Raw genomic sequence first — 250,998 nt, 5'->3', positions numbered from 1 at the left:
AAAAGAATAGAGCCATGGGAAGCACACAGGGAGTCTGGATCCTGTATAGTATTGTGCTAATTTTGAATTTTTTGATTGCTGAAAAGCAAAGGACAGCTGCTAAGAGACCTGGAATTGAAAGAGGAACTGTGGAAATAAACCAGCCTAGATATTTTAAGAATGCTTTAACTTTAAAAAAGTGAAAAAAAATGTATCTGGCAAATGGAAATCAAAAATACTTTGGAGAAGAAGTTTTGCTTTTGTTTCCACAGGAGACAAGAAGCTGTGGATTCGTTCCAGGTTGATTTGGATCTGGTTTGATGAGGGAAGACCTCCTAAAACTTGACAGGTGATATCTATCAACAAAGGTTATAACTGGTCTTCCCAGGGCTTGGCTGTTATCTTGACCTTAAAAATACTTCTCCCACATTCAGCAGGAAGCAGTCTAGAGAACACTGCGCCTACATTCCCAAGAGAAAAGGGAGTGTGGGTGGTTTTTTATTGGTTATTTTGTGGGTCATGGAAGTTTGTTATATTTAGGGGAATATAGGATAAAAAGGCAACTAATAACCTCAGATATTTTACATTGGCATGGATTTTGTTATATGGGTACAAATTCAAAGTCAATTTTGTTATACTGTATATATGTTTTTGCTCTTGATGAAAGGACATTTGTATATTGATACAAATTTAAGGTAATTTTGTTACAGCACACAGTATATATGTTTATACTCTTGTTGAAAGGACATTTGTATATTGATACCAATTTAAGGTTATTTTTGTTACAACATATTACATATAAGTTTTTGCTCTTGTTTAAGATATTGTACCTATGCAGTTAATTGTAAAATTCTAGTTTTTGGAAACTATTATGGACTATTTAGAATAATCAAGAAAAATAATCAAGTCAGTAGTTATTCATCTATAACAATCAAATTTGTAGCTATACTAGGATCATATAGAGATATATTTTTAGATAGATGGGATTCAAATACTTCAAAGACTCATAGAATATGGCATTCTTCTTCTTTCTTTTTTCTGAGGCAGGGATTCTCTGTAGCTTTGGAGCCTATCCTGGAACTGGCTCTTATAGACCAGGCTGACCTCAAACTCACAGAGCTCCACCTGCCTCTCCCTACCAAGTGCTAGAATTAAAGGCGTGTGCCATCACTGCCCAGCTAAAATTTTTCATGACAATGAGATGCATATTCTACTGGAAGCACCAATTTACTTCAGAGAAGATAAGGGCATTGAAGAAACTTCTTATGGAGTTTGCTTTCATTGTGGCAAAGTTAGCCACTGAGCAAAGAAACTGCCCTTGCCTTTGGCTACTGACTATATGCTGTACAGACTGGACATGCAGGACCCACAGGAAAGTGACTGCTGAAAACTTTACCAAAACAAGGCAGGATGGTCCTTCAGGGTTCATGATTCACAGAAGAAACTGCCAGACATTCTACAGGACACAGAGGAAAGTGACTGACAAACTGTCAATATAGGTGGAACAGTCTTTCAAATTTCCTGCTTCATGGAAAAGTCTACTAGATATAAAGGCTGAAGATGGATGCCCCAACATTGCAAAGGAACTTGGAGTGATTATCCAGGCAATCAAATGTCTCTGTCATTTCTAGAGTTTTTGGAAGTCATTTCCATTGTACTTTTTGTTTATTTAAATAATATTATATCTTTCTGGTGCCTTTGATGGAGTTGAAGACTAGATAGTTATAATTGCAGTTTTTCTTAGGTATGACAGAAAATAAGTTAAGTACAAAATTTTAGATTTACTAAGATGAGATAGATTATAGAATATTTAAATTTACCAGACACAAATGAATTGGATTCAGTACATTGTGAGTGTAATCTTTATTTGATAATTGTTCTTATTTTTTTAGATGTATTTATTTATTACGTGTACAGTATTCTGCCTGCATATATTCCTGCAGGCCAGAAGAGGGCACCAGATTTCATTACAGATGGTCGTGAGCCACCATGTGGTTGCTGGGAATTGAACTCAGAATCTCTGGAAGAGCAGTCAGTGCTCTTAACCTCTGAGCCATCTCTCCAGCCCCGATAATTGTTCTTATTGTATACAGCCTTACTATGTTAAAATTTTCATTTTTGTTTAGAAAAAAAGGGGGAAATGTTGTAGAATATTATCTTAAGGTGTGTTGCTTTTGTTTAAGCAATATTTGTTTAACTCTATGAAGTTGTGATTCTTTGCCTGTCTTAAACACCTGATGGTTTAATAAAGAGCTAAACAGCCAATAGCAAGGCAGGAGCATAGGCAGGGCTGGCAGACAGAGAGTATAAATAGGACAAGTAATGAGGAAGAAGAGGAGCAATGTGAGAACCAGGGGAGGAGGACATCAGGGACCAGCCACCCAGCCAGCCATGGAGTAAGCGTAAAAGTAGGATATATAGAAGTAAGAAAAGGAAAAGGTCCAGAGGCAAAAGGCAGATGGAATAATGTAATTTAAGAAAAGCTGGTTAGGCCGGGCGATGGTGGCGCACGCCTTTAATCCCAGCACTCAGGAGGCAGAGGCAGGCGGATCTCTGTGAGTTTGAGACCAGCCTGGTCTACAGAGCTAGTTCCAGGACAGGCTCCAAAGCCACAGAGAAACCCTGTCTCGAAAAACCAAAAAAAAAAAAAAAAAAAAAAAAAAAACTGGTTAGAAATAAACCAAGCCAATGCTGGGCATTTATAAGAAAGAGTAAAACTCTGTGTGTTCTTATTTGGGAGCTGGGTGGTGGCCCCCAAAGAACAAAAAGACAAAAGAGTAAAACATTGCACTGTAGGTGACTATCCAGACAGATGTTTCTGTCATTTCTAGAATTTTGGAAGTTGCTTACAATGTACTTCCTGTTTGCTTAGATAGATAATATATCCTTCTGGGGTCTTTGATGGAGTTGAAGACTAGATAGTTAAAATTAAGTTTTCCTTAGTTATGATAAAAAATAAATTAGATATGAAATTTTAGACTCACAAAGATATGATAGATGATAGGAAATTTTCTTTAATTTTTCAAAATACAAAGAGACTAAATATTGTAGCTGTAATTCTTTTTTATTACAAAGCTATTTTATTAAGGAATGTATTATCCCAAGGTTCTTGTTTTTAGTGTGTTAATACATTTTCTTCCCACTCCCCTTCCTTCCCCCCTTTCCCTTCCACTCATAACTGTAATTCTTACTTCATAACTGTTTTGTTATAGGTAATTTTACAATGTTAAAGTTAAAACCTTCCTTTTTAATTAGACAGAAAAGGGGAGATGATGTGGGATGCTCATCTGTATGTTGTGAATATGTTTTATTACCATTGTTTAATAAAGAAGTTGTTTTGGCTTATGATGGGGCAGAACATAGCTAGGCAGAAAATTCAAACAGAGATACAGAAGAAAAAGTAATCCAGAGACAGAGAGGCACCAGCAGCTGCCAGAGAAGGAAGATATAAGGTAACAAGCCACGAGACTCTTGGTAAAATATAGAGTAATAGAAATGGGTTAATTTAAGTTGTAAGAGCTAGTTAATAGTTTATTAATTAGCTTATTAGTTAACAGGCTTATTTCTAATAAGCCTGAGATAATAGGCCAAACAGTTTGTAATTGTTATTAAGTCTCAGGATGGTTATTCGGGAATTGGCGGGCAGGAGCTAAAACCTCCAGTTACCTCAGCTTAGGCGATGTGAGACATTGTCTCAAAATTAAAACTAGAAACCTCTTCCCAGAGGAGCAGCAAAATAAGATATACTATATTAGAAGAGGTGAGGGGTGCAGTCACTGCTATAGTAAAGGAGGTTTGGGGTTCAGTGTGCCCTTTATCAGTACAGTCTTCACCTCCCTGCTTTTGTCTCTGATGGGTTATCTGCTGAGGGAAAGGCATTGGGGGAGGGGATCCCAGATAAGACCCTGGGTCATTTTCTTTCTGGGACCCCTTTTTGAGGAGGCCAGTGAAGTGGGTGTGCTGAGCAGATATGCCCCTCCTTCCTGAAGTGACGGCAGGGTGCAGAGAAGTTTCTTTTTTCCTTCCTTCTTTTCTTCCCATTTTTCTTTCTCTTTTTTTATCTTGTGTGGTTTTGGAAACTGTATACAATTTAGAGGGACCCAGTACACATCCCAAGACAATTCCAGAAAATAAGTTTTAAAGATGATTGACAAAACAGGAGTCCATTAGACATGGTCCCCGGGGGCCCTGTTTGGGCAGGAAAGATAATTAAGCCTCTGTTGTAAAAGGTCACTTTTAGCAGGGCGTGGTGGCACACGCCTTTGGTCCCAGCACTCAACAGGCAGACAGGCAGATCCCTGAGGTTAAGGCTAGTCTGGTCAGCAGAATGAGTTCTGGGACAGCCGGGGCTGGTACAAGGAGAAACCCTGTCTCGGAAAAAACATAAACAACTAAAGGTCACTTTTAACCAGTCCATGAAGCAAATGGCTGCAGTCCCATCAGCTTCATCCTGTGTCTATGGCAACAGACATCAGAGCTGTGATTAAACATGAATCAGGGACCACTACACTAGTCCCAGCAGCAGCTACAAGTGTTTATGAGAACCAAGTAGCAAACCACATGTCCTTTCAGGACCCCTGACCCTTTAAAGGGAACACAACGCTGTCAAAGTTCTTGCCCAACCTGTCTGCTTAAGAACACCGTCCCCATCTGCTCTGGGGACTTTGTCACAGGAGGACGGCTCTCCACCTGGACCACTTTCCATCCGTGGGCTGTTTGTAAATCACAGCAAGACCTAAAAGGAAAGGATGGAATTGGCTCTGGGATGCTATTTTTAATGTATTACTTTACTTTTGTGCGTGTGTGTGTGTGTGTGTGTGTGTGTGTACACACGTGTGTGGCCATGCGTGTTGCATGCATGAGGAAGTCAGAGGACACCCTGCAGTTCTCCCCGACCATGTGGGTCCCAGGGATGGAATCCAGGGTCTCATGTTTGGCGGCAGGTGCCTTTACCAGCTAATCCTCTCTCAAGTTCCACATTTGCCACTTTACTTGGGCTCTGGGGACCAAACTAAGGTCATCAGGCGCTTGCAGCACTTTTATCCACTGAACCATCTTCCCAACCCATAATTATATAGTTTTAAAAACAATATTCATTTTTTTTCAGTTTTCTAAAATTCAGGGCAAGGAGAGAAATGGTTCAGCTGGAGTAAAGTACTTGCTTTACAAGATGAGGGTTTTTAGCTGCACCTTCATAGCCCAAATGAAAACGCTGGGCATGGTGCCATGGGCTTGTGGTCCTGACTGGGGAGATGGAGACACAAGGATCCCCGAGGCTCGCTGGCCTTTCCGCCTAGCCTTATTAGAGAGCTCCAGCCCTATCCTGAGAAACCCTGTCTCAGGAAGTGAACTGGGTTTCAGAGGATGAGACCTGAGGCTGTTCTCTGGCCTCCATGTGCGCACACACGCCTGCATACATGCTCAAATACAGGCATGCAACTACATACATGAAAACACATATGCAAAAAAAAAATTTCTGAAATTCAAATATCAAGGAGTACCTGAAATTTTGACTGGGTTCTTTGCTGTTCATATATTCATATCATATATATTTTATAACATTCAATTTAAGCACATATGTTGTAGAATATTATTTTAAAGTATGATTTTTGTTTATGCTGTCTTTACTCAACCCTATGAAGCTGTAATTCCTTGCCTGTCTAAAACACCTGAGAGTATTAAACGGCCAGTAATGAGGCAGGAGCAAGGATAGGTGGGCCAGCAGGCAGAGGGTATAAATAGGAGAAAACGAGGGGAAGGAGGAGCAAGGGAACAAGGAGAGGAGGACATCAGGGTTCAGCCACCCAGCTACACTGCCAGCCACGGAGAAAGAAGTAAAGAAGGGTATACTGAAAAAGATAAAAGCCCAGAGGCAAAAGGTATTTGGGATAATTTAAGAAAAACTGACAAGAAACAAGCCAAGCTAAGGCCCGGCATTCATAACTAAGAATAAGCCCCTGTGTGTGATTTACTTGGGTGATAGACCTCTCAAAAAGCCAAAAGAGTAAAACATCACACAACACATATAGTTTTATATTTTTCTGAATCATCTGCTCTGAACTTTATTCTGTCATTATTCTTCAATGAGAATCCACTGTGTTCTTTTTACCCTTTAATGCATGGAATGCCAGCCCAGGGTTTTGGGCCTGCTAAGCACACGCTCAACTTCTGAGCTACATCTCGGTTCCCACATCAGTCACCGTTTGTTTTCTCTGCTGCGTGGCTTCTCCTGAAGACAGGTGAACAAATGTCTCTTCACCCCAGATAAGGCCAAAGACATTGTCACAGGAGTTTAGCTTGATGAGCCAAGAAGTTTAGTGAGCCTGCTTCCATCTCCACAGGTGCTGGTTACTTACAGGAGCGTGACTTACCCACAGGAAACCAGACGGTCTCCCCTCCCCCGTCTGTGTAACTACTCCCTCCCAAACCACATGACAGCTGAGACAGAATTACAGACAGTTAGGGAACAGGAATAGAGTGTGGGGGAGAGGAACAGGGGAGTGGCTGGAATCTCAAAAGTCTAATGACCCTTTCCACCACTTCCTATGAGGGTGTGCTGACAGGCCCTATCTTGTGAGGGTCACGGGAGGGTCACAGCCACTCTGAGATGGTAACAGTTGAACTACGCTTGGAAAGCATTTCATGACAGCCGCTTATCATGCCTCACACAGAGGTCATTTATTTTTAGCCCCCGACTTTAGGAGGCGGGGCTCTTGGCATCTGCAGCATCAGTTGGACGCATTTAGAGATTCAGCTGAAGCAGAAAAGTCAGCCTTATCTGACTGCGTGTGTGTGAAGATTAACACACTGCAGGGAGTAACCAAGAGAGGGCCATGGTGATGTAGCAGCAGCGGGCGGCTTTCAGCCACTGATTTCAGTCTTTGGACCAGGTAGAGAAAAGGAATAAGGCCATTAAATTAGAACAGGCCAAGGGGGGTGTGGTGGCAGGTGGCTTTCTGAGAGTTTGAGACCAGGCTGGTCTGCATATCCAGTCCCAGGACAGTCATAGCTACATAGTGAGTCAACCTTATTTCAAAAACAAATAGAATGAGGAAAGAAAAAAAAAAGAAATAAGAAAGAGCGAGAAAGGAGAAAGACAGAGAGAGAGAGAGAGAGAGAGAGAGAGAGAGAATAAGGAGATTATAATGATGGCATAGTCTATCTATGTCCTTAACTGTCTCCTGGGAAGGATGAACTTATTTTCAAGTTTGAACGGAAAAAGTTCTAAGCGTCCATCGGTGGACAATAGGAATGCCCACAATGGGCCATCATTCATTTTTTTTTAAAAAAAGAAAGAAATCTGACCATATACGACAACATGGATGGATCTGGAAGTCACTCTATAAAGGAAGACAGTCCTAGCTGGGTGTGGTTGTGCAGTAAGCACTCAGGAAGCAGAGGCAGGATGAATGAAGTTCAAGGCCAGCCTGAACTGAAGAATGAGATTTTGTCTCAGAAAACAACACTGGGGGGGGGGGGGGGGGGGGTGGGGAAGAATAAGCCAAACAAATCATTTAAAATCAGGCAAAAAGGGAAGCTAGAGAGATGCCCCAGATTTCCAACATCCATGTGGCAGCTCACATACTTCTGTAATTCCAGTTCCAAGGAATCTATCTTCCTCTTCTGCTCTCCAAGGGCACCAGGCATTGTACACGTGCATAGTCATACACACTGGTGTAACGATCTGTCCTGTCCCTTTAAGAGACAAGATCCGCCCACTCCCTCCCCTGTCTGCTGAGGCAGGGAGATCTTCCTTCCTGCTTGCAGCCAAATCTCTTCATTTTCCGACTCTCCCCCTGAGATGCAGCTTCTGCCTCTCTCCATTCTGCATGGCATGCTATCCGTCTCTGTCTCTCGCCTGCCTTGTGGCTCCCTGCCTAGCACCAGCCATCTTTAGAGACCTGCGCTGTGGTCTCATAGTGTGCCCATATGTCTGTTACTCCTCGTGGCCTGCTGCAGTCACTCGGGGAACTGCGCGATTCCTGCCTAGGACTGACTGCTCTCGTGACCGCTGTTCGCTGCCTGCCGTCACCTGGGGACCTGCAGTGTTTCTGCCACTGCAGCCACCAGGGATCCGCAGCATTTTACTTTGACCATTACAACTGGTAAAACACTCATACACACAAAATAATCTAAATAAAACACTCAGACACACAAAATAATCTAAATAAAACACTCATACACACAAAATAATCTAAACAAAATAAGGCAATTCTTGGAGGACAAATCCTGCATGCTTCCACTAACATGAGGTGTCTAAAATAGACTCCTAGAAACAGAACAATGATTTCAAGAGGCTAGATGGAGGAGGAAATGGGAATTGACGGCCAATAGGCAGACAAGAGATTCAAATTCATTGCCAGCCAGTCCAGCCAAATCAATGAGTTTCAGGCTCAGTGAGAGACCCTATCTCAAAAACCAAGTCAGAGGGAAACTGAGGAAGACATTAGATGTCAGGCTCCAGCCTCCACATACATGTGTGCAAATGTGCACTCAACACCCCACACATGCGCATAACCATGTGGCATGGTTCTTATACATACAACACACGTGGGGTGTGGGGGGAGGAGAGAGAGAGAATGTTTGTCAGTTAGTAGTTACTTCCCAAGTTTTCCCCGATCCCATGACGTCTGGAAACACTCCTGTTAGCACCTTCCACCCCACTCTGGACTTGGCTATTCTAGAGACTCCCCGTTCGTGGACAGCAGCATGAAGATGGAGGATGACTTTGCAATGGGCACACGATGATGGAAATTTTCTATAGCTGTCTTAGGTAGGTTTTATATTGCTGTAAATAGACAGCACGACCCTGGGAAATCTTACAAAGGAAAACGTTTAATTTTAAACGTTTAAAAGTGCAGGTTTAGTTCATTATTGTTAAGTTGGGAGCGTAGACCCCAGCCCCTCGCATCCATCCCAGCCCCCCCAGGCCTGAGAGTTGTATTGGTCTGGACTCCAAATCCTAGCATGCCAGGTCCTGACCGCCCCCCCTTCCCAGGACCACTCCCACAGGGTATTAAGTGAGCTCCCCAAAAGAGGAACACGTGATCTCTTTCGTCTACTCCCCGTGGTTGCACACAGCCTCCCACTTCCCCCTCGGGGTCACCCGAGAGCTCAGGAATCCCATTAAACCTGAACATTTCTTAATTTGGCTTGTTGTGATTTGGCTTGATTGGGATTTTTGCGTCGGCTAGGAAAAATTCCTAACAATTATCAGTATGGTGGGAAGCATGGTAGGAGCGTGGAGGCACGCAGGCAGACACGGTGCTGGAGAGTAGCTGAGAGTTCTACCTCTGGATCCTCAGGCAGCAAGGAAAGAGACACTTGGCTTGACTTGAGCTTTTGAAACCTTGAAGCCCTCCCCTGGTGACACACTTCTTCCAGTAAGGCCACACCTACTCCAACAAGGTCATACCTCCTAATCCTTTCAAATAAGGCTACTCCCTGAGGGGGGGGGGGGGCATTTTCATTCAAACTACCGTAGTGCTGATGGTTATTACACAACAGCATGAACACATTTAACACAACTGAATTGTACACTTTAAAGTAGCTGAGATAGTCAATTTTATGTTGTAGGTATTTTACCATAATAAAATTGAACACCCAGATCTGGTGCTGGAGAGAAAGAGCTAAGTCATCAAAAGCAATGGCTGCTCTTCCAGGACACCCAGGTTCAGTCCCCAGCACCCACAGGGTGGCTCACAGCAAATCATAACTCCAGTTCTAGGTAAACTAATTTTACTAAAATGATATTGGGCATTTTTTTTTCAAAACCAAGATGCAATTTAACAAAACCTACGGAGTAACAAACTATTTGGCTATAACTATGAATGTGTGTTAGGTTTTAACATGTACCTGAGCGTCTTGGTGAGGCGTGAGAAGTTAAGTCATGAGGCTAGCCCATCTCCCTCTTTTTACAAACTAGGAAAGAGGAAGAATACCTAGCTTTTCCAAGTCCCTAAAATGTTTCATTTCCAGGGCACTAGGTTACACAGCCTAGCGAAAAAGGAATTGCTTCTGGGGCAGCTGAACCTCTCCTCCAATCTTCTTCTGATGAGCAGGTTAGAGCACTATATATCTTCCAGGGCCTGGAAGAAGCTGTGGGCGGTGGCACCCAGGAAATACCAGCAGATCCTAGAGTCAGTCGGCTGTGTGTGTTGTATTTGTTCTAAACATCAAGGCATTCCCAGGTGAGCGAGCATAGGAAATCAAAGATCCAAGAATATAGCACCCACTTAAGCACGGTAGCGCAGGCCTTTAATCCCAGCACTGGGGAGGCAGAGGCAGGTGCATTTCCGTGAGTTTGAGACTAGCCTCGTCTGTCTAGACTGTTCCAGGACAGCCAGAGCTACATAGTGAAACTCTGTCTCAAAACAACAAAATAGTAACAACAAACCCGAGATGGAGCCCCAAGTTTAATGGCCGTACTTTGTGATATGCGCATTACAGTCATCAGGGGAGTCAAATGCTGGGTGTGAGGCTGGGCATCTGGCTTCCATGTTCTGCAGGTGTCTCCAGAGTTCCCAGTACCTCTTAGGCTGGAAACATTGCCCATCTGCACCAGCAGAGCAGGAAAGATACCGCAAGCGAAGAGTCCTGCTCACCCCAAATCCTACTCAAGTCGTTAAGAAAGAGCTGGGCAAGCAAGACGGAAGAAACACTGTTAGGGACAGAGGAACTTCTTCCTGCCCCGCTCAGTCATTCGCGGGTCTCGGCATCCGAGACCGGGCTGGAGCTTGCTGCAATGATCATTTTGGACGGTAGGAGGCAATGTTGCCCACAGCATTCCACACTCATGCTTTCTCCAAGGGGCAGCCAGGCTTCTATCTTGACAATTCATGGCGGAGAAGTGGCTATTTGCAGCTAGAGAGAGAGAGAGAGAGAACGTGCTCAGAAACAAACTAGCTCCTGGTCCCTGATTTTCAGAGGAACCATGGAAAAGATACGGGAGGGGAGCTTTTGTTCACTGGCTAACGCCAGTTTTGGATTTTTTTGTTTTGTTTTGTCCTGGTGTCGAGTGGTTTTTCCATTTGTCTCCTCTCCACTAAGGCTGTGTGCAGAAATGAACTCTCAAAGCTGTGGAAATGAACTCTCAATGCTGACTGACTTAGGGAGAAAGGGTCAGCTGTGCCTGTGACCATCCCTGGATGGCAGAGCCAAGAAAGTGATTTAGCCAGGGTGGCGGCGGCACTTGCAGCTGCACATGGCTTCCCTTGTCGGCTCCTGTAGCCCCTGCGTATTGAGTAGACCCCTTTCCAGTCCCGGAGTCGGCTTTTGAATTGGGTTAAAGGTAAGAAAGAGTTCACTTAGTGGGGATTCTCTGTTGGCATATAAACAAACCCTCTACAAATTAGACAGCCCGGTGGCACAGAAAGGCAGCCAAAGATTATGCCAAGTCTCTAGAGAAATAAATCAAGCTAGCAAAGAGAAAACCCATGGCAGACATGACATTCCAGCCTCGTTCTGGTTAATTTGGTTCTCCGAATTTAATGTTTGTAAGCGAGTATTCTCAATGAAGTTCCAGCACTTTCCAGTTCCAGAGTTGAAAACCGTAAGGCTTTTGGAAAGACGACTGACACACAACCCTTTCCAACAGGTGAGAGCTTATTGCTAGCTTTTTCCTTCCAGAAAGTGAAAATACGTTGACATCACTCATGCTGGCAAGCCAGGACATGTGGAGCAGGAGGAAACCAGAGGAGATATCAGGACGGGGTGAGGCAGTCACGTGGGCACAGTGAACACTTGTCTACTTAATTTTTCCCCCCGTGGAGACTTTAACCTCCATCTGACTGGCAAGGGGACACAAGCAGACAGCCCTGTGGCTGCTCGGAGGTGCTTTGTCGGGTTTCCTTACCTTCTCAAAATGACTCCATTCTAGGAGCATTTGGGAGTTGGAAGGGACAGAGCTCAGATGGGCTATATCTCATCTTCTAGATCAGCTGGAGCCAAAGATCTGGGTTTTAAGTAGGAGTTTTGGCCACTGCATGCCACGAGACATCTACAGACATGCTGTGGCACTTGTAAGCCTGCATTCACACACACACACACACACACACACACACACACATGCTCGCGCACACACACACAAACACACAATTGTTTTGAAAGCTGAACCACAAGCTGATGTGATGTACAAAGACATCTAGCCCAGCTACTCCAGAGGCTGAGATGGGAGGGTTCTGAGTGCAGTGATGATGTCAGACACACAGTTCTTACTGCCTGACGACGTGAGAAACACCGTTAGTTCTTCTTTTTAAAAAGAAAGATCATGCAGTTTTGTCCTAATTTGTGATTTATTAAAATACTGTTTTGATTTTAGTTTTCCTGTGCAATGTATTTTAATCATTATATAGAAATATTTATCTAACTTTTATCTTTAAAGTTTTTTACTTTCCTTGTATAGCTCAGAAAAAAAAAATCTGCTCTTCAAGATTTAAAAAGCACCTTTTAAATGGCTGCGGGTGTAGCCTATGGAGAAAGTGAAGCAGTTGGAGGTATAAGGCTCTGAGTTCAATCCCCACCAAAACAAAACAATAACAAGCATCTTTCTACTACATTTTTCAAATGCTTCAAAGGTTTCATTATAGTTATGCTGGCAAACTGTTTCACGTAAGATGATCAAAGAAAGACACTGCAGGAAGGAATGGGCCCGGAGGACCAAACCTAGAACAGCCCTGCAACACATATTTATTGATTGTTACACGAAGGTTATTTTTAGGGTAAAGTAAATTCCTCATACCAAAACCCATATCCCATCTTCGTGTTTCTTGAAAGGAACACCTCACCCTTGCAATTGCGGTCCTTATCGTGCAGTTTGCAGTACGCAATAGGATAAGAGATTCCTGGTTTGCCAGGAGCGTCTTGTGACTAAAGCCCCTCAAAGGCTGAACAGCGTCTTCAGAAAAACAGATCTGCAAATCACAGAGAACAATCACTGTCTTCCACAATGATTGTTTTCAAGGTCTAAGTACTTCTAAAAAAGCGACTACTTCATTCTGATGTTTATGTCAGATTCAGCGCTTTGCTGGTTTCCCCACTGTGTATTTAAACATTTGGGATCTAAAAGTAAATCAAGATTATTCCTCCTTTAGGGACCCTCCCACCCTCTGGAGTTCTTAATGTTCTATATATGTTTACTTTTGGGGGGGGGAATTAAAAGTCAGGTGTGGTGGCATTTCACAGAAGCCCTGGCACACAGCGACCAGGCAGGAAGATTCTTAACTTCAAGGCCATCTTAAGATGACAGACTGAGTCTCTATCTAAAGAATAAAATAAATAAATAAAATTGCAATTTGACTTAATAATTTCCCCATATTTATTAAAATTAGGGGCTAGAGAGATGTCTCAGTGGTTAAGAGTGCTTTCTGATCTTGCAGAGGATCCAAGTTAGACTCCCAGCACCCACTTCTGATGGTACACAGCCCCATGTAACTACAGTTTCAGGGAGTTCTGATGACTTAGGCTTCTGTGGGCCCCTGTACTCATGTGTGTGTGTGCACACACGTGTGCACACATACACACACACACACACACACACATGCTCATACATGCACATATCCCCCATACACATGCACATAATTAAAAATAAAATTGTTTTAAATCTACCTTTTAAAATAAAATATTTCATTTTTTATTAACTATTTCCCAGGCATAGTGGTACACACTTTTAATCCCAGCACTTGGGAGACAGAGGCAGGGAGATTTTTGTGAGTTCCAGGCTAGCCAGGGCTACAAAGTGAGAACCCATCTCAAACAAAACAAAACAAAAAGCTACCTTTCTTTTCTCCACTGATCTGAAATGCCCATTTTAATCTAAAAACCAATTCTTGTGTGTATTTGGGAAAAAGAAAAATCACCCCCAGGGTTCTCTGTATTCCATACCCAAGATTCACATGTTCAACCAAGGGCCAGGGTTTGTCTGTTTGGATTCTTTCCAGCTTATTCTTAGTGTGCCTCACACTCCTTGTGTGCCCACACTGGTGTCTTTATAAAATTAGAAGCTCTCTGAGGGAGGGGAATGCTTTCTTATTAACTTTTAGATCTGAGAGATTTTCCTTATTGGGGGTTGGCATTTAGTCAGTATTGGTTACTTGATTAAACTTAGAATTGAAGGCTTGGTTGGTAGAGTCACAGCAGAGCTAAGCCCCTCCTTTACAGCCCCCTGCCCCAGCCAACTTGAAACTCCCCTTTTAGGGTTCTCCTTATGGGTCTCTTTGAAGTCCAGGCTCCAGTAGTTGTTCCCATTGCTTACTGGTTTTGCTCCTGTCCAACCTTCCAAGCATGGATGTCTGTTTCTCTAGGTCAGATTTATCTGCCATGTCCGCACAATGCCCGTGGCCATCTCTCAGATGGTGACACACGGGGGACGTTCCACGCACTGCTGGGGAGAACAGCCTGAGGTGTGGGAGGAATTCACACAATGCTTTTGAATTTTTAAAGCTGTGTTAAAACTCAACCTGTTTGGCCATCTGAGCTTTTTTTTTTTAATTTGTATATTTTATTGAAATTTATGCTTAATTGTAATAAACATGTGTGTCTGGTGGTGATGGGTGCACAGCACGTGTGGTTTCATTATATTTACAATCTGCAGCGTCCACAGGTCCTTATATAGCATGAAATTATCATCTGGATCATTTTATGTGCTTGATTCATTGTCATTAAGAATGTCTCAGTACCAGGGGCTGGAGAGATGGCTCAGCGGTTAAGAGCACTGACTGTTCTTCTAGAGGACCTGAGTTCACTTCCCAGCAACAACATAGTGGCTCACAACTATCTATCATGGGATCTGATGCCCTCTTCTGGCATAAAGGTAGAAATGCATTTAGAGCACTCATACATAAAATAAATAAATAAATCTTTTTTAAAGGGCTGGAGAGATGGCTCAGTGGTTAAGAGCACTAGCTGCTCTTCCAGAGGACCCAAGTTCAATTCCCAGCACCCACATGACAGCTAACAACTGTCTATAACTCCAGTTCTAGGGGATCTGACACCTTCACACCAATGCACATAAAATAAAGTTAAATAAATTATTTTTAAAAATGCATCATTACCTTTTAGCTGTGACCAAACTATTTAACAGGAACACCTTAAGGGAGTAAGGCTCATTTTGGCTCACGGCTTCAGGTGTGTTTCCACTTACGGAGGAACAACCATGGAGGCCAGAGCTGGAGGTGGAAGGGAGCCTGGAAGCAAAGAATGGCTAGAAAGAGAGGCAGGACTATTGATTTTCAAAGGCCTGCTCTTCGTGACCTATTTCCTAGGTTAGGTTCCGCCCCCTAGAGGTTCCACAACTTTCAAAATAGTCTCAAGACTGAGGACCAAGCCCCCCGAAAACACAGGTCTGAGGGAGCATTCCAGACTCAAACCAAGATAATGAGCGCTCACAAGCTCACAGGCTGTGTGACGGTTCACACCCTTCACCATCAGAACCCTTTGCTTCTTACAAAACTAAAGGCACCTGGGCACAGTGTCTCACACCTATCTATAGCTATTTGGAGGTGGAACAGGAAGATTAGGAGTTCGAAATGATTTAATTAGCTCAAAATGATTTAATTGAGGCCATTCTGGGCTATATGAGCCCACACCACAAAGAAAACCCTAAAGGCATATCCATAAAAACAAAATAAAACGCTCCCTATTCTTGATTTCCCCTAATCCCTGAGCCTCTTTCTAATCTCCTCATCAGTCCACAGGGGTTCAATTTCTCCTGTCTTTTATGTTACAGTTTATCAAGTGTAATAAATTTTCTACCTGTAGGGGGTAGTATTATAACAAATCTGCATCACCATTAAAAGATTTTTTTAGAAGTCATCTTGCAAAACTGTAAAACGTTTTGTTATTTAAAAATGTAGAGTACACACAAGGGTAGGGGGTGTCGTAAGAGACCCCACTGTCCCTAGTGGCCACGTCAACCTTTGCTACCCCAAGCAGGGTTTTTCATTAGCTTGCTTCCCCTTCCACTTATTTAGGTTATTTTGAAGCAAATCTCAAGCTACTACGCGCCCCAAAAAATTCCAGTGGCATCCATGGGACTCAGAAAAATAAAAGGACAGATAGGAAACAAACAGAAAGCAATTGCCCTGCTCCAAAAATGAAAAGCCCCGAACTCTATCTCTGTCTTTGATAACACTCCACCATCTCTCACGCAAGTTAGAGGTTATATAGGCAGAGTGAATGCAGATAACAGAAAGTGTGCTACTTTAATTGCTTTAAGTGATTCCTAAGTTAGAGAAGTGGCAGAATAAAAAATGACCGTAGCGAGGACACATTGGGGGTTAAAAGAGTAACAGCAAGTCAGAAGTTTCTGCAGAGCGAGCGTCCGGATATAGAAAGAGAAAAGGAACAAGCCAGGGGAATGGAAAATTACTTACTTGTTAGAACAAAGCCGTGACAGCTGCTGACTCTAAAATTAGGAACAGAGGCGAATTTTCAGAGCACCCCCCAATAACTCACAAAGGTTTAATTCACCCAGCACCTTCCCGAGCGATGCTAACTCTCAAAAAGTGTGCACTGAACTTCCAATGGGTCTGCCATTCTGCAATACCTCACTGGCCCGATGCTCATGGCCTGCTGCCTGCAGGACTCTACCTCTCTAAAGGGGCTGCCCTTGAGTGACAGATCACGGAAAGTCCAGAGCAAGACGACCTCATCTCTAAAGATGTCTGCAGTCTCTGTGCTTTCCCGAGGCTTTTGTTTTTCACAGACAATCCGAAAAAGCCATAGGTATTACCTGTCGCTATCCCAAAGTGAGGAGTTGCTATGACGACCTCAGCACCCTACCTGCACCATGAGGACCGTGAACTTTCAAACTGGGAAATAATATTTTTTTAACTGTCTGATGCAGAAATTTAGCCAGATAAAGGAAGAAAGAGAGCAGACAAGAGAAAACAAGAGAGAAAAATGTAAAAGGAACCCTATGCAACGTTCTGTGCCCAGGGCACATTTGCCTTTGGGACGACTGGACAGTAACTGGAGGAGCCCACCGGTATCTGAGTACACAACACCCTGAAGTACCTAACTCAAACTCAGGGATTCATTTTGTCACTGACTAGCTCATAGGTTTGAGAGTTGTTCTTGATTCCTTCAAAGTTAGAGATTTTAAATAGTGTCTAAAAGTGCTGCTTTACCCCCCTCATCCAGAAAGCCAGAGTGATGCCATTGTAGATGCCCCGACCTTATAACGGGATTGTGTCCTGGAAACCTAGCATGAATTGAAGATGTCTCCCCTACTGGACACCACATCTTAGTAGTGTGTGACAGCATGTCGGTCGACTGGGGTCTGTCATTCACTGTCAACCTTAGCATTGCAAGAGAATACCGCTGGTTCTGGAAAATCCCCAAGTTCAAAATACAGTTTCCACTAAATGTATAATACTCATAATTGTAAAGTCAAAAACTGGTAAGTCGTCTGCGGGTGGTCACTATAAATACTTAGAAAACGGAAGCAGGAAGCCGGGCGATGGTGGTGCACGCCTTTAATCCCAGCACTCGGGAGGCAGAGGCAGGCGGATCTCTGAGTTCGAGGCCAGCCTGGTCTACAGAGCTAGTTCCAGGACAGGCTCCAAAGCCACAGAGAAACCCTGTCTTGATCGAAAACAAAAAACAAAAAACAAAAAAAAAAAAGAAAAGAAAAGAAAAAGAAAACGGAAGCAGGAAAGACACGGACTCAAATTCAGACCCATGCAAGCTCAGGGCCAGCCTGAGGTTCAGAGTGAGACCCTGTTTCAGAAGTCCCCCAACCCCTCAAAACCAGTAGTTGGGAACCAGGGATTTTGAGTGTTTGTAGAATATTAGCTTTCTGGCTGGAGAGCTGGCTCAGCAGTTAAGAGCATTGCCTGCTCTTCGAAAGGTTCTGAGTTCAATTCCCAGCAACCACATGGTGGCTCACAACCATCTGTAATGAGGTCTGGTGCCCTCTTCTGGCCTTCAGGGATACACACAGACAGAATATTGCATACTAAATAAATAAATATTTTTTTTAAAAAAGAATATTAGCTTTCAAGTGGACAGAATTATCCTGCGTTCTCAGTAACTACTACATGGTAGCCTTGATATGGAGATAGTTGCAGCAAGAAAAATAGATATATTTTTGGACTTCATCCACTTTCCAGACTCACAGAAGCCAGGAAGCTGAAGGTACTCTCTTCTAACCAAGAGGAGCCATCATTGGAAGCTAGAAGATTTTGTGATCTGTGCTTTAGCCTGTAAAATGACAAAGAGGAAAAAGGCTCTAGAAGCACCCTGGAAGGTCAGGTTTGGGACTCACCAAGCAGGAAGGGATGGTTCGGAAATGACTTTGGTGGTGGTGAATGAAGGCGGTTAGAACCCTCAATCTCTCTTCAAGGGGACAAGATGCTTCTCAGTTCCAACGTATTCCTAAGGCTCATTCCTCGATTGGAAAATCGTGGTTAGTTAAGACCAGGGAAAGGCTACGCGCATGCAAGTGAGGACTTTCTTTCCAGATCTGATGCTGTGGACACCTGGGTCCAAGTAATTCTTCATTGTGTTCTTCCTAGTGGGAAGTTTCAAAGCACCCCTGCCCTGTGGCTTCTAGAGGCCAAAGGCAACAACTTCCTAGATGTGACAGCCAGAAATGTCTCTACCTATTTACGCAAGACTCCTGTTGGGGCCCCTTCACTTGGTGGGGAAACGGTGTGCGTGTTCAGCCACTGGAGCAGGGCTGATCCCATGCACAACCGCTGGTTACACGAAGCAGAACCTGGGGCACCATCTGAGACAGATGTTGCAAAAAATCAACGACTAGGCATCCACCATGGTTCATTTGGGGAATTCCTAATCATTCTTCAGAGGCCTAAAGAACGCGACGGCAACAGAGCCAGGCTTTGTAGACTGTAAGCAATGCCGATGGAGTAAAGGCTTTCCTGAAGCCATATGGCGGTATAAATGACAGCTGTCAAATAACATCTCACAGGAATCCACTTCAAAAGTCAAATTACCATAGACAGAAAGCGCGATCGGGGTGCCAGGAATCCAAGACAGAAAACAAAGTTGTTATTTAGCGTAGGGATGCTGCTGTGTAATGTGGGGAGGGTGTGGTGGTTGTCACACAACACTATAATGGGCTGAACACTACTGAACTGTACAATTAAGATGACTAAGATGCCAGGTTTCATGGTACATGTATTTTATCACATTTTCTAAAAACAGCACGCTGAGTTCATCCTATTGGTAGTGGGAGGAGTGAACAGTCTCCAGACATTTAAGGGCTCTGATTGGCCTGGCTTTGATCCATCTGTACCTGGAGTAGGCAGAGGTGAACAGGATAGAGGGACCATGGTTTTCAGAGGTCGCAGGAGAGCGGGAAAGGGCAGATTCACACATCTGACTCTCGCCCGGAGTAAGGAGCCTGCGATGGCAGCTTCCGCTCAAATACATGGCAGGTGTGGTGTGGACAGAGAAGCACGATACAGAAAAATGGAGGAGAGAGACAGGTACAGGAGTCAGGCAAACAAAACAGTGGTAGCAGCCTAACAATGTATCGCCATCAGTATGATGCGGCTTTCTGTCTTCATTGTCCCCTGTTATCACTGTCACCAAGTTGGAAGGGAATTGGCTGAGCAAGCCTCATGACAGCCATCATGAAGTTTGCTGACCAGCTCAGGCTTCTGCCGAGGCAAGCCTGTGGTTTAGAAAAGCAAACCCTATTCTGAGTAAGTCTGCACTTCATGAGCGGGGAAAGGGCTGGGCTGGCACAATCGTCTTTGGACACCTTTTGACACCCTTTTGACAGTGGCATTAGACACTAGAATGCCATGGGCAGAATCACAACTAATGAACCAGACAGTTCACAGCACAGCTCTGCCATTTTGCAGGGTCGTCCCACCTCTGGGTGCCCCCAACGCCTTGTGAAAATGAACATAGGTGGCAAGATCAGACTCTCTGTGTCTGACCAAGGAACAAAGACGCGGGCAACTTATCTCTCTCTCCCCACCATCCCTCTCTCCTTTCCCTCGCTCACTTTTTGAGACAGAGTCTCACTATGTAGTCTACGCTGGCCTCAAATTCATGATTCTCCTGCCTCAGCCTCCTCAATATTGGGTTTTTAGGAGTGCATGTGCGCTTGTGTTCATGTTCGTGTGTGTGTGCGTGCACGCATCTGCTCATATGGCAGTCATGGGTCACCTCTAAGTATTATTCTTCAGTAGCCATCCTCCTGGGGTTTTTTTTTTTTTTTTTTTTTTTAACACTTGGTCTCTCTCTTGGCCTGGAACTTGCCAATTCAGCTGCCTGACTGGCCAGGGCGGGAGAGGGGCAGGGAATCCGTGTGTCTCCATCTCCCTGGCACTGGAATTCCAAGCACTACACTTGGCTTTTTACATGAATGGAAGAGATGCCCCTGCCAATGGGGTTGCTCATGAGGAAAACGGGGAGCGAGAGGTTGAGGTGAGACAGGTGAGGAGGGGCTGGAGAGGAGGCTGAGATTGAGGCAGCCAGAGGCCAGCAGGCAGCTGAAGATGAGGAAGAGGATGAAGCACGAAGCTGGAGAATATGAGGATGGCTGGGCAGCAAAGGAGAGGTTAAACCTAAAAGGTCACTATGGCCTCATCACCCTCCACTTTCCTACTCAGCATCTAAATGCTTTCACGTGGGTAGAGCAGTCGCCTATAGTGGGCAGTCCCACGGGAAGATGAGACACATGCTCTTCCACCGCACCAAAACCACAACGTCAATTTGTAACAGGGAGGGGAGAGAAAGCCCCCCAACCTCAAAAGTCCTGTGTTTCTGCTCGAAAGCTCTGCACATGGGAAACCGTGTCTTTTATTTCCATTTTCTGTTTTTAAAATATTGCTAGAATTTGGCTATTATTTCTGGTGACAGTGACCTAGCTAGCCCTCAAGCACTCGCTGTCCTAATTCTGACTTTACTTGTCATGTGACCTTGTTCATTATAATTTCAAAGGACAGAAAAGGTTTTTTAAAAAAATAAATAAAATTGACAACAAACCAGTAAACATTTAAATACCTGTTTAATAAAAGATCTTAAAAACTGTTTGAGTGTGTGTGTGTGTGTGTGTGTGTGTGTGCACATGTATATAGGTATGTGTACGTGTGTGCAGGTGCCTGCTGGGGCCAAAGGTGTTAGATTCTCTGTGAACCTCCTGATGTGGGTGCCAGGAATTGAACTCAGGTCCTCTGTAAGAGCAGTAACACAAGCTCTTAACCACTGAGCCATCTCTCCAGCTCCATGTGTATGTGTGTGTGCATGTGTGTATGTACGCATATGCGTGTTTACTTTACTATAAGTAGTTGGTTTGTATGAGATGGTTTAAAAAGCTAAAGACGAAAGATTCTGTTCCTTCCTTCTTTTCTTTGTTTATGAAGTTGCTATTTACTTATTTATTATTTGTTTGGCCTGCTTGCTATATGCATGAAGCAATGTCCAACAACAAACCATAATTTTATTTTGCTGACTTGTTCTAACAAAAAACTTTTTTTTAAAAAAATCTTATTATAACAGTTTTTTCTTCATTCAGACAAAACTGAATGAAAGTACAGCTCTTTCTCTCATACTCCCACCATCTCCTGCAAACAGCAAATACTGCAATCTCTCAGCAGAGTGACCTGTTTCTTCCAGGTGACCATCCTACAGAGCAGGGCTTCATCTCCTAAAGTCCATTGCTGTCAATAGGATCAACCTGGCTTCTGTGCAATCTGTGGGTATAACCCTCGTCACTCTCGATGGAAAGACTATTTCGTCTTTCCATACTGAAGGGTGACACCCACCAAACAGCAACGCTCCCTCCCTTCTCGCCCCAACCACCAAACCACCTTTCTCTTTTCTGTCTCCATGAACCAGATTGCTTTGAATACCTCAAGTAAGTGGGGATCTTAAGCTATTTTGACTTGTTTGTTTGAAATGTGGTCTCATTCTGTCCTTGAGCTCTCTAGGTAGCCCAAGTTGGCCTCAAATGATATGGGATTTGCCTCTGTATGCTGTGAATATCATTGGTTAATAAAGAAGCTGTTTAGAGTCTGTGATAGGGTAGAAAAGAAGTAGGTGGGGAAAATTAAACTGGGAGAAAGAAGGCAGAGTCAGGGAGAAGCCATGTAGCCCCACCAGAGGCAGATGCTAGAACTTTATCTGGCAAGTCACTGCCTTGTGGCGGTACACAGATTAATAGAGACTGGTTAAATTAAGATGTAAGAGTTAGCCAATGAGAAGCTTAAGCTATTGGTAAACAGTATTGCAAACAATATGGTTTCTTTGTGCTTATTATGGGACCAGGCAGGACAGAAACCTCATACAACACTCAAACATGAGCACATTCTCCTGCCTCGACCTCCCTAGTGCTCCCTGCAGGTCTCTGTTTGTTTCAATGGCATTATTTCACCCAGTAGAGGGTCCTCAAGCTCAGCCATGTAGCATGTGCCAGAATGTTCTTCTGGAAAGTGCAGGAACATTCTATATTTTGTTTATTCATTTGTTTGTCTGTGAAAACTTGGGTGATTTCTACATTTTGCTATTATGGATGGAACTGGGTCATATTTTAAACACTAAAATTCTGTGCTGCAAGAAACTCCTAAGTCTTGGGCAAACTGGGACAGTTGGCTGCCCTAGCATGAATCCAGCTATCAGACCAGAAAGAAGCTAGGCCACCAGTGCAACAGGGCAAAGATGCCCAGCAGGCAAAGCCCCCTACCTGCACAGAACATGATTGTGTTGTTCCAGGAAAGGTGGCTCTTTCTGAAGAACCCCTGGGGACAGAGCAGGTTGAGGAGAGGTGGCTGTCAGAGGTCCCCAGTGGACCATCCAACTCCCAGTGACAGAAAGATAGCATCAATTGTCCAAATGGGGTACCAAAGAGAAGCCTGCTCGGCACCTCAACACACACAAGGCGGGGAGGAGAGGAGAGGAGAGAGAAACTCCCCCATATTAATTTTGCTCAAAACCTAGCCTTACTCTTAAATACCACGGTATGTCAGAGATCAAACCTCTATAAAACAGAAGGGTTTTCTAGCCACAGGCAACTTTATTAAAAAGCCCTGCATGTTTTCCTCCATGTTCAGTCAATACAAGAACTGTTTCTTCCCCCATGCTTTGCGCATTGTTCTGACCACACTTGCTGCTGACCAAGGGTCTGCATTTTTAATGCAGTTTGTGTTGTTTTGTTTTTGTCTTTTGTTGTTTACACTGGATCATTTGGGAGTGAACAGAGATCTCAGATTCTGGCCTTCAGTGCGAGATTTTGGTATCACTGGAGTCTGCCAGGCCAGGCTCTGTTTTCCAGTCTGTTGTTGTGTGGCAAGATCGGGGCCAATAGGTTTTAGGGAGGTGTAATGTTCTATTTGCATCGGTTTCCCAACTGTTAGTGCTGACAGATTGGAACATTTTTCAGACTGCTGGTGGCCTCAGGAACGGGTGGAGGAAAGGAAAATATTTTTTTTAAGCACTTAATATGTTTATTAGGGGATTATACCACTTTTTTAAACCTCAGATTTGAAAATTCTTCTACAAATTTTGTCATTAGATTTGTTTGTATTATTTTGTGTGTGAGTGTTTTGCCTATGTGTATGTGTGCCTCGTGGGTGCTCGGTGACCACAAAGGTCAGAAGAGGGCGTCAGATCCCACAGAACCAGACTGCAGTTGGTGGTGAACCACCTTGTGGGCGCTGGGAATTGAACCTGGGTCCTCCGAACGCACCTCCGAACAAACAAGTGCCCCTAATCACTGAGACACGTCTCCAGTCCCACATTTTAAATACCAACTTTGACACAATGTCTTTGGTTTGCTAACAGTGTAGTTTTCAAGTATTATTTTTTTTTTTTAAAAAAAAGGGGCCTTTCAGTCATTTTTTTAGTTAATTAGTTTGTTTCTTTTAGAGAAAATAAACCTTTCATCTTCTACAGAGGTTTCACCAAGAACTATCAGCTGCGGGGGTGGGGGTGGCATAGAAAGCCAGAACATGGCGATGATGACTCAGGACTGACTGCTGTAAACACCAGTGAGGTCCACTTTTCCAAAGACCCAGCAGCTCTGGTAGTTCTGCTTTAAGGCTTGGGTGAGGTGAGCAGCTGTTCCTGGGGTCCTTCCGGAAGCGCGGGGCTGCTTTCCCTCCAGGACACCATCCAGCTCGGTGAGTTAATACCCAGGAACACCGATGCAGATATGGCTGAGGAGCGACTTAAAGGCACAAGCTATACGTGACGACATTTTAGAAGGTAAAGGCTCCCATGGGCTGGCACCACTGAGTAGCGTGAAGTGGAGTCACGGGGCTATTTATCAGCGGCTGAAGGTGGGCAGAACGCCCCCTGAGTTCATAGAGTCTGGTGAGGCCAAGATACACAGGGAATTTATCAATCAAGAGACTCAGGTAGCCCCGTTTTTCTTCTTCTGAGGGGGTCTTGCTGTGTAGCTCAGGCTGTCCTTTAATTCATGATCCCCCCTGCCTGGGTCTAGGGTTACAGAAGCACACCACCATGCCCAGTACTCAGGTGACCATTTGAAGTAATGCACAAGGCTGGCACCTGCCCAGGATCCTTTCCCTTCCTCGCAGATTTCTCTGAATGGAAAGAACATGCTCCTTTTGGTACATGAATAAACTGGTGGTTTGCGTGTTCCCGTTTTAGCTGTTACAGCCCCCGCCCCCCGAAACACCCCTGTGAATTTCATGTTTCCTTTATTTTTACATTTCTCGGGGTTTTAAATGTCTAAGAAAAAAGTGGAGGCACAAATTAAAAATTCAAACCTCGCAAAAATGTACATGGTTATAATTAAGTCCTCTTCCCCTGCCCCCTTGCCCATTCTCTGAAGAAGAAACTGTGGCTTCCATTTTTGCTGATATCTTTCCAGAAGTATAATGTGCAAATACAGGCATATTTATAGATAGACAATTGCTATTTTTCTTTATTTTGTACCTTTATTTTTGTTTGTTTTTTGGGTTTTTTTGTTTGTTTGTTTTTTTCGAGACAGGGTTTTTCTGTGGCTTTGGAGCCTGTCCTGGAACTAGCTCTTGTAGACCAGGCTGGCCTCGAACTCACAGAGATCCACCTGCCTCTGCCTTCTGAGTGCTGGGATTAAAGGCATGCACCACCACCGCCCGGCCGTACCTTTACTTTTTAATAATATTTTTTAAAAAACATTTTCTTTACATATAATTACAAGAAACAACACAGATTCAGATTCTATTCCACTCCTGAAACATATCCCTTTTTAATTTTATTTTGAGATAGGTCTTACTAAGTTACTCAGACAGACTTTAAGCTTGCAAACTCCCTGCCTCAGCCTCCTAAATTGTTAGGATTACAGGCCTGCATCACCAAGCATGTTGTAAGTGCTTATAGAGCTTTATACAACATCACAAGCAAAATGTCAACACTGATACAATTCATCCATCTTGTGAGAAATGGTCACTTATTGTCCTGTTCATGGATACCTAGGTAAGTGTCTATTTGAAGCCATTTCAACAGTGTTTACAGATACCTTTGTCTGAGGATGTAGATGAAGTACTTTGGGAAAGTGAACTGCTGGGTCCTGGGGTGGGTGTGGTGGCTTTGGGAGACACCGCCGACAGTTTTCCATGTCGGTTGACCACCCCCTGCCCTCATCAGTCCTTTGGAGGAGTTTTGCTTGCTTCCTAACAGTGCCAGCTTTTCTGGCCTCCCCACCTTAATCCTTCAACTATCCTACTGGTGGAACTGCCCCCCTTTCCTCTTTTCCAGTGTGTGGTACTCAAACCCAGTCCCCACACAGACAAGGCAAGTGCCGTATCCCTGATGATGTCCCTGGCCTAGAACTCTGACTTCTATTGCATGTCCTTGGCGACTAATGATGTTGAAGACGTTTTTATAAGTTTATTTTCCCATTTTCCCTGATTTTTTTTATCCTACGCTTTTTACTGTGAACAGTTTCACACACCAAATGTTGAAAGGATTATACAATTATACAGTGAGCCTCCATCTGCCCAGAACTGGATTCCAATAGCTGACATTCTTCTTTTGCAGGGTTCCCTCCTCTCTTCCCTCTCCCTCGCTCTTGATCGTGCTGTTGGCCACTGGTAAGTAAGTTTCAGTCATGATGACACTTGCCTCATAATTACCCAGGGAAGTCCTCCTGAAGGGAGGCTCTAGGAAGAGGAGCTATTCTCCATAACTACAAAATCATGAGTGCATCTAGCACAATTAACAATAAACTCCTTAAAATGTTGATAGTCTATGTTCGATTCTCCCAAAGTCTGAAAACCATTGGTAATCATTTTTTATTGAAGCAAAGAGGGCTGGTTCGTTGTATTTGTATATATGTATGTATATGTATGTATATGTATATATATATATATATATATATATATATATATAATCAGACACTACCACCACTCATAACATTGACTTTCTGAAGGGCCAAACTACCCCAGTTGTCTACTGAAAGATCTTTATTTTGAGATAATTTCTTATGCTATAGTTCAGACTACCCTCAAACTCAACCTGGCAATCCACTTACATGCCTTAAGTCTCTCTCTCTCTCTCTCTTTTTTTTTTTGGTTTTTTTTTTTTTTTTTTTTTTTTGGTTTTTCGAGACAGGGTTTCTCTGTGGTTTTGGAGCCTGTCCTGGAACTAGCTCTTGTAGACCAGGCTGGTCTCGAACTCACAGAGATCCGCCTGCCTCTGCCTCCCGAGTGCTGGGATTAAAGGCGTGTGCCACCACTGCCTGGCTCCTGCCTTAAGTCTCAAATGCTGCACCACTAAGGCTGGTTTAGGAATTTTAAAAGCATATATGTTCTAGAATTTTTGGTGGTTTAAAATGGTGATATTTTCTCTCATATGTCGTGGATCACAAATTCTGGCAGGGTCCAGGCAAGCCATTCTTCTTTTCCCACGACACTGGTGAGAATTGGTTGTCAGAAGGACAGGTATGGAGGGTGCAAAATAGCTTTACTTGTGTCTGACACATGACACCTGTGACGGCAAGGAGCGTGGGATCAGCTGAATCTGCTCAATGGGATATGTCTCTGTGGCTTCTCTAGCATGTAGCCTCTTAGATCATATCTCACGGCTGTTGGGGAGACCCTGTCGGGGACATGACAGGAGACACATTAGCTCTTTTAATAACCTCGGCCTCAGAATCCACATCACCCCCATCGGGCTCCATGTTCAAAGGTGGCACAAAGCTCGCCCCAGTGCAAATGAGGGGCAGCTCTGTTAAACTTCCACATGACCACAAATGATCTGTCCTTCACTCATGTGCAAAATTCACATCCTCTTGTTTGGAGCGCTGGCTCAGCAGTTAAGAGCATTTGATGCCCTTATAAAGCACCCAGATTTTGTCTCCAGCACCCATATGTGACTCTAGTTCCATGGAGTCTGACACCTTCTTCTGACCTCAGGTCCAGGCATACATGTGGCGCACATTACAAAACAGGCAAGCAAAACGTTCATACACATAAAACATAAATAAATCTTTTAAAAATCGACAGTTTCTTTCATGACTCCTTGCTATAGTTTAGATAAATGACCTGAAAAATCCATGTGCTGAACGCTGGGTCTCTGCCTGTGGCACTTGTGAGGGTTGCTGCAGCCTGTGAGAGGCAGGGCCCACCTGACATCCCTGAGGCTTCTGAGAGTAGTGGGATATATTCAGCAAAGATAATAATTTTTTAATGATGTCTTAAAGAGCTAGTGAGACCCCAGCCCCTCTCCCCCCTCCTGTCCATGTCCTGACCACAAAGTCAGCAGCTTCTTTCATGTCAGCTGCTGTCATGAACAAGGAACAAGGCTAACCTGCCATGGACTGAAATCTCTAAACTGTAGACCAAAATAATCTCTGGAAGTTGATTGTCTCTGACATTTAAAACTGGTAATAGCAAACTGACTTGTTCACCTGTCCTTTAAAATCTCATTCCTTGGTAACATCAAGCTCGGGTCTGGGGACAGTCCTTTCTTCACAGAGTCCCCTGTGAAGCTTCTGTGTGAGCACAACCTTAGGAGTCTCAGGAGCACTGCAGTTGAGCTGAAAGAGCTATCAGATAAACCCTTAGTGCTCTCCCTCACCATCACTCCCACATCCTGGGGCTGGAACCTATGGCTTGTGTGTGTGCTAGATGTAACTCTATCCCTGATGATGGAGGAAGGTCATTGGCTAATAAAGGCACTGCCCTGGCCCATTTTATTGGTTAGAGGATAGGTGGGAGGAGTAAACAGAACAAAATGCTGGGAGGAACAGGAAGTGAGCTCAGAGACTCCACAGCTCTCTCGGGAGCAGACGCCTCAGAGAGAGACGCCATGCCCTGCTCCCGGGATGAAGCTCCGACCCACGATGGACTAGGCTAGAATCTTCCCGGTAAGACCGGTTCTCACAGATTATTAGAGATGGGTTGATCGGGATGTGAGAATTAGCCTGTAAGTGCTAGAGCTAAAGGGCCAAGCAGTGCTTAAAAGAATACAGTGTCTATGTAATTATTTTGGGGCATAAGCTAGCCATGTGGGCGGCCGGGTGTGGGGGACGCAGCCCTGCCGCCCCATATTACTACTTATGGCGCCCACGTGGACAACTGCTTCCACATTAAGCCTGAGACAGCTTGGGAAGTAATTCTAGAACAAAATGAAAGCATTGTGCCTGGTTTCTTGGTAGCAGCAATTTCTCGGTTCTACTCTGCTTGCTAGAGGCAAGCAAGCGCCTCATCTAAGAGAGGCTTCCTGACTCAGCTTTAGCTGCAAAGCCTGCAGCTCATTAAGAGGTCCTGCCACGAAACACTTAAACGGTGTTGACGAAAAGCTGAACACATGCTTTTCGGTTTTCAGCAGCAGCAGGAAAAAAGCTGCGCCGTTTAAAAATGCCAGCTTTCTGGGCTGTCCTGCCAGGACAAACTCTGACTCTTTTACACAGGCGGTTTGTGCGGTTTGCAAGCAAAGGCTGCTGAAGCTCGCTTGCTGGCTACAGCCAGTACCTCAGCCATGAGGCTGGAAAGCTAAGGAATGGGCTGGATCCAGACGGCAAAGCCACGCCTTTAATCCTACTGATATTGCTTGGTAAATGAAAGACTCTTGTGGTCAGAAAAAGAGAGAGATACAGTAAAGAGAGATTCAAAGACAAAGAAAATTTCTAAATGGTTTTAAATGTGTTAAAAATATATGCAGACTAAAAGTTGAAGTTCTTAAAGTAAAAAAAAAAAAGGAAGAGAGTTGTTGTGTGTGGTAGCACACGCCTTTAATCCCAGTGCCTAGAAGGCAGAGGCAGGCAGATCTCTGTGAGTTCAAGGTGTAGTAGTGTACACCATTAATCCCGAATGCCTGGGAGGCAGAGACAGGCGGATCTCTGAGAGTTCAAAGACAGCCTGGTCTACAGAGTTACTTCAGGTCAAAGACACAGAGAACCTGTCTCAAAAAGCAAAGAGTTAAAAGTAAAAATAAACAAAATAGAGGTTAAAACAAAGCTGTACAAAGATGGAAAATAGACAGAGAATTTTGACACTGTATGCTATTATGCTCTCTTTGAATTATTTGAATGCTGAGGAAGGAGCAACAGCTGCTAAAAGATATTTGTTTATAAATGCTGAACTAATCCAACATAGATATTTTGAATTTGTATCTAAGGATATGATACTTTGGAAAGGAGTTTCTTATTTTGTTTTCACAGAGGATGAAATGCTGTTCATTTCTTCTATTCTGATTTGGTATGATCGACCACGCCCTCCTGAAGGGTTGCAGTGAACATCTTCAGAAAATTGCTTCGCTCAACTGCCAACTGAGATGAAACTAGCACACAGGTTATACCATGAAAGACCTAATTAACGACGCCCCCATTCAGCAGGAAGCAGTTTGGAGAGAAAAAACTGCGTCCATGTTCCCAAATATGGTTTATAAACGTCCTTTTACATTTAAAGGGGGATATGATATAGATATGAATAATTTACATTAGTATAGATTTTGCTTTATTGATAGAAATTTAAGGTCAATTTTGTTATATGTATAAGTGTTTCTGATTTTGATTAAGGTATTGTGATTGTGTAGTTCATTAAAATATGTACTGTATAATTGAGAAATATAGGTTGTTAATGGATAATCATCAATAATAGTAAAGCTTGTAGTCATGTTAGTTAGATTTTCTAGATATATAGAGATATATTTTAGATAGACATTCTTCGTGTCTTTCAAAGATTACAGAATAGGACATTTAATGTTTTAATAACTGAGGACTTTTCATGACAATGAGACACTCTGCTCCTGGCAGCACCAATCTACTTCAAGAGGAAGATGGGCATCGAAGAGGCACCTTATGGGGTTTGATAGCCATTTGGGCAAGAAACTGCTCTTGCCTGGACTATTGCATAAACTGGACACAGAGAACCCACAGAGAGAGGACTACTGAACTTGCCTAAGGTGAGATGATCTTTTGGGGTTCCTGATTCATGAAAGAGTCTGCGAGACATTCTGCAGGACACAACAGATAGTGACTGAACTGACTTTGAATTTTCCTGCTTTATGGAAATGTCTGCTGGATACCATGGGCCTGAAGGCTGAAGATGGATGCCCCAACGGTACAAAAGAACTTTGGGTGACTGTCCAGGCAGCGAGATGTCTTTGTCATTTCTAGAGTTTGAAGTTTCTTAGTTCTTGTTTACTTAGGTAATATATCTTTCTGGAGTCTTTGATGGAGTTAAGAATAGTTAGTTATAGTTATAGTTTTCCTTAGTTATGATAAAGATTATTGTAACTTTTACTTGATAACTGTTTTGTTATATGTAATTTTGCTATGTTAAAGCCTTTTTTTTTGTTTAAACCGAAAAAGGGGAAATGATGGAGGAAGGTCATTGGCTAATAAAGGCACTGCCCTGGCCCATTTTATTGGTTAGAGGATAGGTGGGAGGAGTAAACAGAACAAAATGCTGGGAGGAACAGGAAGTGAGCTCAGAGACTCCACAGCTCTCTCGGGAGCAGACGCCTCAGAGAGAGACGCCATGCCCTGCTCCCGGGATGAAGCTCCGACCCACGATGGACTAGGCTAGAATCTTCCCGGTAAGACCGGTTCTCACAGATTATTAGAGATGGGTTGATCGGGATGTGAGAATTAGCCTGTAAGTGCTAGAGCTAAAGGGCCAAGCAGTGCTTAAAAGAATACAGTGTCTATGTAATTATTTTGGGGCATAAGCTAGCCATGTGGGCGGCCGGGTGTGGGGGACGCAGCCCTGCCGCCCCATATTACTACTCCCTGAGTTACATCCTTCACCCTTGACATGAGGAAGGATCCTACTGTGTAGCCCAAGCTGGCCTTGAACTTGTCATCTGCCTGCCTCTACTTCCAAGTGTTGGAATTACAGACAGGCACTACCATACCCTGGTCCTCCAAGGTCTTGGAGAAGATTTTGTAAACCTGACCCAGCTATATAGGTAGGTACTGACCGACTTCAGAAGTCTTGATTGGCATATTGGGATGGGAGTGCTGGAAGCACATAGAACTGACTCAATTGGCAGCTAACCTGTGCCCTTAGGGGAATGAGTCAAAGATGGGAAGGGACCATGTATAGACCAAAGCAGAGACAGATCCTCAGCAACATCTTTGTGGTTCAGCCAACCACAGTGTCCTCAGCTCAACTTGAATGCAGCTTGGAAGTCCTCAAGTTGTCTAAGCAAGTTTGAATTGGATTTTCCTGTTATTTAAGGACATAGAGGAGCTAAAGAAACAGCTCAGTCAGTATAGTGCTCTCTAAGTCAGCATGACCAGGGCCTTGTAAAAAGGTGCAGGCTTATATATCAGCCCCGAGGGTGGGAAGATGGAGACAGGAGGCTTCTGGGAGCTTCTGGGTCAGCCTAGATGAACCAATGAGAGATTTGGTCCCAAAACATAAGCACGAGGGCATCTAAGGGCAAGACCCACCATTCCCCTTTGACCTCTATATACACATGTACCTGCACACACCTGAAGTACACATACACACCTAAAATGCCTTGATAATCATGAGCATGATGGTGCTATTGGTCAGGATAAGGCAAAGCGGTGGGAACAGGTGGCCTGGGATGAGGTGTGCTTTCTCCTGAACCTTCCCAACCCCGGTCTTTCCTCTAGCTTCATCCTTGGCTCCAGAATGACCTTTCCTTATATTTGTGGGCCTGCTGCAAAAATCCTACTTTTACTATAAAGCCATCTTCTAGTGATCTTTCTCCAAAACATTTTAGACATTGTTCATTTATTTCGTGTGTGTGTGTATGTGTTGTGGAATATTTGCACACTGTGTGAAGATTGCTGTAATAAAATGTTGAAAGGTCAATTGCTAGGTAGGTGTGATTTCTGGGGAGAGAAAGAAGAAGAGGAGGAATCTAGACACAAAGGGAAAAGCCTGGAGACATGGAGAGGAAACAGGAGGTACAAGATGGAAGAGAGGTAACACCATGTGATAGAATGTAGATTAATATAAATGGGTTAATTTAAGTTATAAGAGCTAGCTAGGAACAAGCCTATTAGAAGTCTTCATGATTAATAAAAAAGTCTTGGTGCCATTATTTGAGAGTTGGATAGTGGGACAGAAAAAGAGTCATTCCATGTGTGCATGGACACACACACACACACACACACACACACACCACAGCGCACATATGCAGAGGAGAACTTGCGAGAGTTTGTTCTCTCCTTCTGCTAAGTCATGAGCTATGGTAACAAGTGTCTTTACCTACTGAGCCATCCCGCCCATGCTGGCAGTTCTTCCCTACAGCCTTTATAAACACTTTCCCATCTAGGTTATAATCCACGTTGCCTTCCGAGCCTCCACATCATTTTGGACAAGACTCTCATTGCCCTGCCCCCCTTGTGTACTGACAGAGTCCTTACCAGCTCAGGACTGTCAAACCCATCCTGTGCCCACGTTCGCAGCCTCAGGACATGTAACAAGCAACTGAACATCTTGATGAGCAAAGGCAGTCTCCCCCATTTTTTCTCAAATAAATCTGTTTACCACCCCTTCCCCTTTAAAAAAAAATAGTCTGACTATCCCAGAGCTTAAACTATAAAACAGATTATTGCAATAAGATGGAGCTACAGGAATGGTAAGAAAGGTATTTTTTGTGAAACTGCAAACACAGAGAAAAGGAAAGTCGGACTAACAAGTGCCTTTGTTATAGTGATGGCAATAGCGGCCTCTTTGCCAAGCGAAGCAGATGACACACAAGATCTCTCTGAATAAATAAGATGGGTTTACAATTTCATTAGTACTGCTGAAGACTGTGGGAAGAATCTAAAATCAGCGCTACCCACATGGAAGGTCGAATCATGCCCATCAATTTATTTTGATCTTGTGGAAGGCGTTTTGGAGCAGGGCTTAAGAAATAGCTCAACCAAAAGAACAGTCACATTATGTAAAAATGAGCCCCACTGATTTCCATCCATTAACCTTACATAATAAGATTTTAAACATAGCACTGTAATTTCATGATACAAAAGAAAATACCTTAATACAGCAATTTGTTCTAAGAGGTGGTAAACTCTACCGGATAATTTGCCAGAGGGTGGGGAGAGTTGAACAGCAACTTCTCACCTTTAAATACATTGAGAAACTTGAGTTGGAGAGGAAAGAAGAGTGGCCAAGTCTAGAGTAATGGCGGTCACGAATGATGGTGGCTATTTAACAAGCGTTCCATGAGCGCTTCCTCTTGTGCCAGATGTCGTTCGTGGCGCTGCGGATGCAGGAGTGAATGGACGCGGTTAACGATCAGTTTTTGAGCACTCTCTGTGGGTCCGCGAGCAGAGATCTGTGCAAACTGGCTCATTTGCTCTGTCCTCACCCCAGTTCTCTGAGCGTCTTAATTAACCCTTCTTACCAGCAGGAACACTCCAACGAAGCGGTTTCCTGGCAATCACAAAGGTGTCTCAAGGGGTGGCCGTTAGCTACTAGTTGGCACTGATGAGTTCCGAAGCCGCACAGCAATTCAGTGGCAGCAGAATGTCTCGCCAGAGAGAAAAAGCCACTTTCACATGTATTCACTGTCGGCTGAAGCACTCCGGTCTCACAGTTACTGTAAAGCCAACATTCAGGATGGCTTTATCTAAGCTTCAACTATATAGAAATCATCGGAGCTCAGTCAGGAGCTCCATGGCTTCAGCTGTGGGTCTAGAGGAACTCGGGACTTAGACTGTACCTTAGAAAAATATTTTTTTAACCCCTGATTTCAGCATTTTCAGGTAAGAGCCACTAATATTAAATTTCTAAAATACATTTGGCAGTAGGGTTACAGGGATGGAGAGAGACTAAAAGTCTTCCCGCCCCACCCCTACAGAGCTAACGCTCTGAGAAGGGTAACCATGCTATGGAAATGCAAGAGAAAAGTAATCTGGACAGTGAAACAGACAATTGCAAAGCCCCGTGGTGTGAGTGTGTTCTTTGGTCCCCAAAGAACGCAGTGAGGTTATGGACAAAAACAAGGCGAGGCAGACGGCTAACTACCGGTGGCTTGGACTAGGCTTGCAAGTATATTCAACCTGCAGCCTGAAACCCACGTACAACCACGATGACAGCTACAAATGTGGCCCAATGCAGCATCATCAGCTTACTTAAAACTTTATGAAGTTTTTGCCCCTTTTTCTGTGACTCAGACTGTAAGGTTCTTGGGTGTAAATGTTGTAGCTAATAATAGCTTTTTGCAGTGTCAAAGGCTGGACGCCCCTGCCGGAGCAATGAGAAATGATCACCTACTAGAGCTTCTGTGAAGGCAAAGGCAACGGCAACATTTTGTTGATAAGCTAATGACTGGGAATAAGATCTAGGGAGGGATCCAGGAAACCCTGCCAAACGCTAAGGACGGAGCCCAGTGCATCTCTCTTTCCTTCCTGCCCCACAGATCTTCCATATCCCTGGCGTTTGGAGTTCTGTCATCGGTAATACAACTTCTCTACTCAGTGAGAGAAATTTAGAGAGCTCTGTGAGCACAAGGACCTCTGTGCTCCCAACACCATGCTGAGGCGTGTGTGCAGGAAATATCGGCTTTGTGTGTATGTTAGATAAACTGGTTTGGGACACAGACTTGGAATGGCTGATTTATTAACTAAAGGCATGTTCACAGGTAACTTCTTTGTTATCTCTAGGAAGCAGCCAGCTCTGGAGGGGCAATTCGTCCCCATGTCCCCAAGGACCAAGATATCAAAGCATCATTAAATACTGACAAGATGATAGCAGCAGAGTCGGCAACGGTTGGACTGTGTGACTGCTAATGCAGGAAACAGATGGATTTTGTTGTATAAGAGAAGCATGGAGGGAAGTTAAGGATGACAACCCCATTCATGCAACGTTTATAGAGACCAGCACAGAAAAAGAGGGGAGGTGAGTGTAAATCTACCTGGTTTCTTATTGTTAGGAATATTTCTTAAGACGAGCCTCTCTGCCGATGCAAATAATTCCAATCAGACCAAATTAGACCAAATTAAAGATGCCCACACTTAATGCAGCGCTCCGGGTGGCCGGGAGAGCATGGCGAGGGGGGGAGGGGAGAGAAAGAGAGGAGGAGGAGGAGGAGGAGGAGGAGGAGGGAGGGAGACAGACCACGTGTTCATTCTCTGGGGGACAGCCTAAGTAGCCTGTGGGAGTGGCTCTGACCCTCCCTGGGGTGGGGTCACCGCTTGGCAGGCTTTCCAGGAGGTGGAGTCCGGACCAAGGCAACTCCCAGGGGAGGAGGCTTGAACCGGATGCCAGGGGCTGGAGTGATGCTTCCAACCAAACATCCCAGACTCCTTGGATATAGGGGTGTCAGGGAGCTGGGGTCGCACTTCCAATCAAACACTTATCAGCACTGCTAGTGAAAAGGCACTATTTTATATGGTAGGCACAACGATGCACACCTGTAACCCTAGTGCTTGGAAGCCTGAGGCAGGACACTCCTGAGTTTAGTGCCAGCCTAGGCGGCATAACAAGATGTTGTTTCAAAAACGTGGTAGGATATTACAAGTGAAGGGGAGGCAAGTAGTATCTGAAGTTAAAAGGGTTCATTTGTAGGAACTGATGAAAACAATTTTATCCCTGCCATCTCTAATACACTTTTCATTAAATATTCCGTAATCTATAGCAGGGAGATTTCTCAATGAACCCATCATCAATTGAAAACATTCGGTGAAAATACATTTGATTCCTTACCCTACAAGATATCCCAGCTTAATTCAGTCTGCCTCAAATGTCCTCAGAACACACTAACCTATGGTAGGCAAAATCATCTATTTTATAACAAGACATTGACTAGCTCATGTTATTTATCGAATGCTGCATTGGAAACAAAAGCAGAGTGGGTGCATGAATAAGCTTTTGCGCCACTGTGAAGTGACAGGCTGGGAGTGGGGCGCTGGGAACTGGGAAGCAGCTGTCTGTAAGACGCGGATACACTCAGGAAGTTGACAACAGTGGCTGCACTGTGCCTAGCTCACCCTGAGTTTGCCTCTGATCCTGCCATGTCGACAGGAACGCTATTCATAATTGTTTTGAAAGATATGATCTCGCCATGGAACTCCGTCTGGCCTCAAACCTGAGATCCTCTTGCCTCAGCTCTGCCCTTGCTGGGATTCTGGGCATGGACCACCATGCTTGACATTACTGGGACCTTTTAAAGTAGCTGCCTAGAATAAATTGTTTTATAGTGACTAGTGATGGCGTTAAAAGAAGAGGGGAAAAAAGTAAAGAAAGCGATGTAAATACTTCATTCATTTAACGCAAGTATTTTGTCAAGAAAAAAAAAGTGACTGTTGCTTAGCATATGTAAATCTAGTCCGTATTTAGAAGGCTATTGCTGAATGTAGTGAATTATGTGAATACATTAACAAATTTTTTTCACTCAAAACCAAAAAAGAGTGGAGATGAAAGTCATGCACACCTCCGTTCCTGTGCGCACACCGCTCCCAAACTCCAGCACCCCCAGGGATGCCCTTCTACAGTAGGGAAGTTCTGCATCACGCCTCGCAACAATCCCCCTCCACCTGTATCCATGTGTGAGCAGTGCCACCCATCCGAGCGTCCAGCAACCATGCGCGACCTTTCCTTTGCTCTCTTCAGGTACGGGACCTGTGATAACGCTTGGTACTGAACTCCCGTGTATAGGGTGGCTGTCAAAAGACCAACTGGACTAGGATTTCCTAGTCTAACTTCCTCTCTTGGGAACCTAAACTAAGAGCCACAAGAGGAATTTGTCAGTTGGCAGAAGAGCAAGCCTTCTTCCTGAAAAAGACTTTGCCACCCAACCTGGCTCCGTGCCCCATCAAAATACCACAAATAGTTCGTAACTCAGCACACAATTAGTTTCTTCTGTTGTTTTCGAAAACAAAAATTAACCTATCCGTGAAAGGACTGTAATGAAAGCGGATTTAATGAGGAGTGAAGCAGATAGTATATAACGGTTTTATTTGAAGTCCCCAAAGATGTTTTTAAATTTCATACATTTATCTCAAGGGCTGCATGAATACAGTCCAGTTAGTACAAACGCTGACGGTCCCTTCAGGTCATCAAGCTTCTAAGTACTTTTCCCAGCCCAGACTACCCGTGGCGAGAGAACTTCCGGCCCACTCAGCCAGGGCTTCCGAGCAGGGCGGTGGCTCTGGTCCCAATCAGTGGCTTCATCGATTGCTTCTGCCTGAGCAGCCGCAGGCCCGCAGGGATCGACTGCTCGGGTCTGGCGAGTCAGGCGCGGGAAAGCGAGTTTGAAGCAGGGCGCGGTTCGCGGGGCGGCTCGGTCCTCTCGTCTCCCGACGCTGCCGCCAGCAACCATGTCGGAGGCTTATTTCCCGGTGGAGTCGGGCGCGCTGGGACCTGAGGAGAACTTTCTGTCCTTGGACGACATCCTCATGTCCCAGGAGAAGCTGCCGGTGCGTGTGGAGAAGCCCATGCCGCGTCTGGGCGCCTTCTTCCTGGAGCGGGGCGCGGGCGCCGACTCGGACCAGGCGCTCCCGCAGGTGAGGCTAGCCGGGGAGGCCGCGGGGACCCGGGGGAGCTGCCCAGCGCTCGGACTGATTTCCTGCCATCACCGACTTCATTTCTAAAACTCTTCAAAGTTATTGGCTTTCCGAACGCTGAAGGATTGGCTGCAGCCGAGTGCCTCAGGGTCTTGGTCCCGCTCGTGTTTTCCCTAAAACTTTTTTTGAGGCGTGTGAGTCTGGGGGCTGCAGATCGCCTTGTGCGTTCTGCACTGATGACAGCGTCAGCAGCCTGTTCCCAAGGGCCGGTGATCCCCCCGAAGGGCCGGGGGATGGTGGGGTAGAGGTGGGTGTGACTCAACAGAGGTCGAGTCGCTCAGCCAGGGTCCCACAGAAGCCCATGGTGGCTTAACCAAGTCAGTCCTCGGTAAAAAGTTGCTCATACACTTTTCATTGTTCAGAGTGAATGTGGCAGCTCCGTGTATTAGCCCCTTTGCCCACCTAGAAACCTGACAAAAGCTGGGTAACAAGGTCAGGGGCCTCTAGGAAGTGATAAACTGGGATTCGAACCTAGCGCCTTATGGCTTCAAATAGACTTAATTTCTGGCTCGTCATCACATCTCATCTTGTCATATTGTTTTCCAATTCTTTTAAGACTTTGAAAAACGTAGACATTGACCCTTTCACCGGCACTGAAGCCATGATGTGGGTTGGGAAGGGACTGCCACCTGACTTCAGATTGATTCCATTTTGTTCTCTTCTACCAGCGTCCAGATTGGTGCATATATACCAAAGAATATTTTTAAATTATTTTAAAATATTAAGTTTTATATTTGTATAAAATATTAAATATTTTATATATTTTAGTATTTTATATATTAAATTTTATATATTTATATATATTTTATAATTTAAATATTCATTTACTTTGGAAAACTTCCACTTCTGTCCTGTTGTTGTTCTTTGTCATGTTTTCGTTGCTGTTGTTATAACCTGTTTTCTGTCTTCGCTGCATCTAACATGAAACCTCAGCCTAAGCTGACCTCGTAGAACTTGAAAGTAGCGCAGTGATGCCAGAGGCTGGGGTAGGGGGTGACGACTAGATTAGCGGGCATTGCTCTAATGTGAGCATTAAGGAGTCCTGTGCGCTGCTGAGTAGCGAGTGACTGTAGAGTATAGTGAGGTGCTTGCTGTTTTGAAGGGCTGGGGAAAGGATTTTTAATGTTTTCACTTCACTACGAAGAAATGTTTGAGGTGGGCACTTAACTTGATGTAAACGTTATACATTGTGGAACTGTACTGCATCAGCATCTAGACCCCCATAAACGTTCCATTTTAACTTACCCAGTTAAGAAAATAAATAAGGGCTGGAGGAGTGACTGCTTGCGTACAGTTCTTGATGCATTAGTATGAGGACCTGAATCTCCATCCTCAGCACCCACATCAAGAGCCAGGCATGACTGTGTCTCTAACTCTGGCAGTGGTGGGGTAGGGACTGGGGTTAACTGGCCAGCTAGTTTAACTGAACTAGGTAGTGCCAGGTCAGCAAGAGAGCTATCTCAAAATTAAGATGGAGAAGGCATTGTGACAGCAGCCTCTGGCTTCCACACATACCATGGGTAGCAGGTAGGCAGTGTGGGTCCCTGCCCTACCCTGACACACACACACACACACACACACACACACACGCGCGCGCACGCGCGCGCGCTGAAAAGGTAAATACAATTTTTAAGTCTATGGTTCATTTCTTCAGATCACGTCATAGTGACTTCCTCAGTAGAAGAGGCAGTATTTCCCAGAAAATATGAATTTCCTTTTTTTTTTTTTTTGTCTCCACATACACTGACTGTGCCTTTGTTTTTGAATTCTGCGCTCTTGTCTGATGCAGGGCACGAAGCTGGAGTTTCCCTTGTGGCTGGCTAAAGGCCTCTTTGACAACAAGTGGCGCATCCTGTCCGTGGAACTTCCCAAGATGTACCAAGAGGGATGGAGGACTGTGTTCAGTGCAGATGCTAACGTCGTGGACCTCCACAAAATGGGGCCCCACTTCTATGGGTTTGGCTCCCAGCTTCTGCACTTTAACCATCCAGAGAATACATCTATCTCCCAGTCTCTGCTGCAGGTAAGCGGTGTGAAGTATTAGGATGTGCCTATGTTAGCAGCCAGTGATGGCAGTTACCAGACGTCATTTTCACCCTATGCGTTAGTCAGAGTTCTCTAAAGGAGAAAGAGACAGAGAGAGAATGAGAATGTGTGTCTGTGCGTAGGGTCTTAGAGCTAGAGAGCTGGCCCAGTGATTACATACTGCTCTTTCAAAGGACCCAAGTTTGTGCCTAGTACCCATGTCAGACAACTCATAACCACCTGTATCTCCAGTTCCAAGGTCTCTGACACCTTTTTCTGGTGTCCATAGCCACCGTGTACACAGACATTGATATACATACATAAAAATAAATCTTAAAATTTTAAGCCATTAAAAAAATTTAAGATTATAATCTAGTTACAGCATTTCTCCCTTCCCTTTCCTCCCTCCACTCCTTCCCCGTGTGTCCCTCCCCATTCTCCATCAGATTCAGTCTTTTTTCCACCGATTGTTATTGCACGCATATATATATATATATATATATATATATATATATATATATATTTGCGTATACATATGTATTCCTATATATGACCTGCTCAGTCTATATACTGTTTCTTGGATATATGTTTTAAGGACTGATCATTTCAAAAAAAATAATAAGTTGAAAGAGTAACCGTAGGCTCTCAGATCTATAAAAAGCTTCTAATTGGAGAAGAAAACTATTAAGGGGATTTATTAGATTGGCTCACATGATATGGTCTCAGTGGTCCAGCAATGGCTGTGTCGCACAGAACAGACTAAGAATCGGTAGTTGCGCAATCCCAGTCTGGTGCTAGAAGCTGGAGGATTCTTGGAGAACTGCTGGTTCTAGTATCAGCTAAGAAATGCCACCCCAACAGGATAGGGGAACGTGCAAGAGTGAGGGCAAGCAGACGAAAAGCAGTTTCCTTCTTCATGTCATTTGATCTGAGCTGCCATCAGAAGGTGCTGCCTAGGTTTAGGGTGGGTCTTCCCATTTCAAGTAAAGAAAATCCCTTCTAGAGCTTGCAATTCAGTTGACTTTTTTTTTAAATATTTATTTATTATGTATACAATATTCTGTCTGTGTGTATGCCTGCAGGCCAGAAGAGGGTACCAGACCCCCTTACAGATGGTTGTGAGCCACCATGTGGTTGCTGGGAATTGAACTCAGGACCTTTGGAAGAGCAGGCAATGCTCTTAACCTCTGAGCCATCTCTCCAGCCCTTCAGTTGACTCTTGATCCACCAAGTTGACAACTAGGATTAGCCACTGCACTTAGGGAAACTTAGGGAACGTATGGTCCATAAATTTGGTTTGTGCTATTCTTGGGTGACCTACACTTACACTGTGTCTGCCAGGTTTTGTTTTTTTTTTAATTGATCCAGGAATGTAGATCAGTGATCTAGTGCCTGCCTATTATATGTGAAGCCATGAGTTCAAGCTCTAGTACCACTAAATATAACCTATAAAGGTTTTACACGATATATCCTGGAGGAGTGAGAAGGGGACTGAATGATGGATAAGATCAAGATTTGTGTATGAAATTATCAAAGAATAAATAAAAGATACTGTATTTTAAAGGGGAAAACCAGTTAATCCAACTGCTGTCAGTCACCTGACCAGGTGGAAAGCTTGTTCACCTGAAGACATGCAAAGGAGGAGGGAGGAATAATTGCTCCTTATAAGTTAATGTACATCTTTCCCAGATGATGTTCCATCTTAGATCGTTTTAGGATACTGGCCAAAAAGCCTAAACATGTTTTCTTTAGCCCCCTGGGGCCTCTCACTCATGTGAAGTCCTCTCTACTTTCTGCCATACAGCAGCTCACTAACTTCCATTGCAAAACGTGTGGCTTTCTCTCATCCTCTCCCCTGTCTTGCTTCCTTAGGCAAGGATCTATAGCTTGCCCTGCCTGTTGGTTTTCTCAGACTTTAATAAAATTCTCCTCTGGCTTCAAAACAAAAAAAAATTTACACAACTATAGGGTCCTATGTAATGTTTTAATATGTGATGCTTATGTCAGGTTAAACATATCTATCTTTTCAGTATTAATCTTTTGTGTGTGTATGGTATGTTTATGTGTTAAGTGAGTGCTGGTGCATTCTTGCCCATGGCACACATGGAGTGGTCAGAAGACCACTTTGGGTGTCAATCCTCACCTTCCATGGTCTCTGTTTTGCTCTTGACTACAGTTAAACTAGTCAGTGAGCGTCCCAGGAGTCTCTTGTCTCCACTTCCCATCTCACCACTGAAGCAGTGAAAGTACAGCTGTCCAGTGCTGTGCTCAGCTTTTCCATGGGTTCTGGGAATTCAGACTTAGGTCCTCATGTTTGCTTGGCAAGTGCTTTACCCACTGACCCACCTCCCCAACCCCTTAATCAATGCTTTTTTAGCGTTTGGAAATGTGCAGTTCGTTATAACCCTCCATAGCCACTTTATTGTGTGGTAGCACTCCAGAACTTCTTGTTCTTATCCGATACATTTAAAAAAATATGGCCTGCCTATTCCTTTTTGTATTTACTTCCTAAAAATTGGAACCATCAGGAAATTGAAGAAAAGAGACAAAGGTGATGGTAGATGATAGGTGGTAGGCGCATTGTTAAACTGTTATGGCCCAGTTGAAGGTCTGGACTGGAGCACCTTTTGGAAGTACTCGAGTTTCTTGTTTATCTGTTAGGTTCCCTTCTTCTGGAATTAAAGCGTGGCTCTCATTAATCTGATCTGTGATTTATTGAAGCTGCGTGGCCTGTCTTAGCATCAGTTTTTCACCTGTACGACAGACGTAACAGTAACATCAAAATCACAGAATTAATAAACAATGCAGTAGTCACGTTTCTGCTGTGATAAAACACCATGGCAAGGCAGCTCACAGAAGAGTTTGTTGTGGGCTTACTGCTCCAGAGGGGTAACAGTCTGCCATAGCAGTAAGCAGCCAGCATGGTGACTGCAGCAGGAAACTGAAAACTCACTTCCCTTACAGTAAGCACAAAGCAGAGCGAGTACATTAGCCCGTAGGAAACATTCCCATTCAGACCACTGCAAACTGTAGCTAAAACAGTAATATATATATTACTATCCTTTGTGGTATATCCTATATTAACTCTTCTTAATTATTCTTTTAATGTCAAAAAAAAGGGATCCTTTGTGTCTCCTGAGCAATAAACAGTCAAAAGACTTTAATGCCTCCTTTTTAGTTTTATACAAACTGTTGGCTCTTATAAAACTGGAGAGATTGCTTATAGGTTAAGAGAGCCTGCTCTTGCAGAGGACTTGAGTTAGCTTCCTAGCAACCATGTTGAGTGAGTCTCAGTGGTCTAGAGCTCCAACTCCAGGGGACCCAGTTCCTTCGTGGCACCTTGGTAGTCACTTCAGCAGCACAGTAAGAACCTGTCTCAAAAAAGAAAAGAAAAGAAACAAAAACAAAAAAACTTGGGGCTGGTGGTCTGTGATGGTACACACCTTAACCCCAACAGTCAAGAGGCAGAGGCAGGTGGATTTCTCTATTTGTTCAAGGCCAGCATGGTCCACATAATGAGATCCTGTCTCAAAAACAATAACAAAAGTTTGGGTTTGGAGGGATGGCTTAGCAGTTAAGAGCACTGACTGGTCTTTCAGAGGACCTAGGTTTGATTCTCAACACGATATGGTGGTTCACAGCCTTCTGTAATTCCAGTTCCAAGGGTATCCAACACTTTTTTGTGGTCCCCCAGGTCCTGCGCATATGTGGTACAAGACATATATGCAGGCAATATACTCATACATATAAATATAAAGAGAAAAAACATTAAATCTTATTTTGTGACTGCCTGATACCACAAAATTAAGGAAAGAAAGAAAGAAAGAAACATTGCTATTCATTCAGTAAAAGAAGTCCATACATAGACTACAGACCAGAAGGTTGATGCAAGTTCACGAAAATGCAGAATGCAAAGCATGTTTGTTTAAAAATATTTGGCCTTTGGGGTATCTCGTTAAGTTACTTGGTAGACCTCTAACTTGTTCAGTGTTCTAGGCTGGCCCGAATTTAGGATCCTCAGCCTCCTAATATCTTGGATTACATTCTGTGCCAATAGGCCCAACTCCCAGCACTTGTTCTTGAATTAAAGTTTTCTTTTTAAAAATAAGTTGTGTGTTTTCTTTTCTCATATCTGCTTTCAAGTGTTTCAGAGTTGCTTCTAGACTAAATGATTGTCCTGTGAGACAGATGTGAAAGCTGAATTGGGGCTCGTGGTTTTTGCTCAGCACAGTGGTGAAATGATGCCTCTTGATCTTATGCACCCCCATCCTGCTCTTAGACTGAGAAAAATAGAAACCGAATCAGTTCATCCCAGATCCCATCTGGTTGAAAGCTGTTGGTTACAATTCCTGTAGTCATTGTTACCAGTAACAACACACAGTGCTTTTCCAGGGGCTTACTATGCGCCAGCCTCTTGCTATCTGCCCTACATACATTGCTTCACTAGTTTTAGTGACAATCCATTGGATTTCCATAACAACCTATTTTATTGTAAAAGAAACAAAGGCTTTCTTTAGTAGTAGAGGGCATGCAAGCCTCCTGGGTGAGTCCTGAGACCAAATTCTTTGAAACCATCTAAATGTTCCAGTATGGGAGCTGGATAGAAGGCTCAGTGGTAAGAGTACACGTTGCTCTTGAAGAGGACCGAGTTCAATTCCCAGCACCCGCTTTAGGTGGCTCACAGCTGCATGTAACTCCAGCAAGAGGAGGGCAGGTACATTTATATCCGTATACACATAGCCACATAATTTTTTAAAAAAAATAACAATAATGTCAGATATGGTGGTGAACACTTTTAATTCTAGCACTTGGGAGGCAGAAACAGGTAGTTCTCTGAATTCCAAACCAGCCAAGGCTACATAGTGATACCCTGCCTGATAAATAAATAAATGAATTAACGAATAAATACATAATGATACCCTGCCTAATAAGTAAATAAATAATGCTCCAGTTTAAAAAAACAAAACAAAAAACATCTGAGGACCAGCAAGATGGCTTATCATGATGAAGCCACTTGCATCTGAACATGATGACTGTGTTAGGTTGGAGGAAGGAGTGTCTCCCACAAGTTGTCCCCCTAACCTCTACACACATACATGGTATCACATGTGCCCTCTGTCTCCCCTCAAAAATAAATTAACAGGTCTTCGATCTGTCTGGCTTTATGAGATGTGATATTGGCCCTGATTCTCTTACTCTTCTTCAGACTTTTATTGGCCGGTTCCGCCGCATCATGGACTCCTCCCAGAATTCTTACAATGAAGACACATCTGCACTGGTAGCCAGGCTAGACGAGACAGAGAGGGGCTTATTTCAAATAGGGCAGAAAGGACTGAATGACTTCCAGAGCTGGGAGAAGGGTCAGGCTTCTCAGATCACAGCATCCAGCCTCGTTCAGAATTACAAGAAGAGAAAATTCACTAATATGGAAGACTGAAAGCGGAACAGAACTGCAGCTTGTGGATCTCTGTGTCCCTCAGAAGACCACTTAGCTTTATGAGTGACCCAACTACTGCCTTGGGACTTTTAACCTTCAGCAGTCTCCAAGCTTGGAACTTTCTGGTTGGTGGCAGATGTGGATGCTTTTGATCCTATTGGTCTTCCTGGACTTGAGTTACCTGCTGTTCCACAGCGTGGGCCTTTTGACCCCCAAGACTGCAGCTGAGATTGAGCTGGTCTTAAATAAGGGTCATGGACAAATGCAAAGTCAAGGTGGAACTAGGATTCCTCGAGTGTCTGGTCTCCTTGGCTGCAAAGGACGAGCACAAAGTGGGCCATCTCTGCCTGTTCACAAATTTCTCTTAAGCTGATTTGCCTTACTTTCCTCATGGCTGGACAAAGAACGGCACCCCCACCATGCTGCCCGCCTGCTGGGACTTACCCCAGTTCCCAAAACAGGAAACTGGGAGGAAAGGGGAAAGTCAGGTGGATGGCATAGCCGAAAGGAGGAGACATTGAGCTTCTGTGCCCTGTAATGAGGGCTTTTGAGCTAGAACCACATCCCTTCAGTCCACGTTCCTGTGTTTGTCAGTGATCTCTGGAGCACTGGCACATGTCTTCCGTTCCCTGTCTAGAAGAGCTGTCAGGGAGGTGCTAGGAGTTGAAAAGTGGTTATTAACTGGGTGTTTACCAGTAATGTTTGTACCAGGGGCTTACACTGAAAAACAGCCTGCAAGTGTTAGTAGGGAAGACGCCTTTACATCTTTTTCTCCAGGAAATATTACAACATTAATGCAAAGAGGACCCCTGACCACTTACTGGAAATCTGTTTAAAACTGCACCAAACGGAAGAATGAGTTCTCCAGATCCTAGGCTGTCACTGTCAAAAACCTCATTTCCTAAGGCCATTTGGACTGTCTGATGGGCAGCTTTTTCACACCACCGGCCACCCCTGGCATCCTATAGCTACTGGAAAATATCTTCATTGTAATTTGGAGAGATTTGGGTGTCCAGATCCCACAGATATTTTAATGGATACTTAAAATGACAGAGATGCTTTTAAATACCTGTCTTATCATGAAATTGCTTTTATCATTTGACTTCATTCTAAATAAATGATGGACTTTACATTTTGTACATGTGTTGTCTAACTGCAAGGCTGCCAGGATTCAGCAGACCATCTAAGGACATGTTCTTTGATCGTATTTGACTGTAATGCTCAAATCTGTATTTTAACAAGTGCACTTGTATTTGTACAGTATGCAGGAATACCAGGAGCATTCTCTGGGAGTGTGCTAGGCCCTAGAAAAATGACACATCATTCCTACCACAGCTTTTGTGCATCCTCAGGGCCCAAAAACCAGGGTGCAAAGATTATATTAGCTTAGCTTTTGGCAGCTCTGCTTTCACAGGTAGCTTTGTCTTTAAAGATAATACTGAGACTGCTAATATATTTCTCTTTTTAAAAAGCATAAAACTAATTTTCTCAGAGGCCACGTATTTAGAACTTGTTTTAATTTTTTAAACATTATATTATAGTTTTTAAACTGATTTTCAGTTACATAATGTCCTTCAAATCTGTCGGACTTTTCCTCTTCCTAGAAACCACCCACCCCTCTTAAGTTCAGGTTTCTAGGTAACTGTTTAGTTCATTCGAAGAACTGATTTTTTTTTCCCTCAAAAAGAATGAATTGTCTCAAATATTAAAGTGTTTCTAAAATTGAGAGAGTGAATGTGCTTTTTTTCCCTTAAGGGCCCTCTTTAGGTAACTGACCACAGTACAGACAGAAGACTTCATTCACTCTGCAGGTTTCCCCAGGGACACACTGGGCCAAGTGCTCTCTTAGTTCTTTCTGCTGTCCCTGACCTCTAATGTCTGGACAACTCCAAGCTTAGGCTATGGATCTTGGTGTATGCTGATGACTCCCAAGTTCAGAGCTCCAGCCCGGCTCTCGCCCTCCAATCTGAGACCTGTACCCAGCCATCTGCATGATGTCTCCACTGGAGCATCTGACAGATCGCATCGGGATCAAGACTGAGTTTCCAGTCGTAGTCCCAGTCCACTCTTGTGACCTTTGTCTTCTCTCCTTGTTGCTCTGAACAGAAGAATGTGAGTGCTAGTCTGGCTTTTCCTTCTCCATCTCTTGTAGGCTCACCTTTAAGCAACTGACCACCTCTCCTACCTCCAGTGCTATCACCTAACTGCTCTCTGCATTCACCTTCCTCCTTCAGACTGTTCTCAGCATCTCCCCGATGCTTTGGTCCAAACATCAGATCCAGCCAGCGTCTTCCCATCTGAGTGGAAATGGCCACCCCATCCATCATCCTCGCACTATCTGTTAAAAACTCTGCCTTTGGTCCACTGACCAGTAGTCAGTCACCTTTCTTACTGCTTCTGTAGCAGGAATAATCTGTTTCTTATTTTATATAGAGAATTTCTCCCTAAGAGTTCTGAGCCTCTTGCAGAGCTACTCATTTCATCCTCAGTACCATTGAACCAGCAGACTGCCGTGTCTGAAGTAGTCACACAGGAATGTGAAATATTAAGCATCTCCAAAAGCTCATTTAAGAGTTGGTTTCGGAGCTGCAGAAATGTGGCTCATGCCTGGCAGTCAGGAGGCCTGGGCTCAGTCCTCAGCACTATTAAAGAAAATTCTGCATGGAATTCTTGTTCTGTCACCAATCTTCAAGAACCTCCAGAGAACTTTTTATCTGTATTGAAACAATGGTGTGCGATACCAAGATTAACCTTTGCAAAGAGAACCGTGGAAACCTCTTCCGTGTTTCTAGAAGTGTTTTTGTGTTGATGAGGAAAATATGTACTTCGAGGATCTTATAGAGCAAAATATAGACTGTGATTATAAAATGGCTAAAAGTGCTTGCTGCCCAGTCTGACCACTTGAGTCCAGTCCCCAGGATCCACGTAGTTGAAGGAGAGAATTCATTCTCTTAGGCTGTCCTCTGACCTTCATGTGTGCACCAGAGCCCGTGTGTGTGCACGCACACAAAATACATTTTAAAAAATTTAATGTAATAAGAAATTACTCTCTGCACCATGGCTTCAACATTTGTTCTCTAGGAAAGGTGAGCATGGGCCGCACGAACAGTTTGGTGGGACTGCGGAGATGGCTCAGCCGGCAAAATGCTTACCTTGCAAACACGATCTGAGTTTGATCCCCAGAAGCCATGGCCAAATACCAGGCATAGTGACTGCACAATTGTAATCTTGGCCTTGGGGAGGCAAAGATAGGCAGATCCTTGGGGCTCACCCACCAAGCACCAGGCAGCCTCGCCTACCTAGCAAGCTATAGGCCAGTGAGAGACAGTCTCAGATAAATAGACGTACAGTACCTGAGGGATGACACCAGAAGTTATCTTCATGTTTTCATTCTTATGTACACATGTGCACATGTACCCAAATACACAAACACACAAAGAAAAATAATGAAATTCTCTAGACCTACGGAAAGGTCTCGGAAAGTTGGTATTGCTATCTCCTGATATTGCCCTCGTGAGTGATCTCCCTTTATTAGTAGTGGATAAACGGTACAGTGGAGCGAGGACCAGTCAGCAGGGTCACTGTACTGGCTACTCTTCTTGTCACTGTGAAAGGTTTATTAGTAGTGGATAAACGGTACAGTGGAGCGAGGGCCAATCAGCAGGGTCACTGTACTGGCTACTCTTGTCACTGTGAAAGGTTTATTTTGACTCAGTTGAAGGGGCTCGGGTGCAGACATGTCTCTGGCCACGGGGACATGCAGATGTTACCTCTTCATAACAAAGTCGAGACAGCAAGTGGAGCCTGGCATTAAAGTGGAGCTCAAGGCCAGTCCTCAGTGACCTGCTTCCTCCAGTGAGTCCCCACCTTCTGAAGATTCCATTATGTCCCCAAACAGCACCACCAAATGGGGACCAAGAGTCCAAAGGCACGGGGCAGGTCACACTGAAGCAACTCCATCTTACTGAAAGCAAATGACGAAAGCCTGGGTGGGCTGGGCCTGCTTTGGTTTGAGCATATGGATTTTTCCGCCTTCTGCTTGTCTGCCTAGTTATTCAAGCAGACTGTGTAGACCAAATGGTTTGCTTGGCAAGTAGCAGCATCCTTCTTCCAGCCCCAAAGACAGGCTAAGAAGACAAGGAAACTTAAAGGGATGCAAGAAGAGAAAGGAGTCCCTGATCTTGGAGTTTGGTTGAAGTTCTTCATCCACTGAGTCAAGAACTAAGGTACAACCAACAGATTTGCTTTGAAGTTTGCCTGCAGGGATAAAACTCCTTTTTCTAAGATAGAACCCCAGACAAGGATGTTAAAAACAGAAAATAAAAAAAGGTTTCTTGAGGTAAGAGTAATTGTGGCCTTTTAATTTTTTTAAACCTTAGCAACACACCTCAAAACTATCTTACAATTTATTTTACAAGAAGGAAATACTTGAAGAAAAATAAACCAGCTTGTATTTTTGTACTTGTTTTTAGAGCATCACTTAATCTTCAAATTTTATTTAAATTCTGTGCCCTTTGAGCAATGTAACTTCAAAAGCCACAGAATTATAGACACCCAAATGTGACTTTCTTATGAGTTTTCCCACATTGGGTGTGTACTGCCCTTCCCTGTCTTCAGGAGTCTGTCTGCTCTGTATCTAGGATATAATAACGTCATTTTCTTAGGTATCACTCTCTAAAATGTCCTTATGTTTAAGCATGTATGTTGTTCCTTATCGCTACTTAATAAGCTCACTGGCTTTACCTCACTGTGACTCATTGTGAAGTTCTGTCCTGTGCAAGGATCGAGCATCATTGCATCATTTGTGTGGTGGTCACTTAGGGGAAACTCCAGAGTCTGGCAGCAGTGCTGGGCTGTGTCTCCCTGCTGCTGTTGATAGTCCTATTATCCTCTTGTTTCCCTTCTTGTTCAGGTAAAGGTTCGTGGTCCTTACTGTCCCTGGAAGGTCTCATCCTGCCTGCTTTTCCAAGATCCACATCAGAACTAAAGGTCATTATTTCATTCAACTATTTGGAAATAATTTTGGATTCATAGAATAAATGTAAACACAGGACAAAGAGTCTTTCTGTATTCTTTCTCTAATAACTTGAATCATACATTTTCAAACAAAATGTTAACACAGGTCAACGTGTTAATCCCCAGACTTAATGTAGACTTCACCAACTATTCTATTGATGTCCTTTCCTATTTCAGAATCTGATTCAAAATCCTGTGTTACACTTAGGGATCTATTGCTCTGACAGGTAAAATAGCATCAGCATTGCATCTGAATTTTGGAAGTTCATCTTACCAGAGTAGTTTCGTTGCATAAGGAAGAGAAGGCAGGGTTTCTAGGCCAGCTAGCCCCATTCGCTTATGGGACACATAGCTAGTGAACTCACCGTGAGGGCAGAACTACTCACTGGAGCCCCTAGTGCATACATCCGACAGAAAAGGATGTCTTGGATTCTACTTAAAATTTCTTAGCATTCTGTCTCCGACAATCAGTAACTTAATTGTCTCTCCCTTTCCCTTCTGGCTCCTTCTTGGTAATTTTCTTTGTGTCTAAATGAGTTTAGGATGAGCACGATTTTATATACCAGCATTATTAACAAGTGCCGGCACAGCTCTGAAAATAGTGCCTGGGAGTCACTTGTTTCGGAACTCAGAGAGCCGGCTCCTGCTAACTCCCACCCGTGGCTAATTACAAAAAAGTACCAAGCCCACAAGACAATTTCAGCCCCAGTTTCATCCCTGAGGGAGGAAAAATCTGTCTGCCACATGATTTGCATGCAGAACTAAAGCTTGCCTGGGGACGTTTTCTTTGGACACAAGGAGTAAGTGAGTAGCTAAGAACAGAGCTCCACGTTCACCAGAGGTGGACTAAAGGGAAGGGGGTTTGTTTTGAAGCCGGGAGACTCATCTGTCTCTTCAAGAGCAGAGCAGTGTTTAAACTTCCAAAGAACAGTCATCTTCACGTTCGCTCTTGCTGAGGAGATAGCCCCAGATCCTCCTTTCACATTTTCCATTCAAGATACCATGTTTAAGTAATATGTTTCTTTTCAAGTAATGAATCAGTCCAGGAAACACTAGCTGAAGCTAGCTCAGGCTTTGATTGATTTTTCAGAGGGTCTTACCAGCTGAATTTCTCAAATCATTCCAAATATTTTTAGTGGGGAAAAGAGCCATATGCCAATGATAAATTATGCTGCTGTGTGACCAGGCATGGCAGTCAAGTGCTCTGATTTTTTAAGGCCTTTTTAAAAAGTCAATAAAAATTAAAAACCTTATTTCATTGAGATGTTGTTATTTCCTTTTAAAAGGCTTTTCTGCCAATTGCAAATAAACCATATAAAAAAACCATTTGCCTTGGGTTATTGTATGTGTGTCTGTAGAGAGAGCAGAGTGTTCCACTGAGCTAAATGGGGAAGAATGTATCACTGTGGAATTATAGCTCGCACATACCCACCTCCTCCCTGTCATCCAAGTGGTATGGTAAGGTCTCGCGTGGTCCCACACTGCCATGCCAGTCTCCTGGGGGAGATGTTCTCTGTTCGGGGCATCAAGGAAAAGAACTAATGCACGGAGGACAAGCTGATGGAGGCTGTCGAGGGTTTGATCCTTCCCAAAGTGAGAGCAGAAGGACCACTGGGAGGAACTAGTCAGACTGCTGAGAATCCCTGGTGTTAGCTAGGTGGGGTGATATGTGTCTGTAATCCCTGCTTTCAGAAAGCTGGGGCTGGAGATTTGTAACTTCAAGGCCAGTTTGGGCCACCCTGTCTCAAAGAAGAAAATGGTTTTTGTTTGTGTCCGATGCATGCAAAAAAAATGTGTAATTTATTTGTATGTTATGACATGTTATATAATACAGTGGATGTCCAGAAGTTTCCATTCAGTTCTAATGCAATCATGTTCCTCCTGCAATTTCCCCTTACCTACCACCTCCAGAGGTACTATCCTTCTTGATTTTATGTTTCTCATAAAATTATCCTTCTTGATTTTGTGTTATATAAGATTTTTAGATCTGATGAATATATTGTTTTGGTTTGTTTTTAAAGTCTATGAAGATAATATACTCCCAGATGTGTTGCAGCCGGTGGGCTGGGGACTCTTTTGCTCTATCTAGATGGGAATGAAAGCTACATAAGGGGCAGCTCTCTCTCCTTTATTAGCCAAGTTCCAGAGGCTCAGGCCTGGGTCTTCACAGCCATAACCTTATGGCTTATATCATCAGGTTTTGAAAGCTGGAATACTTGCTCTAGGAGTTCAAGGCAAAGGCTTATTGCTTTGCACTTGGAGTATCAACGTCCTGAGGCTGGAGTTCCAGCTCACACGCTTTTGTGTGTTGGGAAGCATGGCTCTTTGGACCTTGACAGCTCTCTCAATTCAGCACAGGACCTGCTGTCCTCCTGTCTCTGCCTCACCTTTGGCTCTTTCCAGCCTCTTTCCCACAGTCTCAGCTTCTATAGACTCACCCTTGTTCACACTCTAGAACTCTTGAGCTGCCTCCCTAGTGCTACAGTACAGTTCAGGCTAGTCCAGTATCAGGTCTTCTGCAAGGGCAACAAGTACTTTGAACAGTGAAGCCATCTCTCCAGCCCCAATGGAAGCAAGTTACAGGAAGTACTTGCTTGGGCTTTAAGTTTCATTATGGTAAAGAGGGCGTGGTGGAATTCTTGGCAGGGGGAGTGAACAAACAGAGGCTTCTTGCGTCTTGGTAGATCAAGAAGCAGAGAGGAGGGCCCACACCTGGGTACTTGTGTATCAAAGTACCAAGGGCCATGTCTGGATCCATGGCTCTGCTGCAGCTGCAATCTCTGTTGATGTGCATGGTTCCTGTTACCACTGCACACAATGAGGATAGGGTTACACAGACTTGGTCCTGCCCCTCACCAACTGCACCGCTCTGGAGAGTGGGCCCTCCACCTCTCCAGGGCAGCACAGTAGAGCTGTCCTTGTTGGTATGGGTGCAAGTGAGCTAGCCTTGAATATGTGAGAGTGGACAAGCTACCTGGCTTGCGGTGGCATGGGCAAGAGAGAGATAGCCCCTTTGCTCCTCCCTCTTGTCACCTACTGCAGGCCAGAAAAGCTGCTCCCATGGTCATGAGAGTGAGAGAACCTCCCCTCTCCAGCTGCAGCACCCCAGATAGTGGGCCCTGCACCTAGCCTGGGACGTATACTAGAGAGGGTCCCATTAATGGGGGTGCATGCAGGTGATTCAGCACCATGACTGCGTGTGGGAGATCTGGCCCCACCCTTCACCCGTCACATGGTGTGGGGGGAGATGAACTCCCTCCCATTCCTCACTGCCTATGGCCAGTGGGAGTACTGGCCCTGAGGTCCTGAGAGTGGGAAGATTGACACTGCGCCCCTACTTTGTGGAATGTTATTTTAAGATGTGTTACATTTGTTTATGCTGTGTAACATTTGTTTAATGATGCAAAGATGTGTTGCATTCTCTTGGGTTACATTGTTTAACTCTGTGAAGCTGTGTTACTTTGCCTGTCTAAAACACCTGATTGGTCTAATAAAGATCTGAACAGCCACATCGAAAGGCAGGAGAAGCTTGGTGTTGGTAGCACACACCTTTAATCCCAGCACTTGGGAGGCACAGGCAGGCGGATCTCCGTGAGTTTGAGGCTAGTCTGATCTACAAGAGCTATTTCCAGGAAAGGCTCTAAAACTACACAGAGAGAAACCCTGTCTCGAAAAACCAAAAGAGGAAGGGAGGGAGGGAGGGAGGGAGGGAGGGAGGGAGGGGAGGGGAGGGGAAGGGAAGGGAAGGGAAGGGAAAGGAAAGGAAAGGAAGGAAGGGAAAGAGAAGAAAAGAAAAAGAAAGAAAGAAAGAAAGAAAGAAAGAAAGGTAGGAGAAAGGATAGCCAGGGCTGGCAGGCAGGAAGAAAATCTGAGAGGAAAGATCGGGGAGCAAGAGGAGAGAAAAGACTCCAGAGGCCAGCTACACAGCAAGCCACGGAGTAAGAAGTAAAGAAAGGTATATAGAATAGAGAAAGATAAAGGCCCAGAGGCAAAAGATAGATAGGATAATTTAAGAAAAACTGGCTAGAAATAAGCCAAGCTAAGGCCAGACATTCATAAGAAAGAATAAGTGATTATTTGGGAGCTGGGTCAGGTTAGCCCCCAACGAGCTTGCAAGTAAAGAGTTAAATAAATCAACCCATTACACCCACTGGCAGCAGCACTAGGGAGAGCAGGCTCTGCATCTTGCCTGGGCAGACCAATAGAGCTGACTGTGTTGGCGGTGTGTGTGTGTGTGTGTGTGTGTGTGTGCGCGTGCGTGTGCAGGTGAACAGGCCCAGGGGGCATGAGAGCAGAGAACTGGTCCTGCACTCCCCCCCCCAATGTCTGCCATGTGATGGCAGGGGTGAGGAAGAAAATACCTCTCTCCCTCACCACCTGCCACCTGCAGCAGGTGAGAGCGCTGGCCCCGAGGCCATCAGAGAGGGAGAACTGGCTCTGCCTCTCACCAGTTGCAGCACACAAGAGAGAGGGCATGGCTGACCCTGATGGTGGGGACTCAGGTGAGTCGGGTCTGTAGGAATGAGAGCAGGAGAGCTATCCCCACCCCCTCCCTGGTATGGCACAGAATGGTAGGGGTAGGGGAGCTAGGCCCTCACCCCACTCCTTGCCCCCTCCAATAGAGGCAGGAGAGCCTGAGAATGAGAAGAGCTGGCCCTGCCCCTCACTGAGGGCAGCAATCCAGAGAGCTGGCCCTGGGGGTGCGAGTGCCTGTGAGCTGGACCTGACATGTGAGAGCAGGAGAACTGGCCCCACTCCTTGCTGTCACATGGGGTGAGCCAGCCAGGGCAGATGCTGGAGGGCTCATCTGGGTGGTGACAATGAAAGAGAGCTGGCAGGCTGACCAACTCAGCTACCCACCCAGGCCCAGAACCAGGACTACAAGGTAGCCCACCCCAACACCTTTGTGAACTGCTAGAGCATGTGAAGGGGCCGAACAAGCAGATCCAAAGCTACAGGATCTCCAGGATACAAGGCAACAACAGGATATCCAAGAGGAGTCCCAATGAGGGCTCAGTATTGATATCGTAGCAGAAGCCAGAGGCACTGAACCAGACTCATTGCTATGAGCACTTACAAGTAAAGATGTATAGACTAAAGGGTACACTGTGTGACGCCCTGGGCCACACTACAGCTTCCTGCCCAGATTTGTTCTATTATTTGTTTGTTGTTATTATGGTTTTTTTTGTTTTGTTTTGGGTTTTATTTTTAAACTTTTTTTGGGGGGTGGAGTTGTAAGGGCAGAGGACAGAAGCAAGGGGACAGGGAGATGAGTGGGATTCATGGACGCATGGAGAGAAATCCATGAAGAATTAATAAAAAGTTGAAGAAAAAGAAGAGAGGAAGACTACAAGTAGAGCAGGGCTTGGCCACCGCTAGTCCCTACATTCCAAGGGTCCCACAACCCCCCAGAGCAGCCCCACCAACTGGGGACCTAGTCTTCAAATGCAGGAGCATGTGCAGTGCATTTCAAGTCTAACCCGTAACAAGCAGCAGATCCTGCGTGTGCAATCAGAAGAGCCTGTGCCGCACTAGTGCTCAGATTGGAATTCCGCCTGTCACGCTTTGCTCACCTATGTTCTTCAGCTCACACGTGGACCAACCACAGAGCTTGCATTCACCAAAGGCTTAAGTCACTGGGGAGGTGTTTCCCTTCTTGTCCGCACAGCAGGGAGCAGGGCCATCTGGAGCCATCAAGGCTTAGTCTACCTGGAGTAGAGCCTTCCAAAGCCGGTGCGTGTGACCAGGCCAGGGCGGCCCTTTCTCATGACACCACCAAACATCTTCTGTCCTTCCAGCACAGCGTCTACAGGGAACACCGCACTCGTAATGGAAATCTTGCTGGGCGATGGTAGCGCGCCCTTTAATCCAAGCACTCAGGAGGCAGAGGCAGATGGATCTCTATGAGTTTGAGCCTAGCCTGAGCTACAGAGTGAATTCCAGGACAGCCAAGGCTACACAGAGAAATTCCATCTCAAAAAGCAAAAAACAAAACAAAATAGAAACGGAAATCCTGGCCCAAGGTACACCCATCAAATAACCATTACCTGCAGTATAAATAGGATTCCACTTTCTGTTTCAAAACAGGGCTCATGCTATTGACAATTCAGGCTCATTCCTGAGATTGCACATTGCTATTTTTGAAATGTTGCTCTGCGTAGCATTCTGCCTCTGGGGTCTCTGGCCTATTTAATCTGATATCTCAATTGGCAGAACACTGAGGAGCCTCTGAATTTGATTGCATATGTCTAATCTACAGACCTGGCTGTTGTAGAACTCCCCAGCCTGCCTCTGCCTCCATGCTCTCTCTCTAGTCCCAGCACAATGATGGAGGGCTTGCTGTGATGAGGACCATAGTGCAAAGGAAGCAGGGCCCAGAGGAAGCTAGCTCACTTCAGACAGACGGGGCCCAGGCTCAGCGAGCTCCCTTCAGACAGACGGGGCCCAGGCTCAGCGAGCTCCCTTCAGACAGACGGGGCCCAGGCTCAGCGAGCTCCCTTCAGACAGACGGGGCTGACTGATTTCTGTCATTTTGTATGGCTTCTACTGGGAACAGAAGCTTGTCCTATTCAGTCACTCATTCATCTGTCCATCCCCCCAGGAAGGGCCTTCTCTGCCCTTGTGCCAGTGGTAGGCATGGGGTCCACAGCTGGGGGGTGAGGTGGGGAATAGGTGGCTGGCTGGCCATCCTTCCTGCCTTTGTGCAGTTTACATTCTGTGAGGTGAGAAAGATGATAAGCCGGACTGGAGTAAAATATGTGAGGTGAATTAAGTATGAGTGAGGGCGAACAGCTGGGAACACTCTTTACATGATGAACTTAAGAAAGCCAAGGACAGGCGCAGAGCTGGCTAAGTGCAAAGGCCGGTGTAAGATATTCGAAGCAGAAGATCTTCTTTTTTTTTTTATAATTTATTTATTTATTATGTATACAGCATTCCTTCCATGTATGCCTGCAGGCCAGAAGAGGGCACCAGACCCCATTACAGATGGTTGTAAGCCATCATATGGTTGCTGGGAATTGAACTCAGGACCTTTGGAAGAGCAGGCAATGCTCTTAACCTCTGAGCCATCTCTCCAACCCCGCAGAAGATCTTCCAACCAGTGTCTGGTTCTGGAAGAAGAAAATAAAATCTGTGGTACGGCATGCTTTAGAGAAGAAGGCAGGCCCGAGCGGCACGGGTGTGGATGGCAGTGACAGGTGAGGTGGTGGAAAGGAACAGAGTTAGATCCCTGGGGGTAAGCAGAAAGGACAGCCCGGGCATAATTAGCTGTTATTTGGGAAGATGGGGGTGTTCCCTTATCAAACGTATAAGCCCAGCAGGAGCCACATCATTGGCCTTGAGAACCTAGGCTATGGCACCCTTCCAAACCAGAGCTAGGACATGGGGTTATAACAGTTAAGCAAATGCCACAGCCACAGTTCTCAGTGTCCCCAGGCCAGTGCTACCTGTGAATGCATTGGAACTACAAATCCCAGTGCTTTGACCTGGACCTTCCGGCTGCACAGGACACACAGCCTCTTACCGGAGAGATGCTCCATGAAATCAGAATTGCAAGACGCATCCTCCAGTGTGCCCTGCAGTCAAGATGGAGATTCACCTGGAATCACCACACAATGAGGACCGGACTAGCTCACACGGGGTGAGCTCATCTCAAGGTGTAAGAAGAGAGACAGGTCTGTGTCTCCACAGTGCTGGCAAAACTTCCTAGTTGGCTTCTGTGAGCCTGGCAAGGTGTGAGAGAAATTCCCTGAAGCAAGTTGAAGCCTTCCAACCAATTTTGAGCAAATCAGGCAAAAAAAAAAAAAAAAAGAAGAGAAAAGAGGTTATTTTCAACCACGGACCAGCTGCAGAGGGTGTTACCAAATTATCTGCTAAGAAAGCCTACCTTTGGGCTAAGACTACCCCCACCCTGAGTGTGTGCGGGGTTGAAAAACAGTTCTGTGCCTTCAGTAGCTCACAATGCAGCCCTCCTTCACAGCCAGCAGAACAACAGGCTTTGACACTTTAATTATTCCAATAGAAACCCGTTAATGGGGTTTTAGTGAAAATAGAATTCAAATAGACTTCAAGTCCCCTGTTTTTTGCAGCCAGAGGCACTGGCTAGAGATTCATTTCCACTGTGCCATAGTTGAGAGTTATGGATGTTCAAGAGTGTCAACAACACAGGGGAAGGTGACTGGCTGCAGCAAGGTCTGTCACAGACCCACAGGAAGCGCTGCCAGCTGGGTGCCCCAGGTCGCTGCAGGGAGGGACAGCAGGAACGCTCCTGGGTTGTGCTCCTCTGCCCTGCATGGCATGGGCTCCGCCAGCTTGAATCTTCACAAGATGACCAGAGTGTCCATTTCCATCTCCTTCATAGCTTAGATGGATCATTTCTCCAGTAGGGTCCAGTGTCTCATCTGAGAGCACCCAGGTTCAAATCCCAGATTGCCATTTAAGAAGTGCATGATTGGGGGTGAGCCACTGCTCCTCATTTTCCACACCTGTAAAATGGGAACATAGCTGTGCTTTTTATTTTTTTTATTTATTTTATTTTTTATTTATGTATTTATTTTTTTTATGCTCTGAGGAGTCCTGTAACTTCAGAAAGAATAATAAAGCCCCAGGGTGAAACTGGTAGGGGCCAGGGTCAGACATCCACTTAGCTGGCAAAGTACTCCCAGCCCCACCCATCTACCTCCTTCATCCTAGGCATATTCCTGTCTGGCAGGAAACCTAGAAGTAATTGGTTCCTCTTACCCCACCTCGACTTTTTTTTTTCTCCTATTGATTGATTGACTGAGATAGGGTCTTAGTCTATGGTCCAGACAGACCTGGAACTCAGGGTTGTGTCTCAGCTCCCAAGTGCTAGGATTGACGGCATATCTAACCATGCCCAGCCTCTCCTGATTTTATCACTTCCCGTCCTTGCTGTTCCAAGCTGCTCACAGCGACTGTTGTTTGGGACACATTAATGCAGTGTGTCATGAGGTTACACCAGTGTTTACATACCACATGTCCTCTCACGAGGGACTGAGCCCATGTCTAACTCTGACAGTGACCCAGATAAATAGCGCCCGTTTGCGAAATGAGGGGATATTTTGGAGTTTGGGGGCTGGTTTTGGAATGCCGGGAATCATCTTACACATGCTAAGCAAGAGCTCTCTTCCTGAGCAGCACCCTAGCCTAGCTGCACCCCAGCCCCGGGATAGCTTTCTTATTTTAAAACTCTACCATACTTGTGCAGCATGCTTTAAATTTGTTATATAAATAGCATTTGTTTCTTCATATACAGCTTTATAAACATCTTGTAAGTCTATAGTGAAAGAGAGGCCCCTTTTGCTACCACCTCCGACACCCCACACCCTGCTCTGAGTGCCTTCCTGGGGATGATTGCCACTTCCTTCCAAGGCCTTTGCATGTGCACACACAAGCCTGTTGTCTGTGTAGGCATTGTTCTGTAACCTGGATAGGATACTCAGAGATCCCACTACCTTGCTTGGGTTTGGTTAAAACAGCTTCAGGGTTTGTCGTGGTAAGGTCACCCTCCTGTACCCTCTCCTTCTCTGAAGGGTTTGCACTCTGTATAGAATTTCACAATGCTGCGGTAACTGTTGCTAGACCTACAGTAGATCCGCATGCAAGGCTGCGTGTGTGCGGGGCACACTTTTGGAAACAGAACTGATAGATGCCCAAGGGACTTGTGCGTAACGTTAGGGTGGCCACTACCAAATGATCTTCTCAAAAGCTGCTACGTCTTCTATTAAAACAAGTTCCTTTAAATTCAAAAGTAGCTCATCTTCTTAAAAATATGTAAGGACACAAAGACCAGCAGTTTTAAAACATCTATAATTGCAAGTCAGATATGGTGGGACACGCCTGTAATGTCAACAGGTAGAGGCAGGAGGATCGGGAGTTCACAAGGTCATCCTTGACTATAAGGTCAGTTTGAGGCCAGCAACCATGCGTGACTTCATCACCCAGAAATGATAACTGCTAGCACATAGGCTACTGAGCCTTTAAATGCAGCCTTAATGTAATGCAGTTCTCTTTAGTAACTGATCTTTTACCATTAATATATATCCCAAGATTTCCCAAGTTATTAGCAACTCTTCCATCTTAATGATCTCAGCTCCCAACATAGTTTGAGACAAAAAGAGGAAGCTTATGTGGAAAGAAGGAAGCTTTGGAAATTATTTTAAAAGGCACTAGAAAGATGGCTCCGAGGTTCAGAACACTGGCTGCTTTTCTAGAGGATCCAGGCTCTATTCCCAGCATCCACACGGAGGCTCAGTTGTTGGGGATCTGATGACTTCTGGCTTATGAGAGCCCCAGGCACACCACACCCAGGGTGCCTAGACATACAAGCCGGTAAAGCACACATTAAGAATAGAAAGTGCTTAAAGACAGCTTTTAAATAATTTTGAAAGACTGCAGAAGGCAACACTAATCCTGTCTTGGTTTATCAAAGCCCACAGAACACAGCCCTGGAAATCCAAAAGTTGTCTGTGGAATATTCTGCAATCTTGGTCCCTGGCGTCTTTGGAGGTTGATAATTCTGATGTCTTCCCAGCAATACCTATCAACATAATAAATGTAACTAACTTAAGGGGGTGTGATTTCAGAACACACACAAGATGTCTAGAGACATAGTCCCTTGTCTATTGCCATCACTTCAGACAGTTGTGCTGAAGGCCTCCACTGGGATGACCCACAGCATGAATGACCCATAGAACTTTTGACCTTGTATGGGGTCAGGGGTTTTGACTTTTGTTTTTCTTAGGACAGAGCCTTTCCATGCAGTCCATGCTGACCTCAGACTCACAGCAATCCACCAGTGCTGGGATTACAGGTGTGAGCCGCCATGAGAGCCGCCGTGTGAGCCGCCATGCCGGGCAAGCCTGGACTCTTGACTCTGACCCAGGACTTCAGTCCTGGCCCCGCTTCTGGCTCCAGTCCCTCTGCCTGTTTCTGCCTTTGGAAAACACAGGCGTTAATAAGAGGTTTCAGGGTTGTTGTGAAGTTAAATGTGTTCATATGCATACAATGTTTGGAAGGGAGGCTGGCACAGGGTAAGCGGTAATTACTTGTCAGCTCTTGTTATTTCCAGCGTTTTGCCTTTGTAACGTTTCTAACACGCATCGGATTACTTCTGAGGGATAAATTCCTAGAGGTGGGAATAGCAAGGTTAAACTGTTAGTATACTATAAGATTTAACAGATATTATAAAATTTCTCCCTGAAGATTCAGATGCAGTAACATCCCAGGTCTGGGTAGTGGGTAAAGCTCATCCTGTGGAGCCCCAGCCATACTTTATTTGCCCAGCGCTAAGGCTGGAAGCCAGCCTAGCCTGTAGCACTAGGCAAGTGCTTCATGAAGCCCCAGCCTCAGTCCCTTCCGAACTTTCACTGGAAAGAGACAGTAAGCAGAATAAATAAGTGAGGAATAAATAAGTGAGCCGTGAGGTGGCCAGCGCTGGACGGAGAACTCAAGCAGGGTCAGATCAGGTGGGGTGGCTGGGAGAGGGTCTGGGGCCATGCTGGCCTGTAGGGGTGGGGAGTGAGAGCACAGGAAGGCAGAGCGGTGCTGGGGTGAGGTAGGCCGAGGGGAGCCTGGATGACCAGATCAAACTGCTATGGGAGCTGTTTGGAGCTTGCTAACCAGCTCTAGGAAAGGCGGAGTGGGCACTCAAGGACACGGGACAACCTGAATTTGTGTCTTCCGTGTTTAATCTGTTTAAGAACCGGAAGAGGAAGGGGCAACTGCCATTCTCCTCCAGGAAAATCTGACATCCCCTGTTTTCTCAGTGAATTGAAACTATTCAGATCCCCACACCCCTTCTTTTCTCCGTAGGACAGTAGAAGGGTATAATGAGGGGCTGCAGCTCGTTTGTCAGTTCCCGGGCTGTGTTCCCAGGCAGCATTGAGGCAGCAGCTCCAAGCATTTAGGTCTGAGGTGACAGCGTCCAGATGAGGAAGAGTCCCTGAACTGCCTCTTCTCCTGTGCCTTCTGACCCCAGAGGGGTGTGAGTCGGAGAGGCAGCTCAGAGGCTGTAGTGTAGCGTGGGCCGACAGGAGCAGCAAGCCAGTGCACTTGAGCGCCATCAGGGCCCCTGTAAGTAGCCTGGAATCTCCACTGATGGCTCCAGACATAGAGCCTGTGCCTTGAATAAGCTAGGATGTGCCAGGGGCCTGTGAATGATGAGACAGAGAGTTGAAATGGTTAAAGTGAGGGAAGGTGATGTGGGTGAAGAGTTAAGGCAGGGGCATGTACCTGTTGATACGGGAGTCAAAGCCGAGCCATCGCAGGACGAAGTTTATCTACATCTTGCCCAGTGCTCCCATCTGTGGCTTCCCTTGGTGATGTGTAGTGGATGCCCATTGTGTGTGGGTGTGGGTGCCCAAACGGAGGATATACAGAAACTGCCAAGAGGGGCTGCCAGTTCCTGTGGAGAAGGAGGAACATTCTGCATCCCAGGAGCCTGGCTAAGCACCCACAACCTCCAGTTCCTTCACTATTTGGACTTCTAACCCCCAGTGCTGTACACTGTGGTTTAACCTGTGGTCACTAGTTACAGCCCCCACAAGAAATGAACACAGAAAATGGGAGGGGTGTGAAATTGGAGATTTTCTTAGTTCATTCAGGCTGCAATAGCAAATCTTACAGACTGGTAGCTTATAAACCCAGTTTGGCCAGCAAGATGGTTAGGTGGGTCAAAGTGCTTGTTGCCAAATCCAACAACTTCGGCTCAATCCCCAGGCCCCACAGAGTGGGAAAGGAGAACCGACTCCCACAAGTTGTCCTCCACACATGTGTGTGGCATATCTAACCACAAAAATGAGTAAGTAAAATGCAGTTTAAAAACTATAAACTGCTGGGCATGGTGGCGCACACCTTCAATCCCAACACGCAGGAGGCAGAGGCAGACGGATCTCAGAGTTCGAGGCCAGCCTCTTCTATAGAGTGAGTTCCCGGACAGCCAGGGTTATAAAGTGAGACTCTGTCTCAAACAAACAAACTAACTAACTAACTAACTAACTAAAAGTTATAAACCCCAGAAATGTACCTGTCTCGTTCTGAAGCCTGAGAAGTCCGAGGCTGGTGTGTGGTGAGGGTGTTTCCCCTTTCACTCCTCTCCACACAGTGGAAGGGCTTAACAGTATGCCCGGAAATGTACCCATAGGCTCGGGTGTTTCAAAGCTAGGTTCCTAGCTAGAAGTGCTGTTTTGAAATATTCTGGAACTTTTAGGAGGTGGAGTCTCACTAGGGAAGTAAGTCGCTGGGGGCGGGTCTTGAGGTCGGATAGCCCTGCCCCACTTCCTGTCTACTGCTTCCTGATGCTCTGTGACATTCTCCTGTTGCCTGCTGCTATGCCCTTCCCACCATGCTGAGATGGTGTCCTTAGAACTGTAAGCCCAAATAAGCCCTGGCTCTGAAGTAATGTCTTCTCAGGTGTTTGGTCACAGCAGACATGAAAGTAACAAATAAATAAATCTCTTTTATGGGGTGTCAATTCCGATCATGCGGCTAGTAGGTTTTGGCATGAACGGGGTAGGGCACAGGCTACAGCCCCTGCCTCCTGGGAGACTTGTTTCTCAACGGCTGTCTCCTATCTGCAGTATCCATTCTGGCTACTTCCCTCCAGATATTTTCTAAGGGCCCATGACTGTCTCAAATGTCAATCCCACCCTGCCTTGCCCCACCAGCCCTTAGTGGTCCAGGCAGAGGAAGCATTTGGTTGAGTCTGGGACCTCAGAGTAACCCGAGCTTACTCGGGCAGAAACAAACAGAACACCTACACCTTCAGTCTGCCCTCATGCCGTTGGCACATTTGCTATTGTGGCTGGGCGTGACTTCTGTCCTTCCTGCCTCTCACGTGTGTGCGTGTGAGAGGCTGGGATATCCACGAGCCCCAGCCGGATTCTGTCACTGGTTCACTCTGCCCTCTTGAAGACGGACAAAGAGGGCCGTTTTGAGCTCTTACATCTGTCAAGAACGAGACTGATAGAGACAGTGTCATAAATAATGCAGAGAGTGAAAGCCTCGGGTCAGAAATGGCTTGACATCATGGCCATAATGCCTGACTAGGCACTTTTAGTGACCTATACACAGGAGAGCTGGCTCAGCGCAAGGACTGGATTTAGGATGGGATTTTCCTTTGCCGTTGGTGCTGGGATGATCACACCACTGAAGGGTCAATTTGGGATGAAAGAGGGGGTGTCCTATGAGCCCACAGGCTGCACAGCCTTTGCAATGATGCCTCTGCCAGTGTCCTTGGACTCTGCCCAGCACACTGAGAACAAGCTTCCCAGGGTCAATGATTCCTCAGCACCCCAAAAAGAATAAGGTTGAGAATATAAGACAGCAGGGACTGGTCACATCTGCCTCAGAGCTTTCAGCCCCTTACAGGTCTGCAGTGCTCTCCCAGCACGTTCTGAAGCCTCACCGAGCCCTGAACTTGCCACATCACAGAGTTGACATGGTGGGATCTGCGTCTGTTTGCGAGGACCATTGTCATCTTACAGAGCACCATCTCACTGAGCCCCAAACTCACCACATCACAGAGTTGACATAGTGGGATCTGTGTCTGTTAGCAAGGACCACTGTCATCTTACAGAGCACCATCTGTGGCTTGTGTAACTCTGCACAACTTACCCCACTGGACTAAGTGCTGCTCAGGCCCGAGGCTCCATCTGCCTTCCTTCCTGAATCCCAAGAGCTTAGAGCACAGCTCAGCAGTCCCAGAATTGGTCCACATCTGCTGCATGGAAAACATAAAAAACACTCTCTGCCCTGCAGTCCGCCTGGAAAATATCAGCAGTCCACAAAGTCAACGGTTTTCAAAACTCTCTCTCTCTCTCTCTCTCTCTCTCTCTCTCTCTCTCTCTCTGTGTGTGTGTGTGTGTGTGTGTGTGTGTCTGTCTGTCTCTTTCTCCCTCTCTCCACATATATAAGTGGTTTGAATAGGAGGTATGGCCCCTATAGATTCAACGCACGTTTGAATGCTTGCCCTATAGGAAGGGGCACTATTATGAAGTGTGACCTTGTTAGAGTGGGTGTGGCCTTGTTGGAGGAAATGTGTCCCTGTGGGGGGGACAGGCTTTGAGGTCTCATATGCTCAAGCTATGTCCAGTATGGTACAGTCTGCTGCTCCCTGTGGATCATGACACAGGTAGGAGTCTGGCCCCTTCTCCAGCACCATGTCTGCCTGCACACTGCCACGCTATATATCATATGGATATACGATATATATCATAATATATATATATATATACTTTATTACAGTTGTTAACCCAGATTTTGTTCTCTCTTCCCATTGAGTTCTATTTTATTTTCAGGGGAGCCTTTTGGGCATGGTGTTAAATTTATAAACATTCATTCACCAGGTTCATAAAACAAGGCTTGCCTGAGGCTTTGCCTAAAGGACTAGATTTTCTTTATGCATTATCATTTTTAATTACACATTACAGCCGGGCGGTGGTGGCACACGCCTTTAATCCCAGCACTCGGGAGGCAGAGGCAGGCGGATCTCTGTGAGTTCAAGACCAGCCTGGTCTACAGAGCTAGTTCCAGGACAGGCTCCAAAGCCACAGAGAAACCCTGTCTCGAAAAACCAAATAATAATAATAATAATAATAATAATTCTAGTCTTACTATTAAAATTATGAACCCCCTCCCCATGTTGGGGATTAGAGCCAGGGCCTTGTTTATGCTGGACCAGTGACGCCCCTCTGAGCTACATCCTCAGCCCTCTATACATTGTTACAAAGTTAAAACACTAGAAAATACAACAGAAAGAGAAGTACAAGCAAGAAACAGAATATCTTGTAAGTCCAGCACCTGGGTAGAACCTCTGCATCTGGGCACACATTGCCCCAGCTGAAGCAACCTGCCTCTTCAATATTTTTCTCTTTCTTTCTATTTGTTCTTTTTCATGCAACACATCCTGACCACAGCCTCTCCTCCTTCCAATCCTCCCAGTCACCAATCTCCACCTCTCCTCTCCCCCAGATCCACTACTCCAGTTTCCCTTCAGAAAAGAGCAGGCCTCCCAGGGATAACACGATGCAGTGACTTTGCATGAACCGGGCATTGGTGGCACACGCCTTTAATCCCAGCACTCAGGAGGCGGAGGCAGGCAGATCTCTGTGAGTTTGAGACCAGCCTGGTCTACAGAGTGAGTTCCAGGATTGGTTCCATAGCTGAGAAACCCTGTCTCTAAATAAAGGAATAAATAAAAAGACTTTCCGTAAGCCCTTATATCAAGACTGGATGAGGTGACCCAGTAGGAGGAAAAGGGTTCTGAGAGCAGGTAAAAGAGTCAGGGCTGCCCCCACTCCCACTGTTAGTCCCATAAAACCCCCAAGCTAAACAACCACACCATGTATGCAGAGGACCTAGCACAGAACCATGCAGGCTCCGTGATGCTGCTTCAGTCCCTGTGAGCCCCTGTGAGCCCTGCTCAGTTGATCCTGTGGGCCATGGTCTATGTCTTTTCATTTTTTAGAATTTATTTGTGTGTGTGTGCATGCACGCGAGTGTACATATACCGTGCGTAGTAATGAAATGTGTATGAGTGCAGAGGCCAGAAGAGGGCGCCAGATCCCCTAGAACTGGAGTTACAGTCGTCTATTGCCTGCCGTGTTGCTGGGAACTGAACTTGAGTCCTCTGAAACAGCAGTACATGCTGTTAGCCACTGAGCCATCTCTCCAGCTGCCCAAACTGCCTCTTCTTACAAGGATCTAGTATAGTTTCCCAGGATTCTGCTGAGCCCAGGCACACTGTCAGCCAAGGCATGAGCTCTGCTGAGCTGGTGCATTCCCTGACCCCACCACTCAAGCTCTGAAATCCGCAGGCTTGTATGAGCCTGGGTTCAAAGAAGAAAACAAAGATGGAAAACTCTATACAGCAATCAGCCCAGCAAGCAAATTTTCAAGGCACACCTATTTTTAAAAGCAGAGCTATTAAATTAGCCAAAAGGAACACACCAGACCCAGCAGAGTGAGTTCCAAATGGCTTTTTGAAATAATTAACTCAGACAGCGGAGATAAGTACACTCACTATCAGCAGGAAGTGGTACAGGGCTGCAAACTGGAGGTGGCCCTAGGGTGTGCAGAAAAGGGGCTGGGAAGCCAGACGTGGTGGCGCATGCCTGAAATCCCAGCATATAGAAGGCAGAGGCAGAATCGTGAATCCAAAGCCAACCTGGATTACACAGCAAGGTCCTCATATCTTTCGCTCCCCCCCCCCCAAAAAAAAAGCTGGGGGAGTAGCTTGGTGGCAGAATGCTTGCCCAGCATATACAAGGTCCTAAGATTGATTTCCAATACAAAAAAAAAAAAAAAAAAAGAGGAGGAGGAAGACGCATTGGCGGAAGATGAGGAAGGCTGACCCATGAAGTTGGGCATCTCTCCAGGGGCTTTTCAGTTGTGGATTTAGGCATCTAGCCTGTGTCTGCTCCATCACAGACCTCTCCAAACTTTCTTAGCTCCTCTATGCTTGGGTTTCTCATCTATAGAATGGGGATAGCAGCTTTGCAGAGGGGCACTAACAGTACCATAGCCAATGGTTTATCTGAGGCACAATTACAGTGATTAAAATGGGGCCAAGCTAAATAACCGCTTCATAGGATTGTGGCAACAGACATATAAAATATTTCAGCTGATTATTGCCCAAGTGAGCTTGTGATTGTTGGTGCTCCTATGAAGAGTGGTGTGGAAGAGGTTGACAAGATGGTTCAGCCAGGAAATGGTGCCTGAGTTTGACTCACAGGACCACACGGTGGAAGGAGAGAACTAATTCCTGCAAGCAGTCCTCCAACCATACACAGACCATGGGGCACATTCGTCTACACATACACTAAATAAATTAATTAAGTGTAATAAAGATACTAAAGAATGGGGTGGAAGGTGAGTGGGTGTGTGTTTGTGGTTGCACAGCTTGCTTTTAGCACTGCCAAAAATCACTGAAATGATTGGGACCTCAAAACAAGACTGAGCCAAAGAGACAAAGCAAACAAAGCAAGCCTCAAGTACCTCACAGACACAGCCCCTGCAGGAGCTAGAGCTGAGTGGCCCTTCTCACCTGGGAGGAGAAAACAATCCTGACTACAATCTCAGCCTCAAGACCAGAAGAGGCAACACATTCAGTCATGAATGTTCCAACTCATCTCCACACATACAGCATGCACACTCCTTCCTAACACACACACACACACACACACACACACACACATTTGTATACACCCGACCCTCCACACAGTAGGAGGAGTTGACTTCTTATGGCCATGACTTTGAAGAGAAATGGGAGCTTGCCCCTTGTGCCAGCTGGCTTGGCAAAGAAGGAACTGCTTACAATATGTATCTTGTATATAGGAAGAGGGGCAGTTTGTACCATACACCAGGAGAGGAGGGGGCATGGAGGGAAAGGGAGGCTGGCAGGTAGGAGCTGCCCCTGATCCTGCCCAGAGGACTCAGAGAGGTCACAGCTTGGCAGACAGCATCTGGTCCCAGCAGGAGGCGAATAATTGGCTATAAATAATGTATGGGGTGAGCAGGGATGGAGTGGAGGAAGCTTAGGCTTAGATGCAGGAGAGCCCTGAAGGAATTCCCACTTTTGCCTTGGGTGGGTAGTGCGTCCTCTCACAACCAGGCTATTCATCCTAGCGACCAGTCACTGTGAGGATGACCAGACACACAGAAAGGCCTAGACCAAAGGTATTGTAGAGGAGAAAGAAAATTACTTTTCCTCTGCCCCTCGTCCCGAGTTCCCTGGCTGTATAGATTATATTTACCAAGGACAGAAGCCAGACTAGAGAGGGCCATGGAAGGACTTGCAGATTCAGGGGGGTAGACTCGGGCTCAAGAGCATCTGACGTGTTGTTGGGGGAGTGACAGGACAAAGGGACAGGATCCTGGGAGACACGGTGGGAAGGCACCAAGGGAAGATGGGACCACTTAGATTCACCATGATGCCCCACTGTACCCCAACTGTCTCCCTGGTAAGAAGCTAGGAATCTGGACAAACCACGTCCTTACTGGGTGTGGTGCTATATGTCTCTGATCTTCAGACAAAAGATCTCAAGTTCCAGGCCAGTCTGCCTCTACGTACCCAGACCCTGAAAGAACAGAGACAGACAGAGCCCACAAATGTATGTCCTGTGTTAGGCAAATAGGAGGAGCCAGAAAGCTTTCTATGTATTTGGCTCTTCTCAACCGTCAGCTCAAGCTAATGGATATGATAAGGCCTATGTGTGGGGGTGGCATATTTTGCCATTACTGTGGTATCACTAGCAGATGGACACAGTCATGACTCCTGCATGATGGGCCTGATGGGGAGAAGTGCAGACTCAGTGCACGCTGACTCTGTGAAGGCAGCAGGTGGGACATCCAGAGATGGCGTACAGACCGGAGCCCAGGCAGCGACAACATGCTAGGACCCGCCTGCTGGACCTTACTTCTCACTTCCCAGCTTGCAATCCCTTCACTTGAAAGTTTCTGACCCCGTGTCCTTCTTCGCGATACACATGACCCAACCCAACCCTCTAAGTCGATGGGTTTGTGTCAAGACAAATCTATGAACCTCCTGGAGACCTCTCAATAGGCCCTTCATATAAAAATGGGGGGGAGTGATCACTTTTTCTTATGTGGGTTTCCTGCCAGCAGTAGCCACTTCAAGTCAACCATTATTTAATAAGTGGCCATTAAGTGATGAGAATTATGGTCCTTGGCATAAGAGATGGGACACTATCTTAATTGTTTTTTACCGTGGTTATAAAAGAAATTATCACTTAAGAAGCTTAAAACAGCACACATTAAAAATTTTTATGTGGGGCTGGAGAGATGGTTCAGAAGTTAAGAGCACTGGCTGCCCTTCCAAAGGACCCACATGGACACTCACAACTTTCTATAACTCCTGTTCCAGAGGATCTGACACCCTCACACAGACAAACATGCAGGCAAAACACCAGTGTACATAAAATACAAATAAATTACTTAAAAATTGTCCATGTATCAGTATTTTGTCTGCATATCTGTCTGCGTACCATTAGCACACGGTGCTGGCAAAGTCCAGAAAGGACACCTAGTCCCCTGGGACTGGAGTTACAGACAACTATGAGCTGCCATGTGGGTGCTGGGAATTGAACATGGACCCCCTGTAAAAGTTCTTTTAACTGCTGGGCCATCTGTCCAGCCCCCACAGCCACACTTAAATCCTAGCTTTGGGGGACTTATGTCTGAAACGTGTTTCTTCAGGTTAAAAGCACAATAGCCCCTTCACTACTCCCCTTCTGGAACTCCAGGAAATGAACCACACGTCAACCCTTCTCAGCTTCCGGTCTGCCCACCCATTTGGGTTCACGGCTGCAGGGGAATATCATTTTAAGCTGTGTTACTTCTGTTTATGCTCTGGAACATTTGTTTAATGATGTAAAGGTGTGTTGCTTTTGTTTATGCTGCATTTGTTTAACCCTGTGAAGCTGTGATTCTTTGCCTGTCTAAAACACCTGATGGTCTAATAAAGAGCTGAACAGCCAACAGCAAGGCAGGAGCAGGGATAGGCTGGGCTGGCAGTCAGAGAGAATAAATAAGAGGAGAAACCTGGGAGATAGGAGCAAGAGAACAAGGAGAGGAGACATGGGGGCAGGGTTAGCCACCACAGCCAGCACAGAGTGAGAAGAAAAGGTGTACAGAAATAAGAAAAGGCAAAAGATAGTCAGGAGAGTTTAAGAAAAGCTGGCAAGAAACAAGCGAACCTAAGGCCAGGCTTTTGTAATTAAAAATAAGCCTCCGTGTGGGATTTATCTGGGAGCTGGGTGGTGAGCCCTCAGAAAGCAAAAAGAGTAAAACAGCCGACAACACATGGCCCTATCCTCAACTTCCAATGCTACCTGCTTGGGCTCATGGCCCTGTCTTCAACCTCCAAAGCCGCCAACGACTTCATCAAACCAAAGCCTCCTCACACTTCCCTCCTCTCCCACTATTGCCTCTCCCTTCTGCTTTCAAGGACCCCTCTGACGACATGGGTCAGAGAACCGGGGATGATCTCCTCTTACAGCTTTGTTCATTTCCTTGAAGGAGGCATGTGCCACCGTGCTCATGAGGTCAGAGGGCAGCTTGTTGGAGCACGTTTTTCTCTTCCACCCCGTGTATCCTGGGGACTGGACTAAGGGTGTCAGACCTAGTGACAGGTGCATACCTGCTGAGTTACCCCTCCCGCTGCCAGGCTCTGGTCTAAGCACGCTAAGCTGGGGTATAGCACAGTTGGTAGAATGCATGAACGAAATCCAGAGCCGACTTCCCAGCCCCATATGAACCAGATGTGTAGGTACACTCCTGTAACCCCGGCACTTGGGAGGAGGCAGAGGCAGAAGGGTCAGAAATTTGAAGTCATCCTCAGTTACACGGCAAGTTCAAGGCCAGCCTAGAATACAAGAGATCCTGTCTCAAAAATAAATAAGCCAGTTCCTTATAGAACCTTCATTCCCTGGTGCCAATTAACACGCTCACAATCCCAGGGTCAGGGCATAGGGTTTTGAGAGTGGCACCCAACACTGGCATTTTGTTTACTGCCATGGTACATGGTTCAGTAATTCATTTTTACTTGGTAATTCATTCGTCGACTTATTCAACAATTATTGACAGAAGTCTCCCTGGGGGCAGGACTGCCCTTTGCTTACTGTAAAGTCCCAGGCCATGAAACCTAAACTGGCTATTGATGGCTTGGCCCCTTGGATATAGGCTGTGCAATGAGGAAAACTGAATGAGATGGGACCTTAAAAGAAAAGGGTTTATGCAGGAGCCAGGGCACCGGTTAAACAGGCTGCAGCAATGGCAAGGCCCAAGAAAGAAAGGACACTGGTTTAGAAGAGGCTTCTTGACCTTACAGCAGGGCTCTGTTCCCAGAGACTGGAGAGCTGAAAATCATAGACTCCGCCGAACCCTCTGAAAGCAACAATGCTGCCCACAGCAGTGCAGCCTTGCTGCCCGTGAAATCGCAAGTCTGACTTGGAGCTGCTCAAGAGAGCCTTGAACTGCCTACAACCTGCCTAGGAAACCACGAACTCCAAAGCATAGTGTCTACTGAACACACACTCTCAATACTCAGAAAATAATTTCCGCTGGGCGGTGGTGGTGGCGCACTCCTTTAATCTCAGTACTTGGGAGGCAGAGGCAGGCAGATCTCTGTGAGTTCGAGTCCAGCCTGGTCTACAAGAGCTAGTTCCACGACAAGCTCCAAAGCTACTGAAACCCTGTCTTGAAAAAATAAAATAATAATAATTCCCATCACACCCTACTGAGTAGAGGACCCGATAGAGATCTCTGACTCCGCCCACATCTGCAGTCACAGCAGCCTTGAGAGAAGGTGTCCTTGGCTGGTCCAGCCACAGGATTGAATGGATCCCAAGTCAGAGAAGTGGACTTGGGTCAAGTTCAGAGCAGGGTGGGGCTGTGACAATGACAATCCTAGAAGCCTGAGCTCACAGGAAGCGGTTCCAGCTCCCAGAGCCTCAAGACAGATTCTGCTGGACGTGTGTTTTCTCCTCGAGAAGGGGAATGGCTTTGCTCCTCCTCTCCATGGCCCACACCTCATCTTTCTGCCAGGTTCTCGTCTGCTGGGCATGGTGTCTTCCTAGACTCACAGGGAGACGATGGAGGCGTGTGTCTGGTCAGTCCTGCAAGCTTATGCTGCAGCCAGTGGGCACGAAGGTACAGGGAAGCCACCAGCCATGAGGGGCGCCTTTCTCTGACCCTGCCCTGCCCTGCCAAGGACACTAAAAGGGCCCCTCTGCTCTGCTCCCCGTCACAAAGTACAGGCTCAAAAGAATAGCTCGCCCACAGGTCTGTACCAGTTTTGTTTACAATATTTATCTGAAGTGAGTAACAGGAGGTTGCAATAACTGAAAAGAAGCTGGTGGGCTTACTCCTCATTCCGTTCCTCCCACTGTAATACTTTACATAACTATAAAACACGATCAAAGCCCTGGGCTTTTACACCAGGTTCTTTTCCTTGGATTCGCCCCAGAACCCGCACAGGTGTGGGGACAGTCATGCTTTGAGCACACGCTGGCCTCCAGATGGGGATGAGCCAGCCCTGACAGGTGGTCAGAGAACACGTAACCAGACAACGGAGGCTGCCGAGTGGCTCGCCAGACGCGTGTGCAAAGGCTTGGGTGGTGGGAGCTACTTGCGATATTGCTTGCAGTTATGAAAAATGAATGCAAAATCCTAAATGTTCAAGTATTAAGGGGTTGGCTAAGAAAGTCACGTCCAAAGAAAGAAGGTCAGTACCAGCTGTTATTAATTAGAGTAGAATTTTTGTTATTGAGATAGACTCTCACTTGATAGTCCAGGTTGGCCTGGAAACTACTATATAGTCCAGGCTGGCCTTGAACTTCTTTCTCGGTTTCCTTAAAGAATCATTTTTATCAAGATAAACATAAAATGGTAATGGTTCTGTCCTAAAATGTAAATATTGGCTAATAAAAATTTTCTTGCTATCTCTGTGTGTGCGTGTATAGGTTGACAGATGGATGCATGGACAGAGCTCTTCTTTTTTTAAAAAATATTTATTTATTTATTTTTATTTATTTATTATGTATACAATATTCTGTCTGTGTGTATGCCTGATGGCCAGAAGAGGGCACCAGACCCCATTACAGATGGTTGTGAGCCACCATGTGGTTGCTGGGAATTGAACTCAGGACCTTTGGAAGAGCAGGCAATGCTCTTAACCACTGAGCCATCTCTCCACCCCCGACAGAGCTCTTCTTGATCACCCCATCTGCTGACCTTCCATTTATCTGCAGGCTCAGTTGTCTCCTCCAGGTAGACCTTCCTGAGTGCCAGCGCCCCTCAATGCCTCCACAGTAACCTCAGTTATACAGCCTGACCGTGCCTTCCTGGTCCCTAGACTGTGGGGTGACTGCTGGTTTCTTCCATCAGTTCATGGAATTTCAAGAAAAGCTCAATGTTGGGTCAACTCTTGTTTCCAGTGGACTCTGGAGCACGGGGCTTGACACCGGGGGATAAGAAACCGATGTCTCTGAAGGTGAGACGGGCTCCCTTCAGCGAGCTGTCTGGCACCTGGCCACTGAATAGGGATGGGATGGGAGTCCCTGCTGCCTCCCTCCCTGCTAAAAAAATGAAGTTTCTTTGGCCCCAGGCTCATCTGTGCCCCTGCCTAACCCCATCATTTAAGTTCTTCTACTTGCTCCCAGTCATGGTCACAAGGGGACCAGAGAGGGATGGTGACTCAGCCCAATTTATCACCACAATGGAAAAACCCAGTCACCTGTCCTCCTGGCAGCAGGCAGCGCTGTTTCTGCATCTGGAAGGGCAGCAAGACACACCGCTTTGAAGGTCCTTTTGTCTTTCACCTGCTGGAAAAAAAAAAGAATCAAGATGAGAAAACAGAAGGGAAGACCACTGGTTGACAATGGGGGCTCACAGTACAGTGCAAGTCTCGGGGACCAGGGACAACATGCTTCTCAGCACCAGGCTCCAAGCTAAGTGTCTATATATGTCATCTCTTAACAGTGCTGCAAGCCCACTGTTGCCTGGAATTGCTTCTGGGCACTTATTTGGCTACCAGCATCCAAGGTGATCCTATGAGGCAGAACCCACTTCCCTCTTCCTGGCTTCCCTTGCAGCTTTATCAGAGGGCCTGATCTGGACTCCCCCAACCAGATGTGCTCTGAACCGTGAATTAGAAACTGAAACACACAGCATCCATCCACCGGGTGAGGATGGCAGCGGAGGTCGCAACATCCACTCTGGTTCCAAGGCAGCTGTGGTCCAGATGGCAGTATACAGTGTCTGTATCCACAGGTACTGCTAGCTGCAACACCCCGGCCCGGGCATGACCCTGGCAATCTTAGTTCCAGATCAAGGCTGCCCGCTGATCAAGCCTGGCTTCTGCCATCCTGAGTTGCCAGATCCTTTAACCAAGTCCCCTCGTGCCCCAGTTAGCCAGAATAGATTGTTTCCTGTCTGACATTTCAGTCTGCTGTCGAAAGAGGAGACAGGATCTTCCTTCTCCAGCCTAGGCATGGCACAGCCAGTCTTTTGATTAGTCTGCATAGCAGTGACTGATGGAGCATCTTCCAAGGAACTAGGAACAAGGCCAAGGACACTTCTTAGGGGCACTCTGTCCCTGCACAAGCTTGGCCCTCTGCTGTGTTCCACTCCCCTCTGTTAAAACCCCACTATCAAGCTTGCCTTCAAGCAGCAAGCAGCCTCCGTAGGGAGCTAAAGATAAGGGAAGCCCCACAGCTCAGGGGACTGGCAGTGGGTTCTTCTCTTCTGCTGGCTCAGAATCAATCTTGCAGCGACTTGTCCACAGCATCTGCTCCCACGGCACCATTGCTTGACTCGACAGTCTCCTGGGGGCTTCAGTGGTCACCTTTTTCGTCATCTAGCAAGTTGCCACATTCTGGGGTCGGAATGCAAATCCTGACACAACAGGTCATGTGAGCCAAACTGTATCAGCTCAAGGTCATTGCAGACACTGGGCCTCACACAGACAGACAGACCAGAGCTCTTGCCAGGAAGCCTTTTACAACCTCTAGGGCCTGTTTTCCTCCATTTCTAGGCAAGAACTTCAGTGAACTGGACATTACTAGCAATTCCAATACAACACAACTATTGGTTTATGTGAGGGGAATCTTGCTCGTGTCGGCAGTATACCCCCCTGACAGAACACTATGTAGCTAGCTGCTAGACGCATCCTGCATATGAAGGGCCCATGGGACTTGCTGAACATGTTTCTTCCAGTCTACATGCTTCTTTCTCTGAGAAACGCCCAGAAGAGAATACATCCCAAACAAAGGCAGTGAAGCTAAAGGCTGCATTCAGGAGGTACTCCCTAGGGTCCCCGTGTCAGGGCTCAGAACTGCAGGGGAATGACAGGCCAGTACTTGGGGCTCTTTTCGGTCATATTTCTTGTCAAAACTCAGCTGTAAAGAAGCCTCAATGGCCAGGATCTTGGAAGCACTGGTCCCATACAAGCAAGCGCTTCATCTGGGCCTGACGCTGTGCCCCGGGGCTCCTCTGACAGGGTTCCACGGATCCACTGATGGGTGGCGGTTGTGGTACAGGTCATGGTCGGCGTTCACATAGCCACCAGGCGCCTGCTCCACATCCAGTTTTGGCTGTTGCCTTTGCTCTTCTCTGTGCTTCTCGGCCTCCAGAAAGTACTGGCGCAGCTCCTCGGCGATTCCCATATTGTTCAGGTCACATTCTACTTCATCATCTGACTCCACCACCCGCTCTTCCCTTCCCACAGTGCTTCATCTTCTCTTGTGGATGCCCGGGTCCTCACAGCTGTCACGCATAGGCCACCCAGAGCTTTCAAATATGAAGAAGAAATGTAGGGCAACTCCTGCCAGGCCGTGTGCTTGGCTTGGAAGGCTGAAAGACATTCAGCTTTAGAAGCACGGGGGCTCCAGGGAAGAAGTGCATGAGGCGAGAACCATGGGAAATGAGACAGGAGTCCCTGAACTTTCTGTAGGCAGTCTGGTGCCTGTGCATCCAAGCTACTGCGTGATGACAATGTCACCAGTATTGTGCATATACCAGGTGAGAATACCTACATTCGGTAGCCCTCCATCTTGATGCCATTATTACTATCTCTGATTGGAAAATCCAAGTGGGCTCCTGTGTGCACAACTTGCAAATGTCAAGCAAGGGCATGTCAGGCAGCGGGCATCTTATCCTGTGACTCGTTCTGAAATACCTGAAAAGGGCAGAAGTTGGAAAGTCTGACTCTACAAGGCAGCAATGACCATCTCACCATCACCAATGATAACAACCACTTATTGAACACTAAAACCATGTATCTGGCAAGACACTAAACATGGCCTTCAGTGTCTGTCATTGACTTCGGGGTGGTATGTATGTGTGTGGTACATGTGTGTGTATGTTTGCACTTGTGTGCATGCCCCTGCTTGCTGCAAGTTGACATTGGGTGTCTCCATTTTGTTTACTGAGGCAGTCTCTCCATGAACCTGTAGCTCATCATCCAGCTAGCCCAGCTACCCAGGAGGCCCCACAGATGGAGTCTTTGCCTCTTGGGATTACAGATGGCCACTGAAGAGACTCTGGCCAGCTTGAGCAGGGCAAGCAAGACTCCAGCAGACCTTGCCCTTTTCTCCCTGAGTTCTTCTGTCCCCAAGGTCCAGCTACTAAAGTATTGAGGTCCAGCAATCAGAAGCTTTGGCTCATCTAATTAACATGACCAATCAAAATTAAACACCTCATCCTAACACGGGGTTTCCCCTCTTTACCTTTATAAAACCGACATTTCCCTCTGTGCCACGTCTGTCTCCTCTGTCCAGAGGCAGTCCTTTGTCCCTTTGGGACAAATACCCCTGCCCCCTTTCCCTTGTTCCCTTCCCCTTCTCCTTCATCCTCTGTCTTTTGTCTTTGTCTCTTATTCCCTGTCCTTTGACCCTGTGGGGCAAATAAATCTCCTTTGTTCGAGAACTTGGTCTTAGGGTTCCTAAGCCAACACTTTCCCTTTCAGCCATCATGTCTATCGGGCTTTATGTGGGTTCTGAGGATCTTAATTCTGTTTGCAGGGCAAGCGCTTTATATTGAGCCATCTTCCACCGTCCTCCCTGACCCCGGATCCCTCCTCCCCCACCCCACCCCGTCTCATGATTTAACAGGAGTCTTCTGAGGTCAGCTCCATCCCAGTTTCACGGAGTGTGAAGAGGCTAGAAGAGAGTAATAACTCAGAAGTCACAGGGGTGAAAAATAAATAAAGTGCTTGAAAGTGTGAACCCCTACTTTTCTACCTACAGAACCACAGCCCAAGGAAAGAAAGGTTTCAGAGATGCTTCATTCAGTCACCAAACTGCCCCACCCCAACTCCCTTAACAAAGGAAGACACCAAGAGGGAGGGATTTCCCAAACCTCCAGAAACCAAGCTTGCTGCTCTGGTCTCAACGCTTGTCCAAAGCACCACACAAGCTGTAAACAGGCATGTGTACCCCACCTGCAGCCATCAAAAGCTCAGCAGCTTCTTCAGCAGGCAGTGGAGTTAATTCATTGCCACTTCAGGTGTTGGCCACCTGAAGCCAGGGCCAGCGTGCGTCCACGCGGAGCGCTGTGCAGAAGGGGGACCCTCTCTGGGAGCCCGTCAGAGGTGAGCTGCAGACTGCCTGGGTCATCCCACCGGGCCTCCCGCCCACTCCCACAGCCGGTGGGCGCCCCGAACAGCCTCTAAGCCGGACGAGCAGTTCGGCCCACGCCCACCCACCCACGTGGGCACGCCCCCCGGCGCGGCGCCCCGCCCCCAGCTCCGGGGCTTGCTTGTGCCGGGAGCCCGCACCGCTCGTGGGCGGCGACGTCCAGGCCCGGCTCCCGCCTGCGCGACCGTGTCGCTCGGCAGCCTGGGTGAGTCGCCGCGCCCTCACCCCTGTCATCCCCTCTCGGTGCAGCCACACTGCAGCCCCGCACCTTTTTCCGCGGCCACCTCCCGCCCACGCGAGGGCGACGCCCTGTCTCCCAGCCATCCCTCCCCTTCTTGGCCCGGACCCCCGGAGACCGGGACACTTGTCTTGCCGCGACGGCCGGGGGCAGCAGGCGTCTTTGTTCGCGTGGAGCCCCTCCCGCGGTGCCACGCTCCCTCCCTTCGGCGCTCACCCCGGCCAGGTGGCGACGGGTGTCTTTTGGGGTGCGAGGCTGTGCCATTGGTGGATTTTTTTAAACCCTGCTGGAGGGGGCGGTGAGCGCTCCGCGCTACCGGCTGCTGCTCCCGCCGCTCCAGCTCTCCCGCCGCTCCGGCTCTCCCGCCGCTCCTCTCTGCGGCTACCGCGCGCCTTGCCCCGGGCGGCCCAGCGCGCTCCCCGGACGCCGAGATGAAGGTGCTGGGACACAGGCTCCAACTGCTGACAGGTACCGCAGCCCGCCGCTCGCCACTGCCGCTTTCCGACTCAGAGCAGGCTCAAGGCGCGGTGGCCCGGGTTGGAAGGGGCGATCCCGGGTGCGCATTCCCAGGGGAGCGAAACCTGGAACACACCGGGCTCTACTGAGTCCCGGGCACCGGTGTCTGGGAGGGTGGAGCGCCAGCGCTGGGGTCGTGGAGCGGCGAGAGAGGTCCCCTGCGGTGTCCCGCCAGCTCCGAGCAGCTCCCCCAAAGGCTCTGTCTATCAGTTAACTGTCGCTTGTCCCCTGAGAAAGCAGCCTTGGGCCTCCTGGGAGAGCGGGGAGAACCTGCACAAGGGCTTCTTCCTGCTCTCCTATGACCGTCAGAACCCCATTTCTCTCTGGGGAGAAGTTTCTTGCTGGAAGTAGAGTCAAATGGCCTGGGAAGGTGGAAGCTAGGGTCTTCCACCTTGGGACCACCACGGAGAAGAAACCAGATGCCCCACTGAGGGCATCCTTCTGCCAGTGACTGGAATGTCTTGGAGAAGATAGATGCCTAGAGGAGATGGGAAAGGGAGCAAGGACAGGGGCCAGGTGCCTGAAAGGTCCTCACACATGAAACCCAACAGCACTGGAGGCTGCTGTGTTCCCAGGGTGGAGGTGGACACCTGGCCTGGAGGTGACAGGCCCTGTCCAGACCCCACTGGACCCCGCTGGGTCTTTGTCAGGTGCCCAACCCATGTATACCCGATGAACATACTACAAGAGATGCCTTCCCACACTTGGGGACCTGGTAGAACGCAGGCCCCAGACCATAAAATGAGGAAGGGGCTGCCGCTCCCTGTGTGTAGTCAGGAACCAGAATGGGATCTGGGGCTGGGAGCAGAGAGGATGCAGAGCTTAGAGCAGACGGCTGCATTTGAAGGTACAAAGTAGAACTTTCCGTTCATGGGAAGGGAGACCACATTTCAAGCTGAAGCATCAAGGGGTGGTCTGTGTGGACCCTCGGGTGCGAGTGACTTGATCCAGGAGTGGCTTAGCACTGGAGGGCCCCGTATGTGTTGGAGATGATGGGAGCTGGAGGGAAGTAGGCCAGGTGAAGGTTTGGGCTGTGAGTGTGTGTGAGCATGTGTGTGTGAAAGTGTGCATGTGTGTGTGGTGGGGTGTGAGAGGAAAGTAGGCCAGATGAGGGTTTGGGCTGTTTGTTAAACCACAGTGGGCCATGCTGAGCTCATAGAGAAGGGATCATAGGAATCCCTGGCTGGGTGTTTTGGGCACCCACCACCTCCTTTCAGCTTTTTCTTACGGCTCTCACATGAGACAGACCTGGCCACCCACCTTGAAGAGAGCTGCAGGCAAGTTAACTCCTCAAAACACCCTGATGGAAGGGGAGAGGTCTGTGGAGCCTGGGGTTCAGAGTCCTGCTTGAGCGCAGAACCAGGTCCTCCCATCTCCATGTGGCCCTCAGAGGGAATGGATGAGGGATGCTGGCATCACAGTGAGGGTCTGGACGTGGGTTCCATGTGCAGTGTGCCCTTAGGCCCTCATTGAGCTGTGCCAGGCTTTCTGAACCCCTGGCCAGGCGTCGACGGGACTCTGTTAGTGTCGTGAGGTCCCAGTGTACCAGACCTGGCTGCGGCCAGGTGTGGTGGTACACCTGTAATCTTATCACCCAAGAGGCTGAAGCATGAGGACGGTGAATTTAGGGCCAGCCCGGGCTGTGAAATGAGTTCTGAACCCCTTTTGTTATATCCTTCATGCACCCCTGTGCTCTCACCGCCCCCCGCACACACACTCCCTTTTATCTCATAGGTTTAAACTCCAGCCACAGCTAGCAGTGATTTCAAACAGGTTGTCTAACCTCCTGCATACGGTCTCATTATACAGACACCTAAGAGATGCCATGAGGTCTTCTGAGGCACAGCAGGTGGCACATCTGATTGGGACCTCAAGGGTCCCTCCGCTTTGACTCCTTCTCCTGATAATGAAGGAGTCCACCTGCCTTGCCCTGCCACATACACACTCCACGTTACCCCTGCTGACAGGCAACTGGCAGATTTTTTTTTTTAAACTCATCTCCTCGGAGTGATGTTTAGGTGACAGGTTGATGGGTTTGTTGCGGTAGCATACAGCAGGTGCTCAATTCTTGGTTTGGCCCAAGCTCACACCTCCCGCGTATCACCTGTGCTTCCAAGATGGTTTTGCAGAGCCCCCCCCCCCCAGGAACTTGGTTCTAGTAGTTCTGGTGGCTTCCATCTTACCACTGTACCTATTTCTGCTGGCAGCATCAGTTACTTTGCCACATCCTCGTAGCCGAGAGTGGGTGATGCATAGCCTACCTGATGTGCCCACGGCCTCCTGCCTGCTCAACTTCGGGCCAGACTAAGCCATTCCTCAGCTCATTTCCTCCTCTGTGAAATGGGATGGAGTAGCGCCTTCCACGCTTAGATGTGAGCATGCTTGCCAGATGTTGCAGCATCTTGGTTTCTGAGCTCGCTCCTCAGTGCCCTGCGGTCTCTCGTCCCTCTGCTCAGTGGTGCCCAGTCCCCTCGCTGGGTTCTCCGCAGTAGACCTCTGAGGACCAGGAAACCTCACTGCCTTGCTGCAGCCAGCATCCCAGTGCAGCGGTGGTGTGTACCGAGACGGAGGAGCTAGAGAGGAAGACTCGGGGTCCCGAATCTAGTCCCCAAAGGCAGTTCTGTGCCTCAGTTTCCCCTCAACAGGCCCACCAACAATCGGGCACTATTTAAACATATCCCGTAAAACTGTGAGAGATTCCCCACGACTACAGTGGTTTTAATGAGAATGGCCCCATAGCCTCATATACACGAGAACGTGGTCCCCTGCTGGCGGGAGTGGGGAGTCCAGGCCCTCAGATCTGGGGAAATGGACACTCTGTCCACCGCGTGCAAGAAAAGCTGGTACCACTCTCATGAAGAGCAAATGGGTGGTGGTGTCTCAGAGCTGTGCCTCTGCAGTTGAATTTTTAGGAACAAATCAAGACGCATACAGGGGTATCCATTCAGGGATGTGCGTCCTGTCATTATTTACTGGAGAAAGTGGCAAGTTGTGGACAGTAGACGAAGGTGTTCAGCTCAGGACACACGGCCCAGGCAGCTGCAGATTGCATGGCCAAAGGCCGTTTACCCACCGCCCAGATGCCCCCTTAACAATGTGTGATCATCACGGTGGTGACAGCTCGCAGGTCCGTGGCCTTCTCCACTGCCACAGTCTCGGGTGCCTGCTGTATGTCATCTTGCCATCATATGAGCAGCATCCTTCCCCTTTTAAGGGAACTAAGGCAGAACATAGTTAAATCACTTGCCGGAGGTTACAGAGATGTCAGGTGGCTGACTGGACCTTGAGCCACGAGAGCTGGCTCTGGGGGTGGAGATTTTTCCTTAGAATCGTGTTTCCTGCCTTAAAAAGTAGCATTTTCAAGGCTGCGGCTCTTTAGCCCCCAAACCAAAGCTTTTTCAAGGTGGTTAATGGGCATTGAAAAAGCCATGGTGGACAGATGGCAGAAATTACAATACCTTTCCTTTGTCTCCCAGGGTATAGAATTTTCATTTTTTTCTTTCTTCATTTTTCTTGGTGAATGTATGTTACATGAACATCAAATTTACTTTTTTTTTATGATGGGCTCTTTGGTAGCTCAGGTTGGCCTTGAACTTACTGTGAACTGACGATAACCCTGAAATTCTGACCCTCCTGCCTCCAGTTCCCTAGTGCTGGAGTTACAAGAGTGTGCCACTGTGCCTGATGTATAAGGTCCTGGGGATTGAACCCATACAAGCAAGCACCGCACCAACCGAGTAGCATCCCCAGCAGTTACGTTCTGTTCCCCCCCCCCCAACTGAGAAGTAGCCAGCCGTGATGGTTCACACCTGTGGTCCTAGCTCTTAGGAGGCTGAGGAAAGATTGTAGGTTCCGGCGAGCATGGGTTACAGAGGGAGACTGCCTCAACAAAACCAAAAATACAGATGAATAAAACTGAAGCTTTGCAGATGCAGGAGAGCACCCTGGGGACTGTGGTTCCCAGGAACCCGTCCTGCAAACTCAGGGACAGCGTGCACCCGTGATCTGTCGTGCTGAGGGGACCATCTAAGGACGCACAGCCAGGGTCTGAGGGCTTGTGGGAGTTGGCCTTCCAAGAGCCCGAGGGAAAGCAGATACTGCAGCCTAGAGAGCATCCCAGGGAGAGGTAGAGCTATGTGAGTACAGTACGCAAGCTCCACTCTCAGCCTCCCAGCATAAATCCACACCTCAGTTTCCCCTTGTGTGTTCAGGGTGTACTAGCCCGAAAAATGATCCCCAGGCAGGTATTTTGACCTTAGTTCCTAGAACCTAGGAGTGTTAGCATAGACGCTGAAGGGACCTTGCTGATGGGATTAAAGATTTCATCTGGAGAAAGTTACTGGATTAGAAGGTGGGCCCTTTGTGTACTTGCTTCGCCCCGCTAAGGGGAGGGGGCAGTAACGGGCCCAGTACAGAAGCAGAGGCCCAGAGCAAGCTACTCTGATGTTGGCTAGGCAGTGAGGAGGGCCACCAAGTGCTGCCTGAAGGGGGGGGGGGCATGCCTCACAGACCCCCTGACTTCACCCAGCCCTCCAGAACTGTAAGGAAGTTAAGTCCAAGTAATGAAGATTCACCATAGTGATGCCACCAAGATAATGAAGATTTATCAGACCTGGCGCTGGAAAGTGACCTCCTGCCGAGAAGGTGGCAGGCCCTTCAGGGCTGGGTCATCATCCCTGGCTGTATGACCTGGAGCTGAAGCTGGCTGTGTCCCACTGTGGTCCTGGGCTCAACGAAGAAAGCTCCATAGAAGCCTGCACTGTGTTCCCACCCTACCTGCTACACTGTGGTTCCCCTCGGGTACGGGAAGAAGAATGTGTATACACCTACACACACACACACACACACACACACACTTCCTAGCTCGTAAGCCTTTGGAGTCCAGTGTTGACGAAATGTCCACTCTGGAGTGACTGGAAGAACGCACATCTTTGGGACACGCCAGCTTCTTCAGCCCACTGCAGCAGCTAGCTGGGGGTGGGGTGCTGTGTGCCTCGCTGTGTACCCCATCCAAAGCAGGTGAGACAGGGACTTCAGCCACTTTGGGAGACACCGAGGGAAGTACTTCTGGGTGTCTTCAGAGTATAGAGGTGGTCCCATAGCTGAGTCCGGGGTTCGTGAGCCTTCAGACCATGCTCTGTATCCAAAACTGTCTCCTGATGGCTCTAGTGGCCAGAACCTGAGTGCCAGAAATGGCTTCTAGCAGTGTTAACCCCTTGATACTCTGTGGTGGGTGTGCCTGGTAGGCTGGGGTGGGGCCTAGGATAGGAGTGGGACCTGGGGCAGGGCTGGCCCTTTTTCTGGTGAGGGGGCTAGACAATGCCCAAGCTCGCTTCTCACCCACACAGCAGAGTGCTGGGCTGTTGATGGGCAAAACCTTCCCAGCTGTCCACCAGCACGGCTCAGGAGGCACCTTTGGTGACCCCTATATTTGAAAAGACCTGCACTGTCCTAGAGTGTATGCACTGGAATGCAGGGGCAACAGCCTGTCTCGAGGCCAGAAAGACCCCCTGAGCACACCCCATGGCAGCCATGGTAGGCACGGGGCTGTCTGCTTCTGTCTCTCTTCCACTCTTGTTTGGGTTGGCAAATTTCTTAGGCCCTTCTCCACAACGGGCCATCTTTTGTGCCTAGTCAAGAACTCTTCCCCAAGGATTCCAACAAAAGCCTGGTCTGAGTGGAGGCTCTGCCCACCCTGAGCCGCCTATAGGGCGTGGCCATATGCCCCACACCCTTGGGCTTCCATGGCTCCCTGTCCTCACACTGGGCCTCATCTGATCTCTGCGCTAATGGTGGAAGCGCCAGCCTCCCGAGGACCTGTGTCCACACTCATCCTCCCTCTGCCGTCTTCACCTCCACCTGGCTCAGGTCTGAGAGCAGACACCTTCCCTTCTCCCCAAGATTTCCCCGTGACCCAGAACAAGTGTCAAATCACCCTGCTGTCTTCCTGCCTCCCTGTCTTTCACACCAGAAGGCCCTACTGTTTCTGTTCAGAGCACCAGCTCGGAAGACCTTTCTGGTCCCAGGCTAGCCTCATACTTTCTGTGTAGCTGAGGAGGATCTTGAACTTCTGACCCTCCAGTCTCTACCTCTCAAGTGCTGGAATTAGAGGAGTCTCTTCAGGGCTCTGCCTCAGTTTCCCTGTCAGCTTTCCAGGCTGAGGTGACTGTCCCACTCAGCCTGTCCTGCTCACCCCACTCCTCTCCCTCACTGATCTACCCAGCTTTCCTTGCCTTCACCCCACCAAGCAGGCAAGCACTCACCTTTGAACTTGGTCGTTCCTCCAGCTTGGATGCTCTTCCTGGACTCCCAAGCCTCCTTCCCGCCTTCCTCAAGCTTTTGTTTGAGTCTCTTCAGCGAGGTGACACCTCTAACCACCCTGATTGAAAAGGCAACTCCCAGGCCTCACTCTGTCCCTTCCGTGGTCTCCGTGTACCACCCCAGGCCCCACTCTGTCCCCGCTGTGGTCTCCGTGTAGCACCCCCAGGCCCCACTCTGTCCCCGCTGTGGTCTCCGTGTAGCACCCCCAGGCCCCACTCTGTCCCTTCCGTGGCCTCCGTGCACAAAAGCGCATACATAGATCTGTCAGTCATTTGCTCTGCCCCAGCCACATTCAGGTTGGAATCTGTTGTCGGTGTTTTCTCCCTGGTTCCTGAGACAAGGCCTAAAGACCACAGGGCTCGTATCTCTTACATGACTGAGACCAAAGATGGGTCAGATTTCAGGGTTTTTAGAATTGCGGGTATCTGACTGTTCTTGTACAATATCTCTGACCACAAAACCCAGGGTCTAAAATATTCAGATTAAAACTTTTGAGTGTGGGGTCAGGTACGGGTGTGTGGCACACACATTTAATCCTAGCACTCGGGAAGCAGAGGCAGACAGATCTCTTTGAGTTTGGATCCAGGCTGGTCTATAGAATGAGTTCCAGGATAGCTAGCATTACACAGAGAAACCCTGTCTCAAACAAAACCGTGAATGCTATGTCGATGTTCAGAAAACTTCAGACCTCAAATGGCACCCTCCAAAGTTTCCAAGTTTAACTGGATGAGGTGGCACTCACAGGCGACCATCCGTGGGCAGCTGAAGCAGGACGGAGAGGTCACGGTCATATCTCGGGGCACTGCAGCTCTTTACATTTGTGAGCTCCACCAGTGACCATGCCCAGACGATACCTAGCCAGCGAATGGCCTGGGTCACCGGGTTCACCACTGGGCCGCCATCATCCCTACCTAAAGCATACAGATTCAGGATTGAGGACCCTCCAAGGGAGGCATGGATGCCGCTGCCTGAGGAGAATACGGCAGGTGGCACCTCCTACAGACCGGGCACTTGAGAGAGAAGGCTGGCAGGTGGCTGGCGCTGTGGAGCCCTTTTCTGCTGCGACACTGATTTCTAGAGTGCTGATTAAACAGGTGGCTTGGAGGGGCTTTGATGAGGAAAATGCCCGGAGGGGATGTGTGTCGGCTACTGTCCGAGACCGAGGCACAGATCTGGGCTGGGATGGCGTCCTGCCTTGGCTTATTACCTTTTTGATTCTTACACCGGGATCCGGGATAAGCGTGTCTTTGTTTCTGGGAAATTCGCCAGGCTGGGCAGATACAGCTGAGTTGAGTGGGATGCCTGTGCGGAAGAACTTTGAGAATTTCTGACGGAAGCGCCAAACGAAGCTTCGAACTTGTGTAGGTCACAGTTACCCGTGCAGGTGCCAACTGGTGCAGTCCTGAGAGCTGTGGGTCAGGGACTGAGCTTAAGATCAGGGAGGGCTTAGTTGTTGGGGGGCGGGAACAGAGCCAGGAGCATGAGCACTTCCGGTTTGCAAGTGGAAAGCCCCGCCCATCCCCTTCCCTGTGTCTTCTTTTTGCACAATGGGGAGGGTCTCTTTTCCCAGAAAATGTATGTCACAAACATACATTCGTGTCAGCTGTATGTGGCAGAAAACTGATGACGATCACAGATTAAGCAAGCCGTGTTCCCCTCTTCTACACAGGCCTGGATTTCTAGTTTACCTGTGTTGCCACTGCTGTTCCTAGTGTCCTACCTCTGCGTCCAAGGTAGTTAGTTGCTCAAGCTCCTGCCGTTTGGCAGGGAAGGAGCCAAAGAAGAGTTTATCTTGGGCCAGTGAGGCGGTTCACTGGATAAAGGCACTTGTAGCGGAGCCTGATAACCCGAGTTCCATCCGCAGAAACCCAGGTGTCAGGAGAGAACTGACTCCCACAAACTGTCCTCTGACCTTCACAAGCAGGTCATAACACGTGCACACCCATCACAACAAAACAATGCTCTGGGCAGTGGTGGCATGGAGCACCTTTAAACCCAACAGTGGGAGGCAGAGGCAGGGGAATCTCTGAATTCAAGGCCAGCATGGTCTATCAGATTCTGGGACCAAACTAGTTCCAGGACTGGCTCCATTGCTACTGGAAAACCCTGTCTCAAAAAAACCAAAAAAAAAAAAAAAAAAAAAAAAAAAAAAAAAAAAAAAAAGAAAGAAAAGAAAAGAAAGAAAGAAAAAAAGGAATACTACATCAAAGTCACACGCTACACACTCAGAACTCAGGTATTACATATCATGGTCATGAGCATCATTCCCATTGCCAACCTGCTCTTCTAAATTTCTCTTCTAAAATTCCTCAGTGAGGAAAGGGGCAGAGCAGGCATCGGGTTGGCAACGTCTCGTGAGGCTGTTGGGCGCTCCACACAGTTGCTGCCAGGGGTGCTGTGAGGATTTTCGTTCCCTCTGCCCTGGGCCTGGGGCTCAGAAGTTCCCTGCCTGGATCTGTGTTGTATAGAGGAACGGAGCTCACACACCAGCTGTGCCTCAACTCCCAGCTGCAGAGTGCCTCGCGTGCATGCTCTAAATCTCTGGTTGCCTCTGAAGCTGGGGGCACCCCACAGTTGATGGCAAGTGGGCCGCACAGCCCTGCTGTCCTTGCCATCTTGGGAGCCTGGAGATTGTTAGCAGGTGTCAGCGGCACTGTGTGCTCTGGAGAAATGCCGCCCCAGAGACCAGGATGGCACATGAATGTGGGCACCAGCAGCAGTGAGAGAACCAAAGCTGGGGATTGGAAGGCAAGGAAGCTGAAGCCATTTACTTCCCCCGTTTTTTGTTTGTTTTGTGTTTTTGGAGTCCTGTGAGGGAGCTGGGCTGTTTGTTTGCTTGTTTTGGAGACAGGGTCTCACTATGTAGCTCCGTCTGTCCTGGAGCTCATTATGTAGACCTGGCTGGTCTCAAACTTACAGAGATCCTCCTGCCCCTGCTTCTGGGTGCTGGGATTAAAGGCAGGCACCCCGCCCAGCTGAGAGAGCTGCTTTGAGTTCCAAACAACAGTCCTCTGTGATTTCAAAGACAAAGCCTTGAGTGGTGGGAACTTACGGTGGGCTTTGAGACACCTTACAAGTGAGGACCAGAGTTCCCCAGAATTCACGGAAATGCTGCCGTCTGTAATCCAAAAGAGGCAAAAAGATTGGCAGAGTAAGCTGCATGGCTGAGATGGAACTCCAGGTTTAGGGGGACTCTGCCTTGATGTATGAGGTGGAGTACCACCCAGGAAAACACCTGATGTCACCTTCTTGGTCCTACACACACACACACACACACACACACACACACACACACACGTCCCTCATCCTGTAGGCGACAAGTCTTTTTGTAACGGCTCTAGAAATGATGAAATAAAACCTTGTGGATCCCCTGGCATTCACAGGCACCACGTTTGATCTTCAACACTGACAAAGAAAAGAATAATATAAGCCAGATTTCTCGCCATTTGATAAGAGAAGCTGGATAAAGTCTGTGATGTCCCATTGTACTTAAAGGAGTTAGAAGCCTAGTTCCAGGCTCCTTGTATGGTCACAGTAGGATAGATGCAGAGCAGATGTTAGTACCGTGCTTCCCTGGCTCTGTGGCTGACAGGACCTGGAGCAGTGACACTGGAAGCACGGGTGCCCCCACTCCAACTTTCTGCTTTCTGAACAGCATCCTCTACAACAGCAACCTGGACCCTGGGCAGGAGGGTGCCATGGGGCATGCAGAGAACATGCAAGACACACGTGCGATGCCAAATGTGGCTGGCCAATAAATGATGGGTTCATGTCGAAAGGACAAAGTGTCAACTGAAAGGGATGCGAGGTGGCCCACTTTGAAGAACAAAAGAGGCACAGCAGAATTCGGGCTGTAGAATAAATCTCCGCGAGTCTGTTGTGGTGTGGTCATGGGCTGGATAGCTGCACAGGGCAGAAAGGGTGCCTCTCTCCCTCTGAGTCCCCACCAGCAACTGGACAGGATGATGGAAATAGAAAGTTACCATTTGACGAACACCGCAGTAAGAACTGTGGACGGGAGTCATCAAGGGCTGCTAAAATTAGCCTGGGGAAGCCTGACAAGAAATGGGGCCTTGGCAGAGTACCTTCCTGCACGGTAACCAGTTACAAAGAAAGATCGTTCCAGCGGCAGAGAAGCCCAGCAAGTGCCACCTCCCAGCGACAGTCAAGGTCACCAGCCCCAGCGGCAGCACAGAGCAGCCCGCTAGCCCAGTGTGCCAGGCAGCTCTGAGCCCACACATGGTTTCTCCTCTGTCCTTGCCCCAAATGCCTAACGTTGAGTCTAATCAAGAGCAAGTGCAGACTGAAGTCCTTGTTCAAGTTCACTAACCAGACTTTCACAGTAATGAAACACCGAGGGCTGGGGACTGGGACTGTGCCAGCTGCAGAGAGGGGCGCCTTGACAGCCTAATGCTGCTAGGCCCTGAACCCCACAGCCCCAGCATCACCTGCACACTGACAACATTGTATCTGTGCTTTCTTTCCTATCTCTTCCAGCTCTATCTGTGCCTCCATAGCACGAGACCATTGTGGGAAACAGGGCCAAAGGTGTGTGGAGGGGTGGATGGTCTGGAGTTGGCATGTGTTACAGTTCATCTGTAAGATGAAGCATAGGAAACACTGATTTATTACAAGTGGGTTTTGTCCTTAATGATGTGTACAATGTGTCGCTTCTGGTCCAGTGGTGTCTTAGAAGAGATGAAATCTGGTATAGGAATAGAAATCCGTTTGATCGGGGGCTGGAGAGATGGCTCAGTGGTTAAGAGCATTGCCTGCTCTTCCAAAGGTCCTGAGTTCAATTCCCAGCAACCACATGGTGGCTCACAACCATCTGTAAAGACGTCTGGCGCCCTCAACTGGCCTTCAGGCATACAGACAGAATATTGTATACATAATAAATAAATAAATATTTAAAAAAAAAAAGAAAGAAATCCGTTTGATCGCCTCCCAGCCAGCACCCTTGACAGGTGAACTGTTATTCCACCTGGAGCCCTGTGAGGATTTCGTTTTGAATTTGCCGACACAGGCACGTATTTCTTACATAAATGGGATATTTTTTTTAATCCTTACTGTGTGGCATGTCCTTGTCCAAAGCTGTGTGTCTTTTTTTGGTTGCATGACACCCCTGAGCATAGGCGCTCTCTGTGTGTTGGCCTTCTCGTCACGTGAATTGCTTGAGCATTTTTACCGCTCTGGCAGAGTCTGGGGTCCATATATACTTCTCTCAGCATGCCTGCAGGATTTCCTCTAGGGTTTGCACCCTGACACAGAATCCCCTCACCCTTATCACCTTCCAGGCTGTTGCCCATGAAGAACATAATAATGGTTGGGGTACGGGGGTTGACAGTTGTTGGAGCCCAGTGAGAAAACAGGAGAGCTGGTCTTTCAGGTCTAGAACAAACCAAGGGGCAGCAGCTAGAGGGGACATTGGAAAGCTGGCCAGGGAAGAAATGTCCTATGTCCTCAGGTCAGCCTCTGTCTCCCCTGCTGTGTAAGGACGCTCCCTGGACTCTCCCTGGGTCCATAGCATCTTCCCTGGGTGCCCTCTCCTTCCGTGCTGTCTTCTCATTGGTGAGATGGAAACTCTGGAGACCCTACCCTCTGTGGTCAGGGTAGGGAAAAGGGGGCAGCATTCAGGGAGGATGGCTCCAAACCCCTGATATTGGGGTTCTTAGGGCTCAGGGTCAGGTGTGGCTGGAGCAGTGGGGGACCCTAGGCCAGCCACATCTGGAAGGGTGTTGAGGTGTGCAGGTTTGGAGGCTGTTCTTGTGACAGCCTTCAGGTGTTTGTTCATTTGATTATTCTTGTGACCATAGATCCTGTGACTGGCAGGGATGCAGCCCAGCTGGGCAGTAGGGACTGGTCTGGATCTTGGCTGGTCAGGTTCCCTCACAGGTGGGAAAACAGAAGCCCTGTTCAGTCCTCTCTTCTGCCTTGGTGTCACCTGATGCTCCTGAGTTTGTCGCCTTGACACAGTTCTCTCCTATGGCCTGGATTCTGGGGATTGAACTCAGGACATCAGACTTGGCGGGTGATGCCTTTACCTGCTGAGCCATCTTGCTGGCCCTAATTTCTGTGTTTTTAACCCTCCTTAATCTGAGGGTTCTATTGACTCAGTCCCATCATGGAGCCACATTTAAAGATGCTCCCAAATGGAACACAGTATTGACTTTGCCCTGAAACAGAGTCAGGAGGAAAACACGTGTCTGGATGGGCAGGGAGGACACCCATGCTGAGCTCTGCATTAGGTTTTTTTTTGTGTTGGCCTCATTTTTAGGTATAGAACTTTAACACACCTAAGCTCATCATATCTTAAGGTCTAAGGAGGGTAGGGCCTGGTTAGTACTTGGGCGGGAAACAAGTCTCCATGACAGAGTTTTCCATTATTCTGTGTGGTGCTTGAGACAGCAAGTAGAGATGACCTCAGCCTGGGCTCTGCACCAGAGAGCCACAGCCCTGCCCAGCATGGCCTTTATACAGCTGTTGTCTCTGCAGTCCCCCCACCCTCAAGTTTTCCAGGGTAGGCACAGGAGGCCCGCGACTCCTCCCCTGCGGTCTCCTTGTGAGCTACCCACACAAAGCTGGGCAGTGAGTGATGGCGGACATGGTTCTGCACTGTGGGGACCATGGCCGTGGCCTAACCACTGTAAGTGCTGGGATTGGGGTGACCCAAGGCCCCAGATCCACCAGCCTCTAGAGAATGAGCGGTCTAGAGGAAAAAGAACAGAGGGGAAAGATTTGGTGGCATCTTCAGGCCCCACCTTTGTTACTCAGATCTCAACCAGGCCGCACCAGGAAGACAGGCAGTATCTCCCCCACCACCCAGCCACTGTGGAGAGAAAAAAATATGTGGTTTTCTGAGGAAGACTGTCCTTTGCTGCCCTCGGGGGGAATATCACTCTAGCGTCTACCCGGAAGCCCCCCAGAGCAGGCCAGGCTGCCTAGGCGTTTCCTAGGGCAGAGGCAGGCTAAGTTCTCTCGTTGTCTCTCCCTACCTCTTCCCGGCTACTCCCTCATGGCAGACCATCTGTCCCTGCACTGCCCACCCTCCACCCTTTTAATAGCCCTGTCCCTGGAGAGAAGGGCCTCCAGGTGGCTTCACAGCAGGTGGGGGAGGGCAGGACATCCCTATGACGCCTTGAATTGAATTGAGGTGGGTGTTGGGGAGGCAGGTGGCTAGGAATGTCCTGATGAAGGAGGTTCTCAAGGCGGGGGGGGGGGGGGGGGGGGGGGGGGAGGGCCTTTCCGAGCTCCCACTCAGGGGGATGGATGAGTGTGCACAGAGCCGAAAGGAAGGGAAGACAGGGCAGAGGGAGCCAAGGGGACGCCATTCTAAAAATACAACCCATCTGCGTCTTCGTTAGCTAGTTTCCTGGGAAACCTCTGGGAACAGAAAGCTCAGCAGGGTGGCAGGGTGTGATTGTGCGGGGACCCAGGGCTTAGGGTGGCAGATCCTCCTCCTGCCTCCTGTGCTGAGGGTTAGGACAAAGGCTCAGAGGTGCCCTCTGGTCAGACATGGGTTCCATCCAGGCCTGGGACCTTTGAGTCCTGGGTCAGTCAGTCACTGGCCTTCTGTAGGAGGAGCAAACAGGACAGGGTTCAGGAAGGGCAGCTTCTGCCTTCCTGCTGAGGACCCACTGCAGGAGAAGGCTAGAGAGAGTTCATTCCTCCACCCTCTAGGTGACATGGCATTAGAGTGTGAACACGGACTAGGCACCCAGACAGGGTCTCAGTCTCCTTACCTCGCTTCCAGTCAGGGTGAAGTGTGTGTTAGCACAAGTTAACAATTTACAAACAGTGGAGGCCTAATAAGGGGGAGAAATTGGACTGGATGGTGATAGCGCTGAGGAGGCAGAGACTGACCGATCTCTGTGAGTTCAAGGCCAGCCTGGTCCACAAAGCAAGTTCCAGGACTGTTACACAGAGAAACCCTGCCTTGGAAAACAAAACAAAACTCTAAGCTAGCCTGGTTTACATAGTAGACTTGTAATGTTACAGGTCAGCCAAGGCTACATAGTGAGACTCTGTCTCAGAGATTAATTTAAATATTTAAATTTAAATATAATTTAGATATTTTTAAAAATATCTCCTTCCATACTTTAGAGTAGACATCCTTTTTTCTTTTTCTTCTTGTCATATATTACATCTCTATTGCAGTTTCCCCTCCCCTTCCCTCCAGTCTCTCCCTCCTACCTCTCCTCTCCACCAGATCCACCCCTCTACCTCCCATCAGAAGAGAGCAGGCCTCACAGGGACATCAGCCAAACGTGGCATAGCAAGCTACAATAAGACCAGGCACATACCATCACAATAAGACTGGACCAGACAACCTGGCAGAAAGAGAAGGGTTCCACAAGTTGGCAAAAGAGTCTGAGAGACCGCCCCCTCTGTCACTGTTAGGAACCCCACAAGAATACAAAGCTACTCAGCCATAACATATATGCAGAGGGCCTAGATCAGACCCCTGCAGGCTCCCTGGTCTCTGCAAGTACCCATGAGTTCTGGTCAGTTAATTCTGTGGGCTATGTTCCCGTGGTGGACACCCTATCTTCAATCCCAATCTACCTCTCCAGGAGCAGTGCCTGAACTAGTTGCTTATTATGAATATTTTATCGGAGTTTTACCTGTGTGTCTCGGCACCCTCATCCCCACCTCCACCCCCACTCCGCCGTAGCTCGCTCTCCACCATGCTCTGTCGTGGGATAATGCTTTAGAACACTGTAAAGATTTGGCAGCGGACCGGGCAGGACAGAAACCTCCCTCCCTGGGGACTGTGTGACATGATGCACAGCCTTCCTGGGTCTTCTGGTGGGGCCCTTTGAATCTCTCCTGCATGGAGTGCTTCTGTAGCTGCTTTGTAAAAATCCCTGCCTTTGTCATGCATGTGTGGCGACACCATGCAGAGATCAGAGGGCACCGTGGGACTCGGTGCCGTCCTTTCACTGTGCGGGTTCTGGGAATTGAACCCAGTCGTCAAATCCAATGCCGGACACCGTTAGCTGCTGGGCCACCTCACTAGCCCTGTTAGCTGCATTTCCCTGTGATCTGAAATAATCTTAGTCAGATTACCAAAGCAACGTGTGACCCCAGTGGCCCAATGATGGGCTTCTGGCTCCTTCCAGCTTTTCTGTTGATAGGGACACTGGTGAGCCTAGGTCCATTCTGGCCTCTGTCACTATACCCAAGTGAGAGATGGCACTGCCTCTCTTGCGAGCCCCTCGTCCTGGGTTCTCTGCGTGTCTGCTGTTTTTGCCGCACCCCTACACTGACACACACAAGGCAAATGTGTATGTGCTCCTTAAGTGTGACCCTTTCTTCCTCCAAAGCTCCAAAGTTTCTGTATCGGGGCTGGAGAGAAATGGCTCAGGGGTTAAAAGCACTGACCCAGTGGTCCTGAGTTCAATTCCCAGCATCCACATGATGGCTCACAACCATCTCTATAATGGAAATCTAGTGCCCTCTTCTGGCCTGCAGGCATACATGCAGGCAGAGCACTGTATACAGAATAAATAAATCTTGGTGGGGAGAAAAGTTTCTGTGTCTATCTGAGTCACCCAGAAATCGGGGTATGGGACCTTCTGGTGGATGTAGGCTGAGATCTTCAGCCCTGATGCAAGCTCTGTTCAAGTCCCAGGAAAGAGAGCTCTCGCCTCCCTTCCTCTCCAGCTACAGTCTACCAAAGCCCCTGCAAGGCACTTCTGACGCATTCTTACCTCCCCACAGAACCCCTCTGCCTCACCGTAAATGCCGGGTTTTGTTTGAAATTTACAGGGATCCTCTTGTGTTGCTTAGTTTTGCAGAACACGTTTTTATTTGAAAAGAGCAAATACAATATAATATTCCTTGTCATCGCCTGGGGGGCAGTAGCCCTGGCCTGTGTTAGCCTCACTGGGCAGCTTCAGAACAAGGCCCAACCTCATGCTCCCTTCTTTCTAGGGCTTCTGCTCCACGACGTGACCATGGCCGGGCTGCAGGAGCTGCGATTCCCTGAGGAGAAGCCCCTACTCCGGGGCCAGGATGTGACAGAGCTGGTGAGTCGCCCCTTCCAGGTCCTGGGGGCCGTGCGCCACCTTGTGGTGAAGAGGGAAATTGCGTGTTTTCCTGCAATCTTGTCTGTGGTACTAGAGAGAACTGCCCTGTGAACTCAGAGCTACCCAGAATTGACTGGTTCTCGTTTCTTTTTTCTTTTCTTTTTTTTTTCTTTTGGTTTTTTGAGACAGGGTTTCTCTGTGGTTTTGGAGCCTGTCCTGGAACTAGCTCTTGTAGACCAGGCTGGTCTTGAACTCACAGAGATCGGCCTGCCTCTGCCTCCCGAGCGCCACCATCGCCCGGCCTGGTTCTCGTTTCTTGAGGAAGTTGCGGGCGGGATCAGCCTAAGTGTGCATCCAGCGTTGCTGGGTATGCATCCTCCCAGCCTTGTTTGCAGCTGGGAAAGGCAGGAGCCCGGTGCTTTCCACCTTCAGCTCCGTGTTTTATTTCCACCCACCTTCCAGCCTCCCGCCAGAAGGAGCAGCAAGGATTGGGATCAAGGTGGCTTAGTGGGGGCTCTGGGGAGCCCAACCACATGAGGCCACAGCCCTGCCCCTGAATGGGGCGTCGTTGGTCATTCAACGCATAACCTCGAGCCAAGCACCTATGCCTGGGTTATTCAAGGGTAGCCTGTAGGACCGGCAGTGAGCTGCGCATTTGACAAACTCCTCATCCCAGGTTCCAGAGATTGCTCCCCCGCCCCTGCACCTCCTTCCTTCCCAGCCTCCTTGAACCTTGAGGGTATCTGCCATATTTCCAGCCACTTCGCATCAGTCCGAGAACTTACAGGCAGCCTTCCTATTTTATTCTGGCTCTGCTCAAGCGTTCCCAGGAAGCCTTTGCTGGCCACTAGGCTGTTCTTGGCACCCCCCCCCCACCCTGTTGTCACTCGCAGTGTGTCCCCAACCCTGAAGCACGGGTCTGTCTTGTGCCCAGGTCTCTCCAGCCTCCTGCAGCACCTTGCTGTCCCTTTCTCCTGACTCACGGTCCTCCCCTCCTGTTCCTGGCAGCCTTCCTCCTCCTTCTGCTGAACCCAGTCTCTCATTTCACGTCAGCGGCCATCAGGGCGGTAGTCTACCACTCTGGTGTTTGAGATCTGTGTTTCAGACTCGTGCAGAGGCTCCGGTCCTTGAGTCAGCAAGAGGCTCTTGCTGGGTACCCGGTCACCTCTGCTTTTTCCAAAGGGGCATTTTTTAAAAAATGCCCAGTGTAGCCTCCTCGTGACTCCCAGCAGAATCCTGGTGGTGTCAGCTAGCTGCGCCTTTGTCTTCAGAAGCTGCCCTTCCTCAGGCTGTGATGCTGGCAAGGTCTCTTAGCATCCTGAGTGCAGTGCCTGCCTGACCTCTTCACTCTCCAAACGGCTGTAGTTTACCGGGTACAGACTTAGGTACAGGTATCTAGAGAGTACGGCAGGCCCTCACATCCACGGTGTCCACACCCAGGACCTCAGTTAGTCAGGCAGAAGCAGCCAGAGAAAATCGTCTGTACACACTTTTCTTGTCCTTGCTCCCTTACCAGCGGAGTATAGCATCTACTTCCATGACATATCTTCTAGAAGGTGTGTTATCGGCAGCCTAGAGCTGATTTAAATGGTATGAGAGGAGAATCATGGGTGCTGGGCAGATATAATGCTATCTTAGAGAAGTGAAGTTTGGTACCTACGGAAGGTTCTGGAACCATTGCAGAGGCAGGGGCATGACTGTATTCTTTGTGCCTTTCCACCTCTATAAGCCACTTTAGACTGGCTTTCCATGAAGTCTGCAGGGTCTGAGGAGTCCCAGGTTCCAGGGGACACTGGCTGCCCCTTCTCTGGACCTCCCAGGTCTCCGCGCCCCTCATGGACTTTCCATTCATCCAGACCCTCTCTTGCCCTTTTTTCTGACCTCAGACACCTCCTGTGATTCCCAGGGTTTCATGCTGGCTCATTTTCCTGCTGTGTCTTGGTTTGTGGGCCCATCCCTCCCACGCGCCTATCTCCTGGGCCCCTAGCTTCCCGAGAGCATACAGCACACCCTACCATTATCTGCCTCATCCTTTATGTCAGATTTTGTGTTTTTAACAGAACTGCCTCCTTCTCCCCCGAGGTAATTACCTTCCCACACTTGCTTTGCAATCCTCTCACTGAGGTGCTTTGGTGACAGGCTCCATCAGTGACCAGCCCCGCCCCCTTCTGCCAGCAGCCCCCTTCCTAAGGGGTTCCAGAAGTGGCCGCTCTCTTCCCTTGACGGCTGTTGTTCCCCTAGGCCTTGGAAGAGTCAATAGGTCTCCCTACATAGCCGAGGCTGGCCGTGGGTTCCCAGCCTCCTGGGTGTTGAATGGTTGGCCCGTGCTACTATACTCAGCTTTGGGTGTCTTCTGTCATGGCATCTGGAGTCCAGAGGCAGGACAGGCACTATTGGAAGATGCCACTGCCAGTCTCACATAGACCCAGGAAGGTTGAGAGTTGAGTGGGCACTGCTGCCGGCCTTGACAATACCTAGTGTGCACAGGCCAGGACACTGAACAGGCCTCAGCTTCCCTCCCTGCCATGGAGGTGACAGTCAAGGTGCCTCTTTGCTCCTCCACGGTCCTCTACCCTTGTGTGCAGTGATCCAAAGCCAGCACTCAGAGATCCCAGAGCATTCTGCTTGTAGAGCAGCCCTTAGTCTCCCCGATACCCTACGAGATAGAGATCCTTGCACTGTCCGTACCCCGACACCCTAGGTAAGCCCGTGAGCCCATTCTGTCAGCATGAATATGGCTGGGGTCAGAAGACCAGTCTGCTCCGGGCAGAGACTGGGAGCTGGTCTAACTTGTCCTTCTTGTTTGCTTTCCTTAGGATAACCCTGACACCTTCCTCTCAGTTGTGGACACAGACTGGAAGGTAGGTTAAAGTTCGCCTCTCAAAATGTGGGGCCCTATATCTCTGTGGACCGCATTCCTGCTGGGCTGGGTCGTAGAGGAGAGTCATAGCCTGTCTGCATGTCCCGGTCTCTGGTGGGGAGGGAGGACAGGTCATCTCAGGGTCTAATGACTGCCCCCACTGCTCACAGCGCCTCCTCCACTGGCTTCCTGTTAAGGCTGCTCCCCCTACCCAGCGGGCGGGCAGAGCGGGAGTGGGGCGGACCCTCTGTGAACAGCACAGCTGGGAAGGAAGCAGAGGCCTCAGGCCATGAGTGTGCAAAAGGGAGCGAGAGATGCTGTCACCTGAATCAGCATTTTCCACCCCATGGAAGCTAGGTTGACTGTGAACTAACTCTGGTTTCCATAGCAGCCGTTGCCTGGACAACCGTGTCCTCTTTAGTTTGATGCCAAAGGTACCATGAAAATGGAACTTGCTCTTTGTTTGATTCCTTCGCATGATTTTGTTAAACCGTTTCTCCCCTCTGAGACCCCCGGGAACCGTCCCAGACCATATCTAACAGCGGCATAGGACAGAGAGGGACATAGGCTTCCAGGGCTCTCAGACGTCACTGGCCATCTGAATATAACAAACCAGTTCAGAGCCCCCTCCTCCCCGCTGGATGGAAGTCACCCCCAGGCCACTTTCTTTTCTCCTCCTGACCTTTATTTGGGTCAGTCTCCTTGGAACAGTTTCAGTCTGGATACGGGAGGTGGGGCTCCCCGATGGCTCCTCCCCCTGAAGCAGCACAAGAGGTGGGGCTCCCCGATGGCTCCTCCCCCTGACGCAGCTAGCAAGCAAGAATGAGGATCTGGGCCTGTGTTGGTCCCTTGGTCACGTGCCTCTTCAAGGAGGGAGGCGGTAGGCAGACCTTGCTCACGCCCACATCCCCTGAAGTCACAGGCCTCAGCTGAAAGTACAGCACTCTGATTGGCAGCTGGGGCCAGTCAGAGTCCCCGAGAAGGATTGGGAGTGGATCAGCCTCTTCAGAAGGGACAGCCAGAAATCAGCAGAACAGGCCCTGTCATGGAAGTCTCTGTCTGTGACAAATGAAGGTGGGGTGTGTGAGTGGACAAGCCTCGAGCAGCTGTGCACGGTGGGACCCTGGTTCTCAGCACCCTTTGCTCCGTGAAGGGCAGCGTGCTCTCCAGCGAGCGCTTCACAGAAGCAGGTTTTGCTTGGTTTTCTTTTTTTTTTTTTAAAGAAAAACACCCACAAAGATGGCTGTTTTCTGGGCCACAGCTGGGGAGCCACCATCATGCCCAGTACCACAGTGGCAGGCAGTGTCACTGTCTCTGGCTCTACAGGGTCAGCTGCGGGAGAAAGAAGCAAGACAGAGAAACCAGAAAGCATAAGAGATCCCAGTCCTGGTCCATTCATGTCCACCCCACCCCCGCTGCTCCCAGCCTGCCCCAGTCTAGGTTCCCCCTCCCCCGCCCCACGCTGCCCCAGCAGGCTCATTCACAGTGAAGCGGCTCAGAGTGCTTATAAGGGAATGGGCCAAGTGTTTGGACATCTCCCCCCACCTCCCCCACTCCCAGTGACCGTGACGAGGCACCCCCAACTACAGCACGCAGTCGCAGTAGACCGCCTGGCATGACTTCTGGTGCTGTGGCTACTAGCTGTGTGAGGCGGAGCAGCTTATCACATGTCTGAAAAGTGGGTACTGAGTGAGAGAGTGGAAAGCACTTAGGGTCTGGCATGGGGGACATTCTAATGTAAGTGACCTCTCCCCTCGATGGTCGTAGAATGCTGAGATGCTGAGAAGCCCTGCTGCCCCTTACCTGAGCGAGAAAACAATCAGACTCCTGGGCCTCAGGCACCCCGTCCTGTCTCTCAGGCTTCTGTGTTTCCTCAGAAGCAGAGAATTAAATACTTTGCCCCAGGACCCCGCAGACAGCTGGTTGAGCAGACCTGACTTTGGGTCTGTGGGTTTTCTAGCCAGCAAGCTGAGCAGAGACAGGAAGCTCTGGAAGAGGCCGGTGTTCAGCGAGCATCTCTGTTGGGAGCAGGGAGAGGGGAAACCCCTCCATAGGTAGTCAGAGAGTGGGCGTGGGTCGGTCAAGGACTGCAGGGTCCTTGAGAGGCCCATGGGTAGATTTGGGAGGAGCAGACCGGGACAGGAGGGCTGGGGCACTGTTCCATGTCTGTTTGGGGGTGGCCTGGTCAGAAGTGGCGCAGGCAAAGCTGTTGGTACCCAAGACAGAGGCTGTTACTAGGAATCGTGCGCGCAGCTGCTGCAAAGGAGGTCACCAGGCACCTGGGCGGGGAGCTGGCCACCTTCCCCCCGGGGTCCCACCGGGATGCAGGGCCGTCAGCGCAGATAGGGACCGGAGGTGCTTTCCTCTACCAAGGAGACAGAATAGGGGCACCGGCACCCGCCCCCACCATGTTCCCTGTTACTTTGGTCCTCTCAGCCCCGGGGCGCCCTCCTCTGTCACTTCCCTGGCCTACTTCCTCTCCTTTACTCCCCTCGTCTTCCTGCTCCTCTGTGCGCTGTGTGCCTTCAGTCCGCTTTTCACCCTCGCTGTCCTGATGGATAAAGCGTGCAGCCTGGGGGAGCTTGTGCGTCCTCTCCAGAGCCCCAGGAGCTGGATTCATACAGACTGGCTTCAGAAGACAGGACTTGGCTTGAGTGTTTGTTTGGAACCCAAGCATATCAGCCTGTCCCCCGCTCCCCTTGCCTTATCCTCTTGCAGGAGTGTGGGGTCGAGGAGGGCTAGGCCTTCCCTATTGCTCCTCTGCTTCTGCCCAGCACCCCCAGACCCCTAAACTCCACATTTGCAGGGCTGTGGGTCAGCCCTGGGCATCTGTGTTGGCAGGGTTGGAGATGCCTAAGGGGGGAGACCCCGAAGCAATGGATAAACTCAGGTGCTCCCCAAACCAGTGACGTGCTCCCCAAACCAGTGACGTCCTCCCCAACCAGTAACTGCCCTCAAGGTTATACCACCTAGGCTGTCGTCTTGCTGGGATGTCTGGGCCTGGGAGTCAGGTGTTCCAGATACTGGGTCTCTTGGGACCCTTGTGCTCCCAGGGGATGGAGCCGAGCGCTGAGACGGGTCTGCAAGTCCAGTTTTTCAGGCCACCCCACACTGGGATTCATATCTGTCAGGTACCTCCGTGTGCGTGATGCAGGGGTGCCTGTGTGGCCCTGGCTGCTGCTTCCCAGGAGCCACATAAAGCTGCACCTGATGGAAGGTGCCTGGGTGCTAAGCACCCTTGAGCTGCAGGGGCTGGGGACCATCGGGGGTGTTGTGTCGCTAGGGCGGGAGGGGCTGAAGCAAGGCAGAGTGAGCGAGGATCTCAGAAGCCAATTAGAGCCAGGTTTGTCTCCTAACAGCCAATGTGGGAGCCAGGACTCGGAGTGAGCAAGTAGCTGCTCAGAAACCCTTCAGGGAGGAGGGACCAGCCTGGGCAGGGCCGGGATCTGTGTATAAAATCACGGGGAGCTGTGCGCCCCGTCACAGAGCCGCAAGTCTCCCACCCAAGCTGTTCGAGTGACTCAGGCTTTTGTTTGCGCTTTTTGGTTCGGCAAATTCCCTTCTGCGGCAAGATGCCGGAGTGCTGGGATGGGGTGAGTGAGGGTCCAGGGGCGCTGCGAGATGGGCAGGGAGAATGGGGCATCCTTGTGACCTACAGAGGATAAGGTGTCCTCCTGACCTGTCTGGTGACAGCTCTGCTCCGAAGCCTGTCTTCCTGGTCTATTCAGGCACTGGGTGGAGGGCTGGGTAAGGATGGGTCCATTGGCTTCTGTTTGCTGGCTTGTGTTCTCGGCCTCATCTGTGAACTCTTGGGGTCACTTCAGCTTGGTGCGTCCCCTGTGAGCCTCTGCCACGTTCCTAGCTTCTGTCAGGGTTGTGCCTGCAGGGTCTAGCCTGGCGGCGGAGGGGAGGGGGGACCGCATGATGCTGGATAGCTTCCGCAGAGCGTCACGTCTCCAGGAGGAGTTGCTTGTGTATCCCCAGTGCACTGCGGTGCGGGGCAAAGAAGGCGGCGGGGTCTGGGTCTTCAGGCGCGAGTATCGCGGGAGGAGTCAAGGAGAGGCTGCCCTGCTTTATTTTACAAGGTGGGGAAGACAGGACTGAAGCACTGAGCTGGCAGGGCGTGGGGCCCCAGGACACCTCCTCTAGCTACGGGGGAGGAACAACGGCTACCCAAGCCCTGTGCTCTTCCTCACGGTGGGAGATGCAAGGGCAGCTTTGCCCTGCACGCGCGCGTTCCGTGCGCCTGCCACTCATTCTCCTTTGCGGCCTGATCATAATCAGCCTCTACCCTCCCGTGCAGACCTGAATTACCCAGGAAGCTGCCGAAACCAAATCCTACCACATCCACCGCCATCGCCTTAGTGTGTCACAGTCCTGTTCTGACCCTCTTCTCCCCAGCCCTCAAGGTCACTGGTGTGGAGAGACAGAGCGAGAGACGTCAAAGCCCCCTCCCTTACTGCCTGCCGCAGTGCATTCCTCTAGCTCCCACCTGGAGGTGGGGCTCTGACGTCACTGAGAGCCAATGGGAGCACTCTACCCTGGGAATTGAGGGGCTGACAGTCTGCTGGGCTGTGGCCTTTGAGGCGTGTTCCCCCCCACACACACACACTCTGGTCAGCGGCCTGAGGGGTGGGGATGCTCAGCCTCCATCAGACCACCTGGGTCTGAATTCTCCGCCCAGGGTTGAGGAGGATGCGGTGGTAAAGACGTTATTGGGAACTTTCAGTCAAGGTCACTATGCCTCAAGAAATTTGGTTAGCATCACTCCTGTGGGTCCCCATGACCTGGTCAAAGCCAGAGCTTCCCCTTCTGGGAAGTGAACCCTCCTTAGCAAGGCCCATGCTGTGTGACTGATGGTATCTGCCTAGAGATAAGGACTTGGGCAGCTACATCAGGTTTGGGAAGGGCAGTGCAGACCACTCTGGTAACAGAGGGCAGAAACCGCTCACTATTTTGGAGAGTTCTGAGGCCCCGGGGTCCTTGCAGAGCGACATTGGACCCACCACAGCAGAGAAACAGCCCCTTTGCTGGCTGCGTGGTGCTTTTACACTGTGTCCCTCACGCCCCATCCCTTCCTTTAGAGCTGAGAGAACAGTGGAGTGACTATAGCAGGGACCCCAGAGGAGAAAAGCAGCTGGCTGGGGTGGGGGCCCCCCTTGGTGAACCTCAGCCCCGCCCCTCAGAAAATGCTCTCCTTGGTGCAGAGCCACAGCCCTGAGCTGGCATCTTGTCAGCTCTGGGTTCGACCTTGAGTGAGTGGATTATCCTCTCTGGGCCTGCGTCTTCCTGTAGAGCAAACTGTAGAGGGTTGGGGTCCAGTGAGGAATAAATGAGGTGTCACATGCCAGGCACTAGTGAGCAGGAAGCTTCTCCGGTCAAATGGATCGTGAGGGAGGATGGAGCTGGGAGGCTGTGTTGGGCTTGGGCCTAACTGAGGTCCACAGGATGATACTCAGGCCTCCCCTCAGAGTATGAATTCCAGAGTGTAGCCTGTGGCTGTGGGATTATCACCTCTTTTCCTTCTGGAGACCCAGTCTGAACAGTGGGCCTCTGACGCCACACCCCAAAAAGCCAGACTGCGGGAAGCTGGCTTTGTCATCCACAGCTCCTTCTTCCGAAACCCGTGTCCCTGTCAGCAAAATGGAGTCTAGGTTCTCTCTGTCTCGAGTGTCCGGTAGGAAACTTGGTATACAGTCGGAGCTCAGCCACTTGATGTTTCTCTCCCCTTGGGGATGTAACACCACCCCAGCTCGGGGCCACTAGCAGAGGTATTGGGACCCCTGTAATATAGGGTTAGGGTTTATTCAACTTTGACCAGTGAGCTAGGAATTTCCTGATTGAGGAATCCCAGGAATGGCCTGTTTGCAAAGAGGCCGGTTGACAAGGTAGCCCCTTAAGGTTCAGGGGTGCCACCTGCAACAGCCCCCCTTCTCTGGGCCATGTCTACTTACTGCAGCTCCCACAAAGGCTCTATGGGATGAGAGGCCACCTGCCCTGTTCAAAGTCACACAGAACCAGGTCCCCCTGAAGGACTAGCTCTGAGCAACAAAGCCAAGGGCACGGACTTGACCTAGGAGTAGGAACTGCAGAAGGACTTAGGGGCAGACCTGGCCATGGAGTTGGGTACCACAGGGCAGGGAATTTGAGGGATCAAGAATAAGGACAGAACAAGGACAGATGTGTGGAACGGAGCAGGATGTAGCTGACGTGAAACGTTTGCTGTGGATGCTAGGTGGGTCGGTGAGGCCATTCTGCAAGAAGGAGGCACCCCATGCTTGGTAGTGGGGAGGAGACTGGACTGGGGTGGCAGAGCCCTCTCGAGAGGGCTGTGTGAAGTGGAGAGAACGCTGACCTCCCAGGACCCTGTGGCAGGCTGGATGCAGAGCAGGGGCAGGGCAGTGGCAGGTTCATCTGTAGAGGGAATCGGGGCTGTTCCTGCGCCGACCACCTCTGAGGAGGAGGTTCCACTTGTCCTCTGTGGGGTGACCTGAAGGGATAGACACCTTGGCTAGGGGCTCTAGCACCTCATTCCCCAAGAACCAGAGCTCCCTATGTCATCTGTCCCCTCTAGGAACATGACATCGAGACACCTTATGGCCTTCTGCATGTGGTGATCCGGGGCTCTCCTAAAGGGAACCGCCCAGCCATCCTCACCTACCATGACGTGGGCCTCAATCGTAAGTGCAGCTGTGCTCTGGTCACCCTGCCTGGCCCCACCCTGAACTGCAGAGCTGGCGAGGATTTCCCCCCCTCCATGCATGGTCCTGTAGATCTCGGCTCACCTTCCCCTCTGCTTGGCCTCTGATCTGGGATTCCCCACTGGGCCCCTGACATCCTTGATGCCTGTCCTCTGTTCACGCCCACTGAGAGGTGTGTCTTTGCAGACAAGCTGTGCTTCAACACCTTCTTCAACTTTGAGGACATGCAGGAGATCACCAAACACTTTGTGGTGTGCCACGTGGATGCCCCTGGGCAGCAGGTGGGGGCGTCTCAGTTCCCTCAGGGGTAGGTACCCCCGAGTCTCTTTCCTCTCTCCAGCCCTGTGCCCTTGCTGTCCCCCAGGTCCTGAACTTCTGCTCTGTCTGCAGGTACCAGTTCCCTTCCATGGAGCAGCTGGCCGCCATGCTCCCGAGCGTGGTACAGCACTTCGGGTGAGTCCTTCCTAGCTCCCGCCTCTGAGCTTGGGGATAGGAGTTGCCCACACCACTGAAGATAGCCTGGCTTCAGTGAGAGGCTGAGGGTGGCAGGGGAGACCTGCTCTGACTGGGTCTCATGGGAAATGACATCCCAGCCTTAGAGGGACCAGTTCTGCTCTACAACAGGTTCAAGTATGTGATTGGCATCGGAGTGGGAGCCGGAGCCTACGTGCTGGCCAAGTTTGCGGTGAGTTTCCCCACCCTCACGGAGAACCCCAGGTCAGGCCAAGAGGGTGACCCCTAGGCCACAGAGGGCTTTCCCTACTCTGCTCTTCCTCCCCCTCTTCTTCCTTCCCTTTTGCTGAAAAACTTTTTCCCTCCAAGGAAGTGGAAGGAAGGAAGGAAGGAAGGAAGGAAGGAAAGAGAGAGGTGCTAGGCTGTGGCTCCGTGATTGTGTTCACCTTGCACGTCAGGCTCTGGGTCCCACCCCTAGCATTACACAATAGAGGAGATGGACTGATGAGATAGCTCAGCAAATAAAGCACCTGCCCCACAAACCTGGAGACCTGAGTTCAATCCCTGGAGCCCACATAAGGGAGGAAGGAGAAAAGGGACTCCACAGAGCTGTGACCCGCCACACATACACCAACTATAAATGAATACTTAGAATAAATCAGGAAAATGAGTCCCTTCCCCCGCTCGCTGCTTCGGAAGACTGTCAGCCACTACTTAACCCATCTCCAAAACCAAATTTCTGTTAGCAACAAACCAACTTGTCATCTTGCCCACCAGCACAGGTTGTCCCCAGAGGACACAAATGGTCCTTTAACCCAGCACTACGCTTACATTCGGGTTCTGAGGTTCAAAGAGAACCGCATTTCAGAAACAGCAGGTTAGGCGGGAAAGCCTTCATCTCTAAAGCCAGGAATTGTTTTAGGATTCAAACATTTATTGTTGAAACAGAAACAGAATTTTCGCCTCTAGCTTCTGTTCCAACACTGAACCGTTTTTGCCAGCTGTAGACTAGTCCAGACCCCGCAGACAGACCACAAGGCCTCTGCATGTCTGACACCCGTTCTTCCTACACGCGGGCCAACCCTTGAACACCCCTGTTGCAGTCAGCACAGAGCTGGCTTTGGAAAGGACTGTGTCTTCTCTTCTCCCACAGGTACTTCAGCTATAAAAAGCTAGGAAGGAAACAGCCTGTTTTAAGATTTTAAGATGGGGCCCGCAGGCTGGCTTGGCAGGTAGATGAGCTTGCCACCAAGCCCAGCGGCCTGAATTTGATCCGCTGGACCCAGATGATAGAAGGAGAAAACCCGCTTCCACTAGGGTTTTGTTTTATATGAGAATGTATACACACACACACACATTCACACTTACTAGGGTCTTGCCTCCCTCCACATGCTCGAATGCACGTGCACACACACACACACACAAATGAATGAAGAAAAGTAAAAAAATTGCACTATTTAAAGATATTTGATAATCAGTTTTGCAACACCATTATTAACATATTAAAAGCCCTGGCAGTGTGGCTTTGTGATAGAGCATTCTCTGGGCATGTGTGGCAGAGCTCTGGGTCCCACCCCCAGAACCACACGTACATACACAATACATATGCATGTCCTAGAAAGGGTAATGGATTCCGTCTAAATCAAAAGATCTTTAGGACTGGGCAGAGAAGAGGAGCAGCGAGGCCCCCCAGCATGGGAGCCCTATACAGACCCAGGTCCCCAGCTGGCCCATCTGTGGTATCGTGAAGACTTCACCAAGCAAGAGCTTCATGACCTGTTTTCTCTTTCCCCTCTCCCTGCAGCTGATTTTCCCTGACTTGGTGGAGGGGCTGGTGCTGATGAACATTGACCCCAACGGCAAAGGCTGGATTGACTGGGCTGCCACCAAGGTGAGCACCAAGCCCACATGGCCCGTCTGGGAGAGCAGTGGGCTGAGCTGGGCCTCACCCTGGCTTTCCTCCCCTCCTGCAGCTCTCTGGCTTGACCAGCACTTTACCAGATACGGTACTCTCTCATCTCTTCAGCCAGGTAAGGGGCAGAACGGATTGCATTTGGGGCGTCCTCGGTAGCAGGGGCTATAGGCAGGGGCTCAGCCAGCAGGGACAAGGGCTGCAGGCTGAGCCAGGCTGAGTCACACAGTACTGTGTCTGAGGTGGTCCTTGGGAAGTCTTTCCATGCCCGACGCCCCTCCTCTGCCTTCCAGACCACTCCCACTAGGCTAGGAGTGGGGCCAAGGCTGTTCTGTAGATGACTCCCACGTGCCCTCTCAGAGGCCCGAGCCCCAGCCTGTCTGTACCCTTTCCCTTCCCCCCCCACGCCCAGGAAGAGCTGGTGAACAACACAGAGCTGGTGCAGAACTACCGGCAGCAGATCTCAAATGTGGTGAACCAGGCCAACCTGCAGCTCTTCTGGAACATGTACAACAGGTGTGGGTGTTCCCATCCCCCACGGGAGGGTGCTAGGCAGGCAGCACCATCCCCAGACTGGAGAGGAGCTGGAGTCTGGGAGAGGGTAGCTTCCTGCCTGGGGCGGCCTCCTCTAAGTTGAGGGGGAGCAGGGCCATGTACTCTGGTTATCGGGTTCTTGCTCTTCCCCGTTGGTGGCTGGAAAGGATATCAGTCACACCCTTGGTCCCCACCGCAGGACGAGGTGCTCAGCCCCATGCCTTTGCTTTTGCAAACTTTTAGTAAGACAGCTCCTGCCGGAAGAAACCCCCACAGTAAGGAAGAGACCCAGATGGACGCTAATACTCAGTCAGGGTTGTCTGTGTGGTCCTGCAAGATGGGAGTGGCACGGATGCCGGAGCACATACCTGGCTCACTTGGGAGTGCTGGAAAGGAGTCATGACAAGGACAGGCCAAAGGATAGGTCCCATGTCGGCAGAGCAAGTCTGTGACTCCCAGGTTTACCAGGTGGCAGTGTTGGGATCCACCTCTGGGGGGATGCCGCCTTTACTTTTGTCCCTCCCCGCACAGCCGCAGAGACCTTGACATTAATCGGCCTGGGACCGTGCCCAACGCCAAGACACTCCGGTGAGTGGCTCCTGCCCTCCAGCCTGTCCCTGCCTTTGCCCCTAAGCCCAGGCCAGATGACTTTTATACTCTGTCTTGTAGTTGCCCGGTGATGCTGGTCGTCGGGGATAATGCACCTGCTGAGGACGGGGTGGTGAGTGTGACTCCCCTGCGCAGGCGCGGGAGGTTAGAGTCTGGGGCAGATCCTAAGTGATGGGTTTCTCAGATACTCTTCTGCCACCTGGACACACACGGGGCCTGACCGCCCACTTTGTGCAGGTAGAGGGGCCTGGAGAGTCTAGGACCTGGTGGTCCCGCCTCTCTTCTCCCCAGGGTAGCCTACCTCACTTCAGTTTAGAGCCCAAGGTCCGCTTCTCCCAAAATTTGACCCATAAGTGACTCATAGACATCAGTGTTTACCCTGGAGCCACCCAGACACCCAAGATTGGGCTTGTACCGCTCCCATTGGAGCTCTGGCAACACGCCGTCTCGGGGTGAGCGCCTAGGATGTTCCGAAGATACCAGACTTTCAGGGCTCATGAGGAAGGCTGCACTGGCCACCTTGACCCAGGCAGGGACCCCAGTGTCCCCTGCTATCCCTTAACACTGCCCAGATCCTCTGATCTGTCCTGCTAGAGTGACCCTGGCCTTCTGGTTCCAACCCTGGTCCCATTCCTGCCCCACTTGCTGTTGTGAGTGGAATTTCAGGCCCCTCAGACCAGCAGGCCTCCAGGGCAAAAGCCTGGGAAGGGAAGGCCTTGGGCCTGTACTTTCCTCCCTCCCCTCCCTGCTCTGGGTACAGAACCTGCCAAAGCAGGTGGAACAGGGGCATTGCTGCAGCTGGCTCCTTGTCCCCAGGTTGAGTGCAACTCCAAACTGGACCCGACCACTACGACCTTCCTGAAGGTGAGACACCCCGCTACCACCCCAGCCCATCAGCCTGGTGGCCCAGCTGCAGGGAGGGGGCTGCTTGGCAGGACGGACAGGAGCAGGATGGTGTTTGGACAGCACAATCTGTCCAGGTGTTGGGAGGGGCTCCTCAGTCCCCCCTGTTCTTTTCCTTTCAGATGGCAGATTCTGGTGGTCTTCCTCAGGTGACACAGGTAAGACCCCAGGCCCTCCTGCCATTGTATCACCCAGCCTGTTGGGGGTGGGGGTGATGGCATCCTCCCCGCTAACCCTAGGCAGCCAATCAGAGCACTTTGTGTCCATCTTATTGCAGCCAGGGAAACTGACTGAGGCCTTCAAATACTTCCTGCAAGGCATGGGCTACAGTAAGTACACCTCCACCCATCCCGGGCAAGGGACTGGGACACAGTGCCCATGTGCTGGGGAGTCTGTGGTTCAGTGTACTCTGTCACCTGGACCCCAAAGGCTGGGCTACTCTCCCCAGACTCTGCATATAAGAGTGTGTGTCCCAGGCCCAGCCAGCTTCTCTGCTTGGGTAGAGCCTTAGGCATTCTTCTGAGTCCCGTGTCAAGGCCCGTTTGGGAGAGGGCTCTTCTTCCAGCCCCTGAGAGTCCAGCACCTAGGCTGGGTGCTGTTAGAAAAGCCTGTTTTAGATGAGTCACCCACACCCTATTGGGATTAGGACACCTCAAAAGGCTCTTTGTCACAGAAGGAGGGTTAGCACCCAGGTGCATGGAATCTGGGACTGGAGAACAGAAGTGGAAACATGTCCAAACCTGTGGAAAGTAAGCCTGAGGACCAACTGAGATCAAGGGCTCTAAACCAGCTCTCTTGTCCCCTTCCCGAAACATCCCCTCATGTAACAGCGATGAGACCCAGGCTGCACCCATGAGCACCCAACACACATACACACACACATACACACACACACCACACACACACACACACACACACACACCACACACACACACACATACACCACACACACACACACACACAAACCACACACACACCACACACACACACACACACACACACACCCCACACACACAGAGAGAAAGAGAGAAAGAGAGAGAGAGAGAGAGAATATGAGTTGTTCTGACAGCTCCTGTGTGCCTCCAGGACCTCTGGTCCCCTCTTAACAACACGCAACTGCTGGGTGAATCGCTCTCCCTCAATCTGGTGCCCTCCACCAAAGACTTCAGCCTCTGGAGCCTATACCTCCTTGGGACAGAAACAGGATAGCTCTCCACCCTGCCAGCCCCATGGGTGAAATAGCAGAAAAAGGGCACAGGCTGACAGGGAGGACTAGCCAGAATTCTAATCTAGGCCCCATGCACTCTTGGAGCTTGGCAGACATCTGCAAGGCCAAGAAGGAGCGACACTTGCAGACACTAGAGTGCGTCTCTGGGCTTCCCGGGAGTCGGAGGGACTTTGGAAGATTGTACAACCTCCTCCCCTTTCTGTACAAGATTGAGTTCTGGTAGAGCGGTGAGGGCACTAGGTCTAGGGTGTGGCCCACGGAGGCTTAAATCACAGCCTGGGCTGGAGAAGAGGGAGACCCGAGAATCCTGAGCCTGCTGTGTGGCTTCCACGAGCGGCCGTTTGAATGGGCTCAGCCCTGCCCTGTCTGTGTGTCTCATCTTGGCCCATCTTGATGCCCTTGGGCTGGCCCAATCTTCACCATGTTCTGTGTCTCCCCTACCCTTGCCCTCTCTGGCTGTCTTCTCTCTTAGTTGCACACTTGAAGGACCGAAGGCTGAGTGGAGGAGCAGGTAGCCCATGGCCCCTCTCCTGCTGCATGGACACCCTGCCTAGTCCCCCCTCCCCCGCTCCACTGCGATGCTGCAGCCACACTGTGTCTTGCCGTGGTTTTGGAATCTTCTTGTGTCCTGCTCAGTTCAAAGCCCCAGTGGATCAATCCCCTGCTCCTCTGCGGACCCTGGTCTGCAGAGAGCACCGTCCCGTATGGGAACCTGACGTTGGCTGATCTCGGAGCAGTTGTCTTGTTTCTAGGTTGCCATGGGCTGTGGGGCTTCCAACACTTTGGGAGTTAGAAACAGAAGTTCAGACACAGCCCTAGGCCTTTGCGGGTGTCATGCCTGTCCCTGGCCCAGCCCCTAGGTGGACTGGCCTAATAGCAGAAGCAAGATTCAGGGCTTGTGGCTGTGTTCTTCACAGAAGCAGTCCTGCCTCCTACCCTGTCACTCTCTGGATAAAGGTCTAGTTGGCCGCACAGTGCCTTCCTACCCAGCCCGAAGTGCCTAATCAACACCTGCCCTACCCTTCTGTAGCTCTGGGTAGCTGTTGGGACCTAGGACCCTGCTGGCTGCAGCCCCATCTGACCTGCTCACTGTTGCTGGCTCTGCATGCCTGATGGAGCCAGTGCCAGCACTGCGGCTTGGGCTGGGCCTCTGTGTTATGGCAGGACTGGGTCTCCCTGGCCGCTTTGCTTGCCTTGCCCTTTTCTTGCCGCTGGTACCCACCCTGCCTGTCCTCAGGACCCTTTGTTTTTGTCCACAGTGCCCTCAGCCAGCATGACCCGTCTTGCGCGCTCACGCACCGCATCCCTCACCAGCGCCAGCTCTGTGGATGGCAGCCGCCCACAGCCCTGCGCCCACTCAGAGAGCAGTGAGGCGATGGGCCAGGTCAACCACACCATGGAGGTATCCTGCTGAAGTCCTCGTCCTGCCCAAGACGCCTGCTTTCCTGCCCCCCGGTCCCACTGCCATCTCTGCACCGGCTCATCTTCCATTTAGTTTATTTTTGTGAGAGCGAAGGGGAGGAAATGGGGTTACTTCTCTTTTACTTAAAAAAAGTGAGGGGATCCACCTTAGACAGTGCAGCAGGACAGTCTTCGACGGTGTGAGGGGCTGGCCGGATCCACTCCCATTTCTCTCACCATGTTCACTGGTTGATATGGCTCCTGTCACCCACTTACCATGGCCCTGGGGTGGGGGCAGAATATGGGATACAGTACTGAAGAAAGAATATGGCCCACCCCCTGGGCCTGGCAGATGTGAAGACAGCGTGGGACTTGAAGATGGTGGGTGATGAGCTCAGGCTCTGATGTGAGTGGGTGTCAGACCAATGGAGAATCCTAACCCTCAGGGGGTCCCTTTCCTATAACCCTTGCAGCCAGCACACTTAGTCTGATAGTACAGGTGACAGTCGTGAGGATGGAAGCCACAAGAGGGCGCTCTAAGCAGACAGCCATTTTCCTGGTGCTCTCTGGGCAGGATAGCTATGGAGACAGAATATGGAGAACCCTGAGGGCAGGAACCCCCATACTCTGTCACTCCAGGGCCAGGTCCCACCCTGAGGCAAAGGTCAAGATTGCTTTGTGTGCTGTGTGTAGCCCCTGAGAACTTCATGGTGATCCCTTGGGAGCCCGAAGGTACTTGAGTCCATAAAGATTGCTCTTGTCCTCAGATTCAACCAAGAGTGTTTGTAGCAATGCCCTGGTCAACTTGGGCCAGTGTGTCACAGACATCACTGGAGAAGTGAACTCGTTAGATCTGGTCCAAGACTGAAAGATCCCACGACCTCTGCCTGCTGGAGGGGCTGGAGCGTGCTTGGTCCTGGGGTGGGAGATGGGTGGGGTTTTGAGGTGAACACAGGTGTAGAGGCCTAAGGCTCTTGATGCACCCTCGCCTCCCAGAGCCCACAGCTACGCTGTCTTCCTGTCCACTATCTTACCAGGTAGATTCACAGCCCAGAAACCAGAGCTTCAGCCTGGTCACTGGTTTCATCCACTGCAACCCCCAAACGGGGGAGAGAAAGAGGAGCTGTGTGTGTATGGGGGGGGGGAGTTGTCGTGTGGGCGTTCTGAAGTAAGGACACCTACATCCAGGTATCTGTGGCACAGGCCACCCCCTTCTGTAACTGTAAGCCATTTCTAGACTGCTCTCAAGTCCAGTGGAGTGTGTTCTGTCCCCGGTTGTGTTCACTCCTGTGCTCCCGTGAGTGTTGAATGTGATTGTAAAGCTGGTAGAATTCAAATCCCTTACTGTAGGCAGCACTTCAAGTATTGGACATCTCTCTGCTGTGTCCTCAAGGTATCTATAAATATCTATACATTATATATATATGTATGTGTGTGTGTGTATATATATATCAGGCCCTCCTGTGTCTGGTTTCCCAATTGGTGATTGTCTCCTTTTTGGTCAAGATGAACTTTTATTGGAGTTCATTACTTTCTTCTCTGTACAAAGTTAAGAGCCTAATTTTGTGTATTCTGGTGGCTGATCAGCGATTTTGAGATGACAAAATGTAAAACAACAACAACAAAAAACCCTCGATGTAGAAAATTAACTGTGCAGAAAAACTAATAAATAAGTTAATCATATGAATGGTGTTTCCTGTCACGTGGAAGGCTGGAACTGTTTGGCTGCCTAGCTGCCTTGGGCTCAGGTGGGTGGAGGGTAGCTATGGTTTCTGTCTACCTTCAGTGCCTGTTAACACACATTTTGGGCGGAGTGAGAGTTGCACGGTCTCAGTCTGCTGCCCAGGCTGGTCTTGACTCACAGAAGTCCTGCTTAAGCTTCCTAGGTGTTAGGCCACCCTGCCAAGCTTTTGTTTTCCCTATCATGGTGATGGGAATTGAACCACGGTGGTCACACATGGCAAGGTTCTATCATGAGGCTATATACCCTGATTGAGACATGATTTTACTGATCCTGACACTAGTTTTTCAGGGTCACAGCTGAACAAAGAGTTTAGGCAGGAAAACCTCTTCAGAGCAACGGCACACCACTCTTTTGCTTGGCTTTTATTGCTTTTGAGACACAGTCTCTAGCCTAGGCTGGACAGGGACCCATCTCAGCATCCTAAGTACTGGAATTACATTGCCAACTTCTCCATGTCTAATCATTTGTTCCATTGTTCATTCACCTGATATTGACTCCTTCCAATGTATCAGTTGTTTTTAAAAAAGCAAGTAAAATTAAAGAGCCTATCATTTCTATGCAGAAGATGAAAAACGAGTAAGTTAGCAACTGCGGATGTGTGTGTGTGTGTGTGTGTGTGTGTGTGTATTAGATGTAGAAAACCTTCAGGCCCCTTCAAACCCACGTGCAAACTGTAATCGACACAAGTCAGTGAAATAGTTGGCTATAGCTAACCAGTGGTCGGTCACTACCGCGCAGTAGCCAAGACCCCAGGAAGAAACCGGATTTTGTTTCTGCACTCTGCTGTCGGGAACGCGCCCAGAACTAGGGTGGAGGCAGCACAGAGCTCGCCCGTGTGCTCGCGGACGCGCAGCTCCTAAACCAGCAGCGCCGGCGCCGGAACCCGAGCCCCGCCCCATCCGCTCGCGTATAGCGTCACCGGAAGCGCAGGGAGGACGCGGCCCCTCCCGGTATGGCGGCTCCGGCTAAGCGCGCGCGGGCGAGGTCGCCAGTCACCGCTGCCTCCCCGGTCCTGAGAGCCGCCCCCGCGCCCCTGCCGCTCCCGAATCCCGGGCGCGGCCACGTCACTTGCTTCTCCCCGCTGGCGGCGGGACCCAGCGGGGGCGAGCCCGACGGCGATGCGGTGGCCGGCTTCCTGCGCTGGTGCGCGGGAGTGGGGCTGGAGCTGAGTCCCAAGGTGGCGGTGAGCCGGCAGGGCACTGTGGCCGGCTATGGCATGGTGGCGCGGGAGAGTGTGCAGCCGGGGGAGCTGCTGTTCGCAGTGCCGCGTTCGGTGCTTCTGTCTCCCCACACCTGTTCCATCAGCGGCCTGCTGGAGCGAGGTGGGTAAGGGGCAGAGGGTTGGTTCCGAGGCTGGCGGCGGTGTCGCGCCGGGGCGGGCGTTCACCTGGCGTCTTCCCTAGAGCGAGACACGCTGCAGAGCCTGTCGGGATGGGTGCCGCTGCTACTGGCGCTGCTCCACGAGCTGCAAGCCCCAGCCTCACCCTGGATCCCCTACTTCGCGCTCTGGCCAGAGCTGGGGCGTTTGGAGCATCCCATGTTTTGGTGAGAGTCAAGGGAAGGGCTGGGGAGAACCTGTTTCAGCCATTTTGCTCAGGGCACTGGATACCTGCAGCATCAGAGTGGCAGGTTGTAAAGGGCCCTGGGTGGGTTGTCCTTGCAGGCCAGAGGAGGAGCGGCTGCGCCTCCTAAAGGGTACAGGTGTCCCGGAGGCCGTGGAGAAGGACTTGGTGAACATCCGCAGTGAATACCATTCTATCGTCCTGCCCTTCATGGAGGCTCACTCCGATTTCTTCAGCCCCACTGTTCGCTCTCTGGATCTCTATCGCCAGCTTGTGGCCCTTGTAATGGCTTATAGGTTAGTGCTTAAAGCCTAGAGCAGACCCTCGCCTTTAGAACCATTACTGCGGGAGAAGGTGGGAAAGAACAGTGAGTGATCCAGGTTCCTCACCCAAGACCGTGCCTTAGCTGAGTTCTCTCTGCGGCAGCTTCCAAGAACCGCTGGAGGAAGAGGATGATGAAAAGGAGCCCAACTCCCCCTTGATGGTGCCTGCTGCAGACATACTAAACCATATAGCCAGCCACAATGCCAATCTAGAGTACTCTGCAGTGAGTGAACCCCTTGGCCTGGTTATATGCATTGAGTCAAATCATTGGGCTCCATTTTCCTACTATCGTGAAAATGAGTAGATGAGGTTAGCTACTCTCCTGTGTACTTTTGGTATCTAGTTACAGTAAAATGGTGCGGGGACACCTTAAGGCCACCAAAAAACTGCCCGCTCTGCCATGTCACCTCAGGCCCCATAGTGAGCATCGTGGAACAGCAGTAATTCAGTACTTTTCAAGAGGTGGAATGTTCATGGCCAGAGGAAGCCCCCACTGTTGATTCTGCATGTAACATTTTAAGACACACGTGTATGTGACAAGCAATTAGCAAATGGTTTGAGCCTGGTGGCTTAACACCGATAATCTTGTACGGCTGAGGCAGGATTGAAGGCTCTGGGCCCACGTTAACTCCAGACATCTGGTTTATACTTTAAGACCTTGTTGGCATATGTGACTTTCACTTATTCCTACTATTCTGACATGAAGTTTAACTTCTTTTTCACTGTGTAGCCCTGGCTATCAGAAACTCAAGAGATTACTTGGTAAGCACTGGGTGTGCATCACCAGGCCTGACCTTAACATTTTTTTTTTAAAGGTAGTGACCTTTAAGTGTAGATAACTACTCAAGAGATGCACCTGGTACGTGAAGCTAACCTGTAACATTGGTTTCACCTCCTTCTATAATGGAGGGTTTAACAGTAGATGATGGTACGCAGTCTCAGCCCAGTCAAACAGGCTCTCTTCATAGGCTGGTGGGGGCTAAGGTGTGGCCCCAGCTTTTCCCTTTTATCCCAGGATTATCTCCGGATGGTAGCTACTCAGCCCATTCCGAAGGGTCATGAGATTTTCAACACATATGGGCAGATGGCTAATTGGCAACTGATTCATATGTATGGCTTTGCTGAGCCCTACCCCGACAACACAGATGACACCGCTGACATTCAGATGGTGACAGTCCGAGACGCTGCTCTGCAGGGTGCGTCTGCCCGCCCCAGGTTCCACTGATGCCTTTGCTGACAGCATTTGGTTCGCTGGAGTTATTTCCTCCCGTTTTCATCCATTACTTCACAGGAGCAAAGGATGAAGCTGAAAGGCAGCTCTTGTGTGAACGCTGGGATTTCCTGTGCACACTGGAGATGGTAGGGGAAGAGGGAGCCTTTGTGATTGGTCGTGAGGAGGTGTTGACTGAAGAGGAACTAGCCACCACACTCAAGGTATAGGCTGACAGTTATGGGGTGCTGGTATTTAGAAAAGCCAAACTCAAGACCAAAGGACTCGATTTTCCTCCAGTGATTTATCTGTCGAAGCCCCCAGAATGTAGCACATCCTAACTAAGGGCCCACATTCCCTCCAGGTGCTGTGCATGCCTGCCGAGGAGTTCCAAGGCTATAAAGTCCAGGCTGGACGGGGAGAGCAAGAAAGGGAAGAGGACGGTTTGAAAATCACAAACATCCCCAAGCTCCAAGTAGCATGGAGACGGCTTCTTCGAGACAGTGTTCTGTTGACTCTACAGACCTATGCCACAGACTTAAAAACTGATCAAGATTTACTTAGTAATAAGGAGGTCTACGCCAAGCTCAGCTGGCGGGAACAGCAAGCCTTACAAGTCCGCTATGGTCAAAAGATGATCTTACACCAGTTGTTGGAACTCACAAATGAGCAGCTTCCCTGAATGACCAGCAGTGAGAACCTTTTAAGCTTGCGTTTTGTTGCCTGTAAAAGTAGCTGAAGGTAAACTAGGATTAATCCAAGGCAAGAGTTACATGTTGACATTTTAGGATTGAGATTAGCACATTTGGGACTCGCTGCCAATTGTTAAGAACATTCTATTTTTACTAATGTCTTCAGATTTTTAATAAAATTTAATAAATATCAATTGAGCTCAACTTTTTGAAGTCATTTCCTGTAGAGAACTGAAGCATAGCAGGTGGTTCTGCACCTTCAGTCTGCTCAGCAGTCTCAAATTGGTTCTCGGTGTCACAAAAGGACATCCAAGCTTCATTCAGCAAGGTAAATTATAAGTGTTTGTTTCAAACACTACTTATTCATACCAAAAAGCCTAAACCTAAACTGAATTCGTTTAACTACAGATTTTCTTGCTCCAACAATTTCTCCCTGTTGAAACAGAAAAGGTATACAAAAATTTCCTTAGGCATGGTTATAGTAATAATCCCAGCCTCCAGGAAGCTGAGGTCAGAGATAGATAATTTGGTCTGTAAAGTAGTAGGGACCTTTTTGACTCTTAAAAAAACCCCTATAAGTAGTAAGGGGAAAATCTGATCATTCAACAAGTGATTATTATTTCCTGGGAGACTGGGCTATCTACTACTTTGTCCTCACCAGCACTGGCGGCAGCTGCTACTGAGAAAGGCAGGACTGCTGTGCATGTCATGACTTTATGGTTAGGGTCTTCACACACACAAGAAAGCTGAGCTAGGGCCCAGGAACTACAAAAGCTACAAAACAGAACATGGACAACATGGACCTGTTCTCCTCAGAACACTTAAAAGATCCTTACAAAAACCAACTGCATTAGTCCATCTGACTCTTGTTATTTAACTAAGCATGGTGACAGGAAGCCCGACGAGAGGTGGTTTCCTCTTCAGCTTAGGACCTTTTCCCTTAGGACCAAAAAGCAGGCCCAGCTTCCCTGTGAAAAGGCAAACAAATCTCGTGGATCAACTGTGGACTGTCCTGTGTTCTCAGGCTATTAGAGTCTAGCATGCCTACATTTTTTAACGACTTAAGTTGTTTCTCAAGCTTCACTACCTTTTTTTAAAGTGTTACATGAATGTAATGTTTTGCTGTTCTTTGGAATGCACAAGTGTCAGAAGACTTCTGAGCTATGCTCAAGCCAAGAACATGCCATCACTGCCTCTACTGCAAGGTACCAGTTTATGTACTTCCCTTAGATACACTCGGCACACACCCAAGAAGTTCAGACAAAAGTTTTCTCTTTCATATATTTACACAAGTTCAAAATGATATTCACAGCATCTTCTAAATTTTGGCCAAGAGTCAAAAAAAAAATGCATTTAAACTTTGGAACTTGCCCACATAGACAAGAGGCCAACCCCAGCATTTGATGGGGCAGACACCCGAGAACCAAAGGGCTGGGAAAGTCAGGAGGAGCTGAAAGGATTCTTCAGTTTATGAACTTGGTTCAGTGGAACCAAGGTCGAGGATGCCTCTGGCAAGGGATATACAGTTCATCTAACTGGCACCAGTCCCTTCCATCACTTGCTGAGCCTGTTTCTGTCCCATGCAGCACTGTGCAACAGACTGGAATAACCTGGAAAGTGAAGACAAGTACAAATTTAGGCCTAAGGATAGCTTAATGTGCATCAGCTATTAACTGCCTTTTATCTCATAGACCCAAATTAGAAGCTTTTTTTCCCCCTTCTGTTTCCCTGCTAGGTACTTAAATAATTTTAAACTCACTTTTCAATCTCTGGGGCACAGTGTACAAACTCGTGGTTCCAAAACTTAAATGCTGGGTTTTTAATCAGCTCAATGAAGGTGATAAGAAGACCCCAAGGATGCGGCCTATTTACAATCAACCGTTCCAAGAGAACCCTAAAAGGGGGATAGAAGGGTTAATACATAAACAAATTAACTATACCTCCATTTCTTCTTTCTCTATTAATTCACTTAGAATTTTTTAACAATACTATAGCATAAGAGAATTTTTTAAAACAATATTATAGCATATGTAAATGGGTGGAATTCTTTCTATGTGGCTACAAGTGCTGGCTTACACATTACACTGTGACCTGCTACTTGCAATGCTTGCTTTATTCTCACTTCATTGTTTCCTGGGGGCAAAGATTAAGGACTGAAGCCTTTGCTGCAGCTTTAGACATAATTACAAACAAAATGGTGTGTTGTCATCCATGCAATAAACACAGTTCAGATGCATGAGTCCTAGCATTTAGTCAGGTGAATTAAAGTTGGGTTTTGTTTGTTGAGACAGGGTTTCTCTGTGTAGCCCTGGCTGTTCTTTCTGAAACCAGACTGGCCTTGAACTCAGAGGTCCACCTGCCTCTGCCTCTGCCTCTGCCTCCCTAGTGCTGGGTTTAAAGGCGTGCATCATTACACCCATCATAAATAAGTCTTTAAGGTACCTCACTGTACCAATTTCCAATCCTATACATATTTAAACAACAGAAAACAGTATGATCCTACTGCAGCTCTACCTTAAAAAAGGAAATACATACAAAGGAAGTCTGTATTATTCAAGAATCTGTATACAAATGCTACTGCCACTGGATACATACTTGCCACCAAGTATGTTGCTGTTATTGTAAACTAGTCCCTAGCACCCCAAAGCAAACTGTCAATAGCAACTTCTTTTGTAATTCTCCAGACATGCTTTAGTGTAAGACAGCTGAACTGGGAATGTTTAGAGCTCCATTCAGGGCCCTTTTAAGGCATCTTGACAATAAATCTCACCTTGTGATCTGTTCCTGAATTGCCTCGGTGTTTGCCTCGGCGAAAAGGTACAGCATGGTGCAGCTGAAGTAGTGAGTGTGGCTGTTTGGGTACCGCAGCTGGTTTGCAATTGCATTTAAGAAGAGATATCGGCCTAAAAAATTAAGGAATTTTGATTTAGGTTCACTCTTGAAAGGCTAATACGGGAGACAATTGCTTCTGTTTCTGAAGGGGACTGATAAAAGAATTAGCATGGCCCTTGTGCAAGGATGACATCAGAATCTGTAAAGGGTATTCTAATTCAGTGATTTCCTAGTGGTTCTCTGGATCCCACCGTTTTTTTGCTTCTGTAGGGTTCATCAAAAATACTTTCCATGTTATGAATTAGCAAAATTCTTACATATTTGTTTTTGAAACCATCTCACTATCCAACCAGCTGAAACAGTCTATTTCATCTAGCACTTGGAAAACTGCTTTGTAGACTTGAAATAGGCACAATGAAGGAAATGTCTTCTTATGATGAAAACAGCCCGGACCTCAATGTCTTTATCTTTAGAGTCTTGCCCCTAAAGATCCTTATACTGGTAGAATAACAGAGGATGGGGGTATCAAATCCAGAATATTTCACATGTCCAGAGAGCAATCGATCTCTTATCATCTGGATTTGATTGTCTTGTTTGTACAGCTATCACAAGGACCCTTAAACACTTACCTAAAGAATGTAACAATGTTCAATTGTTAAACTTTGCTTTTACATTCAAGTACCTTTTGAAAATAGGTAAGCAATACCAATCTATATATCAAATATAGTTAGTTATCCTTTCAAAGTAACAGCCCTAAAGTACACAATGAGTGCTAATATGGCGAATTCTCAAAAAGCTAAAGATATATCTGTCACATGACTCAACTACACGCACAACTCCTTTGCATATGCCCCAAGAACACATTCTATTCCACAGACACTGGCTCAGCCATGTCCACTGCTGCTCTATTCATAATAACTAAGAAATGGAAACAACCTAAATGTTCTTCAACCAGTGAATGAGTAATAAAAATGTACATTTACACTATGGGCCACTTATTCAGGCTGATAATACTCCCAAGAGCCAAAAGAAAAAAAAAGTCATGAACTCTGCAGGTAAATTGATGAACTAGAAATGATCTAAGTTGAGCAACGACAAATATCTCATGTTCTTCTCCTTTTCCCCCCTCCCTCTCTCTCCAGGCTCTTAGCTCCACATCTTCAGAAATAAGTACATATCCTGGAGTAACTGTAAAAAGCAGAAAAATAAAAAGGACCCCTGCTGGGGATAGGAATGGGGGGGGGAGAAAAGTACAATACAGGGAAAATGAGAAAAGGGGAGAGAATAAAGTAGGGATGTCTGGAAAAGTCATAAGGAATCACACTATTAACTGTTTCTTTAAGGGGGGGGGGGAACCTAAAATAAGAGTCCTGACTTAGCCACAGAAGAAGCAAGATATGTCTGCCTTGCTGAATAAGGTACTGAGCCACATGGCTAGCACAGACAAGAATAATGGGCTAGCATAAGTTATAAGAGTTAATAAGAACCTGAGCTAATGGGCCAATCAGTTTATAACTAATGTAGACTCCATGTGATTTCTTTGGGACTTAACGACTGCAGGATCAGACAGGACAGAAAACTCAGTCAACAAATAAATGGTGCCCACAAGGACAACTGCATCCACATAAAGATAAAAAATAATAGCGTTAAGTGCAACTTATTTATAGCAAAATTTACTCAGGTGGGCTCTGTTTGCTAGAGGCAAAATGTGACTCATGTAAGTATGGCCTAAAGAAATTTTCTAGATTCTTGCAATTTTTTTTTTTTTTTTTTTTTGGTTTTTCGAGACAGGGTTTCTCTGTGGTTTTGGAGCCTGTCCTGAAACTAGCTCTTGTAGACCAGGCTGGTCTCGAACTCACAGAGATCCGCCTGCCTCTACCTCCCGAGTGCTGGGATTAAAGGCATGCGCCACCACCGCCCGGCTAATTCTTGCAATTTTTATCTGTGGCAAAGTATGGAGAATTTGGCGATGCAAACTGGCCAGCTTCACTCACCCTCGGTGTCTAAGTCCACAGCCAGATTCTGGAAGATGTCCATGTGTGCTGAGTGGGTGATGGTGCTCATTGAAGGCGTGCTGCCCTTGTTGTGGATGTGTGCGATGGCCTGAGTCCCTACATAGAGCACCAGTGCATTGATAAGCTGGAGGTTGTAGCGATTGCCAGGCTCGTTAGATACCTAAAGGGGCAAAAGAGAACACTTTACCAAAGAACTAACTGACTAGCACTACTATTTCTTTTATTTATTTATTTTTTCCAGAGACAGGATCTCATAACGTAGCTCTGGCTGGGTTCCAACTAAGAGCTCCACCTGCCTCTGGTTCCCAGTGCTGAGAGTCAAGTGTGCACTACTATGCCCCACAGCACTATTTCTCAACCCATCTAAAGGCTCTCTAGAAGCAATACACAGGTCTTGCTATTCTTTGTGATTTAAATAAAAGAAATGTGCTCAGGACTGTGAGCTATACAAATACACAGTTGCCCTAAGAGTGATTGAACCAGTCAGTTCCTTTAGGAAACCAAATACTGTATCACTTTTCACATTAGAAAGCTTTAAAATAGGGGCTGATGATATGTATGGCTCAGAGGTTAAGAGCACTGGCTGCTCTTCCAGAGGTCCTGAGTTCAATTCCCAGAGACCACATGGTGGCTCACAGCCATCTGTAATATCTGGTGCCCTCTTCTGGAGGCAGAATGTTGTGCTGTATACATAATAAATAAATAAATTTTTTTTTTAAAAAGAAAGCTATAAAATAAAACTTAACCATCCAAAACAAGCACAACTTCCATAACTTTGGAGGAAGAAGTTGTTGCACAAGGTGCTAACACTGGAAAGTCAATTCTACTTCAAGTCACTCTATAAAGGAAATTTAACTGCAATCCCTTTATCTAAGCCAGGGATTACAGAAAGAAATGTCTTTTCCCAAGTGGTTTCATCTATATTAGTAAAGTATATAACCCAGTTAAGGTCACCCAATGAACAGGTATTTTGGTGTGTGTATAGGGATGGGTATATTTTTGGGGGTGAAGTCTTGCCAGTGTAGTTCAGGCTGGCCACAAACTCGTGATCTGTCTACCTTAGTGACCAAGAAACAGGTGTGTATTGCCAAATTCAATCAAATTCAACAATGTTTCTAAATGAGACACACAATGTACAGTGCACACAAAGACAGAGCAGAGAACAAATTAAGTCAAACCAATTAACCTGTAGGTTACTGCGCAGATCCGACAGAAAAGTGACAGGGGATCGAGTTTTAAGATAGGAATCCAGATCTTTTTTGAACTGAGGTGGCATCACTCCAGTGAAATTGGTGAGGATCCGAGGCGCAATGTTAATTTCACTCAGCATGTCCACCTGCCACAAATAGCAAGAATTGGAATCAAGCACAGAATTAACAAATCACACCTAAGACAGAAAAGTTAGGACAGCTTTCTAAAACTGTCCACACTTGCACACAAATGGTGAACACCACACATTAGAAATTTCGCATTATTAGGAAGGGAAATTAAAGAATATTTTTATGCTGTAACTTGCACTGTTAGGCACTGTCTTGATTTCAAATCAGTACAGATGGAAGACTCCTCACTCACCACCAAGAACTCCAGCCACCAAAAGAAGCAAGAGAACATTACATGCTTTTTTAAATGTACTTGAAAGGGGCTTAACATAGATCCAAGAGCAAATTTAAAAGGCTAGTATTTATTTATGCAAATGGTGGTATGATTTTTAAGTGGTCCCTTCCCTTAAACAATTTAAACACATACACAATGAAACTTGTGAGCTACAGATATTGCAAAGATTAGTTTCTTCTTCAACTATGCAGCATGGGACTAGTTCAACATTTAGTCTGGGATTCAATAATTATACCTAAACAGTAACCAGAAAAATAGTATAAACCAATATTCAGACACAATATCATGCCTATCACGATTAATAACAGAATTAGCTACCCGAACAGTATCATTACCTAAAGCACACATGCATATTGGAGAGGATTAAATAATAATTTTAAAAATAGGCTGCTTAACAAAGGGCTGAAATATTAAGATAAAAAAATTTTCCTTTTGGAGCTGTGAAAGATGGCCCAGTGGTTAAGAGCACTGGCTGCTCATGCAGAGGACCTGAGTTCAGTTCCCATTGCCCACATGCCAGGTCACTCTCTAATTCTACTTCAAGAGGATCTACTACCTTACTCAGGCCTCTACAGACTCACTCACACACATATACATACACAGATTAGAACTAAAATTGAAAAGCAAAACAAAACAACCATGCTCCATCTATTTAAACTTTACCTTCAGGTTAGGAGTGAATGGGTCTGGGAGCCTCATATTTCTTGGGAAGGCACTCAGGATCAAATTTCTTAACTGGATACAATTAGGAGGGATCACATCACAGAACCCATAATGGTAATCACAAAGGAACTCTGGGAAATCATGCAAAAGAACTAGCAGCACTCTTAGAGTACCCTACATAAAAAGGAAAAAATGTTCCACACTAAGAAATCAGTATTTCTACCCGCATCATGAATTTTAACTCTGGTCAAAAATGCCAAAAGTATGTTAGTAACATTTAAAAAAAATTTATAGGCTTTAATCAATAAATATTGTTAAGAGCATAAAAATAATTACATGTAAAAGTCATGAAAAATTAGCTTTAAGACCTGGAGCCATGAATAAAGGGCAATAATATATTCTGCACAAAAACAATACAACGATGCAACATCTATTCCCAGAAGCTGGAAAGAGAACTGTAGAATGAACAAAATCAAAGAAAGATATAAAAGTTGGGGGGGGGATACCATCAACTGAAAAAACTTATTAAAAAACACTTGCTGCTTAGATCAAAGCTAGCTAGTTCTTGACAAGTTAGTAAATTCAACAATTCTGATAAATAGGTGGTAGGAACCCCTTAGCAACCCGAGATAGCCTAGCATTTGTAATAAGGTCCTAGGTTTGATCCCCGGTGCCACAGAAAAACAATTTAAAAAGGGTACATCTGTACATGAAAATCTTATTATGAAATTTTATTAAAGACATCAGGTAGTACACGCCTTTAATTCCAGCAAAAGGGAGACAGAGTCAGAATGATCTGAGTTCTAGGCAAACCAGGGCCAAATAGTGAGGCTTGGCCTCAAGAAATAAACATCTCTGGAGATATGGTTTAGCAGTTAAGAACACTTGCTGGTCTTGCAGAGGACCAAGGTTTTATTCCCAGCACCCACATGGTGGCTCACAACCATCTATAACACCAGTTCCAGGAGCTCCAGCATCCTCTTCTGTATTCCCTGAGCACCAGACCCACAAGTGATGCATATATACATGTATGCATGCCAAAGTCATATACATAAAATAAAACTAAGAAGAAAAATGTTTAAAAGAAAAAAACCACTAAGGAAATAGGAGTTAAACCCCCAGTGAGATTGTACAAAACTGCTAAAATGGGGGCAGGGAGAAGAGCAGAGAAGATAAAACCTAAACTGGTAGAGGCACTACTAATACTAGAATACCCTTAAGTAGGGCCTCTGAATCTTGTGTTACTGTAAAAACTTAGTAACAGCCCACGTGTTAAAAAAATCCCAGTTATTTGTAAGTAAAAATTACCTTATAGAGGATTTGCATAGGTTTAGTGAGTTCCACATTTCTAAGGAAAGGCGCTAAATATTTGAATAAATCAATCAACAGCTGTGCATACATAGGCCACCCCTAAAGAAAGAAATGTATATGAGTTGTAGTGACATTTAGAAGTTGTTCAGTTACCAAAAGGTTCCTCAGGTTATCACACTGTGGTCATTTACACTAACGGCACTGACATGACAGGACCTCAGGTTATGACACTGTGGTCATCTACACTAACGTCAGTAGACAATACTGACATGACCTCTCGATTAAGTGCTTATTAGCTTAGTGTGGTAGCAGCACATGTTTCATCTTTTTGTGGGCATGCCATGCACGTGTCTGCGTGCCATGGTTTGCATATGGAAATCATAAAACAAAATCAAGTGATTATTTCACTTTTTTAGCCACTTTAACACATGGTAGTTACATTTTCTTCTGGTCTGAAGAGTCAAATGAAGGTACTATAAGTAGTATTCTTTTGCCACTTAATTGCAAATTGAGACAGTTCTCATATTATTGTTAACGCAAAGGATTAAGAGACTGACAGAGATGGTCCATAACAAAGCTAGAGAAGCAATAGGTGGTCACCCAAGAAAGCCTTATGTATTCAAGTACTTGATAAGTCTCTTTACATTCTGTGACCTGACATTTAATAATTACCAAATAACATGCTTGGAAAAAAAAAAAAACAAACCAACTACTACTACTACTAAGTAACTAATAGAAATCTACATAAACAGTGCTAGTAAGCCCCCAGGTAGTTACAGGCTTCGTCTGTGGGAGATAAACTGCAGCCACACCTTCTGCTGTGGCGTATGTGCCAGCATTCTTGCGATAAAGATCCGATGGGAGATCAATTCAAGCCAGGCATATACAAAGCCAGGAGCTTTGGTAGGCCTTAAGATGTGGAATGTATTGCTGAAAGAAAAATTTCAGAAGCTCAAACTTAAATATATCAAACAACATATGAATGCAGACAACATGCAAGTTACTTTACAAAAAAATAACTTGTACCTAAAGAAACCAAAAGTTCTACCTGAGTTTGACTACACTAAACCAAGTCCTTAAATCTTACCAAGTACAGCCCGTGGTGTGGGATTCATGCCTTCAATTCCAGCTCTTGTAAGCTAGAATCAGGAGAATCAGGAGTTCAAGACCACCAGCCTCAGTAACATAAGAACTCTGGAGCTATAAGGCCCTACGTCAAATGACAACAAATGTAAATCTCTACTAAGCCCAACACTCACCAGAAAGCTGTAAGAGTCTGGAAATTAATGGTTTCCAACACATGCTCAGGTGCATTGAGCTCCAACAGCAACATGATAAAAATCCTATGGTAGGGAAGCTGCTGAAATTCACTCTGCCGAACATCATGATCCTGTAGGAGAACTCCCACTACAATCCCGAGAACCTATACAGAATACACAGTTTACAACTCATTAGTCACACAGATAAGTCACTTGCTGTTTCAATTCATGGCTTTTTAATTTTATTTGTTTATTTTCTTATCTGTTTAGGTTGGTTTTATGAGACAGAGTTTCTCTGTTACAGCCCTGGCTGTCTTGGAACTCATCACTGTGTAGACCAGGCTAGCCTTAAACTCAGAGATCTGCTTACCTCTGCCTCCCAAGTGATGGGATTAAAGGCGTGTGCCACCACTGCTCAGCTAACTCTTTTATCTGTGTTCTTGGACTGAACCTAGGCCCTCACAAATGCTAGGCAAGTTATTTTATCACTTGAGTGCTATCTTGGGGCTTTTAAAAACAAAAAACAACAACAAACAAACAAAAAACCCCAAAACTTTGGGACAAGGTCTAAGACACCTAAAAGCTGGCTTTGAACTTACAAGTCTCACTGTAATGCTCCTGCCTCACCCAGTCTTTCAAATACTTACTACAAAGCACTTTGAAGGGAAAAGACACATGCCATTTTAACACAAATTTGTATTCTGGCAGAGATATTTGTTTAAATCTGTGTTTCCTCTGAATTTCATTGTCATTGGACCAAAACTTCTACATCCTCCACAGATGGCACTGGTTTTTCTAAAGCTATAGAAACCTGGATGTCTCTTCATGTTTCATCATACTGAACACAACAATGTTAAATCTAATGTGACCTGATAGCAACAAGGGGCATATGGTTCTCAGCTCTCAACTGTCTACTCAGTTTGCTCACTGATCAGCATGTGTGTGTGTGTGTGTGTGTGTGTGGGGGGGGTGACAATAAGGACCCAATTGTATTTCTTCAAGAGCAAAATCTAGTCAAGGCGTACACATGGGCACCATTCGTAAATGTAGACTGCACTTTCATTTCCTGGCTACCCAGACCCATTTAATCTCACAGAAATTGTATAATTACAGCAATACTTGGCCGATGGCTTAGGCATATTCCTAGCTAGTTCTCACATCTTAAATTAACCCATTTCTATTAATCTATGTATCACCGTGAGGCAGTGTGTGGCTTACATATAATGTTTTGGCATCTTTCTCCTTCGGGTGGCAGCAGCTATATGGTGTTTCCTTGACTCGGCCTACTCTGTTCAGATTTCCCTCCTGGCTTTACTCTGCTAAACCATTGGGCAAAACAGCTTTATTTATCAACCAATAAAAGCAATACACAGACAGAAGGACATCCCACATCAATTTTGATATTCAACTATTTCAAGAATCCCGCCATATAAATCAGGTCAATAATTAAATCTCACTCCTGATACTACTGGTCTACCCATCTAGACAGCAACTAGGGGTAGGAAGACACCACCCACCTGCTATCTCCTATTGGGATCATCTAAGCACTAACACACCAAAATACATTTTGAATTTCTCTATTTAAATATTGTTAAATACTATTTTCTTTTAACTGAGGTGAATATTATCACTTCATTTTTGGATGAAAAAAAGCTACTACAAAAGGTTTTACGGGCCGGGTGTGATGATACATGCCCCTTAATCAAGCACTTGGAAGGCTGACTGAGTCTGGTCTACATAGTGAGTTCCAGGTCAGTAAAGGGCTACACAGTGAGTACCTGTCTCAAACAAAGGGTGGTAGTGGTGGGAACCACACAAAATACAATGGAGCAGAAAAAAAAAAAAAAAAAAAAAAACCAAACCCAAGGATCAAGAAAGCACTCCAGACCTTATTCAGGAGATTGATCTTTGTGACAGTGTTGGTGGCCTCCCCAGAGTGCTTCACTAACAGTGCAATGAGGCGGACAAAGGCATCCAGGTTGTGATAGCACTTGGCTCGTATCATGGTGGGATTAGCAGCAGGATTGTGCTGCTGCTCTGCTTGAGCACGGTAACTGATTTCAACACACATTTCAGTGCAAAGACGAAAAAACCTTGTTATGAGGTCATCAGTCTTAAGTATTCCTTGTTGGTGCATCTACAGTAGGAACAACCAACACAGTGAGATCATACTCAACATCAACTTTATACATGTTAGCTTTCAAACAACCACACTATAGTTTATTTCCATTTCTAAGTCTTACTTTGTGAAAGGATGCCATTAGAAAAATGACCCCTCTGTTATTGAAGAGCCATGGCAGACTTCCTCCCAATTTTAATGCATGAAGATTGAAATTGACAAAGATATAATTAGCCTTGAAGAGGGTATGTACAAATAATTCAGGAAATTATATAAATAACACTAACTTTTAAAAACTTTCAAGGTGTTAATATATTGTTCTCTCAGAAAGTCTCAATAGCTTGTACATTTAACTTCCCATAAGTAACACTTCTAACAGTTACCCTCCTCTTATTTAACCACTGGCAAAGCTTTTGAAACTCTGGCCAACTGCAGAAAAATTATTAATTTATTTAATAAATACTCAAGAATCAAGATTGTTATTTAAATGTAATGTTCTTTTATACTACTATAATTAGTGGAAAAGGCCAGTTCCAGGTCAGGCAGGGCTACATAAGCAACACTGTCTAATAAAAAAATAAACCAACAGTCACAGCGGAAGTACATTAAAGCAGAAGAAAGATCATCTTGGAAAATTTAAAACTATTTAACTATCTTGATAAGCAATAAATAAATAGGTTGAATTATGGAAACAATGTAACCAAGCCAAGACAGAAGGCCAGCAAAAAGACCTTACTCCACTCTGAAATCATTTAAAATTTTGAAGAGGAAGATGATGTACCATGACAAAGCACAAAAAGTAAAAAAGAAAATGCCTGGAAGGTCTACTGCACCACCTGCCTGAGAGAGATGGGTAAAGCAAATAAGGCGGAGCTAGACAGAAGCCACACCCATACCCAGGACACAAAAATGCCCATAAAACACCACACATTTGAATTTCTCTCAGTGGAATAAAAAAAATCAAACTATAAACACAGATGATAGCCTTTCAATGGAGTTATGTTTTATAATATCCTGGATTCTTTTAGCAGAAGAAATTTACATGGCATACTTTACTAGTATCATTTATGTTCAAAGTATATCCATCTAATTCTTAACAAGTTCATCCACACTTAACTGTCAGGTATTTTAAAAAGAGACCAATTAATCTTTCTTTGGCAAGACAACCAACTTTTGGTTTCAATTTGAGGAAATGGAAAAAATAGAATAATCAAGTGTTATAGCTTACTGAACAAATATTGTACCATTTTATTAAGGAAATTTTAAGGTCAGTTCAAGAAAGTACTATTCCTGACAAGTTCTGTTACAGTCAGGACACTAATTCTTCCTCTTTGTTGCTCCCATCACTGAAAACAGTAATGAACAAAAACAGAATACAAATGAACCATGACTACTTTTTCCCCCAGTTTATTCTATAACTGCTTTTTAAGGTTTATTTTTACTGTATTTGTGTGCCTATGGATGCTTGCTGGTGTGCACGTGTGTTCAATGGTGCAGATGTGTGCACATGAATGCAGATGTCTGCCAAGACCAGAGGTGTGGGTTGTCCCTGGAGCTGGATGAGTTACCCAATGTCAGCACAGGGAACTAAATCAGTCCCTGTCAACAGTACAAAGTGTGTGCTCTTAACTGCCTAGCCATCTCTCTAGCCCACAACTACTTATTCTTGGTGTGGTGGTCTAAGAATGATCCCCATATAATCTTATGCTTAGTCACCAGGGAATGGCACTATTTGAGAGAGATTAAGCCTGGCTTTGAAGTAGGTGTGGCCTTGTTGGAGAAAGTGTGTCCCTGGAGGCAGGCTCTTTTTACTTATTTATTTATTAGGGGCAGTGCTGCAGGACTGTGATGCTGCTCTACAGTTTCAAATGTCTATGTCAGACCCAGTATGTCTCTTGTCTCTGCTTATGGATCAGGATGAAGCACTCAGCTATTGCTCCAGTGCCACATATGCCAGCATATTCCAAGCTCTGAAAACTGCAAGCAAGCCCCCAATTAAATGCTTTCTTTTCTAAGAATTGCCTTGGTCATGGAGCTTCTTACGAAGACACTTGGTACACGTGATTTTTAGAGAGCAGCTCAATTTCCAACACTTTCAATTTGCATCAGATTCAATAAACATATAAACTAAAGAAAATATGGTAAAAATACTCTACTACCAAATAAGGATTTATTGTATCTTGTTTTTAAAAATGTGGTAGCTAGGTGTGGTGGCACAAGCCTTTAATCCCACCCAGCACTTGGGAGGCAGAGACAGGCAGAGCTCTGAGTTCAAGGCCAACCTGGTCTACAAAGCAAGTTCCAGGGCATACACCCAAAGCTATACAGAAAGAAACCCAGCCTCGAAAAACTACACACATAGGATATTCTAAAATTTTAATGTATTGGCTCAAAGTCCATCACTGGTGACTATATTAGTAAAATAGAGGATATTCTAAAATTTTTATGTATTGGCTCAAAATCCATCACTGGTGACTATTATATTAGTAAAATGATATTCTGTAGCTTTATTTTTCATTTTCTGACCCCACCCACCATACACTGTAGCTATGACAAATGGGATAAATAGACTAAAGGAGTAAGAATACTGAATTTACAGTAGCCATCATTAGTAGTGAGGAAAAAAAAAATAAGGCTACATTATTTTAACAGACCACGGTGGTGTTATTTTTGCTTGCATGAGTATAGAGGTAATTCTGACCACAGGTATACAATACTGAACTTTAATAATGGAGTTATCACACCCTACTTAATGTTGAATAAAAAGCACCTTTCTTTCCAAAAGCTCTACCTGTCCAACAAACGCAGAGAAAGCTTTGGTACTGTCACGGCCAGCTGCTGCTGAATGGTATAGATTCACCCATTCCCTCAGAAGATACTCTGCCTTCTCCCTCAGGCCTGGAGGGTCATCATATTCTGAGGCTTGAGAGATCCCAGAATGCATCATAAAGTTAGGGCCTCCGTGAGCACGATCAATCATTGCTTCATAGTTGGATCGCACTACTTCCATCAGCTGGGGCAATCTAGTATGATAAATTCACAGTGAAAATCAGTTAACCCATTTTTTATTTTATAGATACACAACTGGACCATTTATCAGAACTTGGGAAAATCAAGTAGGTGAGGTTGGCTGGTCAATGAGCCCTAAAATCCGCAGTGCTGAATTACCAGTCTTGTGTCACACAAATTCCTGTGTACATGAATGCATGTGCACATGCTTGTGGAGGCCAGAGGACAACCTTGGGTATTATTTCTACAGAATTTGTCCATGTTGTCTGGTGACAAAGTTTCTCACTAGAACCTGGAGCTTCCTAAATCACCTGTCCCTACTCCAGCACTGGTATTCCAAGTGTGTGTGCATCAATACACTTGGTTTTAAGGGTGGGAGCATCCAAAGACTGGACTTAGATCTTCCTACAAGCATTTCACTAAACAGAGCCAGTGCTCAAACCAGGTTTCTGGTGCCAACTCATCAGTCATTGTATGCACAGAAGGCAGTTGACTTAGAGCATTCACACTTTCAGGATATCATTAGGCTTAACTAAAATTATGTTTTAGGTGAAATAGTCACAAAATAATGTTAGTGTGTACGTTAATTTCTAAAGCGCTTAGAGACTGCTGAATGCACAAGGAAAGCAAAGCATTCCATCCTTACCCTTCTGGAGCATTGCCTCTGGAATGAGCATTAATCCTCATGAGGGTTTCAATGGTATGGAACAGATCTGCCTCAGTAATATGGGCAACACTCCTTTCATCCACCAGCAGAATTTTTACCAGTTGCATAGCAAATGCCACGGCCATGTAGTTTAAGCCATTCTCCATTGACTGGCAACACAGCAAAAATGTGAGAGAGATAATTAAAATAATAGCACTCCCTAAATCCTTAGTTCGCTCAAGTTAAATTTCTTCCATACCTGAGCTAGATGAAGATCATACTGCTGCATGTTAACCAAATGATTTCGAATTAACAACTCCACAGCCTCCACATTATATTTATATTCATCTCGACATTCAATTAGGCACCTAGAAAAAGACAGTCTGTTAGCCATATTAACCACATTGGCAATGTGTTCTACACAAAGGTATCTAAAGAGACAAAAAAAAAAAAAAAAAACACCACAAAGCAGACAAACAAAAACCACCAACAAACAACACAAAACAGTATCAAGCTTTAACACAATAAGCAGGCTAGGGATAATGAAGCATAGTCTAGGCTTAGCATATACAAGGTTCTCAGCAAACTGCCCAGCCAGCAGAAAGATCATTTGAAATGTTAACAGTCCAGGCTTTGCTTTTACATTGGGAAGTAGGAGAAATTTCATTCAAGACACTAAAATATTTCCACGAATGCTACTGTGAAATCTTGAAAACAAATGAACTAAAATGTATTCCTGAAAAGCATGTACTGGAACCACCCAACAATTCTTACCCCTTAAAAATCAAAAATTCAAAGCCCCATTTATTGTGTAAGCAAAAGAAAGACATCTGGAAATAAATAGGCTATGTATATCAAAAGCTAGCCTACGGCGCTTTAGAGATTCAGTGGTTTAGAATACTTTTTGTTCTTGCAAAAGCCCCAGGTTTAATTTTCAGCATCCACCTGGTGGCTCAGAATCATTCTTCACACCAATTTCAGGGACTTCAGTTGTCCTCTTCTGTCCCCTGCAGGCACCCAGCACAGAGAGTAGACATACAAGCATGCAATACATAATGTATGCAAGGAAAATATTCATGTACATAAAATAAAATTTAAAACCTAAAATAATGATAAAACTAATCCAGTAATGACTAGTTTTCTAAGGTTACCCACCTTGTGATCTGTTTGTTGCACCATGGAGATCCATATGCCCTGCCATCCTGCAAAGCTTTTAGTACCAAGAGGTGACATTCCCTGTATCGCAGCAGCAGGTCAGCATCAGCACCACTTGTGGCATCTAATAAACCCTCTACAGCCTATGGACAAAAGAAAGTATTCAAAACTATGGAAAATACAGGACTCAGACCAAGTATGCAAGCTGGAAATCAAACATACATAATTTCTGAAGCTTAAAACTCTTATCTTCACTCTCAACTTTCGTCTATTTTAAACTTAATCATTATTATTTGCCGTCTTCAGTCTCTACGCAGTCAAAAGTCAAGGGCCAGCCAAGCGGTGGGTAGATTTCAGTGAGTCTGAGGACAACCTTCTCTACAAAGTGAGTTCCAGGACAGCCAGGACTACACAGAGAAACCCTATATGAGGGGGGGTGGGGGGGACCCTGGAGTGGGCGTCAAGAGCTTCCCAATTTAACCTGCCCATTCCTCAGACACTTGTATCAATTTACTTACTAATAGTAGTCATTCACCATATTTCCAAAATATTATCATACAGAAAAGATGTCCCATCTAGCTACTTCTAACTGCCATAACTACATTCTACAGCAAGAAGATAGGATGGGGAAAGTGTCAACAAAACTTGGTTTGTATTAATTTTTATTTTATTTTTTTTAAAAATGTTCTTGTTCCATCTTCTTAAGATTTTTTTTTTAAATTTATTATGTATCCAATATAGTATGCTGCCTCCATGTATGACTGCATGCCAGTAGAGGGCACCAGATATCATTGTAGATGGTTGTTAGTCACCATGTGGTTGCTGGGAATTGAACTCAGGACCTCTGGAAGAACAGTCAGTGTCCCCAACCTCTGAGCCATCTCTCCAGCCCCTGTATTAATTTTTAAAACCCAATTCTAATTATATAGATTTAGATACAGGTCAGAGTCTATAAACCTAGTTCCTTCTATAAGCAATAGTTTAAAACCAACCTTCTGAAGTAATCCAAGAGCAGCTATCGCATCTCGAGAATTCCGAGACAACACTACAACCTCCAAAAGACTTCGTAGAGCTTGGGCTTGAGGATTCATGGCCAGAGTTGGTGGAATGGCATGTAGATGCTGCTCCAGTTCTGTAATACACTTATCATAAATCTGAGCTACATCATCTGTTGCCCAAGCTTGCTGTTTTAGAAAAAGAAATAACCAAAGAAAAAAAGATTAAGGTTGTTCACTGGCATAATGTACTAATGAAATAGAAGTCTGTCCTCGGCATATTTCTCCAGCTTATTTTTTTATTCAAATTATAAATTCTGTTCTATAGCCCCCAACATAATAAATGATCACAGAGTATAGTATCAACAATGCAAAAGACTGAGCACAGCACATGTGTCATCCAGGAAGCCTTCTGCAACTCAGAAGTCTTACAAGTTATAGAGCATGATTGGACAGAGTAAACGTACAGCATCACTTCTGTGCTTTCCTTTATTTCACCTTTCACAACAGTGTTTCTCTCTGTAGCCCTGGCACTCCTGAACTAGTTCTGTAGACCAGACTGGCCTCTAGCTTAAGAGATTCGCTTAAGAAAGGTACACTAAGAAAGAAAGGCACAAGAAAGGTCACTATGTTCAAAATACATGCATGTATGAATAATGAATAAATCTTAAAACTGTTTCAAAGACAGAGCCTTCACAAAATACATACTCAGTAAAGGCACTTTATATCATTCTTTCTAAAAAAGAAAACTACCAAAAGCAAAGAGGGCAACAGGTCACAACTTCTCAAGCATGGAAATGTTTTTCTTATATTCTCAACTTCAGGTAAATCTCTTGCACAATTTTAGAAACTCTACCTTCAAGTAAAAGTAGGTATAAATTAAAGAAACAAACACATACTCTGAGCCGGTGGCGCATGCCTTTAATCCCAGCACTCAGGGAGGCAGAGGCTGGAAGATCTCTGTGAGTTGGAGGCCAGGACAGGCCCCAAAACTACTGAGAAACCCTGTATCATAAAACAACAAAACAAAACAAAAAAAGAGCTACTCTGAGCTAAATAGTACAGTTAAGCTAATGCCAGAACATCATACAATGCCTACATACCATGCTGATTTAACAAACATCACCTATAACTCAAAATGGCTTCCATTCCCCTATACCCAATAACAAGCTCCCAAGCAGAAAGTGATGCATTATTAAATTATGTTTCGTGACACAAACATTTAATTTAATCCAAGTGAGGTATTTACCTTCATTGGCTGAGCTAAAAATCCTGTAGGCTGACTTAAGTCATTTGTAGGTAAGAAGCCAGGCACATTTCGTGCAAACTCTTCATATACGGCTAGCTGCTTTGGGTCCACACCGCCAACCTTAAAAGAAGAAAGCCCTTTTTTGGTAAAATTTCCTTCACAATCAAAAGAAACTTTTTTTTTATTTAAATTTTGAGGTGGAGAGGTTGAGAAAGGGTCTCTCTATGTAGTACCAGAACTCACTAGGTAAACTAGGCTGGTCTCAAACTAATAGATACTCCTTCTTCTGCTGGGATTAAAGGCATGAGCCACCATGCCCAGCTGAAATTTACTTTCGGAAAATACAAAGTTTGTATTAGGATTCTGATAGAATCCTTTAATATAACGTATGGCAGCATGCACACCCATAGACTACACAGAAGATGTTTTCTCATTTTCCTGGTAGAGTCACTGTTATTAAGAACTTTTTCACTAGAACCTCAAGTGTTGGTACAGCTATAATCCCAGCACTCAAGAAGCAGAGACAGATGATTAAAAGTTTGAGACAGTCTGGATGATATATGAAAGCCCTTCCTCACAATAATCACTAAGAAATGGACTGTGTCTTGCATTCTCCCTTGATGTTGTTTCTATTAGGCCCTCACCATCAAGTTGGGATCAAAGTGGAGTTACCAATGAAAGTATACCAGAAAATGTGAAAAAGCAAGTTGGTAAACAAGAGCTAACAAGTAACTTTTTATACCAACACTGAGCAACTCTGGGGACGGGAAGAATTTCCATACCTGCTCCAGGACATTTTAAAATGAAATGATACTAGAGATGCTTTCTTCAGAAGCAGTATTTAGACACAATCCCTAGTCCTGACAAGGTATTCATGCAATAGTAACACATAGAAAGCAAAGGTGAAGCAAGGAGAAAAGAGCCTTAATTCTCACTTTCAGCCTGATTTGCTCTGGCATCCTTTCCGCTTGATATGTTAATACAACAGGATCACAGTATCTGCGTCCTTCTTGCCGAGCATGTTTTCTCAGCTCAAATTCCTACAAATAAAAAAAGTCACTGAGGTTCTTGTTATAAGATACTTCCTCAAATTCAAAGAAACCACAACTTTAAAGATGAATGCTAAACACTTACAGTTGCCAATCTCTTGTCCATCTCAGGGCCTGCTTTCTCCACTGCAGTTTTCTGAATAAAACAGCAAGCTAATTCACAATTGTCCTGAGCTAACTGAGCAGCAGCCTGGTCCATCATTTCCCTTTGTTGTGGGGATGCAGTCTATTGAGAACACAAAAGAAGTTATCTTACAATATACAATTAAGAGATGCAGTACAGTCAACAGGTCAGTCCAAGTATATATACTTATATACCAGTCACTACTCACAAGTATTCGCAATTCATTCACCTCTGAGATGAAAATACTTTTAAACATTTTATCAATTGTGGTAAACATAGTGAACAATGGTTAACAGTAAAGAAACAATTACTTCTAAATGTGATACCTAAGACTCAAGAGTGACCTGAAGACACAGTGTGTGGTGACTACACTTAACAAAGTAATTTTAAATCACTTTATAATGCTCTAATCCAACTACCAGAATTAAATTCACCCATAACAGAATTTAGATTGTTTACTGTTTGTTAAAAAATGTTCAGCTCAAACATAGTGGTAATGCCTTTGATCCCCCCCCCCCCGAGGAGGCAAAGCAGGTGGACCTCTATAAATTCGAGGCCAGCCTGATCTCTATACATAAGCTTCAGGACCACCAAGGTTGTATATGATCATGACCCTGTTCAAACAAAGAATCTTTAGGAAAATTGAGTATCTGCTAAACACCACTGAGCACACAACTATGTACAAAAAAGTAAATGTGATCCTTTGCCTTAACACAACTTAAGAATCTAAAGACATCAGTGCTAAAGTGTGCCTTCACACAAAAGGGTTATGGATTCCAACAAGGAAAAAATTTATATTAAAAAAAGAGAGGGGGGGTTATTTTAGGATAAAGTAGTAGCAGTGGGTGTACACAGGCAAAAACTCTGGTAAACAAGTAATGAATTTTATAGTACATTAAATGATCCACTTACACGAAGGGCTGAGGCAAAACTGTTTTTTAGGTTGGTAGATATGCTCATCAGTAAAGGCTCCCTGCAAGTAATCATAGCCATTCCAGCTGTCAAGTTCCGCATCATGTGATGAGCCGCTATTCGCATTCTGGATTCCTCAGAATCCAGGGCGAAATCCTTTCTGACTATCTGTTCACAAGTAGTCATGGCAATCTTAATTGACCGATCTACCACAGGATGAACTAGCTCCTGGACAGCCCGTTCAATTGCTTGCCGCACACACTGCTTCAACTGTGGATGAGCCTGAAACAAAGGTATCTGGAGAGAGAAGAAGAAAGGCACAAATCATGTCATCAGAAATAAGACAGCCAGATAGTGACTCTGGTATTCTCTCAATACTATAGAAACTACAGCATTCACTTAAAACTAGCAAAACCTCAGGTAACAGAAGCTGGGGAAAATAATAAATTGGTATAACCTGTAATTCATGCTTTTTAAAAATTCCCTTCAATTTTAACAGGAAAGCTGATCATTAAACACCTACTGCTTATAGACACATGAATTTCTAACTTAAAATTATGTCTAAACTAATTGTTAAAAAGGCAATTCCTTTTCAGTTCACGGTGGTGCACATCTTTAATCCCCACATTCAGTAGGCATAGGCAGGAGAATCTCTGAAGCCAGTCTGGTCTACAAACCGAATTCCAGGACAACTACGACAATTTTAGAGAGAAACCCTGTCTCCAAAAACAACCAAACAAGAAAAAGCAAATTCTCAGGAGCCAGAGAAGATGGCTCACTGATCAAGAGCACTTCCTTTTCTTGCAGAGGCCCCAGGATTTGGTTCCCAGAACTTATATGGTAGCTTCATTGCTGTGAATGGTCTCTAATTCCAGTTCCAGGGGATCTGGTGTCCCCTTCTTGCCTCCTCAGGCATACATGTAACTTACATACAATACATGCAAGCAAAACACTGATACACACAAAATAAAAATAAATGTTGAAGCCTTTGGCTTAGAAATTCTATATACAAACTGCAGTCGGCCAAAAGAAATGGCTTAATACCAGACCAAAGTGACATGATAATGAAAGCAAATAATAAAGAAATAAAGAATACTAAAGCATAAATTAAGAATCCTTTGACCAGGCTGGAGAGATGGCTCCGAGGTTAAGAACACTGGCTGTTCTTCCAGAGGTCCTGAGTTCAATTCCCAGCAACCACATGATGGCTCATAACCATCTGTAATGAGGTTCCGGTGCCCTCTTCTGGCATAGAGGAGTACATGCAGGAGGAACATTGTATACATAAGTAAATCTTTAAAAAAAAAAAAAAAAGAATCCTTTGACCTATGTGTAGATTATCCAAAATTTGATTTTATTGCTAGTATATTAAATCACTGTGGGGTAGGATAAGAGTAACAAATAGGAATGTCAATCAAAGACAATTTTTACATGCAAAGGGATATTCCTTGTTATATGCATTATAGAGCATGCACACATACACAGTGTTTCTTTGTGTGGCCCTGGCTGTCCTGAAACGTGCTCTATAAACGAGGCTGGCAGATTTGCCTGCCTCTGTGTCTGGAGTGCTGGAATTAAAGACATTTGAAGGAAACAAAACAAAAAAACAAACAAAAAAAACCACAACCAGCTGGTGAAGAGCAAAGGCCCAGTGGTTAAGCACGTGCTGTTCTTATGGAGGACCAGGAATTGATTACAGAACCAATATAGTAGCTCATATCTGTAACTCCAGTTTCAGATCTGATGCACACATACACATAAAACACTCACACATATAATAAATCAATATTTTAAACAAAGAAAGAAAGGAAGGAGAGATCAGTTTTTACTTACTGTAGGGTTTAGAGTAATGTGTGGGGCCAAGCCTGCCAGAGAATAGACATTGATGTCGTGGTAGCTATACTGTGGCTGTGGTGGAACTGTGGCTGTACAGGTAGTACTGGTAGCTGGTGTTGTAGAAGTTGCTAGATGTAAAGAGATAAGAAATGCACATTTGTTGGCCACACACAAAAATTAACTGGACATTATATGGACCTTGTATACTTCAACTAAGTTAAGACTCTTGAGAAGGGGGCACTTAAGGTCACATCTCACCCATTCTGAAAAATAAATTCTGTTACATGAACTATGAGCCAAGTATATAAATGTCCACCAGTGGCAATATTTCATAGCACAGAAACTTTTTTTATCCCACCCTCCTCCCCCTTTGTTTGAGACAGCGTTTCTCTGTGTAACAGCTCTAGCTGTCCTGGAACTCAGAGGGCTCCATCTGCCTCTGCCTCCCAAGTGGTGGGATTAAATGTGTTTTAAGGGTAAATCTACAAGATCCATGGGTACCTGTCTTCAACCTAGCCTTTACCAAGCTCACTTGGAATTTATCAAATGCCAGGAGTTAGGGGTGGGGGCGCGGAATGCTACAGGGTGGTGGCTGGCATATTTTACCAATACCTCACTGTTAAATATAACTACATGCAACACAAACATGTTTACTTGACTGGGTCCCAGGCTGGGTGGGAACTAAGTATGTAGCTTAGGTTGGTATCAAACTTACAACCCTCCTGGCTTTAGCTCCTCAAGGGCTAAGATTATAGTCCTGCATCTCTAAACCCAGTCCTGATCGTCTTGATAAAGGTAAAATAATGTTCTCCTAGCAGGTGTATATGATCTGACAAATCTTAGCCTTTAAGGAACAATACAGGCTATTGTGTTATTCAAGTATTTTTGATACTTAAAACAATGTAGGAGATAAACTAGTCTGGTTATGATACAAGAACAATTAATTGACTCATTTGCTTAAGAATATCTTAAGAGATGAGAGAAATCTGATTAGCTGTTACTCTCACTTGATTATTAGAAGACTCACCAAAAGGCAAACAAGATTTTATACAAGGTGGGATAGTTAATGGCTTGCTTATGTAGAGATGTACCGTTTGAGAAGATAATGGTGGACAAAAGGCTAGACTTCTGTACTTACTTGTCGTTGTGATGGCAGGAAGCTCTTCCGGCTGTTTGACATCTTTCTTTGGAGCAGAGAGTTGTTCATCTAAGTTCTTCAGGCGGTCTTTATCTTTCAGTAGGTTTCCAGGTTTGAGCTCATTGATGTCTAATGCAAGGTTCTTACAGAGCACCTCAATCTCAAACTTCAAGTTTAACTGCATAATTCCAGTATTTGATTAGAATTTTGAAGAGAAAATCTAAGTATTATTCATAAAAAATACCACCTTCAATCCTATGGTACAATGCCCACTGCCCCCTTCAACGTCTGTCTTTACTGCAAAGTTTAATCATCTTAAGATAGAGAATTCTCCAAGATGAGGCAATTTTACCTTTAAGTCATGCTCTTGGTGTAGCTCAGCCAATACATTCATAATTGCCATTGTCCAGGGGTTTGGTGGTCTAAAAACCTAAAGAAAAGCTACAGTATTAAGCTAGCTCTAAATCAAACCATTATTTAGTACTATTTCAACATTTTCATGACCATGACAAAGTATTCCAAAAAAACACCAAAGGTAATACATTCTGTCTTAGAATTTCACCTAACTATAAATACCTAAGATCAGCTAAGGCAGACTTATGTGCAAAAGAACAAACCTACAATCTCTTAGGAATTGTGTTAACAATCTCTCAGAATTCAGCATTTACTCACCAGACTACGAATGCTGGACTCTAGAACTTTGGCAACAAAGGGCACTACATAAAGCAGCTCTTGTTGTCCTTTAACATAAGCCTCTAGCAGCAAAGATTTCACATCCAAGTCCTACAATTTTAAAACAAAACAAAACTTCTGAGAATTTGAGAATCTGCTCCAGAAGCCCTCGGGGAAAATAATAAAATAAAAACCAAAAACAAACAAAATAAAAACAAAACAAAAAAAAAGGTATCTCACTAAGCTCATCTCTCAAAATATAATCAATACATTACCATTGCCTGAGAAAAAGAAGGGGGTGCAAGCACACCTCACTGGCTTTACCATATCCTAAACTAGCCCAAGAGACCATGGACATAGATAGAATTAAGAATTCTAACATGGTCAAAGTCTTAAAAAAAAAAGAAAAGAAAAAGCCCAAGGATAATTAACTTTTACACATGTATATCTATCTTAAAACTCACCGTGTGCAAAATGGGTTTATTTTTAGCTAATGTGATCATTCCTAGCCAATGCCCCAAGTTCTTCAGCAAAGAACGATCAGAGAAATTGGCCGCAGCTTTATCAGAGGTCAGCAGCACCTATAATAGTATAGGATTTATAAATATAAGAATAAGCTTTATGAAAGAAATTCTCCATTTTGTATCTAAGAATTCTATTATCTTTTCTAAGATATTTTTGAGAAAATACCCAAAGTAGATCTATTCCATATATCATATTGGTATTATCTTACTATGTTTATTACCAAACCTTTGAAAATGTTTTAAGGAGCTCAATAGGTGGAATACTAATCTACCTTGTGCAAGACACATTTGAGTTGGAATCCTGTCAACAGAGTAAGTAAACAAATAAATGGTTATTATTGAAATTTGTCTCAGAGTTTATGAGAACTTCCAAGATAACAGTAATCCTTACTATAAGATAGTAAAAACTGAACACAATGTTCCTTAACTCCATATAGCACCAGCAAAATGGCACAAGTCAGCTGTGCAACAAGGAGCCAGGAATTCTTTTCGCACTACAGCGTAACCAAGAATGGGGAAAATTCCCATCCATAGGTTTAAATATAGTGCTACTTCCTAAGCCAGACCCAAGTTACTCAGCAGTGGATGATCTCAGCTCTATCTTCTTTACACTGTTCCTTGAAAATGCTTAGTATTCAAACATAAATGATGGAAGATATTAGCAAATCACTTACAGAAAACCAAGAACAAAAAATCAAATATATAAAAGAAACTATTCAGGACTTGAAAACTGAGATAGAAACAATAAAGAAAACACAAGCCGAAGGAATTATAGAAACAGTAATCATGAGAAAAAAGATTAGGAACCACAAATGCAAGCATGAACAACAGAATACAAGAAATGGGAGAGAGAATCTCAAGCGTTGAAAATACAATAGAGGAAATAGACTCATCAGTTAAAAAAGAAACAGTTGAATTTTATACAACAAGTATAGTAAGAGCTTGACCTTATGCTGCCAAAGCTATTTCACAAATAGGTCTGGGATCTAGATAGCCAACAATTGGCCAGCAGAATGGCTTTCTTAAAGACTATTTCTAGTTCTTAAAAACCAATATGGAGAACTCAGAACATGTTATACCCCATCTCCAAAGAAACGAGGGAGAGTGGCTGTGCACAACCACGTCACCGAGATGGTACGCTACAAATATACTGAATAGTTATATTTAACAGAAAGTAAAATACTGAAGCCATACGTGAAAAGAAAACAAATTCTAAGAGGTGATCACACTTAAGCAATATACAAGGTTAAAAGATTAAATTTTTTTTTAGTATTTATTTATTATTCATACAGTGTTCTGTCTGTGTGATGCCTGCAGGCCAGCAGAGGGCACCAGACCTCATTACAGATGGTTGTGAGCCACCATGTGGTTGCTGGGAATTGAACTCAGGACCTTTGGAAGAGAAGTCAGTGCTCTTAACCTCTGAGCCATCTCTCCAGCCCCCAAAAGATTAAATTTTTGGACCAGCTAGATGACGCAAGTTAAAGTGTTAGCCACCAAATCAGATATTCTGGTATTTGATAGTCTATGTTTGAGCCCCAAGACCCACATTATAGAGAACCACCTCCTGAAAGCTGTCCTCTGTGCACACTTGTGCATAAGTGCATGAACACATGTGCAAATGTAATTTTAAAGAAGTTTATAGAACCCAGTAGTTAAACATCATAAAGTCTATAGCACACTCCATGGGTGTCTAACATATTTATTTATTTATATTTATTTATTTATTTATTTGGATTATTGAGACAGGGTTTCTCTGAAGTTTTTGGTGCCTGTCCTGGAACTAGCTCTTGTAGACCAGGCTGGCCTCGAACTCACAGAGATCCTCCTGCCTCTGCCTCTGCTGGGATTAAAGGCGTGTACCACCACCGCTCGGCACTCTAACATATTTAAAAAAGACAAATAGAACAAATTATCCAAGTTCTACCTGCTAAAATCAACTTAAAACAAATTAAAGGATATATAAAAACTCTTACTTTAATGTTTCTGTAGGTTTCATTCAGAACCATCTTGTTAAATTCTGGATTCTTCAATGTGTCAAGAAAGTTGGAATACAGGCTATGAAAGTTTGGCTCAATACTGACTCTTTTCATAACTAGATATTGGGAAACCCAAGGCATAAACTCTTCCTTCACGGTTTCTTTAAGCTCTTCAACCTAGCCAATCAACATGAAACAGGCAATAAAGAATTAGTACAAACAGAAAAATAGATACAACGAAGCCTGGGTTCTATGAATCACACCGACACAGCATCCAGCTCCATATAAACTCTAGCGCAATACTTATCTACTAAACTCTTGTATGATACTTAATTACTAAGCTGGGTCTCTCCCCATTTATATTGACAAGTACACCTCAGATTCACAAGTGCAGGTACATATACTTTTTTTGAGGCATGGTCTACATAGCTTGAAACTCACAGAAATCCCCCTGCCTCTCTTTGACTATGTTCTACCTAAAACCTACTTTTTATGATAAACTTAAAGACTGCCATTTAAAATTTCTATCTTAATTTTTGCTCTCAGAAGGCAAGCAATGTTCTTTATGCTTTTCAGAGCTCTACCTCACAGTAGTAGTGGTCCAGTTAACACTTAAAATAGTTTCTGGAAAAAGATAAAACAAAACCTTCCATCAAGGTTGGGCATGGTGGTGCAGAGGAAGAAGACAGAATTTAGAGGTCATCATGGTTAACACAGTGAGCTCTAGCTGGCCAAGACCACTTAATAAAACATAGTCTCAAACAAAAACCTGCCATCAAAAATAAAATAAATAAATAATAATTTCCTTATCAGGAAAGCATGACATTACTGCAAAACAAAATATCTGAAACAGCGCCGGGCGGTGGTGGCGCACGCCTTTAATCCCTGCACTCGGGAGGCAGAGGCAGGCGGATCTCTGTGAGTTCGAGACCAGCCTGGTCTACAAGAGCTAGTTCCAGGACAGGCTCCAAAACCAGAGAAACCCTGTCTCGAAAAACCAAAATAAATAAATAAATAAATAAGAAATGGATATATTGTTTAATTCTTACAAAAATACCCGTTTCCCCCCTCTTTTTAAAAGACATGCACCACCACGCCCAGTTAAAATCATACCTTTTAAACTGAGTTTGTTCACTGTTTTTAGACAGGCTCTCTATCACTATAATAGAAAAACCTAATCTTAAACTCTTTGTGTTTACGTTATTGTCTCACTTCACTTCCTCAGTAGCTTGGACTGCAGACTCATACAATATACCTGACTTATTGAACTAAAAAGGGTGTTTGTTTGTTTGTTTTTAAAAATCCCACTTAGGCTTACCTTCTGGGTCATATTTGACTGTGAGAGGTTGTTGAAGATAAAAGCAATTTTTTCTTGAATATTTTCTGGGGGCTCTACAATCCTCTCGGTTTGATCTGTAGCCACAAGCAATGTATCTATATTTGTTGTATTTATAGAAGGCTAGAAGTAATAAAATACATTAGATTAATGTTTCATTGGAAAAAAAAAATCACAGAAAGTAGAAAGGCTGGCTAGATAGCTCAGAGGAGAAAAGCACTTGCCTCTAAGTCCAAAGACCTGACCTTAATGCCTGGGACCCACATGCCAGAGGGGAGAAATGACTCTAAGTCCTCTGACTTCCACATATACATCACAGCACCAAACACACAAAAAATAACAAACCATGTAAGTAATTAAACACTTTTTAAAAAAAAGATTATAGAGACTCTATTAGCATGAAAAACACATTGGTAAGATAGTTAAATCTATTATTAAAATATTATATAGTGGTCTTTGGGGAATGAATACAAGGAGAAATGCTGATCTTTATGCTTACATAATGTATAGAGCTGGAAAAGAAAAAGACCTACTTACTGGCACATCTTTCTTAAAGCTGACTCCCGTTGGCTTGGTGACTGTAACCGTTTTAGCAACAGTGGTTGTTGTTGAGGTGGTTACCATTGTGTTAACCTGACCCGCAAGAGGAGCTTTTGCTGGAACCTGGGCCTGAGCCTGGGCCTGAGCCAGTGCAATACTTCCAGGGGTCGTGATAGAGCCCTGCATCTTCACAGGAGGATCTCGAGACTGCTGTCCGTACTCGATATACTATGTGGGTACAGAGGGGAACATACAGAGGCTTACTTAATAGAAACGGGGAAGGGAGTTTTGTTTCATTCATCATTATCATCATTTTGGAGACAAGAGTTTCTCTGCATAACAGCCCAGGCTGTCGGGAAATCACTCTGTAGACGAGGTTAGTTAGCATCGAACTCAAGAGATCCACCTGCCCCCAAGTGCTAGGATTAAAGATGCATGCCACCTCCGCCCAGCTAAAATGAATAATTTGTTTTATATGTCCTCCACTTATGAAATAAGAATAATTTCAAAGTCTCTTGTAGTCTTTGTCCCTTAATCCTTGCCCTATACTGACAACAATAAACAAGCGGATACCGTGAACTCCTGTTAAGATAAAATATTAGTATGACAAAATGCTTTAAAGTAGACTAGCAAAACTACTTATAAAAGTAGTCTCAGGAGGCTGGAGAGATGTCTCAGTGGTTAAGAGTAATGGCTGTACTAGAGTACCCAGTAACCAGACATATATGCAGGCAGACAGCAATGCACACAAAAAATACTAGTAAAAATAAATGATTTAAAAAAGTAGTTTTCGATACCTGTAAATAAAATTCCTTAAAGCCTTAAAAATTCGAAATTTACATCAAGCTTCTTTTTTATTGAACACTGGCTTCAAACACACTACAGTGTGCTGTATGTCACCAAGGAACTGCATTTCACTTCCAAAAGCATATATAAATAAGAAAGAGGAGAAACGACACAAGTTGTCCTTTACCTCCATACAGGCCACGAAAAGTGCATGTCCTTATATACATACACACAATAATGTAGTAGCATTTCCCATAAATCTCCAAACAGATCTACTCAGCTAGCAAGAGTACAGATCAAGCACTCACCTCCTGCAAATGATGTGGGAACTGCATAAAGTGACTAATAGAAGCCAAGTGCTGACAATACTGAGGATAGTCTTTTAATCTGCCAAAAAAAAAAAAAAGTTCATTCAGCATTTCATGTAAGAACAGAAAAAAATGGGTTTTTATTTGTTTTTTTGTTTCCTAGATACTACTATGTGAAATCATTTCCCCCGCTGTTACTTTGACAAGACTGTCAGGAAGCCCAACAGGCAGTTAACAGTGCGGCACACAACCGTGGAACTTAACAGTAGGAGGAAAAGCTCAAAGCCTACCTAGTTGTGTCTCAATAAGGGAAATAACCAAACAAATAAAACCATTAATAACAAAGAGATGAACACCACAATAGGGGGAAGTGGAAGAAGGCAGTCATGACCATCATCACTCCAAATCAGAAAAAACACTGCCCAGGTATGGTCACACAGGCTGGTAATTCCAGTACTTGGGGCAGTGAGGTAAGAGAATTGTGATTTCCAGGCCAGAATAATATATATAAGACAGATCCAAACAAATTTTTTTAAAAGTGATGTAAAAAGTAACATAAGATAAATAAAGTCATTACCTCTATTTTTAAAAGATCATATTTTACTACCCCCCCCCAAACAATAGACTGGGGGCACAACTCAGTATACACTTAATGTAGAAGTGTGTACATGTGTGTATGTAATATAGACTAGTTATTGCTCCACAGTGAAGATACTACCCAGAACTAGGAAAGTTGAGAATGGAAGATTCAAGTTTCAGATAAGAGTTGGGGAAGAAGAAAGAAGTCAAGCTTATATACTCACCTATTTTTAAATCTATCTAGTGCAGCAATACCAAAATAATACATTTTTGATCCAAAAGGCTTCCGTAAGGCTTCAAGAACATATCGCAGGGCCAGACCCAATGCCATGTAAGTGACCAGTCCTTTTTCAATTATGCCACCAAACAGGCAGGCTGTTATATGTAATTCTTTATCAGGGTACTGGGGGAAAAACCGATATTCTTCAAACAAGTTCCTTAGCATACAGTTAAATACTTCTCGCTCCCTTTTTATAGTAGAGTCTTTAAATCTCTGTAGCATTTCTAGTACCTAGAAAAGCAAGATAAACACAACACAAACGTTACCAAGAGTCTTCCTATTGTATCTTAATGGCAGACTTGCTAAGAAAAGTATTTACCAATAAAAAACAGAGTTTAAGACAAACATTAAAATTTCGTAAGTTACACAGAAATACTACAACACTTTAAGTGAATTTCTAAAAACCTTGAAAGGGCACACTTACAGTTTATGAAAACACAAGTAATTACAAACCCCAGACACTCACCTCATCAACGGACATGGTTGGATGTGGTGGATGATTATATATTCGCTGGAAATAGCTGTTTGCTTCATCATCTATCTCTTTACTGAAGTGCTGATTGGCCTCTGGCCACACCTGAGATAAGTCGGCTGTTGGGCGGTAGGGAGGAGGGAAGGCTATCAGTATACATATGTAAGTCTTTCTTCAATTCCCCAAGAGAGCCAGAGACTGATATGGTCCTAACTTGGGGGAAGGAAGGGAGACTGAAGGAAGTTATTTACTGATTGATTTTACTAATAGACAAGAAAGACTTCTAAATAAATTACTCAGTTCTACTACAGTATTTTCTAAGTCATACTGCAGTAAAAAGTTCACCAGGCTACAACTCCTAACATATTTACCATTAACACAGCCCAGCACACTCATGGTGAGCAAATGTTCACTAATTTAATAAAAACAGGATTTAACATAGAGCATGACATATAAACACAAAGCATGCCACGAAACATTATCATTCAGACAAGCCGTTCACACTAACTCTCAAGTTGGTTTGTATTATTAGTATATTAATGTTATTTGAAGACAAAGTCTCAACTATGTGCCTCGGGCAGCCTTGGACCGTCATATGTATCTCTCTGGCTGGCCTTTTACTCAGACATCCAACTGCCCCTGCTGAAATTAACGGCCTGCACCACCAATACCTGGTCTGTTTTCTTTTTCTTTCTGAAAACTTACTTTGTGTGTATGGATGTTTTGCCTGCAAGTATGTATGTGCAACATGCACATACCTACCTGGTGCCCTTGGAGACTAGAAGACTGTCAGACGCCCTAGAACTAGAGTTATATACACTTGGAAGCTGCCACATGGGTGCTGGGAATTGAACCTAGGTCCTCTGAGAATACCCAGTGCTCTTAACCACTTTTTTTTTCTGAGAAAAAAACTAGAACTAATGTGTATACAGTAAACCAGGGTGCAGGAATTACATGTGTATACTACCATGCTAGCTCTGCCAATTCTTCTATTATAAATATTTAGTCTTCTATTATAAATATTTAGTTCCAGTAATAAGACAGACTTATGAGTCACTGAACTATGGTAATGGGTAATATTACTAAGGAAGTGGGCCTTAAAAATTGGTCTTAAATTTGATCATATGCATTACACAGTGATATTTATGAGGTAAATAAAATTAAATATACTAAGAAATTAATATATAATTTACTTCATAACTTTGAGTAACTGAAACAGAAATCTGAAATTTTCTTGGCTGTTCCTCTTATTCATTCTTCTCCTGACTTCTTTCCCCAACCTGAGAAAGGGTTTCTCTAAATAGCTCTGGGTGGTCTAGAATTCACTATGTAGACCAATGTGGCTCCAACTCAGCGATCCACCTTCCTTAAATGCTGGGAATTAAAAGCACGTGACACCCCCTCTTATTAACTATCATTTTGTTCTGGCAATCCAGAGTACAGAGCGATAGTTCTAGTTTATTTAATTCAAATTTGTATATTCCCACAGGTCTAAGAGTGACTCTATTATGAACATGAAAGTACATGTTTTTGTCTACATAATTCTAAGGACAACACACAGAAATGTTTTGCATGTATCAGTCACGCTCCACAATCACAGACAACACTACCACTTACAAGGTTTCATCTTACTCTGCTGGAATGTAGGCTGGTTGAGTCCAGAGGTGCCCAGTTTCCTCTGTACAAAAGGGTCGTTGTTCACTGCAGGAAGTCCAAGGGCCCCAGTTCCTATACCAGTCAGGCTTCCTGTGCCAAGACCACCTACTAGAGAGAAGGAAGGCAGCCAGAAGTTCAGTTAGTACTTTCTATTCTTTGCTTCAGAGAAAAATTAACTTATTGTGTGCATATGACATATATACAAATACAGGTGTGCCACAGCACAAGCGCAGAGGTGAGAGGGCAAACTATAGAATTGTTTCTCTCCTTCCACCTTTACATGGGATCAAAGGATCAAACTCAAATCTCCAGGCTCTCAGGGCCAAGAGCCTTGTCCACTGATCCATTTCACAGGCCACACCATTTACAATAATAATAAATATGTTAAGTTTAAAGTATACTCTCTCAAAGAATATATACTAACTCAAGACTACAGTGATTAAAGAATTTCACGGAACCATTTCACAGCTACCATGAGCTAGGATTCTCTACTTATTCCCCTGAACTCAAACATCAAAACTAAGCAAAGAACAACAACTAAAACCACAAAGTCTAACAGTTATAGCTTTGTTAGGACCAGTGGTTTTAGTTTAAGTAAATGAATCGTCAGCTCTAGAACCATACAGCAGCAGCAATTACATCACTTATCATGACACATTACTCCTTCAGTTTTGATGTCCTAACTTACAGCTTGCACGAGAAGTATATGTATAAGGAGAAAAATAAAAACTTTACTTCACTATAAAATTACAAATCAGTAATACTGAGAAGGAATTAAAAAGGTTTTAAAGATACACCAGTATTTTCTATGTAGATATAATACAAATCAGGCAGAACGAAAGTCTGAATTTGGTATGCACAGTCTTTTCTACCTCTGATTCTTAAGGCTGAATTCAAACCATTACATGTGACTGGTCCACTACTAAATCCCTAGCACCAATAAAATCACATTAAAATGTAACAAGTAACTAAGTGAGCACCATGGTACATACATATACTATCATTTGGTAACAAAAAAGTCTTCTCATACTAGCTCAACAGAATTTACTACCATAACATCCTAATCAAACAGTATGTTTCTTTCTTCCTTTCTCTTTCACATTTTTGCTTAAAGTACCCTTCTTTTCCCAGTCACTCCAAACCCTCTAGCATTCACTAACGAGGGCATAACTAAAACTGAACAAAGAATTCCACCATACCCAACTTTCCCTTACCTGGAAGTTGGGATGAAAGTCCTCCGATACCACTGAATGCAGTTGTTTGATTTGGGGTTGAAAGAGGTGGAAATGCTTTTGCTGGTGACTGAGGAGTACTGAACGCAGAACCCAAATTTGGAGGAAAACCTTGCATACTCTGTGTGTGAGGGGCAGCTGAACCACCTATACTAAGAGATGCCATTCCACCAAGAGGGTCAATCTAAAAAAAAACATAACCATTTATTACAAATGTTTTGAGGAAAGGCAGAAATGGCACAAATGTAGTTAATTCTTAGTAATACCTCTTTATACTCTTAAGCACGTTAACACCCACACAACTATAAAAGAACAGTATCAAGTCTGCTAGTCATTTTTCATACTATATAAGTATGGGTTTAAAGAGTTAAGCCCTGCCATAAAGTACCAGAGCCACAGGAGACTATAAAACTTACAAGACATCTGCTCTCCCTATTGTTTGACTAATTTACTTTTATTAATAGCGTAGGCCAGATATTACATTATTAAATCAAAACTAATTTCAACCTGTTGTTTCACTTACAACAAATAAAAGTATTAGAAATTATCTTTCAGTTTAAAAACATCAGAATTTATAATCTTTAAGATAAAAAACATCACCTCTGATTTTTAAAAGAAGCAACAAAACAAGATGTATGATTCAGAGATTGTTTTTAAAAACATCTAGTAACTATACTTCAAATATCTTAGTTGTGGCACCACTTCACACGTTCATGAGTATGGGAAATGACAAGCAAATCTCTCTCTAAAAGTAGACACTGAAGAGTCACTAAGTGCCTTTCCTTCCTCAAACCCAAATCTGTCACTCAGTGCATCTGAAACAGAAGTGGAATATGTTGCTCCCAAAGAGAATGGGGTGGACGATGTCAGGGAGTAACTTAAATGTACCTTGTTTTTAAAAGAGCAGTTCAGTTGAGAGCTGAAGAGCCCAGTTATAACAAGTCGTTATGCTCTAGTACTGTTCTTGGCCCGTGAAGCTACAAACAAGACACATCAGATTCAAAGGCAGTGCTTACTTTCTCAAGAGTGTAATTCTAATTTTAAAAAGAAACCCTCTTCATTTACCTAAATAAATGGTTTTATATCTTTCCTCTCAGTTATGTTCTATTTGATTATTAAAGTCTATTCTCAGTTATAATGCCTATGGAAGGATCGCCTTTAAAATACGCTACACATGCAGCTATCTGAAGTATAATAAACTCAAGTTGCTACTGAAGATGCAGAAATTTGTGGTCTATTCTCAATCTATGAACAAATAAAGACAAGAACTTTAACATTTAGTTACCTGAACAGGAGAAATGGCATCTAAGCTGCTAGCACTAGGAGGGCGACCTTTTGACATAACTCCAGGTGGTGGCTGTCTGGCCTTATTCATTACATTACTGCAATTGGCTACCATGGTGAGGATGGTCTCTGATAACTCCTGAGAAACACTCCTACAAGGAGAAGAAAAATGTAATAGATGCTTGCTGTTTCCCAGAATACCTAAAGATATCAATCTGATCATCAAATAAGATGTTCTGGAACAATGGCTACAATTGTACCTCACCCCTTGCATCTGCTACTTACCAACAGAATTTTCTGAACCTTGAGTTATCTTTAAAACTTTTGGTAAAAACTGTACTTGAACAAAGACATGTTTTACTAGAATTAGAGAATGGGAGCAGCACACAAAGTGGCACATGCCAATAATCTCAGCCATCAGGATGCTCAAACAGAAACACTGCTTAAATCTGGGAGTTTAGGACTAGCCCAGCTTGTTTCGTTAAAATGACAGCAGTAATAAACACCGGTGCTCAGAAAACTTAGGAAGCACTTATCAATTCAATGAACTCAACAGTTCTAGACAAATACAGCAACAACTACAAAAAAACAACCAACATAAAATTTCTCAGTTAAATACTAGTGAACTAACTCAACAGCATACTGAATACATACATACATACACACATACACACACACAAAGAATTATCATGTGAGATTTAATAGTAAGATACAAGGTCTGACCTCCAAAATCTTACTAACATAAGCGCACATACCAAAAGAATTAAAAAAATTAAAAAAAGAAAAATCACATGGTAATCTTAGCAAATAGCACAAATTACTTTGACAAAACCCTTTCAGAATAACCACCCCACTCAAAACAGAACTGGAAGCTGGGCTAACAACTGTAATCCCCAGACTCAGGAGGCTGAGGCAAAGAAGGTTACTTTAGTGGTTAAAGGCCAACCTTGTGAATGAGTTCAAGACCAGTCTGTACAACATAGTGAGACTTATCTCAAATGACAAGAGAAGAAAAAGAAAAGAGACCCCCCCCCCCCCAAAAAAGCGAGGGAATTCAACCTGAAAAAGGAAACCTATGAAAACCCACAGGTGTCAGCATGGTAAAGCACTTAACACTTTGCCCAAAATCAGAACAAGGCAATGCTCCATTACCATTACATAAGACAAGAGTAGGAAGTAAAAAATATCCAGATTAGAAAATCAGAAAGTCAAGTCAGCTAGTGGTGGCAGGAGACAGAGACAGACGGATATTCTGTAAGTTCGAAGCCAGCATGGTCTGTATAGTGAGCTCTAGAACAGCAGAGCTACATAAAGAAACCCTATCTCAAAAAGTAAAATAAAAAATTAAAAAAAAAAAAATCAGAAAGTTGGGAATATTTGTACTTATAGATAACACATTCTTTCATAAAATACCCAGCAATAAATTTAACATGGGGGCTAAGTGAGATGGCACCTGCTGCCAAGTCAAGCTCGATGGCTTAGTTTGATCCACGGAACCTACATGGTGGAAGGAAAAGACTGACTGCATAAACTGTCCCCTGACCTTCACCCCTTTGCACACAAGTGCACTTACACAAATGAGATGTACACGCACAAGACAAACTTTTAATAAAATTGTTTTAATTAGCCAAAAAGACAAGTTTTGTGTACTGAAAATACTATAGAACAAAATAGTCAAAGAACCAAAAATCATAGACATCCCAGTTCATAGAAGTCTGAATTTTATTAGGATGGCAATTTACCTATGAAACTACTTTCTACAAAATCTTATATCATTTGTTTTAAGAGGCCTACAAGGCCTGATTATAAGCTGAAGATGAAACACACTCACTGTGAACCCAGAGCTCCCTTGCAATCTGCAATACACAGAAATTCAACAAAATTCAAAAAGAAAATTGGAAGGATCTTAATTACTCAATTTCAACATTTACTAAAAGGATGGTTTAAGACAGTATGGCATAGCAATAAGGAGTCATATAGGTATTTCAAGACAGAATTAAGAATCCATCAAAAAAAAACCAACTTTTTTGAGAAGACAAGCTAAGAAATTATATTTTCGTTCAGCAGTGTTGCTAAGACATACTGTTAATTCTGTAGCAACTTGGGACTAAAAACCAACAGATTTCCTTTTTCTTTTATTCCTGACTGTTGAAATTATGGGCATGTACCACCCCAAGCCTGGCATAATAGTCATTTCCAACTATATTCTTACCCTGCACAAGCCTGTAGACAAGCCAACATTGTTGCTAGAGTTTCAGCAGGAAGTTGAGCACTTTTCGGTTGATCTTTCTCTGGGGCAAGTCCTCCCAAAATAGAAGGGCACCTTCTCTTTAAAAACGTCATGCATGCCTGAATAAAAGGCTCCTAAAAAAAAAAAAGAAGAAAACGCTTCAGTGTATTTTACATTTAGCTTAAATACTTTCAAACTGAAGAACTAAACAATGTAACTAAGATCTACAATAAATGACAGTAAAATAAGATTTTAGATGTATCTTAAAAGGGGCCTTCTTGGGATAGGGATGTGGCTCAGAGGTAAAGCAATGGCCTAGCATGCACCAGGTCCTGTGTTAAACATCTTTTCATTTTTTTTTTTTTGAAAAAACTATTTCTTTAGACATTTTAGCCAGGAAATTTTTAAAGAATGAGCAATTCCTGCTTACTGCTTACCCCATGTTCTCTTATTTTATCTGTTAGCCACTTGTCAAGTTTGAGGTATTCACGACGTGAAGCAAGTGCAGCAAGGTCAATAACAAAGGCAAATGGAGTGCCATTTAGCAGCATTGACAAGGCCTAAAGCAGAACATTTACATAGTCAAGTAATAACCATTTCTTTGTACTATTTTCTACTTCCTGTTTTTAATACACAAACCTACTAAAAAAAAAACATCTATTTCCTTCATCGGTTTTTTTTTTTTTTTGGGAAGGATGTACTCTATTTAGAATAAAGGCCCCTTTTTAAAGGTCAACTCATGACCACTACTTGGTTCTTTTTCAATTAACAATATCAAAAGCAAAGTAAGAGGGTAAATAATGACCCTTTCCCATTTTTTATCATCTACATGCAAGTTTAACATAACCTAAACACCAATTAGAACACTTTTTATAACACATGATAAAAGATGACTAGCAGAAGATTCTAACAAATTTGTTAGAATTGAAACAATTCTGCTTTCTACAAAATTTTAACTCACCGATTACTCATGACTGAAGCTCAATTATCACTTGCTTTAAAACAGTCTTGCAAGGCTGGTTACACAGCTTTATGGTACTTTGCCTACCTTTCTAATCCCTGATAAGTCAATTCTGAACACCACGAAGGCAATCAATCAAACAAACCAGCCTTTATCTGAGTCACACCAACCAAAAATAAACACTGTGCTTATCTAAAACTATTCTTTTCGTTACCTTTCAATGTACAAAGTAAAATTCTAAATCTTAATTCAAATAAGCTAGTTACATGTACAATATTCCTAACACATGTACATTATATTAAAGCATATTAATCATTAGTAAACAATTGCTGTTGTATTCCTCTGAAGTCACCTTCAAGTCCTGGGCCACGTCAAGTATTCGAGACAATTTGGCCTGATCATATTGTTCCCCTCTCATGTACCATTCTGCCATTGCATGCATTATAAGTTGGCGAATTGATGGAGACTGTCCCTAAAAAAAAAAAAAAGAGGGTAAAGTTAAATGGCAACCCTACCAGTCATTTGATAAGGATTATTACAATGTCTAGCTAATTTTCCATGTTCTACTTTAAAAATATCACTACAGAGGTTCAGCTTAGGCTTAAGCACTATGTATGTAATTACAGTAACATTCTTTACACTTTCCCAAACCTGGTCAATTACTCCAAAAATTCTGTTTTTCTTTTTTTTTTTCTTTTTTTTTGGTTTTTCGAGACAGGGTTTCTCTGTGGTTTTGGAGCCTGTCCTGGAACTAGCTCTTGTAGACCAGGCTGGTCTCGAACTCACAGAGATCCGCCTGCCTCTGCCTCCCGAGTGCTGGGGAGTGCTGGGATTAAAGGCGTGCGCCACCACCGCCCGGCTCAAAAATTCTGTTTTTCTATGAGCATGTAAGTCTGCTTATTCATTTTCAAGTATGAATTATAAGACCCAATAAGCCAAGTGCACTGGAGTGTGCCTATAATCTTAGCATGCAGTATATGAAGTCAAGAGTTCATGATTACTCTGAGCTTAGTGTATTTGAGGCATCAAGAGACCCTGCATCAAAAAACTAAACACAAAACAAAATGTTAAGGCAGGCTCGCTTGGCATAATAGCACATGCATAAAATCCTAGCACTGAAGAGTCCCAAGCCAGGCAGAGAAGCGTGCGTGTGTATGTGTATCTGTCTCTGTGTGTGTGTGTGTGTGTGTGTGTGTGTGTGTGTAAGGAGGGCATAAGGAGATATTTACTTGGCAAGTATAGTCTATAAATTTTGGGGTTAAGGGATAGAGAAATAGGTAAAAGTGCTTGTTTTGTAAGCATGAGCATGTAAGTTCAGATCCCAGGACTTGCATGTCTATAACCCTGCAATGTAAAGTGGAAACAGGAAGCTTGCTAGCTACCAGCAGAGCTCTAGGTTGAAGGGAGAGAAAAATGAAGTAGGATAGGAGTCTAACTCTCTGAATGCATGTACTGACAAAAACACACACCTACCACAACCACACCAAAAGCAGAGAGATAAAAATAATACCACTAAAGCTATCTTTGGGGTGAAGAATATAGCTAATCTGCTAAAGTGCTTCCATAGCACAATCAAAGTCCTGGGTTTAATTTCTACCACCACAGAAGGCAGGGATCCTAAATTGAAAATTATCATCTTGTTACATAGTGATTTCCAGTTGAACTGCCTGTGACACATTTAAGTCTTAACTCAAACAAAAAAAAAAAAAACCTTAAAAAACAAAGACTCATTTGTGACTTTTCTAATTTATTGTTGACAGCAACATCAGGAGCTTTTGTTTTCATAGTAAGTATGTAAGCTCTTTGTCAAGGCTGAAATGTGTCACAGCAAGTAGTAAGTTTTATTGATGCTGAATTTGAAAATCTAATATCCTTGATCTCTGGTACTTTTATAAAACTGACAATAGGATCCTAAAAGATAAAACCTGCTTGATGACAATAAATCTTTCTAACGGAACACAGAGATGTTAGTCTCATGTGATCTTTAGATTTATTAATGTATGAATTTTGCCTGCATGTCTGGTGGCATCAGGTCAGAGAAAGGCTTCTGGCTTCCCTAGAACTGGAGTCATGGTCACAAATGGTTGTGAGCAGCCATGTGGATGCTGGGACCTGCCTCTGCAAGAGCAGCACTCTTTATCTGCTAAATCATCACTCCAGACTTGAAACACCGAGGTTTTAAAGGGTGTCAAAAAATGCAATGGAGACCTGATATACAAATTAGTTGTCTTACCTGCCCATGCCATGCATAGTGCAAAATAATGGCAGAGTTAGGATGGTTTCCAAGGAAAATTGGCATCAAAGTAGAGATGAGTTCATGGCGTAAGGTGTGCCAGGAGGTGTTGATTTGTAGTAAGGCCAATACCAGCATGTCTGGACAGTGTTTGATAGGGAAGCTGAAGAGTTGTTTCACTTGCTCATACTGCCCAACCTCTGCAAGTCTCAGCAGAGACTCAATCAAATCCAAGCTTTTCCTAACGAAAATGAAGGAAGAAAGATGCTCAGCGATCAATGAAAATATTTTTTTTTTAAAAAAATGCTTTTTTTTCTTGGGCGCTAGGCACTGAAATCATGTCCTTATATGCACTTTACCACTGAGTCATATCTCTAGCCTTCAAATTAACTCCAAATTAGATATCAGCTATAGAATAAAACTACATAAATCACAGTCCTTCCATACCTTGGTATTAGAGAATATTCTTAAGAGACTGCTATAGATTTTAAAAACTGTTCACATGCTGCTGGGGTTATAGAGAAGCAAGAAAGCACTTACAGAATGCTTTAAAGCCCTTTATTTCATGAACATTGTGTGTGCTGGAGGGAAGGGAACCTGCGGCTATGCCTACAGATTAATTAAAAAAGAAATGCAAATCAACAATTCATGATTGATTTGCATAATAATAGAACCTCATTACCAAGATTTTTATGACTGGGGTAAAGAGGCAAATGTGATTTTTTTAAATAATTTACTTAACTTTATTTTAGTGCATTGGTATGAAGGTATCATATCCCCTGGAACTAGAGTTACAGACAGTTGTGAGCTGCCATGTAGGGGCTGGGAATTGAACCCAGGTTCTCTGGAAGAACAGTTAGTGCTCTTAATCCATTGAGCCATCTCTCCAGCCCCCAAATGTAATTTTATAATAGTTAAAGTACATAAAACTAAGTAGAATACAGTTGACTTTAATCTTATCTAAAAATCTAACTCTACATTTAGTCCTTGAAGAAAAGGCTAAGACCATACATAACATGGAATGGCCTAAAATGAGATATACAGACTGTGGCTGGCATTCTGTCCCCAAAATGCTAAAAAGACACTTTTTGGGCCAATTAGACCTAAATATAGGAAATTTATCAGACCTCACAAAAACAAAAAAAAAATTTAACTAGGGACAATGTAATAAAGAAGAATTTTTATTCACCAACATTCTCTTTTAAAAACCTTTATTAAATCACCTCATTAAAAATAAAATTTCCAGGCTGGAGAGATGGCTCAAAGGTTTAAGAGGACTAGCTGCTCTTTCAGGTCAATCCCCAATACCCACATGGTGGGTGACTCACAACTATCTATAGTGAGATTGAGGCCCTCCTATGGAATGCAGGCAGAACACATAATAAAAATAAAATTCGCTTTAAGTATATTAACAGTATTATATTACTTGTTCAATAAGAGCTTTGTATTTCTAGAGTGCAGGAGCATTTACCATGTGGCAATTTCTCGATTGTCATCCTCTGGTGGCGCTTTCAAAATGTCAGTAGCAACAGTATGACAGGGGTAGTCGGCAAAGCAGAAGACCTCTGGGTTTATGAGGGAATGCTGGATGAAGGAGAGCTGCAACAAAACGACAAAGACCTTATTTTCATAAAAAATTAGGAATGCTGCAAAAATATGAGCCACTTACACAAGGCTAATCTCAAGGTTGTTAGATAAGTTAAAAAAAAAAAAACACCAAAGAAAAATTTGCCCTTCAGAAACAAGATAATTCAGAAGATGGAAAGTGATTGAGTATGATAAACATACTCAAACTGGAAGAGCTTGACTGCTGCACCTCAAAAAACTCTGATCAGTTATAAAACTGTGAAAATAGAAATATAACCTGATGGCAAACAATTTCCTTAGCTAACCAAAATAAATTAACTAGACTATTACAACCAATGGATAAAGTGGCCTGATAAAAGAAGTAATTATTATTTCTTCACTACCTAATCATCAATCTTACCTGGCCTTCTGCATGTTTCCAAGGCCTATATATGAAATCCACTGGAAACACTTCCATGCCCAGGCCCCTCTGAATACCATAAACCACGTTATGAAGCCCTTTGCTGTCACGAATTTGAAATCCAGGATGGTCCAGTTCATAAGTTACTTCCTTGAAATTCAAACTCGGGTTCTAAAAAGATGAAAACATTTCAAAATTAAAGAAACAAGTATGGGCAAAGACAAAATAATCCGAAAATCTAGGTATTCTATTTAACATATCCACGAAAACCAAAGATTTTTAGCAGCTTCAACGAGGTTTTTTCATTTTGTTTTAATTTTTTCCAGGCTGGCCTTGAACTAAAGAGAAATCATCCTGAAGTGTTGGAACTAAAGGTGTATACAACCACAACCCTTTCCTTATAAGGTTTGGATGCATAGACATGAAAAAAACCTAGGTAATAACAGTATAACATTAATGATGCATTATCTGCATCTAAATTAAAATATAATGAAAAAGAAGTAAACACCACAGACACATTTCTTGTAAGGCTGCCAATTTCTCAAGGATAGCCTTCCTAAAGGTATATACTACTGCATTATGCATGTATTTGAAATTCAGTGTTATTTCAAGTCTACATGAATAAAAATAAACAAGATATTAAGAATGACCTGGGTAGCTGGGCATTGGTGGCACACGCTTTTAATTCTAGCACTCGGGAGGCAGAGACTTTATCTCTGTGAGTTCCAGGCCAGCCTGGTATACAGAGCGAGTTCCAGAACAGGCTCCAAAGCTACAAAGAAACCCTGTCTTGAAAAACAAAAAGAAAAAAAAAAAAAAAAAAAAGAGCTGGGTAAGCCGGGCGGTGGTGGCGCACGCCTTTAATCCCAGTACTGGGGAGGCAGAGGCAGGCGGATCTCTGTGAGTTCGAGACCAGCCTGGTCTACAGAGCTAGTTCCAGGACAGGCTCCAAAGCCACAGAGAAACCCTGTCTCGAAAAAACAAAAAACAAAACAAAACAACAAAAAAAAAGAGCTGGGTATAGCAGCACATGTTTACAATTTCAGTCTTCAGTAGACTGACCCAAGAAGAACAGGAGTTTCTATTCACCCTGTGCTACACAGTGAGACCAGACCCTGTCTCAAAAAAAATACCCCTTAATAAAGTCAACGCTATAATGTATTGAAATATATTTATTTGTGGAGCTGGAGGTTCAATCTAGGGCCTCCTTTATGTTAGGCATGTATTCTATCACTGAATTATTTTACCAATCCTATTAAAGTTTTAAAATTTTTATTTTCTGTGTATTTTGTTTGACTGTATGTGTATGTACTTTGTTTATGTACATATGTATGTCCAGTTCCCGTCGAGGTCAGAAGAGGGCATCAGATACTCTTGAACTGGAATTACAGACAGTTGGGAGCCATCATGTGAATGCTGAAAACTAAATGCAGGTCCTCCAAAAGAACAGCAAGTGCTCTTAACCTCTAAGCCATCTCTCTCGCTCTCTTTTAAAATAAAACAGCCTCCATATATGCCCTTTATAATGTGGGATTTCCCCTCTGTATTCTGTGAATATGTTTTATTACCACTAGTTAATAAAGACGCTCCTCTGGCTTATCGCAGGGCAGAATGGAGTCAGGCAATAAATCCAAGCAGAATAGAGGAGGAAAGAAGGCAGAGGCCATGTAGCTGCCAAAGGAGGCAGAGGCCATGTAGCCAAGCCACTCAATAAGCAAGAGGTAACAAACCACGAACCTCATGATAAAATATAAAATAATACAAATGGGTTCATTTAAGATGTAAGAGTTAGTTAGTAAGTCTGAGCTAAAAAAGCCAAACAGTGTTGTAATTAATATAGTTTCTGAGTGATTGATTATTCATGTCTGGGTAGCCAGGAAATAAGAGTCCTCTCCATTTACATCTTTAAGAAGTCTTAACAAGGGCTGGAGAGATGGCTCAGAGGTTAAGAGCACCTGAGTTCAATTCCCAGTAACCACATGGTGGCTCATAACCATCTGTAATGAGATCTGGTGCCCTCTTCTGGTCTGCAGCATATATGTATGGAAAATGCTATATATATAATTAATAAATAAATCTTTTTTTTTTTTTTTTAAAGAAGTCTTAACAAGCCAGGTAAGCCAGGTGTGCTGGTGTTCATTGGTATAATCCCAACACTCTGGAGGCAAAAGCAAGCCGTCACTCTAAGTTCTTTATAGGATTATAGGACCAACCTGGTCTTTATTAGGAAGTTCCAGGCTAGCCAGCACTACACATGGAAAAACCCTGTCTTTTCTTTAAAAAGGAAACAACAAAAACAAAACTGTAATAATAAATAATACACTTATAACCTGGACCTTTGCAGTTAAATTCCCAGTCCCTTGAGCTCCACTGTTTTTTGCCTTTTCTTTGCAGTGCTAATGATCCAACCAGGCGCCTTGCTTCTCTTATACAAGTGCTCTATCACTAACCTATACCACAGGGATACTTTTTTTTTCACACTGCAATTTAACTATGTTTAGGTAAACAAATACAGCTCATTGTATCGCAGCTATCACACTCAGGACAGTAACATACTACACATTAGTTGAGGTAAGAGGACAAGTGTTCAGTAGTGGACTACTCCTAGATTAGTGTTAGTATATACTATTCTGATTGCACATTGACAAATTACCTAATAAAAGAGTTCTCAGAATATTCCTTGTTAAGCATCATAGCTGTACTGCTAAGAAATGTAACAAAGGCTCAGATAGGAGGAATTCAAATTTCAGGCCATCATGGGCAAAATAAAAGTTTTAAAAATAAAAAGAAGCAACAACAAAATACTGTATAAGACACTATCTCAAAAACAAAGAAAGTGGCCGGGCGATGGTGGCGCACGCCTTTAATCCCAGCACTCGGGAGGCAGAGGCAGGCGGATCTCTGTGAGTTCGAGACCAGCCTGGTATACAGAGCTAGTTCCAGGACAGGCTCCAAAGCCACAAAGAAACCCTGTCTCGAAAAACAAAACAAAACAAAAAAACCAAAGAAAGTAAGAAACAAGTAATAAAACCCAACAAGGAAGTAGAACAGTGGTTCTCAACCAATGAGTTGTGAGTCCTTGGGGAAAGGGGATCAAGCCTCCCTTTCACAGGGGTCACCTAAGACCATTGGTAAACAGGTATTTGCATTATGGTACAGCAACAAAATACAGTTATGAAGTAACACTGAAGACAGTTTCACAGTTGGAAGTCACCACAACATGAGGAACTGTATTAAAGGACAGAATCATTAGGAAGGTTGAAAAATCACTGGACTAAGATATCTCAGTGCAAATTAAAATTCTAAGTATGGGATGCTTCTGTACACTGTAAATATGTATTGTTCCCATTGGGTAATAATAAAAGCTGTTTGACCAATAGTTAGGTAGGACAGGGTTAGGCAAAACAATCAAAGGACTCAGAGAAGTGGTGAAGTCTAGAGAGACTCACGTAGCTGCACAAGAAACAAGCCAGCAGACCAGTAAAAGCCAGTCAAGTGACAATACACAGATTAATTTAAATGTAAGAGCTAGTTAGTAATAAGCTTGAACTATAAACCAAACAGTCTGTAATTAATTAAGTTTCTGTGTGACTATTTGGGACTGTCCAGTGGGGTCACAAAAATTCTTCTTCCACTTACAAATTATGCCTAGAACTCATGCTTAAAAAAGAACAAAGCTGGGCATGACTTTAAACCCAGCACTTCAGAGGCAGGTGGACCCTGTCTGGAACAACACAAAGCATAACACATCTGTAATCTCAGTGCTGAGGAAACAGTCCCTACAGTACAATGACCTGGTAACCTAGCCAACTTGATGAACTCCAGGCACAACTAGGGACCATCTCAAAAAAATACGGGGAAAAGGCAAGGAAAATGGCTCAGGAGGTAAACCATTTGGGCCCTGAGTTTGAAGCCCCAGAATCAATGACGTTACTATGTAATCCCAGTGCTCCAGCAAGGAGAAGCATAGTTAAAAGAATTCCTAGAAATCTGAGCTAACCAGACTGGAATAGGCAATAGCAAAACACAAAAAAATTGAGAATCTCCTTTAGACAAGATGAAAAGCAACATAGAATAGCAGGTTGTCCTTTGACTTTCATGTACAAATCGCGCACACACACACACACACAAAGGTGAAGAGTGATTTAGGAAGACAAACCCTGGCTACCAAACAGACACCCACATACCTATCAACATGCAAAACCCAAGTCATTGGCTTTGATCCCTGAAGCTATTAGAAAATAAAATTAAAAAAAAAAAACATTAATTCTGTTAATAATTTCTCTACAACTAGGTCTTGGTAGCAAGTTGTAAACATGAAAATTAAAAATGAGAACTAGGATAAACACCTCGAAGACTGTTAAGAGTTATGAGCTGGGTATAACAGCATGGGCAGAATGTCTAACATGTATTGAGGTCTTAGACTCAATTTCAAGGACCCACCGAAAAGTCTATTCATATCTTGCCAGGGTTGGTGGTCCCACCACTCAGGAGGTAGAGGATTTGAGTTCAATGCCGTCCCGTGCTACACAGCACCAAAATAGAGGATTTTGGTTTGTTTTTTCTTGCTGTGCTGAGACTGAACAGAACATTCAACATGCTAAACAAGCACTCTACCATTGAGCCACATTTCCAATTTCATGTAAGAAACTATAAAAAATACTACTATCTGGTTCAGTTTTTTCAAGGTAGTCTTGACAAAATGACATGGCTGGCTTGCCTGAATTTGCAAAATAGATGAGGTAGGCTTCCACCTGTATAATAATATTCCTGCCTTTGTAGGCATGCATCACCACTCCAAGACTAAGTAGTTTTAAAGTTACTTTTATTTTATGTGCATTGCTGTTTTGCCTGTATGTGCGTTTGTGTGAGGGGGTCAGATACCATGGAACTGGAGTCAGAACCTGGATCCTCTGGAAGAGCAGGCAGTAAGCACAATTGCTGAGGCTTCTCTCCAGACCTGTAATTCTTATATTTTTTCTTTGACACTTTATCAAGATATTACATTTGAATTTACTATTCTCCGGGTGTATAAATTTCATAAATCCCTCTTAATAACCAACTTGGCCTTTATGTTTTACTTAAGTACTTCCATATTTCATCCAGGTGTTTTCCTTATATGGAGGGTCAATTTGTTTCTGAATAAACAGAAAATAAAGATCAATGTGTAATAAAGATATTTTAGCTGCACATACCAAAAATAAAAATATTCAGGCCTGCCTTCTCAACAACTCTTCAGTTATTACTTTGAAACTTGACCAAAGAATACACTTAACAATTAACCATTCTGCCAGGCAGCGGTGCGCAAGCCTTTAATCCCAGCATTTGGGAGGCAGAGGCAGGTGGATCTCTGTGAGTTTGAGGGCAGCGTAGTCTACAACTCAAGTTCCAGGACAGCCAGAGCTGTTACAGAGAAATCCTGTCTTGGAAAAAAAAATCAAAACCAAATTCACCATTTTAGCTCAGAACTGTAAAATAGGAACTACAAAGATGATTTATTTGTGCCAGTCTCAAGAACCCTGAGTTCAATATCTAGCCCCTCCAAATAAACTGGACATGGTAGCATGCATCAGTAAAAGCAGGATGGGTGGGGGGTGGGCACAACACAACAATAGAGGGTCTATAGATTCAGTGAGCTACTCTTTCAAAAGTAAGATGAAAGCTGACAGAGGAAGAAGGCATCCAAGGCCAACCTCTGGCCCCCACATACATGCATGTACACACAACGGGTAAGTGACAATTCCTAATGGAGGGGAGAGGCTTGAATTTCATTATGAACTGTTTAATGTATTGATTTATCATGAATGCTTCATTCTGTTTTGAACTAAAAAGTGGAGATATTCCAAAACATTGCTGGTCTTATTCAGTTGGCCACAAAACTTATAAAACAAACAGCAAAAATCTTGAGTATATAATGTTAATATGAATACAAAGCCTGGATCATATGTACTCACCAGTTCTTTAAGAACATCAATCAAAACCTCTACATTCCATGTGTGTGCCTGTGCGCCTTCACTTTTATCTTTTCCGTCACTCCAGATCCCACTGCCAGGAGCAGAGATGCTCTGTAAAAGTAAAAGTACAATTAAGCAAACCCAACTAACAGATGTTTTCATCTTATGTTGAGATCAGTCAATCATACTGTAATTCAATAAACAGAAAAGGACAGAAGTCTTTTGGTATACAGTTGAAGACAACAAACCTGTAATGGAATACCGTCTGTTAATCCTGAATGAGTTCGAGCCATCATTCCCAAAACCCTGGCAACCTGGGCAGCTGTGACCTCCCGAACACCAAACTGCATGATTATATTGCGACATTCTTCAATACTGAAACAAAAATAATACTTTAAAAAAATGCTTACTTCCACCTCATACACCAAAACTAAAAAGTACTACAAATAAATGAGCTGTGGTATGAAATACTTAAATATAGGGAAATTAATGTTTTGTGTTACTTTTATGCAACTAGAAACATAAAAATCACTAGGTTAAAAAAGTTATCCGTAGTAGGGCAGGAGTGGCACACGTCTTTAATCCCAGGACCCAGGAGGCAGAGGCAGGTGATCTGTGAATTCAAGGCTAGTCTAGTCTAGAATGAGTTCCAGGACTGCCAGCAATACACAGAGGAAACTGTCTTGAAAATTAAAAGAAAAATTTTAAAAATTAAAAAAAAAAAGGTGCTGGATTCCCTCTGTATGCTGTGAATATGTTTTATTACCATTGAATAATGAATGAAGCTGTTTTGGCCAATGGCTTAGCAGAACAAAGCCAGGTGGGAAATCCAAACCAAGATATAGAGAAAAAGTAGGCAGAGTCAAGGGGATGCCACGTAGCTATAGAAGGAAATACGTTAACCAGAACCTTTCCCAGTAAGCCACAGCATTGTGGCGATACACAGATTAATAAAAACGGGTTAATTCAAGATGTAAGAGCTAGCAAGAAATATGCCTGAGTCATTGAACCAGTTTTGTAATTAATATAATTTCTGTGAGATTATTCAGTTCTGGGTTGTCGGAAAACGAGCGAGCAGTTTCCGCTTACAATAGTACTTTCAATTCTTAGTATAAATCAACTTCATTTTTTAAATTATACTGTGTAAAATTATACGTGTGCATGCGTGTGTGTGTGTGTCATTTGTTCAGACATCAGAGGACAACTTGGATGGAATCTGTTCTCTCCTTCCATCAACTCCTTCCAGAGAATGAAATCAGGCCATCAAGCTCAGCAACACCAGCTGAGCTCTCTTACCAGTACCAAAAGCAAGCTAATCACACCCTCAAAGGTGAATCTGATTAATATTTAAACCTTGAAAATATATCCTACCCTCTTCACGTTGCTTCTAGAAGTTTAATTCAAAACAGCAAAGTGAGGGCATACGCTAAAATGTCACTGACTGAACTAAAAATCTGGTTCCTAGAGGAACTGGTAGGGATGATAAGTCACAAGCTCAAGCCCTAGAATATTTATAGCTGAAAACAACACACCTGACTAGTGTGTATAAGATTAAAATTAAGAAGCAACAATCCTGACGCACATGGCAACAATTTTGCGTACCTTTTTTGAATAATCATGCTTAAAAACAACTACAATTTTGTCATGTCTTCCTACCAACCTTGCACAAAAGCCATAGCCTACTTCTTGCATGAAATCAGCCAGAGAGCTCTCCATCATGGTTTTAGCTACCCCTCCAGAGTCAGGCAAGATCCTGTCCATTAGAATGTCCCGTTTTTCAGGGTATAAAAGTGGTGCAAGCACCACAGGACAACGTTCTTGGGGAAAATCTGAAAAAACAAATGGAGTAAGACTGTTATAAACAACTAAAAGACAACCTTGAGGCTAAAGGTGCAGCACATTAAGAGTTGCCTAGCTGCCGGGCGGTGGTGGCTCACGCCTTCAATCCCAGCACTCAGGAGGCAGAGGCAGGCGGATCGCTGTGAGTTCCAGACCAGCCTGGTCTACAAGAGCTAGTTCCAGGACAGGCTCCAAAACCACAGAGAAACCCTGTCTCGAAAAACCAAAAAAAAAAAAAAAAAAAGTTGCCTAGCAGCCACGCAACAGTGGTGCACACCTTTAATCCCAGCACTTGGGGGCAAAGGCAGGTGGACGTCTGTGAGTTCAAGGTTAGCCTGGTCTACAAGAGCTAGTTCGAGCCAGGCGGTGGTGGCGCAGGCCTTTAATCCCAGCACTCGGGAGGCAGAGGCAGGCGGATCTCTATGAGTTAGAGGCCAATCTGGTCTACAAAGGGAGTTACAGGACAGGCTCTAAAGCTACAGAGAAACCCTGTCTCGAAAGAACAAAACAAAACAAAACAAAACAAAAAAAAAAAAGAGCTAGTTCCAGGACAGCCAGGGCTGTTTCACAGAAAAAACCCTGTCTCGAAAAACAAAAGACAAAAAAGAAGAGTCTGTGTAGCATGCCTAAGGCCCTGGGCTCAATCAATGCCCAGCAACATATAAAGGTACATCTCTCCTGCTATAGATCTAAAATCCCTTCAAACCTAATTCTTCTGCAAACTCATATTTAAAATCAAGCAATTTTATGGCTGGGTGTGGTCATGCACATATTTAATCCCAGCACACAGAACGTAGGGGCAGACTGATCTTGTTAAGTGTGCTGGAAGACAGCCAGGACAACATAAAATGACTGGTATAAAAAAAATTAAATTTTCCCAAGCTATGATCTCAATACAATCCTAATTTTGAATTCTTTGGGATCACAAAACAACTGTTCATATGTATACTTTAACTTTTTATTTACAGATTCCATCACCTGTTTATCAATTCAGACTAAATACTACTAAACTTTCATAGCAAAATTCTCATATAAGGGGCAGAATTCATTACAGGGGAACAGAATGCACTAGAAACAGAAAGTTTCTTGTGACTGAAAGTTGATGCAGCTTAAATTAAACTACACAAACAACAGGAAGTAAAGAAGAGTCACATTTCTCTTTTATGAAGATAAGAGGATGGGGATTTATTTATTGATCTTGAAAGCAAATTACTAAGTAAATATAAGTATTACCAAAAATGGCCAACCTAGTTGGACATAGGGTCACATACCTCTAATAACAGCATTCAAGAGGCAGAGGCAGGCGGATCTCTGTGAGTTCAAGACCAGCCTGGTCTACAAGAGCTAGTTCCAGGACAGGCTCCAAAGCCACAGAGAAACCCTGTCTTAAAAAAAAAAAAAAAAGGCAGAGGCAGGCGGACCTCTTGAGTTCCAAGCCAGCCTGGCCTACAAAGTGAGTTCGAGGACAGCCAGGGCTACACAGAAAAGGCCTGTCTTCAAAAAAAAGAAAAAAAAAGGCCAACCTTTCAAATTAAAAATAGCTAGATACCATAGTTTCCTTCCCTAGAGTGGGAAAATGCTGCAGAGAAATAGGCCTCATCTTGCCTGTGACTGTACTTATATTTAAAATAAAAAAAAAAAAAAATCACACAGATGACATTAGGTTCACTTTATACTTATTCTTTCAAAAGTTCTATTACAATTTTTATACTTAAAAATGATGTTATAGTCGTTTGTTATAAAAGACTAAAAACAAAAACAGGAAATCATCATCTTCACTTATATTCCAACATGCTTTTTTATTACAGTTTGTGACCACCTGTGATAGGCTATGACTTACCTCTGCGCAGTGTCTTAAGAAAAGCGTCTATTTGTTCCTGTCCAACTCCAAAGGCTCCCTTCTGCCCAAAGAGGAGATGGGAGAGGAGGAGATGTAGGACCTCTATTGCTATATCTTGGAAGCCACCTTCTTGATTTCCACTGACGTCTGCGTCTATGTAAGAACGCAGAAGATCTGGAAGCTTCTGTTTTATAAACTGGGCAGCTAAAAGTCAAATAAGCCAAGTTACTATTATACCATAATAAAGATAGATAGATAGATAGGCAGGCAGACAGAGAGACAGACAAAGTGTTTGTGTGATCACCCTCTGTGTTCATCAGCACACATTTTTACCTCTCTCGTGCTCTCACACATCTCTGTCTGAGAGGATACTCAAACAATGGCTGATGAAAGGAAGAAAATGTTTACAAGATGAAGGTTCTGGTCAGGTGTGGTGGTGCACAGAACCTTTAATCCCAGCAGGCAAGTGGAGCTCTGTAAATTTGAGGCCAGCCTGGTCTATAGAGTGAGTTCTAGTATAGTCAGGGCTATTACACAGAGAAATCTTGTCTCAACCACTGCCCCCCCCCCCAAGATGAAAAGTTCTGAAATCAGTTTCACAATGATGTGAACGCAACTAACACCGCAGAATTCTGTTAAAAAGCCATGGCTGGTGCCGGGTGTGGTGGTGCATGCCTTCAAACCCAACATTCATGAGGCAAAGACAGGTGGATCTCTTGAGTTTTGAGATCGGCCTGATCTACCCAGGGAGTTACAGGACATCATAGCACATGGCTGCAATCTCAGCACTTAGGAAGTTGGTGAGTTTGAGGCCACTGTGTATACAAGCACAAGTTTGTCTTAAAGACAAGGGGAAAGATGGCTCAGTGGTTAAAAACACTGGATATTCTTTCAGAGAACCCAGGTTCAACTCCCATGACCTCCATGGGCACCAGATGTGCAGAAGCATTCATGTACACAAAACAAATAAAAATCTTTTTTTTTTCCCGAGACAGGGTTTCTCTATAGCTTTGGTGCCTGTCCTGGAACTAGCTCTTGTAGATCAGGCTGGCCTCGAACAAACAAATAAAAATCTTATAGTTGGGAAAAAACAAACAAACAAGAGCTGGAGAGAGAGCAGTTGAAAGCACTTGTTACTCCTGCAGAGGACCCAGGTTTAGTCCCCACCATGCATGTGGCATCTCACAACCAGTTCAAGAGAACCTGACACTTTTTTCTGGCCTCCTCAAGCACCAGATACACCCGATGTACTTACACACACACGCAAAACGCTCATACATGCATAAATATAAATTTAAAACAATAAAAAAAAATTACTTAACACTGGGGGAAAGCTCAGAAGTAGCAATATTGTCTACCATGTCCAAAACCTGGATTTGATCCCTAATATCACCCAAGTATGAATTTAAAAAAACAATCAAGAAAGAACCTTATACTTAGTATAAAATAACTTACCAAAACCCCTGAGATCTGAACTAGAAGAATTCAAAAGGGCAAGACCAAAAATTACCTGAAACAAGAAGGAGTTATATTAACAGGAGTCAAATGGTTTTTAACTTTCATTTCTGCCTACATCTCTTTCCTCAAAACACTTACCTCTTGTACTTTACTTAACTTGAGAACTTTACTCAGCTGGGCAAATAAATGGGGTGCAGGCTTTAGACTCTGAAACATAAAATTTTTTAAGATTTAACTTTTTAAAAAATGATGTAATTTAACCAAGTTTTAAAAGTATTCATCCAATCACAGCACAATACACACATGACATAATTCTGAGCTACTATAAACAACACTATATTCTAGAGCTGTAGCCCAACAAACTTAAACCTTTGAGTCATCTGGTTTAGTAAGATTCCATTTGCTACCAAGCAACTACCTAACTCAGTATATTGCACATTCAAACTGGTGTGGTGTTTCATGTCTACAACAGCCCAGCGCTAAGAGATTGAGACAGAAGAATGGCCAAAATTACACATACACAGAAACACCCTGCCTCAAAAATGAAGGGAGATAATATATTATCACAATCTTACTAGAGATAAAATTATACTAACCTTCTGGTAGTGCAATGGATTATCAATGGCATATGACAATGTCGAGATAAAATTTGGCTTTGTAATCAGCGAGGCACACTCCTGAATCAGAAACTGTGTCTTCAAAAAGACAAAAATAAAAACAAACTTCTATTAGCTTCTATTAGCATTAACCATCATCTCACATAAAGAAAGGAAAAGAGAACCTACGAACATTAGATGCTGAATAGTTTTTACTATCAAAATTAGCTATTTATTCCTGGGTGGTGGTGCACACCTTTGATCCCAGCATTCGAGAACAGAGGCAGCACAGAGGAAGGCAGATCTCTGAGAGTTCGAGGTCAGCCTGCTGTACAGAGTGAGTTTTTGGGTCACTCACAACTATTACACAAAAAAATCCGGCCTTGAAGAAAAAATAAAACAAAAGAAATCTTGTTTAAAAATCCGCTTAAGTCGGGGGGTGGTGGCACACGCCTTTAATCCCAGCACTTGGGAGGTAGAGACAGGGGAATCTGTGAGTTCGAGGCCAGCCTGGTCTACAAGAGCTAGTTCCAGGACAGGAACCAAAAAAGCTACGGAGAAACCCTGTCTCGAAATAAATAAATAAATAAATAAATAAATAAACAATCCGCTTAACTATAAAAAATGTACCAGCAACGAGTGTTAAACCAAAATGTACACATTAGAGTCCGTTAGTAAGTCACAAACACTACCAAAATTAACTCTGACAAGACTGAAAATCAAGCCAAAGACATCTCATTCAGAACATGAGATATTCTATCTGCCTTGTCAAGTAGGCCCTCCCCCATTCCTGCTTCCTTCATCAGGCAAATCCAGCAGCAGCTCCATAATCCTAAAGTAGACTGTCTTCAGTATGTAGCCAGGCAGAAAAGAGAAGTATAGGAAAGAATCCCCAATACCTTTTAGCTACCTTTTTAAGATTATGTTCTGGATGTTATCCTGTACAGTTTCCATAAATTATGCCCTACACTGCAAATTTACAAAGTGATTGGGGATAATAGACATAAACTCTTAAATCCCCAAATACCTGATGGAAATCTTTGCCACTGCTTTTACCATCGCCACTGAAATCCACATGTGAAAATAGACAGCGTAATAAATGCCTGTCTGCCTCAGGACCGTGCCGATTCACAATCTGAAACACAAAAATATAAGTTTGAAGGAAGATTTGGAAAAAAAATAAGGACTAGGGATATAGCTCAATGCTAGCACTTGTCTAGCACACATGAACACTTTGGATCTCATAAATACAGTTTTAGGAAAATAAGTCCCTGGGTAAAATTCACCTTATAGCAATAGTTACAGGAATTACTGTTGAGCATGGTGGCAAAGGCCTAATAAATCCTAACTCTTGGGATTCAAAGAATGGTAGGTCAGGATTACAAGGCCAGCCTCAAGCTACAGAAAAAGTTTAACCAGTTTGGGTGGTAGAAGACCCTGTTCTCAAAAACTAAAGCAAATTATTGGAGCCACTCAAGTAGAAGTACCTGTATGCAATGATTACTTTTAAATTTATTCGTTTTGAATTGGCTAAGAGAACACAAATCTACCAACAATTCACACACATAACTTGGCATGGTGGCACACATTCACACCAAAATTATGTAAAGTTTATTTACTAAATGACATCAATTTTGGGATTTTCTATTTAGCAGTTTTACAACTAACACTTCACAACTCAAATTTCCTTTAGCAACCAATTCTTGACAAACCTTACACTCACGGCCAGATCTAAATGAATCTGCAGACAGCTGGATTGCTACATCAAACTTCAGTGCTTTAAATGCTGACCTTGAACTTTCCAAGATTCTTGTTTCTTATAATTTCCAATGGTTGTACCTACTAGCTCTAACTGGAAGAATTTAGGCAAGCCTGTTCTAACTACCTTGTCTAAAAGAACGGCCTCCCTACCCCCATTACCTCTTATTTGTCTTTGCTTTTCTCCACAGCATTTACTCTTACTTAACAATTTCCTAAGTTGCAGGAGATCAGGAAATTTGTATAGCCTAGCTAAAGGAGCCTAGCAAACATTGTGGGTAAATAGTTACATTTGTTAAATGCTGGTATTAAGATTTCAAAAATCCCCCAGGAAGGTACTATTGGCAGTTGATGGCTAAGAGATGAATAGTTACTCTCCATTGGGGAATGACCACTCATGCCCTAGTGCAGTGGTTCTCAACTTTCCTAATGCTGTGGCCCTTTATTTCAGTTCATGTTGTGGTCAACCCCAACCATAAAATTATTTTCACTACTACTTCATAACTGGAATTTTGCTACTGTTAAGAATCATAATATAAATTTTTTGGAAATGAGGGCTACCAAAAGGGTCACAACACAAAAGCTGAGGACTATTGCCACACTAAATGGACTCTGAAAGTTATTAATAACAACTACTACAAACAAATCAAACGTTTATGATTCTGGGAGGAAGATGGGGTAGGGAGACTAAGGGCAGTTAGACAGAGGTAGTGGTGGGTGGAAATGATGAATATACATTATATAAATGAAATTAAAAGAATAAAAAAATACTATTTAAGTGCTGGAGAGACAGCTTAGCAGTTAAGAACACATACTGCTCTTTTAGAGGACCAAGTTCTCTTACCAACACCCACACCGAGTAAGCTCACACTGTATGTAACTCCAGCTTGAGGGATCTGACATTTTCATCTGGCCCCCATAGGTCCACACATACGCACAAGTAAATATAAATCTTTAAATATATGGTGTATATATTAAAGACATTAAAAATAAGTCAAACATAGTCGCATGTGTTTATAATTCCAGTAACTAGGAAGGCAAATGCAGAAAAGGTGAAAATTTAAGACCATTCGCAGGTACATAGCAAGCTCAAGGCCAATGAGGACTACGTAAGACTCTGCCTAAAACAATAAAAGAGCACACCAATTTATAAACCAATATCAAAGGGTCAGACATGAAAATACATGCAAGTATATACAGATTGAGCAGCTGTATTTCAGAAATGTTATGTATACACATATATAGACATATATGTATGTTTCAATTAATGCGAGAAAGAGAACTTGAATTTGAAAGAGCAAGGAAGGGTATTTTTGGGAGGGTTTGGAGGGGGAAATGTTAGGGGGAAATGATATAATTATATTATCTTAAAAAATAATAAAATTAATTTCAAAAAAAAGGCTTTTCAGCCAGTCAGTGGTGGTGCACGCCTTTAATCCTGGGAGAGATAGGCAGATCTCTGTGAGCTCAAGGCCAGCCTGGTCTACAAGAGCTAGTTCCAGGATGGGCTCCAAAGCTCCAGAAAAACCCTGTCTCAAAAAAAAAAAAAAAAAAAGAATACTCAAAAAGGCATTACAAATATCTAGGTGTGATGTACATGCTTGTAATGCCAGCACCGGGAAGCTGAAGTAGAAGGACTTCAAGTTCTGGGCATCATGGGCTACAAAATAAAACTCTGATTCAAAATAAGTGATCAATAAAATACATAACTACCTACTTTGGGTTAGGAATTTTATTTATCCATTGATTTCTGAACTAAATATTATAGTGAACTGCCTTAGATTATCTTCAAAAACTGACAAAATGCATTTGCTGGAAAAGGCAGGTACCAGGAGGTACTAAAACCATGTATCTATGCCACCATGCCTAACTCTTTACATGGATGCTGCGAGTCCTAACTCAGGTCTTTGTATGTTGTGCAATGAGCACATAACCCACCAGCACCTGCTCTAAGCATTTCATATTGCCACAGAAAGAGTAACAATAACTACAAGAAAATAAACATCTGGTAAGAACTGGATCGCAAACAGAAAGTACTTAGGAAGCAGAGGTGAGCAAATATCCATTGAGTTCCATATCAGCCAGGGTTAACGTAGTGAGACCCTGCCTCAAAACCCACATGCACAAGGCAGCTGAGAATATGGCTCAGTGGCAGCACACTTGTCTGGGAAGCACAAATTCCTAGATTCTATCCTACTAGCCCAAAATCTTCATCACCAATTTTCTAAATAAAGCAAACAGGAGAAATGTCAATGTTAAAAGACTATGATAAGTGCTATTTTAGCTTGGCAAGATGGCTCCACAGGAACGATGCTTACTACCAAGCTTGAAAACCCAAAAGCAATCTCTAGATCTACCTAATGCAAAGAGAAAAATCAACTCCTACATGCTGTCCTCTGACCATCATAATCACTCTGTGGCACATACAACCAGCCTCCACAAAAACAAAGTAAAAATGTCATAAATAAATGTAACTTAAATGTTTTTGAGACAAGTGTCTCATTATGTAATTCTGGCTGTCCTGGATCTCTACACCAGGATGGCCTTGAACTCAAAAAGATCTGCCTGCCTCTGCAGATGAACCACTACACCTGGCTGAATTTAAATTTCTTATTTTTGCACTTCTGAAACACAGAAGACAAGTATAGTAGCATTTCGATATTCCCAGCTATTTAGGATGCTAAAAAGGATCCCTTGAACCCTCAAAAAAAAAACCTATGACCTGGGTTTACTCCCTACCAAGATGGAAAGGGGAAAGACAGAGAAGGGAGAAAAGGAGGAAAAAGGAAGTAAGACAAATTTTTTTCCATGACAGTATCTGTATTCCAGTACTTGGGAGGCCAAAGCAGAAAAGTATGAGTTCCAGGTCAACCAAGATTATATGAGACCTTGTTTAAAAATAGAAGACCTAAATAAATAAATAAAAATAGAAGACAAAATTTATTATAAAATTTAAAAATAAGCTGGCTGTGGTGGTACACATCTTAAATCCCAGCACTCAGGAAGCAGAGGCAGGTGAATCCAAGGCCAGCCTGATCTAGAGTAAGTTGCAGGACAGACAGGGCTACTGAGAGAAACCCAGTATCAAAATAACAACAATAGACACAATATTAGTACCGAGGTTAAGTTTACATTACCACAAATAGATGAAATTATGTATGAAATCTGCTCTAAATAGGACACACAGGCTGTATGAAAATAGATTATGTCTTGAAATAAAGTTAGAGGATAGATAAGTGTAGGTTTATTGTATTATACTTTATCCTTCAAATCAGTTGACGTTGAAGAGTGCTGTTGAGTTCAAAATCATTTTGTCACAAAATATCTCTCACACCTAAATAAATGGACAGACAGGCGGATGGATGAATGAATGAATAATGCTAGTATTTTAAAAATGATCATAAATCAGCATTTTTAAAAGAGAACCCAAGCAGGCTGTCCTCAAACACACAGAGATCCACCTGCTTCTGTCTCCTGAGTTCTGGAGACACCAATGCCTAGCATTAACTCAGGTTTAATTGGGGCTGAACCAGTTCCTCAGCAAAACTGTAGATTCCCAGTCTCATCCCATCCTAACCTGCAGAGTTGACACATTAGTTTTATCCTACTTTCCAAATTCTCATACCTGCTTCCAGGGAATACAACCTCAACCTGTATCACAGGCCCAGTTTAAGAAGGTGAGAATAAGAGATCCATACACGGTTTGTAGAGTAGGCAGATGCATAACCAATGTGAGGCGCTACAGTGAGACTGTCTCAAGAAACGAAACAGCCGGGTGGTGGTAGTGCACGCCTTTAATCCCAGCACTCAGGAGGCAGAGACAGGCGAATCTTTTTGAGTTCGAGGCCAGCCTGGTCTACTAGAGCTAGTTCCAGGACAGGCTCCAAAGCTACAGAGAAACCCTATCTTGAAAAAACAAACCAAACTAAACCAAACAAAAACCAAGCAGGGCTTGGAGAGATGACTCAGCAACTGAAAGCACTGGATATTCTAGCAGAGGATCCAGGTTCAATTCCAGCACCCACAGCAGCTAACATCCATCTATAACTCAAGTTCCAAGATTTTCTATGACCTTTTTTAGCCTCCAAATGCCCCAGGAATGCACACAGTATGGAAATACAAGAGAGAAAAATTCTCACATACATAAAATTTTTTAAAAATTAAAATTGTGGGGCTGGAGAGATGGCTCAGAGGTTAAGAGCATTGCCTGCTCTTCCAAAGGTCCTGAGTTCAATTCCCAGCAACCACATGGTGACTCACAACCGTCTGTAATGAGGCCTGGTGCCCTCTTCTGGCCTTCAGGCAGAAAGAATACTGTATACATAATTAATTAATTAATTAATTAATAAAATTAAAAGTGTGCCAGATGTGGCGGTGCACACCTTTAATCCCAGCACACAGGAGGCAGAAACAGACAGATCTGTGTGAGCTAGAAGCCAGTCTGGTTTACAAAGCGAGTTCCAGGACAGCCAGGGCTGTTACACAGAAAAACCCTGTCTCGAAACAAAGAAAACTTTTTTAAAGAGGCAAGATGGTTCAGTGCACACCTTTAGTCCCAGTACGTAGGTACATATGAATTCAAGGCCAGCCTTCAGAGTGGGTTCCAGGACAGCCAGGACTATACAGAGAAACCCTACCTTGAAAAACAAACAAAAAAAGATGGCTCAGTGGGTAAGGATGGTCCCTTAACACCAGCTGGGGGGGGCGGGATGCTCTTTTCTGGCCTCCCAAGGCACTAGGTAAGCACAGCGCATACATATATGCTATAGGCAAAACAATCATAAATAAAATTTTGCTTGATGTGGTGGCACACACCTTAAATGCCAGCAGAGACACAGAGGCGGCAGTTCAAGGCCAGCCTGATCTGTGAAGGAGTTCAGGCCAGCCAGAGTTACATGGTGAAACCCTGTCCCAAAAAAGGAGAGAAAAAGGAGAAAAGAGAAAGGGTATCATATTTAAAAAGGCTAACATTCCTATATATGCAGATATACTGTCTTTTAAAAGATAGTTAAGAAAGAAAACGACTTAATACCCACTGCCCATGGGTAGAAATAAATAGGCAAGCTAACAAATCAGTTCGTGTATTACACATTTTTAAAGAATTAAGCAAACCTACAATTGTTGCACACATACCCCAAAATAAAAGACCAAAACTAAATACTGATGCGTAAATCCTTTCTTAGATTTGGCTAAGAAAATCAGGTACATATTTCACTTATGTTAGCTACCTATGAATCAACTATAATTTCTATTATAGAAAGGAGAATTAAATGTGGTTTAGTTTGGTTTGGTTTGAGACACACTCCACTTTACTGACTGAGGGAGGGCCTGTGGTTGAACACAGAGTTCATCACTTATGGCTAATCTGGCTAGTCTTCATTGCCCCGGGATTCTGTCCCTCCTTCCAGTGTGCTGAGATTATAAGTAGGCTGCCAAACTTTCTCAACTTTTATGTGGGCTTAGGGAATCCTACTGCCCATCCTCACATTCAATACACAGTAAGCACTTTTTTCTGCTAAGCCATTCATCTTAATGCTGAAGTGGAAAAAAAGGTAGAATTAGACCAAATCAAGTCAGATCATGTTTCTTTCATGCTAGTGTTGTTTGTTTTTGAGACAGGGTCTCTTTATGTATCTATAGCAGGTCAAGAACTTGGTAGGTAGAACAGATTGGCCTCAAGCACAGAGATCTATCCACCCCACCTGCTTCTCAAGTGCTGGGCTAACAGCTTGTCACTACCCCTGACTTCATGTTCATTTACAAGTAGAAAAACAAAGAATAAAGAAAATACTCATAGATTGGTATAAGGTCTATTACGTACTATAGTAAAGCAAAATAACACAAAGGAGCAAATTAACCTCTCACACAACATCGTCACATAGATTGCCAATAAACTGATTATTTGTTTTTGCTTCAATGGTATTTACATACTGAATAGAATACTTACATGCTGTATTTCCTGCTGGCTGGCTCGGTAGTTTTTCTTGGTTAAATTGTCCACCAGGTAGCTGATTTGAGACAAGGCCAGCGAGAGCGAGTCAAGATTCATTGCTGGTTGGGGCGGAAGCAGGCGGCCGAGCCCGGCGCAAAATCACCATTATTCCCCTTTAGTCACCTCAGAGGCAGGTTAATGCTTTCTTTGTAATTAGGCTATCTCTGTTATCTGTAAATGTCTTCAGTTCTTCTTTACTCTGTTCTGAAACATGGCACCTGTTTAAAAATAAAATTCCAGAATTCAGTTGGTGGGGAAGGCTAAGTAATTTTCATCTCACTCATTTAAATTACTCTTAAAGAACCTTTAAAAAATAATTCTGTCTCCTATCACTGTAGATTTTTTAAAAATGCCAAGCATTTAAATTAAAAACCTCTTCCAAGAGTTTAAATTTAATAACACAACCTGAAACTTTTGAGATATCCATTTTATCAATTTCAATTAATGTCAGAACCAACAGGAGCACACTTGGTTAAAATTTGGATTTGATCCTAGGCCTCACTGAGCCTTTTGGCTGAGATAAGGTGTAAATTAGGGTCCAAATAAACTCACCGCCACTTTCAACTCCCCTCTCCACAGTATCCCTGGTTCCTAAGTCTCCATTTATTCACTCTATTTCCACACTACTGCGTCAGAATAAGACAGTTTGGTGTTAAAGTTGTATTCAGAGTGTATATTGTAGGTATTTAAATGGTTAACTGAAAGTCAAGTAAGAACTCCAGAAGCCAAAGCTGAAAGTGATCATAAGAATAATTTAGACTGGAGAGATGGATGACTCAGTGGTTAAGAGCACTGACTGCTCTTTCAGAGGTCCCGAGTTCAATTCCCAGCAACCACATGGCGGCTCACAACAACCTGTAATGAGATCTGGTGCCGTCTTTTGGTCTGCAAGGGCACACATGCAGACAGAACACTGTTTATATAATAAATAAATCTTTAAAAAAAAATAATTTAGACCCTCAGGAGGCAGAAGGATCTCTGTGATTCAAGGCCAGCCTGGTCTATATACTGAGTTCCAGGACAGGCTATGCTACATAGTGAATCTCTGTCTCCAAAAAAATAAATAAAAATAATGGTTTAGAAAAGAAAACCCCAGCTGGGCGGTGGTGGCGCAGGCCTTTAATCCCAGCACTCAGAAGGCAGAGGCAGGCAGATCTCTGTGAGTTCGAGACCAGCCTGGTCTACAAGAGCTAGTTCCAGGATAGGCTCCAAAACCACAGAGAAACCCTGTCTCGAAAAACCAAAAAAAAAAAAAAAAAAAAAAGAAAAGAAAAAAAAAGAAAAGAAAACCCCAAACTGTAGTAAAGTTAAAATGGCAGGCTGTTCATTAGTTTATTCCCAACCATTCTAGTCAGCTAACAGAAACAAATACGAAAGTACACCCTTTTCTCCATTAGAAATTTAAAACTTTTATCATTTAAAGCGTAAATTAAGGTAATTTTGCTTTTTACAAGATTGATTTACACGCATGCCTGTGGAGGCCAGAAAAAGCCACTGGAACCCTTAAACTGGAATTATGGGCTGTTCAAAGTAGCCTCATTTGTAATTGGAGACAAAACCCAACTCTTCTATAAGAGCAACAAGTGCTTTTAACCATGGAGCCATCTTTCCAGACCCAACTTCATGAAGATTAAACCTTTATCTTTAAATTTCTTCATGGTAATCAAGTGTATATCACACCAATAATCTCGAGCCTTGATGAAGACTATATTCCTACTAAGTGTGGTACATATGCCTATAAATCCTAAAGCAGGAAAATCAGTTCAAGATTATCCTTGGCTATGAGCTCAAGGCCAATGTGGCTGGCCTTTTGAGATCTTGTCTCAAAAAAACGGAAGACTATTTTCATTCCCCCCAAATTTTAAAAAAATATAGATTTTTATCAGTAGAAATAATTTTCTTTTTTTTTTGGGGGGGGGGGTCTTTAAGACAGGGTTTCTTTGTAGCTTTGATGCCTGTCCTGGAACTCCCCCTGTAGACCAGGCTGACTCTGAACTCACAGAGATCCACCTGTCTCTGCTTCACAAGTGATGGGATTATAAAGGCGTGCGCCACCACCGACCAGTAGCAGAAATAATTTTTAAGAATAAAAAATACTCAGCTTAGTGTCTATAACTACAACTTCAGGATTCTGTTGCTGGCCCTCTTCGAGCTTCTGCAAGGGCTGACATGTGTTAAGAGTTAGTGCGCGCTCTCTCTCTCTCTCTCTCTCTCTCTCCACACACACACACACACACATACAAATCTTTTAAAAAATTAGGAGCAGATACGAAGTACGAATATCTCTGTGAACTCTATGCCTGGTCTACAGACCATGCAGACACCATGTGGGTATTGAAATTGAACCCAGGTCTTGTGGAAGAGCAGCCAGTGTTCTTAAGCACTGAACCATCTCTCCAGACACCACATAATTTTTCAAATCAGTTTTTAAATTATTTCTGCAAAATATCAGCCAAAATAATATTCAAAGCATATTTTACATGAATAGTATTATTTGACAGAAAATTACAAATATATGGGTTGTGTGTTTAGGTATTTATCACCGATAGAACACTTGTCAGCATGTATGTGGCCCTGGAGTCTATCCCTAGCTCCATAAAACACAACCAACCACAACTCTCACTTATCCTTCATCTCCCACGACCTAGCGTGAACGAAGAAATGTGATCTAGGTCACCTAAAACAAAACTAGCCACTCCCCTCCCTCCAAGGTGATGGTTTACTTTTTTTATTCTGATGATCCCACATAATTTTCCTTTGAGCTCCTTATTAGCTTTTGGTCTAACATAAGAGACCTCAGCCTTTTCTTCTCTATATTCTTTTCTTAGTAATCTACTTCAATCTATGATTTTAAAAACCGTCTACAGCATTAACTCTCCAAATCTACCTCCAGCTCAAGCCTCTCTTATGGTGTCCAGATTTTTATTGCATTTCCTGATAGCCAACACACAGTATGTTTTAAAAAAAAAAGCAAAAACAAAAACAAAACTGGTCTTCCCACTCACTTTTATTTACATGCTTGTGAAGTCTTCCCAATCTCTATTATTATCTTTTATTCTATCTATATTATCTTTTATTCATACCAATATTTAAACTCCCTCTCACTCCCTACACCATGTGCTCCTCCTACCATACTTAAATCTGATAACCTAAAGACCATTTTGTCTCTCACCAGAATTACTATGATAGATTTCTAACTCATCTCTCAGATCCTATCTACTCTTCTTCTCTGTAGTGTATTATCAATATAAACAGAAAAGTTTTGTGTGGGTGTGTGTGGAAGTCAGGGGTGAAGTCAAGATGTCTTGCTCTATCTTCTGGGGTGGGGGATGCTTGGGAGCCTCTCACAGAACCTGAAATTTGAGTTCTGTGAAATCTGCTGGCCAGCAAGCCTCTCAGGTCTGTCTGTTTCCACTCCTCAACTATGGTGTATAGATCAATCCACACTCAGGTCACCATGCTTATACAGGAGCACCCTGCCCACTAAGTCATCTTCTAAGCCCTAAAAACTTGAAAAAATAAGAACATGAAAAACTTTAAATGTTACCCTGTGCCAAGTGTGGTGGCACATACCTCAAACCCAAAAATCAGAGGCTTTTTTTTTTGCCTTGTAATTTTTTTAATTTATCTTTATTTTATATGCTTGAATGTTTTGCCTACTTGTATGCCTGGGTACCACATGTGAGCATAAAAGAAAGTGTCAGGTCCCCTGGAACTGGAGTTACAGGATACAATTGAATTGCCATATGAGTGCTGAGAATTGAAGCCAGGCACTTAGGAATCTTAATCACTGAGCCATCTTTCTGTCATCTACTGTAAAAAAAAATTTAATCTAAGTGAATAGAGCTCCCTACTTTCATTCCACTATAATTTTTTCCTTTTCAGCTGATTTTTCTTTTTTTTTAATTGAACTATATATATTTTTCTCCGCTCCCTTCCCTTCCTCCCTCCTCCCATGATCCCCACACTCTCAATTTACACAGGAGGTCTTGTCTTTTTCTACTTCCCATGTACATTAGATTCATGTGTGTCTCTCTAGGGTCCTCTCTGTTGTCTAGATTCTCTGGGATTGTGAATTGTAGGCTGGTTTTCCTTTGCTTTATGTCTAAAAGCCACTTATGAGTGAGTATATATATTTGTCTTTCTGGGTCTGGGTTACCTCTCTCAAAATGATGTTTTCTAGATCCATCCATTTGCCTTCAGCTGATTTTTCTTGAAAAAAATATTTTGAGCATATTCTTTATCTTCCCATCTCCTTCAAACTTCTCCCCCACAGCCAGGGGGTGGTGGCGCACGCCTTTAATCCCAGCACTCGGAAGGCAGAGCAGGCAGATCTCTGTGAGTTCGAGACCAGCCTGGTCTACAAGAGCTAGTTCCAGGACAGGTTCCAAAACCAGAGAAACCCTGTCTCGAAAAACCAAAAAAAAAAAAAAAAAAAAAAAAAAAAAAAAAAAAGGCCTGTACAAACTCCTCCCCACTTCCTACTCAGTACTCAACCTCTCAAAAAAAAAAAAAAACTAACAAAAATTAGTAATACAAAACAAGAGATACATAAGAAAACATGGAGTGGATTTTGTGTTGGCCAACAGTATATGCCCAAGAATGTGGTTGATATAGTGACATTCCACTGTAGAAAACCCATTTCCCCTTTCCAAGAAGTTATCAACTGCAAACAGCTTCTTGTTTAGGGGTGGGACTGTGTGTGCACTTCCCATTCTCCCTGATGAGATTTTGTTTGGTTTGAACCTGTATGTAAGCCTTGTCCCTGCGGTCATTACAGTATTATTTTTGAGAAAGAAAATCCCAACGTAGTAGCCCTATCAGTCCTTGAATTCTCTCAGGCGCCTACCACTGAGCCTCAAGTGCTAGGACCTCAGATGAATACCACTACTTTGCCTAAATTATCTCAAGATTACTAAATTTCTAGCCCAGTACATGCCTATGACCCATCTCTCAGGGAGTTGAGGCTGAATTAAAATTTCAAAGTTAGTCTAGACTACAAACAAGACCCTAGCAAATAACAAAAATCAAGACTGCCAAGTAATTTTCTAGTATAGTAATTTCATGTAATTGGTAGAACAGGATCATTCTGTTTTTATACCCAGCACCTAATACACTTACTTACACAGATGACTGAAATGTTTTAACAATTTCACTTGAAAACCAAGCCTTGGGTGGCTCAGCAGGTAAAACACCTCCTGCTGACGACCGGAGTTCACTCCCCGGAACAGAGAGGAGAAAAAAAAAAATAACTCCTGAAAGGCTGTCCTCAGACTCCCACAAACACACACAGATATTTAAAAAATAAACAAAGTCTTAAGAATATGCACCTCCAGGAGAATCTACAATTCCCAGCACTCCCACCAGACAGCTCACAGCTCTCTGTAATTTCAGCCCTAGGGGGAATCTGACACCTCTGACCTCTACAGGCACCTGCAAGGAAGCCAGTGCCCCACACGCCTTACTCCACAAACTCCAGTTCCAGAGGGCCCTACATCTGACTTGAAGGTACCAGGTACATACATGCAAGCAAAACATTCATACAAATAAGAAATACATCTTTAAAAAGAGAAACAATGTAGTCATAAAACACAATAAAAATGATTAAAATCCATTTAAAAAAAAAGAACAGCCAGAAAACAACTACTTTTTAAACAAGTCTCACCTCCTTAAAAACGTGTATTCCTTAAAACACATGTATTGTTTTTGAAGAACAACCCAAGAACAACATTTAAAGAAGTTGTGGAGTGTACCACTAGAATAGTTATGGTAGGAATACCTACCCACAGGAAACCAAGTTAAGAATGAAAATATTCTGACACTAACATTAAACCCATCCCAGTCACATTATACTCTTTCTCCTTCACCTCTCAATGTGACAATGTTCCACAGGGCAAAATGAAAGAGCACTGACAACCTGTCATGACCACACACTTCTGTAATACCAATACTCTAGAACAGGGGTTCTCAACCTGTGGGTCATAACCCCTTTGGGAAATATTTACATTACAATTCGTAAGAGTAGTAAAATTAGTTATAAAGTAGCGATGAAATAATTTTATGGCTGGGGTCACCACATGAGGAACTGTATTAGGAAAGTTGAGAACCACTGTTCTAGAGGCTAAGCATTAAGTATGAGGGTACACAGGCAACACAGGCAGACACTCAAAATAAACATACCGTCAAAAAGGGCACTAACATGTCACAGCAATATACCACAAATTTATTTAAAAGTAATACATTTAAATATATTTATTTAAATGTGTTACTATTTAAATATATTTATAAATTTACAAATGTAAGTATATTTGTATTATATTTGTAAATATATATCTAATTAAATATTAAAGATAAGGCTATTTATAGTGGGTTGGAAATACAGCTCAGTGGTAAAGTGCTTGTCTAGCCCACACAAGGCCCTAAGTTTGGTTCCCAGCAATACCCACACACACACACCTGACCAAAAAAAAAAAAAAAAGACAAGTATGTTATATAAACACATTTGGGGTATTTTGGGGTATTTCTCCAGTAACAGAACAAATAAAGGAAATTTCCATCGGTGTAAAGATTATCTGCAGTCCACAGAACTTTCTCAAAAAGGCAAATAACCAGGGCTGGGCGGTGGTGGCGCACGCCTTTAATCCCAGCACTCAGGAGGCAGAGGCAGGCGGATCTCTGAGTTTTAGGCCAGCCTAGCCTGCAAGAGCTAGTTCCAGAACAGGAACCAAAAGCTATGAAGAAACCCTGTCTCGAAAATCCAAAAAAAAAAAAAAAAAAAAAAAAAAGGCAAATAACCACTTAATGTCGTTTTCTCATAAACACCTGCTTTGTATTCTGTAGAAGGAAAAAGCTTAGGAAATAACGCTGACATTTTCACTGGAGAACACCACCCAATAGAAGGTGAGCCAGCGGTGGTGGCGCACACCTTTAATCCCAGCATTTGGAAGGTAGAGGCAGACAGATCTAAGTTCGAGGCCAGCCTGGTCTACAAGACCTAGTTCCAGGATATAAAGATATACAGGAAATCCTGTCTTGAAAAACAGGGTAGGGGACTGGCGAGATGGCTCAGCAGTTAAGATATGCCTGCTCTGCCAAAGGTCCTGAGTTCAATTCCCAGCAACCTCACAATCTGCAATGAGGTCTGGGTGCCCTCTTCTGACCTGCAGGCATACAGGCAAACAGAACACTGTACACATATAAATAATCTTTTAAAAAAAGTCACTGGAAGACACATTACTATTAAGAAAATAAAAAAGAAAAACGGTATACTCACAGACATATCTAGAGCATAACAATGGGTTCGTGCACTTTATCTGTACCTGTCCTATCCCAGCTAAAAAAAGCAAAATTACAAACTGAAAAGGCATAAACCAAATGCACCACAAAAATGTTGGTAGATCCAGCACTGCTCCTGAACTCACATATCCCAGGCTCATTTACAACGGTATAATCCACGCAAAACTCATTGTCTCAAGTAGCTGGGATTAAAGCCATATCATATTCAGCTCCAAAAAATATTCTAGTCAGATAAGATGCCTCAGCAGGCAAAAGCACTTGCCACGTAGCCTGACTACCTGAGCTCAATCCCTGTGCAAAGAGAGAATAGACCCTCTTAGGCAGTCCTCTGACCTCCATGGCACATGCACGTGCACACACAAACACACACACACAATCTTTAATTATATGTTTTCGAGCCTGTAACATGGCTCAGTAAGTACTTGCCACCAATCATAAAGACCTAAATTTGATCCCTGAGACCCACATGGTAAAGAGACCCAATTCCCGCGTGCTATCTCAGATCACCACAAGGACACTGGGGCTGGCAGAGGACCCCTCCAAATAAATTAAAAATTGTTTTCAATGTTTAAAAATTCTATTCTTGGGCTTAGAAATGCCCAATGTCAGAAATGCCTTTAGAAGGGATGGGAAGACAGCTCAGTGGTTGAATGTACTTGCTTCTCTCAAAAGAGATCAAAGTTCAGTTCCCATGTCAAGTGCCTCAAAACCACCTTCAAGTCCAGCTCTACGAATCCTACACCTCTGGCCTCTGCAGGCCAGCACGCGCGCACACACACATCCACACCTTTTAAAGGGGGGAGGCTGGAAAGATGGCTCAGCAGTTGAGAGCACTGAATGCTCTTCCAGAGGACCCAAGTTCAACTCCCAACACCCACAAGACAGCTAACAACTGTTTTTAACTCAAACATCTGACACCCTCACACTGATGTACACATAGGAAAAAACACTAATGCACACAAAATAAAACAGTAAATATTAAAAAAAAAACAGAGCTGGAAAAATGACTATGTGGGTAAGCTTGCTGGGTAAGCATTAGGACCTAAGTTTAAAGTCCTAGAACCCGTAAAACTGAACATGGTAGTAGGTGTCTGTAATCCCACTGGTCCTACAGCAAAATGGGAGGCAGAAGCCAGGAAAATTCCCTGCAGCCCCAAGACCAGTTAGGCTGGCACAGCATGACAATGAACAAAGAGACCCTGTCTCAAAGTGAAAGGAAGGACTGACACCCACTGTTCTCCCTGACCTACATTACCTTCAAGTAGGCACACACACATATGTAAACAGACAGACAGACAGACAGACATTCTGTCTCTCCCTCCCTCCCAGACCCAGGATGCCACACTTTTCTCAGGCTGTTGGGAAGATAGCAGACATTCGGAACAAGTGTGCTTCCCAAAAACAGCTCGTGTACTTTCAAAACAAAAGGGCCTTGCTGGGAGAAACTGGCTCCCTCAGTACAACAAAAATACTGGTCTAAGCTTCAAGATGCCCTTTCACTGAGGGCCCAGCCCGTTGGGTGTGGTAACCAATACGAAGACCCAGAGAACCATTGTCATCCACCAGGACTACATCAACTACATCTGAAACTACAATTCAAGAAGTTCCACAAGAACATGTCTGTGCACCTGTCTCTATGCTTCAAGAATATGCAGACAGAAGGCTAGAGGGAGCTCAGTGGGTAAGCACATTAGCTGCTCTTCCAGAGGACCTTGAGTTTTATTCCCAGCACCCACGTGGCAGCTCTCAACTGATTAACTTCAGTTGTGGCGATGTGATGCCTCCAAAGGTACCAGACCCACGCGGTGCACAAATATACATATAGACAAAACACCCACACACATAGATATAAATATCAATCACTTTCTGTTTAAGTGTAGATAGGTGGTGTTCTCAATATGGGCAAATGCAGACCCCTGTTCAAGGCTGCTGGCCTTGAGAAGCAATTCTAATCAACTAGGTGTGGTGGCACACACCTTTAATTCCAAAAGGGTGGCAAAGGTAGGTGGATTTATCTGAACTCAAGGCCAGCCTGATCTGTAAAGTTCCAGGAGAAAGCCAGGGCTACACAGAGAAGAAACCCTGTCTCAAAAAACAGGAAGGGGCAAGCAGCAGCAGCAACAATCCTGTAAATTCTTAGGACTAAGATTTACTCCCCAAAATTAACACTCTCTTTCTCTCTCTCTCTCTAAAAAAAACAATGATCCAAGTGCATTCTTCCTTTGGAACCCCTCCCATCCTCTAGGGTTCTTAACAAAGACCTTAGTAGTGAACTAGGCACAGTGAAATATGCCTTTAATCACAGCACTCAAAAGGCAAAGGCACGTGGCTATCTACCTGTTCTATATAAATTTCAAGGGGCTGGAGAGATGGCTCAGTGGTTAAGAGCATTGCCTGCTCTTCCAAAGGTCCTGAGTTCAATTCCCAGCAACCACATGGTGGCTCACAACCATCTGTAATGAGATCTGGTGCCCTCTTCTGGCCTGCAGGCATACACGCAGACAGAATATTGTATACATAATAAATAAATAAATATTTAAAAAAAAATTTCAAGCCAGGCAGAGATATATGATGAGTATCTAAACACTCCCCACCCCAAATGGGGAGGGTGTGTGTGAGATGGGACAAGGTGTGCACACCTGCACCCATATGCCCAGGCAGCCTAAGGCAGTAAGGTTCCAGTTCCCCAGTCCCAGGCCAGGAGAGGAAAAAATTACAAGACTACTCAAACAATGAAAAGGAAGGGGGCAGAAGCTGAGACTAGCTGGAGATAGCACAGTGGTTAAGGTTAAGAGCACGTACTGCTCTAACAGAGGTCTCCCGCTGGGTCCCCAACACCACCCACACCTAGCAGCTCACCTACTCCAGCCCCATGGGATCTAATCCTTCTTCTAGTCATACACATACATACAGGCACGCAAAACCATGTCATATTATAATATTAAAAACACTATCCTGAGTGAGGTAAGCCAGACCCAAAAAGAGGAACATGGGATGTACTCACTCATATTTGGTTTCTAGCCATAAACCCAGGACATTGAGCCAATAATGAGTGATCCTAGAGAAGCTAAATAAGGAGAACCCAAAGAAAAACATATAGGCATCCTCCTGAATATTAACCTTCATCAGGCGATGAAAGGAGACAGAGACAGAGACCCACATTGGAGCACCGGAAAGAAATCTCAAGGTCCAAATCAGGAGCAGAAGGAGAGAGAGAGCACGAGCAAGGAACTCAGGACCGCGAGGGGTGCACCCGCACACTGAGACAATGGGGATGTTCTACTGGGAACTCACCATGACCAGCTGGCCTGGGTCTGGAAAAGCCTGGGATAAAACCGGACTCTCTGAACATAGCGGACAATGAGGACTACTGAGAACTCAAGAACAATGGCAATGGGTTTCTGATCCTACTGCACGCACTGGCTTTGTGGGAGCCTAGGCAGTTTGGATGCTCAACTTACTAGACCTGGATGGAGGTGGGGGTTCCTTGGACTTCCCACAGGACAGGGAACCCTGATTGCTTTTCGGGCTGAGGGGGGGGACTTAATTGGGGGAGGGGCAGGGAAATGGGAGGCGGTGGCGGGGAAGAGACAGAAATCTTTAATAAATAATAAATTTTAAAAAATAATAAAAATAAAATAAAATAAAAAATAATAATGGAAACAGTAAAAAAAAAAAAATAATAGCCGGGTGATGGTGGTGCACGCCTTTAATCCTAGCACTCGGGAGGCAGAGGCAGGTGGATCTCTGTGAGTTCGAGACCAGTCTGGTCTACAGAGCTAGTTCCAGGACAGGCTCCAAAGCCACAGAGAAACCCTGTCTTGAAAAAAGAAAAAAAATTAAAAAAAATAATAATAATATTAAAAACAAAAAGTAAGACAGTGCTGTGTTAAATACTTGGAAGGCAGAGGTATTAAAGTCCAATTTAGGTCAGCTTGGTTCACATCACAAATTTCAAGTTAGCCAGAGCTATACAATGAAGTTCTGTCTCAAACAAGTTAGCCAGAGCTATACAATGAAGTTCTGTCTCAACAAAGAAAATGCACATAGTAGGCTGGGTATGAGATAGTTCAATTGTTAAAAAGTGTTTCCCACCTACACATAATGACTTGAGTTTGAATCTCCAGACCCTTCATTAAAAACCAGGAACTGGCCGGGCGGTGGTGGCGCACGCCTTTAATCCCAGCACTTGGGAGGCAGAGGCAGGCGGATCTGTGTGAGTTCAAGACCAGCCTGGTCTACAAGAGCTAGTTCCAGGACTGGCTCCAAAACCACAGAGAAACCCTGTCTGGAAAAAAAAAAAAAAAAAAACCAGGAACTGTGGCGCTGGTCATAATCTTGGTAGAGATAGGAGAATCCCAAAAGTTCCTGGGCCACCTAGCCTGGCATATGCAGTAGGAAACCAACTAAGACTGTCAAGCAAGGTGGAAAATGAGGCCCAACACTTGAGGTTTTTCCTCTCACAACACTAATGCCAAGCCTGCATTCATTCACACACACAATGTATGCATGGTATACGGCCATCCCTCAGCATTTCATGTAATAGGTGATCACCCTTCCCCCTAAAAAAGTTTCACACCTGTGTTTGATAGTCCCTCAGGCTGGATTACAAGATACATTATTGTCTCAGCCTCCCTGGTGACTGGATTACAGACATATACCAGTCACAAACAACTTTCTACTACAGTTTATTATTTCATTAATGCAAACTTTAGGAACTGTATTTTAACAAGTATAACAAAACTAAGCCACATCATCAAAGTTGAGTTTCCCAAAATGAAAGACTGAAATGCTGTTTTGTTTTTGTTTTTCCAAGACAGGACCTTACTATGAAGACCAGGCTGGCCTTGAACTCATGATTCTCCTACCTTGACTTGAAATGTAATTATTGTTATTGTATCTGTGTATAACTCAAGCAAACATATGAAGATCAATGGACAACGCTGTGGAGTTGTTTCTCTCCTTTCAGGCTCCTGAAAGACATTTCTTAATTAAATCTGTCCTGTTCTACTCTTCCAGAGGCAGCTTTTACAAATCTTAACACAAGAAGGGTTTCAGATTAATGACTACCTTCTCAAAGAACACTTTTCAAAGAATGACTTTTATTTGCTTTACTGTAGTCCCCCAAATCTATAAAAATTAATGTGAAAAACATTATGCACAGTGCAGTAGCTCATTTTGGTCCAGATTGATGACCAGCACCTTTATCTCAGCACCTGAGAGTGGGTTCACTGTAAGATCAAGGCCAATGTGGTCTACATATTGAGTTCCAAGACAGCTAGTGCTAGACATGGGCTGTCTCAAGAAAACAAAACAAGGGGCTGAGAGATGGCTCAGAGGTTAAGGGCACTGCCTGCTCTTCCAAAGGTCCTGAGTTCAATTCCCAGCAACCACATGGTGGCTCACAACCATCTGTAATGAGATCTGGTGCCCTCTTCTGGCCTGCAGGCATACACGCAGAAAGAATACTGTATACCTAATAAATAAGTAAAAAAAAAAAAAAGAAAACAAAACAAAACAAAACTGTGAGCCAAAAAACATGGACCAGTAAGATGGCTCAATGGGAAAATCTTTTCACCATCCCTGATAACCTGAGTTCAATCTTCAGGACCCGCCAAGTGACAAAAACTGACTCCTACAAGTCGTCTTCTGGCTTTCAAACCTGCATGCACATACATATACATAAAAATAATAAAAACTGTGAGCCAACAAAAAAAACACTATTGGGCTGTCTCTACACAAAATCTTTTTTTTGTTGTTGTTGTTTTTTTTGTTTTTCGAGACAGGGTTTCTCTGTGGTTTTGGAGCCTATCCTGGAACTAGCTCTTGTAGATCAGGCTGGTCTCAAACTCACAGAGATCCACCTGCCTCTGCCTCCCAAGTGCTGGGATTAAAGGCGTGCGCCACCACCGCCCGGCTTCAACACAAAATCTTAACATAATATTCATTCTAGTACCATGCCCCAAACCATAAAACAAAACAACCTCATTTGGATGTCACTTTGAAACAGAAACTTTATTCAGGGTCATTTAAAATATGCTTCAGCTAATTTCTTTCCCCTTGAGACAGGATCACAAGTACCAAAGCTAACTTGAGTTTAAGTTGGCCGTGACCTCCTCCTGATCCTCCTGCTTGAGCCTCAGGTAGGGGCCTGAATCACTAGGTCCAGCTTTTCAGCTAATTCTTTCCTGTAAGTGTAAAGTTTTGTTCTTGGGTCTCAGTGGTTAAGCGCATATACTGCTCTTGCAAAGAACCCTGGTTCAATTCCCAGCACCCATGTGAGACCACTCATAACTGCTCCTAGTAACTCCAGTTCCAGGGAATCCAACGCCCTTTTCTAGCCTCATCAGGAACTCAAACATACATGGTGCACATACAGACAAGGCACATTTACACATAAAATTTTAAAATTTGTTTTGCTTTTATTAAAAATATTATCCAAAGAGAAGTGATGGCGCACACACACCCCAAAAGAGTAGTTTATCTCAGGGGTAGAGCATCTGCCTAGTATATGTTCATGTCTTGTGTACAAGCCCCAACACCATATACACAGTGAGTGACACCAAAGCTTTTCAAAAAGGCAGATACTACTTTGTAGTAACTCAAGAAGTGTCAAATGGGGGCAAGTGCAAATGCATCAATGGGTAAAGCACTTGCCACCAAGTCTGACAACCTGCATTCTGTCCCTGGGACTCAAATAGTAAAAAGAGACAACTCTTGAAAGTTGTCCAACCTATACATACATACATAAATACATATACACACACGCATATACGCTTATATATATTATATATATATGAGTACTGTGGCATGTATTCACTCATACAAATATAAACACACACTACAATTATTTTTTACATTCAGGGTTTTTTTTTTTTTTTTTTGGATTTTCGAGACAGGGTTTCTCCATAGCTTTTTGGTTCCTGTCCTGGAACTAGCTCTTGTAGACCAGGCTGGCCTCAAACTCACAAAGATCCGCCTGCCTCTGCCTCCCAAGTGCTGGGATTAAAGGCGTGCGCCACCACCGCCTGGCCTGCAATTATTTTTTAAAGAAACCTAACTTTAGATAATATGGTGGAGGAATCTGTGAATAAATAATCCTATGGTGCTGTAATTCTGTCAGTAAACTGAGGCAGGATTCTGACCTGAACTACAACAGCAATACCTTCTCAAAACAAAGATGCTGGAGAGACAGCTCAGCAACCCAAGGGAACCCTTGCTGCCCTTCCAGAGGTCCTGATTACCAGGACCAACATGGTGGCTAAAACCCACACATAACCCAGTTCCAAAGGATCCAATGCCCTCTTCCGATACCAGGCACACACATGGTGCACATACATATGAGCAAAACATACTCAAAAGTAAGTCTGAACTTTCAAAACTGACAAAAAAATAAAGAAAGCCAACTTCTACAATTACAATCTGTAAGGGCTTCAAAATGGTTCAGCAGGTAAAGCATTTGCCACACCAGCCTGAAGACCTGAGTTCCACCCTTTATATTCACACAAGAGTGAGAATACTGACTGACTCTTCCTACAGGGTTTCTCTGTGGAACCCTAGCTGCTCTGGAAATCGCTCTGTGGACAACACTGGCCTCTGCCTGGTCTGGGAGTAAAATACATCTATCTTTTTTCTCTGACCTCCACACCTGAACTGTGGCACAAGAATTTGAAACTCACCCACGTACACACATACAATAAGTAAAATTTTAAAAAAATGTAGTATTGGGCTTAAAATAAAATACTTCCAGGTATTCATTAGGGGTTCCTAACCCCCACCCCTTGATTCTCCTCCCTGGTTTTTGTTGTTTTTTGAGAATAGTTTTGAGATGCAGCCTTGGCTGCTGACAAAAGAAACTGCTGAGGTCTTCATCCCTGCCTCTGTAGCACCGGGATTACAAGCAAACCAGTACCACCACACCTGGCTAAAGGTCAGTATGGTTTTGGGCCTCACTTCTAGATTTGTTTCCACCACATAGGTGAAAAAAGGAACAAATTCCCAAGTCAAGTCCCTCTCCCTGCAGAAGACCCTTCACTAACTAGCACACTACCATTCAAGTGCAGGCACTGCTTGCTACTCTCAAGTCCAGCTACCATCAGTCTGTTTTCCTGCAGACAAGATAATAATGCGGTGTTCTCCCGCATCACTCAAACGGATAAACATTTACACTTCCGCCATTTTCACACATGTATCCCTACTCCTTTTCAAAGAAGTCATGAGGAAAATGTTTGGCATATTGTTTATTTTATAAAAAGCGCTACTTTTTTTTTTTCAGTTAATGAGTGTTTAAAAAAAAACTCCATTGTAATCACAGATGATCGAACTGCAACGAAACATGTAGGGAACTCCAGTACTGTTACTCTAGTTTTGAACGGGGGGGGGGGGGGGGGAGATTGGCTCTTTACTAAAACCCCAAAGACAGGTGACATCTGGGACTAGAGCTCACTGGTTTCAAGGCTTGCCTGGATTAAATGCCCATGGAAGGAGGGAGTGTGACATTTAATGGGATGACTACTGAGGATCGTTTGCCTCTCGTGAAGTCTTATTTTACTAACAAACTCCTTCAAAGGCACTTTTTAAAAGCACACGCCTGCAAGTAATGTCTGTGAGCACAGGTGGGTGAACTCTCAGAGCCGGTGGCATGGCCAAAAGGTACTTGTGTTCAGCCTTAGGTTTTAAAGCTCTCCGAGCCCTGCACCAACTTCAAGACCCGACGAGAGCTCGGCTCACTAGTGGGCACTTACCAGGGGAGCTGGGGGTGGGGGGCCGGGCAAGCAGGACCGCCATGACTACCGACCCCACGGGTAGCAAGGAGACCAAGTGGGGGGCCGGCTTGGTTACAAAAGTGCAAGCGTCGGGGCGCGCGAGTGGAACAAAAAAAAAAAAACCTGTGGCGAGAAGTAACACGGAAGTGCTCGCTCCCGCCCGCCCCTCCCACCGCCGGGCAGCCGAAAGCGGGGGGCTTGACAACGTGCTGGGGGAGGGAGTCCCCGGAAAGCGCAAGAGTCGGCAACAACTCCGAAGCCGTCCCCGCCCGCCGGGGACCTAGGCCGAGGGGCGCCTGCGCCCAGCGCCCCCCATCCGGGAGCCCGGGAGAAAGGGGCAGTTGAGGAGCTCGAGCGCTCCGACCAGGACGCAGCCTGCGCGCGGGGAGCTGAGCCGAGGGCCTGGGACCCGAACTGCCGCCTCCGCCGCCATCCTCGAAGCCTCCAGGCCCCGGGCCGAGCCGCTCCGGTGCTCGCCCGCGCCCGGAGCTCCGCTTGCAAGAACCTCGGCGCCTGGCTCCCCGCGGGGAGCGAAGGCTCCGCGAACGGAGTCGAGTACGTCCCCTCCCGCCTCGCCCCCCGCCGCTCCGTCCCGGCTGCTCCCTCGGTCCCGACGCTCCGGGAAACGCTTCCAATGGTCCGGGTCCACCCCCGGCACCGCTCCCGCCCGTACCCGCGTCCCGAGGTTGACACTTCCAGCCCCTGCCACTCGCAACTCCAACCCGCCTCACCTCAGACGGCTCCGGCAGCGCTGGACACAGGAAACTCCTGGGTCCTCGACTCCGGCTCTCCTCGACCCCCCTCTTCGGTTAACTCCGCTTGTTTCTCGACAAAATGGCGCCCGAGGTCGCGCGCTCACGTCGCGGCCTTTCCCCTCCCCGTTCCCATTTCTTCATTCGCTGCCCGCCGATGGAGGGAGGGCCCAGGCGCCAGCCAATGGCCGCACGCCGTCCGCGAGGGCTACCCAATCAATGACAGGTACCCGCGGATTTAAACCAATCAAACACTATCACTCGCAGAAGTCAAGGAAGAAACCAGGGCTCCTGCTAGCAACTACCAATCCAGACTCCTATTTCGCGGGCTTAGGGCCAATTGCCTCTCGCTGGCCTTGAGGGCTCGGGTCCGAGCCCGGGCGCCTGCGCACCAGGTGCGAGCCAATGAGTAGACGCTGGGAACTTCGATTTGAAGCTCCGGACTTCTGCCTGCGAGCTGCTCGGCCTATGGGAACTGACTGCTCACTGCATCCCACAAACAATAAACACGGAAGCAAGCCCGCAACGCATTGCCACCCTGAGCACAAACTACTCTAACTTAAAAAGAGAGGGTGATGCAGCCCTCGTCCACTTTCCTTCGTCTTTCGAAATGCCACGGTCCGAGAGGCTACGCGAGTTCTCAACGGAAGCACTGTCCACCCCTGGGATCTCTTTAGCAAGGAGCACCAGCCATCGGAGAAGCACCAGACTCGGGCCAAAGTGGAGGAGCGATGCATCCTGGGTTGTGTAGTCGCACGCCCCGCCCATTCTTGTCGCAAAAGTAACGTGATTGTGTCCATCACTGGCTGCGCCCTAGAGGAGCAATGCATGCTGGAGAATGTAGTTTCCCAGATGCCCACCTAGCCCTAGCTCTTTTAAAGTTTCAAATTTCTTTTCCTGTTCTGTCTATTGAAGCAGGGACGTTTTGCAGAGAGGTAGAAACTGAAATTCCCCTCCGGTTCCTGGCAGTGTTCAAGGATGCTAATGTCCTTTGCTTCTTGGACAAAAGACTGTTATCCATAGTGCCCTCCTATCTTGTAGGATTTTTGTTTGTTTGGGTTTTGAGAAAAGGTCTCATTCAGTTAGCCCAGCTGTAGTCCAGACTGGCCTGGAATATACTGTGTAGCATAAGCTGACCTCGAGCTCCACGCAGCCATCCCAACTACTGAGATAACAGGCATGACCTCTCACAACAGGACTATTTGAATTTAAAAGAGGCCGGGCGTTGGTGGCGCACGCCTTTAATCCCAGCACTTGGGAGGCAGAGGCAGGCGGATCTCTGTGAGTTCGAGGCCAGCCTGGTCTACAGAGCTAGTTCCAGGACAGGCTCCAAAGCCACAGAGAAGCCCTGACTCGAAAAACAAAAGAGAGAGAGAGAGAGAGAGAGAGAGAGAGAGAGAGAGATATTTGCTAATGCCCATCATAATCCCAGAAAAATTCTTCAAAAACCTCGAAAGAACGGTACTCAACTTCATTTGGAAAAGCAAAAAAACCAGGATAGCCAAAAACAATCCTGGGCAATAAAAGGACATCTGGAGGCATCACAATCCCTGACTTCAAACTCTACCACAGAGCTACAGTACTGAAAACAGTCTGGTACTAGCATAAGAACAGACAGGAGGACCAATGGAACCGAATAGAAGACCCGGATATCAATTCATACATCTTCGAACACCTGATCTTTGATAAAGAAGCAAAAAATATCAAATGGAAAAAAAGCATATTTAACAAGTAGTGCTGGCATAACTGGATATCAACATGTAGAAAACTGAAAATAGACCCATATCTATCACCATGCACAAAACTCAAGTCCAGATAGATCAAAGACCTCAACATAAAGCCAGCCACACTGAACCTTATAGAAGAGAAAGTGGGAAGTACACTTGAATGCATTGGCACAGGGAACCACTTCCTAAATATAACCCCAGCAGCACAGACACTGAGAGAAACAATAAATGGGACCTCCTGAAACTGAAAAGCTTCTGTAAAGCAAAGGACACAGTCAACAAGACAAAACAACAGCCTACAGAATGGGAAAAGATCTTCAAAAGAGATTTGCTAAAAACTTTATTTTATTTTACGTATATGGGTGTTTGCCTGCCTGTAAATCTGTGTCACGTGTGCAGCATGTCCTCAGAGGTCAGAAGAGGGTGTTGGATCCTCTGGAAGTGGATTTACAGACAGTTGTGAGCCATGTTGTGGGTGCTGAGAATCAAACCAGTGTCCTCTGGAAGAGCAGCCAGTGCTTGTAATCTCAGCCATCTTTCCTGCTTCTAGATTTTTAAAAAAGGGAGTGTTCACCTGCCTGCATATATGTATATATGTTTTCCCTTGTGAGTGTGTGCCTGGTACCCAGGAAGGCATTGGATATCCTGGGACTGGGATGAGAGCTATAGCTATAAGGTTGGAAGATGTCCTGTGAGTGCTCGGATTAAAGACATGTGATCCCAAGTGCTAGATCAAAGACGTGAGCTCTGTTTCTCTTTTAGACTGGACCAATTTTCCAATCTCTTGTAGCCCGGGTGGCCTTGAACTCACAGAGGTCCTTCAGCCTCCACCTCTACCTCTGCCTCCTGAGTGCTGGGATTAAAGGTGTGTGCACTGCCTAGCCTCTATGACTAACTAGTGGCTTAGCTCTGCACTCTGATCTTCAAACAAGCTTTATCTGTTAAATCACAAACAAATGTCACCACAGTTCTCTGTGCATTCAAGGCCAGCCTGGTCTATGTAGTGAGTTTCAAGACAGCCAGAACTACACAACTAAAAGGAAGGCTAGGAGGTGGGATGAATATAATCAAAATTCATTAAATACATGTACAAAATTCTCAAGTAATTGCAATATTGTGTTTCTTTAAAAAAAAAAACTTCTGAAACATTCAAAAACCCACTTCCTACCTGGGCTCAGCACTAACTTCCTGTGTTATATTCCCCTCCTTAGACAGGCTTCAACACAGAGCCTCACGTGTGCCAGTCAAGTGCTCTAGCCCATGTTTTGTTTTGTTTGCTTCATACAGAGCTGCAGTATGTTGCCGAGGATGAACTCAGTGTCTTATTTCTGCCTCAGCTTCCCAAGCGCTGGGAATCCAGGCACAAGGCACCACACTGCAATTGGATGGTATACTTGCCAGCCTAGATCTGTACCACTAAGCTCAACTACCAGCCCTGGTTTTGTTTTTAATCGGCCAACTTCTTCTAAAGGGTTCAGTGGATGGGCAAGCTCATCCACGCCTTGGGGCCCAGCGATGTAGGGGCTGAGTTAGTCACCACGCTTTCTGGGTCACAAAAAGGGCTTGAGCTAGAGCTCCTGCCTGTATGCAAGCAATGGCAAACTGAAGCTTGATTTTTGTTTCCTGATTTCTAAAAAAAAAAAAAGAAAGAAAGAAAGAAAGAAAGAAAAAAAGCTTTTTCAGAACTGAGGACTGAACCCATGGCCTTGCTTCCTAGTCCTGCACTCTACCCCTCAGCTAAATCCTCAGCCTATTTATTTATTTATTTATTTGTTTGTTTGTCTTTTGTTTTTTCGAGACAGGGTTTCTCTGTGGCTTTGGAGCCTGTCCTGGAACTAGCTCTGTAGACCAGGCTGGTCTTGAACTCACAGAGATCCGCCTGCCTCTGCCTCCCGAGTGCTGGGATTAAAGGCATGCGCCACCATTGCCTGGCTCCTCAGCCTCTTTAAATAATGTTTTAAAGACTTTTGTGTTTGTGAGTGTTGTACCTGCGTGTGTGGATGTGTAGCATTCCATGCCTAGTGCCCACAGATGCAGAAGAGGGCTCTTGGGAGCACAAGAAGGTGTGAGGTACCAGCACCCAGAACTGGAGTTACTCTGTGAGGGTGCTGGGAACCCAGGTCTCTCCAAAAGCGGCAAGTCTCTTACTTGCTCAGTAACTCTCCAGGCCGTTTGTTTATTTGTTTTGTTTTGTTTTAATACAGTCTCTCACTCTTGCTGGCAAGTCTACTCCCTCACTGGCATTAAAACCTACTTCTTTGGCATTCTAGCACATGATTGTATATATGGCCGTGTGTGTGTGTGTGTGTGTGTGTGTGTCCTATCAGTCTGTTCCTCTAGAGAACCCTGATTAATAGAGATATTAAGTTCTAGTTGGCAGTGGAAGGTACCAGGTTCACCCAGGTAAAGATGTCCAGTAGTCCCCATTGAGCTTGAAGCTCCAAGAGATTTTAGAAACCGGGGACAGCATTACTGATGGCTAAGGGAGCTTCTGCCTTAGAGCAGGTGGCAAAGAGCTGAAACCAGAACTATGAAAAAGATTCCCCTGAGCCGGGCGGTGGTGGCGCACGCCTTTAATCCCAGCACTCGGGAGGCAGAGGCAGGTGGATAGATCTCTGTGAGTTCGAGACCAGCCTGGTCTACAGAGCTAGTTCCAGGACAGGCTCCAAAGCCACAGAGAAACCCTGTCTCGAAAAACCAAAAAAAAGGGGGGGGGGGGGGGGGCTGGAGAGATGGCTCAGTGGTTAAGAGCACAGACTGCTCTTCCAGAGGTCCTGAGTTCAATTCCCAGCAACCACATGGTGGCTCACAGCCATCTATAAGGAGACCTGGAGCCCCCTTCTGGCATGCGGGCACACATGGAAGGAATGCTGTACACATAATAAATAAATAAATCTTAAAAAAAAAAAAAGATTCCCCTGAATTCTTGGCTAGAGCTGGAAGAGGAGCAACTCAATTTTAGGGCAAGGGCTAGGAGCATTTATCACAGCAACAGAAAGGAAACTAGAACACATCCTTATCCTGGCTCCGCAGCAAGACTTCCCCAGAACTTATACTCCCCCACCTCTGGGAGCACAGGGCCTCTAAACACCTGTCTCCTCAAGAAATTGCAAGCCAGGTCAGCATCTTCCTGCAAACAAGAGACCAGAGGTCATGCTGCAGCACTCCTGGCCAAAGGGGCCTCTTGTACTGCCAGCCCTAGGCAAGGAAAGGAGACCCATCTGAGGATGGCATTGCCTACTATAAACTCAGGGAAACTGGTAATCGTGGGGTCGCTTTTTCAATCCTGCCTCCAGATTAGTTAAAAGCACCTCCTTGATTGAGCCTGCCCCACGCCCATGGTCACAACTGCCCAGCCCTCTCTGTGGGTCTGAAGACCCTCACTTCCATCTTCTCTCCAACTGAGCATGTATCTCTCCTTAAACTTCTTAAACCTTGTGCCATCGTGCCTGGCTCATCTTCGTAAGTCATTTTAAAATTTTATTTGGTGTGTGGGTGTGCGCGTCCAAGTCTGGGGACAGCTTTCTGTCGTTGGGCCTCTCCTTCCACCTTCTTGAGGAAGGACCTCTCGTATTTCTGCCACTCTGCATGCCCAGAGCTGTAATTCCAGGCCCAGGAGTTCCCAGGTGATCCTCCCACCTTTGCTGTCTCTCATCACAGATGTGAGTCACTTCAGCAGCTTTCCGTGGGTTCCGAGGATTAAACTCATGTTGTCTTGCTTGCCTGGTAAGAACTTTTACACACTGAGCTGCCATGAACTGCTTGCTCCCCCCCACACATACTTTTTCTCCTGAGACCCGGCCTCATCCAGTTTGTCCAGGCTCATCTTGAACTCACATTTTAGTCCAGCCAGCCCGGCTTCATACTTGGACTGCCTTGCCTCAGCTCCTGGAGTAGGAGGGACAAGACTGGATCACAGGCCTGGCCTCCATTTCTTGTTTCAGCAAACGTCTGAGTGTTTACTCTGTCTAGGCACTGTTCAGTTGCTGGAATTATGGCCAGGAACAAGCTTCCTTGCCTTATTTCGCATCTCAGTACCGGCTGTGTCTACCCTACATCTCTTCCATCCATGACAGTTCCTCAGTCCTGTAGAAACACGAAGATGCAAGCTGGCTGCCATACCTTTATCAGTGGCTACTCAGAACTTAAACTCACACCTTCAGTTCCCAGGCAGAGGGATATTCTGATTTACAGAGGGCCTTCCTACACATCCTTTCACTGAACCCTATGTGCCTAACAGTGACGCAGCTGTATCCAAGAATCTCAGGGACCATAAGGAGCCTCTAGGTAGAGAGTGTACTTAGAGGTTGAGAGGTTCAAAGCTACAAACATTCCTTCCCTACATCCAAATATTCTATGTCCTGCCCCCATTCCCATTCCCAACTTGGGGACTCCCATAGAGATGCTTCTGTTGAACCCCACATTCTCTCTCCATGTCGTATGTCCCTAATCTGTGATCTCCTCATGAAGACCGACTCCTTCCTCCTCACTAATAAGTAACATCTCCTCTGTAAGAGAGAATTAGCCACAACGCCTCTAAACACTTTCCTTCTGGAACTCTTCAGAATTCCACATGGTCTACACTGTGCCCCAGGGAAAGCGAGTCACAAACCACGGTGGGGAGGGCAGAGCAGTACAGCCATTCTAGCACTTTCCTCTATGTCAGAGAGACCTGTCTTGGATTGAACCAGGGAAAAACATGTGCCCACCACCCTAGGCACCCCACCATCTTGACCCTTTTCAGGCTCAGGTCTTGCTGTTCCCAGGCCCATGTTGCCCCTGGCACAGAAAGCACCTAGCAGATAGCTGGGAATGTAGCACAATGGTAGGCAGAGTGCTCACCTATATGTGTGAGACCCCAGACTCCATACCCAGTGTAGACTGAAAAGGGCCAAGAAAATACACCCTGACCCTGGCTTGCGAACAGGGTTTGAAATCCCACCAATCCCTGAGGTTCCTGAGCACTAAATCACACCGAACCCTGAGCACCAAAAAAAAAAAAAAACAAAAAAAAACAAAAAACAAAAAAACAACAACAACAAAAAAAAACACCAATCCCAAGCCACCCTGGAAAGCCCCCCACAAGGAACCAGACAGTCCCCTCCCCTCCGCAAGGAATATAAGCTCTGTATCTTGTTCAATTTGCTGCCACCTCACCCCTAGAGGCAGCCATCCTCCTGGATTCTTCCCTCCCAATAAATCTCCTAAATAAGGTTTAGTTGACCTTCTTTCGCCAGAGTAGAGTGGAGCAGAGAAGTAACAACTTCTGCTGGAGCCACGGAGCAGAACTGTTAACACTTTTGCTAGGGAAACCTTCCCCTTGCAGAATTATTACACTCAGGGGGACCTAAGCAGAGCTGTAAGGCTTTTGCTAGGGAAACTTTCGCATAAGGACCTGAGTGGAGGGCGGTGGTGGCCCACTCCTTTAATCCCAGCACTTGGGAGGCAGAGGCAGGTGGATCTCTATGAGTTCGAGGCCAGCCTGGTCTACAAGAGCTAGTTCCAAGACAGGCTCCAAAGCCACAGAGAAACCTTGTCTCGAAAGAAAGAAAGAAAGAAAGAAAGAAAGAAAGAAAGAAAGAAAGAAAGAAAGAAGCCGGGTGGTGGTGGCGCACACCTTTAATCCCAGCACTCGGGAGGCAGAGGCAGGCGGATCTCTGTGAGTTCGAGACCAGCCTGGTCGACAAGAGCTAGTTCCAGGACAGGCTCCAAAACCACAGAGAAACCCTGTCTCGAGAAACCAAAAAACAAAAAGAGAGAGAGAGAGAGAGAGAGAGAGAGAGAGAGAGAGAGAAGAAAGAAAGAAAGAAAGAAAGAAAGAAAGAAAGAAAGAAAGAAAGGACCTGAGTAAAACTGTAACAACCTTCTGGGGAAAACCCTTCCTTTCTGGGGCAGAGTTGGGGAAACCTTTCCCCTGGAGCAGAGCTGTAAGCTGTTACATGGTATTCCTTGACTCCCGACTGCCAGGATACCTTTCCATCTGAGCTGCAATGCTTACACCCAGCACTGCAAAAATAACCCCCCCCACACACACACACTCCTAGAATACAGTTCATAGCTGGTACAAAACTATGGAATCAAAAGCAAGGGTCCTTGGGTGCTAGAACCTGGGCTCTGGAATAGGAACTCTAAACTTCATATTCTATCTTTATGCTGGTTATTTCATGCTAGGACCCACACTCTGAGCTTCATTTCCATCGCCTGTGAAGGGGGACAATAGCATCCATTTCATTTTCTCCCACTAACCTCACTAACCTACTCTAGAGGTAGTGAGAGACAGTGAAGCACTGAGGGCCTGCCGTACAGGAAGGTGCGTATTCTGTCATTCAGCAAATAGGCCTTGAAGTGCCTCTCCCCCATCGGACCTTGGAGATTCAGCAGCTAAAAACAGAGTTTCTGCATTCACGCATCTTGTGGTTAATTTGGGGGCTAAAATAAGCAAAACTCAGTAAATAGCACAGTAAATAACGAAGGATATAATGTTACAAAATAATGTTACAAAAAGAAGAGAGAAAGTGGAACATAGGTGGTCTTGTTTTTGTTCAGTGAGATTCCTCTCACCAAAGGATTTGAAGAAATCCTAGTGAAGTGAAAAGGGAGATCCGCTGACACTGAACATAGAGAGTTCCAGGCAGGGAAGCCCAAACCCTAGTCTCATGTAGCCCTGGCTGTCCTGGAACGCTCTACATAGACCAGGCTGGCCTCAAACTCACAGAGATCCTCCTGCCTCTGCCTCCTGAGTGCTGGGACTGAAGACAGGTGCCACCATGCCCAGCTTTGCTGGCCCCTTGGTCCCACAGACAGTTCTTCAGCTTTCAGGCAAGTGTAGCCCATCCCCCTTTCTCCTTCTCCCTCCCTGCTCCTTAAAACCTCTTCAGCCCGTTATAGCAGCAGCATCATTTAAGCTCCGACAATGCTGAAGCAAGCACAGGCAGCCCGTTTATGGCGGTTCTCCAGTTGTTCTGGGCAGCCCTAGAAGTTTGGGTTACAGCCTGCCTTTAGTTGTCTATCCAGCGTTTTGGGTGGGTGGGTGGGGGGCTTCTCTTTGCCTTATCCCATGCACTCCTCCAAGCAGTGCTGTTTTTTGTTTTTTTGTTTTGTTTTGTTTTTTGGTTTTTCGAGACAGGGTTTCTCTGTAGCTTTGGAGCCTGTCCTAGAACTAGCTCTTGTAGCCCAGGCTGGCCTCGAACTCACAGAGATCTGCCTGCTTCTGCCTCCCGAGTGCTGGGATTAAAGGTTTGAGGCCAACCTGGTCTACATGGATAGTTCTAGGACAACCAGGACTATATAGGAAGACCCTGTCTCCAATAAACAAACATTTATTGGGGCCATCTGTATTTCTTCCTTTAAGAATTGTCTCTTCATTGGTCCTCCTTTTATTGATTGGATGGTTTAATTCTTTTTTGATAGATTTATTTAATGTATTTTATGTATATGAGTGCCCTATTTGCATGTATCCCTGTGTGACAGAAGAGGGCACCAGGTAGAAAAGGGCATCAGGTCCATTATAGATGGTTGGGAGCCATCCTGCGGTTGCCGGGAATAGAACTCAGAACCTCTGGAAGAGCTCTTAACTGCCGAGTTATCTCTCCAGCTCCCCAGAAGGTTTAATTCTAGTATTTAATTTCTGGAGTTCTTTATAAGTTCTAGATATTAATCTCCTGTCAGATATATAGTAGGCAAAGAGTTTTCTCCCTTTCAGGAGGCTGTCTCTTCAGGAGGCTGACTGCTTCCTGTGCTGTGCAAAAAATTTTAAAAAAAGCTTTAATTTCATGCAATCCATCAACAATTCCTAGACTTATTCTGTGAGATTTGGAGTCTTTTTCAGAAAGTTCTTGCATGTGCCTGTATCTTTTGGTGATGTGGTTGATCAGTGAGTTTAATTAGAATTACTTGGAAGGGCATTTAAATGGCATTGGTAAAGTTAGTTACAGAAGTCTGAGCAACTTATCAGGATCCATCAGGACTATACCACTAATATATATATGTGTGTGTGTGTGTGTGTGTGTGTGTGTGATAATAATATATATGTAATACATGACACAATATAATTATATATGTAATATAATATCACTGAAGAAAATGAGAAAATGTCTTTCCCTCCCCCAGCAACCATTAGCTGCCTATGGATCCTTAGGAAAGGGTATGGCCTTGTTAGTCCCTCACACTTAGCAACTGTGGCACTATTTAAAAGGATGAGAAGGAAGTGTGTCACTGAGGGTGAACTTTGAAGTAAAGTCCATGCCAGCCTCAGGTGCTCTCCTCTGCCTATGAATCAGGATGTAGCACTTGGCTACAGCCCCAGTGCCATTCTCCCTGCCATGAATAACCACCTGAAATTGTAAGCAAGGCCCCAGTTAAATGCTTTCTTTTGAAGAATTGCCAGCTAGGCAATGGTGACACATGTCTTTAATCCTAGCACTCAGGAGGCAGAGGCAGGCGGATCTCTGTGAGTTCGAGACCAGCCTGGTCTACAAGAGCCAGTTCCAGATCAGGCTCCAAAGCTACAGAGAAACCCTGTCTCGAAAATCAAAACAAAAAAAAAATCAAATCCACCCTACTCATTCTAAAAATAGAATAGCTGGACTACAAAACAAACTCCAGGACAGCCACAGGAAAACTGTTATTATGCCCAGATCCGCAAAGTCACCCAAAAACCAAGTCCCGTATGTAAAAGCAAAGAGCCTTTATTTTACACAAGTTTGCAAACTTGGTCTCTCCACAAGTCCAATGTATTTCGAGTGGGGTGAGGAATTTCTAAGGTTCAGGACCCCTGATTGGCTGACATTTGTCTAGGGGTGTCCTGGTGAGTGAGTGCTGGCAGGTGAACCTATCTACAATGGTTGGATTGTTAGGCTTTTCCTTTGGATGGTCTGTTCTTGGGTGGTGCCTGGGTAATATCAGTTTGAGGTCCTTCCCCCAACCAGATATTGCCTCAGGGTAAACTACTGAGACTCTGGCCTCCATTAAGCTTCTCATGGTCCTACATTGACAGATGATGATGGTTGGGAGTTAAGAACTTCCTTTGGGTGGTCTGTTCCTATTAAGCTTATCACGGCTGGGTACTATAGAAACCTTGTCTCAAAACACCAAAAATAGGGGCTGGAGAGGTGGCTCAGAGGTTAAGAGCATTGCCTGCTCTTCCAAAGGTCCTGAGTTCAATTCCCAGCAACCACATGGTGGCTCACAACCATCTGTAATGGGGTCTGGTGCCCTCTTCTGGCCTGCAGGCATATATACAGACAGAATATTGTACACATAATAAATAAATATTAAAAAAAAAAACAAAACACCAGCCGGGCTTTAATCCCAGCACTCTCTGTAATCTTAACATTTGGGAACCTAAAACAAGCCAGAGGCCAGCCTGGGCTGCTAGAACTAAATCCAGAGTCAGAAGAAGGAGGCCACCACTCAGCTGAAGAGTCTCGACAAGGCAAAACTGTACTCAAGGCAAAACAGTACTCTTAGTCAAGAGGGTGTGTAGCTCACAAAAACAAAGGAGCCAGCACTCCTGGCAGGAAGTACTTTTTATTCCAGTGCAGCCAGGAATGGCGGCTAGTATGTTTGACAAAATAATCCAAGAATCTCTTTCTGTATGGCTTGACCAAATGGTTCCCCTCTCCTGGAGACAGTTTAGCAACTTACCCAGCACCGTCTATACCAGTTCCCAGGAATGAGCCTTTCTGACACAGTGGACATGAAATGACACTTGTCTTCTTCAGGCACAGATGTGATGCTTGGCCAACAGGGGAACTGAAGGCTGGTGGGGGAGGGGAGCCGCACAGGTGTTAAATGTTTTACAAGGTTGATTGACTGATAGTGGAGAGCTAGAATGTTATAGGCTGGGAGCCAAGATACCTCTGGCTGTCTTGACCTTTCCTGCCTGTTTATCTCCCACCTCTGTGGGTGACCGAATACTCAGGTGACCGTTATTAAATCCTTTTGGAATGTACAAACATTTCTCTAGATTCCACCAGCCCAAAGGCTAACAATGTCAACAGATAACATTGGAGACCTGCTGCAGAGATTTCCCGGCTTTGTGGAAATCTACTTCTCTGAGGTTCCGATTAATGTATTTGAAAAGTGCCTTGATGTATAGTTTTCATGAAACTGTTACCACATTGCAAAATGGTGTTTGTGTGATGACCTGAATCCGTGGTCTTGGAGCATCATCATTCAAATTTGGCTCCAGAATAAACTATCTTTTTTCCCTTGGCGTTGAGAGCTGTTTCTTTCTTTTAAGATTTATTTTACGTATGTGTGCATGGGTATGTGTGTGTGCGTTGGAGGCCAGCCTGGTCTACATAGTGAGCTCCAGGCCAGCCAGGGCTATAAAGTGATACACACACACTCTCTCACACACACACATACATGCCAAGTGTACGCACGCACACACGCATGCACACACAGAAGGAAGGAAGAAGAAAATTAAAGAGGTAGCTGGAGATGTAGTTCTGCAGTATAGAGTTTCCTAACATGGGCTATGCCCTGGGTCCAACCTCCAGCACAACAAAATAAACAAGGAAGGAGATGTTAAAAGTGTAGCTTGGTGGTAAAGCGCTTGTGGAACATTATAGGCTCAGTTCCAGCCCTAGCAAGAAAGAGAGGGCAAGGATGAGAGAGAGAGAGAGAGAGAGAGAGAGAGAGAGAGAGAGAGAGAATGCACAAGAGGCTGGATTACACATCAGAGTGTCTCACCTTGGCAGGTAGGTAGGGCGCTGCGTTCTGGCAGCCACTCATGCTGTGCACACGCCCTGGGTCAAACCTAGCGCCCAGAGTTTTCCCACGCTAAGTTTTCTTAACTTACCCAGACAGCTTATCAGATTTTTCCTCTTTGCAGATGTAGAAATTTGGGGTGTAAAGTGCTTTTCCTGGAGCTTACGAAATGCCTTTGGAGCTCAGGGATCAAGTGAGATATGCATGAAAGTGTCCCATGGTGCAAGTGCATAGTGAGTGCTTTGGCTACAGACCAGAAATGGCAAAAACTCAAGGCTCAAATTCAAACCTGTCCAATTCATGCTCTCTAGTCTATATGTATATATTATATTTATATTATGATTGTAATTTTTTTCCTGCAACTTTTAGTATTCAAAAGAGACAAAAGCTAGGCTGGTCAGATGCTTCAAGAGGTCAAAGTGCTTGCTGTCAAATCTGTCAGAGTTTGATTTTCAGGACCCATGTGATGGAAAGAGAGAACCAACTTCCGTGAATTGTCTTCTGACCTCCATTCATGTGGCATGACATACAATAATGAATACTTTTAAAATTTAAAAAGAGAGAGAGAAACAACTACCCAAAAACATGGTGGCACGTGCCTGTATTCTGTGTGAGAGAGAGGCATCAGATAGATGGCAAGGCATCGTCTAATCAGGAGTTTACAACATCCAGCAGAGACAACTGGAGTATCCCAATTCAGAGAGCCAACTAAGGTGACATCATCAAATCGAGGTGTAACGTGCAGCAGAAATTAACTGGGAAAGTTGAGGCAGTTATCCGAAGTCCACAATTGAGCTTCTTCCCATGGATGATCTTGCCAAGGCTAAACTTCCAGTTTCCCATTCCCGTTGCCAGCATTTTCACATCAGGAGATAAACAACAATAACCTGTGTTGGAAATCATTGCTGTCCAGCTGTTCTCAAGGACACCATGTTTTTTACTCCCAGGCTGATTACTGTTCATTTTCCTCCCTGTAACAAAGGTAAAGGAGCCCCATTCCAAGCCCAGACAAAGGCCTAGAAGAACATTTTTTGAGACAAACTTGTTTGGGTCTGAAGTGGGGAGGCCAACCCCGCTGGAGAGCCAGCGTTCCCGTGAGTTCAAACAACACATGACGATTTCCCAATGTAATGGACACTACAGCTTATCACCCTAGCACTCAGGAAGCTGGAGCAGGAAAGTCACCACACATGTAAGACCAGTCTAGGCTGCACAATGAGTTGTTAGCCAGCTTGGGCCTCAGAGTAAGACCTTAGTCCATGAAGCAATTTCTTAGGCATTTTCTCACTCTGGCCACCACCTGCACCTTCTGCACCATCTGCCCTGAAGCCTGGACAGGAGATTGACACAGAACAGGTGCTTGTGGAGGACTGAAAGACAAGCAAGGAGGGAGGGAGGGAAGAAGGAAAGACCGAAGTCCTACCCCCAAGGCAAAAATCTCTGCCAGACCTTACTTAAGTCAATGTGATTCAGTTCTCTTCCTGAAGTGCTTTCTCATCAAGAAGAAGAGATTTCTAATACATTTGGGAATGATTAATTTTAGGGCTAGGAATGTAGCTCAGTTGCTAAAGTGCTTGCCTAGCAACCATGAATCCCTGGATTCGATCCCCATCACTGCATAAACCATGTATGGTGTTGTACACCTGCAGCCACGGGACCTGGGAGGTGAGTCAACATGCTCAGAAGTCCAAGGCCAACGTCATCTTTGGCTTCTTAATGAGTTTGAGGCAAGCCAGCAGGCATACATGAGACCCTACCCCGCTCCCCCCAAAAAAATCATTGATTTTTTAAACACAATACATTATTTTTTCAGACATGGAAATATTAGTGTTACTAGGACAGATCTAAGCTACTTACCACTCAAAATTCAATATCAGGGACCTAAGAGATTTATTCATGGGTTCATAAAAGCTGAGCCTAGGGACTGGAGAGATGACTCAGTGGTTAAGAGCACTAGCTGCTGCTTTTCCAGAGGACCCAGGTTTGATTCCTAGCACCTACATTGATGTGAAGATATCAGTTCAAGGGGATCTGATACCTTCACACCAACGCACAAAAATAAAGTTAGATTTAAAAAAGAAGCCGAGTCTACTGGCTTCCGAGATCCATCTTGGGAGCTTAGAGACACAAGCACCTTGACAGTCAGGGAAAGTAGGGGCCAAGTGGGAAGACCTTGCTGAGCAGGTCTTTGTCAGCCAGGACACAACCACTTTCCTCTTTCCTTTTCTCTGCCCACTCCAGAATCTTCTCTCCCTCGCCACGCCCCCCTTCCTATTCACTTGTTTATTTATTTAGGATTTTTTTTTACATATGTATATTTATTTATTTGATTGTTGTTTATGGGAGAGGGGCACACGTATGCCATAGTGCAAATGTGGACGTCAGAGGATCACCTGGAGAAGTGCAGCTAGCCCGAGCCTAGAAGACAGGCTATGCGTACTGCAGAGGGCAGAGCCGGAAGAAATAACCCAAGTCCTTTGGAGGAACTCAGAAGATCCTAAGTGAATCCCATATAATTGGACATTTATTGGAAGCCTCCATAAAACCCTCAACGTACAAGGCTAGAGTTTGTATTATCAAACACCTGGAGGGTTGTGGACCAAGAGGAGACTTGGAAGCTACAGTCTTGTCACGTGCAAATCTTCATCTGTATCTTTTGCTTTCCGCTTTAACATTAACCAGCGGATGGATGTAAGTAAAATGTTTCTGAGTTCTCCTAACAACACTGTAGCAATTTTACTCCATTCTAAGAAGGGCCTTCTAGCAGGGCGGTGGTGGCGCAGGCCTTGAATCCCAGCACTTGGGAGGTAGAGGCAGGCGGAACTCTGTGAGTTAGAGGCCAGCCTGGTCTACAAGAGCTAGTTCCAGGACAGGCTCCAAAACCACAGAGAAAGCCTGTCTCGGAAAAAAAATAAAAAGAAGGGCCTTCTAGTTAACAGTTGGTGCTTCAGAGGCACAGACACAAAACCCTGGGGCTTCCGTTTGGCCCTGGAAGTGGGGGGCCAGGTTGGATAGAGCCTCTGGGATCTAATGCTACTATCTTCCAGTTGATAAGGGCAGAACTGAACTGACTTAAAGTACACCCAATGAGTGCCCACCATGGAACGGAATGCTTACTCAGAATCAGTATGAATGAGGAAACTCCCACACAGCTGGTATCAGCATGAAAGTAGAGAAGGAAGAAACGGTTTCTTCCCTACAGTCTCAGAACAGGTGAGGAGATTAACACATTAATTGGGTATTCAGTTAAGCCGGATAGTCACTGAATTGTGGTTATTTGAGGTTTAGAACCTAGGCATTAACCATTAAAACACAAGCCAAAAGATTGCCTTCTACTGAATATTGGCTCCCTAGAGGCCTGGCCCAAAAGAAAGTCCAAGCTTGCTTCTCTTTGGACCTCTGTTAATCCTGAGCAGCCAGGAAAGAGAAAAAGATGTTAGGAACTCATAACTGCCAAAGTTCCCATAGAAGCTGAGAGACACATCTGTCTCACAGCCCCGGCTTGTGTTTTGGGTCAGTCCTATGACCTTTCTTGGCCTGAGCCCCGGACAAAAGTTGGTGGGACAGCTGGTTTTAGCACTGGCCTCTGTTCATCTAGGGGCATTTCAGATGCCAGTTGCAGGGGAGGAAGGAGTGAGCTACAATTGGTTGATCTGGTTTAAGTTTCATTGCAGGTCTCCAAAATCCCAATGTTCGCAAGAACCAGGCAGGGCATATTTCCTGGGGAAAGTGTCTGGCTTGTAACTGTGGTGCCTGGAGAGCCATAGTCTGTCCAGCTCTTGGTGGTGATTTCCACAAGGATTGAGGATCCCCTGCCAGGTACTCAAATTTCTCAAGGAAGCCAGGCAGCTAGGTTTCTGCATGGATGTTCTTAGTTGTTCTTTGCTCGGTTATTTTTTTTAATATTTATTTATTTATTTATTTATTTATTATGTATACAATATTCTGTCTGTGTGTATGCCTGCACACAGACCTCATTACAGATGGTTGTGAGCCACCATGTGGTTGCCGGGAATTGAACTCAGGACCTTTTGAAGAGCAGGCAATGCTCTTAACCACTGAGCCATCTCTCCAGCCCCCGCTCGGTTATTTTTTGTTTGTCTCTTGCTTTGTTTTGTTGAGCCAGGGTCTTACTATGTAGCCTGGGCTGTCCTGGAACTCACTATGTAGACCAGGCTGGTCTCACACTCAAAGAGATCTGCCTGCCTCTGCCTCCCAAGTGCTGGAACTAAAGGTATGTGCCACCATGTCTGTATAGCCCAAGATGGGTTTGAACTTGTGATCCTCTTGCCTCAGCCTCCCATGATTACTGGCATGTGAAACTATTTGCCTTTTTTTTTTTTTAATTTTCACTTTTTTCTTCATACTGGTCTCACTCTATAGGCCAAGATGACCAAAACTTGGACTCAGAAGGCCCTAGGCAATGTTTTTTTTTTTCATTTTTCAATGCTTCTTTATCTTCCACCCCCTCCCCCCCCACACACACATTTTCCTTCTTAGTTGCTCTTCTCAAGACGCAAGTGCGAGAGGACTTCTTCTTGCAAGGCCTGCGATAAGGAACTGGAAGCAGACACTGAGGATGACAGAATCTGTCAGACGTGGGAGGGACGTCATAAGTTCCAATGCAGCCACTGACAGCAGGAGCCAAGGGACAAAGTAATCGCTGTAGTAACAATGTGCCAGGCTCTTCTTGCCTTTCAATGACTGTCTTACCCTGTTGTTCCCTAATTTTATCTTTCTCACAATTCTGAAGGGAAGTTTGCTAGATCCCATGGGTGCCGCAGCTGCCTAGTGTCTTGAAAAGCAATGGCTTCTGGAATGTGGGCTGCGTGCATCTTATCTCCTTCCTGTAGACTGGCAAGAGTTGCAGCCCAGAGGATCTAAAGAAAACACAGAGGATCAAAGTGTCTGTGCTGATTAACAAGGCTCGAGTCTGGTTTTTGTTTTGGTCAGCATTTCTGGCTAGCACCCTTCCAGGTGTGACCTTGTCCTGTAACTTGGGACTAGGGAGTGCTCAGGAAGGGAGGTTCTGTTCCGTGTATCCCTAGCTAACTTCAGTGGGCAGCTAATCTCTAAAAGATAGACTTCAGTGGACAGCTAATCCTTGGGAGACAGAGTGACGAGAAACTTCTTGGCAGGGGTGGGAGGAGTGTTTGTATTTTCACAAGGAACCATGGAATTTCACCATCTTATTTCACTGGTGAAGGACCTTCCCAGGGTCATGGAGGTCAGTGCTGAAGCTGGGAGCTAGGGCTCTGTCCGGAAAGAACTTTGGTCCCAGCGGTCAAATTAGAGGAAGCTGTGCTGCAAAGATTGGAGGTCCTTTTGTGGAAGTGTCTGGCAATGGGGGTGTGGGACTGCTTCTCTGTAGCCTTCCTTCATGGAAACACCATTCCATTCCCACAGGATTCTCAGTTGCCTGCTCTGTATGGCACCGGCTCAGTTCTTTTTTTTTTTTTTTTTTGTATCTCTAAATCTATTTTATTGAAGCATAGCAGGTATAAAGCTTTTTATAAAAATATTTATTATAGGCCGGGCGGTGGTGGCGCACGCCTTTAATCCCAGCACTCGGGAGGCAGAGGCAGGCGGATCTCTGTGAGTTCGAGACCAGCCTGGTCTACAAGAGCTAGTTCCAGGACAGGCTCCAAAACCACAGAGAAACCCTATCTCGAAAAACCAAAAAAAAAAAAAATATTTATTATATCTTGATTATATCTACTTGTTAGACTCCTGACTCATCCCAAGACTTCTACCATTTTATCTCTTCCCCAACCTGTCTGTCTGTCTGTCTTTTTTAACTCAGTGAGTCCAGTTACCTCTTCCCCCCAAAATAGTCATTATGGTATAACTTGCAATCATTTCTTGGAGTTATCTTAGAACACTTTAGGAACTTGATTTGATGAAAATTCTCTCTCTCTCTCTCTCTCTCTCTCTCTCTCTCTCTCTCTCTCTCTCTCTCTGTGTGTGTGTGTGTGTGAACCCAGTGCATCATGGTGTAAGCTAAGGACGCACTCCCCCACTGATCTAATTCTCTTCTCCTTGCTCCTCACTTCTCTATACATTTCATTTTATTCTTGTTGGGTGTTTTGCCTGTGCGTAAGCCTGTGCACTACATGCATGCCTGATGCCTAGGGAAGCCAATAGAGAGATTAGATCCCCTGGCACTTGTCGGTGGAGACTGAGCAATCATTTTCTGGCTGCCCAGACCCAAATAATCACACAGAAACTATATTAATTACAACACTGCTTGGCCAATAGCTTAGGTGTATTCAGAGCTACCTCTTACATCTTAAATTAATCCATTTCTTTTATTTTATATTGTACCACGAGGCTCGTGGTTTGTTGCCGCTTGTTTCTTGGGCAACTGCATGGCATATGCCTCCTTTGGTAGCTACATGAATGTCTCTTTGACTCTACCTACTCTCTCTATATATCTATATCTCTATATCTTTTCCAGCCTGGCTATATTCTGCCTTGCCATAGGCCAAAGCAGCTTCTTTATTAACCAATGGTAATAAATCATATTCACAGTCTACAGAGGGGAATCCCACATCAGGCACTGAGGTTACAGATGATACTGAGCCATTAGGTAGGTGCTAGGAACTAAAAGGAGCAGCCAGTCCTCATAAACATTGAGACATCTCTCCAGCCCCTCCCTTCCCTTCTTTTGAAGGAGTCTCATTCCCTAGTTGAGCATAGCTTTCAGAGCAAAGAAAGTGTGGCAGAAGTTATGGAGTGAAATGCCTTTTCTCCTGGAGAATGACTGTGTAAGTTCAGTGATAAGAATTCATTATTTGTGCGATCCTCAGAGAATGCAGTGAGTCCCTTTGATGAGTGTCACCAAGCTCCTCAGAGAGTCCTACCACAGCCCCCATGTCATCTTCCCTTTGAGTCTTTTTCCCATGAGCACAGTTCAAGTGGGGGCGGGGGAAGACTAAGGAATAGAAGAGGATGGATTTTATGCTGGGCTGTCGAGGATAGATGGGCATCTACTCTCTGCTGTGATTTCTCTGAAAATTTGTTCCATGACAAATTTCTTTCTTCTTTTTCTCTAGACAGTCTAGACAGGGTTTCTCTTTCTTTCTCTCTCTCTCTCTCTCTCTTGAGACAGTGTTTCTCTGTAGTTTTGGAACCTGTCCTGGAACTAGCTCTTGTAGACCAGGCTGGCCTCAAACTCACAACAATCCGCCTGCGTCTGCCTCCTGAGTTCTAGGATTAAAGGCGTGTACCACCACCGCCCTGCTAGACAGGGTTTCTCTATGTAACCCTGGCTGCCCTGGAAATCCCTCTGTAGACCAGACTGGCCTCAAACTCACAGAGATCTGCCTATCTCTGCCTCCCAAATGCTGGCATTAAAAAAATGTGCCACCATAAAAAGAATAAAAAAAAGAAGAAGAAAAAAAAATGTGTCACTATTGCCCAGCTCAAATTACTATTTTTTGAGGAGAGGATACTCGGTCTGTCTTTGTCCCCAACCCCTGGGGTGATCATCTGGGACGTATGAGGAGAAACAGCCTGTGAGAGAAGATAAACATTTGAACCACAGGTCTGAAGGCGTGGCTGCCAGGCTTCCAACCACTGCTGGTGATCTTGGTAAGCCACCTTTAGATGCCTTTCATTCTAAGAATATTCGGTTAGGAGGCTGGAGCGATGGCTTAGCAAGTAAGAGCACTGGCTGTTCTTCCAGAGGACCCGGATTCAATTCCCAGCACCCACATGGCAATTCACAGCTGTCTGTAACTCCCCAGTTCCAGAGAATCTGACACCCTCACACAGACATACATGCAGGCAAAACGCCAATGCACATAAAATAAAAGAAAATAACGTTGGGTTAGATCAGGTTCTCAGGAGTGTTTTCATCATAAATGAGGGGGGGAAAGCGGTAAAGGAGAAAGGAAAGCAAAGTGCACAAGAAACAGTTTCCAGGTGAGGAGATAGCTTTGTACAGGCTGCGCATGCCTGGGAACTTCACAAGGCCCCACCTCAAAGGGCGTGCCACTGTTTGTCCAGATTCCCTCCACTCTCAACTTCTCAGTCATTCGGCTGAGTTAGATCCAGCTGGTTCTAGTTCCAGAAAGAATGAGGCTCCTGTATAAAAAAAAAAATATTCATTGGAGAAGTGTCTCTGAACTTGAGATCTGAAAGAAAATACCTCATCGTGTCTCTGTGACATGAGGAAATGCTCATACCACTCACATAAGAGACTTTGCCTAGCTGGGCGGTGGTGGCGCACGCCTTTAATCCCAGCTCTCTGACAAAGAAGCAAAAATCTCAAATGGAAAAAAGGCAGCATATTTAACAAGTAGTGCTGGCATAACTGGATATCAACATGTAGAAGAATGAAAATAGACCCATATCTATCACCATGCACAAAACTAAAGTCCAAATGGATCAAAGACCTCAACATAAAGCCAGCCACACTGAACCTTATAGAAGAGAAAGAGGGAAGTACACTTGAACGCATTGGCACAGGGAACCACTTCCTAAATATAACCCCAGCAGCACAGACACTGAGAGAAACAATTAATAAATGGGACATTCTGAAACTGAAAAGCTTCTGTAAAGCAAAGGACACAGTCAACAAGACAAAACGACAGCCTATAGAATGGGAAAAGATCTTCACTAACCCCACATCAGACAGAGGTCTGATCTCCAAAATATGCAAAGAACTCAAGAAATTGGACACCAAAAGAACACATAATCCAATAAAAAAAAATGAAGTACAGCCAGGTGGTGGCGGCACACGCCTTTAATCCCAGCACTTGGGAGGCAGAGGCAGGTGGATCTCTGTGAGTTTGAGGCCGACCTGGTCTACAAGAGCTAGTGCCAGGACAGGTTTCTTTTCGAGAAACCCTGTCTCAAAAAACAAACAAAAAGAAAGAAAGAAAGAAAGAAAGAAAGAAAGAAAGAAAGAAAATGGAGTACAGACCTAAACAGAGAACTCTCAACAGAGGAATCTAAAATGGCAGAAAGACACTTAAGAAAATGTTCAGCATCCTTAGTCATCAGAGAAATGCAAATCAAAACAACTCTGAGATTCCATCTTACACCTGTAAGAATGGCCAAGATCAAAAACACTGATGACAACTTATGCTGGAAAGGTTGTGGGGGAAAAAGGAACACTTCTGCATTGCTGGTGGAAGTACAAGCTGGTACAACTCCTTTGGATGTTAGTGTGGCGATTTCCCAGAAAATTAGGAAACATCCTTCCTCAAGACCCAGTAATACCACTTTTGGGTATATATCCAAAGGATGCTCAATCATGCCACAAGGGTTGAGCTCAACTATGTTCATAGCAGCACTGTTTGTCATAGCCAGAACCTGGAAACAATCTAAATGCCCCCAACTGAAGACTGGATAAGGAAAATGTGGTACATTTACACAATGGAGTACTACACAGTAGAAAAAAATAACATCTTGAATTTTGCAGAAAAATGGATGGAGCTAGAAAACATCATATTGAGTGAGGTAATCCAGACACAGAAAGAAAATTATCACATGTACTCACTCATAGGTGGTTTTTATTTTTTTTTCATAGGTGGTTTTTAAACATAAAGCAAAGAAAGCCAGCCTACAAACCACAATCCCAGAGAATTTAGACAACAATGAGGACACTAAGAGAGACTTACATAGATCTAATCTACATGGGAAGTAGAAAAAGACAAGATCTCCTGAGTAAATTGGGAGCATGGGGACCTTGGGAGAGGGTTGAAGAAGGGAGGGGAGAGGCAGGGAGGGGAGCAGAGAAAAATGTAGCGCTCAATAAATATCAATTTAAAAAAATCTCAGCTCTCAGGTGGCAAAGGCCGGCAGATCTCTGTGAGATCCAGGCTGGCCTGGTCTATAAAGTGAGTCCAGCCAGGACTGTTACACACAGAAACCATGTCTCAAAAAAAAAAAAAAGATTTCACATCCTGATCTTAGAGAACTGGGAATGACCTGGGATTTTGAAACCTCAAAGCCCATCCCCAGTGACACACTTGCTCCAACAAGGCCACACCCTCTAATCCTTCCTTAGTGTTTTTATTGCTGTGAACAGACACCATGACCACGGCAACTCTTATAAAGAAAACATTTAATTGGGAGTGACTTGCTTATAGTTTCAGAGGTTCAGTTCATTATCATCATGAAAGGGAGCAGGCAGACGTGGAGCTGGAGCTGAGAAGTGCTACCTCTTGCAGGCAACAGAAAATCGACTGCTGTTACACGGACGCTGGAAATCTGAATCCAGGCACTCACACATGCACACAGGTACTTTACCCACTAAGCCGTCTCCGTAGTCTCTTGTCTTCTTTGAAGGGATGGGATACAGATGGAAAGGACAGAAACTTTGGGGAGGAGGTAGGAAGCACAACGACAAAGAGGAAACCCTGAGCTAGATGAGGGCGGGGGCTAAGGAGAAGAAAAAAGGAGCCGGGTATAGTGGTACAAGCCTTTAGTCTCAGCACCCAGCAAGCAGAGGCAGGAGGATTTTTGTGAGTTCAGGGAAAGGCTCATCTACATAGTAGATCAACAACCACACAGGAGGAAAGGGAAACAGGACAAAGATGATTTTAAAAAATGGTACTAAAAGCCGGGCGGTGGTGCCGCATGCCTTTAATCCCAGCACTTGGGAGGCAGAGGCAGGCGGATCTCTGTGAGTTCGAGACCAGCCTGGTCTCCAAGAGCTACTTCCAGCACAGGCTCCAAAACCACAGAGAAACCCTGTCTCGAAAAAAAAAAAAGTGGTACTAAGAAGCATCAAGGGCACTGGAGAGATGGCTCAGCACTTCAGAACATTGGCTGTTTTTCCTGAGGACCGGGGTTTGAGTCACAGAACCCACATGGTGGCTCACAGCCATCTGCAACTCCAGTTCCAGGAGACCCAACACCCTCTTCTGGCCTCCACTGACACTAGGCATACACGGGTGAATAGACATTCATGCAGGCAAACTACCCATACACATACAAGAAACGAAAATATCAAGCGGGGCATGGTGATGCCCACCATTAACTTCAGCCATCAGGAGGCAGAGACAGGCCAATTTCTGAATTTGAGACCTACTTGGTCTACAGAGTTCCAAGACAACCAGGGCCACACAGAGAATCCCTGTTTCTAAAAACTAATAAATAAATGAACAAATAAAATAAAGTTTTAGGGGCTGGAGAGATGGCTCAGTGGTTAAGAGCATTGCCTGCTCTTCCAAAGGTCCTGAGTTCAATTCCCAGCAACCACATGGTGGCTCACAACCATCTGTAATGAGGTCTGGTGCCCTCTTCTGACTTTCAGCACGCACACAGACAAAATATTGTGTACATAATAAATAAATAAATATTTTTAAAAAAATAAAGTTTTAAAGATGTTATTGAGAGGCTGGGCGGTGGTGGTACACGCCTTTAAATCCAGCTCTCAGGAGGCAAAGGCAGGCGGATCTCTGTGAGCTCCAGGTCAGCCTGATCTACAGAGCGAGTTCTAGGACAGTCAGGATTACACAGAGAAGCCCTGTCTAGTAAAACCAAAAAAAGTTCTGGAGAGCAAACTGTCCCTTGTTCCAGCGGTGCCCCACCTCACGCCTAGTCCTTCCCCTTCCTCTCCGTGCTTTCACGGCACTCTACTGTATCAGCTGACTTCTCGGCCGTTGCCCACTGCCTGCTCTGAAAGCAGGCGGCCTTTCTCCTGAAGCTGGTCCTTGCTTCTGGATGTCTTGCACGCCTTTCTCTTGTAGCTCTGCAGCTCCGCGTCCTAAAGCACACCCTTCGTCGACTTTCTAGGAAGCGTTGCTTAGAATGCAAATTTATTTACCCTCTGATTACCTGAACATATTTTTATTTCTATTTCATACTCATCAAGAGTTGGTTACATACTAAAACCTAGTTTGAAAATCATTCTAATTTAAACATTTCAAGCAGGGGCTGGTGAAATGGCTCATTGGATAATGGTGCTTGCTGCCAAGTTTTACAGGCTGAGTCAATCCCTGACATACATATGGCAGAAGGGGGGATCTAACCCCCAAAAGTTGTCCTCTGACTGTCACACGGGCACTGTGGCATGATTCCCTAATAAATAAATAAATAAATAAATAAATAAATAAATAAATACAACTAAAAGTATTTAAAATCGATTTTATTACAAATATCAATTTTGGGGTGTAGGAATATGTCACAGCACAGGTGTGGAGGTCAGTTTCTGGGACTCAGTTCTCTCCATCATGCGGATCCCAGGGACCCCAACTCAGGTTGTCAGCCTTGGTAGCAAGCCCCTGTATCTGCTATCTCATCGGCCCTAATAAAAACTCTTTCTGAAGCAGCTTTGGTAATGATGAGAACTTCCTTTCTACCCACTCCCCTGATACCACACACTTAGCAGAAAAAGGAAACTTTTTTTCTTTATTCTCAATGTGTAGAATATCTGCTCTCTCAGCCCTTAGAAGACTTAGGGGTGAGGAGTGAAAATTACAGGCCATGCTGGATTCCATACACACACCCTCTCTGGACAAATAAAAAGCACACAAGTCCTTTGTTGTCTCTTTACCATTTTTAACTTTTCTTCTTCAGTAATTATTGGGACAAGAGCGATGGCTCAGCGATTAAGAGCACTGGCTGCTCTTGCAGAGGACTCGCTCAGTTCCCATTACCCACATGATGGCTCAGAGCCATCCATCACTCTAGCTCCAGGGGGTCTGACCCCTCTCCCGACCTCTGTGGCCACCAGGCACACGTGTGGTGCACATGCATTCACGCAGATGAAACCCTCATACACATAAGGATAAAAATAAATCTCGTTTTTCTTGAGACAGGGTTTAACTGTTTTATTCTATAAACCAGGCTGGCCTCGAACTCAAAGAGATTTTTCTGTCTCTGCCTTCTAAATGCTGGGGTTAAAGGTATGCACCACCATGCCTGACAATAAATCCTTTTATAAAATAATAATTACTTTTTGAGATGGGTCTTCATATATAGCCTGGGCTAGCCTTGAATTTATAATTATCCTGCCTTAGTGTGCCAGTGCTGGGATTACAGACATACACCACTGTGCCTGGATTATTATAATCTTAATTTTGGGATGTTATTATTTTTTTCACTTTAAAAGAATTTTTATTTTAGTTTATGATTGTAATGTCTTCATTACTCTGTGTATTAGTGATAGGTATTCATCTCTTTGTCTCTCTGTCTCTGTCTCTCTCTATATATAGGTTTTTAGAGACAGGGTTTCCCTGTGTAACAGTCCTAGCTACCCTGAAACTAGCTCTTGTAGACCAGGCTGGCCTCGAACTCACAGGGATTCACCTGCCTCTCTCTGTATATTTTCTTTAACTTATTATTATTTTTATTTATACTATTGTTTATTATTAGCTAATAAACGTTTAACATTATATACTTATTTATTATTTGGCTTCTTAAGACAGGCCTTACTTTGTAACTCTGGCTGTAGACCAGGCTGGCCTTGAACTCACAGAGATCTGCCTTCCTCCACCTCCCCAGGGCTGGGATTAAGGGTATGTTTCATCACCCCACTGGGCCTTTCTGTCGACATTAAGGCTGTCCCCTCTACAATCCTTTACTCTGTGTTGGACCTCTGCCTGGGCTTCTTTCTGTAGAGCTAGGGATGTTCAGCCTTAGCCCTTGCTTTCTATTTATTTGCCAGTTGAAGCCATCACTTTAGGCCATTGGGCCATCACTAGGCTATCTGTGGGTCTTCTTTTTGGGTTCGTTTGGCTTCCCTATCTCCTAGCTCCTGTATGGGTTTATAAACCTGGCTCGCCAGTTTTTCAGAGCTTCAAAGAAGAGAGAGAGAGAGAGACAGAGACAGAGACAGAGAGAGACAGAGGTCTGGCAGTTCAGGGATGGGATTCCATATACGCATCCTGGTTTGGGCTCCTGGTTTGGGCCTTTGGGTTCCTCCTGTTACCACCTTCTGCAAACTTCAGGAGCCACATGCAGATCCTAGATTGTGCATGGAATAAGAACGAAGGAATTTAGGGCCCTGATGCACTGCCTAGAAGCAGGGCCTGAGGTGGGAGTTCTTGTGAACTTGACTTACTGGGGATGGGGGCGGGGGGAGCCAGGCAGGGCAGTGAAGAGCATGCTCTCAGCTAGGTGTGACGCCATAGGACTGCCATCCCAGCACTTGGAAGACTGACACAGTGGGACCAAGGTCAGGGTCAACCTGGGCTGCAGCAGAAGATCCTCGAAACCCAAAACCAACCAAACAAAAAAAAAATCCTGCTCTCAGCGGAGCCTGGCTCCCACCTGATCATTGAGGTACTTGAGACGTACAGTCTGTCTTGCTTTGAGTCCGGGGCTAGGGTGGTGGCCTGGGGGCTCCCCTCAGCCAGCCAGCCAGTTTGTGCCTGTGTCCTCGAGAAGAAACTGAGACAATACACCTACACGATTAGAATTGTTTTATTAGTCTGACTTCCACATAAGACTGGAATCTGTGGCTTCAAGGTGGCCCTGCCCTAGTATAAGGGTGTCCCTTAGATGTAGCAAACTCCAGTGACTCAGAGACTTGGAGTCTCCTCTCGGAGTGCCAACTCTGCAACTCCATAAACAGAAATTACCCAAGGGCGACCTCTATCTTCTGAGAGGGAAACTGCAGTTGCTTATTCTTTCCGTGTAGAGAAACACCCAACACGGTACCTATCTGCCAGGCACTCTACATTAATCTCTCTTAGATTTCCATGTCTTACTTATAAGGTGGCACTACTGTCTCCTCACATAGCTCAACAAAAGGAGGCTCAGAGTAGTGAACCAAGCCCCTGAGTTCTGGCAGGGTAGGAGGCATCTTTGGGAATCAACCCACCTCTGAGGTCAAAGACCGCTCCAATCACCGGGCTCTCTGTCGCTCAGTGTTGTCAAGAGCAGAAGCATTGCTTAATGGGAGTGTTAGACATGGGCGCCACCTCAGACCTGCTGAAGCAGAACAACAGCCTAGTGATCCTAGGTGGCTCTTCACTTATGAGTTGTTTGCATGTTAGAGTGTGAGAAACACCCCAAGTCCAAGAGGCAGGGGGAGTACCCAGCATGCATCTTCCTGAGATAAATAAGAAAGAAATGTGGCAGGCGGATCTCTGTGAGTTCGAGACCAGCCTGGTCTACCGAGCTAGCTCCAGGACAGGCTCCAAAGCCACAGAGAAATCCTGTCTCGAAAAACCAAAAAAAAAAAAAAAAAAAAAAAAAAAGAAATGTGGCCTACTCTTTCTTCTTTTTTCTTCCTTCCTTCTTCCCTCTGTCCCTCCCTTCCTTCTGCCCCTCCTCCCTTCTGTCTTTCTGTCTTGCAAGGGCTCTACAGATGCAGGCCATCCCCAGCCCTCAGGCACTGTCTTTATGACTCAGCTTTACCCAGCGAGTTATGAGTTATGTGGCTGAGATCAGTGACTGTTCCTTTTAGATAAACAGACCTGGAGAGGTGAGGACCTTGCCCAGTCCCCTAGCCAGAAGGCACTGACCACTCGATGTGGATTGGCTGAGAGAGGATGAGAGGGTTCAGAGATCTGATGTGTGTGCCTGAATGGGGACTGTGAGTCCCTGGCTTGCCCTGTGGTGTCAGAGGTCATCGTGCTGGCTGAGAGTGTTCTCTGGTTCCTTGTTGACTTATACGTGATAAGAATGCTGTCTGGCTCCATTGACACGACCTGTGCAACCCCGGCTAACTAGTTAACTTCTCTCACCTTGGCGTTCTTCAGTTGCACCGTATGGAGCTGATGCAAGAAAGCGTTAGCAAAATGTGAGAGTCCAACGGGTGCTGCTCTCCATGCAGCTGCTGAGCACCTGGCTCCTGCAAGTCAGGCACCAGGTTGACGCCTGATCCATGAGAAGACACTGCCCTGTTGCCATGGAGCTTACGGTGTCATGGGAAGGCATTGATCGAGTGCTTCATGGCGTGGCACATTAAGATGGGGGAAGTTCCAGTATGAGGCATGGATGGGTGAGCTGGGCTGCTAGGCATGAGTGTTACCTTTCCCCCCTCTGGGAGTGCGGAAAGAATGAAACACATTCTCTAGTACATGGCCTCCCGGTCAAGATAGCGTGAAGGCCCAGAGCTATTCTGCCGCCCTGACCCATTTGAAGAGCTTCCTCTTTGGAGGCTGAGTTCCCTCCCTCATTTGAGTATTTCCGAGCAGCGGAGGCAGTAGTGGGAAGCATCGTGTCTAGACTAACCCTAAAGAGAAGCCGGAGATGCACCACCTTGGCCACTCTCCCACACCTAGGCAAGGTTCACCTACACTAATCACGTCTTAGTTCTTTAAGCTGTATTTCTCTCACTTCAGGACATCCACTCCCAGAGTGCTCACTGCTTGGAACGTTCTCCCCACCTTTCTCTACTTAGCTAATCCCTACTCAAGAGTAAGGGGCCGGATCAAACATCACCTCCAGAAAGCCCCCTGGACTCCTCAGACAGGTCCTAAGGCCTCTGTAGTAATTTGGAGCCAGAATGTCCCTGCAACGCCCTCTGGTTAGTTTTCTTCTCCATCTTGTGATAGGAGGTGGAAGGAAGTTTGGTCATAGGGGTATGCCTCTGAAGGGCATAGGAGGACTCTAGACCTTGCCTGGTTAGCTTTTCAGGCAGGGTTTCTCTATGTTTTAAGGCTGAAGATCTCCCTTTCCCCCGACACTGAGTGCCAGGATTACAAGTGTGTGCCATGATTGTTTTTTATTCCTTCCTAACCACATGCTCCTGCCATGACATAGTTTGCCATCCCAGATCCAAAGCAACAAGGCCAAGTGGTCAAGAACTAAAATAAACTTTCCCTCTTTTTAAGTTGATGATCTCAAGCACTTTGTTCCAGTGACAGAAAGTTTATACTGATCAATCCAAACACTCCATTTTCTCTTTTTGATTTTTCGAGACAGGGTTTTTCTGTGAAACAGCCCTGGCTAGGGGCTGAAAAGATGGCTCAGCGGTTAAGGGCACTGACTGCTTTCCCAAAGGATCCAGGTTCAAATCCCAACACCTATATGACAGCTAACAACTGTCTGTAGCTCCAAGATCTCAAATTTAGCTGCGGGCATAACACCAATGCACATAAAATAAAAGTAAATAAATTAAAAACAAAACAGTCCTGGGTGTTCTAGATCTAGCTCTGTAGACCAATCTGGCCTCAAACTCACAGAGATCCTCCTGCCTCTGCCTCACAAGTGCTGGGATTAAACTTGTGAGCCACCACTACGTGGCTCAAACACTTCCTCCTTGGGACTTCCACGTTGGGTGCCATCAGATCTGTATGACTGCTCAGCAGAGGGAGAGTTTGAGTTAGGACAGAAGTAGGGCACAGAGAAGACACTCACCAGGCAGTGGGGAAAGATTCAAGGGAGGCAGAGAGGGAGGTATCCAGAACCTTCTATGGACTCTTGCTTGGCAAGAGAGCCTACTGGTCCCATTCCTGGTTGTAGACAGCCAACTGTCATCTACATGTCTCACCCCAGGTCCCCTTCCTGCCATTTATGCCTTTGACTCTGTTCCAAGCACAAAATAAAAGAGACAACAATTCAACAGGGTAAGCCCCTTTATTAACCATCCCCACTTCTCCAAGTGTGCTTGAGCAGGAAAAAACCCAGCAAGACACTAGAAGAGGACAAGGGAGAGGAAGGGAAGGGGTCCTGAGATCAAGCTGAAGCTGGATTCTAGTCAACTGTCTCAGCCGGCCTGTCTCTATGCCATGCCCCAGCTTTACCCCTGGCCAGTCCCTAGAAAGCAGCACTTGGAAACCAAGGGAAAACAGCCATCATGGGACCAGAGAGGATGAGTACCAGGAATGGATGGGAAAAGAGCAATTCAGCTAGTCTGGATGATGAGCTTCTGCTGCCTCTACTGAACTGACCTGAGTTGGGGTGGGGGCTGCCTTGAAGGCCCCCTTTCACTATTTTAGGCAGAATAGATGGAGAAAATTATGTGGAGATCAGTTTTGTACCTGGACTTATAAAAGTGAGCAGGGGCAGGCAAGAGGTTAAGGACCTCAAAATACAGTGTCTGGTATGACCTCACCTGGGGCAGCTATGACTCAGAGGGATTCCCGGGCATTGAGGCCAGGACTGACAGATGTGTGGAGCTGGGCAAGCTGACGTGGCACGGTTTGGTGCCATCCCTACCATGCTAAATGCCAAAACTCATCCATGAATGAAAGAGAAGAGATAGGGTAGGGGGTGAGAGATGGGTGGGGTGTGGGAATGGAAGTTAGAGTCAAGATGGAGATAGTACAGGAAATGTCCAGGATCCCCAGTCTAAGTTCCTTCTGGGTTCTTGGGCTAGGTTTAGCTGGGGAAGAGAGAGGACCGGTTTGGAAGAGCGAAGAAATGGTGCTGGGACTTCACCCAGACCTTGGGCAGCCTGGCCTGGAAGGAAGGTCCAAAAGTCCCAAGCCTGTGACTCACCCAGAGCCTCTGAAAAGACAATAGACCCTCTGTCCACGTGGGAAGCTAACGGAGGAGTGCTCGCAGCACCATGGCAATGGCAGCCCCTAGCCCAGAGGCAGGCCAGCACCATTTGTAAACATTTGACTTAGTGATGTCTAGGGACATAGGAGGATACCCAATCTGGACCCATTAGGTTTGGATAAAGTCAGGGTAGGGACCCTAAAGACTTGGGAGGCTACCAGAGACTCACAGGGAGGCCCACAGGGGAATGGATAATTATACGATGTCAGCGTCTCCTTTGGAAGTTGACAGGTCCCAGGAGAAGCCAGCGCTGGCTTCTAAGAGACACGGGCAGGCACTAAACCCCGAGGTACTGAGCACAGTCCCGACAAGTTCTGTGAAGGACGCCAGCCCTATGTATACAATTTTGTGTTTTTTTTTCCCAGAGGAAGTCAGAATGGTCTTTCTCTTCTGGGACTCACTGACCTTCTCCCTTCTCAGGTCCCAAAGGTTTGATGCTCCTGTGATGTGAGACCTCCTGCCACCATCCATGACAACGCCAAGGTTGGGGAGCAGGAAGGCAGCTGGGCGGGAGCCGCCCACAGATTTGCAGTTGATTCTGTCCCATGATTGTCCCTGGAGAAATGTGTCCAGACGTCACCAGCTAGAAGAGGATGTGGGACTTGGGGTAGCTCCACAGCTCTGAGAGATGGTTCTTGGTCACACGTTTGCTGAGAGGCAGTGTTCAAGCCAAGAGGTCCACAAAGATGGCATTGGCTGTGGTTTGGCCAAAGATGAAAGCTCCCAGGGTGACCAGAAGGACTCCATAACTGACCAGTGCCCACCAGCTGTAGGGCAGAGGACAAGCGTTTCAGTCATTTTTTCCCATGTCTCTGTAGACTCCTATCTATAACAGTTAATATACTCAGTCACCCCACTTCTGTAGGCAGAACACCTCAGGCTTCCCATCAACTTCTCCATACAAAGCTTTGCGACCCTAGTTCACAGTTAAGGAGACCAAGACCTAGATGGACTAATGCTCAAGGCAGGACCACGGCAGAATGTGAGTCTTCCGATGGGAAGACACTGAGGAAAAAACAGGTGACAGGAAAATGAGATGTTGCGTTCAAAATAACATTAACAACAACAACAAAAACAGAAGGCAGGGGGCAGTGGTTAAGGTCACAGTGTTCTTCTAGGGGATCCATATCAGGAGGCTCACAACTACTGTAGCTCCAGTTCCAGGGAGACTGGGACTGGATACATCTAGCCTCTGTGGACACATGTGCACATGCACACGAAAGAGAATTTTTTTTGAATATTTATTTATTTATTATGTATACAATGTTCTGTCTGTGTGTATGCCTACAGGCCAGAATAGAGCACCAGATCTCATTACAGATGGTTGTGAGCCACCATGTGGTTGCTGGGAATTGAACTCAGGACCTTTGGAAGAGCAGGCAATGCTCTTAACCGCTGAGCCATTTCTCCAGCCCACGAGAGAGAATTTTAAAGAAAGAAAGAAAGAAAAAAAGCAGAAGGCAGACATCTATAACCACATGTAACAAAAATGCAAGGGGGTCATCACTGGCATGGAGATGAAGGGTAATTTTTATTTTTTCCTTTTTTTAATTGATATTTATTAAGCTCTACATTTTTCTCTACTCCCCTCCCTGCCTCTCCCCTCCCCACTTCAGTCTTCCCGCAAGGTCCCCATGCTCCCAATTTACTCAGGAGATCTTGTCTTTTTCTAGTTTCTACTTCCCATGTAGATTAGATCTATGTAAGTCTCTCTTAGTGTGCGCATCGTTGTCTAAATTCGCTGAGATTGTGGTTTGTAGGCTGGCTTTCTTTGCTTTATGTTTAAAAACCACCTATGAGTGAGTACATGATTTTTATTTTTTTAAAGATATGCCTGTTTTTACTTTATTGGTTTTTTTTTTTTTTCCTGAGACAGGGTTTCTCTGTGTAACAGCCCTAGCTGTCCTGGAACTCGCTCTGTAGATCAGGCTGGTTTTGAACTCACAGAGATCTGCCTGTCTGTTTCCTGAGTGCTGTGATTAAAGGCATGTGCCACCATTGCCTGGCTACTGTTTTTAAATTTTATAATAAATAACTTTTTTGTTTTATATTTTTAGGCAAGGTCTTACTGTATAATCCTGGCTGGCCAGAACTCATTGCCTTTCTATCTCAGCCTCCCAAGTACTGAAATACAAATATTGCCATGGGATAAATTCATTTGCTCTTCCTTCCTTTTTCCCATCTCCCTCTCTTTTCTATCCCTCCCTGCCCCCATCTCTCTCCCCTGTCATGGTAGAGACTGAACCCAGGGCCTTAAATGCTGCAGGCGAGCACTACCGCATTGAACTATTTTCCCTGCCCCGGAATAATTTTTTTTTAAAGCATGAAACCTTTTATTAACTATTATTCAGAGAAACAGCTTTTCCTTCACCAGATGACTCCTGGTGGTGTTAAGTGTTTGAGTCAAGGTCCCACTCTGAAGTTCAGGCTAGCCTTAAACTCGCGGCAATCTTCCAGCCTCAAATAACAAAATCACATCCAAACCCCTGTGTATACTGCTCAGCTCTGTCATCACAACATACATGCAGTTTAGGTCACAGTCCATAGGGAAAACACGTTTTAGGAGAGGGGTAAAGTAGGCTGTGAGAGAAAGACTTACCCCACCTGTTTTGGATAAGGTTTCACTACATAGCCCAGGCTAGGCTGAAATCATGTAGACCAGGCTGGTTTCGAACTCTAGAAATATTCCTGTCTCAGGCTTCCAGGTACTGGAGTCAGGAGTATGCCTGACATGGGACTCTCACTTTTTCTTCTAAAGCCTTTCAGTAGTACATAAATTGTTTTTTGTTTGTCTGAGACAGGGTTTCTCTATGTAACAGTCCTGGCTGTCCTGGAACTCTCTCTGTAGACCAGGCTGGCCTCAAATTCAGAGATCCGCCTGCCTCTGCCTCCCAAGTGCTGGGATTAAAGGCGTGCGCCACCACTGCTCAGGATGAATTGTTATAAACAGTTCAGATTACCCATTGCAAAAATATACATTAGAGCTCCATAATTTGGGGAGTGACACTAGAGGATTGAACCCAGGGCTTCATACGTGACAAGCACATGGTTTGTTACTAAGGCATACTTCCAAGCACCAAGAACTTTTTATTTGTGTGTGTGTGTGTGTGTGTGTGTGAGTGGACGTGCACATGTGTAGGTGTGTGTGGAGGCCGGAGGGATTCATCAGAGCTGGAGTTACAGGCATTTGTGGGATGCCTGGTGTGTTACATGGATGCTAGGATAGGAACTCTGGTCTTAGGACTGAACAGCATGCATTCTTTCTTTTTCTGAGACAGGGTTTCTCTGTGGAGCCCTGGCTGTCCTGAACTCACAGAGATCCTCCTGCTTCTGCCTCCCAAGTGCTGGGATTAAAAGTGTATGCCACCACTGTCCAGCTGACCCTTTGCCTATTTTAAGGTCCCTTTTCATCTCCCTAAAAGGCTGCTCGGCTGCCCTTGCTTTACCTGGCTGGTTTGACCTCCTCCATCTCCGACAGTTTGGCCTGAATGAGGCACAGCCCTAGAAGACAAGAAGTAACGCTGAGTTTGGAAGAGACAATGGGGTCCCTCCCTCAGCCCAGTCCCGCCCTCCCCTCCCCCGCCTCAGCCAGGAGGTAGTGGTGATTATGGAGAAAGGTCTGTATCCTCTACTAGAGATCCTGAAATCCAGATTGTCAACCCTGACCCACGCCCAGCTGGATGCTCGGCCTCTGCTCTCCCAAGACAGGCCAGCAGATAACCGGAACCCTTTGGGCTACATTCAGATCTCAGCGCTAAGGGGACACACTGAATGAGACTCAGTGGTAGCTCACATCATCTTGCCAACTCCAGAGCAGACATGACTCCCTTGCTCCACGTCCAATGGGAAGAGCTTTTGAGGTTAATGGACAGAAACAAGCTGGGCGTAGTACTCATAGCTGGCCAGACAGGATGGATTTCTGAGGATCTGCAACTGACCTGTGTCTGGAATTTGGATCTCATGACTTCAGTCTCAAGGTGCCACCACTAGGCTTTCCTTCCTCTGGACTGGAATAGGGTACCCAGATCCCGAGGGTCAAGGGTCCATACACTTGAATTGAAGGGTAGGAGTAGAGACCCTGGACCTGGGCCTATTGGGCTTCAAATGGGCTATTAATAGTTGTCTCTAGCCTCACATCTCATCAGTAAAACAGAGATCACAACCTTCCAACCAGGAGTCAGTGTTGCCATGGCAGCATCTAGATGAGCCAGGTCAGCGAGCAACAGAAAACGGTGGTTACTTTTGCCAGCAGGTTTTGAGTCCCCAGCTAAGGGTAGGGAGGTCCTGCTGTGTGGGGAAGATAGGGGCACCTGGGGTGTGCACCTGGGAAGATGAAGATGAAGCAGGCTGCCAGGCCTCCGATGACTGAGATGACCTTGCCGATGTCAGGGATAAAGAGAGCTAGCAGCAGGGTGAGCAGGAACCACACCAGCGTCTGCAGGACTCGGCGCCGCCGCTCCCGCCCCACGTCCTCCTCCACTGGCACCCCCTTGGAGCGCAGCCACAGGCCTTCCACCACAGCCCTGCTCACATGAGGAGGGGCTCAGGGTGCTTTGGCTAGTGCAGGGAGGGGGCAAGTGTGTGGTCCCTGAGCTTGGGTCCTCATCTGTGACCATCATTGTCCTTGGTTGCTATGGGCTACAAGACTTTACCTCTTCACCTGGATATGGACGCCATAATTCCCTTTATAAAAGGAATGGATCGGGGTATCCAAAATGTTGGCTGGGAATATATAAAGGCTCAGGATAGGATATAGACTGGAGATCCTTACAGGGCTCACAGAATGGAACCAATAAGACCTGGCATGGAGTATGGGAGAAGGGCATCCTAGACTCAGATTCTTTCTGTTGGCTTCAATTTTCCTTGACACAAAATGGGCTCCCCATAAGGCCATGTATTGTGCAGGCTCCCAGGGGGCTCTGGACAGGGTGGGGAAGGGGCTCACCGCCCACAGAAGTGCAAGATGGGGTAGGAGGTGAGTACGCTGAGGATGATGAAGGCTCGGGCAACGGCCACAGCCACGTCCTCGGAGGGGTAGGACCGGAGCACATCTGGATCCACAGCAGCTCCGAAAGTCAGGAAGCCACAGATGCCTAGGAGCAAATGCAAGGGGAAAGGGAGGGTGAGGGTGGACCGCCTACTCCAGATGGGAGTGTTGGAGCAGCCTAGGAGGTGAGAGCAGATGCCCCACTTCCTGCCTCCGCAGGTGTTGCTTGCTGGAGTGCTTTCTGCACTTGTCTCCCTAACTTCCACACACACCACTGCATCTGCTCAAACCACTGTGCTGCCACCACACCACTCGGGTCTCAGCTCAGATGTCCCTTCCTCAGAGAACGCTGCCCTGCCCATGCAGTCACGCCCACCCCAGTCACTTGTTTCCCATCCTGCTCTGTTCTCTGTCACCAGCCACAGCAGAGGACCCATGGCGAGAGGGACTTTGCCTGTTTGCCTCTTGTGTTTCTTGCGGAGGCTTCAGAGGCTGGGACAACTCGAGCCCAGGCAGCTCCTGCCCTCATCTCCTACCACAGGAGGATAACTCCCAGTTCATCTCTCCTGCCCAAATTAACACACGCAACAGCCAAAGATTTGACCGGTCATTTCCCACCCAAGAAATGCATCCTCTTAGGCTCCCGGCAGCATCCATTGCTCTCCCCTTGGCTGTCCAGTCTCATAGGTACCAACTTCTTACACCCCGGCAATACAGACCTTCCCCCATTCCTTCCCCAGACAACCTACATTGTGGTTACTCTCTTGTGGAATGGCTTTTCCCTCATGGACCTCTCCACTCCAGGTGTCACATCTTCAGAGAGGAGCCTTCTGTGAATACCACACCCACTCTGTCCCATCCCCCCCCCCCCACTTCCTGGTTTCATCAGCCACTGCCTGGAATTTCTTTTTCATTATTACCTAAATAGAACTGTTTCTCTAAGACTGTCGATCCCACCAGGGCTTGGGCCAGTTTCCTGCATAGTCCTTGTAACAACTTCACACTGGGGGTACCTGCCCTTCTGATAGCCACTCAGCATCAGAAGAGAACCCGTGAGCAGGCAGAACACTCTCACCTTGATGAGAGTTCAAGTCAATGTCTACCGAAGTGCTCACCCAGCTAAGAGTGCAGAGGAAAGCTAGACCAGAAACTCTGGGCACTTAAGAGGGAGTGGGAGCACGCCAAGCCTGGCCTCTGGAGGAGAGCACTCACCTGTGCCCATGTAGACAGCCAGAGCTATGACCATGGCCGCTGTCACCACTCCACCCCAGGTCTTTATCTCTGGCCGCTGCATGCTGTTGAACACGGGCACACTGCTCACATGGCACTGTCCAGGTGAAGGGTACGGTCATCGTGGGGAAGCGACCTCATCTCCAGGTTTCAAAGGCCCCAGGGAGAAGGGACAAACCAGAGGCCCTTGGTTCATCCGTCCTCCCAGGAATCCTACCATCCCATCCATAATCTGAGGGTCCTCCCAGGGTGGGGGAGTGAGCTAATGGGATAGCAGGGACCCTGCTGCTGGCACCTGAAATCCGAAGCAGATGGTGGGCATGGCATTGAAGACGGCCATCCAGGAAACTGGTCTGTTGGCAAACACAATGAAATTGCCTGTGAATCCCACAGGGTCACCAACTGTCCACACCACCCTTTCTGCATTCTTCTACCAACAGCCAGCATCCCACACACTAAACACACACAGGTAGAGGACCCGTGTCTATGTGAAATTCAGGAGACAGTCTCTAAAAGGCCACCCTAGGACCAGAGTCCAGAATTCCTGGCTCCTGAACTAGGACTTTGTTTTCCTGAACTGTTCTTTTAAAAACAAAAAACAAAAGGGGTATGGGAAAGCTGGACACGCTGATATATATCTGGGATTCCAGCGTTTGGAGGTAGAGGCAGGAGGATCGGGAGTTCAAGACCAGGCTGCATAGTAAGTTTGAGCCTGGTCTGAGCTACACGAGTTCCAGTCTGATAAATCAAAAAAGAATGACTGGGAAAATGTGCCATTTTCTTCCTGGAACTCTCCCCAGGGTGGGACCTTGCATTGCATGGTGGCATCCACTACATGCTGGACAGGCCCTCTCCCCTCCTTCCTACAATGAGTGACCGTGTGACCTTCAGACACCTCATCTGGGTAGCAGCTTCTACCTCATGCATTTCCCAGGGACCCTCACCTACCTGGTCAGGATGTCCCCTGGGCGCATCTCTTTATCTGGCCAGATGTATTTGATGATAATAATGGCGGTGACGTACCAAGTGCCCACAACACTCAGGAAACTGCCAAGAACGAGAGATTTGACTTCCTGCTTCCCAGGCCCAGCCACCCCTTGTCCAATCCCATGCTCAGATGTACCCATCCTTGCTCTAGGGATTCAGGAGAAACAAGCGGCAGAGAGACCTGCCACAGGGAGGAGGCTGCTAGCATTTTAGCCAGGGGACATGCGCTGGCTCAGAGACCATATTCAGGAACTGGGCTCCAATGCACAGTACAAGCTCAGCCTGAGCAGCCCAGGTGTGGCAAGGGCTTACAGCTGGCCAGCCTGTGGGCCTGGCATCTGAGAACTAAGAGATTCTGGGATAAAGGGGGAGAGTGTAGAGACTGGGGTGCTAACAATTAAGGAAACCCTGGAGATGGCCAAGTATGAAACAGCCCCAACCCCCACAGCTTTTCAGATATAGGGCTAGGAAGCCAGACCTCTCTCCCCGAAGTCCATGGAAGTCCCAACCATGCTGCCAACACTAAGATCACCAACTCCCAGATTCCGGAAAAGCCAAAGCCCTGGCCAGCACCTGCCCTTACACTGCCAGGCATCATCAATCCCTTCTTTGACAAGGACTTTTAGATCACACCTTCCAATGCTGCAAAAGGCCACTATCTTCCTTGATAAAAACGGAAAAGGAACGTTCTGGGCCTAGAATTCTGAAGCTCTAGCCTGCCCTGGCTTGCCTGTTCTTGCTCCCCAAGGAAGATGCCATGGGGGAGAGGGGCTCCCCACCAGAAATGGCTCTCCAGTTGCCTTTGATCAGAGCCTCTGTCTGGCCCAGGCTGGGTTGGGACCTCCGAACCTGGCATATTTCTGGAAGCCGATCTCCCTGGGGATGGACAGGGGCAGGATGAAGAGGAAGGCAGTGAGGCTGATGGTGAACTTGCGGTCTGTGTACCAGGGGCTGGCGCTGGCCCCTTCGGGGTCCTTTGTCATCACAGCTATAACTGCACGGGGAAGAAGGAGCGAATGTCATGCCAGGCCATTCAGGATGTGGCCCTCTGGCTTTGGCAGGGTCCTAAGATTTCCCTCTAAGGAGCAGGACTCGAAGAGAGGGCAAGTCCTAGTGTGGAGCATTCTTTCCCCGCTACCCCAGGAACTCAGGCCGAGGAGAAAGATGAGAGCTGGGGAAGAACCTCACTCTTGTCCTGCTGGTCCCCAATGATGATGAGGAAGGCAATGCAGGTGCCGAAGGTGTAGACCGCAATGGCTACCTCACACAGCACGCCCGTCAGCTTGCCACACACGGCCCACACCACCTCCTGGTAGGTCCTCTCATTGCTGGCCTGGGAGCAATAGGCCAGAATGACAAGCCCACTAATGATGAAAACCAGCATGCCCTGCAGGCAGGAAGAGACGAAAGGGTGTGGGAAAGGTGTTGTGAGCTCAGTTTGGGCATCTTTTACACCAATGTCCATAGCGGGTTTGCAATTGGGTCTATTACTACAGGACAATTTTAACAGATTACTAGAGGTTACCAAGTTGAAATTGTCTTTAAAAACGAGTTTCAGTTGCTAGAGAGACAGCTCAGTGATTAAGAGCACTGGCTGCTCTTTCGGAGGACCTGGGGTCAATTCCCAGCATCTATATGGAGGCTCACAGCCATCTGTAACTCAATTCCGTGGGGATCTGATGCCCTCTCCTGGCTTCCACTGGCACTGCATGTATGTGGTTCACAATCATACAAGTAGGCAAAAACATACATACACATACAATAATTAAAAAACAAAACAAAAAAATAATAACGAAAAGAGCTTCATTCAAAATTTCGAACATGCAAACAGACTGAGAATAGGGTGGACCCCAAACAGCTTCAAACTCAGCTTCGAACCAATTTATGATTTTCTTTGCTTTCTTTTTCCTTTTTTTTTTTTTTGTCTGTTACCCCAGCACTTGGGCTGGGGAAGCAGGAGATCAACTTAAAGGTCATCCTTAGCTCCATAGAAAATTCAAGGTCAGCCTGGGCTACAAGAGCCACCTCAAAAGGCAAAAAATTAAATCCGCAGAGGACGTTCAAACCTCTCATTGTTAGGAAGGCTTTTGATCACAACTGGCCTCAGTGTGAAGAGTTCTGATACCTGACTTAGGCTTCATTCCCTCCCCACCCTTTTTAAGATTTCTTTATTATGCACACAGCATTCTGCCAGCGTGTATCCCTGCATGCCAGGAGAAGGCAACAGATTTCATTACAGATGGTTGTGAGCCACCATGTGGTTGCTGGGAGTTGAACTCAGGACCTCTGGAAGAGCAGTCAGTGCTCTTAACCTCTGAGCCATCTCACCAGCTCCCTCTCTTTCTTTCCCTCGTCTATGCTACTCTTTTCATACTCCTGTATTGGTTTTGAATGGTAGCTTTAAAAGAAAGTTCTGGAATAGATTGGTAATATCTATCAGTTACAAGAGAGGGGAGAATGACAGTGTACGTCCTCAATCGCTTAACTCTGATTCAAAGCCTCCCCTGCCAATCAAAGAGCCCATGGGCACAGCCTACCTCTGCCGCCAGCACACTCACCATCTGCAGGGCAATGCCAGCTGCCACACCCCCAGCGGTGCTGAAGGCTGCTGGGAAGTTGAGCAGTCCTGCACCCAGGCAGGCATTGACCACAATGAAGATGGCTCCCAGCGTAGACGTGGTGCCTCTGTCTGGATCTCCAGGAGACGCCTCCCCCTCACTCTTGGGGGCCATGTCCACACAGGGACTTTGCAGCAAGCGGGCCCGCTCCCCAGCATCAGTGCTGGAGCCCCACTCGCTGTAGTCACTGTTGATGCTGACGTGGGCCATGGTCCAAGGCTACTTTTCTTCGGAGAACTGTGGGTTCTGCCTCACGACCACATTCCCGGGGTAGCTGAGAGAGTAACTGCCCCCTTTGGGCTACTACTCTGGGGGACTCTAGTCGACCTGGGCAAGACAAAGAAAGGCAGACATTATGCTTGTCTGGAAACAGTGACTCTGGGGCACAAAAAGATGATGCAACTTTTCCAGAGCATTTGGCTAGGATCTGCACAAGTACCAGGCAGTAACCAACTGCATGGCATGAACTCCTCAAGGCTAAGATGCAGGTGCTGCTCCGTGCATTGTGCTCTGTGCACTGAGGTCACAGTGTGTGGGTGACAGACACAGAAACATGCCAGCTGCACACCTGATTTGTTTCACTACACGTGATAGTGGGGCTGGTGCACACCTTTAACCCCACCGCTCCAGAGGCAGGCAGATCTCTGAGTTCGAGGCCAGCGTGGTCTACAGAGCAAGTTCCAGGACAGCCAAGGCAACACAGAGAAACCCTGTCTCAAAAAGAAAATGAAACAAAAGCGTGGGAGAGGCTGGGGATACAGAGAGGCTCTGATGGAGCACTTGTCTACCAACTCCCAGTACTGGAAGAGAGTCAAGGACGCAGAAGACAGGAGTGCTACCTGGAGCACCTGGAGAGGCCCTGGGGGACAGGTGTGTCACAGACACGGCTGAGATCATCTGGTCCTCTGGCAGCTCTGTGATCAGTGGTTCAGAGAAATAGAAGCACTGGCCCAGGATGGTTCCTGAGCAAGCTGCAACACAGCCTGGACCTAGATCCATCTGGCTTCCCAAGCTGCCTGAACACCACACAGTCCCAATAGAGCTGCTGCTATGAACTACGGAGCTTCAGTTCATTTCAGCCTGGCATGCTTTCCTGCAACCCAGATACATGGCTTTCAAGGTCCTTCGAAATTCAGGTCAGCTCTCTCATCTCCCATATGGCAATCCCTGCCATATTGATCCTCCGTAATGTTTTCTTGTTGTTATTTTTGGGTTTTTTGTTGTTGTTGTTAAGATTTGAGACAAGGTCTCTCTATAGTCCTGGCTGTTCTTGAACTTAGAGATCCTTCTGCCTTTGCCCGAGTGCTGAGATTAAAGAAGTCTGCTGCTAGCAGGAAAATATGTTATATTTCCCCCTGCAAGACAGGGCTTCTCTATGTATCCTTAGCTGTTCTAGATTTTGCTTTGTAGACCAGGCTGGCCTTGAACTCACAGAGATCTGCCTGCCTCTGCGTCCCCAGTGCTGGGATTAAAGGCATGTGCCACCACTACTCAGTGCTAGGAAAATCATTTTTTAAATTGCATTTCATCTATTTGTTTTGTGTGTGTGTGTGTGTATTTGTGTGGAGGTTTGTGTTTCATCTATTTGCTGTGTGTGTGCTGTGTGGAGGCCAGAAGGTAACTTTTGGGAATCTGTGTTCTCCTTTCATAATGTGGGCCCAGGGGACCGAACTCAGATCATGCAGCTTGGCAGATTCTTTGACACGCTGAGCCATCTCACTGGCCCAGAAAGATAATTCCTAATTGTGTGTTTGGAATAGTCCCAGCCCCTTCGCTGGCCATTCCAGGTTCCATCTCTTCCCCATTTCTCAGCCACTCACTGAGCCCTTCTTGGAGTCATCACAGAGCCTGGCCCCACCCAGACCCATTGCCTTCCATCATTTGCTTGTGTGCTAGCCCTGTGTGCCCTAGGCTTGCTTCCCCTAGCCAAACCAAACGGCTCTGAGGGCAGACATGAAGTTATCGTTACTACAAGCCACAACTGAGTCAACAGGACTGACACCAAAGAGTCTGATGCCCAGGCATTGTGCATGCTACCCTTGGTCATGTGGCAGTCACTGGTGGCTGGGATTCAAAACCAGGCTTGCTGAGATGGCTTAGCCGGTAAAGATGGCTGGTGCCAAGCTTGATGACCTGAGTTTGACTCCTGGGATCCACATGGTAGAAGGAGAGAAACAACTCCCGCAAGTTTCCTCTGATCTACACACACAGACACAAGCTGGGCGGTGGTGGCACACACCGTTAATCCCCCAGCACTCTGTGAGTTCAAGGCCAGCCTGGTCTACAGAGTGGGCTCCAGGAGACTGTTACACAGAGAAATCCTGTCTTGAAAAACAAAACAACAACAAACAAACATAAAAACCAGACACAGGGGCTGGAGAGATGGCTCAGTGGTAAAGAGCACGGGCTGTTCTTCCAGAGGTTCTGAGTTCAATTCCCAGCAACCACATGGTGGCTCACAACCATCTGTAATGAGATCTGGCGCCCTCTTCTGGCCTGCAGGCATCCATGGAGGCAGAATGTAGTATACATAATAAATAAATAAATCTTAAAAAAAAAAAAACAGACCAAAAAAAAAAAAAAACCCAAAAAACCAGACACAGACACAACTGAATGAATGAACAAAGACCAAATAACATCAACATTGCTAGAACATTCTTATGTGGCCTAGAACAGTCATCTGCCTCTGCCTCTGTCCTGGGCCTGCTGAACTGATAAATTATAAGTTTGTCACCTTCTCGCTATCTGGAAAAGCACAGCCTAACTGCAGGCTTTCCTTTAGCCTTGGTTTTTCCTTGAAAGCCAGGAGGTCCACTCTTCTCCCAATCTTGAAATGCTTTCAGGAGCCCAGCTCTGAAAACAAGTGTCCTCGTACCTCAGTGCTGGTCTGAACCGCCAAGAGGAATAATGCTTCTTAAAGAGCCAAAGGTAAGGCCACAGCATGAGCAGCCCTAAGGTGAGCACTGTGGCTCATGCCTGAAATCTTAGTACCTGAGAGGCAGGAGGACTGTTGTGAGTTCAAGGTCAGCTTGGACCACATAACCAGTACTGGGATATATATATATATAATATATATTATTTATGCCCTGGCAATGCTGAAGCATGTATGGGCAGTCTGTATATGGTGGTTCTGTTGAACTTATCCATATTGGGTTTCATGGTCTAAGTTGGTGAGGACAACTGACAAGGTCTCTTCCTCAAGAGGGCACCAGATCTCATTACAAATGCTTGTGAGCCACCATGTGGTTGCTGGGAATTGAACTCAGGACCTTTGGAAGAGCAGGCAGTGCTCTTAACCACTGAGCCATCTCTCCAGCTTGGGGTAGGGAGAGGGTTGGGGTGAGGTGGGTGGGCAGGGAGCTATATAGCATAACCTTGTCTCAAAAAAGTTTTAAACTAAAAAATCATCCCTGAGCTAGGAGGGGCTATGCTGTCATTTAGACCCAGAGGCCTGAAGCCTAACTAACCTGACCACTTCCTAAGTGCACGACCTTGGGGAAGTCACTTCAGTCCAATAGTCTTCTTTTGTTTTGTTTTGATTTTCAAGATAGTGTTTCTCTGTGTCACTTTGTTGCCTGCCCTGGAACTAGCTCTTGTAAACCAGGCTGGCCTCGAACTCACAGAGATCCTCCTGCCTCTTCCTCCCGAGTGCTGGGATTAAAGGTGTGTGCCACCACTGCCCGGCTTCAGTCCAAGAAGTCTTTTCACGGCTTATTCTTATGAAGAGCAGGCTGATATTAGTAAGCATTACCAGGCTGGGGGTGGTAGAGCCTGTGCTTCTGTAAATGAGGCCTGGGAGTCAATCCCCAGCAGCCGCCATTTGGGGGCTGGTGTGATGGCTGAATGGGTAAATGTGTTTGCAAGCAAGACTCACAACTTGAGTTCGATCCCTGGAACCCACGTGGTGGAAATAAAGAATGGCCTCCTGAAGGTTGTTCTCCGACCACTCAGGAACCATGGTTCACTCATTTGTTCGTTTGTTCATTCATTCATTCATTCATTCATATTCTCATTCTCTATAATTGAAAAAAAATCCCATTTCTTTCCCTCAAAGGCAATGATTCTGACACAACCAATGTTTATCCTAAGGCACCCCTCTAAATAAGGTCATTCCATTGGGAAGTCTAGAATAGACTTGAGGCCCCTGGGGATGCTTCCCAAGTGTTCCTTCTGATGGTGGACAAAGCTGGGGACATCACCCCCAGAAGGAAGAGAAAAGTTCAGGTGCTCTGGGACATCTAAGGGACATAGTTCTAGTGCACACACGTCTGCTGGGCCAGAGTCAGAAACGTCAGTCTAACCACAGACTTGTTCCTCTTATGCAATCTGCCCCAGCCAACTCAGCAAAGTCTCAGTGGTGAGTAGTAAAGGCAGGCTGGGGACGCCCCAGGTCCAGGCACAGCTCCAGAGAGGTCTAAGGCCACCCGTGCCACATTGCTAACACTAAGGAAACAGACATTATGGTCACACGGTCCCAAGCCTCTAAGAAGCAGGCTTCCCTTTGGCACCCTTGTCCCAGTCTTGTGCCATCTGCCAGCCTCTCCTGCAACCATACAAAAGCTCATGTTGAGCTGGCGGTGGTGGCCCACGTTTTCAATCCCAGCACTGAGGAGGCAGAGGCAGGTGGATCTCTCTGAGTTCCAGGCCAGCCTTGTCTACAGAGTGAGTTCCAGGAGAGGCTCCAAAGCTACACAGAGAAACACTGTCTCAAAAAACTAACTAACTAACTAACTAACTAACTAACTAACTAACCAACCAAAGCAAGCAAGCAAGCTCAGGTTGAATGATTCCACCCCCTGGACTCTCACTGGTCTACGAGCTCTCACCCCTACCCCAATTAATTAGCCCCACTGTTCCCAGCTTACCTGCTATCCCAGAAGTGCGTTGTTCTCTCAGTCTAAAGGTATGGGACCCGAGTCTCCTCACATCCCTTTTTGTCCTCAAGTTCTTCTCAAGGATTTACCTAAATAAAACCTGCAGTCAGTACAGAAAGGAATTTGACCTTTTGCAGCTGGTTACAGGGGTGAAGGTGGGGTTACACGGAGTAGTTTTGAATAACCCGTAGTACGGAGTGGAGTGCCAGATCAGATAGGGCAAAGGCCCACGGAGGAAAGAAATTACGTTAAGGTCACAATGAACAGTTAGCAGGGCCAGAACTAGAGCCACGATACATTCATGCTTAGGTCAGAAATGGAATAGGTCTTACCCGCTTCCCAGTCTGACCTGGGGCCAGCACTGAAACATGAAGTTTAGTTGCATGGGAGGTGGGAAAGGGAGCACCCGGCCAGGGTGGGCTTGGGTGAGCCCCAAGCATGACGTAAAAGCGGTGGGTTGCGTGTCTAAGCTGACTCGATCCTGGCCTAGGACTGAGTGGAGAGCCGCCAGCCTAAGGCGTGGCTGGCCCGGTGCAACAGAGGACACCAGAGAGGATGGCTCTGGAGCCCTGCGGGAACCTGGTTGCAGCAGAGATGGGGAACTCCAAGGACCCAGAAACCCTACAGCCCCACCTGGCACCGCCCGTACCTCCGTTCACAAACCTCGTAGGCGTCTTTTCCGAGCCGACTTTGGAAACACGTGAGCTTGGGTCACATGACCACCCGTCTGGCAGAGGCTGCACGACACTCTGGGAATTGTAGTTTTTAGGCCAGTGTCATCCTCGGACCGCACCAGCTTTTCAAACCTACAACAAAGTTCTGAGCCAACTTGGCTCCCTGCCAACACGTTTATCCAGTTATTTTTAGGCATGATCTCTTGGCCAAACCAAACACTGTTCCTTCCTCCTGGAAAGAGCGTTAAGAGGTTTGGCATCTTTGTCCTCGGGGGCAGTGGGCCAAAGCTATTTGGCCTCATTATCTTTGTTTCTGAATTCATTTCCACAGCAAGTGACCCCAGAGTTTCTTTGACCAAAGAGTGTGAGGGACCATTGAACAAAAGAGAGAGACAGTTTGAACATTCATTAATCCCTGGCTACAGCCTCAAGGCTGGATTTTAGAAGTGTGTCAGGCGTTAACAGGCTCTCAGTTTATTGAATGGAGGTGAGGATGCTCAGAGCCTTGGCTTCTGCACTTGGCTGTATGCCGGTTATAAATAGAGTCAGTTTCTTCCTTTTTATTTGTGGTACTAGAGCTTGAGACCTGGACTCTAGGCAAGAGCTATACCTCTCAGTTACATCTTTAGTCTAGTCTGATCATTTTTTCTTTTACTTTTCCTTATGTGTGTGTGCATTCCACAGATGCACGTGGAGTTCATAGGGCAACTTTGATGAGTTGTTTCTCTCATGTTGTCCGGTGGGTTCTGGGGATTGAATTTAGATCCTCAGGATTGGGTGTCAAAAGCCTTTACGTATTGAGACTAGCATTGACCCTATGTCTCATTTTAAAAATAACAGAAGATGCCAAGTTGGGTGTGGAACACATGCCTGTAAAACCCAAATTCAAGAGGCTGAGCCAGGAGGATTGTGAGTTTGAAGTTAGCCTGGGCTACGCAGCAAAATCCTGTCTTAAGAAACAATGCAAAACAAAACACATACTCATCACACACACCCCAAAAAGATAAAAGAGACAGTGTTACTGAATCACTGGAGTCAAGTGCAGTTGTAAGAAATAGTAAAAGAGACACTGTGTGCCAGTTTGCAACAATGAACAGATTCTGCAGAACTTTATCTAGTATCACACAACCAGAATATTGACATTGAAACAATCTGCTAATTATCTTATTATTTTTAAATTTACTTATTTCAATGCATGTGAGTATATGTGTGTTTGCGGGTATATTTTGTGTGCATGTATGTATGTATGTCTCTGTGCAATACATGCACTGCTGATTTAAATGTCTACTGCCCATGGAGACCAGAAGAGGGCATCAGATCCCCTGAAACAGGAATTACAGACAGTTGTCAACTCCCACTTTGGTGGGACTTCTGGAAAACCAGGCAGCACTCTTAACCCGAGCCATATCCCACAGTCCCTGCTGATAGTCTCTAAATCTCCCATTTTATTTGGCTGTATTTGCTCTATAAAATTTTATTACACATGAGCGAGATTAGACCTGAGCCCAGTTCCCAGCACTGACAATCATCTGCATCTCCAGTTCCAGGGGATTGAACATCCTCTTTTGGTCTTTGAGCGTTCTCTCTCTCTCTCTCTCTCTCTCTCTCTCTCTCTCTCTCTTTCATACACACACACACACACACACACACACACACCCCACATGAATAAAAAATAAAAATGTTGATCATGGGAGTAAGGATTGTATATCCACATCATATGAAAGAGACCAAGTATTTTTTTTTTTTTTTAGAGTTTTTCAAGACAGGGTTTCTCTGTAGTTTTTGGTGCCTGTCCTGGAACTAGCTCTTGTAGACCAGGCTGGCCTCGAACTCACAGAGATCCGCCTGCCTCTGCCTCCCAAGTGCTAGGATTAAAGGTGTGCGCCACCACCGCCCGGCTGAGACCAAGTATTTCTATCACCAAGGGTTTTGTCCTTTTTTCCCCCCTCCGAGACAGGGTTTCTCTGTAGCTTTGGAGCCTGTGCTGGAGCTAGCTCTTGTATACCAGGCTGGCCTCGAACTCACAAAGAACTGCCTGCCTCGGCCTCCCGAGTGCTGGGATTAAAGGTGTGTGCCACCACCGCCCAGCGGGTTCTGTCCTTTTTAAAAAAAATAATGAAATAAAATACAGTAAGATAAAACAAAAATTAACACATTGGAATTGGATAAAACAAAGAGAAGGAAAATAGCCTAAGAGATGACACAAGAAGCAGAGACCCACTCATTCACACACTCAAGAATCCCATAAAAAAAAACTTTAAACTAGATGTTTCGAATATTATTTTAGGTGTGTGAGTTTTGTTTATGCCGTATTTGATTAACTGTGAAGCTGTGATTCTTTGTCTAAAACACCTAATGGTTCTAATAAAGATCTGAATGGCCAATAGTGAGGCAGTAGCAAGGATAGATGGGGCTAGCAGGCAGAGGGTATAAAATGAAAGAGAAATCTGGGAGGAGAGAGAACAAGGAGGAGGAACTAGGGGTCAGCTGCCCAACCAGCCATGGAGTAAGAAGGAAAATAAGACAACAGAAGTAAGAAAGGTAAAAGCCCAAAGGCACAAGGTAGTGGGGATAATTTAAGATAAGAAAAGCTAGAAATGAGCAGAGGAGGACATTAGGGGCCAGCCAGCCATAGATTAAGGAGGAAAATAAGACACACAGAAATAAGAAAGATAAAAGCCCAGAGGCAAAATGTAGTAGGGATAATTTAAGATAAGAAAAACTGGTTAGGCCAGGCAGTGGTGGCACACACTTTTAATCCCAGCACTTGGGAGGCAGAGGCAGGCAGATCTCTGTGAGTTCAAGACCAGCCTGGTCTACAGGGCAAATTCCAGGATAGGCTCCAAAGCTACACAGAGAAACTCTGTCTTGGAAAAACTAGAGAGAGAGACAGATAGAGAGAAAAAAAAGAAAGAAAGAAAGGAAGGAAGGAAGAAAGAAAGAAGAGAGAGAGAGAAGAAAGAAAGAAAAGCTGTCTAGAAACAAGTCAAACTATGGCCAGGCCTTTATAACTAAGAATAAGCCTTTGTGTGGGATTTATTTGGGTGGTGGGCCCTCCCAAAAGCTAAAAGAGTAAAAAAAAAAATCACACAATTAGAAGCTATAATATGTATGTATGCAAAGAACCTGGTATAGAGTGCTGTAGGCCTGGGTGTGCTGCTTCAGGCTCTCTGAGTTCATATGAGCTCTGCTCTTGTTGATTTAGAGGACCTTGTTTTCTTGGTGTCCTCCAACCCCTCTGGCCCTTACTCTGCCTTCTACATCGTTCCATCTCTTCTTTGTGGTTCCCTAAGACCCGAGGGGAGGGATTTAAAGAAGACACCCCATTAAGGGCTAAGTGTTCAAAGGTACCCCACTCTCTGTATAATGAATGTCTGGACGTAGGTCTCAGTATTCCCATCTACTGCAGAGGAAGCTTCTGGGATGATGGCTGAGCACTCATCTATCAGTATAGCAGAATGTCCAGAATGTCATTAATAGGCATTTTATTGCTACTTTTTTTTTTTTTTAGAACAGTCATATTTGGTTTTACCATAGGTCCCTGGGATATCTAGTTTCAGGTTCTTGGTTACCCAAGCAAGGTCTGATATGGGTTCCATCTCATGGAGTGGGCCTTCAATCAAATAATACATTGGTTGGTTGCTCCCACAAGCTTGTGCCACTATTGCACTAGAATATCTTGCAGATAGTACACCATCTTAGATCAAACGTTTCGTAACTGGGTTGGTGTTTACGTTTTTTCTTTGGTAGCGTCAGAATACCTTCCTGTTCCAAAAATACTAACACATAAAGGGGAAGGCTCTATGTCGGTACTATCTCAACCTCTCTATGCTCAATGAGTTATGTAGCTATTATCTTCACTATATGAATATTTATATATCTATTTATATTCATTCTATAAATTCTGTTGCCCTAGAGAATCCTGACTAATAAAGTCTGGTAGAATTCTATGTTAAAACCAAGTGGACTTTTCTTGAGGGGGTACTTTTAATTCTACTTCATTAGGGGCTAAAAGTCTATTTAAATTGTTTACTTGATCTTGACTTAACTTTAGTAAGTGGTATGCATCAAAGTATCCATTTCTTTCAGAGTTCCCAATTAGATGGAGTACAGGTTTCTAAAGTACGTCCTTATGGTTATCAGGATTCCTTCATGTCTATTATGATGTCCCCACTTTCATTTCTAATTTTGTTAATTTGGATATTCTCTCTCAGCCTTTTTTAGTTAATTTGGATAAGAGCTTATATATCTTATTGATTTTTTTCTCAAAGAACCAACTCTTGGTTTCATTGATTCTTTGTAACTTTTTGTTTCTATTTTATTGATTTTTTTTCTCAAAGAACCAACTCTTGGTTTCATTGATTCTTTGTAACTTTTTTGTTTCTATTTTATTGATTTCAGCCTTGAGTTTGATTATTCTTGCCTCTACTCCTTTTGGATGTGATTCCTTCCTTTTGTTCAGGAAATTTCAGCTGTGATGTTATTAGTACCAGAGCTCTCCATTTTTTTTATGTTGGCACTTAGTGATATGAACTTGCCTCTTAGACTGTTTTCATTATGTCTCACAGCTTTGGATATGTTGTATTTCCATTTTCATTCAATTCTAAACAGTTTTAGGGGCTGGAGAGATGGCTCAGTGGTTAAGAGCACATTGGCTGCTCTTCCAAAGGTCCTGAGTTCAATTCCCAGCAACCACATGGTGGCTCACAACAATCTATAAGGAGATCTGGCACCCTCCTCTGGCATGCAGGCATACATGGAATGTTGTATGCATAATAAATAAATAAATCTTTTTTTAAAAAAATATTTATTTATTTATTTATTATGTATACAATATTCTGTCTGTATGCCTGAAGGCCAGAAGAGGGCGCCAGACCTCTTTACAGATGGTTGTGAGCCACCATGTGGTTGCTGGGAATTGAACTCAGGACCTTTGGAAGAGCAGCCAATGCTCTTAACCACTGAGCCATCTCTCCAGCCCCAATAAATAAATCTTTAAAAAAATAAATAAACAGTTTTAAATTTATTTCCTAATTTCTGTCTTGACTTGTTTTTCGTTCGGTAGAGAGTTGTTCAGTTTCCATTAGTCTGTAAACTTTCTGCTGTGTCTGTTGTTGACATGCAGCTTTCACTAATGGTGGTCAGAGAGGACCCAGGGTGTTATTTCATTTCTGCATCTGTTGAGACTTGTTTTGTGTCCAAGTGTGTGGCCAGTTTTGAAGAAAGTTCCATGAGGTACTAAGAAGATAGATATATTTTTTGTTTGGGTGAAATATTCTGTAAATATCTGTTAGGTTCCTTTGACTTATGACATCAGTCAGCTCCAGTGTTACTCTATTTAGTTTTTGTCTGAGTGACCTGTCTGTTGGTGAGAGTGGGGTACTGAAGTTTCCCACACTCAGTGTGTGAGCAGTCAATATATGACCTCAGCTCTAATAGTGTTTCTTTTATGAACTCGGGTGCCCTTGTGTTTGGTACATAGATGTTAAGAATTGAAATGTCCTCTTGATGGTTTTTTTTCCATTTGATGAATATGTAGTGTCCTTCCCTGTCTTCTTCTGATTAGTTTTGGTTTGAAGGCTATTTTTCCATATATTAAAATGGTGACATTAACTTGTTTCTTAAGTCCATTTACTTGGAATACCTCTTCCCATTCTTTGGTATGAGTTACTTGTTTACCCCCAAAATAACTTTGTGCAACCATCAGTAAATATGCCTTCACATGACAGTTTAAGTCCCGTGCAGCAGAGCCAGGATCTTCCTGCTGGCACATAGGTCTACACCTCATCTGGAGTGACCTCTTTCTTTGATCATCTCACACAACACAGAACACCTTACATGAAGGCAGATGCTCCTCGGGGACCACAGGAGAGAGGAAAGCAGGTATTCATCAGGATCAGCTTAGTCCCCTAGGAATGGGGGCAGAGAGTGAGGAGAGGTCGGAGCAGATGGTCTGCTACAGAGCCTAGGATGAGACTGGGGGATTGGCGTGACTGGCAAGATAGTGCAAAGGTTCTTCCATCTTGTATTCTTGCCGAGGCCATTTTAGGTTTCAGTAGAATTTGATCTTGATGGAGAATCCTGGAAAATTACCTTCTATTCTAGGAGCCAAAGCCAAGATGCCCCAGCTAGCTTATCTCAGCTTCTGTTAAACTGCTTGCTTACCGAAGCCTCCTTCTGCAGCTGCTGAATAAGATACCAGAATGGTGTGTGTATGTGTGTATGTATGTATGGGTTTTTTTCCCCCTCTAAAAGCCTCTTGCTCTAAATGCTCAAAACTACTCTTGGGTCCCAAATACCTGAGTGTAGTTCTAGCCAGCTGTAATAAAGACTTCCAATTGGCTATAAACTGTATCTGAGTGGCCGTCTCTGGAGGGAGAGCTGAAGATCTGCAGTTAGCCTCCCACTTTCCTCCTGGCCAGAGTGGCCTGCAGGTTCCTAGGGAGCGCCCCCTGGAGTTAGGGGCTGGGATAAAGCAATGAGTAAGGTTTGGAGAGGGGAGAAGCTTGGAGGGGAAGATCTGTGGGAGGAGGAAGACTGCAGCTGGTGCTCTGCCACAGAGCTGGGGCTGAGACTGGGGGATTGGATCCGGAGGAGCTTAGGGAGAGTGAAGAGCTAGGGTTAGCCTACTTGCTTCCCTGGTCAGAGTGGTCTGCGGGTTCTCAGGGAGTGCTGCTGGAGCTGGGGGCTGGGATAAAGCATTAAGTCAGGGGTGGGAGGTTAAGAGGGGAAGATCTGTGTGTGATCTACTGGAGATGGGAGTGGGGTGGGGGGGGGGGGGAACTGCAGCCGGTGATAGGCTACAGAGATGGGGATGAGACTAAGGTTTGGACGTGGAGGAGCTTAGGGAGAAGTGAAGATCTTTGGTTGGCCACCTTCTTCCCTGGCTGAAATAGTCCTCTTCCAATCATAACACTTGCCTCCCTCCCACCAGATGCTTCCTAGAATCTCGAATCCATTCCCTATTTATGGATGGCTGTGTTGTGTGTGCATGGTGTATGCATATGTGCACATGTATGTGGGATATGTGCCTGTGGGCAGAATGTGGAGGCTAGAGGACATTGGATGTCTTTCTTCATTGTTTTCTGCCTTATTCTCTCCATACAGGGCCTGCCACTGAACCCAAAGCTGGTCATTTGACTGGCTGCCCAAAGAGCTCCAAGGATCTATCTAGCTGTCTCTACTTTTGCATGGGTTCTGGGGATTCCAACTTAGGTTCTCATGCTCTAACAAACCGCCCAGCAAATGCTCTAACCCACTGAACCACCTCCCCGGACACTTGTTCACAATTTCTAAAGGGTTTTCACTTTTAAAAATGTCAGAGTAGGGCATGGTGTCACATACCTTTAATCCTAGCACTTGGGAAGTAGGTGGATCTCTGTGAGTTTGAGATCTATGGAGACCAGCCTGGTCTACATAGTCCCAGGGCAGCCAAAGCAACAGTGAGACCTAAGGAAAAATTGCTATTGAAATCACACTTTTTCCAATTAGGTTGCTATAACTGGATGCTGAGAGCTGGGTAGGTTAAACAATGGAAATGTTGATAAGTTCAGGTATCTCATAAAGGTTTATCTCATGCCTGAAGTCTGATTCTGGAGAGGCAATTCATAGGTTAAGAGTGCTTGCTGCTCTGGGAGCTTGGAGATCTGGGATTGGCTACCAGCAGGGAAGCTTCTGGTGTGAGCCTCCGGCTCTGCTCCATTCTGTGTTCTCCTATGTAGAGAGCAGCGGGAGAAAGCAA

General features: G+C 45.4%; 5 protein-coding genes and 2 non-coding genes across 21 annotated transcripts; 3 read left to right on the top strand and 4 right to left on the bottom strand.

Moving 5' to 3' along the window:
• The first annotated feature begins 37,592 nt into the window (after positions 1-37,592).
• On the top strand, positions 37,593-47,088 carry Gins3 (GINS complex subunit 3). The gene is made up of 3 exons (XM_041650323.1): positions 37,593-37,840; positions 39,690-39,923; positions 45,132-47,088. The coding sequence occupies exons 1-3, from the start codon at positions 37,655-37,657 to the stop codon at positions 45,360-45,362; spliced, it is 651 nt and encodes a 216-aa protein (XP_041506257.1). The 5' UTR covers positions 37,593-37,654; the 3' UTR covers positions 45,363-47,088.
• A 31,623-nt stretch (positions 47,089-78,711) lies between these two features.
• Positions 78,712-113,946, top strand: Ndrg4 (NDRG family member 4). Of its 5 annotated transcripts, none has more exons than XM_041649562.1 (17): positions 78,712-78,761; positions 95,568-95,662; positions 98,479-98,523; positions 105,097-105,202; positions 105,410-105,530; positions 105,614-105,676; positions 105,848-105,908; positions 107,481-107,567; positions 107,650-107,706; positions 108,001-108,104; positions 108,654-108,710; positions 108,792-108,843; positions 109,548-109,595; positions 109,757-109,792; positions 109,912-109,963; positions 111,335-111,373; positions 112,122-113,946. In XM_041649562.1, exons 2-17 carry the CDS (start codon positions 95,591-95,593, stop codon positions 112,274-112,276), a joined length of 1,155 nt encoding a protein of 384 aa, XP_041505496.1. In that variant the 5' UTR covers positions 78,712-78,761; positions 95,568-95,590; the 3' UTR covers positions 112,277-113,946. The 5 variants fall into 5 exon arrangements, with proteins under 5 accessions (XP_041505496.1, XP_041505493.1, XP_041505491.1 ...); XM_041649557.1 differs by lacking the exon at positions 78,712-78,761 and adding an exon at positions 78,811-79,262; XM_041649559.1 differs by lacking the exons at positions 78,712-78,761; positions 111,335-111,373 and adding an exon at positions 78,809-79,262.
• Positions 113,947-114,942: 996 nt separating this feature from the next.
• Positions 114,943-117,989, top strand: Setd6 (SET domain containing 6, protein lysine methyltransferase). Its single transcript, XM_041650216.1, has 7 exons — positions 114,943-115,329; positions 115,411-115,552; positions 115,671-115,865; positions 115,996-116,116; positions 116,909-117,089; positions 117,185-117,327; positions 117,468-117,989. The coding sequence occupies exons 1-7, from the start codon at positions 114,960-114,962 to the stop codon at positions 117,783-117,785; spliced, it is 1,470 nt and encodes a 489-aa protein (XP_041506150.1). The 5' UTR covers positions 114,943-114,959; the 3' UTR covers positions 117,786-117,989.
• A 1,061-nt stretch (positions 117,990-119,050) lies between these two features.
• On the bottom strand, positions 119,051-197,754 carry Cnot1 (CCR4-NOT transcription complex subunit 1). 8 transcript variants are annotated; one of them, XM_041649636.1, is made up of 49 exons: positions 197,010-197,754; positions 180,173-180,435; positions 173,495-173,602; positions 172,468-172,566; positions 172,010-172,078; positions 171,869-171,923; positions 170,414-170,617; positions 168,395-168,563; positions 166,983-167,109; positions 166,735-166,845; positions 160,781-160,951; positions 160,265-160,392; positions 158,794-159,034; positions 156,913-157,032; positions 156,037-156,159; positions 155,582-155,733; positions 153,371-153,521; positions 152,068-152,269; positions 150,830-150,961; positions 149,192-149,316; positions 148,670-148,956; positions 147,867-147,945; positions 146,770-147,000; positions 146,215-146,355; positions 144,894-145,073; positions 142,858-142,974; positions 142,394-142,504; positions 142,074-142,151; positions 141,722-141,899; positions 140,581-140,711; positions 138,748-139,044; positions 137,797-137,937; positions 137,598-137,702; positions 136,663-136,782; positions 135,411-135,602; positions 134,419-134,561; positions 133,523-133,631; positions 133,264-133,433; positions 132,379-132,631; positions 129,378-129,626; positions 127,490-127,653; positions 127,043-127,160; positions 126,228-126,329; positions 124,920-125,093; positions 123,829-123,978; positions 122,622-122,802; positions 120,566-120,698; positions 119,555-119,689; positions 119,051-119,405 (listed from the first exon to the last, which is right to left on the bottom strand). In XM_041649636.1, the coding sequence occupies exons 2-49, from the start codon at positions 180,272-180,274 to the stop codon at positions 119,327-119,329; spliced, it is 7,137 nt and encodes a 2,378-aa protein (XP_041505570.1). In that variant the 5' UTR covers positions 180,275-180,435; positions 197,010-197,754; the 3' UTR covers positions 119,051-119,326. The 8 variants fall into 8 exon arrangements, with proteins under 8 accessions (XP_041505570.1, XP_041505568.1, XP_041505571.1 ...); XM_041649634.1 differs by having other exon boundaries at positions 150,815-150,958; XM_041649637.1 differs by having other exon boundaries at positions 150,830-150,958.
• LOC121447725 lies at positions 143,332-143,467 on the bottom strand. The gene has a single exon (XR_005974248.1). It is a non-coding gene; the product is annotated as a small nucleolar RNA SNORA46 (small nucleolar RNA).
• On the bottom strand, positions 152,966-153,099 carry LOC121447726. The gene has a single exon (XR_005974249.1). It is a non-coding gene; the product is annotated as a small nucleolar RNA SNORA50 (small nucleolar RNA).
• A 29,187-nt stretch (positions 197,755-226,941) lies between the features above and the next one.
• Positions 226,942-243,268, bottom strand: Slc38a7 (solute carrier family 38 member 7). 4 transcript variants are annotated; one of them, XM_041650787.1, is made up of 12 exons: positions 243,247-243,268; positions 242,575-242,672; positions 237,650-238,036; positions 236,280-236,478; positions 235,941-236,085; positions 235,053-235,151; positions 234,400-234,457; positions 234,087-234,201; positions 232,833-232,980; positions 232,211-232,410; positions 231,334-231,388; positions 226,942-228,654 (listed from the first exon to the last, which is right to left on the bottom strand). In XM_041650787.1, the coding sequence occupies exons 3-12, from the start codon at positions 237,917-237,919 to the stop codon at positions 228,552-228,554; spliced, it is 1,392 nt and encodes a 463-aa protein (XP_041506721.1). In that variant the 5' UTR covers positions 237,920-238,036; positions 242,575-242,672; positions 243,247-243,268; the 3' UTR covers positions 226,942-228,551. The 4 variants fall into 4 exon arrangements, with proteins under 4 accessions (XP_041506721.1, XP_041506724.1, XP_041506722.1 ...); XM_041650790.1 differs by having other exon boundaries at positions 235,871-235,967; XM_041650788.1 differs by having other exon boundaries at positions 243,233-243,267.
• Positions 243,269-250,998: the final 7,730 nt, after the last annotated feature.

The sequence above is a fragment of the Microtus oregoni genome, unplaced genomic scaffold, assembly GCF_018167655.1.
Source record: "Microtus oregoni isolate MIOR12 unplaced genomic scaffold, Mior012 000004F_ref0000308, whole genome shotgun sequence".
Taxonomy (NCBI): Eukaryota; Metazoa; Chordata; class Mammalia; order Rodentia; family Cricetidae; genus Microtus; species Microtus oregoni.
The sequence above is the reverse complement of the archived record's forward strand: the minus strand, read 5'-3'. Positions and strand labels throughout refer to the sequence as shown.

What these genes read in the sequence shown, in the direction of transcription:
- Ndrg4 (XM_041649557.1), top strand. Translation starts at nt 79,226, where the DNA reads ATGAAGGTGCTGGGACACAGGCTCCAACTGCTGACAG. An exon ending in TTGACTGGGCTGCCACCAAG is followed by an intron (nt 107,568 to 107,649) that starts GTGAGCACCAAG and finishes CCCCTCCTGCAG; the next exon opens with CTCTCTGGCTTGACCAGCAC. An exon ending in CCACTACGACCTTCCTGAAG is followed by an intron (nt 109,596 to 109,756) that starts GTGAGACACCCC and finishes TTTTCCTTTCAG; the next exon opens with ATGGCAGATTCTGGTGGTCT.
- Setd6 (XM_041650216.1), top strand. Translation starts at nt 114,960, where the DNA reads ATGGCGGCTCCGGCTAAGCGCGCGCGGGCGAGGTCGCCAGTCACCGCT. An exon ending in CCGAGACGCTGCTCTGCAGG is followed by an intron (nt 117,090 to 117,184) that starts GTGCGTCTGCCC and finishes ATTACTTCACAG; the next exon opens with GAGCAAAGGATGAAGCTGAA. An exon ending in AACTAGCCACCACACTCAAG is followed by an intron (nt 117,328 to 117,467) that starts GTATAGGCTGAC and finishes CATTCCCTCCAG; the next exon opens with GTGCTGTGCATGCCTGCCGA.
- Slc38a7 (XM_041650787.1), bottom strand. Translation starts at nt 237,919, where the DNA reads ATGGCCCACGTCAGCATCAACAGTGACTACAGCGAGTGGGGCTCCAGC. An exon ending in ATCTTGCACTTCTGTGGGCG is followed by an intron (nt 232,411 to 232,832) that starts GTGAGCCCCTTC and finishes TCATGTGAGCAG; the next exon opens with GGCTGTGGTGGAAGGCCTGT. An exon ending in CTTCATCTTCATCTTCCCAG is followed by an intron (nt 231,389 to 232,210) that starts GTGCACACCCCA and finishes CTTGTCTTCTAG; the next exon opens with GGCTGTGCCTCATTCAGGCC.
- Cnot1 (XM_041649633.1), bottom strand. Translation starts at nt 180,274, where the DNA reads ATGAATCTTGACTCGCTCTCGCTGGCCTTGTCTCAAATCAGCTACCTG. An exon ending in GTGGCAAAGATTTCCATCAG is followed by an intron (nt 172,567 to 173,494) that starts GTATTTGGGGAT and finishes GTCTTTTTGAAG; the next exon opens with ACACAGTTTCTGATTCAGGA. An exon ending in GGCTATGGCTTTTGTGCAAG is followed by an intron (nt 167,110 to 168,394) that starts GTTGGTAGGAAG and finishes TTTTTGTTTCAG; the next exon opens with TATTGAAGAATGTCGCAATA.
- Gins3 (XM_041650323.1), top strand. Translation starts at nt 37,655, where the DNA reads ATGTCGGAGGCTTATTTCCCGGTGGAGTCGGGCGCGCTGGGACCTGAG. An exon ending in CGGACCAGGCGCTCCCGCAG is followed by an intron (nt 37,841 to 39,689) that starts GTGAGGCTAGCC and finishes TGTCTGATGCAG; the next exon opens with GGCACGAAGCTGGAGTTTCC. An exon ending in TCTCCCAGTCTCTGCTGCAG is followed by an intron (nt 39,924 to 45,131) that starts GTAAGCGGTGTG and finishes ACTCTTCTTCAG; the next exon opens with ACTTTTATTGGCCGGTTCCG.